Source organism: Ambystoma mexicanum, chromosome 2q (genome assembly GCF_040938575.1).
Source record: "Ambystoma mexicanum isolate Mex_15411 chromosome 2q, UKY_AmexF1_1, whole genome shotgun sequence".
NCBI classification, from domain to species: domain Eukaryota; kingdom Metazoa; phylum Chordata; class Amphibia; order Caudata; family Ambystomatidae; genus Ambystoma; species Ambystoma mexicanum.
In genome coordinates this window covers 1,293,059,590-1,293,347,947 of record NC_090924.1, presented here as the reverse complement: position 1 = coordinate 1,293,347,947, position 288,358 = coordinate 1,293,059,590, and the positions used below count along the sequence as shown (strand labels likewise).

At 46.4% G+C, this 288,358-nt stretch overlaps 1 non-coding gene across 1 annotated transcript; it reads right to left on the bottom strand.

Annotated features, from left to right (window-relative positions):
* Window positions 1-167,341: 167,341 nt before the first annotated feature.
* On the bottom strand, window positions 167,342-167,424 carry TRNAL-CAG (transfer RNA leucine (anticodon CAG)). The gene has a single exon. It is a non-coding gene; the product is annotated as a tRNA-Leu (tRNA).
* Window positions 167,425-288,358: the final 120,934 nt, after the last annotated feature.

The following is a 288,358-nucleotide window of genomic DNA, read 5'->3' as shown; positions in this document are numbered from 1 at the left end:
AGACAAGGCACTGTGCATCGTTGCCAATTTGGACTAGCAGATCCATGTACAACATGTATACTAATTGATGTGACGATGCAATGTCAGGACCAGAGTGGTAGAAATCCAAAAAAGTAGCCCTCCTCTCCCTCTTCACTTGGTGGCTATGTCACATGCCATGTGTGTGATGGCATGTGCCTTTGACATGGCAATCACCGCCCAATGTGTGATGGCAGTGCTAGGCATCAAGGTGAGCAGGCGTTGCTCTCCAATCAGTACATAGTATGCCCTGAGCCTCCCCTACAGACCCAGTGATGGTGAATGCATAGGAGGACTCCCAGTCATGTAGGACATGTGTCGTAGGACTACTGCCTATGTTGTTCATCAGCCCTTGTTGCATGCCATGGTGCTAATGCCTGTTTCCATTTTTCTCTTTCATGTCTTTGCAGGGGACGAAGCACTTGTTGATGCTGGGGATGTGGTGGTGGAGCCGTCCCAGGAGGGCAACCCGGGCCGACCTACCACAAGTGAGGGACGTGGTGTGTTTGTGGGTGAAAACCCACAAGTGCTGCAGGCCGTGCTGTCGAGGGGTGTCTCTGGGGGTTCCTCCCCCGAGCAGTATTCAGGTGTAGACTCGGAGGATGACACCTATGTGCAGTCGCAGGTGAGTGTTCTTGGGAGAGAATCTCCTCTGTCCGACCCACCTGCAGCCAGGCCATTGGCCTCAATGGGGATGTCAGTGTCGGCAGATCAGCCTCCGGTGGTTACGGATGCAGGGCCACACCACCCAATCTCTGATCCTGTTCCTGGGGCTGCAGATCAGAGAGGGAATGCAGTCCTGCAGCCTGAGGCCTTGCCGGCACAGCAAGGCGCAGTCCGCCTTGCCCCAGGCAGGTGTGGTGCCCGTCAACGTGGTGGCCGTATGCCACCTGGCAATACCGTATGGGAGCAATCCATCTACGGTATGGCCACCCAACAGGCAGCATCATCCGAGATGATTGCACAGGCCATGGATAGGGTGGCCACTTCCATTGTCCCCCCAGAAAGGCTGATGGAGCGACTGGAGCAGGCTACAGAGTCCATCTGCCAGGCACACAGGGAGGATATGTTGGCGTCCAACATGGACAGGCGGGCGGCACTGGCGACTCTGGGGGAATCACTTTCCATGGAGTCCCAGCGCCACAGGGAAGCCCTGAGGGAAGAACTCCGTCACCTCAGGTCGACCCTGTTAGAGCTTGAGGCTTCATCCCATAGAAGGACAGAGGAGCAGCTGGAGCGTCTGACACGGACGCTCTCGGCCGAGATGCAGGCAACTCGTGCGGAGGTCAGGTCATCCCGGGAGTTACTGCATGGGGACCTCCGCATGATTATAACCCAGAACCAGAACTACCAGACCCGCCTGCTTGCAGCCATGGAGGAGCAAACTCGTGCTTTGCGTGGGCTGCCTCCCATGGTCACACCATCTTCTGAGGCAGCTCCCCCACCTCCAGAGTCAGCTGCAGGGTCTGGGCAGAGCCATAGCGACTCATCTCCCACAACAGAGTAGCCGTGTGGGCCACGAGCCTATGGGGTGTTTTCCTTTCCCATGATCCACACAGGTGGATTGTGGCGTGCATCCTGTCCTCGGACCTCATAGGTGGCCCCCCCCCCCCCCCGCCGGCCCTTTCATGGCCATTTTTTCTCTTTTTCATTTTTATTTTGCAAGAGTGTTGCCTTGTGTGGGTACCTGGGCATACACTGTATTGTGGCTGGGCACATGCAGGCTTGTCCTGAGTTTGGTTTCGATGCTTGGGTAGCAGACATCCACACCCCTCCTGCTTCCCTTTCCATGGGCTTGCAAAGGGTGTGCCCAAGTGACAGCAAATTACACGGTGACATTGGACTCCCATGAGCTGTTGGCCAGTCCATAGTCAATACTGTGTAGACATTCATAGTGTTCATTGTTGTTGCACCTAACTATGCATGATGGTATGATATGTGCCTCTACTTACATATGTTGCTCATGTTTTGCAGGTATTTCACACAGATCTTCACAAGGGCATACTCTCTGGAGTCACACTACATGTCGGTAGATGTGCACTGACACTTTTGCATGGCGCCATCACTGTACATCTGGACGGTGAGGACATACCAGCTGAATCAGGTAATGAGACTACCATTGATTACATGCAATGTGTCTTGTTTGGATGGGCTTCAGGGTGGGTTGGTGTGTAATTTGATAGAAATTACTCTTACACAGGTGTGTAGTAGTGGCTCCAGGGCGGTTAGCTGCTCAAGTGCGGCTATGTTCCATTTGGGGCACTGCTATTTGTGACACTGGTGTCATGTTGTGATGGCCAGTTTGTTTGCTGTCACATACCATGACATGGTGTCCTCAGTGGCGGGACTGTGAAGGGAGTGGGTGACATGGCAATGTTGTCATGTAGTGAATCGCCTGTGGGAATGCATTTTAGATTGATGGAGTTGTGTCTTTGCGTTGTGATGCATAGCTGGTGTATGTGTAGCTAGGGGTGCACACATATTGACACTTCCATGTTAACAATCTCAGGCTGATGTGTATCTGACAGTTCATTGTCAAGTACTTTTCAGACATTGTCAGGTAGAGTCATCATTGATTGTCAGATGGTATGTGCCAGAGCAGTGTGCACTAGCCAGCACTGTGATTCCTAGGTGAAGAAGTTGGCCACCAGTTGCGTACGGGCTGCCTCCCCCCGTGCCCTTTCCCCTCCCATGCGCAGCGGGCGTGCATGTGGTTGTGGATGTGGGGGCACCACCATGTCCACGGGCAGGCCCCGGCGTGTTGCAACGTTGTGCAGGACACATGCTGCCACTATGATCCTGCACACTATTCGGGGAGCATATAACAGCTGCCCGCCAGAACGGTCAAGGGAGCGAAAGCGTGACTTGAGCACTCCGAATGTGCGCTCCACTATGCCCCGTGTAGCAATGTGGGCTGTGTTGTACCTTACCTTGGGTGGCGTGGTGGGGTTCCGGATTGGGGTCATCATGTGGGGGCTGATAGGGTAGGCACTGGCCCCTGCGGAGGTGGTGATGGGTATCATTAGTGGTGTTGTGTCATGACCCAGTATCTGACATGCATGCATGTGGAGTGGCATTCATGCTCACCAAGCAGCCATGTATCTCCATGCTGGCCAGCCTCTAGGTCCCGGCATAGGGTAGACATTCTGTAGATGAAGCTGTCGTGGGTGGACCCTGGATAGTTGGCATATACTGATGTGATGATTCCCTTGGCATTGCATACAACTTGGACGTTGATGGAATGCCAGTGCTTGCGGTTTCTATAGATGTGCTCTGTTGCCCTGGGTGGACGTAGAGCCACATGTGTGCAGTCAATTGCACCAAGCACTTTGGGGAATTGAGCCACACCATAGAATTCCTGGATGCACGTCCGCCTTTCTGCATGAGTCCTGGGGAGATATATGTGCCTGCGGACTGATGGCCGTGCAGTGATGATGTTCAAGACCTGGTGTAGGCAGCGTGACTGCGTGGCCTGTGACACACCACCCACTATGGCACTTGTCCGCTGAAAGGATCCAGTGGCCAAGAAGTGCAGTACATTCAGGACCTTCTGCAGGGGGCTGAGTGCTTGGGAGCACAGGGTGGGTGATGTGAGGTCATCCTCCCACTCACTGACCAGGTCCAGTATGATGTGTGCTGGAAACCTGTACCTCCCATACACCTGGTCATCAGGCATCCCGAATAGGCTGGTTCTGGGTGTGAATATTCTGGCCCTGACTCTCCTCCTCATCCTCCTTTGGTAGCCCACTGCCACTGCTGCTAGGAACGGTATGTTCATCCTGGCATCTGGCTTGTTTATTGAAAAGTGCGCAAATTAATGCCTTGCGCGTGTAGTAGGCAGCGTGTGAGCCTCGCACCCCTGGAATCGGGTTCCCACTCCAATCGCGTGTGGAAATTCCCACGCTGCAGGCATACAGGTGCGCTGACGTACTTGGCTGTGTAAGTGGCCGCGCGCCCCTGAAATACACGTATATAGGCCAATGGCGTGTAAGCGCACTTTTGGGCAATTACACGCGATGAAATACACGTACATAGGCCAATGGCGTGTACGCGCACTTTTGGCCAATTACACGCGATGAAATACACGTACATAGGCCAATGGCGTGTACGCGCACTTTTGGCCAATTACACGCGATGACACTCTGACGTGCAGGATTTCCACGTGTGCTCGGCTTCACGTGCTGAGTGGGGAACGCCCGTGCGGATCACGTCAGACGCGCTTACGCGATGAGGGACTCTGGTCCAATAGAATCGCGTATGCGTGCTGACGCACTTACGCGCTAAGGGCCTTTCCTCGGATTTCACGCTGACGTGCAGGATTTTCACGTGCCAAATCACTCCGTATCAAGCTGGCCACCCGAAAACACACGGAACACCACGCTCCTGCCCCGAAGGCCGAGTTACTGCCCCCCAAGTGCCCTGAGCAGCCTCCCACGTGCTATCTGCTGCTGCCTGCCTGCCTGCCTGCCTGCTGCCACCGTGCCCTGCCATTTGGTGCCTGCACATCAGCCATCTGCAGGGGTCCAGTTGCTGTGTCCACCCCTGCTGGAACTGAAGACTCCCAACTGGGATTACATCGCTCCACAGCCCAGCCCCAGGACCCAGTTGCCCACCCACACCTGCCTCTGGGGTTGCCATGTCGGGCACTTCTACATCTGGCACCAGTGGCAACCCCAGGCCAGAGGGGCAGAGGGGCACCAGCTTCACTGCCACCGAAGTTGGTGTCCTGGTGGAGCATGTCCTGGGGCAGTATGATGCCCTCTTTGGATCGTCCCGCGCCAGCAAGGAAGGACGGGAGAGGATCTGGGCCGACTGTGTGGTTGCCATCAACGCGGAGGGGGTGGCAACCCGCAACGTCTTGAAGATCAAGAAGCGCTGGGAGGACTTGAGGTCCAGGACCCTTGTGAAGGCCCGGCGCCTCGTGGAGGGGGGCCGGGGCCACATGAGTTCCATCCAGAAGAGGGTCCTGGAACGCGTACGCCCAGCGCTCCACGCCCAGATCCTTGAGAGGGAGACCCGTCTGGAGTTGAGCGGTAAGTGTCCAAGCATCACTGTGTGAGACAGGGCATGTTGCGGTGTGCTGGTTCTATGATACTTGCCTGTATGTGTGCCATGTGCCATGTATGCATGTATGTGTGCTGGGACATCATGGTAATGCATGTGCGACCAGTGATGTGTGACCCACATGGTTGTTGCATGTGTAGAAATGCGGCATGGGGAGCACTATGCAGATTTGGGACATGAGAGCATGCCAGTCTCTGTACCTGGACATGGATGGTGGTGAGGATGGGTGCTGATGCCAGGTACATATATGGTAGCCATGTCTGTGTGCCTGACCTGCATGTCTGTGACTTGTGCATGCCATGGATGCATGACTCATGTGTGTGACAATGCACAGATTCAGTGACGCACCCACCTTACCCTTGTTTTGCCTGTGTTTGGTGTGATTGTGGCCAGATGGATGTGACTGAGGTGTAGTGTGTGCATGTGATATGCATGAGCCATGATGCATGTGAGTTACATTTCATTGAATGTTTCAAGAGTCAATTGGACATGCATGGAAATGTGCATGGCATGCACCATGCCTGTTACTGTGTGTGTTTTGCCTGGACTGACCCATGTGTTGTGGAGGGACATGATGGAAGTGTACTTTGACAGGGGTGCTCATCTGCTATTGCTTCCTGTCTAGGGGACCATTGTACAGTAGCCTGATGCTTGTGTTCTTTGTCTCCCTCTACGCAGCGGCTAGTGAAGAAGAGGGCGGAGACGGCGCTGTGGAGCAAGGCGGCGGGGATGCCCCCACGGCTGCAGCGGAAGGGGTGGGTGAGCCCCCACAGGGGCCTGCTACGGCGGGAGACGGTGAGGAGCCATCCAGGTTGGTGGTTTGCACAGAGGAGGAGGAGGCCGACACTGGTGCACACATGGGCCCTGGTGGGAGCATCCCTGCTGGTGCAAGTGGTGCAGTCCAGGGCCAGGGGCAGGAGGCAGCACAGGTCACCGTGGAGGGGCCTGTGCATGTCGCTGTCCCTGACCCTGTGAGTGCACCACCATGCACCAGCAGGGATGCCCCGTCCCAGGCCCGTCCGCAGGTAGAGGGGATGTCCATGTCAACTGACTCCCCTCCACCTGCGGCCGTGGGAACCCCTGGCCGCGTGGAGCAGGTCCTGATTGGGGTCGCGATGCGCACGGCTGTGATTCGTGATGCCGTGCGTGCTTCCCGGGAGGAGCACGCACGTCATCACGAAGTGCACCGTGCCGACGTGGCCCAATTGGGATCGGCCATGTTCGGGGGGTTCCTGCATGTGTTGGCCAATCTGACGGCCCTCTCCTCCTCTGTGCAGGCTATCCACCAGTCGTTCTCCTTGCCGTCTTCCGGCCCAGATGCCACCATGGCCCCCTGTGGACCTGCCCCGACCAATGCAGCCAGCTCGGTGGGGATCCCATCCCTGCCACAGTTGGGAGTCGGAGGTCCAGCAGGGGTGGACGACACAGCAAGTGGACCCCAGCAGATGGAAGATGTGCCGGCATCATCGGGCAGGGCACGTGCACGACGGCGTCGGTGGTTACCATCAGCCTGGATGCCGTCGTGCTGGCAGAGGCAGTGGCGTCGCAGGCAGCAGCGGGCTCGACGTGGGAGGCATCATGGCTCAGGGCCATCAAGATCGGAGGGGCAGGCATCGGCCGGAGGGCAGGGCAACCCTGGCATGGCGGTGTGTTCCGTGTGGGAGGAGTTTGGCCAGCGGATAGGTGCGGAGCGGCAGCGGGCGGAAGAGGAGCGGCTCGCCATGGCCAGGGCGGAGATCTCCATGCATCAGGCATTGAGGCGGGCTGAGTGCCTCGAGGAGGCTCGCAGGGAATTTGGAGAGCACATGGGGTTGTCCCTGCGAGACCTCGGGGCCAGGACTGAGTCCCGCCTCCAGGACATTGACGTGGAGTTCGAGGATGCCCTGGCCAGCATCACCAAGTGAGCCGCAGGACTAGCCCGCTGCCTTTGTATATAGTTTTTTAGTTAGTTAGTGCTAGGTTTCCTTTATTTAATTTTTTTTTTTTGGACCGCTTGGACAATGGCCACTTCTTTGTACATATTTTTTTAAATAGTTAGTATTAGGTTTAATTTGTGGTGTTGGGCTCATGGACCCTTGAACAATCCTGTAAATATAGTTATTTTTTGTGAGATAAATTTTTTAACTTTCATATTGGTCACACCATGTCGTAATGGTTTATCTTTCATTTCATTCTACATGTGTTTACTTTGGACAAAATCTATTCATTTTTCTATCCTTTGTTTTTTGGTTTCTAATTTTTGTTCCCGGACATGGACCTTTTATTTGCTTTACCAGATAGTTGTCAGAGTTTACTTTATTTTTATTTTTAATACATTTTGATATTATCTTACACTTGTGTCATTTTTTCTTTGGTTTCTTACATGCCATGATATGGGTTTTGACATTGACTTGCACCCATTGTGTATGTGTGTGTGGCGGACATGTGTTCTTTTGCTTACTTGCCTTTGGGGTTGTGTCATGTGATTGCATTCACTATGTGGGTGCATGCAATCCTTGCCTGGGTGTTTGTGCTGGGTATGCTGGTCATTACTGCCATTATTGTGTATCGTCAGGACCAGGGGCCAGGGGGACATGGGTGGGGGCCTGGTGGAGGGTGCCCCAGGTGGATGGGGGGTTGGGGGTGGTGGGAGACATGGGTTGGCCATGGGTGGGGGCCTGCTGGCAGGTTGCCCACAGTGCTGGGGGTGGGGGTGGTGGGAGACATGGGTTGGCCATGGGTGGGGGCCTGCTGGCTGGTTGCCCACAGTGCTGGGGGTGGGGGTGGTGGGAGACATGGGTTGGCCATGGGTGGGGGCCTGCTGGCAGGTTGCCCACAGTGCTGGGGGTGGGGGTGGTGGGAGACATGGGTTGGCCATGGGTGGGGGCCTGCTGGCTGGTTGCCCACAGTGCTGGGGGTGGGGGTGGTGGGAGACATGGGTTGGCCATGGGTGGGGGCCTGCTGGCAGGTTGCCCACAGTGCTGGGGGTGGGGGTGGTGGGAGACATGGGTTGGCCATGGGTGGGGGCCTGCTGGCTGGTTGCCCACAGTGCTGGGGGTGGGGGTGGTGGGAGACATGGGTTGGCCATGGGTGGGGGCCTGCTGGCAGGTTCCCCACAGTGCTGGGGGTGGGGGTGGTGGGAGACATGGGTTGGCCATGGGTGGGGGCCTGCTGGCAGGTTCCCCACAGTGCTGGGGGTGGGGGTGGTGGGAGACATGGGTTGGCCATGGGTGGGGGCCTGCTGGCAGGTTGCCCACAGTGCTGGGGGTGGGGGTGGTGGGAGACATGGGTTGGCCATGGGTGGGGGCCTGCTGGCAGGTTGCCCACAGTGCTGGGGGTGGGGGTGGTGGGAGACATGGGTTGGCCATGGGTGGGGGCCTGCTGGCAGGTTGCCCACAGTGCTGGGGGTGGGGGTGGTGGGAGACATGAGCAGGTGTGCAGGGTAGTTCCCTGTGGTGTGTGCTGCCTGCAGGGGCCGTGGAGGGTGTACAGGTAATGCCTGGGAGCTCACAGCCAAATCGCGTGTGCAACTTCCCGCGCACCCCTCAAATCCACGTTCCCTGCCATATCGCGTGTGGAACTTCCCGCGCGCCCCAGTAATCCACGTACCCGGCCATTTCGCGTGTGGAACTTCCCGCGCGCCCCTGATAACCACGTACCCGGCCATTTCGCGTGTGCAACTTCCCGCGCACCCCTCGAATCCACGTACCCGGCCATTTCGCGTGTGGAACTTCCCGCGCGCCCCTGATAACCACGTACCCGGCCATTTCGCGTGTGCAACTTCCCGCGCACCCCTCGAATCCACGTACCCGGCCATTTCGCGTGTGGGACTTCCCGCGCGCCCCTGAAAACCACGTACCCGGCCATATCGCGTGTGCAACTTCCCGCGCACTCCTGCAATCCACGTACCCGGCCATTTCGCGTGTGCAACTTCCCGCGCACCCCTCGAATCCACGTTCCCTGCCATATCGCGTGTGGGACTTCCCGCGCGCCCCTGAAAGCCACGTACCCGGCCATTTCGCGTGTGCAACTTCCCGCGCACCCCTCGAATCCACGTTCCCTGCCATATCGCGTGTGGAACTTCCCGCGCGCCCCAGTAATCCACGTACCCGGCCATTTCGCGTGTGGAACTTCCCGCGCGCCCCTGATAACCACGTACCCGGCCATTTCGCGTGTGCAACTTCCCGCGCACCCCTCGAATCCACGTACCCGGCCATTTCGCGTGTGGAACTTCCCGCGCGCCCCTGATAACCACGTACCCGGCCATTTCGCGTGTGCAACTTCCCGCGCACCCCTCGAATCCACGTACCCGGCCATTTCGCGTGTGGGACTTCCCGCGCGCCCCTGAAAACCACGTACCCGGCCATATCGCGTGTGCAACTTCCCGCGCACTCCTGCAATCCACGTACCCGGTCATTTCGCGTGTGCAACTTCCCGCGCACCCCTCGAATCCACGTTCCCTGCCATATCGCGTGTGGGACTTCCCGCGCGCCCCTGAAAGCCACGTACCCGGCCATTTCGCGTGTGCAACTTCCCGCGCACCCCTCGAATCCACGTTCCCTGCCATATCGCGTGTGCAACTTCCCGCGCACTCCTGCAATCCACGTACCCGGCCATTTCGCGTGTGCAACTTCCCGCGCACCCCTCGAATCCACGTTCCCTGCCATATCGCGTGTGGAACTTCCCGCGCGCCCCAGAAATCCACGTACCCGGCCATGTCGCGTGTGGAACTTCCCGCGCGCCCCTGAAAACCACGTACCCGGCCATATCGCGTGTGGACCTTCCCGCGCGCCCCTGATAACCACGTACCCGGCCATTTCGCGTGTGCAACTTCCCGCGCACCCCTCGAATCCACGTACCCGGCCATTTCGCGTGTGGAACTTCCCGCGCGCCCCTGAAAACCACGTACCCGGCCATATCGCGTGTGCAACTTCCCGCGCACTCCTGCAATCCACGTACCCGGCCATTTCACGTGTGCAACTTCCCGCGCACCCCTCGAATCCACGTTCCCTGCCATATCGCGTGTGGAACTTCCCGCGCACCCCTGCAATCCACGTACCCGCCCAGCCCATATCGCGTGTGGAACTTACCGCGCACCCCGGTATGCACGCACACGTTTATTTTTTCTCTCTGCGCGTGTCTGTGTTTGTGGGTACCCCTTTGTACGTCATTTGTCCAGGAGGGCAACAGTATTGTACATTGGTCATGTCTGTATATAGGTGCTATTTGTTGGCGCGCCTTTTAGCGCACATTTCTTGCAGGCGCAGACACGCTACCGCCTGCTTTCTTGTGGCGGTCGTGTTTGTGCCTGTTTGTGCCTGTGCGCTGCTTTGAGCGTGCGCTTTTTTGCCCTATTCTATTCCATGAATACGTGTTGTATGCGAGCGTGTGGGCGTTCCGCGCACTTGCCTCCTGAACTTTCCCCGTGCCGCCCACATTCTTCCCCATTCCGAGTGTTGTGCCCCATTTTATTCCCCATTCCGAGTGTCCCGCCCTGTGTTCCGCCTACTTTAGAGCTGTGCGCTGCGCTCGGAGTGATGGCGCAGTGGCCGTGGCGCACGACGTTGGTTGACCTGTGCGCCGGCCTGCGCCGCGCGCTTTTTCGGCGCACGTCCTCTGCTTTTCTTGCGCACGGACTTCCATGAATCGACGTGCGCTGGTTTCCCTGCGCTTTGCGCTGATTTTCGGCGCAGCGCACGTATTGGCCCCTCTGCGCCGGGATTTTCGGCGCACATTTATTCCATGAATCGGCTGTCTTAGTTGAGGAGCCACATTTTTTGTTTATTACGGAAGGGCCATAGTGACGGGTCTATCCTTAGCTCTAGGGGCATAGCATTCCAGTAGTTGGCTGCGATAACAAGGAAGTTGGAGCCTCCTGTTTTTTATCTTTTTAATCTTTGCATAGTCAGTTGCCCAATGTAGGCAGCTCAGGTAGGTCTAGAGGACTGAACTTTAGAAATTTGGTTAGAGAGGTAGAGCGGGGCAGTGTTGGACAGACATTTGTGTGTGAGTGATAGAATTTTGAATTTAATCCAGTTGCTTACTGGTAGCCAATGGATGTTTCTTCTGGATGTAGTTATATGGTCTGATTTGGGGATACTGAATGCCGCATAGATTGCGTTATTTTGAACTAACTGAAGTTTCTTAATGTCTTTTGGCGAAGAGCCTGCAAAGATGGCATCACAGCAGTCAATCCTGGACAGGATCAGAGCTCTGGCAAGAGTGACGCAGTTCTTCACAGTTAAGAAGGGATCGCATGCTGTGATGACTTTGGCAGTGTATGCTGAGGCTGAGGGGATGGCATTGACTTGTTGGATAAGGGTTAGTGATGACTCTAGATATACCCCTAGTGTTTTGACTTCTTTGGCTACCATGATGCTGTTGCCATCGATATCAAAAGATTTGTATGAAGGTGGGAGGTTCTTGAGCCTTTCCGGGCTACCTATGATCAGAATCTCTGTTTTATTGTCGTTAAGACAGAGTTTGTGTTTCGCCATCCAGGCTTGAATCGCTAGGTAGATGGTATTCAGGCATTTGGAATCTGTGTCATGATTCCTCTTGATTGACAATAGTATATGGGTGTCATCTGCATAATTTGTATACGTGACACCCAATTTGTCTAGGCGGTCAAAGAGCGGTTTTGTGAATGCATTGTACAAGGTTGGAGAGACACAGGATCATTGTGGGACTCCACATTTGACTGGGCTAGGAGGTGCAGCAGCCGTGGGGGAGAAGACTCTCATTGAACGGTTAGAAAGAAATGATTTAATCCAGCTTATGGCGTTGTTAGACAAGTGGGCATCACGAGCTAGGTGGCGGCATAGAATGTTGTGATTCGCTAAATCAAATGCTGGCAAGAGGTCCAGTAGGAGAAGGATAGCAAGGTCACCCCTATCTCTGATTTGATCCATTCGGATTTTAAGATCCATTAGGGCCATTTCAGTGCTGTGTTCTGGGTGGAAGCCTGATTGGTGGAGGCCAAGGAGGTTGTGAGTTTCAAGATAGTTCTGTATTTGTACATAGTCTACTCTGTCTGGTATTTTTAATAAGAAGGGAACAGTTGTAATGGGCCGGTAATTGGTCGGCATATTGGGATCTAATGTGGGTTTCTTAAGCAGTGGGCGTACCCATGCTTCCTTCAAATTTTCCGGTACTTTGTTAGCAGCACAGGAGTTATTGATCAGTGCAGTGATAAACGGCGCCAGGTTGTCTGCACATTCTTTGATCAGTGTGGCAGGGCAGATGTCGCATTGGCATCTTGAGGGTTTAAGGACATTTATAATGTTGATAGTTTCTGCTACAGGGATTGCTAAAGGGATTGCTGTGAATTCGAACCTAGGGTGTGCTTTTGGTGGATTGTGTTCCACAGTGGTAGGTTGAGCAGATGAAGCAAGCTTCAATATTTTTAAGTTGATCTTATTTTGGAAGGAAACGATTTTGTCCATAAGTGCCTTTTGTGTACTTTCGCACCAGGCTTAGTCCATAATGCAGTGGACTGGGGTATGTGATGGTGATTCTAGTTCCCGTAGGACAGAGAAGCGCACTTTCGTGCCAGAGTTAGCATTCTTGATACGTGTATTGTATGCGTTACTCTTGGCTTGGAAGGTGGCTTCTTTGTATTCTGTAGCTAGTGTGGTGAAGTGTTGTATGTTGTTGTGAGAGGGTGTTTTTTCCAGTTACTTTCTGGGTTTCTTTTTTTAGTACTCAGGTCTTCAAGTTCTGAGGTGAACCAGTGATTAATATGGGCTATGGGTTTTGTTTTGTGGATGCCCAGAGGTTCTAGTTCATTAATAGCTGCCTCCATAGTCTGGTTGAAAGTCACTACCAAGGATGTGGGTTTGGCGGCGTTGTCCGTGTGTGCGATGATTGGTACGAGCAAAGGAAGCATGTTGGGCGGCGTGATGTTGCAAAGGTTGTGCCTGGGTCACTGGTGCAAGGATGGTAGGAGTGCTTAAGTGTGTGGCTGTGCTGATGGAGAACGGTTTATAGTGATATTTTTGAATGCCATAGTTTCGAATGGCAAAGTTTCAAATTAAAATGCGTTGAAAAATGCATTTTTTTTAATGGGGGGTCCCCCAACCCCTGTTTTTTTACCCCTTAACACCCATTTGGGGTAAGATGGATTTTGCTTTCAACTTCATTTTAAGGACCCCAATTGTCACATTACTGCAGGCATATATATTTGTCCCCCTCGCTGGTTACATCCTTTGTTTAAATGAATGAGGTAAAAGAGAGTGGGGGACAGGTGACTGCGGAGATTAAGTTCTCTTTGAACCGTCCCCTCACTGCTCATTTTACATTATGCTGAAAATCTAAAGCCAAGCGAATAACAATTACGCAAAGGCATGATTGGTAACTGCGGACGAACGCCTCTTCGAGCTCACCCTTAAACATCTAAGAGAAAAACACCGTAAAGGTACGAGCTATAAAAAAAAAAATAAGAAGGGAAAGGGGAGAGGGGAAGAAACGAGAGGCGAGAAGAGAAAAAGAAGGAAAGAAGGATGGCAGACAAATCAACTCCATCAACATCAAGACCAGCTACAAGACAAGCAACCAAGTCTGCAAATGCATTACTACACTGTCCGTACAGACCCACGAAGACATACAAGCGATACGAACGGAAACAGACGAGAGCGATGAACAACCCACAATCAATCAACTAATGATAAAGGAACAGGAGATACACTCTGTTGACAAACCGTTATGCTCACTACACTCGGATGTGACATCAATGAATCTCGACCCAAGATACTATGGCAAAATCTAGAGCAGACGAAATTGAACAACAATCAACCTTTTCTTCTGCTAGAAGTAGTTAAGATCGAAGATCTTCAGAAGGGGGAAACTAAAGAAGACAACTTAAAGGAAGAGTCATCACTAATGCAGCAAACGCCTGTGCATTTACATAATTGAAAGGACACAAGGGAACAGGACACAGTTAAGCCTAATCAGCCAATACAAGACATTGAAGTCTTATGCCAAGACGAAAATAAATTGATCACTACAGCGCAAAAAGCTAAAGCAATACAAGCAAAACTAAAAGGGCAAGTGAAATAGAAAGAAAGCAAAATCCAAAGAAATCCAAATCACGATAATGGGAAACAAACAAAAATGACGACTTTCTTTGGATCTGAAGGAAATTGAAGATTTAATGGTTAATCCAGAGAAAAGGGCACTGGTGTTTGATTTGTCTGATCGACAGGAAACTACAAATGGAAATACCTAGAATTGCCATCAATGAGGACAGATGGCCTGACATCTCCCAAAATAAAAATGCAAATAATGCGATCAAGAAAAAATCAAGGCCTTGAACAACAAACAATAAGGAATCATAAATGCATGTGCAATAGTGACATTGAATGTCCACAACCAACATTACCAACATCAATGCTTGAGCTACAAAATATTCTGACTACAGCAACAACACATGCTCTACTGCATTTTCTCAAGCTATATGAAACACTAGCAGAACGATTTAGAGATCAAGCTACTCTACTAGCAATGATGCAAACGAAATTAAACCCAATTGATACACGAATAAGTCAACTGCTAACAAGATTAGATAAAGAAGTGGAAATTTCAAATCAATGGTAGGCAAGACTGTTTGAAATTGCAAACAATGATCGACAAGAAAAAGCCCAAATAATGGCAGCAATGCTAGAAATTCTAGCAGAGAAACAAAGAAGGAAATATACATCAGAAATAGATGCCAAGATCATTAAAGTCACTGAAAACAGCAATGAAATACACCTAGAAGCACAAGCCAATAACGCTGCAAAGAAACAGATAAAAGAAAATTACGGCATTCAACCTAAAGCAACTAATAAAACGGAAAATTCAGCAAATCCAAGTATAAATAAAGATACAGAAATTGCCCAACAAGCATTTGCAATTTTCAATGGACAGACACAAGACACAAATAACAAAGAACTAAAGATAAAAGGGAGGCAAACAGATGCTCGCACAGCCACCAAAAATAATAATAAAAAGTCCAGAACAAGCTCTCAAGCATTTCTAAGACACTTAACGCTGCCAGAAAAAATGCTTTTGAAATCGCAAATAAAGCAGATGAAAGACACAAAATTGAAAGAACAAAAAAAGGATTTAGCCTCAAATCTATTGTCTGCCAAAAGAGTTGAACAGGACCAAGAATAGATTGCTCCTGATTTGATGATGGACATGTCAATTTACCCTGACCTTCCACAAGAAATTCCTATTCAACTACAACAGCAGATAGGAAAAGACCCACAAATACATCGGGAAAGACATACAGATCAAACCATCGTAGTGCAGTCATCATCAATAATAACTATAGATGAATACAAAGAGACAAGAAGCGAAGGCCCCGCGGATATTACAGTACGAGGTGAAACAATCTCAGATGAAGAAAACACCACTATGTATAATGAATACAGTAATATCTCAGATTATTTACTACTGGAAGACTCATATATAACCAACAAATCTTCCCTCAAAGAGATGAACGGATATGATGGATTTAACCTCTTCCTCAGAAATACAATGTCCAATATTTATAGACCCAAGACGAAACAACTATGACGAAGTGATACTAATTAAACAAATATAAAAAAACAAATCCCCATATTAAATAGAACAAACATCCTGAGACTTTTCAGAGCTATCCCTGATTTAAAATCCATAACCTCTGCCGATATCAAATATGTCGAATTTGCTGAGTACCTGAAAACCGATCAAGTTTACCTCCATTTCACAACAGACACTATTCATAAAAGAGTGATGAGAAATCAACACATTTTGGAAAAATTAGGATTCAGATGTCAAAATAAAACAATAACAAAACAAAAAACTAAAATAATAAAGAAACAAAATGATGATGAACTCCGAGAAGAAACCGGTATGAGGAGAACTCAACAAGAAGATGTATTTTCGGACATAACCTCATGAACATATCCAATTAGATGACAATATGACTATATAGACAGCTCCTTTTCAGAAACAGACAATGATGTCCAATAACAACCAAAAACTGAAGAAGAAACTAAGGAAATATCATTATGTAATTGGAATACAAGAGGATCAACACATATGATTCAAAATGAACACAGCTTTCTTCAGTTTTTTCAGATTATATGTTTGCAAGAGATATGGCTCGTAACTCTTCCCTATGTGAAGGCTATGAAGTCCATATTAATCCGGCTATTAAAAAAGATAAAGGTCGACCAGCAGCAGGTCTTCTAACCTTAATCAAGCGCAATGAGAAATGAACCACCCTTAAATCGTCCACTCCAAACCCATGGATCCAAGTCACCATATTACAGTATGGGGAAAAGGAAAACCCACAGAATCCCAGTACTAAAAACATTGTAGGGATTCTTAATCTGTATTGGAATCCTGCAGAAATTTTAACCCAGACATTCATCAATATAGCCTTAACAAATATCGATGAAATAAGATTAAAATATACAAATACTGACATTATTGTCTGCAGAGATTTGAATATTTATCTCTTCACAGAAGATGGGATTAGTCTTGGAAAGCATAAAAAAACACCAAAGCTCATTTATGGACAAAGGAAATGGAGAAAAAACAATTAACACTCATCAATGAAAAGATAAATAATAACTCAGATCCCAAACCCACATTGAAAGGTAAAAAATCAGCAATTGTGGACTATATATATGTTTCAGACAAATTAGCGACAAAGCTGCTAACATTTACCAACATTGTAACGACAAACAGTGATCATAACAGAACATCAATTTCCTGGACAGAAACATTGATAAAGCCAGACATAATTAATCTCCCCAAATTGGGACTCCACAGTGGAATAGCAAGACTAAGAATAGCAGAAACAAAACAACCTTATTTGGTCGACCATGCTAAAAGTTTGTTAAGACAACAAGATGTAAATTTGGATTATACAGACCTTAAAACCGTTTATCTTTATTTCGAAAGATAACTTGAAGAAAAATGTGACTAATACTCACGCATATAACACACTTATTGCACAGAAGAAGAAACAATTAAAAAAGAATCTGAGATTAATAAAAAAACAACATCAACAACATCAATGACAACAGCACAGAAGTTAAAGTAACACTATACCAACTGGATTAAATCGATCAAAGCATATTTCTGTCAACAAAATGCTAAAAGCATGTTACTTGCACTAAATAACCGGAACTCTAGAAATGTATGGGCACTATTAAACCAGAATCCAAAAGATCCAGAGAAGATGATTCAAAATGTTTCGGAAGATAATTGGATTACCTATTTCTCCACCTTATATGATTCTTCAAGTCCACCAAAAAACAAGTTCACCAAAAAACAAAACAAACCTGATCAAATGGGACTAGAATATCCTGAGATTCTAAATCAGGTCAAAAGGTGGAATCCATCCCGTGCGCCAGTACCATACGCACAAGCAACACCCTCATAAAAATCATCCTGACATATGGGCGGAAATCTGCCAAGAAATATTCAGTGCTATTGACAGAAAAAATAAGATCCCCCAAACATGGAAAACTGCCATCTTAATTCCAATATATAAAACCGGACCAAGAAATCTAGCAGTGAACTATAGACCAATAGCATTCCTAGATCCCTTGGGGAAAGTATGTGTCTCACTGTTATTGGAAAAACTGGTAAACTGGGCAAAAGAAAAAGGAAGGTTAGATCACAGACAAATTGGCTTCACTAAAAATGCAGGGACAAATATCAATCTGCTACTACTAAACCTTTTGAAACATGAAGCAGTTAGAGAAAAAACAACAACACTGGCTCTATTTGTTGATTTAGAACTAGCTTTTGATTCAATCAATAGAACCAAATTATGGAAAAAATGAATGGCCTGGAATTGTCCAAATGATATACTACAGCAAATCATAGCCCTCTATTCCAATACTTCCATCAAAGTACGAACAAGACAAAGAGGACACTTGACAGCCAGAATATTGACACATAATGGCTTGTAGCAAGGCTGTCCACTTGCAGCAACATTGTTTAGTCTATTCATTTCAGATTTACCGGAATATCTAATCACGATCGTAACAAACCCGTCAAGATTAAATCAAACAAAAGTTACGCATATTATTTATGCTGATGACATGGTATGCTTCGTCAAGATGAAAGTAGGTCTACAAAGAACTATTAACCATCTGATGGAATATGCAAAGAAAAACGATCTTAAGATCAATGGCAAAAAAATTAAAATGATGTCATTAACACAGAAATAAATCTGTATGTACCTTGACGATAAACAACTCGAAACAGCTACAATACCTCGGGATGCTAATAAATCAATCAGAAATTGAAAGAGAGTGGGCTGAAAAGATCAAAGAAAAAGCATTATGCTTGGCACAACGAGGTAAAATATGGACCATATGGACCATATTCGTTGCAACCAGTCATAGGATTTTATTCTCAAAACATTACAGCAATTCTAACCTACGGGGCGGAAACCCTAATAAATGCACCACAGGATATTTGGAATCAACTAGAGGCGACCATATGTCATAAAATTCTTGTTCTACCATCTTCATTTTCGACACCCCGTATACAGCATGAATTAGGTTTGCAATCTCTCGAAGCGGTCCGGAACTGAAATTCCCTCATGCTATTCAGGAAAACACAAGTAATGGAGATATTACCGGCAACAAATATCATACGAGACAGAGAACTCACAACAAACTCTGTGGTAATAAATCAATGGAAACAAGAATGTAGAAAGTTATTAGACCACGAGGAGATACAGCTTGAGATGTTGATGAATCGCCCACAGAAGGCCAAACTGGCATTGCAGAGAAATGATTGGATTAAAACACTGACATTAAATGCAACATACAAATTGTCTTTAACAAGTAACATAGATATTAGGCCACTTCATAACCTCCCTGAATACCTGAAAAAAATTCCAGAAATGAAAATCAGAAATGTATTCCTGCGACTACGCTTCAATCTGTTACCTTCAAGACAGAGACTAGCTATGATAAAACAACTACCAGAAGATAGTGCATACTGTCGCGTTTGTAAAGACCAAACCAAAATTGAAACTTTATATCATCTAATTATGGATTGCCCTGTGTTAACTGACACAAACAACTTAATTAGAGACAAATGGATAAACACAGGCATCTCCTTGGACCCAGAACAAAGATGGACAACAATCTTGGCAGGAAATGACCAAAAACCTATCATTGCAATTGTTAAATTCTGGGAAACAATCTCTATGGAGACATCATTTATATAGTATGAATCCTATATAAAAGAACATATCCCAGAATAGGAATTTGAACAAAGGTAGTCATAGATGGCAAAAGAAAAGGAAAAGAAAACCCGAAAAATGTCAGAGAAAAGGAGTTTGGAATTGTTTTTTTCTAATGTATTTTAAGAATGTATAAATGATCTGAGATGATAAGAAATGGAAATAGAATGATGAAAAAGTGTATTCTTAAACTAAATCATTAAAAACAATATATATATATATATGTATATATATCAGCTCTAGCCCTACTCATTCCTATTAATTCTGATCACATATTCATGAATTTATATTTATTTTTCTGTCTTAATGTTACTACACATATACACATCTACAGCAATAACCTTCTACCTTATTAAGAATCCAATGTTTACTTATTTTTTTTGTATTTAAAATGATTTAGTTTGTTACAAACTTTTCATTTTTAGCACATTACAATTCGAAAGGATAAAAGTTCATAGTTGCAAAAAAGATGAAAAAAAGAAAGAGAAAAAAGAGGGAAAAAATGAGGAGGAAAAATATAACAACAATGTAAGTAAAAGAGGTTTCTTTTTGTCATTTTTGAAGTAACTAGGATGATATTCATCATTGTCTTTGCTTCGATTTCAGTTGGATTCCAGCATCTAGTCCTCAGATATGTTGTAAGAACTGCACTATCGTGAAGATTAATTTGTTTTCACGTCCGTTCAATAATAGTGCCCACCGCAGTTCTTTGTCCATCTGTTGAGTTGATATGTTAAAGAATTTGCCAAAAGTCATTCTCTCATGCATCAATTCAGGGCAGATCATTAGCAGATGATGGATTGTTTCTGGTTCTTCTCTATCTTTGCAGAAGCAGCAATGTCCATCAGTTTTTGAGATTTGTCCAATCATTGCAAGCTTATCTCTTGTCGGCAGATTGCTCAAACGAATCGTCATATACACTGTACGGATCTTATCGTCAGGAAATAATTCCATGTATTTTGGAGTTTCGTTTAATGCACGAACATCGAGGTGACTTTGGAAATTTCTTAAATATAAGGTTTTCATTTGGCAGGTTCTAATCCAATCGTTGTTTGCCAGTTCACGCTTTGCATATTGAGGCCTATTCATGAGCGTTTCAAGTGATATGGTTTTGTCTTTTAATTGTTGAAGTAATTGTTCTTTCCATATCCCTAGGCATGTGTTATGGGAAGCAGTTGGGTTATTTTTCAGAATTTCTATGGCTGGTATTTTGTCCTTTGTCAGCAATTTCCTTAGGAGATCAAGTTGCTTCCATATCACTATCAGAGATAGTGATTGGGTCGCGACTTCATAGCGAATTCTGGGCATTGGGTATGAATCTTCCTCCAGAAAATTGCTTCAAATTTCGTCCAATTTTTGGGTAGTGTGTGGATCATTGCATCACTGCCGTATGTAATTACCGGGATTACTTTCTGCCTGTAGAATGTTATGATTGGTTTAAATGAAAATTTGCCATATTTCTGGTGTAAAAGGCATCCTTGCCTGGCTAGTGATCGGGTTTTCATTTCCACAGTGTCAAACCATTGGTTTTCTGTTTTTGACTGGTTTAGCGTGATCCCAAGGTATTTGAAGGTTGAGACTTCTTCTAGAGAGATGTTATCAATAGAGAGTTTCATTATTGGTTGTTTCTTAAATGGGAGTTTTACTAAGGCCATGACTTTGGTCTTTATGGTGTTGATCTTTAGATCATTAGTCTTCATGTAAGTTCCCATAAGGTGTAAACTCTGTTGTAATCCTGATATCGTTTTATCTAGCAGAATGATGTTGTCTGCGTAGAACAATGCTGGAATTGGAACAGAATTCAGTTTTGGTGGATTCAGAGCCGTGTCTTTTAGATGATCTTCGCAGTCTGCTGTATATAGGTTATATAAGGTGGCTGCAAGAGGGCAGCCCTGCTTTAATCCTTTAGTTGTCACTATCAAAGGAGTAGCTGTACCATTCTTTGTGAGTCTTACAGTAATAGCGGTATTAGAATATAATAATTTTATTGGCTCTAGAATCTCTTTTGGACAATTCCACGCCAATAGTTTTTCCCATAATCGTGTTCTTGAGATAGAGTCGAATGCCATATGTAGGTCTAGGAAAGCAGCGTATATCTGGGTTTTCGTTTCTATTACGTCATTCTTGATCAGATTCATTATTAACAGATTTACGTTTGTTCCTACATTTGGAGTAAATCCCGTCTGTCTCACTGCAAATCGGTTTGTGTTCGTGGCCCATTCTTTGAGTTTTTTTAGAAGTAGTGCGGCAACAATCGTGCCTAGTGGATCTAATAATGCAATCGGCCGAAAATGTTGAGGATTATCACTTGGTTCTTGTTTGTTTATAGGGACAATTATCGCTGTTCTCCACGACGGTGGGATTGTGTTTTGTTTGTTTGTTGATGGTTTCTATAAATTGTATCATGAAGAGAATCCACAGGTCCGTATTTTGTTTTAAGATTGCATTTGATATGCAGTCAGGGCCGTGGGGAACATGAGGTGTTCAGTTTTCCAAAGATCTGAATCAGGTCTTCCTTGTCATAATACATTTTCCATGAATTGTTCACGGTCTGTGAAATCGGAGGCAAAGTGGTAGCAGAATCGTTATAGATGTTTGTAAAGTGATCCATCCACTTTTGCATAGTCACATTTGCTACCAGAAGCTGTTGATTACGGTCATTGTTATTCAGAATATTCCACAGATGTCTTGGATTGTGGTTCTTATAGGCCTTCAACATGGTTTCTGCATCATTTTGTAGTAATGTTGCCTGATATGATTTCCTCCAATTTGTATACCTTTGTTTTATTTTTTTCTTCTGTGAAAGGATTGAAATTCCATTTACTGGTTTTAATTTGTGAATATCTTTACACATCTCTTTTTTTTCTGAACAGCTAAAGTGTTATAATGGTGGTTATGTGATTTCATTTGATTCTTCCTTGGCTTTAAGAAAGGAATCAAGAAGGCATCGTAATTCAGTTTGCCAATATCTGGCGATGATGTTAGTTTGATTTGATTTGTGAGATCTCTTAATTGTTCCTCAGTTAGTCGCAAATATGATTATTGCCAGTGACTTCTGTCTGTATATGGAAATCAATCTTTTTTAGTTGTGCAAGTCCAGAGCCATTAATAATTATTTGGTTATGGTCGCTTCTTGTTGATGTATTTATTAATGTCTCTGTGATGGAATCAAATAGGTTTGTTGACAAATATACATAGTCTATTGTCGCTGTTGCCTTGCCACTGTCCCATGTAGGTAAGGTTTTGCCCATCCAGTCTTTGGGGTAATCAGCTTGTTTAAGGTTTTGAGTGGAAGTTTCTTCATACCATTTTTTTGCACGTGTAGACAGTTCAGCATACTCCATCCGTTGGCCGAGTTTATTGTATAGGTGTATATTTAAATCACTGCAAATAATGAACTCCACGTGATGGTGTTCTACAAGTGTTTGATCGATAGTTAAGAAAACATTGTAGGATTCCAGTATAGGTTCATAATGGGTATTAGTCGATCATGGCTGTTAGAATAGATTCTTGTGTTCGGACAATAGTATTTTGTATCAATGAGTTGATGTTATTGCTAGTTACAATTGTCCATTGTAGTAGAATTTGGATTAATGTTAGAAGTCCTGATGCTGGTCTGCCCAGAGGGCCTTTTATTGCAGGATTGTGGAAGGTGATAAAGCCGTCACAGCTAGGTAATTTAGTTAGCCAGGTTTCCTGCAGGCAAACTATAGTTGTTAGTTCAAATTCTGCTGCTGTCTGATTAAATAGGTGGGTGTTACCCCTTGTATTCCAACTACATAAAGACCAATGAGATTCGTTTGTGGTTGGTGGTTACGATACAGATGATAGGTCTTGAGTAATATCACAGTCTTCAGTCTAGTGACGATAAAATGGCTGGTTCTCGTTGCCTTGGTAGAAGGAATCTTTTGATATCATTTCTTGTGGTTCTTGGTGGCTAGGGACCCTATAGTGGGGATAGTATCTTGGGTGTAACGGTCGTTCGCTCTCTAGGTTCTAAGTGGTAAAAGGTTTGTATAGTTATTCCACTTTCTTGGTGCATCAAATGTTGTCTCTATTGATGCTGGATTGCAGCTGAAGCCAAAGGTTGCTAGGGCTTCAGTTTGTGCAAGTATTTTTTCCAATGTCACACGATCCCTTAGCTCAAGTAGGACTCTATCCAGATGATTGTGATCTTGGAAGGTTATTAATTTGATATCTCGAGTTCAGATCGTTTTGAGATCAGGTATTGCCTTTAAGAGTAAAAGCATGTTGGTCCAATTCAGTATCAGTCATTTGTTTTCAATTGTTTGATTTCCTATCTGTAATATATGTTGGATTCGATCTAAGATTGGGTTAATGAAATCTGGATATCTAATCTAGCTCTGATTGCGTAAATCATCCTGTTTTATTATCCTTTGGTTGGATCGGGCTGTCCGGTCGTGATCAGGCATGTACATCCTTTCATGCGGACTCCTCAAATAGGACTTTCGATGTTCTCTGGTTTGTCTAGATGGTGGTAAGACATCTGCGTACTCTTCGTTAGTTGAGGGTTCTGTGGCTGTTGAGATTTCATCTAGCATTGCGACATCTGATATGTCCTTGCATGTCAAGTCCAAGCTCTGAAATGTAATTGCTGTATATATTCATGATAATAAGACTAGATTCGTTATATGTAATATGTTCATTGTCGTCTTCTTCATGGTGGTCTGTATGCGTAGTAAGGTCTAATAAGTCATCTGTGATGATTGAAACGTTCGGATCGGTGCCATTTGACAGTTCGAGTGGTTGTTTTGAAATGTTCCTTTCCACTGGTAAGTCATTGGGTTTCTTTAGTCGGCTCGCAGAGGGTATGGAGTGAGTAATTGAGTGTTTCGTTGGTTGGTTTACTGCGCGTAGGAAGGCCCTTGAACCATTCTGTCTGATGCTTACAGGTTTTTTTGTTGTTATTGGTGGCTTTCCTATCTGCGCATTTGTAGCTTTGGGTCCTGGCGTGAAGATTTGGAAAATTTCTGCTCTTGGAAGACCTTCTTTATTTATATTTAAAGGAACTATGGTAGGTTCCAGAATTGAAAAATGATTGATACCTCCGACTGGAATTTGTACTTCTCTAGATGGTGCAGGTCTGCTAGGTATGTTTGTTTGTGTGACAGGTATCGTTCTGGTGGCGGTCGAATCCACTGGCTGTAGCTGTGGAGGTGGTTGCATCCAAGCCATAACATTAGACGTGAGTCTATTTTTTTCTTCTCTATCACCTCTTGCAATTTCGCATAGTCTCTGTTGCCATCTCAACGAATGATCTGCTTCAGAACCCAATCTTTTTTCGAGTGTTGTTAGAAATTTCTCGATATATACCTGTTTTGTGTGAATTAGGGCTAACAGTGTGGCTTGGTCACAAACATAATCCTTGGAGTCTTCTTGTAATTTAAGAAAAGGTATCATTGATTGCGAGACAACTGCTATCAGCATATTTTGTAAATCGATCATAGTTGTTGGGATTCTTGGCTGGTTTATTTGATCGAAAGTCAGATTCTCAGTATGCGGATCCAGGTTATCAGTTTTCTTGGTATGAACTGATGAACTTGATTTCTGGATTTCTTGGTCAGCTAATGGTGTGTAAAAGGATTCTTGAAAGTCATATGAGAAGTGGTTTGGAGGGCTTCTTTCCTCAATATTTGGTCTTTGATTTCGATAATTTGTTGTTTGGGTAGTTTGTGGTAGGATCGACGTTGTTTCTTGTAGTTTCTTTCCCTTCCCCGTGATGGAAGGGCATTGGTTATTGACTGGGGTGGAGGTAGCTTCCGGGCATCTAAGTGAGATGTTGCCAAAGATTGCTTTCCGTTTCTCCACGCTATTCATTACGCACTCAATTTCTGTAATGTCAAGTGAGAGTCTAGCAGTGTTATCTTTAGATGGTTGGTCAGTGTCTTTGTTTTTGGTTTGTGGTATATTAAGATGAGTGCTAAGCCATTTTAGTTTTGTTAGTCTAGCTTGCTCCTTTTTGACTGTTGTTCAGTGTGGATTTTGAGGTATTGAACATGTGGGAGTGGATATAGATGGGAATTGATTGGATCATTCCTCTGATTGATGGATGGTAACTATAGGAGAAGAATCCTTCTCAATGGCATCTGAAATCTTTTTGACTATGGTGATAGAGTTCCTCTGAGTAATCTCAGTTGGCGGTACTTCCGTATTTGTCTCTGCCTCAAAGTTTCCATGCGGGGGAGGATTGAATTGGGACAGGTTACTGTGTGGATTTCTAGTATCGTTAGGGGTGGATTGCTGAGTGAATGCTGTCTGATGGTTCACTTTTTCATTGCTAGCTTTTAAAACATCTTCCTTCTTACTCACTGGGAGGGTTAAGGACACCTCAGGCTCTTTGTTACTAGTTGTTATAGAGTCATCTTTGTTAGTAGGTGTAATAATCAACGTTTGGTCAGTCTCGTGGGTGCAGTCCTTTGTTGCGTGTATTAAGCACCAGAGTGAATCCACGTTTGTGTCTTGGACACATGGTGGCTCTTGATCCAAATGAGCTGTGTTGGGTTCTGTGTGTTGATGTGGGTCTCTATTATGTTCCTTTGTCTTATGGCTTTGAACTTGAGAGTTTATTTGATGAAGCTCTTGGTCAATTATTCCCTCTGGGATAGGGTGATTCGATTGCATGCGTTTATGTTTCTTTGATATAGTTTGTTCAAAGGTCAGCTGTTTTAGTTCATTCTGGATAGGGGCAGGGGAAGAGCCTAGTTTACAGCGTAATCTAGTCTTGGGGCCAGATATGACTTTAGGAGACTTCGAGGACATGGTGTTGGTTGCCAGCTTTCCAAGGGACGCTAGTATCTATCTATAGAAAGCATCTCAAGGCGCAGGCTGCTAATTTGTGTAGCGAGATCAAAGGGCACTAGCCCCGCAGTTTCTCACACACAATAAAAAGGTCATCTTGAGGTTTGATTCTTGTGTACAAAGGCACAATTAGGTAATGTGGAGAATCTGCTGTAGTTGGGTAAATAAGGCAGAAGCATACGAGAACAAAGGTCAGGTGCCCCGCAGGCTCTCACACGACAGGGTCTTACGAGCTGGAACAAAGGCCGAATGTTCAGGCACACTATGCAAGTGTCACTTCAAAATTTGGCTATTAAGTGGTAGTAATCACCTGGTTTACACAGTCTGCAGTGTCTGGAGTGTTCCTTGGAGAACGTGTGAGATCAAAGAGCAGATGCTCCGCAGTCTCTCACACGATGAGATAGAAGCGTGCAAGCTCAAAGGGTGAGTGCCCCGCAGTAGCTGGAGAGTTACTTGAGGAGCGTGTGAGATCAAAGAGCAAATGCTCCGCAGTCTCTCACACGCTGGATAGATGAAACAAAACATGCGAGATCAAAGGGTGAGTGCCCGGCAGGCTCTCGCACGGCAGGCTATTACAAGTTGAAAGGAAGGCCAAATGTTCAAGTATCAGAAGCGAGAGCGCCGCGTCCCACACACTATACAAATATCACTTTCAGGTTTGGCTATTGGTTGCCAAGCAATGATTAACTAGTTTGCACAATGTGGATAGCGTGTAAGATCAAAGCGCAGGCCCCCCACAGTCTTTCATAGGCTAAAAGATTAGCGTTGTTAGCTCTGGTAGATTTTGGCGTGGGCGGGTCTACCAGTTAGACGGATTTATGGGCTGAGTGTGCATTAAGGAGAAAAGCTTGTCGAATCAAACATGAGTACTTTGCAGTATTCACGGCGCAGCTTCCCACTCGCATTCAGTTCTTATTTATGAATAAAATCAGATTTTTTCAAAGAAGGTCGTTAGGTGTGGGCAGCTGTGCCAGGCATGCTCGGGGGCAGCGTTATCAGTAGATCAGTCTGGGATGCGTTGGGGGCGAAAAGCAGAGTGTATATTTCACAGCCTTAGAACAATCAATTTGTCCCCCCAAAGAGTCCCCCGGACCGAATGGGCACTAATGACCGGCAGTTATCCGATGCGGGGGATGGCACGGCGGGATTTCTCAAGGGGTGCCGTTCCCTGCTTGCTGATCTCTCCACCCAAGGGGCCGCGCAGTGCGCCGGATGTCCACCAGAGCGGGCATGTTCGGTGCAACGTGAGAGGCACAGTAAATAAGGACCAAGAGTCAGTAATATCAAAGAATATGAATGTTCTGTGGGTATTGGATGATTGTCTCTCAATGTATAGAGGCAGCTGTTCATAACGTGGGTAAGTCCAGCAATGGTGTGTTTTAAATGGGCACCATGCACAAATAGATGTCAATCTTCATATGTAATATCAAAAGGAAAGTTTGTATTGTTGCTCACCTCTAATTGCAGAAGTCCTATGAGCTTGCGGTAGGGCAAAGATGAGCGCGGCAGGCCGCTGGAGTCCCGCAGAGCCCGAAGACCCAAAGACTCTGCAAGCGACTCCGCTGCCTGCTCCGCGCCAGGATGTGGCTTTTAAGTGGCTTTTAAGGTGGTGGAAGCTGGGTTTCCAGGCCAGTAGATATAGAAAGAGGACTCGAATTTCGTAGTCAGTCCAGCATACAGTTCACTTCAGTAGGAAATCCAGCAGCAGGTTTGAAGCAGACACAGACCCAAAAACTCTGCGACCGACTTGCTTATACATATACTTGTCATCACAACCTGCACTTTGTACAAGCTTTTGACACCACAAGCTTCTCCTTAATTCACAGACACTTGTCATCTCTCTAAATATTGTTGCTGGTGTCTTATAAAAGTATGTCACTTTACCAAAAAAACAGCATCTTCCCAATTTCCCATGCAGAACTGATCCACAGCTGCTCCAACGCCAAAGCTACCTCATTCTTTTTGCTTGTTTCTTGTCTTTCACAAGGAATGCAAGCGGCTGTGTTTTCCTCCAACTATTAATCACTCCCTCGCTTCGTGTTAGCTCTTATCTTGGGTTTTGAAAAAGCCTTAATCTACTTCAAAGCAAAAGAATGCTGTATCAGTTTGGAACGTAAAGCTTGCGCTGCACTGTATGCATGGTTTTTGTCAACTCTGCAGACATTGTGCTTCAAAATTGATATACTTCTATTGTCTTTTCACTTCTAGGGCACACTATGTTCAAACTGTCTTCATTTGTTCAAAGAAAAAATAGAATCACTGTTGTTGTTTTAGCTCATAACCCAGCCTGCAAGTACTTTTATCTCCTATTTGGCACAAAACACAGAACTGCAGGATTTCCTAGCCACAGAATATTTCACTTCTGTCCTGTCTCTTCCTTTATTTGCATGTTGTATTAGCTGGATTTATATTGTTCTTGGTTTTGTAACTTCTCCATCGTGTTATCTCCATGCATATATTGATTCAAACCTTCGATGTCAGTTCTTTGTTTAAAAGGTGTACCGAAAAATTGTTTTATTTATTTCTTTTAGCTATCTTTTATATTCCATGATGTTAAACACAGAAAAGCTTTGTACAACATATACCTTAAACATAAAACTAACATATATTGGCGACAAACACAATCTACAATCTACACAGTTTAGCACACTTCAGTGCTTTTTTCAACAAAATAGTAATCATAATTTTACCCCACCGTGCACATTAATAAGACAAGTGATCACCTTACCTATTATTATTAATAATAAGAGGTATACTTTTCTCGCCTCTACTTATTTTACCCTATACAGGGTTTAAGACGTCAACTTTCACGGCCCTGACCATGAGATGTCTCCTTTCACTTCCCTTGAAGTGCGATTACTTTTAGGCGTTCCTTTTATCTATTCACTATTTGCCGTTACTTAAAACATTACAATCCCCTTTGTTTACATAGACATGTAATTCATTTTTCGTATCTCTGTCTTCCACATGATAAATACCATAATTTATGGATGCCAGTTTTGCTATGCTGGCAGTCATGAGGACATACTCTTGACAGAAATGAGGTCATACTGCACGTTATCGCTCACCTATCACCTCTTCTGGCGTCACCTCCTGCCTGCCAGCACCCCACCATCAGGAAAAAGGGTCTTGGGCGGATGTCCCTGTAATCTTATGAAAGAATCAGGGCCCCACATTTGCGCTGCCATAATGTAAAGGGGGTCCTGCTTCCTATGTAAAGTACCTGTTCTTGACAGTATTGTATCTTTTCCATGTCTACCTTGTACCCTTTTTCAGCCAATATTGTCAACATCTTTAAGGAGTCCTCTCTGCATTTACTTTCGTTTGTACTGCAAATTATTATGTCATCCACATACTGCAACACTGTGCTTTCCACTTCAATGTTACCCAAATCCATCTGTATTACTCTATTGAAGATTGAGGGTGATTCGCAATACCCCTGTGGCAATCTGGTATGTTTCCACTTTGTATTTCGGTAAGTGAAGCTTGTCAGATCTTGTGAGTCTGGGTGCAATGGTATTGAGAAAAAAGCATTTTTAAGGTCGATCACTGTAAATCGTGATGCTTCTGCTGGAATGCCACACAATATTGTGGCCGGGTTTGCTGCTACGGGATATTCTGCTTCTACTATATTGTTCAAGGGCCTGAGATCCTGTATGAAGCGCCAAGACCCCCCTTCAGCCTTGCGCACTGGGTACACAGCCGTGTTGCATGGTGATTCTGAGGGGACCAATATGCCATTGTTTATAAGGGCCGTTATGGTTTCATATATGCCCTCATCTGCCTCTTTTGACAGTGGGTACTGTTTCACTCTGGGGAGTATTGCACCTTTTTTAAATTTTATCCTTACTCCCCCTATGCTTTTGATGCACCCCACGTCATAAGGGCTAGTAGTCCACAATGATTTGGGTACCTTTGACATATCCTCCTTAAAGAAGGGGACTGGGGTGCATGCGGGTACCTCAAGTGCCATCGCAATTTTCTGTGCTACTTGTTTGTGAGCCACTTTTAGCCATATTTCTACACTCATCATGAACACCATTTCACCTTCCTCTTTTTCTTCTGAGAACAGCTCCTCATCTGACACCTGGGTTAGCCTACATCCTTCTGCTAGTGCTATCACTGCCCTCCATGCTCTTCCTTCTTTGTCTTGGGCATGCACAGCAATATAATCAGCCGTTGCAATAATGCTCTCAATGTCCATTGGAACCACCTTTCCTTCTGGTTCATTAACAGGTGTTTCTGGTCTGAACAGATAGGCAGCTGGCCTCCTCCATATTTTCCCTTCTATCCCTGGCATCCATGCAAATGCCATGTCTGTTCCATACTGGAATAGTTCGCCATCTACTGGCTCCGCCCTAATCGCTGTCTGTCCGCAGTATGCTTGCATAATCTGTCGTGCTGTGAGCATGTTAATCCCTGGAGTAGAGCAAATTATGCCGTCCTCTGTAAAGGAGATCGTCATATTCAACCTGTTCATTATGTCTCTCCCCAGTATATTTACTGGTGAGGCACTATAATATAAAAGTGGAACTGATAGATCATAATCTCCAATAGATAAGGGAATGTTATCAGTAAAGGGAACCAACCCTCTAGCCCCAGAGAATCCTTGGGTGTTCATGTCTTCGACTGACATCTTAAATTTACCTTCCCTTATGCAAGACCGGGTCGCCCCGGTGTCAACAAGGAATGATAATTTTTTGTCACCTATCGTTACCTCTATGCGTGGCTCCTCCGCACTATTAGGTGTTACTGACAGGATGGGACACACCAAGGCCGTCTGTGGGCTGTCCTATTGAGGGTACAATGATTGGCCATTTCCTGTGTAGGGGTTGTGTCCCAAGACCGTCACCCTACCCAATTGTGTTTGTTGTGCTTGGGGTTGTTGTGTCATCGCTACCTGTTGTTGTGGCAGTGAATATGTCTGTGGCTGTTGTTGTGTTATTTGTTGTTGTTGTTCATTTCCCTGTTGCAACGTCTGCTGTTGTTGCATGCCCTGCTGTTCTTGTGAGGGCCTTGGTTGTCCCTGTTCACTCCATGATGGTGTTCCTGGCCTAACTCTACACGTGCGTGACATGTGTCCTAATAATCCACAACTCCAACACACTGGTGGTTCCCTACTCTGCCATGGGAAGCTCCCTGTGTTGTCCTGGTATACTGGTTGCCCTGTGGGGTAGGAATTTCTAAGTCCTCCCATCTGCTGTTGGGTGTTATATCCGTATCCTCTCCCTCTCATAAATCCTCCTCTCCCCCTGTTATAATTATAATACCCAGCTCCTTGCATTGGGTACCCTCCTCCCATGTTGGTTGTGTATGGTTGCAGTGGCGGCGCCTGTTGTGTTATAGTCTGTGAAGGTGGTATTTGGGCGGAATCTTGTGCAGCCACTACTTGTGTGGGGCTTTGGGCCATTGTTGCGGGCGTAGTTATTAGTGCCCCTTCCATTGTGTATTTAGTAAGTTATTTCTGTACTAGTTTAGCCTCTTCCGTTTTCCTGTCCTCTTCCTTTTGTTTCATTTTTCCTTGCCATGTCCTGCAGTGATGCACTATAGTCAGTTGTATTTCTGGCCATGGTTTTGCTTCCATCCCCACTACTTTCTTTAGTTGTTTCTGAACTCCTTCTGGGAGCCCTTGTACTAGTATGTGATAGAATATTGCTGGTGTTTTATCCCATTGCTCTTTAGTTTCCATGCGCCACTTCTCTTGGATCTCCTGGATATAATCAACAGGATCTTCATTCTCACGCATCTTACGGGAGGTAATTGCTCCTATGTCTGATGTGTCTGGGTACTGTACCCTCAGTGCCTGCCATAGTGCATGTCTGCAGTTTGCGAATGGTGCCCCATCATGCGATGTGTTTGTTATTGTTACCCCATGGAATCCTGCTCTCTTCCAAATGTCATCCGCTCTATCCCCTAATATTGATATTAAAAGGCCCTTTACATCTCCTACTGCCAGTTTCTGTCCTGCGGTGTGTTTTTCCATTTCATATATCCACTTACCCGCACCTCCACTTAATGATGGAAGCCTACATTTTATATTTTCTTTATCTGTATGCTTCCAAGGGACATACTGTGGTCTAACCCCTCCTCTCTCCAAAAGTGGCATTAAGTTGTGTCTCGTTTCACCCTTTATGTTCCATAATATCGAGTCCTCACACCCGTCCTCCTCTTCCCTTTCTTCTACATCTTCAATTTCGTCCTTATTACCCCTGCTCTTAACTCTTTCTTCTCCATCCTTTCCCCTCCTTCCATCATTTCCTGTATTTAATGTGGGCATGTGTATTCGTCTGTCCTGCCTGCGACTAGGGAGGTCTCTAAGCCGACATGCATAGGGTGTCAGTTCGTCTGTGAAGGGCGCGAGTTTTATTTTGCGCAACGAGCGTGAGGTGGTTGAGCATGTAGGGTGCGATGGGGGAGGGCGTGATGGGGATGGGGAGGGTGTGGCTTCATGTATCGGTCCTTCCGCTAGTCCTTGCTCTCCCTCCACACTTCTCTCCAGCTCATCCTTTCTCCTACTGATCCATGGCGAGTCTATGTTGGTTCGGGTGAGGTATAGTTTGTCTAAGCTTTCCCTTTCACTTTTTCTTCCTTCCCTCTCCACTCCTTCTTCTTCCTCACTACAAAAGTCAGTCATAAACGGCACCCCCCACTCGGCCTTTTTCCCTTTTATTGTTACTGTTTGTAAGTCTATTAGGTCCAATTCTCCTTTTTCTCCGTTACCAACTGCTCCCCCTTGTGCTGATGTTGTCGCTACTTCTGTGCTTTTATATACATCCCCCCATCTTTCACTCTCCCTACTCCTATCTTCTCTTCCTCCTTCACTTCTCTCCTCCATCTCCCTACTATTTTCCTCCCTTTTCCTTTTTAATTCCTCCATCACTTCATTGCTCATCTGTTCCAATATTCTTTCATCCTCTTTCTTCCTTTCCCATTTCACCCTTTCTCTTTCTACTATACTCTCTATTACCTTCCCTTCTTCATATTTCTTAGTTGTCTCTGATAGTAACCTCCTCTTCCACATTGCCATTTCTTTTTCTTTTTCTTCTTCTTCCCTCTTCTTCTCTCGCAGCACTACTCTTGATACCCTATCTGCTGCTGCTTTTACCCTTTCAGCTTCTCTCCTTTGCTCCTCATTCCGTTCCCTTATTTTTTCCAATTCGTTCTTACCTTCTTTCCTTTTCCTCGCTCTCTCTCTCTCCTCCCTCTCGAGCTGTTTGATCAATTCATTCTGCTCATCCCTTAGCTTTGCTAGTCGTTCCTCCAAAATCTCTTCCTTTTGCCGTAATAGCTCTTCCCCCTCATTTCACTCTCCCTTGCACTATCTTCGTCTGTTTTCTTTACTACCTCCTTCTCTTCTCCAGTTAGTGAACCTCGTAATTTTAATAATATCTGTGCAGCTACCCACTCATCATTTCCTATCTCTACAGTCTGTTCTTCTCCAGTCCTCCCCTCTCCCACTGGCATCTTCCTATGAGCCACATATGGTGGAGGGCTGTATGCCGGATTCGAGTATCCCTCAGCCGCCCTTAACTGTCCTCTTTCCATTTCTTCTAATTCTCTTAAAGGGTACAGCCCCCCTCCCTCTGTTTTCGCTTCCTGTGTTATGGGTATCTCGTTGCTCGGTTCCTTTTTTATGTCATCTAATTTATTATTCTTTTCTCCTCCTTCTCCGTTCCCCGTGTTCTTTCTGCTTTCACTCCTCTTTTTCCCATCCTCTCCTTCCTCCTTAATCTCTTTTTCTTCCGGTTTTTCCCCTATAGTGAACATTCCATTTGGTCCTGGTCGGGACCCCTGGAACATCCTCCATAGGTTAAACACCTCCACATGGTTTGCCAACTTCTTCCCCTTGTATGTATTGTGTAGATGGTTTAGCAGTGAATGTTGGGCATATGGATCGAAGCTACCATTAGGCGGCCACGGTGTTAGCATTTTGTTATCCGTCCCCTGGGTCCATTCTATGCTGTACTTAATTAGTTTCTCCCTATGGGGTGGCAGTGTGGTGCATATGTGTTGTAGTGGGGTAGTGAGGGTGTTCCCCCACCCTCCCGACCCTGTCCCTTATGACATAGTAGCGCTCCACTTGTTACCCTTCCCCTATCTGGTAGCAGTTTATCTCACTAGCAGTTTACAATATACAACCTTATATTGTTTACCTGGCCCCGTAAGTTTGGGGACTTACGACAATCCGCTAATAAAAATTATAAAAAATATGGTGTTTTACATTTGTATATTCCCTTCTGTCTTTCTTTCTTTATACAACACCCTTACGGCCCCCTGCGGCCGAGGCGCACGTAGCCCCCTGCGGCTGCGTACCCCTTATGACGCTCTTATACAGTCGTCCTGTTTTCACGTTCTCCTCCCCCTTTTACACTTGCCGTGGCCGGCGTTCTCCGTGCGCAGCCACGCCCTCCTTTCTCCTTTTCCCGATCAACTCATTTACCGTTTATCTCCGTTTCCACTCCCTTACCATATTTCTCTTCCCCACCACTCTTAAAACGAAGGTGCCTTGTGCTCGCGATATCCTATGAAAGCCCTACTGGTGACGTCACCGATCTCTTCGAGCTACTGGTAAGTTCTTCATATATTCTTTAAGTTCAAAATACACTTGCAATCTACCCCCGTTAACCCTACAGCTGTCTTCCTGTCACTCCTGGAACAAGGTAATCAAATCAATAATATAATCGGACTGCGCACGCTGCGTCGCCTCGCGTGTGATACGCCCCTCAACAGGAGGGCTTAACCAGCCAATTATCTTCCGTATTGGGCAACTAACTAGCTACCGCCTACAGGGAAACGTCATCTACCTATCGAGTTTCTTGCTCGAACAATAGGGATCCTCATCTACTCATTGATCAATAAATGCCAAATCGTAGGAAACCACACACACCCACCCTTACACGTGGTCGCGACCTAGGCCAATCAGTGTCTACGAGCGGCCGCACGTGATGTTTTTCTTGCTCCGCCCCCCTCTCTCGCGTGACGTAGCCGACTGCTCTCGCACTCGTTCCACTACCATTCATTCCATTGCCAACACTAGATTGTCAGACCTTCGCCGCGCACCTGTGCAACACCTCCCTCCTCCCTTATTTAATTCCTCCCCCCTCCCTCACAATTTCGCATTGCTTGTTGTGCGTGTCATGCTCACCAAGTTCTCTTGATGCGGGGCCGCTCGACTGCGTGCACCCCTCCAAGCGGCTCACCACCTCCCCTCGTCTGGACCATGTCTGGACAATCGCCAACCGCGGGCGGGATACTTCTCAACCGGCTCCCGAGGGCCAATATCCGGATTGCGCTGTCCGGTCTTCTCGCAGCTCCGCGATGGTCCTGTAGTCCTCAGAAGGGGGCAACGGCAGAGGGGGCCGCGCCGCCGGGCCTCCTCGCAGCGGGAGTGCCTGGAAAAAGTAAAAAAAAATAAAAAGGCAGATCTTAAACAGATCTCAGCAGTGCCTCCAACTTGTCGGGGGGGGGAAATTCTGCCGGGGTCGGCCGGGCCGTCCGCAGACCTCAGGGCAGGGAGGCCCCAACTCCTCCCGTATATCCCAGATGAGATAGAATATGAGACACACGCAAGAAGCAAGGTGACTCTGCTGTTTATTAGGCAAAACGGCAGGGATGGGTCAAGGAGCGTACGCGTCCGTCCTGACACACACACAATCGTAGGGCTCGCAGGCCCTTTTTACCTTATTATGACGCGCTACTTGCGTCACCTTGGAAAGTTAGCAAAAAACCTATCGCCACTCTTAATTGGTTGCTCGAGTGGTAGGGTTAGTATAGCACACGTATAGAGAACAATGTTAGTGGACAAGGGTTAGTCAGGTGATATATCTGGGTTGTCCCTACAATTAGATACATGAGAATTGTTACATGAAGACCCCTGATGATTGGTTAAAGTTAATGGCGTCAGTGATAGAAGCCCCATGTTCTGATTGGTGCGCCCGCGAGCTTCCCAGCCTGGGACCATCGCTGTTCCCAGCTCTCGGTGTACCTGTCATTTGCAACAATGTATCACTATGGGTACGTGCAGACAATGTGAGGACTTATTCATAGCTGGACGGCCGACTACTCCCACTGTCGCAGATGTCCATTGAGCCTTTTAATTGTATCTGCCTATGTCTTGTAACGAGGGATCCAGACGCTTTCTTCCTCCTGGGCTTGGCATCCTGTCAGGTTCGGCTTGGTCACGTGAGGTGGGACCGTGTTTGAGGCAGAATTCTGCACAATTAATATTGTTTTTCCACTGTGTGCCTGGTTTAATTTGCAGGTGGGACTTTAACGTTGGTGTGCGGCGTGCGAGGTTGCAACATCGTGCCCTTGATGGTTTGCTCTCGGAATGTGGGTTGGCAACATTGCGACCTTGGCTGTTTGCTTCGCTGGGCTCATTCTGCAGGATCAGCAACCTGACTCTTGTTCTTTTAACGTCCATGGAAGCTCTTGCTTGCGGCCTACTTAGGCCTGGTGTATAAGTGGAGCCGTTTGGTGCACAGGCGCTTTAGGTTACAGTGCCATATTGTCTTATGACCAGTTTCGTGTCTTCATTATATTTCTCATAGTGGCAACTGGTTTTGGGAGAAGCGTAAGCAAGCTTTTTTAGCTGAGTTCAAGATGCGTCTTGCGTTTCTGCATTTTGAAAGCCTATATGGAAAATAATAAAGATGCACGTCCGTGAGTATGTCTGTCGCCTACGTCATAGCACTGAATATATTCTTCGTGTAGATTGGTGCGGGAGTGTCCAGTGTGTATATTTGTACAGGTGTGCTGACCGTTGGCTAGGTCGTCATGGCATCTCTAACGACGTGTAGGTTTTAGTCTAGTTGATCCGGGCCGCAGGTGTCGGCATGGCTAGTGCGGGCTGCTGGGCAGGCAGATGGACACATCCGTATGTTCCTGTACCAGGGTATTTGGTCGTCTGGTAGATGGGCAAACTCTTCTCGTGGTGGGTGTCTGGGTCGTGACCCTTTAGGCCAAGCGCGAGAGGTGAAGGACGGGAGCCTGGTCTTCCATTCTCCCACTTCAGTCCCCCCTCTGGTCGACTTGTCGACCACAAACATATCCTTTTCGTTGTCTCCTCTTACTCTCCATATCTTAGTTATTCCTCCTAAATGTCCATAGTGGTTCACATGATCTTCAAATGACCAATACATATATTCACAGGTTCCTCCAGGAGTACAGTATACCCATTTCCCTATGTAGCTCCTGGGGTTTCTTGGGTTCTCGATCTTCACCGATGGTGGGTCCAGATGGTTGGTGATGATCTGGTTGCGCAACTTCTCTCTCTCTTGTATTATTATGCCTGTGTGTTGGCCGTCATCTGCTGGCATCAAGGGGTGCATACCGACCATTTCAAGCAACTCGTCAGTGGTGCGTGCCTTCCGGGCCTTCCAAAATCTTATTATGATCAGCGTAGCTCCAGCCAAAATAGTACAACCAACTATAATTTTCAGTCCATCTGACAGCCAAGATGGCATCCATGACCATAATAGTGAAAAACAGCTCTTATCCTTGTTTACACCGTTACTTTCATCCATCATTTTGTAGTGCATCTGGGCCAATTGTGAAACTGCTTCGGTCAGTGTACCATTGTCAGCATCGTTGGCAGGAATGAACGTGCAGCATGATTGTCCTATCTTTGCGCAGACTCCTCCTTCCATGGCTGTGAGGAGGTCCAATACATATCTGTTCTGGAGTGCTACCATCCTTACAGCTCGCAGCTCCTCTTTTATTGCGTTAAATCCATTTACTGTAGAATTGATGGTCATCATTAGTTCCCATCTAGTTATCTGGAGTCATTTTGCGTTTGCGTAAGCCTGCAGTCCCGGATGTATTATTGAGGAGAAGAACATTGCTGCTCTGCTGAATAGTCTGTGTTCTGGCGGGATTGAAGTGAGTGCCGTTTCCGACCTTCCCCACAGGTAATTTCCTGTCAGAGGTTCTCCTTGTCTTTTCCTTCTATTTAGGACAGTATCATTGCTGTTGGTCCTGTTCCTTTGCTCCTCCTGAAGTGGTGCAGATCTCTTTTTTCTCTTGTCCCCTTCATCCATTTTGGGAAAGTTCGCCACATTCACATGCTTCTTGGGTACCACTAGTGATGGTACATTGACGTGCACCATTGTGCACACACCATTCCACAGGGGAGGCAGTGTATGGTATGCCTTTTCTCCACAGGCCCAATAATGGTCCATTATTACTGCTGTTCCTGCTCCCCCCTCAGGTAACTCCATCACGCTTGCACAGTTGGTGTTGTATCCTACGTCCACCTCTCCTTTATGTTGGTAGCATACCTTAGGCGCAGTCAGCGGCAGTATTGTTATTGGGTCTTCATCCGTCTCCACCCACGTGAGCATGGGTACGTACTTGATCCACGTCGTCCAACATCTGTGGTTGTGTGCCTCGATAGTTGAGATAGTTTCTTTTGTTACCATGTTGCTGCCAATCACTCCTATCTCCCAACTGTTGTCCAGGTACACCTTCCCGGTTATCGTCACCAGTGGCCTCTCCCAACATCCTTGTTTACCAGGAACTTCAGTGGCGTACCAATCACATGGTAGATACTGCAGTGTTACTTTCTTTGTTTCCCCTTTTGCAGGACCAGTTGTTATGTATTTGAATGCTTCAGCATGTAGACTGCTCTTGTGGTAACTCAAATAAGTCTTGAGGAAGTTATTTTCATATGGGTATGAGTCTTGTGTTTTCCACACCATATACACCACTGTCCCTTGGAATCTTCCCTTCGTTTGGAACAATGCCAGGTATATTATGCATCGTGCTGTCTTTTCATCTATTTCTGTGGCAACAAATGTTCGAGAAGCGCTCATGGCGTATGGTATTAATGAGCAAACGTAGCAGCTGTCCTCTGTTGTCTGCTTACCAATGCGGGTCATGTGTTGGTACCATATGTTGTTTGAGACGTGTGCTGAATCTTGTATATTATTATCAATACCTTTATTATCTGAGTATGTGCTGCGTTTAACTCTATTTTGCTTGTGTGCAATTTTACTAGTATCACCTGACGTAACACCTGTTGCAGCTGGGGATGGGGGTGTATTAGGTTTGGGTGCAGCAATAATATTGGAAACATAGCTGTACTGCCATACAGAGGCAGCCAAGAACCCGGTGATCATCAAAATCCCTATTATCTTTATTACATATGCTAATTTCACCGGCATTTTGCTCTTACCTTGCTGCAGTCCTGGCAGCATATTCTTGCGACGTTAAAGTTGCCCGCCTGAAAATTCTCAATATGCTGGTTATTAAATGTTAGTTGTTGTTTTTTCATTAGGCTCTCCCTATCAAATAGTCATTCAGTGCCCAGGCGAAGAGCTGTTCCCACGCTACTCTAAGTGATCTATCTCTTAGGACAGGCAATTATGGGTGGAGGTGGGGCATTGAATATTCTATGGCCAAGAGGAATGCTGTGTAGTAGACACGTACCCTTCTCCTTTTCAGGTACGTTGGCCTTTTTATTTCATATACAAATTGGTGTGACAATTCTTCCGGATAGTTATCGTCTGGGGGTACCATCTACTCCTGGGCAGTGAATTTGTTAGTTATCTATTTTCTTAGCAATACAATAATACGCAGTTCCTGCATGTGCGAGAGAAGAGAAAAGAGAGGATTCACGTGTTCACATGTGTACGTGTGCAAGGCAATGTCCTTCAGTTCGGTTATTACTGTATTGGGGGTAGGGGTCAATGCGCAGGGGGTTTGGGCTCAGCTGACGGAAGTATTTTTACTCTTTGAGCGTGTGACCATGGGGTGGGCAGTATGGGGATCACCCCTTTCTTCTTCAGTTATTGTCTCCGGGGAATCTGGGGAGTGACAGGGTATGGGAACAATTGGGTCATTGGCTGTGGTAGAACTCTCTTCCTCCGTTGGTGATGTTGTTGCTGTTCTCCCAATGGACCTGTCGGTGACGCTGTGGCGGGTCTGGAGTTTGTAGATCTTTACATCGTGTAGGTGGTTCCAGGCACGCTTGTCCTGTAGCTTTACTGCTCTCGTTGATACCTCCTCTACCAGATGGGGGCCAGTGAATCGTGCACTGTTCCACTTCCTATTGAAATTGCGAAGTAGTACGTGGTCAGCTTTAGCTACTTTACACAGTCTTTCCTTTTCCAATTCTTTATCCACGTCTTCTTGTTGATTGCTGTTAGACCCGCCCCGTGTGCGCTCGAGCTGTTGAGACACAAACACTACACTAGTAATCAAAGAAGACACATATTGGTACATTTCATCACCAAGAACACTTGCTGCGCTTTCGTGGTCGGTAAATGCTCTTGATGTTGGCGTTAGGGGAAGGCGCATTTGACGTCCGGTAACCACCTCGTGTGGGGTGAGGTGTTGGTCGGACCCTGGTCTATTCCTTAGCTCAAATAGGGCTAATGGAAGGCAATATAACCAACTCTTCTTTGTTGTTTGCTGTATCTTTGCAATTGCCTCTTTTAATAGGCCATTCAGGCGTTCACATACACCGTTGGCCTGTGGGTGGTATGCACATGCAAATTTATGCTTTATGTTCAGCAAGGATGTGATGTGCTGGAACATTTCGTTTGCGAAATGTGGGCCATTGTCTGACCTTAACACCTCGCACACTCCCCACCTTGGGAAGACCTCCCTCACTAGGAATTTAGCTGCTCTAAATGCATCTGGGTGTGAACAGGGCCCTGCTTCAATCCACCTAGAGAATGGGCATACTACTACAATCATATACCTATTACCTTGACATATGTTGATCATATCAACATAGTCAATATGGAGATGCCGAAAAGGTCCCTCTGGCTGGGGTATAGTACCTCTTATTACTTGTAGGGTATGGCCGGTCGTAAACTGTTGACATGTGAGACAATTGCTGATAAAATTTGACACATGAGAATTTAACTCGGGGCAGAACCAATCTTCTCTAATTCGTGCTGCAATTACTTCCTTGCCTGTGTGGGCTGGATGATGTAGTTGGCTCAGGGCGGTGTTCAAAAGTGCCAATGGTATTACAACCTTTCCAGTGCCACCCTGGCGCCATAGTGCGTCGGTTGGTGACATTGTGCATCCTCTTTTTACCCATATTTCTTTTTCGGCCATTGGTGCGGCCACTTGTAGCTCCATAATCTGCGTGGCTGGGAGATGGGTGTACCCTTCTCTTATCAACATCTCCTTAGCCATTCCCCTCCCTCTCCCTCTCTGTGACTCTGGGGGGTTCCATATCTCACCAAAGTATGCAGCATACTTCGCATGTGCGTCTGCTGCTGCATTCCCCTTTGAGACGTGGTCTTCACCATTGGTGTGTGCGGCGCATTTTACTAGGGCTAACTCTTGGGGGTCATTTATTACTTCAATTAGTTCAGCCAATAAGAGGGCATGTTGCACTGGAGTGCCATCAGCTCTCCTAAACCCTCTTCTTCTCCATTTCGACAGCCCTGAGTGGACAGTGGATGTAACATATGCACTGTCGGAGTATATGGTTACTCGTTTGTCAAAGCTTTCCTTCAACGCCAAGATCAGTGCAACCAGTTCCGCTGCTTGAGCGGAGTAATGCTGTGGTAATTGTACACATTTCATAGCCACACACACCGGTACCTCCATCATTTTTACCACTGCTGCCCCAGTTCTCCTTATCCCATCTCTTTGATCAATAGTTGATGACCCATCAATAAACAAAAGCTCACCTCCCTCTAGTGCGTTTTCTTCAACCTTTCTAGTACATGAGTACATTTCAGTTATTTGCGTACAGTCATGGGCATAATCTCCCTCCTCAATTACTTCTGCTAGGAACCTTGCAGGGTTAACCGTGCTACATCTAACAATTGATAGTTCAGCTCTAGATAGAATGATCTCATAACCTGATGCCCTCTGCGTGGTTAGGGTGGACTTAGGTTTATTCAATATTGCAAATAGTGCATGTTCCACAAACAGTGTAGTTGGGCACCCCATGGTGATTGCTGATGCTTTTTCCACTGCAAAGGCAGCTGCAGCGAGACCTTGTTCGCAAGGGAAGTGACCTAACATCACAGGATCCAAGTGACCGCTGTAAAATGCTACTGGTTTGTAGCCCATGCTTGTTTTTTGAGCCAACACTGCTTTCATTACTGCTGAGTCGCAATGTGAAAATATAAAAAATTGTTGCTCATAGTCCGGGGATGCCAGTACTGGAGCAGTTGATATCGCATCTTTCAATTCACTAAAAGCCTCTTTCATTTCCATAGTCCACCCCAACTTTTTCTCCCCTTTATTAGCTTCCCTTAAAGCCTCAAGCAGGGGTCCTATGTACGAGCTGTAATCAAATACCCATGCTCTACAGTAGTTGCACAGCCCCAGGAATTGCTGCAGTTCCCTCACAGTTTGTGGCATTGGAGTGCTTGAAATGGCCTGTGCTCTTTGTGGTGCAATCTTTCTTCCATGTTGGGATATAAGTTGACCAATGTAAAGTACCTGTTCTTGACAGTATTGTATCTTTTCCATGTCTACCTTGTACCCTTTTTCAGCCAATATTGTCAACATCTTTAAGGAGTCCTCTCTGCATTTACTTTCGTTTGTACTGCAAATTATTATGTCATCCACATACTGCAACACTGTGCTTTCCACTTCAATGTTACCCAAATCCATCTGTATTACTCTATTGAAGATTGAGGGTGATTCGCAATACCCCTGTGGCAATCTGGTATGTTTCCACTTTGTATTTCGGTAAGTGAAGCTTGTCAGATCTTGTGAGTCTGGGTGCAATGGTATTGAGAAAAAAGCATTTTTAAGGTCGATCACTGTAAATCGTGATGCTTCTGCTGGAATGCCACACAATATTGTGGCCGGGTTTGCTGCTACGGGATATTCTGCTTCTACTATATTGTTCAAGGGCCTGAGATCCTGTATGAAGCGCCAATACCCCCCTTTAGCCTTGAGCACTGGGTACACAGCCGTGTTGCATGGTGATTCTGAGGGGACCAATATGCCATTGTTTATAAGGGCCGTTATGGTTTCATATAGCCCTCATCTGCCTCTTTTGACAGTGGGTACTGTTTCACTCTGGGGAGTATTGCACCTTTTTTCAATTTTATCCTTACTCCCCCTATGCTTTTGATGCACCCCACGTCATAAGGGCTAGTAGTCCACAATGATTTGGGTACCTTTGACATATCCTCCTTAAAGAAGGGGACTGGGGTGCATGCGGGTACCTCAAGTGCCATCGCAATTTTCTGTGCTACTTGTTTGTGAGCCACTTTTAGCCATATTTCTACACTCATCATGAACACCATTTCACCTTCCTCTTTTTCTTCTGAGAACAGCTCCTCATATGACACCTGGGTTAGCCTACATCCTTCTGCTAGTGCTATCACTGCCCTCCATGCTCTTCCTTCTTTGTCTTGGGCATGCACAGCAATATAATCAGCCGTTGCAATAATGCTCTCAATGTCCATTGGAACCACCTTTCCTTCTGGTTCATTAACAGGTGTTTCTGGTCTGAACAGATAGGCAGCTGGCCTCCTCCATATTTTCCCTTCTATCCCTGGCATCCATGCAAATGCCATGTCTGTTCCATACTGGAATAGTTCGCCATCTACTGGCTCCGCCCTAATCGCTGTCTGTCCGCAGTATGCTTGCATAATCTGTCGTGCTGTGAGCATGTTAATCCCTGGAGTAGAGCAAATTATGCCGTCCTCTGTAAAGGAGATCGTCATATTCAACCTGTTCATTATGTCTCTCCCCAGTATATTTACTGGTGAGGCACTATAATATAAAAGTGGAACTGATAGATCATAATCTCCAATAGATAAGGGAATGTTATCAGTAAAGGGAACCAACCCTCCAGCCCCAGAGAATCCTTGGGTGTTCATGGCTTCGACTGACATCTTAAATTTACCTTCCCTTATGCAAGACCGGGTCGCCCCGGTGTCAACAAGGAATGATAATTTTTTGTCACCTATCGTTACCTCTATGCGTGGCTCCTCCGCACTATTAGGTGTTACTGACAGGATGGGACACACCAAGACCGTCTGTGGGCTGTCCTATTGAGGGTACAATGATTGGCCATTTCCTGTGTAGGGGTTGTGTCCCAAGACCGTCACCCTACCCAATTGTGTTTGTTGTGCTTGGGGTTGTTGTGTCATCGCTACCTGTTGTTGTGGCAGTGAATATGTCTGTGGCTGTTGTTGTGTTATTTGTTGTTGTTGTTCATTTCCCTGTTGCAACGTCTGCTGTTGTTGCATGCCCTGCTGTTCTTGTGAGGGCCTTGGTTGTCCCTGTTCACTCCATGATGGTGTTCCTGGCCTAACTCTACACGTGCGTGACATGTGTCCTAATAATCCACAACTCCAACACACTGGTGGTTCCCTACTCTGCCATGGGAAGCTCCCTGTGTTGTCCTGGTATACTGGTTGCCCTGTGGGGTAGGAATTTCTAAGTCCTCCCATCTGCTGTTGGGTGTTATATCCGTATCCTCTCCCTCTCATAAATCCTCCTCTCCCCCTGTTATAATTATAATACCCAGCTCCTTGCATTGGGTACCCTCCTCCCATGTTGGTTGTGTATGGTTGCAGTGGCGGCGCCTGTTGTGTTATAGTCTGTGAAGGTGGTATTTGGGCGGAATCTTGTGCAGCCACTACTTGTGTGGGGCTTTGGGCCATTGTTGCGGGCGTAGTTATTAGTGCCCCTTCCATTGTGTATTTAGTAAGTTTTTTCTGTACTAGTTTAGCCTCTTCCGTTTTCCTGTCCTCTTCCTTTTGTTTCATTTTTCCTTGCCATGTCCTGCAGTGATGCACTATAGTCAGTTGTATTTCTGGCCATGGTTTTGCTTCCATCCCCACTACTTTCTTTAGTTGTTTCTGAATTCCTTCTGGGAGCCCTTGTACTAGTATGTGATAGAATATTGCTGGTGTTTTATCCCATTGCTCTTTAGTTTCCATGCGCCACTTCTCTTGGATCTCCTGGATATAATCAACAGGATCTTCATTCTCACGCATCTTACGGGAGGTAATTGCTCCTATGTCTGATGTGTCTGGGTACTGTACCCTCAGTGCCTGCCATAGTGCATGTCTGCAGTTTGCGAATGGTGCCCCATCATGCGATGTGTTTGTTGTTGTTACCCCATGGAATCCTGCTCTCTTCCAAATGTCATCCGCTCTATCCCCTAATATTGATATTAAAAGGCCCTTTACATCTCCTACTGCCAGTTTCTGTCCTGCGGTGTGTTTTTCCATTTCATATATCCACTTACCCGCACCTCCACTTAATGATGGAAGCCTACATTTTATATTTTCTTTATCTGTATGCTTCCAAGGGACATACTGTGGTCTAACCCCTCCTCTCTCCAAAAGTGGCATTAAGTTGTGTCTCGTTTCACCCTTTATGTTCCATAATATCGAGTCCTCACACCCGTCCTCCTCTTCCCTTTCTTCTACATCTTAAATTTCGTCCTTATTACCCCTGCTCTTAACTCTTTCTTCTCCATCCTTTCCCCTCCTTCCATCCTTTCCTGTATTTAATGTGGGCATGTGTATTCGTCTGTCCTGCCTGCGACTAGGGAGGTCTCTAAGCCGACATGCATAGGGTGTCAGTTCGTCTGTGAAGGGCGCGAGTTTTATTTTGCGCAACGAGCGTGAGGTGGTTGAGCATGGAGGGTGCGATGGGGGAGGGCGTGATGGGGATGGGGAGGGTGTGGCTTCATGTATCGGTCCTTCCGCTAGTCCTTGCTCTCCCTCCTCACTTCTCTCCAGCTCATCCTTTCTCCTACTGATCCATGGCGAGTCTATGTTGGTTCGGGTGAGGTATAGTTTGTCTAAGCTTTCCCTTTCACTTTTTCTTCCTTCCCTCTCCACTCCTTCTTCTTCCTCACTACAAAAGTCAGTCATAAACAGCACCCCCCACTCGGCCTTTTTCCCTTTTATTGGTACTGTTTGTAAGTCTATTAGGTCCAATTCTCCTTTTTCTCCGTTACCAACTGCTCCCCCTTGTGCTGATGTTGTCGCTACTTCTGTGCTTCTATATACATCCCCCCATCTTTCACTCTCCCTACTCCTATCTTCTCTTCCTCCTTCACTTCTCTCCTCCATCTCCCTACTATTTTCCTCCCTTTTCCTTTTTAATTCCTCCATCACTTCATTGCTCATCTGTTCCAATATTCTTTCATCCTCTTTCTTCCTTTCCCATTTCACCCTTTCTCTTTCTACTATACTCTCTATTACCTTCCCTTCTTCATATTTCTTAGTTGTCTCTGATAGTAACCTCCTCTTCCACATTGCCATTTCTTTTTCTTTTTCTTCTTCTTCCCTCTTCTTCTCTCGCAGCACTACTCTTGATACCCTATCTGCTGCTGCTTTTACCCTTTCAGCTTCTCTCCTTTGCTCCTCATTCCGTTCCCTTATTTTTTCCAATTCGTTCTTACCTTCTTTCCTTTTCCTCGCTCTCTCTCTCTCCTCCCTCTCGAGCTGTTTGATCAATTCATTCTGCTCATCCCTTAGCTTTGCTAGTCCTTCCTCCAAAATCTCTTCCTTTTGCCGTAATAGCTCTTCCCGCCTCATTTCACTCTCCCTTGCACTATCTTCGTCTGTTTTCTTTACTACCTCCTTCTCTTCTCCAGTTAGTGAACCTCGTAATTTAAATAATATCTGTGCAGCTACCCACTCATCATTTCCTATCTCTACAGTCTGTTCTTCTCCAGTCCTCCCCTCTCCCACTGGCATCTTCCTATGAGCCACATATGGTGGAGGGCTGTATGCCGGATTCGAGTATCCCTCAGCCGCCCTTAACTGTCCTCTTTCTATTTCTCCTAATTCTCTTAAAGGGTACAGCCCCCCTCCCTCTGTTTTCGCTTCCTGTGTTATGGGTATCTCGTTGCTCGGTTCCTTTTTTATGTCATCTAATTTATTATTCTTTTCTCCTCCTTCTCCGTTCCCCGTGTTCTTTCTGCTTTCACTCCCCTTTTTCCCATCCTCTCCTTCCTCCTTAATCTCTTTTTCTTCCGGTTTTTCCCCTATAGTGAACATTCCATTTGGTCCTGGTCGGGACCCCTGGAACATCCTCCATAGGTTAAACACCTCCACATGGTTTGCCAACTTCTTCCCCTTGTATGTATTGTGTAGATGGTTTAGCAGTGAATGTTGGGCATATGGATCGAAGCTACCATTAGGCGGCCACGGTGTTAGCATTTTGTTATCCGTCCCCTGGGTCCATTCTATGCTGTACTTAATTAGTTTCTCCCTATGGGGTGGCAGTGTGGTGCATATGTGTTGTAGTGGGGTAGTGAGGGTGTTCCCCCACCCTCCCGACCCTGTCCCTTATGACATAGTAGCGCTCCACTTGTTACCCTTCCCCTATCTGGTAGCAGTTTATCTCACTAGCAGTTTACAATATACAACCTTATATTGTTTACCTGGCCCCGTAAGTTTGGGGACTTACGACAATCCGCTAATAAAAATTATAAAACATATGGTGTTTTACATTTGTATATTCCCTTCTGTCTTTCTTTCTTTATACAACACCCTTACGGCCCCCTGCGGCCGAGGCGCACGTAGCCCCCTGCGGCTGCGTACCCCTTATGACGCTCTTATACAGTCGTCCTGTTTTCACGTTCTCCTCCCCCTTTTACACTTGCCATGGCCGGCGTTCTCCGTGCGCAGCCACGCCCTCCTTTCTCCTTTCCCCGATCAACTCATTTACCGTTTATCTCCGTTTCCACTCCCTTACCATATTTCTCTTCCCCACCACTCTTAAAACGAAGGTGCCTTGTGCTCGCGATATCCTATGAAAGCCCTACTGGTGACGTCACCGATCTCTTCGAGCTACTGGTAAGTTCTTCAAATATTCTTTAAGTTCAAAATACACTTGCAATCTACCCCCGTTAACCCTACAGCTGTCTTCCTGTCACTCCTGGAACAAGGTAATCAAATCAATAATATAATCGCACTGCGCACGCTGCGTCGCCTCGCGTGTGATACGCCCCTCAACAGGAGGGCTTAACCAGCCAATTATCTTCCGTATTGGGAAACTAACTAGCTACCGCCTACAGGGAAACGTCATCTACCTATCGAGTTTCTTGCTCGAACAATAGGGATCCTCATCTACTCATTGATCAATAAATGCCAAATCGTAGGAAACCACACACACCCACCCTTACACGTGGTCGCGACCTAGGCCAATCAGTGTCTACGAGCGGTCGCACGTGATATTTTCGTGCTCCGCCCCCCTCTCTCGCGTGACGTAGCCGACTGCTCTCGCACTCGTTCCACTACCATTCATTCCATTGCCAACACTAGATTGTCAGACCTTCACCGCGCACCTGTGCAACACCTCCCTCCTCCCTTATTTAATTCCTCCCCCCTCCCTCACAATTTCGCATTGCTTGTTGTGTGTGTCATGCTCACCAAGTTCTCTTGATGCGGGGCCGCTCGACTGCGTGCACCCCTCCAAGCGGCTCACCACCTCCCCTCGTCTGGACCATGTCTGGACACTCGCCAACCGCGGGCGGGATACTTCTCAACCGGCTCCCGAGGGCCAATATCCGGATTGCGCTGTCCGGTCTTCTCGCAGCTCCGCGATGGTCCTGTAGTCCTCAGAAGGGGGCAACGGCAGAGGGGGCCGCGCCGCCGGGCCTCCTCGCAGCGGGAGTGCCTGGAAAAAGTAAAAAAAAATAAAAAGGCGGATCTTAAACAGATCTCAGCAGTGCCTCCAACTTGTCGGGGGGGAAATTCTGGGGCTGTCCGCAGACCTCAGGGCAGGGAGGCCCCAACTCCTCCCGTATATCCCAGATGAGATAGAGTATGAGACACACGCAAGAAGCAAGGTGACTCTGCTGTTTATTAGGCAAAACGGCAGGGATGGGTCAAGGAGCGTACGCGTCCGTCCTGACACACACACAATCGTAGGGCTCGCAGGCCCTTTTTACCTTATTATGACGCGCTACTTGCGTCACCTTGGAAAGTTAGCAAAAAACCTATCGCCACTCTTAATTGGTTGCTCGAGTGGTAGGGTTAGTATAGCACACGTATAGAGAACAATGTTAGTGGACAAGGGTTAGTCAGGTGATATATCTGGGTTGTCCCTACAATTAGATACATGAGAATTGTTACATGAAGACCCCTGATGATTGGTTAAAGTTAATGGCGTCAGTGATAAGAGCCCCATGTTCTGATTGGTGCGCCCGCGAGCTTCCCAGCCTGGGACCATCGCTGTTCCCAGCTCTCGGTGTACCTGTCATTTGCAACAATGTATCACTATGGGTACGTGCAGACAATGTGAGGACTTATTCATAGCTGGACGGCCGACTACTCCCACTGTCGCAGATGTCCATTGAGCCTTTTAATTGTATCTGCCTATGTCTTGTAACGAGGGATCCAGACGCTTTCTTCCTCCTGGGCTTGGCATCCTGTCAGGTTCGGCTTGGTCACGTGAGGTGGGACCGTGTTTGAGGCAGAATTCTGCACAATTAATATTGTTTTTCCACTGTGTGCCTGGTTTAATTTGCAGGTGTGACTTTAACGTTGGTGTGCGGCGTGCAAGGTTGCAACATCGTGCCCTTGATGGTTTGCTCTCGGAATGTGGGTTGGCAACATTGCGACCTTGGCTGTTTGCTTCGCTGGGCTCATTCTGCAGGATCAGCAACCTGACTCTTGTTCTTTTAACGTCCATGGAAGCTCTTGCTTGCGGCCTACTTAGGCCTGGTGTATAAGTGGAGCCGTTTGGTGCACAGGCGCTTTAGGTTACAGTGCCATATTGTCTTATGACCAGTTTCGTGTCTTCATTATATTTCTCATAGTGGCAACTGGTTTTGGGAGAAGCGTAAGCAAGCTTTTTTAGCTGAGTTCAAGATGCGTCTTGCGTTTCTGCATTTTGAAAGCCTATATGGAAAATAATAAAGATACACGTCCGTGAGTATGTCTGTCGCCTACGTCATAGCACTGAATATATTCTTCGTGTAGATTGGTGCGGGAGTGTCCAGTGTGTATATTTGTACAGGTGTGCTGACCGTTGGCTAGGTCGTCATGGCATCTCTAACGACGTGTAGGTTTTAGTCTAGTTGATCCGGGCCGCAGGTGTCGGCATGGCTAGTGCGGGCTGCTGGGCAGGCAGATGGACACATCCGTATGTTCCTGTACCAGGGTATTTGGTCGTCTGGTAGATGGGCAAACTCTTCTCGTGGCGGGTGTCTGGGTCGTGACCCTTTAGGCCAAGCGCGAGAGGTGAAGGACGGGAGCCTGGTCTTCCATTCTGCCACTTCAGTTCATACCAAAGGTACAGTAGATGTCAAACAGCTTGTTGCATTTGACAGAATAGAGAATTTAGATGGCATGGTTGCTACAAATGCAGCAGCTTTAGCCTCACTGATGTTACTCTGAATCCCATACAGGGTAATTGATTGGAGAATAGGTTCTGCCACTATGGTCAAGTTTACTGCAGATCGATTCCTATCCAGTGAAACCACTGAGCTGCCTTCCCACGCCCCTAAGGGCTGACTATCAGTACAGTCGTTGGCCATCCTTACTTTCTCTGCTGGCAATATAGGTAGTAAAGGGATGTTTAATCCAATGGCTATTTCTAATCCGAGGTGTGAAAGAGCCCTCTGTTCCATCACTAATGTTCCCTCAACCAGTTTCTCGTCCACCAACTTTACTCCAATGGAATCTCTGATTCCAGGGCCTGTCATACACATACAAGAGACAATAGGGTCATTACAGCTTTCCCGGTATTCCACCAGTAATTCCGGCAGGATACCACGAAAGCTGCATTACCATCTCTGCTGCCTGATATCCCGGCATTGTCAGGGTATTAGGGGTGGTGAAATAATGGTAAGTTTCCACGGGATGGGAACTAGTGAATTACCGGCACTGGCATTAACAGTGCCTGTGATTCAAGCATTTATCTGCCGGTGGGGCCCTGATCTACCGACAGGTCAGGCCTGCCGGGAGATCCATGGACCACAGCGGCAGACATGTACTTTGCTGGTCTGGATAAAATATGTGTGCCAGAATTACTAGTATTTTTCCGGCATTTTCTCCGGACCAGCAAAGTTATAATGAGCAATATCATTATGTATTATTGAATAGTAGACACTCTTTGATCTTAGCCAATGTATCACCTTATAAATAAGGCTATACCCTATTTCATGCTTCAAGTTCTCTGGCTTTGGGACATATACCAGGAAGAAAGAATTTCTGATATGATTGAGTCTCGATGTCATCACACCACTTGCCCTCTTGCGACTTAATAGCAACTTGCGACTGATTCCTCAGAAAGTTCTTGGTCTCATGTGCATGTATGACTTGAGCTACCTTTTCCACAATGTTAATACTATTACATTGCCGTATATTGATTTCTTGAGTGCTAGGTTTCATTGGTAGCGTGTTAACAATCAAGCTACCAGTGACCCCTTGGAACCATCATTGCCAAATTCATCAACAGTTCTTTTGGCTCTAGTTCAGTCCCTAAAGCTATTAAAGAAGCCTGGGTCACACCCCACAAAACCCTCTCTCCAACCCACCCTCCCTACCAACGACCGCCCTATCACTACTGTACCATTCCTTCTTAAAATGTTTGATCGCACTGCTTACACCCAACTCCAAACCCATTTGGAGGCCCAGAACCTTCTTGACTCGTGCCCATTGGGCTTCAGACCTAGGCACTGTACCAAAGCCACCCTCCTTTACCTCAAGATCCAGCTCGACAGTATAAGTGATGCAGGAGAACTCGCCATCATCCTCCTACTTGACCTGTCTGCGGCATTTGAGCTTGTTGACCTTCAAATTTAACTTATCCAGAGATACCGCCAGATGAGTCATCTTCTTTCGCAGTGAGCGCTCCTCCAGGATTTTCGCTGGATCTGAAGCAGCTAACCCTATCCCATCTCATACAGGGTCCCAAAAGGGTTGTGTCAGTCACCTTCACTCTACAACATGTACACCAAGCCCCTTTTCGATTACCTTAACAGCCTTGAAATTCCCTACACAAACATTTCTGATGACACCCAAGTCTTACTGAAGCTCACTGGAAACCACATCCGTGACTATGCTAATATCAACCGTGGTATATAAAATCCAAGCTTGGATGGCGGACTACCATCTGTTTGAATGATGACAAAACACTGACTCAAACATCTTGACCCAGCCTTCGCTTCCTTCTCCATCCATGACAACATCACCCTTGTCTCCAGCCATGTGAAAACTTTGGGCGTGCACCTAGACTCAGAACTATCCATGCAAAAATATGTTAAGGCCCTTGCCTCATCAGCAGCTTATTCGACTAAGCTCATGAATCTCAGCAGAAAATGCCTGTCTTCGGACAATTTCCTCATCAGCAGCAACCTGGATTATCATAACGCCATCCTCTCTTGAACCTCGACCAAAAACGTAACCAAACTTCAACTGATCCAAAACAATGCCCTTCGAGCAGCATAGGGTATGAAACAAACGGATCACATCTCTCAAGTGAGGCATGAGGCTCACTGGCTGCTTATCAAACCCTGCATTGAGTTCAACATTTTGGCATTTGCACACCGATGCATCCACAATGCTGCACCTACCTACCTTAACCAGCGTATTTTCAAAAGTGTCAAACCACGTGCTTATGCTCCTATACTACCTTGGCTTTAGCAACACCAAGATACATCTGAAAAAGAGCCGGCAGAGCAAATTTCACTGTCATAGCTCCCACTCTCTGGAACTCCCTCCCTCAGTGTATCCAAGAAGAGCCTTTGTACTTAACCTTTAGAAAAAAAGTGAATACTGTATTGTTCAACAGAAATGTATAATGCTTTTCATACCTACCATCTCATGAATGTTTTGCTGCTATTCTAACATGTACTAGTGCTGTGATCCCTTCAGGTCTGAGCGCTATCAATACATTAAATAAATAAATAAATAAATAAAGGTAACACATTTTCAAGTACTAATCGAAATCTTATAATATACATGTCGCAACTTCCAGGAATGCTTTATTAGCCTGCCTTTGCTGCCAAGCCCACACTAGATAATTAGATGATGAGTGCACTGCCAGACCATCAATGGACAAACTGCAAAGTAGCATTGCCCCCACTGTGGTTCTACATGTCTTGCTCTAAATAATGGTTGCAAGAATCTTTTTCTCAGATCCAGATATTGGGGACATATTAAGAAAAAATGAGTAATGCTTTCAGTCAGTTACATCTTGGCAAAAGGGACAGGTCGCTACAACATTGCTCTTCAATTTGTTGCAAATACTTGCAACTGGCAACATGCCCAGCCTTGACTTTAAAGTGTCCTGATATGTTTGTGACTTACACAGTCCAAATAAATCTGATACCCAAATGATTGCTTTAAGCCCCAGTATCTGATCAGCTGGGTGGGCTGTCCTACTTTAGTTAGGACTTCTCTCTCCCTCTTTGCTCCATAAACATTGTTTATGGCCAATGTACTAGTACTATCCATATTCAAAACAAGGGCACCTGGCTATGCCCTGATAAACCCGGGTGGGTATAAACTATTAAGTAATCCAGAACAATCAGGGTGAGAGATCACATGCTCCTACACAAAAACAGAATGCAACTTTTGATTTTAGGTCAACAAAGTCTTTGACCCTAGGTATTTATTAAACATACCAATGTTTTGTAAGTTAAAACCAAAACCAAACAGGACACTGTGTAGCTTTCAAATTTGTTGTACAGATGTGTACCATCCAATCAAATAACAAGGATTAAACAAATACAAGTCATGTTTCTTTCATATTCAATGACACATTTATAACAAAACATGTGTCATCCAGAACGTTGTGCATTTCTGGAGTACAGAAAAACAGTGTGACACTGAACACTGATTATTACAAAAGCAAGTCATCGACACTATAGTGTTTCGGCCAGATAAGGCTACTTGTTGGAGTTTATGTAGGATAGGCCTTCTTCAGGACAGGGGGGATGGTGTGTTATCCGTGTCCAGAGGGTCTCTGTCAGAGAATAATGACAGTGAATGTGTGAATTAGAACATGGTGTGATCACAAGTTTAGTTTAGTACATAATTTAAATGAATCTTATTAGATGCTCAATAAGTGGGAACTAAAGAATACGACAATGTGTGCAATCCCATTGTCGTGGCCCTTACCGTCAGTAATTGTTTGCTGCGGTAAGTGCTCGTAAGTTGCCCTCTCTTGATTGGTTGGAGGCACTGTGCCCTGTGCGCCCCATCAAATGAATGATGATAGCGAGGGGTCCTGTCCGCCTATGGAAGACCAAAGGAACAGAGGTAAACCCAGTTGGGGTGCTGGAAGAAAAACGCTCAGCTGTGTGTCATTTGTCAAGAAGCGCCCTTACTTAATTGAGATGAATCCCCTAATGCCATGTTCTTAATCATGGATCTGCCAGGTAGCTCACGTCCCACGCAGACAAACGGCATCGGGCTGAAATGTGTTCAAACTGAAAATAGACAAAGGACACATATAGTGTGTCACTGTTTCCCTACTGATAATGAAAGAGATTTTGACACAGGTTTTTTTTGTACTATAAACAAAGTCGGTGCTGTGGTATAGTTAGGGCCATGTGAGGGACCCACATCCTCTACAAACAGTGTCTGCCATTTTGAGCAATGGCATAGTTGTGCATTGCAGTGGCATGCATGGTCCTAAATGGAGGTCATATCACATAATGTGTGTCTCTTTATAGATACTCGCATAGATTCAGTGCTACTGTGCGGGTGACAACTCAGTAATTATGGGACAGTGGCTCATCGCGGTGCTTGCCGTGGCACGCATGGTCCTAAATGGAGGCCATACTGCATAATGGGTGTCTCATTCTAGACACCAAAATTAAGTGCTACTGTGCAGATAACAACTCATTAATGACGGGGTAGGGGCTCAACACAGTGCAAGAAAGTTGTAATGACATGTAATCCTGTGCTTGACTTACATTGAAAACCCGGTGCCAGCGGTATACATCTTACGGCTGCAGAGGATCCGAGCGAAATAGCGTGTTCATGACTGGGGAAGACGCCAAGTGAGGGTTGCCTAGGCAATCACTCGAAAACAAAGGTTTGTGACGGTGGAAGCCCCGCCCATATGCGTTGTCACTATCGAGGCACCCAACGAGGGGCTGCCATGTGTCTTCCTCTGAGGGGGGTGTGTGCAAACTCTGTTGCAGTAGTCTAGCCTTGAGAGGACCAGAGCTCTGGAGACGGTGAGCTTCTGGGGGACAGTGAGGAAGGGAGGGATACCTTTGAGGAGGTGCAGCTGAAAGTTAGACATCAGAAATGTGAGGAGAGAAGGAGAGGATGGAGTTGAAGATGACCCCAACGTTCCTAGCCTCACAGGTAGGAGACGGAATAGGACCCAGAGTGGGCCCCCAGTCAGAGAGAGAGAGGAAAGAAGGGAGCTGGTGTTCCTATGAGAGGATCTCAATCTTACTGGCATTAAGGCAGAGATCATTAGCGGCACACCACTCCTGAATTGCCGACAGACAGTCAGGAATGAGAGAAGGGGCAGAGGTGGCCGAGGGGAGCCTGAAAGAGAGCTCAGTGTCATCCGCATAGCACTGAAAGTTGGTGCAGAGAGCAGCTATGCCATGGGCGAGAACAGCCAGGTATTGGTTGAACAGCCAGGGAGAGAGGTTAGACCCCAGGGGAATACCACAGGTAGAGTGAGAGATAGAAGAGGGAAGGATCCCAGTTGGACCATTAGAAAGTCTCTCAGAGTGGCTCGGAGGTCCAGATCCTCACCCAGTAGTATATTGGCATGGCCTTACACAATGACTCACTGCGACACATGTTAGTCTCTAGAAAGACTGGTAGGTTGGGGTGCTATGCGTTAAGCCCAAAATATTCTTCAGATACTTGTTTTCAATTATTGAGAGACTCGAGCACCCAGTGTTCCCCCATAGCTGAGCACAATATTAGGCGGCTTGCCTGGCCTGGGCCTTGTAGGCTTCCAGGGTTTGCCTGAACCCTCTGTTTCCATGCTCACTGGTGCACCTCACCAGGGCACCACTGTATCTAGCCAGCCTTACTCCTGCCTTGGCTACTTGCCCAATCATCCTGCAATTCCCTTTGACCCTGAGTCCTAAATACTCATACTGATCTACCTGCTCTATTGGCTCTTCTTTCAACTCAAGGTTCAAGAGCTTTATTTCCTTCCCCCCCGAGTATTGCTAAATGTCAAAGATTGGGTCTTGAGTACATTCATTGTCAGCCCATTTGAATCACAAAATTTGGTAAATACACTAAGCTGCTTTTCAAGGCCTACTGGTGTAAAGGAGAGAAACGCTGCATCATCAGTGGACATGAGTATTGGAATTGTATCCTTGGTCAACACTGGAGCATCCACTGTTAAATCTATACATTTTTTAATCACTCCGTTTATAAAGACACAAAACAGTATTGGTGCTAGGAAGCACCCCTGGAGTACACCCATCTCTACTCCAAACAACGATGTAGAACTGCCATCTAAATTCCATCTCACCACTGCCTCATTCCTGGTGTATAGTCTTTGGTTGGCCTTTAATGTAGGACTGGGATGTTAAGGCCAAGGAGCTTGTTCCAGAGTCTAATCCTTGGCACAGTATCAAAAGCTGTTTGCAAATCAATGAAAAAAGAATAAATGCACATTTTTGTGAGGGTACATAACACGCAATCGCAGGCTTTGGTTGATTGTGCTAGTTCCCGACGCAACCCTGCCTGGAGATGATTTAGGACCCCCTGCTCCTCGAGCCGATCTTCAAAATGCTATGTGATGGCCTTTGCAAAATTGTTCTCCCAGCATGTATAAAGAAATGGGCCGATATTTACTCGTTAGATGCCAGTAACACTTTTTCTAAACCGGCACTATTTCAGCATGGGTCCAGGAAGGGGGTACCACATATAAGGAATCCACACTTCTGGTTCTGAGGCATAAAAGTCAACAGGGACCTTATCTGGGCCCGGCACTTTGCCCAGTTTTTGACTTCCGAGAGTGATCCTAGCTTCATCTCTTGTCAAGGTCAGCGGCGTGTAATTCCATGCGCTACCCTCCTGATCCTGTTCTATGTTTGGGGCTCCATATGCCCCAGGGTCCCTGGTTTTATGATACAATTCTGCAAAGTACTCTAACCAGGCTCCTTCCGGCATTCAACCCTGTACAGTACTAGAGTCTGCTGTGCAGCCTGTACCCATGATTGCCCAGAATGTTTGGACTCTCTATACTTTATCAATGCCAAGAGAGAAGTCCAAAATTTCTCAACATGGGATGCTTTCTTACTCATTAGAATTGATCAATAACTCTCCCGGGCCTCATGTGATTCTAACACTCAATCAAAGCAAACTTGTTTAGCTTGTATAATCAGCAGACTCTTAGACCAATGAAAATATCCGTCATATCAGGGTGTCCTATCATGTGAGTGATGGTTAACTAATCTGTGCGGTTTGGTAAAAAACCTTGATTGTTAATAAGCCTTACGTGAGTTTCCAAAATTTCGGCAAAGTTAATTTGATTGGCAAAAAAACATTTCACCATTATTGGGAGGATGTTGTTGTAAGCCAACAGTTCCTCCTTTTCCATATGCAATTGAGTCCATTTTACAATGTGCCTAGAATGTCCAGATATATCTAATGCTACATTTGGGATTTCTGCAATCTCAGTGTTCGCTCCAAAGAATATCTTTTATCTAAACCAGAGGTTGATGATCACCCTCTACCCTTGAAATTACAACAAAATCCCTGACTATGTCCCATGATTTCAGGTTTAGTAAGACATAATCAATTAAAAACTACATGTTCAACCTTTAAATGTATTCCAGCGGGGAATTCCCCAGAAACCTACCAATGCATGCCCTTAGATTAGATGTCATAATCAAACTGGCCACTTCTTCAGCATTCTTTTATTGGTGCTTGAGCTATGAAGCCTTCAAGTCACCAATCACCCAGACCGAGACCTCCTCCTCCGTTATCCCTGCCATAATATCCTGTGGTTCAAAATTGAGGTTGAAGTCTCCCATTACTACTATCCTTAAATGGCCTGGGCAATGTAACCTCCATTTATTAATCCTTTCATGTAGTAGAATAAAAAGCCATACTCCTCACCCTATGTCCTGGGTATTATGCAAATTCATTCATCAGTAAAATTCATGTGTATCTCCATAATGTCTCCTGACCCATTGTTAACAACCCTTATACATGAATATAAAGCGACACTAAACTAAATTAGTACTCCTCCACTACGTCGACCATCCTTGCCTTGAGTAGCAGGAATTGCAAATGTAATGTATTCTTGTAAATTAGGGGCTTCTTTTGCCCAAGGTTCTTGCAGACTAATTACCCCATATGTGCAGATCCATTCTTGCCAATCCTCATCACTGAGATATTTATTTACCTCTGTGATGTTCCATAATACAGTACGCACCTAGGACCCCATAAACGGCTTATTCGTAGTTGTTCTTAGTCTATGAGTAGCATCATCTAAATCACTTATGGGCAGATTAACCTCCATCACCACAATAGATTCATCCCCACCTCTTCTCAGAATATGGGGATTACCCTCAGGAGCTCTCATGGGTGGATGCCCCACATCAGTGGTGCTGTTCCCTACATCTTGCTCAATAGAGGGGTTAGGTGATGGAGGCAATGTGGCTCGGATTAGGCTAACTTCATCCTGAATTCTCAAATCCTTATTCAGGGTTGGTACCAAATGCACAGTAGATGTCAAACAACTTCATTTGATAGACTGGAGAATTTAGATGGCTTGGGTGCTACAAATGCAGCAGCATTAGCCCCAGTGATGTTTCTCTGAATCAAATTCAGGGTAATTGATTGACGAATAGGACCAGCCACAGATCTATGTGATCACTGCCCACTGTGCAATTTCAGAAACCAAACTGTCAAATCTAAAATAGAGACACACAGTGATCACATAGATCACATTGTCCCGCTCACCCACAACCTGTCTATCCATACTTACCTTCTGGCTGCTTGCTTACCCTCACTCCGGTTCCATCAACGCACCTGTCTCCCTACAACAAAAGTTTCCTATCCGAAAAGTGGGTAGGGACTTCCGTTGCAGGGTTCTTTTTCAAAAAGGTTTTTAAACTTTCTCTCCCACTATCCTTCCAATGGACACCCCTGCAGCCACAAACCCATTGTACCACACAAGGGGAGCGGGGAACACCCCTGTAACCCCCGCTCCTCTAGTTCAGTGAAATGGGATTCTACATTTTTGTTACTGCTGAATGCAAATGAGAATTCAGCATTTTATTTTCACAGAGAACGAACGATACAGCTGCCACTATGGTCAAGTTATCTGCAGATAGATTCCTATCCAAAGAAACCACTGAGCTGCTTTCCCGCACCTCTAAGGGCTGATTATCAGGACAGTCCTTAGCCATCTCTACTTTCTCTGCCAGCAATATAGGCAGTACAGGGATGCTTAATCTAATGGCTTTTTTCTAATCCCAGAGGCAGGAGAGCTTTCAGTTCCATCACTATTATTCTCTCACCCAGTTTCTCTTCTAGGAACTGTACTCTAGGACCTGTAGGACCTCTAGGACCTGTCATTCGCACACACAAGACTTTATCATTACGTTTTCTTGGTTAGCAGCCCCTCTTTGATCTCATCCAATGTATCCACTTATTAATAAGGCTATTCCCTATTTCATGCTTGAGGCTCTCTGGCTTTGGGACATTTACCAGGAAGAAATAATTTTTGACATCTTGCAGTTTCGATGTCATCACATCATTTCTCCTCTGTGACTGAATAGCAACTTGTGACTGATTTGTCAGAAAGTTCTTGGTCCCATGAGCATGCATGACTTCAGACACTTTATCCACAATGTTATTACTATTACATTGCCATATATTGATTTCTTGAGCAGTAAGGTTCACTGGTAGTGTGTTCATAATCATTCTCCCACCCTGTTTGACTTGCAGGAGTGATAATTTGATTTCCTCCCAGGCATCCTTCATGACATCCACATCCTGACGTAAGGCCTTATTGTCTTTTTCTAGTTGGAACACTTTAGATCGAAGAGCGCGACACAATAAAGATAATTTGGTTGTTCTAATCCACATTCATCATAGCGACCCATGCAAATCACACTATTATTAAAGGCCACTGATTGACCAGTACCCTTAATAGCTAACTCCGATTCAGTCTCTGTTCCAGACAGGGGCTCATACCTATTCTGTGTTATAACCTCAGGAGGGTATGTTATCACTGCCAGAGACTGTAATATAAGGCTAGGCCCCTGACCTTCTTCCTGGTAGTCAGAATATTGATTTTATTTAGCTCTAATGGGATATTATAACTCTTGCGTTCACTCTGACTCTGGGGATTCGGTACTTGATAACCGGGAAGGATCTTCCCCACCTCAGCCAATGCTGGAAGAGAGACTCTAGAACTTCTAAAATTCTCAATTTCCTGTTTCTGCATGTCATCTTTAGAACACTTAGTGGGGACGACTCTACTAACTAGGGTAGGGGGCTCAGCTGGACCACCTCCTGGGGTTATTAATGCTAGATCATCATTCCCTGTTACGACACGTTTGGAAACCTTTTGCCCCGCCCTTCTTAACCTTCTTTCCTCCAGGTTGTTCAGATATCCAGCTGGGCCCCTGTGGCTAAATATCAGACACTAAACTGGCAGTCTCACTTATCATAGCATTTGCCTCGTCTATACGGGTGGGGAACATAACAGCTCTTTTCCCAGCTTTCCAATTGGGAGGTGACTTCACTGCTTCCCTTTTCAACATCTTTCAAATGCACTATGGCCACTCAGGTGTTATATGGAAAATGGAATATAACAAAAACTCAATATTCAGGTACAACCGATCCACAAATCTAAGATTTTAAGAGCCGCAGCAACTGTGGTGGGCAAAGAGCAAGTTAATATCTGCCTACAGATGATTAAGTACAGAGTTCCCAATTGGGCAATGCCAATGGGACCAGCTATACTCGATCTTAGAGTAAATACTGTGCAAACCAGCTCCCAATCTATGCTAATTTACTATTTTACTAGAGCAAGAACAGATAACTTGTAAAGAGGATAAATACCATCTTCCGGGACAACATTTTAAGGGAGTGTCCAACTTGCACCTTCCTCCCGGATACCAGCAAACTCCAATAGTTAATGTCAGTGGTCACTGGTGAAATTAATTCAAGTCAATTCAAATCACTTCAAATCACACCAATAGCATTGACAGTCCTCGCAATCAGACAATACACCAAAGATCCACAGAATCTAGGCTGAAAATAAGGTGCATACCGATCCCAATCTTAATGCAAAAAGAGAATGGCAACTGGCTTCAGGCCAAGGCACACTCGGCTGCTCTGGCAATGCCCTTTTGGAAGGTCTTCCAGCGACTACACTGGCACTCCTGAGATGTTTCCTGCCAGAAGTAAGGACATGTGCAGACTTGAACCCCACCGTTGCAGGAAGGAAAGAACCAGAAGTCAGGCCTTCTCTGTCTATGCCCCATGACTCGGGAACCTCCTCCCCATCAACATCAGACTTGCCCCATTGCTTCTACAGTTCAGGAAAGAGCTCAAGATCTTCCTTTTAAGGAATGGCTCCTTTCGTAACACCTAGATCTAGACACCCTCCATTCCCCACCCTTCCTGAGATGGTTTAGGTCTACTTGATCGAAAATATTTGACCTTTTCCAATTCGACCTAATTTCCTTTGATCTTTTTTTGGTTAAAATTGTGGGGGGAGACCCCTTAGACCCCAACAGACTTCCCCCCACCCGACCCTATTCCCTTTCCCCTCCCTATATATTTATTTAATTTAATTCGACCAAAGAAATTCAGTCACATTGAAAAGGTCAAATGTATGCTAATACCCTAGAGATTGGATGATCTGCGCTCCACGGTAACCATGCTGGGACGACAGGTACTTAGGCAAATAGCCAGGTTTTCAGAGCCTGGCTTTATTTATGCCCCTTTTAATTGCAATCCCTCCTCCACAAAAATGTTATATAGCAATGATATTAAATTCTTCTCACCAGAGTGTGTCGTAATAAACCTCTCAAACACTGTCAACTCTCTGGAGGCAGCCACTTTCACTGTAGAATTCGAGAGCCAGTGTCTAAGCTACAAATAGCAAAGGCTTTCTCCTTCTTTCACAGCCCTATACATTTTTACCCAGCCTTTGGAAACAATCCCCAGATAACCATTCCCTAATCACCCAGAGCTAAGCCGCTTCATAGTATTAAGTAAACTTGGGGAGGCCCAATCCCCCCCTATTACGGGGGCCATTAATGTTTTAAGTGCCACACAAGGCCTCTTATTCTGCCATAGAAACTTCATCATTGCCCTATTGAGAGACTGGAAAAATTAATTGGGAACCGGAACGGGAAGAGCCTGAAAATAATAAAGTACTCTTGGGAGAATTACCATCATGACTGTGGCGATGCGGCCCAACCACGAAATGGTAAGTGGGTTCCATTTTCGGAGATTTGTGGTTACTGACTTCAACAACGATGGATAATTTGTCTCATACAATAAATTAAGTGAATGTGCTATAGTCACCCCTAAATATCTAATTGCTCCCTCAGCCACAAGAAGTAAAAGCCCCTTCAATTGTTCTTCCAAATGTATTCAATGTTGCCCCATTTCTTTTCCCTACTTGCTTTGGCTGCTATCAGTTTGCCCCGTATGACCACCTTAAACGAATCCCGCAAAGTATCCCTCAGAATCTCTGGCGCTTCATTCTCTATAAAAAATGTATCTATCAATTCTCCTCCATGGTAACCGGTTCCTTTACTAGCTCAAAAGGGAACTTCCATCTCCAGGAGCCATTCCCCCCACAGGTATCGCGATTGACACTGAAATAGGTGAGTGGTCAGATAGGGAAATAGACTACAGTTGTACATTTCCCACCCTGCCCATTAAAGTAGCCGAAACCCAAATATAGTCTATTCTCGACATGGACCTGTAGACATGCGAGAAATACGTAGATCCCCTTTCACTACCCCTTAGAAATCTCCATGTTTCTCGAAGAGCTAAAATATCGATTTTCTGTAGCCAGCAGCCCGATGGGCCGAGCTTGCCTGTCTGCTCCTTCGCACTCCTATTTTCTTGGGGGACCCAAGCCATATTAATGTCTGCAGCAAGCACGATTTCCTCCACAGCAAACCTTTCTTCTAGCATCAGGACCTTTCACAAAAAACATCCTGGCAAGAATTAGGCACATAGATTGACACCGTAGTTTAGGGAATATGATCTATGAGAATCGGTACCAGCACATACCGACGCTCAGTGTCTCTAAGTATTTTTTCCTTTTTCTTTTGGGAAACTTTATTTATCATTTTCAAAAACGATTTACAAAATCAGCAATTATTAACATTTTCAAAGGGCCGAATATCAATATTAACGACTTACAAGTTTATCAAGAATTAAATTAACAATTACTAAAGAATTTGAAACATCTATCAAGTATATTAACAGAATATCAACAACATATTGTCATTAACCCACCGGCACAATCATTTCGCTTGCATATCAATTAAGATCCAGAAACCAAAGAAATAAGGAGACAGGAAAGAAGAAAAGAGAGAAAAAGAAGAGAGAAAAGGAAAAAATAACAATAATATTAACACAACACACATCACACAAACAGAATATATACCTAAACATGTATGAACGGGCAAACATCAGTTTTGATCAGCACAACATTCACAGAACTCATTATCATGAACCATATAAATCATTAAAGGGCGACCAGAGGTCTACATAAACTTTCTCCTGATCTCTCCTGTAGTACATATCCTTTTCAAAATCTGACAACAATTGCATATTATTAAGCCAATTCTCAACTTGTGGCCTTTTCCAGGTTTTCCACAATTTAAAAATGTGTTTTTCGCCGCCACAATCAAGGCCTTATCAATCCAACATCTTTATCTTTTAGCAGTCACACATCTTCCTTTGTCAGAGAGGAGAATTACAGACAGTGGTGTTCTTGGAAAACTTAAAGACATTACCGTGTCCAACCTAGCTAATACATCCCCCCAGAAACCAGTAGCACTATAAGCATTTTCTGAACTTGAATATTCAGCGTGTTTTTGAAAGCTGTAAGAACCCCATGTTTCTTGTCAAGCGCGTTGGCTTGAATCATCTGAGAATATGACTTAATCAATTGCCTATCTTACTTTCTAATATATGTTTCTTGCAAAAGCAGCACATCAACACTTTCCTGTTTCAGAGACACCTCCAGGTTCTTCCTTTTAATGGGGGAGGTCATGCCCCAAACATATGTTAAAAACTTGAATGATTTGATTGAAAAACATGCATTTACATACCCACCCCCCTAACAAGTGCTGGGGCAGATACCCAACCACACCTCTGAATATACTCAACCGCCCCGAAACAAGGACATCCCTTAGACCCCCCCCGCCAACCCAACAAAGCCAACGACCCGGCTTAAATCCTAGTTGCTATTGATCCTGAAGATATATCATCCCCAGCGATGACCCTATTCTCACCTCTGGCAAAAAGACCCAAAGGGCCATCTACCTTCTTCACTCGTGATCGCAATTGGTGGACCTCAGCCGTAAGCAGGCCTACCCTATTCCTCACTAGGCCTCTGACCTAATAGAATACTCACAAATAAAACACCATAACCCCCGTCCTCATGCCTCATTTCCCCTGAAGCAGTTAGTATCTCACCTCAACTTCAAAACTAGCCAGATAAACCCAATGCTATGGAAATTATATCCCCTAATGAGTGGTAATTTAGTTCTCTACAAGACTGCTGACTCTTCAAGTGTCACCAGCACCTCTCCTTCTGCACAAAACTTGGCTCCATTCCCAAGCTTTTTTACCCTGCAGGATGACGCTCAGGGGCTCCTCGATCTGCAGCAAAGTCAGACCTTCCTCCACTGTCGTGATACGCCTCTGTTTATTCTTCCACATGAATAGCAAGCCAGATGGGAATGTCCATTTACACCTAATGCTTTCCTGAACTAGAAATCTCATCACTAAACCCATGTTTCTTCTTTTCAACAGCATGGTTTGGGCAAGATCTTGGAAAAGAATGACCTCATTCCATTTATGCTCAAATGACCCGCTGCCAGGTCGCGCATGCAAGATCTGTTCTTTCTGACCATACGCTGTGAGTCCTACTAAATGGTCTCTTGGTTGAGCCCCAGGATCCGATCTTTTCGGCCCAACTCTATGAATATATTCAATTCCAGTTTTGTCTCCCAGCAAATCTGTAAGAAGTACCCTGAAAAAATGTTGAACCATCTGTTTAAGGTCCTCATCCAGCACAGTTTCCGGGACACCTCTGAGACGAATGTTAGATATGCAGGACCTGTTTTCTAAATCCTCATATTGTATCTCTAGATTGTGTGCTACAATCGACAGCTTCTGCAACGCTTCGTCCGTCCACCTAGAGTCGTCCACAACCTCTTGCAACACCCGCTCGGTGGTGTGGATTCGCTCCTCCAGTTTCACAATCTCCACCTTCAATTCCCTTGTTGATTGATCTCTTCTTTAAGCTCTACAAATTGGCTTTGAAAGAAAGACGTTAGCTTCTCTTGCGTATCTTGCAAACACTGAATCAGGTCATCTTTACTGATTGCCATGGTGCAGGTAAGTGAATTTTGAGGTTCTTCCACAGAGTCCTTTATCCGTTGGCTGTTCTATTTTTCACATGGTCCCTTCCTCCAACAACGTGTTATGTCCCTTTCACTTGCCGATTTAGGTTGGGTTTGGGTCAAGTTCCTGTGGGCCTCTTTCGTTCTGGGCCATGATATCAGCAGAGCATAGCACTCGACGCCTCTCTCAAGTAGGTTACCAAATCCGTTGACTGATCAAAGTACCTCACATTAGATGATGATCTTCTGGAACAAGGACACCCCAATTCAATTTCACATATGGCAAGCAGTCCTGAAGGGGCCAACCCTAATCACACCTTTGCACCCGTTCCAGTGTTGCAAATAAGGATCCACCCGGTAATCTTACAGGGCCGAATGTGCACCTCAATTCAAGGATGCAGGGCTCCCTTATCCACCTAGGACAACCATTGCTTCCGTTTCCCGACAGCCACCACATGCTCCATCCATATGCCACGGCCCCGACACACACTCCCTGGGGGCCTCATCATGTCAGCACTCTTCAGCCTCCGGGCACTAACCTCCCGAGGGGGTGTTCTGCACTGCCGATGCAATTTCATGGCCTAGCACCTAAATTAGCTACTGACAGCCATTTGTCTTCCTGCAGAAGGTAATTATTTGCTCCCCCAGACCCGTCCCTGCGACCTGGTCATTGAACTTCTGCCAGGCTCCTTCTTTATCCTAGGAGCCATTCGGCAGCCAGAGGGGGTTTCCCCCTGTGTAAAGGCCTCAAATGGTGAAGCCCCAATGTCCCGTTCGGTGGCGCCCTAACTGCCTCTCCTCACTGACTACGCAAGCCTCCCCGGTGGGCCGGTCTTTAACCAAAGCTGGGTAAAATTTTGGTAGTGAGGCCTCATCCACAAAGCCCAGCCGCTCCCGCCTCCACCGTACACCATCGGAACACGCTGACTCTGACGGCCAGCTCCACTTCACTTCCTCGCTGCAGTCTCCGGAGGGCCCCGATCAAGACCATCAATGTCCTCAGACCATGCTGTCTGTTTCTCTGTGGTGGCATCCTCTCCCTTTTCCGGTGTGAGAACTATAATTCCGGGAAATTATCGCTTCAGGAGCGCACGTATCACATTCACTAGGGTCGAGTCGCCAACTTGGAATAAAAAACCTTCAAATACATTTTTACCTTTGTTTCCCAGCAGTAAAGCTGTAGGAATACATTTCCTGCTAAGGGGCATCCAAAAAGGTTTAGAAGGGAGGCAGCTTCGATGCCCCCCTTCTCACCTCCTTTCCCTTGCATTGCTAAAAGGGGACAAGAGTAACCCAGTTGTGCATTTGGATGTTTTATACAGTATTGGTGATAACCGCTATAGTGTACAGTCTATTTCCAACCTCACAACGACGGGAAAAATGATTTTTATTAAATACAAAGAACAAGGCATGCATATTTCCAAAAATACTATATGCAATTTGTTTTTTTAAAGAAATCTTTATTTTTCAGACACTTAGAAATATCAAAGAGATCAAATATTGAGTGATGGGTAAGGTTTTCAATCTGGCCTCTGGAAGGCAACAAAGATAGCATAACATCAAAGCAAATAATCGAAGATGCAAATTATATACCCTCTGCAAGTGCAATGAACAGTTAATAGCCAAGGCAAATGCCCAAAGAGTCGCAAGAAACCCGCTTCTCCCAATCATAGTCCGAAAAGGATCCTAAACAAAGTCAAATCCATGCAAAATGTTTCAGTAACAAGGGCTTTATCATTTGGCCTGGGAATCTATGGCAAAAGTCATGGAGCAGAAACCACTCACCTATGTATCTATAGCGTAGACCCTGTTTCAAGGCTAATCTCTTTTCCACTGAAGCAATGTCCCACAACTTCTACCACCATATGTTAATCTGTAGACCAACCACCGACCTCCAACCTCTGGCTGAGGAAACTGTGTCAGCGGTCAGAAGGTGAGCGATCAGAGTCGAATTGACCCCATTCAGAGGATAAACTCCTTCAGCAACCTCCCGCAATAGCACTATCAGCAGATACATCTGTAGTTGCGCCCCTGCCATATTCTTAATGAGAGTCAGGACCACTTCCAAAAGATCTGGGTCCTCCCAATGGTCCACCGTTGGTGTGAATAGGCTCCACGGGCCCCACAATTCTGCCAATTAAGGGGTGGGATTGCCTGGTTGATTTTATATAGTTGAACAGGAGTCATTTACCACCTATAGAATATTTTGTAAGCGCATTCCTTATAGGTAACACACTTGGAAGAACTTTTGCCCAGGGGTCCTCTGAAACAGAACGTAAATCTGGTATTGGGAAATGTTTTGGTTTTATTTGACCAAATGTTACTTTTGACCGAATTTGGCCAGTAACATTTGATCGAACAAAACCGTTCAAATATACTAATACGTGCCGAACAGCGGCAGCGGAAGTTGTGGGGGTGTCCCCAGCTCCCTTTGCATGGCACATATTGGCCTTTGGGAGTTGCAGGGGTGTCCCCTGCCTCCTCAATATTGGAGGCGGGGAGCCGAAAAAAAAGAAAAAAGAACCTGCCGCATCGGATCCGACCCGCGTTGGAGGGAACGATTTGACGTTGCAGGGCAGAACTAGACCAGGTGGTGAGATAACAGGTAATTGGGGGTTGGGGGGTAGGGGAGTAAGGAATGAATCACATTGAGCCATACTTGGAAGTGTTCCAGGTGGTGCAGAACCCTCTAGTAGCCGGTATAGCATTGCAATCTTTTTGGCTTAGATATCTTCCCAAAAATTGATTTCCGACGCTGAGGGCTGCCGTGTGCCGGCCCTACCAATCGAGGGGTTACAGGCTCAGTGAAAGGTGCAAATAACGAAACCCTCGTTCTCTGGAACATGAAAACGATCTTTGCAGTCAATAAAGGTGAGAGGGACCTCCTCGGAAAACAACTGTGGAAGGTGCGGAGGGCATCCTCCTCTTCCATACTGCAAAGGTGCTTGATATAGGCCTGTGGTGAATTTGGGGTTGTCCAGGATCGGAGCTAAAGGACCCAGACCACTCCGGATCTCAGGTTGCCTTGGGGCCCTTTCCCAGTAGTACAAAGATGTGAGTGTTGAGGAAAGAAGGGAACTGTGTTGTGATAACACCACCTTAACATCACTTGGTACACCGTCAGGATCAAGTGGCGGTAACAGTAAATCAGTTCTTCGGTATTCTGGCAGATTTACCTCTGGAATACTGACAAACTCATAAGAAGGCCCATTGTGCCTTGGGCTTCCATGGGCACAGTGAACATACTAACTGTGCCTGCTCTGCATTATCTACGCCCATGACCGTCAGTCACTGTTGCCATGTTGGCCATGTCTGTGGCATCTCCTCTGGCATGCCGGGAGTATAGTTCAGGGGGCGACACACTTGCCTTGTTAACATGGTGATACCGGAAACATGTGTTCAATCCCCAGTCAAGCAATTAGAAGATGGAGTTCAACATGAAGTACTAAATAAAACATTTATAATAATGCCGGGCACAGTGGAAATAGTAACATTTCCCATGTGCAAGGAAATCTGCCATGCACAGAAGAGACTGTGGGCATCATTAGGAGTTAACCGGTAAGTGTTAAAATTGGCGGTAACTGAGTTACAGCCAATTTTAACACTACACCAAATTATGAGTTTTGGTTTTGAGTGGATGATTTACCTCCAGCAAAAGCCTGGGGGTAAATCCTCCCACTGAACTACCGTGGCAGTAATTCTGCTGTGGTAATTCTGCAAAAAAGCCATATTGGGTTCAATAGACCCAAAATAAATGGGGACTAGCACTTCCACCACCACTTGTAATCAGGCGGAATTTCAGCCTGACCAAGTGGCGGTAACGGTAATTCCTCAGGGCTATTTCTTTATGGATTTAACTCTGAATATCTGTGTAACTCGTAGGGTGGCCCACTCGTTCCAAGTCGGGCGGTCCGGTAAAAAAGTGCTGGCATTCATGGATACCGGACTGCCCGATTACAGGTTTGCCAGTGGGGCACCTTGGTTTACCTCCAGCTGGAGGTAGGCAGGCGCCCAACCAGCAAACAAAGCCCTCATTACCGGCACCGGCAACGCCGGTAATCATAGCAAATCCCCTTTGGAGTCCCGTGGGACCCCATGAATGGAGATTTACTCCATGCCCCTCCGGGATGCGGAACCCGGTGGCAATGCTGCCGGACCGAGTGCCGGAAACAGTAACAGCCTTTGCTGGTATCGGATATCGGCATGGTTGTAATGACGCCCCATAAGGACAGTGAACCTACCTGTTTATTTCTCAGACAAGTTTGGCATCGATCAATTGTTTTGTGCTAGATTTCTGCAATTATTTAGTGTGGGAAATGAATGGGAATTGTTTTTATTATGACTCCCCCTATAACTGTACCCCCTCTGAATAGAACTTCATAAATCTTTCCCACAGTAATCAGACTGGGCTTGAGAATGCTGTTTTGAAGGTGTGATGCAGTCCCATCCAGGTGACTGTTTTGAGGACTCACCAATCACTATGCCCCACTCCTTCAACAAACCTCATGAAACTTCCCAAATGTATTTAAAATAAGTTGACTATACATTTTGAAAACCTTCATATAAATCTGTCCACAGGGGGCAAAGTTATACGTCTCTATACGTGTTACTTTGAGCCTCAATGTCACTGTAGGTTTGTTCTGGGATGCAAGAGTGTGCACAGCCCACCCTGCACGGGTCCGTCCAGGAGAACGCCTCCAGGTCCATGAACGCCAGAGCCAAATGTTGCTTTGTGTTCATGTGGTGTCGGCTAGACCTGTGGTGGTCCTCAGTGTGAGGGTGTAGTCTGCGATCGGTGAGACCCGTGGCGCAGTGTGGGGGTGTAGTCTGCGATCGGCAAGACTTATGGCAGTCCTCAGCGTGAGGGTGGTCTGCGATTGGTGAGACCTGTAGCAGTCCTCACTGTCAGGGTGTAGTCTGCGATCGGCGAGACCTGTAGCAGTCCTCAGTGTGAGGGTGCGGTCTGCAATCGGGGAGACCTGTAGCGGTCCTCAGTGTGAGGGTGCGGTCTGCAATCGGGGAGACCTGTAGCAGTCCTTAGTGTGAGGGTGTAGTCTGCGATCGGCAAGACCTGTGGCGGTCCTCATTGTGAGGGTGTAGATCAAAGGAGATTTAAGGGGAGAGTCAGTTAGTTGAGGGGGACAGACAAACAGGCTGTGAGTAGTGAGAGAGATAGATGATGGAGTCCTCCCGGCAGTGAGGTAGTATGAGCCTGCTAGTGCAGTGGAAAGGTGGCACATCGGATATTTGCGGTGATAATCGGTTGAGCAATGTCCAGTCCTACATACCTGAGAACATACACATGGAATTGACTTCCAATGGACCCCTCCTCAAGCATGAGCACTTCTGGGAAAAGTGTTGAACTTAAATGTGGATACCAAGCACAAAGACGCCAGTAACGGGGGGCCGCTGCACTTTACAAGCTCAAGTGTATAAACAGGATACATCCCAACTCAATGCGCTCCTTTTATCATTCTTGGCAGGATAAAAGGCAGAGTAGGATCTGCGCAGCTTTCAATGGGTGGCACATCAAATTGCACAGAGAATTCCGATTATCACTCAAACCACGGAGCAATCTTCCTGGTTCACATTAATACTCTATTTGCCCTTTTTTTCTCCTACTTAGAATCATATTCAGTTATATGTCATTCAAGTCTCTGCGTATTATTATTGCATTGTTTTAGTCGATATGCAGCATTTTGACCAAGAAAGGAACCAGTATGGTTCTGAAAGATAGTAAAGAAAAGTATTTGTGCTCCTAATGAAGGTGTTATTCTTGCGACATTATTATTGTGCTGTTACTATGCTTAACACAGTTTGGAATGTGAACAAAGTGACGAAAATCAGCTGAAGAAACACCGATAAACTGCCTGATTACAGAATCATTAAATGCTCATTAAATATGTAAACATGACTCGTTTTTTTTCAGGGCTGGTCTGACTGGACTCCATAACCAACCAATCATTTGCAGCCTGGGCTTTTGCTCCAGACAATCACGTTTCTCCGAAACAGGTCCTTACTTACCATTTTAAGTCTGTCTTTCGAGCATACTGAGAGCCCTCTACCTCCCAACTGCCATGCTGCCCACTGCCCCCTTCGGCACCATTCTTCTCCCGCCTCAAATTCCACCCAAAATCCCAAACAAAGCCCACTTCTTACCTGGTCCTCCATCATGGTGGAGCCGCCCTTGCCCTGCAGCCACAGTTCTAGCTCCTGCCATCTTCTAGGCACCCCTGCCAAAGAAATAGAAACAGGGTTCTGCATGGATCACCAGCCTCCATTTCCAGGGCAGCCATCTTAGCTCTAGTGTTCTTGTGTTTTGAGTGAAACCACAGGTCACAATCTCAACACAACCTGTTATTCCATACAGAAAACTGTCCCTTAGCACCCAGGCATGTAGAGGATGCTAGTAGCGGTGGGTGTTTTTTCTTGACCCGGCAGTGACAAAATTTTGCGACAGAAAAACTCAGCCCATTACAAGCCACTGAGGGGTGGTCTCCACTGGCAGTAAACATGGCGACTGCCTGGTGAAGAACTCAGTGGGGGTCTCAGCTCAGATCCAAAAAGAGTAGCTGAGAACATTTGACTGAGGCACACATCATGCAAATGTGAGTCTCCCATGACTCCCACAGCTGCACAACCCATTTTGGCATCACAGGATTACAGTATCAGTGACCACCACTCAGAATTACACCATGCTTCAGCTATTCTAAAAGTAAGCTGGGTTTATTTGAGGGATTGGAAGGTGCCCGGACACCTAGTGAGCTCTCATTGCTCCTCCGAGAAGTGGAGACACTACACATTGTCCCATAAGATCAGATGATGTAATTTCCAGCCTGCACTTCACTGGAAAACTATGGCGGTCATTTTTAAAAAAGTGGTCATTTCATTCGTGGGCTGCCAATGTTAGCAAATATGTGGTATGGTGTCCCTGGTGGTATCCGGTCATTTTTTCGGAAAAAAAAATTCGAAATACAATTATGTCGAAAACATTTTGCCGAAATCTTTTTTTTAGAATGTATTTTTTTTTTAGTTTATAGTTTTTTTGTTTGTTTCGTAAGTAAAGAAAAGGGTTAAAAAAACAGGGGGTTTGGGTAGGAACCCCCCCATTTTAAAACAAAAATTAAAAAAAAAGACATTCGAAATATTTTTTTAGGCAAAATGTTTTCGACAAAATGTCATTCGAAAAAAAATGTCATTCGAAAAAATCACTATAAACCGTCCCTGGCATCGGAAAAGCGTAATATCAATGGAAATCCATAATGAAGTGGTGAAATAACCTTTGCTCTTTACTTTTACATTAGTTTTGCTAAAAATGTAATGACCACCTGCTAATTGCACTGTGCAGATGGGAGTTACCAGGTGCTAAAGGAGGGGGATTCCACGGGAATACTTTTGTTTCACGCATGCATGAAAATGTCAATGTGGTGTAAAACAAAGTACATTTTGAACACCACTGCGGAAACATTAATTCCGCCTTATGCTCCTGGGCCTTTAAAGGGAATAGAAACATCCTGTAATGGGAAAGTCAGACATAACTCAGGGGCTAGGAATACGAGGCCCCCTGTAGAAATGTGTCATTTGGCCAATTATCCTGCTTTTTGTAACACGGATTTACCTCCAGGTGGTCAGCATTTCATCCATTTTCCCTTTCTGACTGCGCCGAGGAGTGTCTGCCCAGAAAGATGGCATTTGTACGTAGTGATTGCCCAGATGGTACAAGCCAGTTATATCATGTCTGATTTATCGACCTTAGGAGGAAGATGAATGTTTTGGGTCTATTTGATCTGAAACATTTGACCTAATCACATTTGAACCAATTGATTTTTTGAAAAAAGTCAGTCTAAAATGTGGGTGCAGACCCTCGCAACACACCCCACTTTCCCTCAACCTAATCTATACCTTTACCCACCCCATATATATATTTAATTAAATTTAATCAAAAAAAGGTCAAAAAATTCGATCAAATGTTGTAGGTCAAATGTTTATAAGTCAATTATGCTAATTCCATATGACTAGCAGGTTCCATCCAGCTTTCTGCCGCAGGAGCATCTCAGACAGAGATGCTGCGGGTGAAGACATTACACTCAGAGTGGTTCTCGATCATTAGCCTTGTTGAAGTCACACCTTGCACAATATTTGCTGTGAACCTTGCAGTGAACAAGTAGGTGCGTGATGTGCCAGCAAATGATGTTGCTGCACGCAGCATTCTATAATGGCCATGATTTCAGCCCGATGAGCACCTGTCAGAGGAAGCGTGCAAGTCCAGGAAGCATTGTACAGGTGAAGACAAAGAGGACCAGACCAGGAGGAAGGAAGAAGGCCACATCGCAGAAGGCAATTAAAGGAAAGGAAATTACTTTACCAGCAGCAGTTAAAGGCAGTGCTATTAAAAATTAACGGTGATGCAACTAACAGACTGCCATTGAGGCACAGCAGAGTACCCACAAATCAAAAGATGCACACTGCGTGGATCAATGCACAGTAAAAGCTGCCTAATGAATCACAGTAAACAGGCAAAAACACAAAAACAACCCAAAGGACTCGTGAGTTAAAGCAAAAACTCGCCTTTTCATCTTTAGGCAAACGAGGACCACTTCCCATTAACTTGACAAGCCAACAATTCACACACTTCCACTGCAAGTGGCAGAGATGATAGCTAACACAACTGCATAGCTCATGGCTCAATTGAGCACCAGATATGGGTGGGGGGGCTATGTGGCACCACCACCTGGAAACAGAAATAAAGACAGGTGCACCATTCAACGTTTATGCAAAGAATTGCACCACCCCTTGTGCAGTTTGTTAAAGTTTTATTCGAATATTTTGTCGCGTGTGTTATGACCCTGTCGCATGTACCCCAGCCCCTACGCACTTCCTGCACACCCCAACGCTCAACAAGATTGTTGCAGATCTACCAGGCTCGCAGGTATTCTCCAAGATGGACCTTAATGCTGGATACCGCCAGTTGACACTCGACGAAGAATCCAGGTACGTTACCGCCTTCTCAACGCAGCTTGGACTTTCGAGGTACAAACACCTAAACTTTGTCATCTCTTCAGCTGCTGAAGTGTTCCTACACGCAATACAAACAGCACTACAAGGGCTCCATGGAGTGCTGAACGTCAACAATGATATCCTGGTATTCACCACGGACATGACCGAACACCTCATGCGACTAGCGGCAGTACTGGATCGGATGGACAACACAGTCCTCACTGTGCACAAAGACAGGTGCAAATTCATGAAGAAAGAACTCATGTTCTTTGGATATGTATTCAACAGCAGGGGAGTGTCAGTCGACGCCTCAAACTCGCTGACATGAAAGCAGCATCATCTCGCATGACACCCATGGAGATCAGGAGCTACTCAGGCATGGCGATATACTGCAGCCATTCATAAATGATCTGACAACCCTCTTATAACCCCTATGAGAGCTAACGAAGATGAACGTTAAGTGGACATAGGATGCCCGCTGCCAGGAAGCCTTTGAAAACATCAAAGACTCTCTGTTGGCAGAGACCATGATGGCGTATTATGACACCACCCTAAAGACCGAACTATATGTGGACATCAGCCCAGTGGGGTCGGGAGCCATACTAGTACAAAAATCTCCAACAGGGGTTGTACGGCCTATCACCTAGGCCTCCAGGGAACTCACCCCAACTGAACAGAGATACTCTCACATTGAAAAAGAGGCAATTATGGTACTGTGGGGTGGCCAACATTTCCACATTTATCTTTATGGGTGAAAATTCCTAGCATACACTGACTGACCACAAGCCACTAATGTCCATTCTGACATGGTCAGCACCTCACCCTATGGCAAGAATAGAGATTTGGCTCCTACACCTGAAACATTACGAATTTGAACTAGAATACCAAATTGGAGCGGAAACCCCACAGATTTCCTCTTGAGACAGACCCACGGCCAGCTACCACAGCTGAAGTCAAGGATGCCATGGAAACAGAGGAACACATCTGCCAAGTAATACACCAGGCAAAGCCAAAAGTGATCAGCATCACCAACATCACCAAAGCCATCCACCAGGATCAGTGCTGCGAAATCACAAAAAATGCGACACAGTTGGCAATTGGAACCAGTCCCTATGACATAAACAAAACCACACAAAAGCGGCCTGAGAATTCCTGGCCGGCATATTCGCAGTTTGCCACAAACTCACAATAAAGTCAGAGGGCCTTCTCAGGGGGGCAAGAATAATAATCTCAGGCAGCCTACAGGACAGGGTAGTTGCTGTCGCACACGAGGGTCACCAAGGCATAGTCCACACCAAGTCCCGAATAAGAAGTCAAGTATGGTTCCCACACATAGACAGACAGCTCAATGACATTGTGTCCTCCTACTTCCCCTGCCAAGCAGCGGAACCACCATTGAGACTGGAACCAATCTGCTCAGCACCAAGAGGAAAGTCCCAATGGGAAGCTATAATTGTGGATTTCTGCGGGGTTCAAGAAGGCATCTACTTGCTAGTCGTCATCGATGATTATTCGAGGTAACCCAAACTGGAAGTAGTACCCTCAACTTCCACTGAAACTGTATTACTAGCCCTCAAAAATATGTTCATCACACATGGTCTGCCCTATCACTTAAGAGTGACAATGGCCCACCATTGCAAGGCAAAAATGACAAAAAGTATCTGGCGGAGCTCCAAATACACCATCATCTCATCACACCCTGTTGGCCCCAAGCAAATGGGGATGCCAAGAGGTTCATGCAAACCCTAAACAAAGTCCTTAGGATCGCAAAGGCACAAGAGGTTCCATGGAAAATTGAATTATACAGATTCTGAGAAATTACCAGCTTCCCCCACACGCATCCACTGGCGCCCCTCTCTCCAACCTCATGCATCAAACAGTGCTGCAGTTGTCCATACCACATCACAGATCCATCCAGGCTAAGACCATCGACGATAAGCAAGTACTGTCCAAACACGTCAGCACAAATGAACGCATGAGCATCAGAAGGCATGCAAAGAAATCAAAGTTTCGCATAGGGGGCCACAGGATAGTGCTCAGCAACTCCAGCAAGACCAAACTAATGCTTCCTTTCGACAGCGCTGCATGAACAGTCATAGATGAATAAGGCACACTTGCAACAGCCCGGTGAGGCGCAGAAGTTATATCGAGGATGCATCATGGTTCAAGAGGTTGCCAAAACGAGTGTGGACAGACAGCCCAAGAGAAGTGACTAAGGACCAGCCATCCGAATGATGTGAGGATCCAGTGACACACATACAACTAATAAAGGAGGAGGAAACAACATGCCAAGAAGAAAATGAGGGACTGGAGCTGAGAACACCCCAGGAGAAGAGGGAGAAGAACCCCGAGAGGGGACCAGGGTCATGAGAGCAACAACCCGACATCACAGCAAAGCCCCGGCATCGTTGGTGAGACTCAGACTTTGTGTGATTAATACTACGTGTGGATGTTTAATCATACATTCTGTTTTAGTTTGAACCAAAAGAGAGATTTGATGTCTCTTTTGCATGTACCTCCAAAAAGGTAATCTCCCCAAAGTTTTTTTTTTTTTTACGGGGGATCAGTTTCTCGAAACGGGAGAACGGGAATAGACTAGCTATACAAAAATGAGAAACAGATTTCCCCGCTCTATGTCAGTACGGATCAAGGCTTGGTGATAAATTGTACTATCCAAGACATTAGTACACATATATAATTTGGGTAGTAACCACACTTATTTCCTCTCTGATCGACCCTCCCAGGTCCAACTTGGGTCCTTCCTATCATCTGTCTTCCTCTCGACCTATGGTGTTCCCCAGGGGTCTAACCTCTCGCCTTGGCTTTTCAACCAATACCTGGCAACTCTCGCCTGCTATATTGCCATTTTCTGCTCGAACTTCCAGTACTACACAGACGACACTCAACTCATTTTCAGGCTGCCCTCGGCCACCTCCTCCACCTCTCTCATCACTGATTGCCTAACTGCCATACAAGATTGGTGTGCCGCCAACAATCTTTGTCTCAATGCCAGCAAGACAGAGATCCTCCTCATTGGCACACCATCACCTTCCTTTCCCCTCACTCTCTGGCCGGCCTCCCTTGGCCCTCCTCCTCTCCCCACCTGCGAGGCCAAGAACCTTGGTGTCACCTTTGATTCCACACTCTCCTTCTCTGCCCACATCGCTGATGTATCAAAAAAGTCAAACCTCCTACTGCACCTCCTCAGAGGTATTCTTCCTTTCCTCCCATTCCCCCAGAAGCTCACTGTCTCCCAAGATCCGGTTCGCTCTAAGCTGGACTATTGCAACAGCCTCTTTCTTAATCTACCTGCCTCTACTTTCCGCCCTTTACAACTTATCCAGAACAGGACTGCGAGACTTGTCCTTGGCCTCAAGCCCTGGGATCGTATCTCTCCAGCTCTGAAATCTCTCCATTGGCTCCGTGTGGATGCAAGGATTAAATTCAAAACCCTCTGCATTGTCCACAAGGCTTTCTGGGGCCTGGGTCCAACATACCTTCAGCTCTCCCTCTGCAAATACCTCCCATCTCGAGCACTCCGCTCCGCTCCTCTACCTCTAACTCCCTCAGGGTCAGTCGTTTCTCAAAGAAACGAGCTGGGGGTAGATCTCTGTCTTCGGCTAGGGCATCTCTCTCGAACAGCCTCCCTGCCACTCTAAAACTTGAGGAGAACCATCTCAGTTTCCGGAAGCACATCAAAACCTTCCTCTTTGCTTCTGCCTTCTCCTCCCCTCCCCCCTGTTGATTCTACTCTCCCTCGGCACCATGCACCTGGCCACCCTCTGTCCTCTGGGCCCAGGTACCTGCTCATCTTGCCACCCTCATGCACTGCCTCCGGGCCACCCCCTGCACTGGGGTCTGTATCTGTACCCATACAGCCCTCCCCTTTTCTTCCTGCACTTTCAGACCTACACAGCCTGCTGCCATAAACCCAGCACTTGCTGGCTGCACTCCCATTGTTTGTTGCCTTTTTATTTATTATTTTATTATTATTTATATTATTTATCGCTCAGCACTCTCCTTTTGTTCCCGCTTCCATGCACTTCTCCCCCTTCTCCCTCTACCCTGCACTTGCACGTTCTCAATGTCACTGGGCCTAGTAAGATCGTTGTTTTTGTTCTCCCCTGTTCCCTTTCCCTGCCTGGTCGCGTTCTGAAACACTGGTGTATGAGCGCGATAGAAATAAAATATCAATTAATCAATCAATTTACCTAGTACTACCTTACAAAACGCGTGCCACATACCTATATCCTATAGAACCACATATCTATTAAACACTGAGAAATTCATAAATCAATCCATACATTTTTATTCAATATAAGTCACATTTTGAAAATTAAAAAGAGAGAGAAAGATATTTTACATGTATGCAAAAAGGAAAACAATACATAATCTTCTCAACCCATTCCTAAAAAACAGTATCATCTGTAGAGGGGTTAGTTGAATCAATGAAACACAAACTACATCCAATTTGTAGGTGTTGAATGTAAGACTTCAATAGTTCACAAGTCTTTTGTCAGTTGTCGACATGTTTCCAGTAAGGCAAATGCCTTACTGGAATTTTGAACACTATCTCTAGTGTCCATTCAACCGTTAATTTCCACGGCCTTCTTCAGGACAGACAATTTCTTCAGTTGTAGTAATTAAACTTTCATATACCCCATAACAGGTTTGACGATATATCCTGTGCGGACATGAGCATAAAAACGGCTCAATTGTAGCCGAGCGAACTTCTAATTTCCAGGACCCAGATATTGAATATATCACCCAGGGTTCATTGGTGTCCCAAGATGCATTTGGAACTTAAGTCCAGGCTCACATTAATTCGTCTAGACAAAGGTCTTGTTGTGGGTCCTTCCTATGAGATGGCGTAGTCTCTCATAAAGGGTGACCCTCTAGCACGCCGAGCAATTGTGTGTGAAATTGGCCACAAAATCCTGCCTTTCTCTTCCGGGCATTCGTGGAGAACGAAAAACGGCAAGCGAGTCACATAGCGTAGGTGTACTCTGTTTCTCATTTTTGTATAGCTAGTCTGTTATATGTACTCCAGCCCCTAGGCACTTCCTGCACGTCACCGCGCACAAGTGGCGATGAGGAGAATAAAGGTGGCATGACCATGGGGATCCAGGTAAGTACGTGAGCGTCAGTCCACTTCACAGAGAGTCCCTGCAAAACCTGAACATCTGGTCACCCTAGATAACCACCCCAGTGCCCATTGTCCAGGCCTTGGAAACAGTTGGAGAGATGTATTTTTAAATGTTTTTATTGGCATTTTAATGAAAACATTTGCATTACAAGAGAATGATTAGGATCATGCAGTAATGCCAGTTTTAAATAACAACCATCAAACAAACAAACAAAACAAAACAAGCGATTCTCGCTACAGTATTGGCATATGGAACATGAGAACGAGCGGGTGTCTCCTCATCCGAGGTGCCGTTCTTGCCCTTCCTAGGGGCAACTCCTCCAGTTCACTCATGGTGGGGGTGGGCAGTTTGCCACCCGGGCATGGGGGAGTGGTCTTCATGATGTGCAGTTCGTTCATGGAGGCTTGTCATCAGAAAAATGAAACATATCTCATACTAGTGCTTTCCAGGCAACCCATTTGCCATTACCATCCAGCTCTGATCTATTTACTGCCTCCATCCATACCTTAGTCTCAGCCTCCGCCCACCTCTCGAATTCCCTGTGCCAGTGTTGGTACCGTGGCTCCCCAGCCCTCTTCCATGACATGGCAATGGTTCTCTTAGCCAGGATACATGTGAGGTCCATGAATTTATGCACATGCTTATGTTTGCTGATCCTGGGGTAAGTGCCAAGGAGGCACTCTTTTGGTGACCACTCATATCGGGTAACACCGGCAGCTCTACAAGCTTGCTCTATTCACACCCATAGATCCCTCGCCCGCTCGCAGCCCCAAAACATATGTATCAGATCTGCCCCCTCCCTACTGCACCATGGGCAAACTGGGCTGCCGTTCCTGTTGAAGGTGGCTATTCTGTGTGGGGTCATATAAGTGTGGTACAACACATTTAGCTGTATTAGTTTGAACCAGTGGTTCGGCGAAACTGCTTTGGGGTAACTCAGCGCCCTCTCCCAGTCCGGTTCTGTTAATGTCGTGCCCAGGTCTGCCTCCCATTGTTCTTTCAATGCTGCACTCTTGGGTTGGGCGTGTCTATGAGCATGCTGTATAGGCTAGAGATTGGGTGCCAGCCACCTTCAAGATTGTACATTAGGGTAAGAATTGGTTCAGCCTGCGGCTCGTCCGGCCAGCCCTCCCAGCCATCTCTGGCCACCTTTTGAACCCGTTGATACCACAGGAACTGCTCACCAGGGACCCCCCTCCCGCTCCCGTATTGAGCTGAATTCCCTGAAGACCCCTTCATCATACATGTCTCCCCACGTGTATATCCCGTGCCCTTCCCATCTTCGCAGCGCCGCCAGGTCCGAGCTGTCCCGGCATTCACCTGCCACTATTGGTATCTCTGGGGTGTAAGGGTGTGTGATTCCCAGTACCGCTCGCGTTCTTTTCCATATCTTCCTCCCCAGTGTCACCACCATAGGAGTGCGTTCCGCAGCCCCGAGGGTTACCCAGAGTACTTCTTTTAGTGTGACGGGTGCAACCAGCTGTTGTAGCAAGACTGTCTCCGAGGTGGGGTCATTGGAAAGCCATTTGACAACGATGCTGAGTTGGGCCACCAGATAGTACTTTTCTAGGTTCGGCAGCTTCACGCCCCCCCCGGTCATATGGCACGTATAGGGTCTTCAATGAGAGTCTGTGGCGAGCAGCGCCCCACAGGAACCCCCGGAGCAACCCCTCCAGTGTACGGAAGAGGGAGCCCTTGACATAGCAGTGCACATTGTTAAAGAAGTATAGGAACCTCGGGAGGATGATCATCTTGGTAATGGCGACTCTGCCCAGAAGTGATAATAGCAGCTTGGCCCAGAACTTCATGGAGTTCCTCATGCCATGCAACACCCTGGCCATGTTGTTCTTGTGTGTTTGTTCAGGCGTGTGTTTAATGTTGACCCCCAGGTATTTGAACAAGACAGTCTCCCTGTCTCCTTCAGGGTCGTTTCGGCCATAGTGACTCTTTCTGTGAGGTTTCTCATATCTTGTCTCATCAACTGCATGTCCGACTTAATCTCCCCAATCCTGGTGTCGATGAAGGTGCGTAAGGCTGCAATTGCATCAAGCACTTGATTGTCACTGCTCGCAGGCTCTCTGCAGGTTGTGCTTGTGCTTCTGGGGCGGTTTGTGGTTGCCTTTTCTGTTTGGCGACATTGAAGGAGTCCATGATCGTTGTTTCCTTTTTTTGTTTCGTGGACGGCATGGCCCCAGTGGTAGTCAAGAGTGCAGAGGGATATGCCACTCTTTCGAGGGTAGTGCCCTGCCTGGATTCACGTGTTGCATCTAGGGACCAGCTGCTCGCAATTTATAGAGGTTATGGGCCCCAGGGTCTAGGCTCTGGTGCCCACAGGTCCGTGCAGGAGGATCCGCCCCGGTGTAGTGTGGCATGCGGTGTGCCACAGCACGCTGCCCCAGTGCCTCGTTTCGATGTTTGTCCCATCCAATTCCTTCAACAAATAGTGTCCCAGCCCAGGACGGATTATGTCCAGGACTCACCGGGTCCCAGCCCCTCTGCGCGTCATGTGGCTCTCTCGGTGGGCCTCAGGCATGCAGTTGCGCCACGTACCTCTTATCCCTCTGGCGTCCTTCGTGTGTACCAGGCCCCTCCAGCTCGCACCCTCCAGCCCTTGATCAGGGCAGGGGGCCCCCTCCGCTGCTTGAATTGCACGCAGGAGAGTCCAGACGGGCGGGTCTCTGTGTCCCTCGTGTCCTCTGCCGCGCCTTCTCGGTGTGCCAGTGTGCTCAGCGCCGGTGGGCTCACTCGGAGTCAAACTTCCTGCCGCTCCTCCCCCTCACTGCCGAGCCAAGGCCACGTTGGCCATCTTGGAGCCCGGAAGGTCTCAGGTTCGCTGTTGTTTCTCTGCCCGCCCGCATTCCGATTTTAAGATTTGTGTGATCCGGGGGTAGGGGAAACGCCTGCCAAAGCCACCAGTGCGGGCCAAATCGCTCGTTCTTGCCTTTTGTTTAAAGAATGCAGGATCTTTTCAGGATCAGGGCAGGAGCCGCGGGTGAAAGTGCCCTCACGGCATGAGCTCAAGCCACGCCCCCCCAACAGTTGGAGAGATGACAGAAACAGGGAGAAGGAAGGACAGAGGCAGCTATAGAAGAGCCATTCCTGAGGGCTGCTGCATTTGGTAGTCCCTCAGGGAATGTGAAATCCAGCCGTGAAGCTTTGCTGTAACGTATCCCCTCACTGGCGGACTGAACATCTGGTGCCCTTCCTAACGCAGCGAGCTAGGACAGCCAGTTGGAGGGGCACAGTGTCTGCAGTGATCATGGTGGGCTTCCCATTCATGAGGGACTGTTCTCCTCCAGAGGCGTAGCAGCTAGAGAGGGGCCCTAATGCGCAGTGGGTGGGATGCTCTTTCTCTGGCAGTCGAGGTGAGGAGGTATGGTGATTGTGCGTCATGACACTGGGGGGCCAGGATAGGGTTCTCTAGACCTTCCACTCATTCACACAGAGCTTGCACGTGAGGGAGTGAACCGCAGGTCAAGGAGTTATCATTGTATGTCAATTATTTTGAAATTTGATATTGTTTAGCCATAGTTGCAAGGAGTGGTTTGCCAACAACATTTAAAAATGCTGCAACTTAAGCATGAAGCCCCGCACAGAGAGCAGTATGGAGTGTGGAATGTAACATTTTACTATGGCGTACCGTTGCTTCGGCTTTCCCACAAATACGTGGTATTGTGTTCTTTCATCGATGGTTGAAATTTCAATGTGTTTCTTACAGAGTATTTTTTTAATGAAAAAACTAATCAAAATGTTTAGGGGGTAGAAAAATATATATATGGGGTGGGGGTGGTCGGGAATAGGTAAACAATAATAGGGCACAGGGACTTGGAGAGGGAAGCCCCCAAAAATAAAAATACATCAATTTCGATGAGTTTTTTTGTTAAAAAATACTCGAAAAAACAACCATTGAAATTTCACCCATCGATGAAATGACAGAGAACCAAATTCGTACCACTTGTGTTTTTAAAGCGGGCCAGACACCTTACACTAACCGTACATTTACTTCGAAGTTTGGACTATTTAGTGCATGTTGAAATAAACAAATGTCCTGCTAACTGTTGCCTCTGTGATTTTCACGCAATATTGTTAGGCCTTCAATCATGTGGTGACATGGGATGGCAATGGATCTTATTTCATCCTGCTGGATGAAGAGGAAAAGGGGGTTTACTCTGAAATGCTTCTTATCGTGCTTTGGACCGAATGAATGAACCTTTACATATTTTTAGTTTATGTTATATTTTTGGGATTTATAAGATACACCACTGCCATTGTAATGGACTCTAGACACTTACATGGATCTCAAAGGGAAAGGGGAGCAGAGGGGAAAAAATAATAGGGTGGATTCTCAAAACAAAATGCGCCCTGGGCAAGGAGCTGCTCGTGCAAAAGAAAAAGTCACCAAGAAGGTGCATCTCAATCCACAAAGGGCATATGGATGTGCACATCTTCGATGCTTTTGTGCAAATACGGGGGCCTTTGTGTGCCTTGGGTCCCCTGCATGCAGTTTTACACATTCAAGAGGCTGAGGGGGAAAGGTACGAGTAAAAGACAGGTGAATTTGTTTTTTTGTTTTGTTTTATAGAGTTTATTATATTCAGATCCAAATAACCATTATTAATATGATAATAAAGAATCCATAGATAATTAACATTTATATATAATCGGTACTAATACGTACATTTATGACCGGTTAATAAAATAGATTCATATTAAGATTTAAAAATAAGGATCAATATAAGTGTGTTGTAAATTGAGTAGTAAGGGTTAATAGAAAAAAGGAGGGGAACAAATCATGTATACTTTGTTATATATACACCAAAATAATATAAATCTATGTATACAACTAAATACGTTTAACACAAAGATGGGCACATTCAACATTTTTGTAATAAACCTTGAATTAATTAAGTATTTATATCACTTAAATAGTTAACAAAAAGAAGCATTTTGTTCTCATGTTTGATAGCAAGAGGCAGCAAATTAGCCAAACATTTCTCCATTCTATGAACAGCGCAAATGTTGTTCCACCATCCTTTAATAGATTCCTTGGTAAAGGCTTTCCATTTAGATGTTATCAAACGTGTTGCAAGAAGTATGTTACAAGCAATGTCTTAACTCTTCCTGTGTTGAAGGCAAGGCTCCCGGAATGGAGATTGTGAAGATACATAGGAGGAACTTTCAAAATTGATTCCAAAATGTTTTCAATAAAGAGCTGTAAAAAACATATGTTAAAAAGTGCCTGTAGCTGAAAGACAAGACCAACACAAGTCATTGTTAGAGATGTTAGATTTGAATAATTTTGAGGGAGTAATAAAAGCACTATGTGTATAGTAATATAAAGTTTGGATAAATTTGTTGATACCGATACCAACTTAATTTTGGTCCAAATCATAGACCACATTTCATCATCAAATAGTGCCCCACAGTCTTCTTCCCATTGCAATTATGCTGACCATTTAATAAATTGGAAGCTTTAAAAATATGAAGAGAATCTTAGTAATGTATTCTAATGGTTCCATGTCATTTCATCGCTGGATGTTTTTTCACTGGGTTTTTTACTGTGATTTTGTTAATGAAAAAACCCATCAAATCTTTTTTAAATTATTTTTTGGGGGGTTCCCCCCCAAGCCTTCCCTTTAATTGTTTATGTATTCCCAAACACCCACACCCCCATATATATAATTGTGTAACCCCCTCTATAAAATTGGATGGTTTTTTTCGTAAATAAATTTGCGGTAAAACAACCTGCGAAAAAAAATCCCACGATGAAAGGACGTCATACCAATCCAAAACCAATGGCCTTTCCCTGGCCACCTGAGAGGAGGATCCAAGGGGGGTAGGAGTAAGAATACCCTCGGGTTTCTCACAATACAAATAAACACAAATATTAGGTATTAAATGTGGCAACTCTGAAATTAAATTGACGGTATATGCTGATGATATTTTGATGTTTCCAAAACATCTGCATATATCACTCCCTAATTTATTTGATGCGATTGAGTTATTTTCACATTTCTCGGGATATAAATTAAATAAATACAAATCTGAAATGTGTCCACTTAATGCTTTATGTGTTGAACAAGATTTTATCAATTCTGGCCTTAAATCGTGTCCACTTTCTATTAAATATTTAGGCATTTCAATGGCTGCCTCGTTCTCTGAAATAATCAAGATACATTTACAAAATCTGCAATCGAAACTGATTGATTCTGTTGTTCATTGGTCATTGTTGTTTTTATCTTGCTGGGGAATATTAGAAGCCATTAAAATGATGTTAAAATTGGTATATTTGCTTGTTCATTAAATCATTAAATAAAAAACACCTTTGAGCCTGTTTTACAATAAAGGCCTTATGATAATTTCTGAAGTCTGGGAATCCTACACCAGCGCTAGCAAAAGTGTTTTGAAGTGTATTGCTCGCAATTCTCTTCTTTTTCTTGTAACCCAATAAGAAGTCTATAAGTATCTTGTTAATAGACTTAAAAAAGGAGGCTGTTAAAGGAATATAAAGCATTTGTAAGTAATTGTCTGTAATTAGCTTATTAATGTCCGCTCTACTCATAGAATCCAAACAAACATTTATTAAATTTCTATACTTATTAGAAACAAATCTAGGTATATAAAATGTGGTTTTGGATTCCTCTGAAGGGAGGATATGTCCTCCCCTAATGGTATTGGTATAATATTGTTTATTTATAAAGCACCTGTACTCAGGCAAGTGTTTAAAAGTGCTCAAGGAGGGTGGGAACAGGGGAAAAAAACAACAGCCGCTCGGAGCCCTTGACATTCTGAGATGATAATAGTCTGCACAGGCAGAGTAAGTGCGTAAAATACATTTAACCATTTGAGATACAGCAAATAGGCCTGACAGCGATTCTGCAGTTTTACCAGTGCAATTAAGGGGTGACAAGAAGGGAGAACAGACAGACGATCTTCAGGCATGGTTCGTATGGATCGTGCAAGTGCACAGACGGTCAAAGGGAGGGGGCACTCCAAGTGCACCTGCTCGGTGGAGACAGGGGTAAGTGCAGAGAGAGCCACTGTCTTGGGTTAATTATCAAGTGCAGTGAGTGTGGGTTGGGTGTAGGCCCCAGAAGCAAATGCAAATGAGGACTGGCGGGGGTGCCAGGGACGTGTGAGACTCTGAGGTACACCAGGTGGCCAGTTGGCAAGCTGTAAGGAAGAGGAGGGAGAGACGGAAAGAGCAGAGAGCTAGGTTAGCATGGTAGAGGGGGAGTGAAGAAAGAAGAGAAGAGGAAGGGTTTGACGAGTATCTGGAACTTAAGAAGAACAGGCGAAAGGCATAGGGCAGCAGGGAGGTTCTACCAGAGGGAGGCACCTGCTGAGGATAAGGATTTCCCTCTAAGTCTCTACTTGAAGAACCGGCTCACTCATAGAAGGTTGGAGCTAGATCAGCTGAGGGCTTGTGAGGGACAAAATTTAGGTAGGCAGCGTTGAAGTTAGGTAGGTCCCAGGCCCCAGAAAGCCTTGTGAAGAATGCAGAGGGTCTTGAACTTGATCCTTGCAGCCATGGGGAGCCAGTGAAGGGATTTCAGCACCGGAGAGATGCGGTCCCTCGGCTTGAGGCCAAGGATAAGTCTCACGGTTCTGTTCTGGATGAGTTGCAGAGGGCGCAGGGCAGAAGCAGGGAGGTTGTGGAAAAGGCTGTCGCAGTAGTCCAACCTAGAGAGAACCAGGGCTCTGGAGACAGTGAGCCACTGGGGGAAAGTGAGAAAAGGTAGAGTACCTCTGAGGAGGTTTAGCTGATAGTTAGACTTTTTAGAGATGTGAGAGGAGAAGGAGAGAGTGGAGTCAAAAATGACCCCAAGGTTTCTTGCTTCGCAGCTGGGTGTGGGCGCAGGATCACGGGAGGCCAGCCAGAGTGAAAGTGGGAAAGCGGGTGCAGGGGTCCCAATGCGAACAATCTCAGTCTTACTGGTGTTGAGGCAGAGGTCGTTTGTAGCACACCAGTACTGAATAGCAGACAGTCAGATATGAGAAAGGAGGAGGAGGCGGCTGAGGGTAGCCTGAAAGAAAGTTGCATGTCATCCACGTAACACTGGAAGTTAGAGGTGAAAGTGGCAATTACACATGCCAGGGCAGCCATCTTGGGCCTCATTACGAGTATGGAGGTAGCCATGGTGCTATTAGCGCCATGGCTGCCTCCATACTGGGCTCCAATACCGGGTTCCTGCAATGAGGTCATTTCGACATAGGAGGGCCCGGTAATTCCTCCTTGCAGGAACCCATCCCCATCCCCATTTGAGCCCCATAGGGCTCAATGGGAGTGGGGAGGGAGGTAATAACGGGCACATTACAAATGGCCCGTTATTACCTCCCTCTTCCCCTCGCGGTACCCGGAAAGGATGCCTGGTTTTACCAGGCGTCCTTACAGGATCCCGCAAAGGGAACCTCGTAATTGCGCATCCAGTAATGAAGGGTGCCGGTCCCGTACCGGCACCCTTCATTAGGGGAGCGCAAGCCACGTAATGAGGCCCATAGACATTGAAGAACCATGGGGATAGGTTAGATCCCTGGGGAACTCCACAGGTTGGGAGAACTATAGTCGAAGGAAAGGCTCCTAGTTCCACCTGGGATGGGCGGTCAGAGAGAAAGAAGGTTAACCACACCAGAGCCTGACCTGTGATTCCCAGGGTGTCACAAAGACGTGTGATCAGGATGTTGCGGTTAAACATGTCAAAGGCAGAGGAGAGAACAAGGGGAATGAGGACAGAGGGAATGTTAGTGTCAAGAGTTGAGAGCAGGTCTTCACCGGTGTTCAGAGAGCAGTTTCCGTGCCTCTGGATGGTTGAAGGAGATCAGGTTATTTTGAGACTTACTAAGAAGAAACAAGCTGAAATTAGTGAGGCATTGGAATCAAAGTGTCATGTGGTTACACATATGTTGATCCTTTAAGAATTATTGCATCACGACTCACTCATGTTTCTACTTGTGTTGTTTTAGTATATGGTATGTGTTTTATGTATTATGATAATTTTTATGATTGTTTTTATGAAATTTGTGGATTTATGACTAATAAAATTTGTGATAATTATTAAAAAGTTCCATTTGGTGTGGGAAAAGTGAAGGATGACACCCTAATAGAAAATAGGACTTCTTTTTGTATATAGACGAAGGAGATCAGGTAACAGGGCAATGGAGTCAGTGAATGGCAGCAGCAAGTGGTGTTAATGGGCCCCGAAACACCTGTGTATAGATGCGCTATCAATAAAATATCATGTCATATCAAAGAAAGAAAGAAACAAGGAAAGAAAGAAAGGAAAAAAGAGAAAAAGAGAGAGAAATGGTCTTGGTTTCTGGTCTACGTCCATGCTGCAAACTCTGCGGCGCTTCCGTCTGCTATGACTATGTGGTGAAGTGGCTGGAGGCTTGACAGGTGCACCTGGTAATGTTTACCTATCACAGCAAAAAGGCTAACGCCCCCACTGCCTGCAGCGATGCTCTACATGTATTGTGTTCTAGGCATGTCCTGATGCCCTCTATTTGTCACCATATGCACACACTCTTGCACGCTCTGCAAGTCATAGTAGGTGCGTCCCCCATCTATCTCCCCCACCTACTCTTAAATATGGTGTTGTAATGTTGTAATTGTACTTCCAGGCCTCCCTCCCTCCCTGTGGGCGCTCTGAAACAGTATATTCTTATTTTTTAAGCGCCTAACAAGCAAACAATAAATAAATAAATAAATATGCCCATCAAAGATTCAGCAAGTATCGGCACTCTTCTTATGCCAGTACAATAAGAGTGGAATTCATTTTTTACAGGAGGAGGTTTAATTGTTACTGTTTGTAAACCTCTGCAAAAATTAAATAGTTTACTCTTTTTGGGATCCTGAAATTGATTTCTTTAATCAATGTTTGCCAAAAGTTGAAAATTGGTGCTGTGTAAAATCGTGCTTTGTGGGAATGATCAGCCATGTAACTAGGTACACGCAGATGCATAAGAACAAGCATTCATGCAAAGCCTTTTGACTGCCGTTTGCAAAGCGCTAGTCGAAAGTGGCTTCCGGGCCTCTCTGTGGAGATAGCTCCTAAACGCATAACCACTTACACATGGTTGCTTAGCTCCTCATCACGAGATGGGCTTTAGCCCTTAAATGTGGCGGTAACAGTATTACCGGCGCATTTAAGGGCTGGCCCTATCACATGTCTGGCTTATTTACCTCCAGCTCTGAGCGATGACGTAGGCTTCCAGGCTGCTTTTCTAAAAGGGCCGTGCTCACCTGCAGAGACCAGTCCAAAAGCGCGTAACCTACAGAGGTGTGCAGGAGCCATTTTTACAGAATTTAATTGCTTTCTGCTCTTTGCAGTGGGGCGCGGATCCTGGGAGAGTGCAGGTCGTTATTGGGACCCTGTGACGGAGGAGCTGGGGTGAACATGCAGACATGAGTACACCCCTTGCAAGGGAATACAATGAGGGGTAGTGTGCGTGAGGGAGTGTGGTATGCATGAGTGAAGGAGCATGTTAAGGCCACGTGGCAAGAGTTTGTTTATTATTATTATATTTTGGTGATTTAAAAGGATTTTATGGAGCAAAAACAGGATTGTAGCGAGCCTTTCTGAGTGAAGGAAGATGATGGCGCCATTTGTTTTGTGATAAGGAATAAGGAGGCAAAAGGAGTAGGAGTTCCATATAATTAGAGGGCTCGGTGGAAGAAGTAGTTTTTGTTTTAGCTTGTTATTTTAGCTTTTTGTTTTAGGGGCTGATTCATAGAATTTAGGAAGGGAGTGACAAGGGAGCAGTCTGCAGTACCTGCCGGGTGAATTGCTGCAGTGTTTCTTTGCTTGCCATTGTTTGGAGGCGTGTGCTTGGAGGCGTGCGCTTTCGCGACTTGGAACTCTCAATCATTCTCCCCCGCGAAGCGGACCGCGAAGGGAGTGACAAGGGAGCAGTCTGCAGTACCTGCTGGGTGAATTGCTGCAGTGTTTCTTTGCTTGCCATTGTTTGGAGGCGTGCGCTTGGAGGCGTGTGCTTTCGGGACTTGGAACTGTTAATCATTCTCCCCGCGAAGCAGACCGCGAAGGGAGTGACAAGGGAGCAGTCTGCAGCACCTTCCGGGTGAATTGCTGCAGTGTTTCTTTGTTTGCCATTGTTTGGAGGCGTGCGCTTGGAGGCATGTGCTTTCGGGACTTGGAACTCTTAATCATTTTCCCCCGCAAAGCGCACCGCAAAGGGAGTGACAAGGGAGCAGTCTGCAGTCCGCGGGACCGAGGGTCGAGTCGAGCGACTTAGATTCTCAGGTACTATGTTCTCTGATTTGTTTTGCCTGTGGGTTAGCCTCCCCACGTTCTGAATAATCATCTGTCAGACTCTTTTCTTCTCAACCTACCAACATTTCCTGGGTTCAGCCGTGAGACTGCGGGGCTCGCGCTTTGATCACGGCTATACCCCAGAGGCTAAGATATTCACTGAGTAAACTTACAGCTAGCGGTTATAAAGTCGAGACCCCACAGATACCCCCCCCCCTGGATAGTGTGAGGTGGGGTCTCCTCCTTCACAAAAACATAACCCTAAAGGCTACTTCTTGTAAATACAAACTGACTGGGCCTGACTAACTGGGCAAACTATATGCCGTTCTACAGGCAAGGCCAACAATCGACCTATAATCTTCAGAAGCGTAACAACAATATCCCAGATACCGGGAGAAAGAGCACAACGGGCAAAGGAAAACCAAAAAGGAAAGAACTTCCGATTAAAGGGGCCATCACAGACATTTTCCCACCCAATGTACTTCCCGAAGAAAATTCCACAGTGACGGAAGGAGAGGAACCTGTGAATAACCCCACCATGGCACCGCATGAAGTTACCAAATTCACTCCTCGAGCTCTGCCTGTCAATGCAGTGGGCTATGACTCCAGCCCACCCGCGCCAGTCGGGTAATAATTCACAGATCCCTCAACCAAGCGTATTGCCCTTTCAGAGGGAGCATGTTGAAGGACTATCTACATCCCCTAACCTAGCTCCGTTCCAAGAGCCTTCTGGCCTCGGAACCAACAGTGAGTCCAGCAGAGTTTCTACCTTGAACATGCCGGCCCTGGTTGAATTGCAATCTTCAATGGCCTCTCTGCAGTTTGCCCTAAATATTCTTTTGAAATTGTGTGGGGGTATTCTAGAGACTACTCTTAACTATGCTGCAAGAGAAGGAGCCAAAGATATTCCCAGGGCAGAAGAAAACCTGGTCCCCAGGCCTACGATCAGTGACTCTGTACCACCTTTTACTGAGCCTATGCCTACATCCGAACCTGCGGATGAATCAGCAGTATACCTCTCACGCAAACAGAGAAGATTGGCTAGAAGAGCAGCCATGAAAAAGAAGCCATGCGTAATAGCCTCTCCTTTACCTGTGACTGCCCTGATGGGGAAACCAACAAAAAAAGCAAAAAAGAGAGCAACAAGAGCGTTAAAATGCAAAGCAAAGGGATCAGGCACTCTCACAAGCTGGCTAATTCCCGATACTGAGACTGAGTCCATATGTACAGATGAAAACCTGCTAGACCTTGAATCGTCTCAACTTAACAATGACGTGGAAAAGATCTCCTCTACTCCTAATAAAAGCCCAATTAGGGCTCCTCGGGTAACAAGCATCCCCAACCCACCTACCAACAGTGAGGCCCCACAAACTGACTATTCTAATAATCGCATATGTATCATTAAAAACCTATACCAGCAACATGAGCGAAATTGGCTCACAAGATCGGCTCTCATGACTAGGCTCCACTCTGTACCTGAACTTCGTGTTCTCAGTTCTGCAGACTTTGAATATATGGAGCCACTTCACGTAATCAATCCTAATGTCTCTGCGGTTCACTGCAAATTTCTGGCGACAGCTCAATTATTGCGAAGTTTTAAACAAAATCTGGTGAACGTTGACATTGAGATTGACGCTGACCCTGAAGCGGAAGACGATAGCTACCCACGGATGGTAGTTTCTTCACCGGAAAAATCTCCTTTGGTCTCAAACTTACCCAAGACGAACGAAGTACAGATTGCAGACGTCCAAAAAGTTTTGAGCTGGTTGACTGAATCCCTCCCACTAATTATAAACAAACAATGAGCCTATACCATTGCCTCTCGGAACTGTAGAGGTTTTAATCATTTATTATCTTCGGAAGGATCAGCAGATATCTTAAAAGACCACCTGAGCATCTGTTCACAGGAAACCTGGCTGGTCTCCCCAGTGATCCTTAATGGCTATACACTGCACCAGTCTCTAGCCAAGAAGGGCCCAGGGGTAGACCTTTTGGAGGACTGATTGTGGGTGTTAGGCATTCGATTCAATCCTGCCGAATTACCACTAGCCAGCCTGATTACATCTTAGCAGTGGAAATGGCTGTCCCGTATGAAGATATCATTGAAAGAATTTTACTTGTAACCACATACAATCCACCAGGCGCTGCTTGCAGAGAAAAACTACAGGAGGCTGTCCACGAGCTATTAAGTGATTGGACAATGGTACCAGGGAACAACTCAGTTATCTTCACAGGTGACTTTAACTGCCATATAAAGGGTTCAAAGGGCACTATTCTCAATCCTCTACTTCACCCTAAGGGGCTTACGATACATAACATTGAAGATCCTGAAGGCTCAAACTGGTTACATTTCTTTTATGACTGGGACTTCGAACTAATAAATAGAAGAACACGAAGTGACCGTCCTGGAAAACATACCTGGCGTAACGCCGCAGTAACCAGTACCTTAGATTATATATTTGTTAGCCCAAATATAGCTGGCAGAGTTAAAGATATGGAGATCACTCTGAATATTTGGAGCGACCATAGTCTCTTAACTCTGACCTTTGCAGCCGACTGGTTAATTCCGAGCCCTAGCCCCATGGGTAACATGACGACAAATCAAGCTGGCACCCTTATTAGTTGGCACACAAAAAACATCGAACGCGTGGCTCGTTCAACACAAGCCGTCCTACTCTACGACATCAAAGCCTTTACCAAACTTACTGCTAACGATATTGAATCATGGATCGCGGCTTTAGCATCAACACATACGACTACTCATGTTAATATAGTGATTCAAGATGGAAGGAAGATCGTACCTTACGACAGAAGCATTCAAGATGCTAAACAAACTTTAAGAGCTTCTATTCGAAAAGCAAAAATAGCTTCTGTTACACTCGAATCCTTTGCAGCCCAGCGCAGAATCCTAAAGAATAAATACTGTGCCTGGATCAAGACGAGGAGAAGAGCAGAGAAGTTAAGTCACTGGCAACAGATGGTTCAAGTAGTATGCTCTAAAAACATCAGAAATATCTGAGGTGTACTAAATGAAGTGAGGGGTACTACCCGCCATACAATGGTTAACCCTATAATTGCCCAGCAATGGTCTGAATGTTTGTCTGGACGCAATGCTTCACTCATATCGGACCAGTACGGCAACTGTGAATTAGTCCCTCTCGAGAAACCATTTGCTGTGACTAATGAACTACTCCTTGCCAAAATTAAGTCCTGAAAAGTAATCCTGATTTCTGGGCCAACCTAATCAAGATCCAATTTGACAACGTATTGGAGACTGGCAACATCCCGACCTCGTGGCAAACCTCCATACTGATCCCAATATTTAAGAGAGGAAATAGATTGGAACAAGGTAACTATAGACTGCTATCTATGTTGGACTGCACAGGGAAGCTATTTGCATCAATGCTTCTGGATAAATTGGAGCTGTGGGCAGACAGAACTGGTATATTGAATCAATATCAAAGTGGATTCAGGAAAGGATATACCACCACCATGAACCTGACGATTGTTGATCTACTCAGGACCAGCGCTAAGATTAACGGGAAACCCGCTCTATATGCCCGCTTTATAGACTTCTGAGCGGCCTTTGACACAGTCCCTCACAACAAACTTTGGTTAAAATTAAAATTATTAGGCTGCCCTCAAGAATTTCTCTATTACTTGAGAGCCTTACATCGAAACACTACGGCAAAACTTAAGTTGGACTCTCAAGACCATATGACAGCACCAGTTATACAGAATAGTGGAGTTAAACAAGGATGTGTCACTGCTCCCTTCCTATATAATGTATTTAAATATGATCTTCCCACAGCGGTATCTGCAGCACGCAATTGCCCCCCAAGAATTGGATCTGAGCACTGCCCAGTGCTCGCCTATGCTGATGACCTGATCATCATGGACCACACATTTAGCGGCCTCTCTAGATCACCTATCGCGCTTTGGGACTATGTCCTTAAAAATGATCTGGTCATTAACAGTGAGAAAACCCAATTAATGGTCTTCTCGGCAAAAAATTCTACAGACCAAAGTTAGTTGTGCAGGGGACGGAAATAAAATATACCCCCTCATACAAATATCTGGGTGTGGAGGTTGACGTTATAGGAGAACATCTCACCTGTATGCAAACAAGAATTACCAGAGCTGCACAACTAACAGCATTAATACATCGCTTTGCAATTAAAAATTGTGGTTATACTTTGTGGGGTGTGCGCCAGCTCTATGTGCGGATATTGGTACCCTTGGTTACAAATGGTCTGGAGGTACTACTAAACATCAAATTAAGCTGGCTTCAAGTCATAGAGGGCAAATTCTGGAGGCGGATACTGGGACTCCCCCAATGTATCCCCATGGCGATTATGAGACTGGAACTGGGGCTAACTTCCCTTAAAGCTACAGTGCTTAAACGAAGAGCGGAGATGTACTCGAAGATGATCAACCAACCATCAAACTCCCTCTTAAGATCTTTACATCAAGAAGTCACTAGGGAGGCGATATCTTACCATCTGAAAGCTCATAGGGAAAATTTGTATAAGGAGATTGGCTGGATTCCTGCGCTGAGGAGCACTAATGACGCAACAAAACAAGCTCTGTCCAAACGAGTAGATTTATGGGAATGGCTCGATAACTACGATCACTTGAGCAAACTCACAAAGTATCAGTTTGTGCGGTTCAGACTATAAACTTATTTGAAGCCTCAGCTGTACCTCAATTTGAGTCCCTCTAGTAAACTCAGACGCTTCCTTCTTTTGTTGCGTCTTAACTGTTTACCGGTATTAGCCAACAAATGGATTGATAACCATCTGCCATCGCAAGAAAGGCATTGTCGAATGTGTAAACACACTGCTACTAACGAAACTGCTTTACATCTCTTAACAGTCTGTCCTACCTTGTTTAAAACCTATGAACTGTGCTATGGGAAAATGGTGCATAATATGGAGCACATAGAGGAACCATGGTTCTGGTACCACAGCCTAAACTCGACCTCTATAAAAACTCACATAGCTATGTATAGTATATGGCTGAATATCAAAAAACAATTGGGCATTACTATCTAGCCTTTTGTTCTATGTGAAATTTGCCTAATGGGTTTCCTTTTTCTTTAAACTTTACTGGATGGGTGAAAGGAAATCACTGACCTGGAAAAATGAAATGGAATATATACATGCAGTATGCATTGACTAGAGCTATTAATGCTAGCTACTAATTAGTTGCAAATGAGGTCTTTGTTTTCCCAAATTCTGCCTGATCTTACTTAATTTTAATTTATGTTTTTCTTAATTTTTTTTATAAACTCTTCTTGTTTTATTTAATATATGTGTAAAGTTTATATTTAAACTGTCTCACATTATTAAATCAATAAATAAATAAAGAATTTATTGCATGGTACAAAATGACTTTGCACTGCTGAAAAGTGACTTTGCACTGCCGACACAAACCCTGATTCATGGAAATGTGCAACATTTATTTTTACAGTGCAGTCATGTGCATTGACTTTGCACTGCAAAAATACACTTTACAAAGTGCCATAAATCAGGGTTTGTGTCAGCAGTGTAAAGTTACTTTTCAGCAGTGCAAAAAAATCCATGAATCGGCCCCATAGTGTATTATGATTTTTTATGCAAGAGGTGGAGGCCAGAGTTGGGCCAGTGTTGATAATTTTTTTGAGAGTGTGTAGTGTGATAGTGTGTGTGTGTGTGTGTGTGTGTGTGGAGAGGGAGAAGGGGAAGTGTTCACAGTGGGAGGCAGGAATGGTGGACTGGTAGTGATAAACGTGTGCGCAGCACATAGTTGTAAACAGTGAGGGTTCTTAGGCATGTAAATTGTAAAGATGGGAGGGTGACGCTATTGTAGTACATGTACAGTGCATTACCATTGTACAGAGACAAGATAGAGAAGTATCACAAACAATTGGTGGTAGCGACACAAGGGGGGGATGCACCGGTCCGGGCCAGAGCAGGGAACCCAAAATAGAAGGTACACACAATAGAGGGATATTGGATCACATGAGCTCCTTCTTATGTTTATGTTTACGTTTAGGTATTTATAAAGTCATCTGGTACCCAAAGGCTTGCGGGCGCTAACTTACATACATTGAACTGAACAAAACATAAACGTCTAAGAAAGACAGTTGATCATGGGGGCAAAAGAATAATCTAGGTGGGGGGCTTTAGGAAATTCATCCAGATGGGTAGATCTTAGGATATGGTCCTTAATGTGGGCATTAAGGTATTCCATGCCAGGAGGGCCTCTATACCAAAGGCACCATTCCTTGCCTTGTTGGTCCTACACCGAATGGTGATGAGAAGGTTGCTTTTATCTAATTTTAAGGACCTGGAGCTGTGTTCTATTATGATGGCTTCCTTGAGGTAGGCGGGCATTTGGCCCAGCAGGCATTTGTGGGTAATAAGAAGTAACTTAAAGGATACCCTAGCCCGGATCGGGAGCCAAGGAAGACTTCTTCTAGCCTCTGATACATGGTCTCTCCTCTGAAGGCATTTGATAACCCTCACTGCCTCATTTTGTATTACCCGGAGGTATTGGAAGTCAGATAGAGGTATGCCCACCAGTAGGCTACAACAATAGTCCAGTTTGGATCCTATTATGGCCCTGGCTAGTGTCTCTGAATTTTTTTCTGAAATAAAGGGTCGCAGATGGCGGAACAATTTGATGAAATAAGAAGAAGAAGAGATCGCACCTTGAAACACTTGTGTATAGGCGCGTTACAAATGCCATATCATATCATATCATATCAAGCTGTTTACCTGGTCTTTCATATTCAGATTTGTGTCTAAATAAATGGCCAGGGTCTACACCTTACTCATGACTGTTAGGAAAGATTTCGTAATTGTAGGTAATTTTCCTTCCATGTTGCAACCCCTAAACTTTTTGCTGTTGTTTTTCACCTTGTTTTTGACTTTGCCAGAGAAGTGCAGCCTTCTGCCGCACTCCTCTGGGCTTTCGCTCCTTTTCTTACGGGGAAACTGACATGCCCTTAAGACAGTCAGTACCGGGGAACGCTGTTTCCCGTAGTTTCTTTTATCGTGTTGCGGCTTTAGTGCAACATGACACAAGAGGGCACTGTAAGCTAAGTTACAGCTCTCTTGGGTCTCTAGCCTTCTACAGGCCCTAGATACTCTTTTAGGATGGTATTTTGATCGGTGCAAGTCATTCAGGGACTGGAATGGTGGCAGCGATCGTTTTGTTTATTTTGAGCTCCTTTTGGCGTTCTGAGCACGTTTTTCGCACTGAACCCAAAATGGTGGCCTGGCTCCCAAAATGGCCAGACCACGAGGCTCCTTTGTCCTGTCCACTGACCGTCTTGCTCCCTTCACCTTCCCCAGGTCGAGCGACCCGGGGCCTTCCTTATTTGGGCATGTACTTTCCTGCGAAACGTGGTTGCTTTCGCAGGCTTCTACATGTCTTTTGTGTGCCTCCAGGGTGTGGGCTGGGATGTCTGGTCCCAATACACATCCTGGGTGCCAGAGAGTCTAGGGTGGTGTGAATGCCTGGGACCACCGTGGTCCGTGATTGGTCCACGTATGGTATGTGTGTTGATGAGCGGATCTCCCATTGGCTCCCCTCCGTTTTGGCGCGAAGGGAACCGTGGATAAGAGGGGGCTGGAAACACCACTACCATGTCGATCTCCTGAGTTCTCACGAACGAAGGAATACAGGAGCCAAGTATCCTGCCACCAAGAGGCTGGACCGAGGAATCGCTGGTGACCCGCTGAAGGAATCCTCCTTTGCACTGCTGTCGCCCTGTGAAACCCTTTCCTCCTTTGATCGAACCAGAAGGCCTGTACTGGTGCTTCGACCTTTGGAATAGCAGGAACAGCTATTCCCGGCGACTTCATCAACTCCTGCCAAGTAAGCCTTCGGAAGCGTCTCTGGGCCATCCAGTTGACTGACCAGCTTACAAGGGAGTCCTGCTCTGTAACCGCCGCCAGGTTGTGTTGTATTTCGAGTCCTTGTCACTCTCCCACGCTTCGTACACTTGGCGTTCCCAAGTCTGAAGGGAGGAGTGTACATTTGGCTCGGATACACACGGCCGCTCCGTTGTCCTGCTGCGGCAACAAACTGTGCTGGTTTCGTCGATTGGGACGTCTTTTTGCTCTACACGACTACGAGGCGTTCCCTGCTCTTCTGAACCTGCCAGCTGCTGAAACTAACGTGGAGAAGCCTGGGTCTGCTTGCTTCGGGGACCGGTGAGTAGTTTAGCTAGGATCTGGTCGCCCTCCTGCAGTCGCCCATTGCTTTTCCCCGCTGTGTAAAAACAGCACCCTTTTGTCCGTACTCGCGCTCTGCTTCTGCTCGCTGTGGAGGCTGCGCTTGAGTTGCGGAACCTGTTCTCCTTCTGCTGTGCACTAACCCGAACTGCCTGACTTCCTCCGAAGAGCTTCCCCTTTTGCCCGTTGGCACCGGCGTGGCAGGTACTTTGAGCACAAGGCTCCACTCTTCGCAGGGCTCGGACTTCCATATAGTTAGGTGCCTCTGAAGGCGAACTGAGTCTAAAGCGTTATCGCACTGCCTGTTTTCCTTCCCTTGCAGGTGGACTACACATTTCGTGCCTCTAATGCTTGCGACTGTCGTATTTGTATATATATTGTGTTGATATGGTATGTGTTGGTTTAGTATTGTAGTATTGTGATTTTCTCGCTACGGTCATTGTTTTAAAGGCCTTAAAATAAATGTGTATCTATTTTTGATATAACAACTGTTTGGAGTAGTTTGTAAGCACTCTTGCTTTGTGTGCTCATTGCAGGCTTTCAGTCACCCTCACCCCTCTTGAGACCTAGTCTTGACCGCCGCGATCGCTACCTTGATTGGTCTGGCTCGTCCAGAGGTTACCCTGTTCCAAGTAATTAGGTTGGCCTTCTGAACTTCTGCGCCACCAGGACAGAGATCAGAAATCCGTCTTAACAAATTGGTGGCAGCGGTGGGATACGACTGAAGGTATCCAGTGTTGCGCTCGAACTAAGGCATTTCAGGTTATTCCAACCAGTACACGTAGTGAATTGTTGTAGTATAACTTTAAAAAGGCCATAGTCCTATCAAACAGTATGGAAACAAATACCTTGTTAACTTTAAATGCTTCCAAATCAGAAACGCTGAAAAAGATGTGTGCGGAGAGAGGTGTTTCCTCTCAAGGCACAAAATTGGAAATGATCCAGAGAATCGTGGCGTGGCAAGAAGCGCAGCTTGACGCTATAACTTCTGAGGACAGTGCAGAAGGTGGTGGGGCTGCTCTCACTGGTAGAACCGACGGTTCTGCCGCTGCACTGATCCATCGCGACCACGAGGACAGGGAGGATGTGATGTCTAATGTTTCCTCTGCCAGTGCTGATGGGGAGGCTATGCTTGAATTCAAGAAGCAAGAGCTGCGGTTTAGGCAGCAGGAGCTTGAATTCAGCATAGCCAAACTAAAAATCGAACAGGCAGAAAAACAAAAAGACAGGGATCACCAGTTGGAACTGGCCAAGCTTCAGGTTGCAAATGGGTCCAAGGGTCCTGGACATGGGTTTTGGGCTTCCTCTCATCCACGGTTTCCGAAAGATCTGCTCAGTGTGTATGAAGAAAGGAATGACATTATGGACTGGCTGAATGCGTTTGAGTATGCATGCGAGGTTCAAGAAGTTGACAATGCTGATAAGATTGCGTGGTTGCTCAGTAGACTGCCCCATTCTGGCTGTAGTGCCATCATGGAAATGTCGAAGGCTGAGCGAGCTGATTTCGCAATGTTAAAGCAAACTCTCATTTTAAAGTTTGGGAAGACTCCGGCCCAATATTTAAAGCGTTTTCGAGAGTATAAGAAAAAGGAAGGTGGTACTTGGGTATCTTATGTCGCTGAATCTTTGAAAAACTTAACTGGCTGGGTCGAACGTTATAAGGTTTCTACCTTCGAAGGCATGATAAATCTTGTCATGCTGGAACATATTTTTGCTTCTTCTTCCCCAGAGCTTAAGCAGCATTTGGCCGATTCGAAGGAGATAGATCCTAAGAAGCTGGCCATTGCAGCAGACTTATGGGTGTCACATCGAGTGTCCCATAAGGACAAAACTCATCCTGGTAAGCAGGAGGAAGGGAAAAAGTCCAAAGATATGGAGGGTGGGGAATCTGCTAAATCTTCTTCCCATAAGGGCCACAAAAAGAAAAACAAGGGTAAGACACAAGAGAACTCACAGGGCAGTGGAGGTCTGCCTCCGAAACAGAACTCTGGTTACAATAAGCCTCCCTACGTAAACAGACCCACTGGGGCTTGTTTTTCTTGTGGAGCAACTGACCACGTGAACGGGGATCCCCGTTGTAAGGTTAGACCTTTGGGCGTCCACTCCGCTAATCTGGCCTTCTCCTCCTACGAGGAAGAAGAGATTACAGGAGCATCCTTCTCCTCAGACTCATTTCCCAGCGGAATAGAGGCTGAGGTAGTTTTAGTGTCCCTGGGTTCCTGGGAGCCTAAAGTCGCAGAGGCTTATGCTAGGATTCCGGATAATACCAAGCACTACTTTAAAGACAGTGTGCTGATCAATGGAGTGGATACTCGAGCTCTTAGGGATAGTGGGTGCAGTCGCACTGTAGTGGATTCTACCTTGGTAGACTCAGAGGAAGTTGCCAGAGCTACTCTGATGCCCACTAAGTTGGCTGACGGCCCCCTCCGTATGTTTCCAGTAATACCTGTAAATCTTACTTTAAATGGTACAGCAGTCAGGATTCCAGTGAGCATTCAGAGAAACGTCCCGGGAAAGGTCTTGTTGGGTAATGATCTCAGAGCTTTAGGGCTCGTAGGAGACACTGCCGAAAGACCCTACACACGGTCTCAAACACGGGCAGCATTGGCCAAGTCCAATACGCCACCCCAGCCGAAGGGGAAACCCAAGGCGAAAGGAGTCTACAAGTCAAAACGAGGGAAAGAGAATATTCCCCCGAGCTCGCCTACCACTGCGGTGGAGGAAGTTGGTCAATCGCCCGGGCCTGACGAGGAGGTGGCGATGCCTGAAGTATTCGACCCCAACGATCATCCTGCACTAAAAGATTTGTTAGTTGAAGGAGGTCCTGATAGGGACAAATTCAGTAAAGGCCAGCGTGAGTGCCCATCTCTGGAAGGCCTAAGGAGACAGGCCTGCTCCCAGCTTGAGGGTGAACCTCCTGGGAAGCATAGGATTTATTGGGAAGGTGGACTCCTGTATAGTGAGCCCACAGAGTCTACAGAAGGAGACCATAGGAGGTTGGTGGTTCCCCTTGCTGTTAGGCCCTTCCTCCTGCAGTTGGCGCATGAAGTTCCCCTTGCTGGTCACCTTGGTGTGAAGAGGACCAAGCAAAGGTTATCCATGCACTTCTACTGGCCCAAGATGGGGGTGCAAGTAGAAAGTCACTGCAGGAGTTGTGCCGCCTGCCAGTGGTCTGGTAAGGTTGGCGCGACAATCCAAGCTCCGTTGGTACTGCTCCCAGTTGTGGGGGTACCATTTGAAAGGGTAGGGATCGACATCGTTGGTCCCCTTGACCCGCAAACATCCTCGGGCAATAGGTTTATCCTGGTGCTGGTCGACCATGCAACCAGGTATCCTGAGGCCATCGAATTGAAAACTGTAACTGCCAAGTCAGTTGCAAAAGCTTTACTCGGCATATTTACTAGGGTTGGCTTCCCTAAAGAAGTTGTGTCGGATCGTGGCAGCAACTTTATGTCGAAGTATATGCAGGCTATGTGGAAAGAATGTGGGGTCACCTACAAGTTCTCTTCTGCATACCACCCCAGACCAATGTTCTGGTGGAACGTTTCAACAGAACGTTAAAGAGCATGATTGGGGCTCTGGAGGAGCCTCAGAGAAGAAAATGGGATCTTCTGTTACCATGCTTACTGTTTGCCTACCGAGAGGTACCACAGGATGGTGTTGGCTTCAGCCCCTTCGAACCTCTGTTCGGTCATCCCGTACGGGGACCCTTAGCCATCGTCAAAGAGGGATGGGAGATGCCCACTCCCCCTGTTACTACCAATGTAGTTGATTATGTGCTAGGGCTCAGAAAACGGATGGTACTTCTGATGGGCTTGGCTAGTGATAAATTGAAGGCAGGGCAAGCACTGGTGAAACATTGGTACGACCAGAAAGCTTCCCTCATCAACTTTACACTTGGTCAGCAAGTCCTGATCATGAATCCCATAAGGCCTCGAGCTTTACAGGACAAATGGTCAGGCCCTTACCCAGTGGTGGAGCCCCTGGGTGAGGTTAACTATTCAGTGGACCTTGGAAGGCCTGGACAGGCTCCAAAAGTGTTTCACGCGAATAGGCTGAAGGCTTTCGTCCCAAGCGTCGAAATCGCAGCACTGCTATTGGCTTCAGACGTTGAGGAAGAGGAGTCTGAACCTCTCCCCGACCTGTTCCAGAGCGGTCCTTCAGATAGCTCTTTTGAGGGTGTCCGAGTGGCCCCTCACCAAAATGGACAAGGCTCAGTGGTTTACCTTGGAAATGAAGTAGGTGGAGGGAGGAGACAGCCTCTACTCAGTCAGGTACAAGCAGTACAAGACTGGCCTACCCCCACTACGCAAACCCAAGTGAGAGCCTTTTTAGGACTCACGGGGTATTACCGCAATTTTGTGGCAGACTATGGCACCATAGCTGCTCCTCTGACTGCCCTCACAACTCCGAAGAAACCCAAGAAGGTAACTTGGACCGACGAGTGTGAGAAGGCCTTCAATGGCTTAAAAGACTCGTTGTGCCAGGCCCCTGTCCTCAGGGCCCCTGATTATCAAAGACCTTTTATCGTGCAGACGGACGCCTCTGACACTGGGATAGGAGCTGTACTATCACAAGTAGATGAGAAGGGTAAGGAACACCCTATCGGTTTTATTAGTCGCCAGCTTAAGGACAGAGAGCTCAGATGGTCCACGGTAGAGAAAGAATGTTTCTCTGTTGTGTGGGCCCTAAGGAAGCTGAGGCCCTACCTCTATGGGACCCACTTCACTGTGCAGACTGACCATAATCCGTTAAAGTGGCTAATGAACATGAAGGGGGAGAATCCAAAGTTGCTTAGGTGGTCCATAAGTCTACAAGGCTTCGACTTCACTATTGAGCATAGGGCAGGTGTCCAACATAGCAATGCTGATGGGTTGTCCAGAATATTTAACCGACCTGAACAAGAGACTCATCCAGGGGTGGATTAGTTCCCCCTGTCCATAGTCTGGGAGGGGCGAGTGTTAGGAAAGATTTCGTAATTGTAGGTAATTTTCCTTCCATGTGGCAACCCCTAAACTTTTTGCTGTTGTTTTTCACCTTGTTCTTGACTTTGCCAGAGAAGTGCAGCCTTCTGCCGCACTCCTCTGGGCTTTCGCTCCTTTTCTTACGGGGAAACTGACATGCCCTTAAGACAGTCAGTACCGGGGAACGCTGTTTCCCGTAGTTTCTTTTATCGTGTTGCGGCTTTAGTGCAACATGACACAAGAGGGCACTGTAAGCTAAGTTAAAGCTCTCTTGGGTCTCTAGCCTTCTACAGGCCCTAGATACTCTTTTAGGATGGTATTTTGATCGGTGCAAGTCATTCAGGGACTGGAATGGTGGCAGCGATCGTTTTGTTTATTTTGAGCTCCTTTTGGTGTTGTGAGCACGTTTTTCGCACTGAACCCAAAATGGCGGCCTGGCTCCCAAAATGGCCAGACCACGAGGCTCCTTTGTCCTGTCCACTGACCGTCTTGCTCCCTTCACCTTCCCCAGGTCGAGCGACCCGGGGCCTTCCTTATTTGGGCATGTACTTTCCCGCGAAACGTGGTTGCTTTCGCGGGCTTCTACATGTCTTTTGTGTGCCTCCAGGGTGTGGGCTGGGATGTCTGGTCCCAATACACATCCTGGGTGCCAGAGAGTCTAGGGTGGTGTGAATGCCTGGGACCACCGTGGTCCGTGATTGGTCCACGTATGGTATGTGTGTTGATGAGCGGATCTCCCATTGGCTCCCCTCCGTTTTGGCGCGAAGGGAACCGTGGATAAGAGGCGGCTGGAAACACCACTACCATGTCGATCTCCTGAGTTCTCACGAACGAAAGAATAAAGGAGCCAAGTATCCTGCAACCAAGAGGCTGGACCGAGGAATCGCTGGTGACCCGCTGAAGGAATCCTCCTTTGCACTGCTGTCGTCCTGTGAAACCCTTTCCTCCTTTGATCGAACCAGAAGGCCTGTACTGGTGCTTCGACCTTTGGAATAGCAGGAACAGCTATTCCAGGCGACTTCATCAACTCCTGCCAAGTAAGCCTTCGGAAGCGTCTCTGGGCCATCCAGTTGACTGACCAGCTTACAAGGGAGTCCTGCTCTGTAACCGCCGCCAGGTTGTGTTGTATTCCTTGTCACTCTCCCACGCTTCGTACACTTGGCGTTCCCAAGTCTGAAGGGAGGAGTGTACATTTGGCTCGGATACACACGGCCGCTCCGTTGTCCTGCTGCGGCAACAAACTGTGCTGGTTTCGTCGATTGGGACGTCTTTTTGCTCTACACGACTACGAGGCGTTCCCTGCTCTTCTGAACCTGCCAGCTGCTGAAACTAACGTGGAGAAGCCTGGGTCTGCTTGCTTCGGGGACCGGTGAGTAGTTTAGCTAGGATCTGGTCGCCCTCCTGCAGTCGCCCATTGCTTTTCCCCGCTGTGTAAAAACAGCACCCTTTTGTCCGTACTCGCGCTCTGCTTCTGCTCGCTGTGGAGGCTGCGCTTGAGTTGCGGAACCTGTTCTCCTTCTGCTGTGCACTAACCCGAACTGCCTGACTTCCTCCGAAGAGCTTCCCCTTTTGCCCGTTGGCACCGGCGTGGCAGGTACTTTGAGCACAAGGCTCCACTCTTCGCAGGGCTCGGACTTCCATCTAGTTAGGTGCCTCTGAAGGCGAACTGAGTCTAAAGCGTTATCGCACTGCCTGTTTTCCTTCCCTTGCAGGTGGACTACACATTTCGTGCCTCTAATGCTTGCGACTGTCGTATTTGTATATATATTGTGTTGATATGGTATGTGTTGGTTTAGTATTGTAGTATTGTGATTTTCTCGCTATGGTCATTGTTTTAAAGGCCTTAAAATAAATGTGTATCTATTTTTGATATAACAACTGTTTGGAGTAGTTTGTAAGCGCTCTTGCTTTGTGTGCTCATTGCGGGCTTTCAGTCACCCTCACCCCTCTTGAGACCTAGTCTTGACCGCCGCGATCGCTACCTTGATTGGTCTGGCTCGTCCAGAGGTTACCCTGTTCCAAGTAATTAGGTTGGCCTTCTGAACTTCTGCGCCACCAGGAGAGAGTTCAGAAATCCGTCTTAACAATGACCTCAATATTGCAATTGTCTATATTGAAGTTGTTATATATCGGACCCAATTTCTCAAGTTTGGCCTATGACCCAACTAACAAAAGCTTGGTTTTTGAACTGTTGATGGCCAAACCATTTGCCACCATCCAGTTTTGCATCTTTTGATAGACTTTATTGATAAGAATTTCAGCCTCACGGTGCGAACCTGACATGGGTATGACACATTGTGTGTCGTCAGCACAATTTTCAAATATGATCCCTTCCTCTTCGAGCATGTGAAAGAACAGGATCATAAAAATAACACATGCTCCCTGCGGGACTCCATACAGGAGGGTAGTAGGTTTAGCTTCTGCGAGGTTGCTTGCGACTCTTACTTGCCTACCCTTCAAAAAAGAGGAGTTTCATTCGGTCGCCTTCGGGGAAAACTTGGCATTATCCCTTAACCTGGTGGACAGTATAGCATGGTCCACCAGGTCAAAGGCCGCTGAAAGGTCCAGAATCATAAGTAGTGAAATTTGCCACTTGTATACTTTGAAGCAGATGTGATTTTAGGCTAGAAGAACCGTCTCGGTTCTGTGATTAATTCGAAAACCTGATTGATAGTCATGAAGAATTTGATTCTGAAATTTGATTGTAAGCCACTCTGTCGAGGATTTTTAACAAAAATGTGGTATTTGTAATAGGTATCTAATTAGATGGTGTTACTGGACATAGGTTGGACTTCTTCAAAAGTGGTGTAAGTCTTAGCTGTACAAAGGTAAACAACTCCAAAAGAGAAAAGTGATATTGGAACTGTGGAAGATGATAGAGGATGTGGAGGACCCTGAGGGGGGTAATGATCAGAATGCTGAAGGGACGACCCTAGATGCAATGTCTGTGACAACACAGGGGAATAGGGCTGGGCCCCCACACACAGGGATTTACCCACTTACCACTTGCCCAGCCACGGGATAAACAAACCTGACATATGTGTCTACCCCAGCTATTTCTCCTCCCTACATACCAATCCTGAGTGCTATCCTGCCCCAGTGCAGTAAGATACAGAAGGAGCTAGAAGAAGCATTGGAGGCTATGCGGGTAGATGAATGATGGTACACTGCGGACGAGATTGAGGGTGATGAAGTGGATGGGCAAATGCTATAGGTAATGCCACAGGGTTGCCAGTCATTTGGTCGAAAACAATTGGTCGACTGGACAACTGGTCGAATCAATTTGGTCGAAAACCAAATGGTCAAGTTTTTTATTTTTTTATTTTTACCCTTTTTATTTGGGGGGGGGGGTTCCCCCCCCAACCCCCTTTTTTCTTTTTTTTTTTTTCTACACGAAAACCCACAAAACACATATAAATAAAAAAAAAAAATTCGACCATTTGGTTTTCGACCAAATGACGTCGACCAAATTGCAGTCGACCAGTTTGTAGTCGACCAAATGACTGGACACCATGCCACAGGTAGAAAATGTGTGAGGAAAATGGTTGAGGAACCGGTTTGGCCGTGTGGTAGGAGCAAGGAAAAAGGGAAGTGTTGGATGTTAAGAAGGAAAGAACACAGGTACTCAGATGCCGTTGTTGCACAAAGGCCTAAGTCGGACGCATTATGTACCCTGGGCGCAAATGGATATGAATAATCTGATTAAGCTACCGCCCCTTACTTACGGTGTCAGAAAATTGATCTATGCCTTTGAAAAACAGACAGCAAAGCTATTCCCTTTACTGTGGGGGATATTGAAATATTGCTTGTCATAATAGTGGGGTACCAACCTGGAGACGTGTGGGTCAAGGCGGGGTATCGGGGGTAAAGCTAGCCAATGACGCACACAATGGCATGCCCTTTAACAAAATTAGGTCGCAGGTGTGAGACGCAATGTTGCAAACGTACCCCTACACACCAGACCTGCAGTTTATCATGCAATATACCATGGTAGACAATGAGGACCCCATGCAGTACATTATTAAGGTTCAGGAGATGTGACATGCAGAGATTGGGGACAATTGGGGCAGATCAGTTCCTCTTTTTATTTTGTTTTCAAAAGGGGTTTTGCCCAAGGAGGTTCAGAAGGTGTTAGACAGAATAGTGGGCATTGAAGCAAAAGGGTGTGCTGAGATTCAAATAATAATAATACACCATTGTAAGAGGATACAGGAGCGAGAAAAGGAAACAGCTCAGAGGCTGCAGGCTGAGGAAGCAAAACTAGTACAGAAAAAGTTAGCAAGAATAGCAGTTGAAGAGGCAGTGTCATCAAGTGCACGAACAGAGGTAGCGGTGCAGGCCTCGGCTCCTCCAGAGGTGAGAATAGCAGCCTTTTGGCCTGGAGAAGGGCAAAAACAGTGTGGAGGTGGATCATAGTACCCCCACCAGGAGTGGCAGCAAGGAGATCAGCTGTGCGGTAGGGTTGGGTTAAGAGGGAGAAGAGGGGGATTTGAGGGTATGGGCCCTCAAGGAGCAGGTATGGGTCCCTCACAATGTTGGAGTTGTGGGAAAGGGAGATATTTTGCAAGGGAGTGTAGGAGCAGGCAGTGGGTGGGATACAACCTATATATTAACTATTGCCTACCACCACCACAGCGACAACCACAGGTACAACTCCCAAGGCCAACCTCCATACCCTTTGAGACACACCAGGCCTCTACTCAACTACCGACCCAACCCCTGGGTGCACAAATGCAAAAGCCTCAATTGAAAAAACCATTGGTGCACCAACAAAGCTCCATGTACGGGAATAACATGCCATCATCCGATGCACACCTTACCGAGGAGTGAGCGTGGTGGGAAACAACCCTTTCACGTTTCCTGGCACCAACACATATCCCGACTCGGACAGCCCAAAGAGAACTCTTGCATGCCCAGTCCTGCCCATGACAGTCCACCCTGATGAGGAACCATTGGTGGGTGATGATATAGGTAATAAGCAATTCATCTTCATGGTCAGGTGCCACTAAATCATGCATCAGTGAGGGAAGCTTCCCTTTATCAGGTGAATCTCTTGATACGCAGGGCTTCTCTGGGGCTGTCGCCATGGTTGCCTACACAAAAGAGCTTGACATCAAAATAGGAGGGAAAAAGGTGCATGCACCTCTGTTGTACTCTGAAAGTTACCCGATAAATTTGTTGTGGCGAGACCTCTTGAGCAAATTGAAATGCCGAACTCCTTCATGGACCACGGAGTAGTGTGTGCCACCGTGGGCATGTGTGTCATAAGAGCAATGATCATAATACATGCAAGGGGAGGAGAGGAAGTGGTTCGCGACATCCCCGTAGACCCTGATCTGTTTGTGTATGGCATAACAGCGCTTCTCAAGGCAGTGCCCCAAAGTGGCAAGGTTTGTTGGAGAGTGCCGTCTGATTTCATTTTTTGATCTGTGGTGTCCCCAGAATTGGTGGCACGATTAATATTATCCCTAGATTTGCAAGGTCTGGTGGTATCACCGAAATGGATTGTTGTAATTGGAATCAATGCAGAGGAGTATGAGTGGCACACAGTGCTGTGTATTGACCCAACAATGCCTCTTAGAGAAGTAACTGATGCAGAATTTTTTGAAGACAAACCAGAAGATAGAATTTTGCTATTACTTGTGACATTATGGTGCAGTATCGAAAAGTGCAATGTCCTCTGATGGCCCTAGTAGCCCTGCCCCCCTTCACTGAGAAAAACTTAGAAAAGGTCTCTCAAAGGCTGTGGACAACAAATGCTCAAAATGTTGTGCTCTTAAAAAGAGTGTCCCAGTTCAAATAACACTCATGCTAGACACTGTTTTGTCCCCCGTTGAGGCAATATCCCTTGTCAAGAAAGGCAGAGGAAGGGATACGGGACACCATTATTGCCATACTACATCAGGGGATAATTGAACCTTCTACCTTCCCATGCAACGCGGCTATATACTTGATTAAGAAGGCAAAAGGGGAGCTGAAGGAAGATTCAGGATTTTTGCCCTCATAATGACATTGTACAAGCAGAATTTCCAGTGGCCTCAAACCCAGCGACAATACATTGTAACATCCCCAAACAAGCAACCGAATTCACTGTGATGGATCTTAAGAATGTACTTATGTGTGGCAGGGGGGTGACAGTTCGGTGTAGAAAGACTGCTCGAAGCGATCTTTCTAAATCTATTTTTTTTTTCTTTTGGGAAAAAAAGGTATTTTGACCTAATACCCATGCGCCAAGCCCCTTTGCAGGCCGTGAAGGAAGCACAGAAGTGGGACAACAAAATAGACTGGACGGAGGACATGCTCATGAATTTCAATGACCTCAAGGAAGTCATCTCCACTGCACCGGTTTAGCAACCCCAGACTACATGCAAAAGTTCTACCTATTTTCCCACTCCAACGGGCAACTTATGACTGCGGTACTCACACAGCAGAGCACCATGGGCCACAAGCAATTGGCCTATTACAGTGGTATCCTGTATTCAGTGATGTAAGACCAGTTTGCCTGTGAACAAGCTTTTGCTGCTAAAGCATTTGCTATTGAGAAGAGTTCAACTATAGTCATGGCATGCTCTGTAACGCTGTACTTCGAGCATGTAGTTATTGCCATTTTAGAATATGCCAAATCCACACTGGCCAGGCAACAAGTTTCTGCATACGAGATTATTTCGTCATGCCCAAACATCTACATTGTATAATGCAAAACTGTTAACGCAGCCACCTTTCTAACAGAAATGTGTTCTGACGAGGACTTAGCAAACCATGACTGTGTAACTTTTGAGGGAGAAGAAGATGACATTCCAAAAGCACATAACAAACCTCTTTTGTGGGGGGGTGCTCTTCGTTGATGGTTCAGCAACTATTGACCAGGACACAGGCCTATGGCACACTGGGGCAGCAATGGTCTGCCTAGTGGATGGGGAATACAAAACGCTGTGTAGAAGTGTAGATGTCAGGGATGGCAATCTATTAAGAGTGGCACAAGTCACCCAAAAAGGGTTTGGGTGGTTGTGCCTAAATAAAGTGGACAGAGAAGCACACACACAGCTGAAAGGAAAGAGAACGAAGAGTAGGCAAGAGTAGCAAGGAAAGGTACAGAATGAATTCCCTCTTGGGGTGTATGCAGATATAGGAAAAGAGTATTCCACGAACCTTAGGAAATACTCAAGCCTTCTGCACAGTTTGCTATAACAGAGGCCCACGCTGTTTGCTCATGACTTGGAACAGCAGCTATGGGTGTCTGTAATGTAGAAACGAAACAAGGGAAGGGGCAGAGGTTGACTGATGGGAACCAACAGACAAGCTCTCTACAAAAGGGTCTACAAACAGGACAAGAGAAGATACTTACAGACAAATCCAGGAAAAGGAGGTTGATAGCAAACTAGCAGAAGGAAATGAAGGGAAAGTCGTGTAACAGGATAGGATAGCAGAGGACAGTAAGGAAAAAGGTTGAGAGCTCAGAGGAGCAGGAAAGCAATGAGCAAGCCCACAGGAGTAGGGCTGTAAGGTAGAGAGCCCAGAGGGAAAGGGCTTAGGGCAGCAGAGTAAAGCAAGCTGCACGGCAAGGAACCCAGAAGGGCCGGGCAGCAAGGAGTGAGCCCTGAGGGGCAGGGCCGCTGACCGTAGAAGGTAGCAGAGGACTGTAGAGGGCTGCTAGGCTGAGAACCCAGCGGAAAAAGGTAGGTAGTAAGCAGCGGAGCGTGATCAGCTGCAAAGTAGGAAGCCCAGAGGACAAGGGCTGTAGGCAGCCGGAGTGAGGCAGGCTGCAGAGCAGGGAGCCCAGAGGACAAGGGCTGAGACTGGAAAGCAGCAGAGCGTGATCAGCTGCAATGTAGAAAGCCCGGTAGGGCAAGGGCGGAGGCTGGAAGGCAGCAGAGCGTGATCGACTGCAATGTGGAGAGCCCGGCAGGGCAAGGGCGGAGGCTGGAAGGCAACAGAGCGTGATCAGCTGCAATGTAGAAAGCCCGGTAGGGCAAGGGCGGAGGCTGGAAGGCAGCAGAGCGTGATCGGCTGCAATGTGGAGAGCCCGGCAGGGCAAGGGCGGAGGCTGGAAGGCAGCAGAGCGTGATCAGCTGCAATGTAGAACGCCCGGTAGGGCAAGGGCGGAGGCTGGAAGGCAGCAGAGCGTGATCGGCTGCAATGTGGAGAGCCCGGAGGAGCAGGGCTGTGAGGAAGAGAGCCTGGAAGGCTATGGCTGTAGGCAGCGAAGAGTAACAGGCTGCAAGGCAGGAAGCCCAGAGGAGCTGGACTGAGGCAGGGAGCCCAGAAGGCTAGGGCTGTAGGCAGCAGGGTGTAGCAAGCTGCAAGGCAGGGTCCAAGCAGGAGTGATGGTAAACAGCATAGAAAGATCTGTAGAAAGACACGAAAGGTGGAGGAAGGTCTCTCAATGCAAGAGGCTGAGCCACTGCAGGCAGCAGCCTTTTATACTGCCTAGCCTGGCGCAGAGGCAGGCTAATTGGTTGCACCTGGCTAAGCACACCTGCAGACAATCGGCCACCTCCCTCTCTGTTCCTGAGTTGGTGGAAGCAGAGACAATCCCTAGGGCTTCTGGGGGGTGTAGTTCCTTTGATGACCAATAGGAACAGCCAGGAATCGATGCTTATAACCAAGTGCATTGTGGTATGCGTAGTTTGTTGGAAAAAATAATAAAGCACCAAAGTCTCGCAAATGGGAAATAAAGTCCCCAAAGTTAATATAGATTGATCCAAGAGTCTGTTGTAAATAAATGATAAACAAATAGACCATATTGAGCGCAAATGGATGCGCCCATGGCGCAGGCATGACAGTATGCCCCTCTCCAGGCCCCTCTCCAGGCTCCCTGAAGACCGACCTACAAGAAGAATGTCTGTCACACCGTACAAGAGTCTTAATCCAAAAAGGCACATCATGAAGCACCAGAAACGGTTTAAGGTTGCAAGGTGAGAGTCTTGAATGACGGAGACAGTACAAATGTTCTGAACTTTAGATGTAGAAATCAGAAAAGACGAAGTCTTTGGAACACAAACCCCAACTGTGTGTGCATGAAGAGAGGAACTGCGAAAAACTGCTGCAGGCTCCATGATAGATTTTGCTTTGACGGGCAACAGTATGATGCTGGAAGGTGGAGACATAGGTACAGCAGAGTTGGTAGCTTTAGGAAGGTTTTCCAAGACATCCGGAGCAGCCATGACAACGTTTGGGTTAGCCGCAGAGAGTTCAGGAGTCACAGCGGCGGTTTCCCCATGATTAGTAGACAGTTCAGAGGTTACAGCAGCAGTGAGATCTTGAATGGCTGTAGAGAGTATCGAGGCTGTAGCAACTGGGTGTGTGGGTGCCATGAGAGAACCAGCGGGCTGGAACGCACCTGAGACTGGTAGAGTAGAGTCTGGCAGTCATAGTGCTATAGATACACCAGCAGGAACAACTGGAGCAGTAGTCATGACAGGGAAACCCTTCGCTGACTTTGCAACAGTTAGCATGGTGGATGTAGGATCAGGAAGAGAAGGTGCTGCGGGATCAGGTTGTGTAGCAGAGGATTCTGCTGCAGCTAGCACAGCTGCGAAGGAAGTAGAAATCTGGGCATCGGGAGCATCAGAATTAGCAGTAGCTTCAGGAATCACAGTAGCTATAGCAACCTCAAGATTTGCAGCAGGGACTTCAGGAGACTCAAATGTGGCAGGGAGTTTAGGAGCCACAGCATCAGGAAGATCATGAATTGCAGTTGGAAGTACAGGTGCTGTAGCAGCTACAGACAGTTCAGGTGTTGCAACCACTGGTAGATCGGGTACCACAACCACTGGCGATTCAGGGGGTATCGAAGAAACTGGAGATGTTGATTGCTCAGGAGTGTTGTCTGATAGCACACCCACACATTGGCAAGCCCCGCTTGCCAACTCAGCATGCTCGGTGTGAACTGCGCCAGTCTCCTCAGCTGACGTTGTCATTCCAGAAGAGGTTGTAAGTGTGAGTACTGGACAATAGGCAAGGGTGAGGGCGGAACCATCCTTTGACTCAGAGGGATTTCCAATCAGAAGACCACCCTTGTTTTGTGGTGTAATGGCTGTGTGAGTGATTTGACCCACCAGAGGAGTTAATTCTTTTCTGTCAGTACAACAACCTGAGTTTCTGTGGCTGGAAGGTGAAAGAGCTGTGTCAGTCTTTAGGAGGGATACATATGCTATATTTAGGTCTTCCATCTGCTTGGTATAAGTCTGTTTACTTTTCTGCGTGGCAATTCCAGGCCTTATCATGTCGATCTCTAAAGATAAGATGTCAGGTGTTGGACATAGTGTCAGATGGTCTGGTGACTTGTGTCCCTTCATAAGATTCTTATAATGCAAATAAGCAAAGTCATCATAGAGGTCTTCGGTCTTTCTTTTAAGGCGTAGGAGTTGTTCGTGTAGCAGGTAAGTATCATTAGTTTGATCTAAAGCTTCCGAAGCTGGTGTGGCAGAAAATTCGGTTGTAGCAATGGGAAGACTGACCTTAGGGTTATTGTGGTTAGTAGATACTGTGAAAGCATTAAGACAACCGATGGTTAGTATAGGTCTTTTGTACCCAGGACCAGATGCACAAACCTCAGGATAATGACTGCCTTGTCCTGTCAAATAAGGGTTTCCAGCATTCTGGGGAGCTTGCCAAGCTGATCTTGCGCATATCACTCTGGCAACAGCGTATTCTGGTTTAGAGTCTCCCACAATGAGTGCGATATCCTTGGCTGTTGCGGTGTTAAAAGGCTTGTCAGAAGACGCAGGAGTGTTTTTCACTGTTTGGTTTAACAAGATCTGTAAGAATTCATTATCTTGCTGTAGCTCTGCAACAGATAAGGACTGTGGGTCATAGTCGCAAATGTCATAATAATTGTACATGGAAGAAGGGTCAGCTAGCCAGTGAGTATAGTACCGTGCTTGTAAATCTTTGTTTACTAAGGCGAGACTGTCCTTTAGACTAAGGTCCTTGTTTGCTGTCTTTAGGGAAACCATAGGTTTATGCAAAGGTTTCTTAACCCGAAAGGAAAGCATCTTTGGTCTGTGTGTGCCTTTCCGGCCTATGGAACAAGACATTTTTGGCTCTTGCATTCTGTCAGGGATGGCACTCTATTAAGAGTGGCACAGGACACCCAAAAAGGGTTTGGGTGGTTGTGCCTAAATAAAGTGGACAGAGAAGCACACACACAGCTGAAAGGAAAGAGAACGAAGAGTAGGCAAGAGTAGCAAGGAAAGGTACAGAATGAATTCCCTCTTGGGGTGTATGCAGATATAGGAAAAGAGTATTCCACGAACCTTAGGAAATACTCAAGCCTTCTGCACAGTTTGCTATAACAGAGGCCCACGCTGTTTGCTCATGACTTGGAACAGCAGCTATGGGTGTCTGTAATGTAGAAACGAGACAAGGGAAGGGGCCGAGGTTGACTTATGGGAACCAACAGACAAGCTCTGTACAAAAGGGTCTACAAACAGGACAAGAGAAGATACTTACAGACAAATCCAGGAAAAGGAGGTTGATAGCAAACTAGCAGAAGGAAATGAAGGGAAAGTCGTGTAACAGGATAGGATAGCAGAGGACAGTAAGGAACAAGGTTGAGAGCTCAGAGGAGCAGGAAAGCAATGAGCAAGCCCACAGGAGTAGGGCTGTAAGGTAGAGAGCCCAGAGGGAAAGGGCTTAGGGCAGCAGAGTAAAGCAAGCTGCACGGCAAGGAAGCCAGAAGGGCCGGGCAGCAAGGAGTGAGCCCTGAGGGGCAGGGCCGCTGATCGTAGAAGGTAGCAGAGGACTGTAGAGGGCTGCTAGGCCGAGAACCCAGCGGAAAAAGGTAGGTAGTAAGCAGCGGAGCGTGATCAGCTGCAAAGTAGGAAGCCCAGAGGACAAGGGTTGTAGGCAGCCGGAGTGAGGCAGGCTGCAGAGCAGGGAGCCCAGAGGACAAGGGCTGAGACTGGAAAGCAGCAGAGCGTGATCAGCTGCAATGTAGAAAGCCCGGTAGGGCAAGGGCGGAGGCTGGAAGGCAGCAGAGCGTGATCGGCTGCAATGTGGAGAGCCCGGCAGGGCAAGGGCAGAGGCTGGAAGGCAGCAGAGCGTGATCAGCTGCAATGTAGAAAGCCCGGTAGGGCAGGGGCGGAGGCTGGAAGGCAGCAGAGCGTGATCGGCTGCAATGTGGAGAGCCCGGCAGGGCAAGGGCGGAGGCTGGAAGGCAGCAGAGCGTGATCAGCTGCAATGTAGAAAGCCCGGTAGGGCAAGGGCGGAGGCTGGAAGGCAGCAGAGCGTGATCGGCTGCAATGTGGAGAGCCCGGAGGAGCAGGGCTGTGAGGAAGAGAGCCTGGAAGGCTATGGCTGTAGGCAGCGAAGAGTAACAGGCTGCAAGGCAGGAAGCCCAGAGGAGCTGGACTGAGGCAGGGAGCCCAGAAGGCTAGGGCTGTAGGCAGCAGGGTGTAGCAAGCTGCAAGGCAGGGTCCAAGCAGGAGTGATGGTAAACAGCATACAAAGATCCGTAGAAAGACACGAAAGGTGGAGGAAGGTCTCTCAATGCAAGAGGCTGAGCCACTGCAGGCAGCAGCCTTTTATACTGCCTAGCCCAGCACAGAGGCAGGCTAATTGGTTGCACCTGGCTAAGCACACCTGCAGACAATCGGCCACCTCCCTCTCTGTTCCTGAGTTGGTGGAAGCAGAGCCAATCTCTAGGGCTTCTGGGGGGTGTAGTTCCTTTGATGACCAATAGGAACAGCCAGGAATCGATGCTTATAGCCAAGTGCATTGTGGTATGCATAGTTTGCTGGAAAAAATAATAAAGCACCAAAGTCTCACAAATGGGAAATACAGTCCCCAAAGTAAATATAGATTGATCCAAGAGTCTGTTGTAAATAAATGATAAACAAATAGTCCATATTGAGCGCAAATGAATGCGCCCATGGCGCAGGCATGACAGTAGAAGAGATTACCAATGCATTTCTCAGCTCAAGCTGCCAAGGTCATATCGCTTATCGAGGTGCTACAAGCATCCTAGAGGTGCCACATTACCATTTACCCCAATTCAGGGTACATCATCACCACAGTGCATGTGTTACTCTCACCTGGTCTCCTCTGGGACTTTGGGGCATGGTTGGAGCCCTCCCTTGGCCTGGTCCTCGAAATTACCTTCCCCATCAGAGAGTGGTTGGACCTGCGGCTCAGGATATGGGTGTTTCCCCTGCGTGAAGAGGAGATGCAATGAGAATGGAGTGGGGACCCTGTCAGTTCCCCACCCCTTTCGTGCCAGAATACGGTGGGCAAGCACTTTCCCATAGACGCTCACCTGTAGTTTTGTGATGTTGAGCTATCCTTCCTGCCTTTCCTAGCAGGGGCGCGTAGAATGGACCCAGTTACTTCACTGGCCCGTGAGAAGGTTGATCCAGACCAGTTGCGACCAATCCAGATATGAGGGTAAGTCTTTAGTATGATTATAGTTCGATCAGAATGACTGTATTCCGTCTAGCGGTAATTCTTGCAATGTCTTATTCCATTTCCAAAGGTACAGGAAGAGAGTCTGGATTGAAGAGAGTCCGGAAGACCTTAGAGGTTGATGGAGTTTCAACAGTGACGGGTAAGGTCTTTATAAGGGAACTTTAGTCTCTTGTATATATGCAGCCGTGTGAATGCATATGAGTTCTTACCTGTTTGTGCTTTTCCCTTGTAGGTGCAAGCCGACGATGAAGAATGGTGTCCGGGTCCTCGATGAATATTCGCGGTTGCAGGAGGACGTCTCTGGGTCCGACCGTGGTGGAATGTCGGTTAGTAAGAAGACTCAGCTCAGGCCGTAATGGAATGGAGGTAAGAAGAAGAGTCCGGCACAGGCCACAACGAGTTGCAGGTAAGGTGTGCACTCAGCGATGTACCGGCTGGCAACAGGTAAGATGCACGCTCAGAGATGTAGCGGCTGGTGACAGGTAAGATGCGCGCTCACCGATGTAGTGGCTGGCAGCAGGTAAGATGCACGCTCAGCGATGTAGTGGCTGGCCGCAGGTAAGATGCGCGCTCAGCGATGTAGAGGCTGGTAGCAGGTTAGATGCACGCTCAGCGATGTAGAGGTTGGTAGCAGATGGGAAACGCGTCCAGGGATGGAGTGGCTGACAGCAGGTAAGACGTGTCCACAGCGACGGAGGAGCTGGAGAGAAGACGCTTACGGTGATTAGGCAGAAGACTGCAGGTAAAAAGCATTCCCAGGAAATCTCAAAGATGAGGCTGTAATCCAGCGAGGCACAGGTAGGTACAGCGTAGAGCGTTACGCTGCTTGGAAGCAGAATAACGCGAAGCGAGGGCACGTGGATGGGCTGGTCTTATATATAGGCTGGTTCAGGCCCCTCCCATTAGCTCTGCCTACAAACTCCACCTTGCCCTTCTTTGGGCCTGTAGCACGTGCCTTCCAGTTCTGTTCCATGGGCCACGGCCATGCCAGTTGCACACGGCCTAGGTCTAGGTGTGCAATGGGACCCTGGGGATGAGGAAGGACTGGCCCCATGACTAGTGGCCATGACAGCATGCCTGCCTTGCACGGTGGAAAAAGAGGTGATTCGGGGGAGCTGACAGATCTCCCGTGCAACATGATGCATTATTAGATAAACTCATTCATGCATTGTTCCAACCATCTGTGGTGGCAGTCGTAAAATGCAATGCCCATATTAAAAACACAGGCATGGTCTCACTCGGTAACATTGCTGCGTATGCGTCAGTGAAAGCGACTGCATATCTCCGAGTGTCACAGCTCTCAGAGTAAACTGTACCAACACCCAGCACTGAACAGTTACCAGCACCGTCAAGCATCTTACCAATTGCACAGATCATTGAATTACAGGGACGAATGCCACAAGAGGAAAAGGAACCTTGGGTGAAAAGAGGGTATAAATAGTCCCCGACCAATCTGTTATAGTGACAGGAGACATCTGGGAAAGTGGTTATGCCGCATGAGTTACTACTAGTCGCATTTGACCAGTTATATAATCCATTGCATGTTTCCAAACAGCACATTAGCGCCAGATCATGGGTTTGGCAGAACGGTTATTGCCCATTCCCCATTGGGCCCATTCGGGGATACCTCATTCCCCATTGGGCCCAATGGGGAAAATTTGCGCTATTACCGCCGGCGGATTTCCCACTGGTGGTAAACGCGCCGGAAATTGGCAAATTTGCCATGGATTTCCCCCCAGCTCAGTGCTAGGGGGAAATCTGCCAAGGTCATGATCTGGCGGACCCTTAAATGCAGCAGTAAGAGCGCTACCGCCGCATGTTAGGGTTACCGCCAAACTCGTGATAAGGCCCAAAGTGTTGGCCCAAGTGAATAAAGTGTGTGCGCAGTTCTGAAATGAACATTTCGCAAAGCTATTGTGGATTGAAGCAATGGAGAAGCCAGTACAAATTCAATTGCAAGATACTCATGAACTGTGTTTTTACAATGAAGGAACTGTTTTCGTAGGGACCAATATGAAATGCAATAAAACAATGTTAATTCCAGACCTCAAAAAAGTAAATTCTGCAGTAATGGACTACTACTGCATGTGTGCACAGCAGGCATTCTTGCACCTCCCGCCATCATGGAGGGGCTACTACTCTCTGGCCACGTTGCACCCAGCTATTCTCGCAATCCCCAAGGAACACCTTGTAGTGAGATCGAAAACTTTGTCTGTCCCAACCTTAGCTCCAGCAATGGTGGGGCCCACTAGAAACCCGTTGCAGCTTTCCATCTTCCATGTCTTACCAGAAAAAGAAAGGAACAGCGAATTGCGCAGAAAAAGATTGAATAATCTGTCTCAAGACTCCTCCAAATCGCTCAAGGAAATACCCAATGAATATAGACTGTTTAGCAAAGGAGAATTTATTTTCACATCTCTACTTCTGCCTGTCGTACAAACAGCCACAAATGCCAAGTGGCTCCAATTTGTGAGATGGGAGGTCGTACAGCTGACCAATGACACGTAAAAAGGCCTCAATGCAATCAAAGTTGAGATGCGTGCCATACGGTTGATGATTCTTCAGAACAGATATGTGCTCGACCTGCTCACGGTAATGGAGGTAGGGGTTTGCCTGAAGAATGGCGATTCTTGCTGCACGTTCGTGCCTCCAAACGATGCGGAAAACGGCTCCTTGACACAAATAGGAGCACTACACATACTCGGATCGCACATGCAAACTGAAGCTGGCATAAAATTGGATGACTCGTTTGAAAACCTTTTCGGTTGGGCACCATCCTGGATGGGGGCGATCGTGAAAGTACTGGTGCCTGTCATCGTGTTCATGTTGGTTCTTTTCTGCACCTGCCAGCTGGGACTTTGATGCTATGCCAAAGCAGTACCTAGCAGTGCCATGATGATGGTTTCAATATCAAATGCACCTCGCAGTACAAAGCATAGAGCTGTCCAAACGGATGACCCAAACAAACTATGCATGGTGGTGATAGAACAGTGCTTACACCCTCCCGTTATTATCATTACACTCCCACCTGACCCCAAGCATTATACAGAGCAATGGGTTGATTTAGCAGAGGATGGGGTTTGTATCTACATGACTTGTACTCCAGAGGAATATGCGCAGTCTAGCGAGAGTTTGCGTCATGTATGAAGAGCATGGGTTCCAAAGGAGGGTTCACCGCCTTATTTAGAGGCTAAAAGGTTGGAGGAGGAATGCTGGCGATGGACAAATAAAGGTGGGCTCATAGGGGAGTTCATTAATGTAGAATTAATGAAAGAGGGGAATGTTGGGAATGGGAGATGATCTTCCCGCACCCCCAAGCACTTCAGAATAAGGCAAAGGCTGTCACCAGTAATGTAAGGGACATGGGGGGAGGTGGGGTACCCTTAAAGGCTTCTACACAAATACATAGATGCATGTTTTGTCGGTGCAGAGCATATGCAGGAATAGCACCCATCTTAGATATTACCAGCAATATTGGAACAAAAAGCTTAAATGTAGAGCAGCAGCCAGCATCCCAGGACTAGGCAGCGAACATGAGCAAGGAATGGGTTGTATCCCGGGCACTGATGAGAATGCCCAGAGCTACACATATCCAGGAACCCTTCATTATCCTAAAATGTTGCCAACCTTCGCACCCTGAGAAGAATGTGCCCTGCAAGGCCACAGGAGGAGGGCCGAGTGTGTTTGTACGATACAATACCATGAGAAGGAGGGAAAGGGCCTCCGACCCCCACCAGTCCCAACTCTAGGTTATAGCACCCAAATGCCCTGGATTTTGGACCCCTGAATTCGAAGGTACCAGCCAGCCCCAGACCACTGGTCATAAATCTGCTGGACCCTCGATCGATCAAAAAGATCAGAAAGCAGGGCATTCCTGCCTTCACTCCCAGGTCACGTGATTAGTGCTGAGAGGTGCAGGGAGGGATGAAATTATAGGCCAGAATGGGTGTGGAAGACCTTGGAGAGATGCCGGCCTGTTTGGGAGCGAGGAAAATGTGTGAGTTAGTCGGACCTCGACTTTCCCCCAGGGTCCCTGTCTTATTGTACCAGGAGCACTCTTCCATAGATAGAGATGTGTTGTTTAGTTGCAATATGATTGCCACTTGGCCGCGTTTTGACAGATGAAGACTGCAACATCACCCACATGAATGTGGATGGACGGACAGGGCTGGGACCAATGGCTTGGCATCCCCTATGGAGCAGGAAACTTATGTGTAGGGTTGCACCAACCGGCCACACAGGTTTTTACTTTATGTAATGATGTCACTGATGGCACTGCACACCTTCATAATGTGCATCTCCTGCAGATTTTCCCAGGACGTTCTTTGTTCGAGCTTTTTTCCTTTTGTGTGGAAATAGACTTTGTTATCCTTGCAAGAGGTGTATTGGGCCTTTGTCCCTAGCGGGTTGTATTTTTTCTGGTGTGAGCATCTACAGGCTTTCCAACGCAATGCTGAGCATGCTCGATTCCGCGCTTAGAGGCTGGAATACAGCTTAAAGCGCAATTAAAATGTTACATTTACTTTAGCCAGTCCCCTCTTTTTAAAATGACCCTCTTTGTGTTTTTATCACCATTAAATGCTTAACCCTGGGGGTTGTGGATGTGATAACTTGTGTGATCATTGTGTCATTGTCACATGTCACGTGTTGGTGTTTCCAAGGGAAGGCATATGGCACCCTGTGTAGATGTGTTTAAGTATGCAGGTCTCCCAGGGACAGCGCACATTGCCGTCTGTGAGTGATGCATGTTTGAGTGCAGGAAGTTCCAGGAATGGTATTTAGACCTGAGCTTAACTGGCAGATAGATGGTCCAGTGGTTGTCTCTTTTGATGTTTCTTTCTTACCTGCAACTGGGCTGAAGAAGAGAATACCCGTATTTCTATTTGTACTTGCTTGGCTCTGGTCAGCTTCCAGTATACAAGGTATTATATAGCCTGTGTTCATCAGTATCCATCCTTTCCCGATTCACCCTTCGCAAGGACAAATGGCGAGGTGCATCCAGCTAACATGTTTGAGAAGGTCTGCACGTGCTCGGTTGTCATAACCAGAAGCGTGCTCTGAGATGTCAGGACCAGCATTGTACTCAGGTGCTTTGGGACCAGGATGGTACTCAGGGGCTTCAGGACCAGGATTGACCTCAGGGGCTTCGGGGCCAGGATGGTACTCAGCTGCTTCAGGATCAGGATTGTACTCAGGTGCTTCGGGACCAGGATGGTTCTCAGGTGCTTTGGGACCAGACGTGCACTCAGTGCTTCAGGATCAGCATTACAGGTGCTTTGGGGTCCGCAGTGCACTCAGGTGCTTCAGGATCATCATGGCACTCAGGGGCATTGACACCACTAGTGTACGTCTACGTCTACGTCTACGCGGTGATGCAAGGCGTCCTAATAAAAGCCCCACCCCAGCTCCACGGAGGCAGTTCCGGGGCGGTGACAGCAACACTACTTGTGTCCGTGTCCTTACTGCTCCTGCCAGAGCCGCGCAGCCATTTCCTATTTCCCACCAGTGCCGTGGATGGGAATAGGGACACAACACTGGCGACGAGGAAAGCAAACATAACGGCACGCGTGCCGCCGCCGCCCAGCTTTGTTTGAAGACACCACACACGGCAAAACTTTTGGAAACACGGTGGGGGGACACATAACCCCCACCCAAAAAAAAAAATCAATCCTCCAACATCTTCCATGTTCCACGGGCAACGCTGGAGCTGGTCCGCCTCACGGCCACACAGAGCAAGAATTCGCCGGCACCACGCAGTGGATGGTTGAGAGGGCTGAAGGAGCTCAACCACGCCCAACACTTGGAAACACATACTAAGTGGAGGATTCCCAGGAAGGCACACCAAGGTGAGGCACCGATTCCCACACGTGCGTGGTGGATCTTTCGAGCATGGCGACAGGCACATCCACACCCCCAGGCCTGGTACGCCATCCAGAATGGCCACGAACCTGTCATTATCCACACCGCAAACTCGCCCACAAGGGGGCTCATCAGTGGCACTCCATCCGTTTGACCCCTACACTGATCTATCATCAGTTGGCCCCAGATGGTAATTGTGGCTACAAAAGTTTGAAATGGCAATGGAGTGCAAAGACATTACCACCGCGAACAAAATGAGATTGCACCTGTTGCTGAACATTGGGGATGAAGTGTTGCGCATTTTCAATTCACTAACCATCGATGACGGCCTTGATGCCTACCAGCAAACAAAAGACGCCCTAACAGCCCATTTTCTACCACAGCTCAACCCAGATTACGAGACATTCATATTTTGCACAACCATCCAGCTGGAAGAAGAGACATTGGACGCCTATCACACCAGGCTCCGGAAGCTGACCATTTTGTGTGAGTTCACAGACATAGAGAAGGAGATCAGACGACAACTCATAAACGGAATACAATCAGAAAAGTTGAGGAGAATGGTGCTGAGCGAGACAGGCATTTCCCTCAACCCTATCCTTGGACTGGGACGCCAGAGAGAACTAGCACACGCCAGGGCAGCACACATGGGCACGACCCTCCAGAAGCTACAGCCGGCCCTCACATCAGCCACAGTGGCACAGATAACAAATCACCAGCCCACAAGGGAGGAGACCGGTGGAAACTACACGCACCCCAGATGGCAGCCCCGAACCCTGGGACCCACAGAAGGCGGGTGGTGTGGTGGGCCTCGACATAGAAGACACAACTGCCCGGCTCAAGGCACAACCTGCAGCGCATGCGGCAGGAGAGACCACTATACTAAGGTATCATCAGGCATGCAATAGCATACACCGCAAACACCCCAGGACAGGAATGGGGGTAAGAAGAAGAAACAGGCCAACACCCGGCGGATTGAAACCACAAACTCCTCCACAGAGGAAGAAGGTGATGACTCAGCACAGGTCCAACAAGACGCCGCAAATAAAAAGTGGAAGAAAGGAAGAAAAGTTTACCTGGTATCGGCCCTCAACCACGGAAATACCACACCAAAGAGGAAGCTGAGAAGACGAAAATGCCAGGTGGCAGTCCAGGGCCAAAACATACTGATGACCATAGACACTGGGGTGTCGGTGAATGTGATGCCATTAACCACGTTCAAGACACTACTGCCCCCACCGGACATCAAGGAAACAGACACACTACTGTTTGCATATGGGTGCCAGACCCCACTACCCATCGTAGGCTGGTTCCGGACCACCATCAGCCACGGGGAAAAGTCACTGCAATCGATAATCTACGTGGTGAACGCGTGCATTGAATGCCTCCTGAGTGGTGACGCAGAAGAGGACCTGGGGCTCGTGAGTTTCATCTGCGAAGTGAATGATTCAAAAGAAATCGAGAACGTGCTGGAGAAATACCCTAATCTACTCAAGGGCATAGGATGCCTGAAGGGAAAATCGATCAAACTGCACATCGATGAGTCGGTCCAACCAAGAGCAGTGCGACACAGAAGAACGCCATTCCACATCCGCAACCAAGTGGAAAAGGAGCTAAGGGCGCTGGAGAAAGCGGACATCATCGAGGAAGTGACGGGGCCCACACCATGGGTCTCCCCCATGGTTGTCACGATAAAGTCAAAACAGCCCGGGGAGGTCCGCATATGCATAAACATGCGGTTGCCCAACGCAGCAATCAAACGAGAGCGCCACATCACCCCCACCCTGGATGAAATAGTGGCTGACCTCACTGGGTCCAAGGTATTATCAGAAGTCGACCTGAACGCTGGTTATCACCAGCTCAAACTACACAGGAGCTCCCGGTACATAACAATGTTTTCAACCCACATTGGCCTACGCAGGTACAAGCGCCTGAGCTTTGGCATCTCATCGGCCGCCGAGGTTTTCCAACAAACCATACAGGAGGTGATCCGAGGCATACCGGGACTCTTAAACGTCAGCGACGACATCTTGATTCATGCCAGTGACAAAGAGGAACACATGAGAAGGCTCCACATGCTGCTCAGCAGGTTGGAAAGCGCAGGCCTAACTATACACAAAGAAAAATGTGAATTCCTGAGGGATGAAATCTCATGTTTTGGCTACATATTCAATGGTACCGGTATCTCAGCGGACCCCCAAAAAGTGGCGGACATGCAAGCAGCTTCACCCCCCTGCACGCCAACGGAAGTGCGCAGCTTCCTGGGGATGGCCACCTACTGTGGGAGGTTTATACCAAATCTGGCCACGCTCTCGGAACCCCTCTGGGAACTCACAAAAGCCAGCATGAAGTGGGAGTGGGGGCCCACCTGCCAAGAGGCGTTTGAGCACATCACAACGTCCCTATCTGCTGACACCACCATGGCCTATTATGACCCAGCTCTTCCAACGGAACTATACCTAGATGCGAGCCCTGTGGGCCTAGGGGCCATCCTCATACAGGTGACGAATGCGGGAGAACAAATGCCAATCGCCTATGCCTCCAGGGCACTAACACCAACGGCGCAGCGATACTCCAACATCGAAAAAAAGAGACGATTGCTGTGCTATGGGGCTGCCACCACTTCCACCTGTATCTGTATGGCCGGAAATTCAAAACGTACACAGATCACAAACCCCTGATCCCCATCTTCACAGGCACCTCATCTCACCCCCCGGCCCAGATTGCCAAGTGGCTACTGCACCTCCAGCAATATGACTTTGAGATGGCATACCAGCCAGGCAGCAGCAATCCGGCGGACTTCCTCTCAAGACATCCGAGAGCGGCAACACCGAAGGAAATCCACGTAGCAGAAGAGACGGAAGAGCACATCTGCCAGGAAATACACACGATGGTGCCTCGAGCGATCAGCCTAAGGGACATAGTTGAGGCCACGCAAAGGGACCCATGCTGCGACCTGATAAAGGACACAATCATCTCAGGGAAATGGAAGTCGTTCCTACGATACATCCACAACAGAACAGCAGAAGCCAAAGAATTCCTCACAGGGATCTTCGCGATCCGTCAGGACCTATCCATCACGGAAGAGGGACTCATCCTATGAGGAACCCGGATCATCATCCCTATCAGCCTCCATGACAAGATTGTGGCGTTGGCGCATGAGGGCCACCAAGGAATAGTCCGGACCAAAGCCCGCATAAGGCACCGGGTGTGGTTTCCCCAGACTGATGGGAAAGTCGAGCGGCTGGTCAGCACCTGCCTCCCGTGCCGAATAACGGGGCCTCCGCCCAATCCGGAGCCCATCCAATCAGCGGCTTAAGGGCTGCTAGATGGAACGCAATAAGCATAGACTTTTGCAAAATTCAGGAAGGCGTCCACCTACTGGTAGCGATTGACGACCACTCCAGATACCCGGAGGTCGAGATTGTCAACTCCACGGCAGCAGAGGACGTCATACCCGCGATCGAGAAGATGTTCGCGACATATGGACTACCAAGAACAATCAAGAGCGACAATGGGCCGCCATTCACGGGGGAAGAATTCAGAAAATACCTCAAAGAACTCAACATCCGAAATCACCACATAATGCCGCGATGGCCCAGGACAATGGAGATGTGGAACGCTTCATGCGGACCATTAATAAGGTACTACGCCTGTCACGCGTAAACGCCAGCCCCTGGCAGGTGGACCTATACCGCTTCCTGCGGAACTACAGGGTCACACCGCACACCACGACAGGCATACCGCCGGCTGACCTAATGTATGGCACAATTATCAACTCCACAATACCACACCATCCGAGCAGATGCCCAGACACATTCGACCACAAACGCACCGAAACAAGGACAGGGGCCAACGCCCACATGAGCATTAAGAGGCGTGCCAGGCAGTCCAACCATCGTGTCGGTGATCAAGTGGTCATGGTGAGGAATCCATCAAAATCCAAACTGGACACATGCTATGACTCAGCCCCGTGGACAATATGTGGACGCCAGGGTACCATGATAACTGTGAGAAGGGGACAACGACAGTGACAAGAAATGCGTCATGGTTCATAGCAGTGCCCAGGAACTTGTGGACAGATGGCGAATGTCCCCCAGAAGAAGAGGAGAACCTGCTGAGGAACCCACGAGAGAGAGAAAGCAGGCAGGATGGAGTCGAAGAACCGGGGAACGATCCAGAACTGGGTGAGCAGGACGATGAAGGTGAGCAACCCGAAGTGACACAAGGGGCCATGCCCAGGGGAGGACAATATGGGTTAAGAGCCAACACCCGGCCCCCGGACAGACACAGAGACTATGTGTGGTAATAGTACACCCACGAGTGACTAAATGGAAAATGGGCCCGCCCGTTGGAGGTGTCATGTGTATTTGTTTATTGTTCAGTTATATTAAAGGAGGAATGTTATATCCGCCTTGCGTCCCGCTACGCGGTGACGCAAGGCGTCCTAATAAAAGCTCCGCCCCCGCTCTGCGGAGGCAGTTTCGGGGCAGTGACAGCAACACTACGTGTGTCCGTGTCCTTACTGCTCCTGCTGGAGCCGCGCAGCGAGGCCCACCGACACGTTCCTGCTCCTCCCTATTTTCCGGATGGGAATAGGGACACAACAATGACTAGTCTGGGGACCTTAGTGCCAATATGGTGCTTGGGTTGCTGGGTGCAGCTGCATGCACATCGGTGCCAACCATGGTGGTGTGGTGCTTTGGTGTCTGAGATGGGGTTAGCGCTAGTGGCCTCACATGACGCTGTGGCTTGTCGTGCCATAGGTCATTCCTGAAACATATAGGGGCAAGTCACCTTGGCATGAGATGTCTGCTGGCTTTTCAGAATACGGTTTCATGATCAGCAAAACATTAGTACTTTTTATGTTCCTGCCCTTTCTAGTGTGGCTTGCTGTTTCGCAGGCCCACTACCTCTCATTGACTGGCACCTTGCTTGAGGTTGGCCAGTAATTCGGAAGATTGTTGGCCATCATATCGGAGGCCTGCGGCCAGCATATTCCTAATCTCCCGGAGTGGATTCCTCTGATCACGATTAGTTTGGTAGGAGTACTGATGTTCCAGGAGGAACCTGCTTTCTCTCTGGTTACAGTCGTACCTGATAGGGTTGCTTCTGGAAAGAGCCACCTTTTCTTCAGTCTTAGTGGCAAAGGGCAAGATGGAAGTGTCCTGACGCTGGTTCTTCTGTAAAATCTTTGCACCAGAAAGCCTAAAAACACCAGGAAGCTTAAACACACAAATAAACACTTTTTAGCAGACCCCTTAGGATATTGCAGCATTGATTTGCAAATTTTGCAGCAAGAAAAAGGAAATATTATGGCACAAATAAGTAAATGTTGCTCTGTTTATGCTTAATTCAAATAGTTATAGGAAGCTACTAAACTTCGAGAATTCAATTTCTAATGCACTTAATGGACCTCCGGACTGCAAACAATCTCTCACTAAGGGAGTTCCTTCACATAAAGGATGGGCGGAGCTTAAGCCACTGGTGATGTTAGCACTGGATAGCAGACAATGAAAGGGATTTGTCATTCAGACTGATTATAAGTGACAGATGGATAAAATACAGTTTGTGTGTCTTTTTAGCAGGCTTTCGAACATTTTGCGGCACAATACAAAATTACAAATTGTGCAGTTTGTTGCGAGCGCAAACTCGCTATGAAGCTGGATGGTCTGGTTTGATCATAAGTTACTGCAGGAGTTAGTTACCCATACGTGTGACTATGAAGTACAACTGGTATTCAAAAATAAATCAGGCGTACTTAGTGCCATAACAACGTTTGTGTAAATTGCATTGGCGCACCCTGTTGAGGGGCCTGGGGGTGCCGGGGCCCGTGGTTAGAAGAGCCATGTGGGGGAGGTCCACAGCATAGTGTGCAGCGCCAGAGCGTCCTGAAAGGAGACACAGACAGCCAGAATTACTGTGGGCATTAGCTACGCAGAGGGAAGCCGCTCGGCCCTCTTATTAGCTCTGTGACACGTCTCCCACGTGTTCCAGACCATGTGTGCGCTGCCCGAGCCCAGGAGGGGTTTTGGGCATAACATCCCATGCCAAGGGTATACAATGAAACAACACCAACAACAATTAACTTCATGGCGTCAACAACGTATTACTGGGTCAGCTTTAACCATACAGGGCTATGCAGGACACTAGTTTAAACATATCGCTGATCACAGCCGTGGACAAACATTAATTAATAAACTGCCCACTCGGGCAAACTTTATTAGTCCATGTACACTGGCAAAGCTGCACCCGGTGTTACCGGGGGCCGCATCGGTACTTTGGTCCTTGGGAAAGCAGGGTTGGGGTTACCAACAGCAGCAGGATTTACTGAGTCTGGATTGAGCAGTGTGCAAGCAAACAGCTTGGCACACGCGTCACTGGCTTGCTGGGGGAAAGGGCTCAGCCACTTCTTCCATTCACCTGCAGTCCGCAGCATGCTGGGCCGCTTTCTCCTCTCCCCGGTGGACATCTACTTTAACCCATGCGGTGACTGCCGTGCTTCTTCTTTTTACCCTCCCCCAGGTGGGAGTACCTCATTTTCCGGGTGCGTGAGGGGCCACCTCTGCTACAGGGTGTCCGGATGGGGCAAGGGGGTAGATGCACACACCGGCATCGTCTGTTCCTTGAGGCCCCTGCAGCCACAGTCCGTGCTGCAGCACTCTCCTTGATGCGGCAGAGCCCGTGCCGGCAGGCTCCATTGATGTTTGAGGGCGTGGGTGTGGGTAGCAGACTTCGCTGCACCCCGCTTGGCTGCTCGATGCCACAGCATTCTTCTTCACCTTCTGCGCTCCCCGGGTGGGTGCCCTTTTGCCCTCGATGCAGCACACCCATTTCTTTGGTGGATGTCCTCACCACGCAGATAGCGCCCTCCCCCAAACTGATGCAGCAAGTCCTCCTAGCCTGGCATGGGGCTGCGGGAAACCGCCAGCAGAACCAAATTCTCCCTTGGCGGCACTGGAGGCATGCCGTGCCGGAGAGCTGCCACCAGCAGTGGCAGCGGCATCATCATCCCTCCCTGCCACGAGTTGCTTTTACTTGCTGCAGGGCCATGTTGCCGGAGGCCAGTCGCGGGCCTTGCTATCTTTATTGTGCTTCTGTCTCCCCAAGTCAGGAACGCCCGCCGGCATGGTCCGGGCTTTGTTGCTGGAGACCAGGCTACAGCGTGCTTCCCCAAGCGGGAGTAACTTTGTGATTTTTTCTTTTTTTTTTTCATTGCCTGGTGGGGCTGCCAGCAGACCTTTGATGCGCCGAGAAGGCCCGCAGGTCTGGTGCTCGATGGGGGCTTCAGTGAGGCCCCTGATTGTTGTTATGTCCCCTGATTCCGTCCGATGCGTCGGCGGGGAATCAGGAGGGTAGGCCAAGGCTGCAGGGCCATGCTGCAAAGCTCCAACAGGAGCAATGATGACACGGACGCTCGTGTGTTGCTGTTCTGCCCCGGAACTGCACGCTCTGAGCGTGGGCGGGGCTTTTATTGTAAATGCCTTGCATCACCGTGTAGCGGGATGCAAGGCGGATGTAACAATTGTAGCAACCGGTCAGGCCCTTGTTCATGGCCGGGCTGTGGGGAGGCCGCACCCCTCACCGTGGCCACCATTCTGGCCCTTGGTCTTGGTGGGTCTGTGTGGAGGACGCAGCCTTCGTTGTGGCCACCATTCTGGCCCTTGGTACCATGCCTGCCACAGTTTCAGCAACACCATTGGCCAACTTTGCCACGCTGTTCTCGTGTTAGCGACACAATTTGTCCCTCCTTCTTAAGGATCGGCAGGGGGCCGGATCCATCCTTGTCGCCAGATGTTGAGGGGCTTAAGTGTGCTGGGCCCCCATGGTTGAAAGAGCCACGTGGGGAGGCCCACAGCTTGGTGTGCAGCACCAAGACACGCTGAAAGGAGACACAGACAAACAGAATTACTGTGGTGATTAACTGCCAAGCGGGCAGGCATTTTATTAGCTATGTGGCACGTCTCCCACATGTCCCAGAGCACCTGTGCGCCACCCGGGCCCAGGGGGGGCTTTGGGCATAACACCCCCTACACCCAAAATCGGTGCTCTAAAATGGAGAACTTGTTCTAGAGTAACTTACTCCATGCCAGACAGGGGGAAAAAATTAATTTTTCAAAAATATTTTTCCACGCTATAACTCTTCTTACTTAAAACTTTCCCAAACTGTACCCATGCTTTCATTCGCATTAATGCCTCACATCCGACACTTACAACTGAAATGTTCAGGTGTTCAGGCCAGACCAGTGTTCATAAACATTTTTAAGACAACTTTGTGGACTTGTGCCCTTAACCCTTTTTAGTCGCCCTTTAACCCCTCTCCCCCCACCCCACACACACTCGCTGACATGCACTTGGAAAAACCCCACTTCTGCTGGTCTTGAAGTAAGTCGATTGAATATGTGAACATCCTTTTGTGAATCGCTCATAAGACCTTTGGTAAACTTATTAATAAATGAGGTACTACTTTTTCCAAGAGTAAGTTAAACATACTCCTGGCAAAAGCTTAAAAAGTAGAGCCAGACAGTTCCTGATTAAGGAACGTCAAGCTGGAATGCTAAACTTTGGAAATGACAAAGATTAATAAAGCCAGGCGATCTTTAAATAGCAAACACTCCATAATTAGCCTTTGTCAGTTGCATAGTTGAGATGTGTGTTACTTCCACACGTTTACACCTTTCCAGTTTGTGCATCTTGCAATCTTTCCAGGAAAATCCTTGATAGAAAGTGCCCGAGGCTGCCCTGAGTCATGTCGCTCATCACAGTAACGCTTTGCGACGCAAACAGTGTTCATGAAACTCGCAATCAGATGACACGAAAAGGAACTTCCTGGAGCTGTGGATGTTACGTACATCAAATGAACATGAAAACACACGTCTGGTTATTTTTTAATTAAATCTAAATATTGTAATATGCTTCTGATCACTCTCAAGAAATATTAAAGTAGACCCCATCCAATATGTGATAGAAAACCGGTAGATATTATATGCGATGTAATGGGTTTCAGCTAGATCGATACAGGAAGCTGTATTTTATTATCTAATAAGGAAAACGTAGTGTAAATATATATCATTTACAGAACAAAATAATCCTATACATCGAGAAACCTGACGATGGAGCGCCTTGCCGCTGTTCTTATCACGCTTACCTCAATCTCCCCGCTCTACAGACCCTAATACATTAGCTGATCTGCATGCCACTGTCCTGACTAGAGCTATCAACTCCATTGCCAGACTACTTCTACGAAAGTCCAAGTCTTCTGACCGCAGAAACTCTTGGTCCCCCAGGACCTTCTCGAACTCCACTCCCTCAAACGACTCGCTGAAGCTAAATGGAGAAAGTCACGTTCTATGACCAGGAAGTTGGAATTCACTTCCGCTGCCAAATGCTACAAACATGCCATTCTATGGGCCAAGGCTACCTCGTATAAAACCTGAATCGCCATCCTTAGGGAACTTGAAACGCCTATCAACCCTCCAGCCACTATCACCAAAGATGATCTATGGTGCTCAAACATTCAGAAAGTCATGCTGGCCAAATTCAACACCGTCCAAAACAAAATTGATTTAAAACAATCTTTGCTCTTACCCCCGGACAACCAGCCTCTTCCCTCCTTGCCCCCCTCTTGCCAACATGCACGACCTCCCCATATTTTGATTTGTCCCTGTCTCCCTGACACAGAGGTCAAATCCATCCGAAAAGGCCTTTAGCCATCAAGATGCAATGGAGACATATGCCCTGTAGCCTCATTTAAGGACTCCTCTGAGGATATTACGCCTCTCATCACCTCCTTCATTAATGCTTCCTTCTCCTCTGGCAGAGTCCTGTCTAGCCTCAAGGAAGCTTGGGTGATCAACCTCCTCAAAAAACCCACACTAGATCCAACAAACCCCACCAACTATCTCCCCATCACAACAGTTCCATTCCTCCTAAATATGTTAGACAGAGCTGCCTACTTACAAATCCAGCCTTTTCTGGAAGCCAGTTATATCCTGGGGATCCGTCATTCAGGGTTCCGTCCTGGCCATGCTACAGAATCTGCTCTCTTGGACCTAAAGAATCAGTTGGATGGCATCAAAGATCAGGGCAAGACTGCCTTACTACTCCTTCTTGACCTATTGGCGGTTTTGACTTGGTGGATCAGCCAACTACTGCCCCATAGCTATCACCCCCTTCCTTGGGAAACCCTCAAAGAAGATGGTCTTCCCCCAACTGACCCAGCACACTGAACTGGTTGGGTGCCTCCATGGCCATCAATCTGGATTCCGAGCATCCAGAGGCATGGAAACTGTTCTTCTGGACACCCGTGAAGAATTGCTTGCATCTCTTGATTCCAACGCTCCAGCTGTTTTTATTCGACTTGATCTCTCCTCTGCACTCGATGCAGACAACTCCTCTATCCTCATAAAAGGTCTCCATGATACCGTACTTATCTCTGAGTGGCACTGGACTGGCTGACCCCCTTCCTCAGTGACCATCCATCCCAGGTTATTCTGGGCTCTTTCTCTTCCCCACCTCTATCTCCATCTGTGGTGTGCCCCAGGGCTCCAACCTTTCTCCCTGGCTCTTTAACACCTATCTTGCTCCGCTTGCACACCTCATTTCCACCTTCTCCCCAAAATGTCCAGTGCTATGCGGGTGAAACACAACCCTTCTTCAAACTTCCCTCTGATCCCTCCTTACTTTCTCCATCATCCTTGACTGCCTATCTGCCATTGAGTCCTGGTGTACCTCCAAGGATATCTGCCTCAACACCAGCAACACTGAGATCCTTCCTATTGAGACTCCTGCTCCCTCTTTCTGCCCCTCACTCTGGCCATCGTCTATAGGCTCTCCCCATTCTCCTTCATCTGAAGCCAAAAACCTTGGAGTCATCTTGGACCCCTCTCTTTCCTTCATCCCTCACATTGAGGACCTTGCCAAGAAGTCCCACTTTCAACTCCACCTCCTCAAAGGAATTCTTTCGTTCTTCACTTTCCCCCAAAAGCTCAATGTCTCTAGAGCTCTGGTTCTCTCTAATCTAGACTACTGCAATAGCCTTTTCCTTAATCTCCCCTATATTTCTCTACAACCCTTCCAGTTAATCCAGAATAGGGCTGGAAGGGTTATACTTGGCCACACGCCCTGAGACTGCATCTCTCCAGCCCTAAAAAATCTCCACTGGCTCCCGGTTGCTGCAAGGATCAAATTCAAATACCTCTGCATCATCCACAACTTGCCCTCACTAAATACTCTCCCTCCAGATCTTTACGCTCCTCTGGCACCCACTCTCCGTGTGTCAAACACTTCATTAAACAGAGAGCTGGTGGCCTATCTCTTTCCTCAGCAGGATCACTCCTATGGAACAGCCTCACCCTTCTTCTTCACCTTGAGCCAGAACATCTCAAATTCCGGAAAGCTTCTCAAGACCTTCCTTTTCGCCTCCTCGTTCCCTTCCTCCCTCCTCTTCTTAACCCCAACAGTTGCTGAGATTGGGGAAAAGGTCCCATACATGTCCACCTGGGTCCTGCCACCCACACCCAATCGACTACAGCCTTCGTCCGCTCCCAGCACTTGCCTAGGCACCCACTGGCCTATGCCACCTCATGTCTGCGCTTACTTATTTATTGGAAGAGGACCACTCCACCTAGGCACGTACAGCTGCTTACTCCCTAGCACTTCCCACTTGATACACCTAGCACTTACCTCACCACTCCCTCTTCCCTTCTCTCTGTCTGCATTTGAACATTCTGAATGCTCACAAGAGCAAGTAGGTCTGCCTCAACTTTCATTGTTATAATTGATTTTCACTCCCATGTTCCCTCCCTGCTGCTCTGTGGGTGCTTTGAAACACAATTTACTTGATGTATAAACGTCCTTACAAATGCACAATAAATAAAAATAAATAAGATCCTCTGCCACCACTTTGCATTGGCTGCTAACTTATCGCCAGAAGCCACTACATGGATCACCTACTTCCTTGGCGAGAGGTCCATCAAAGTATTCGCAGAGAACGCTAATGCCCTCCCTGCACTCATCTCCTGCGGCATCCTACAAGAGTTGTATATCTCTCAAACTCTACAATATCTTCACAAAACCCCTTTCGTCCTCCTTGATGCCGTCGGCATATCATATACAAACTATGCAGACGACACGCAACTCTTGCTCTCTCTCTCACTGGCAAAAACTTGGATGACTCCACCGCCCCGAATTCTGTCTAGTCGACCATTCAAGAATGGATGGCCACACACACTGCCTCTGCCTGAACAATTAAAAAACAGGTATCCCTCTAGTGGCCTTATCAGCAGTGCTAAAAACGCTTGATCCCCAGTACTCTGTCTTTGTAATCGAGGGAATCCCAATCTCAGTTTTAAAGTCGGTGAAGACACTAGGAGTTTACCTGGATGCCACACTTTCCCTAACATGCCATGTGAATTTCATCGCCTCATCCAAAGCCTACAGAATAACATGTATTAGAGCAGCTAGACCTGTCTTATCCATGGAGAGCTGCCTCACAATTTCACGAGCCACCATTGGCTCAAGTCTGGACTACTGCAATGCTCTCTTTGCAAGCACCTCAGAACTCAACATTAGAAAGATGCAGGTCATCCAGAACAATGCCCTCACTGCAGCATTGAAAATACCCAAGCTCGAGCACATCGTTGCAGCAAGAAGAAAGGCCCATTGGCTCCACATCCGAGAGAGGATTCAGTTCAAGATACTATCAATCACTCACAGATGCCTATCGCAGGAAGCCCCACCCCCCACACTTCACAGAAAATTACTAGAGACACATCCTCCAGACCCACGAGATAGGCCTATGACCATTGCCTCGCTCAGCCCATATTTAAACAGGCGAAAGCTGGAGGAGCAAGCTTTACAACCATCGATGCCAAATAGTGAAACCAACTCCCGCCATCCTTGCGAGCGGAAAGCTCCTACTGGGCCTTCCGGAAAGCGCTAAAAACTGTACTATTTGCATTAACCTGATCACCAGTTCCACCTGAACCGCTGCCCCTCACAGCGTTGTGCAATGTGCTGCTATACCAGACATGTCTTGTATTTTCTCTGTGCAAGTAATTGGTAAAAAAAAAACACCTTGATGCCTGAGGGCTTAGTGCGCTATACAAGTGTAAATATAAATAAATACATGTAAATGATCTATGGATAGCTGTGCATTCGGGACTGGCCATGTCTGAGATGTGCCCAAACACAGCCAGTCTCTCCATACATGGGTGAGGAAACATAATGTCTTGGAACAAGCAAGGCAGTCCTCTGACCGCCCCCACCCCCATGGAGTGGCAGATATTGTACCCTTTTTAACCTGACATCCAAGGGTGTTGCTAGCTCTGGAAAATATCTGGGGCTATGCTAATATCGGAGCTGTTGGGACTCAGAGCTATCTAGATTTTTGGTTGTCGCCCCAGAGCTACTATTTAGGGCTCCAACCAAATGACCCAGGGCTATAGCCCACCCAAATCCTCATAGCGACCCCTCAGATGACATCCAAATTAAAAACCTGCCCGGATTAGTTTATATGGTTCATAGATAATGTTAGAGTGAGTGTTGTGAAAAAGAAAATGAGCACTAAACTTTATATGAATCATGCACCTAGGTAGTGATTACACATTTGGCAGTAGTGAGAAAACATGCATATTTTCCCAAATACTGCATTTCTTTTATGACTACAGCAGACTACGAGTTATTATTAAAAACTCTATAGTTTCACGTGCTTTTGGGTGGAGGTAAATACTTTCGTACAAAAGCGCTAATGGCTGCGATATTTCTGCATGCGCTAATGATGCACATGGCAATGTGGCATTTTCCCATGGTGTTCTGAAGACGGAAGTCTAAGTGTGGCCCACCTGACCCCCACTCGACCTGAGCCTGAAGGCAGAGAAAAGAGAGATGTACATAACTCCGGGGCCCTTCGTCACCATCGTTGATATATCACAGATGTGAGAAACGTTACTCGCTCAGACAGCCATTCAAACTGTACCCGACTGACAATATGGATGAGATAGAGTTGTCATCGATCAAACAGGTCGACTAACTAGAACTTCGAAAGCTGATGACATCACTATTGACATCACGACATAAATGCATTTAGACATGAAGCAAATAGACATCCATGCACAGAGCTACACAAACACTTTCAGTTTATTGCAGATAGACACAAAACAAATGCTTATGACTCATGGTGGTTAGAGGATTGATACACTTACACAAGTACCTATTAAGCTATGTGAAACAGGAGAGCCATAAGAACAAAGATGGAAGCTATAGGTGCACTGAAGTGAATGGGGAAGGCAACACAGACTTCGAATACAAGGAGAAACTCACAGTCTAGTTCCTTTGACGGCAGACAGACAGAGCTTCCAGCACAGACATGGTGCACATCCTAGCTGAGGACGAGCATAGATGGAAAGTGCCAGTTAACCAAGGCGATAAGACACTTGCAACGGATTTAGATTAAAATACTCATAGTAAGCAGGACAGCTCCATTTCATGGTACACAGACACGTGACCTGGAAGACTAGGACAGTGCCTATCCATCTGAGGCAGATGGAGGAAAGCTGTTCCCATCGAACCAGAGATGGAAAGATACAAGTAATGCACAGGTTCAAAGCTGGATGTACGCTCTCAGGGCTCAGGCGATCAGAGATGACAACATGATGGGAACATACAGCACCTTTGTGATCGTTCCCATTGCCTCGAGTAATTCCACTCAGCCTGGGAGCTGTCCCAGGTCCCAAGGATGGGAAGAAACGTTCTGTCCAATCCTTAGCTACATTTCACGTTAAGGCACACTATGTTGTAGTGGCCAATAATTTCCCTGTTAAACTACAACTTTGTATTTGTTACATTTATAGGTGGTCCTAGCGAGAGCCACCAGATATGGCTACCCAATGGTTATACTAACCCCTATGTATTACATATATAGCTTTCCTAAACTGACCAATCCCCAACCCTGATAGGTTTTGGAGAAAGGAACTTGTTTTTGTGATTAAACTGTGTGAAAAACGTTTCGTGGAAGAGCACCTGTTAACTGGTATGCTCTTCTAGTGTGATCCCTGTTACTTTGTTTGATTATGAAGACAGTAAACGTTGCACTATAGTTGAGTCTTCCATTCTTGCGCAGGGATTTTGTTGGGGCCCAAGTACCATCTTGCTGGTAACCGAGGTAGCTGCTAAGAGTGCCCCTGTCTCTCCTTTACTGTCCTATGGGACTCCAAAATGGGAATTGAATGACACAATTACATCACTACAGGTGGTAATAATATCAAACTTGTAATGACCTCCTTAATGATTCAAGCAAGCAGCCCTTTTATCGCAGGTATATTTGTCAAATTATGAGATTGGTGGCCATTCTTATGTTCCCAAAACGTGCTTTGATGTTTTGATTGTTGGATAGCTACCTCTCCCCTTCCCTTCCCTTGTCTCGTGGGGTATTTTAGAATACCACAGTGGGATACTATTTATATGAGTTTTTATAGTTTTTGATAATGTGATTTGGTCAGTAAGACAAGTGTAACATTCTTATTTGACGACAAAATGTACTGAAAGTGATCATTAGAAAGAAGCACTGTAGCATTTAAGAAAACACTACTTTACAATATTAGATACATGAAATGATGTCTTTTTTAATAGCTTCTTTGCCAAGAATACACACCATTTCGTCTAAAAATGTCCTTCCTTTGTAGTGGAAACGGTTGAGCTCAGAATAAAAGCAATTATCTGTTTCTTCTGTGAGCACAAAGGCAATGTTTAATTTTGTGTAAGGGACACTGGCAGCTTGGTAGTGCTGTCTATTTTTTGCAGTATGCACAAACAATAATATTTAACAAAAAATAAAAATAAAAGCAATTTTAGACTGTGCAGCCTGGACCTCTTGTCCCTTAATCCTTGTCCCTTAAAAGGTCTGTCAGAGCTCCAGCGTCCCTCCCCTGATCCGTGCCCTCTCACCCCATTCATGCAGGACTGATGTGATGACAATGGCCCTCATTACGAGTCAGGCGGTGGACCATGGTGCTATTAGCACCATAGTCCATGCCGGTAACTCACCGACTTCGCCATGGTGGATGGCGGAATTACCGCCCCATTCCAAGGTTGGCGGGGCAGTAATTCCCCATTCACCATGGCCCCTTCCCCATTCCCATTTTTGCCCTCATAGGGCATAATGGGAATGGGGAAGGTGCTAATTACGGCACCGTAAATTACGGTGCCGTAATTAGCTCCAAAAATTCCTTTGCGGGTTGGATTTTTAACGCCTGCTAAAAGCAGGCGTTAAACACCAACCCGCAAAGGGACACTTGTAATCAGGCGTTAAGGGTTTAACGGCGCCGACGCTCTTTACGGCGCCGTTAACCCCTTAACGCCTGACTTGTAATGAGGGCCCATGTCTCCAAATAGCAGGCCTGTGCTCACCTCAAGGGATGCCTGCCTCTGTGCCTGCTGCTCTCATTCTACTTGTACCCAGAACTGCACAACACACTGCCCCATATCAATATATGGTTCTTTTATTTTGTTTTTCTCTGGTCACAGTACTGCAATATCCCAACACTTCATCCAATCACTGTACGTGAGGTGAATTCCTGTCGCCCATCTCTGACCCAACGCCGAATTCTGCTTCAAGGTCCATCTCTACTTGTGGCTCATTGTCAGCTAAGAAATATCTGTTTCAGAGGACTATCCCTGCAATGATGTCCACCCCCACTACCTTGCCACCCCCACACCTCATTAGAGTTAGAACTAGGGAACTATGTAAAATGGTGGTAAATTAAATAACTTTCCATTTAAATGAATTCCCATTCCATTGATATTTTAGATAATCACATTAGCAGAAATCATTTTTTTCTACATTTCTAAAGTATTATATAGATTAACATTCATCTATGAGCACTTGGTCTATGGTGTCATGCTCTGTATACCACAGAACTCCTGTTAAAAGTCACCTATAAGCACTCAGTCTACGGCTTCAAGCTTTATAAACCACAGAACTCCTATTAAAAGTCACATATGAGCACTCAATCTATGGCTGCAAGCTTTCTACAGCACAGAACGCCTGTGAAAGGTCACCTATGAGCACTCAGTCTATGGCTTCAAGCTTTATAAACCACAGAACTCCTATTAAAAGTCACATATGAGCACTCAATTTATGGCTGCAAGCTTTCTACAGCATGGAACTCCTGTTAAAAGTCACCTATGAGCACTCAGTCTATGGCGTCAAGCTTTATAAACCACAGAACTCCTATTAAAAGTCACATATGAGCACTCAATCTATGGCTGCAAGCTTTCTACAGCATGGAACTCCTGTTAAAAGTCACCTATGAGCACTCAGTCTACGGCGTCAAGCTTTATAAACCACAGAACTCCTATTAAAAGTCACCTATGAGCACTCAATCTATGGCTGCAAGCGTTCTACAGCAAGGAACTCCTGTTAAAAGTCACCTATAAGCACTCAGTCTACGGCTTCAAGCTTTATAAACCACAGAACTCCTATTAAAAGTCACACATGAGCACTCAATCTATGGCCACAAGCTTTCTACAGTACAGAACACTTGTTAAAAGTCACCTATGAGCACTCAGTCTATGGCTTCAAGCTTAATAAACCACAGAACTACTATTAAAAGTCAACTATGAGCACTTAATCTGTAGTAGTAGTAGTATAACTTTATTCGGAGGACAAGCCACCATCAAAGTGCAGCTTACAATACAAAAGATAAAAAACACAATATTACATTGGTTCTTACATTGATTTCTTTAAATAAGAACATTGTGAATAAAATAAGCATACAATGATAAGACCAGTAACCCCTTGTGAGAACCACAACGTGCAGATATCCCCCCATCTACTGCTTTCCCATTTTTTCACTCGTAGTACACCCCAACAGTCTCTTCTTGAGTGCGGCTCTTAAGAATTTTGAGATCAGTAACACATGTTCAGGGAGGGTGCAGCATTTCAGGGCTTGTACGGCTAAGGGGGTTGGAAAGTGTGCTAGATGAATCCAAACCGGGGCAAGCCAATGCCTCCTTGCCAAAGCGTGGCCTTCACAAAAAAAGAAGAGATGCGCCTCGTCCTCACGCCTTCCTTGGCATAGCGGACATGAGGGTGAGGAAGAAGGCCCACTCTTCTACTTAGAGGACTCATGGGCCAGCAGGAGTATGCCTAATCGGAGCTTGGCAAACCCAGATTTTAATTTTGCTGACATCCGGAGGTCCAGATATACCTCTGACCCCCGGGCGTCCTTGAGCGACATGTAAGCCCTCGCTTTTTTCTCCTTTAGGCAGTTATCAAGCATCTTACGCCAAGCCCATTCTCTAAAGTTATTCTTAAGTGCTGCCTTGTAGGCACAGCCTTGTTGGGTCACTCCCAAAAATCCCTCAATCCAATATTAGAGAGCATAGTTCTTACGTGCTTAAACCAGGGGAGATTCCCACAGCCTGACATCGTGAGAACCTCCTCCAAACCCTCCCTAAATAAAGCCAGAGCTTCGTTATTCCAGATGTGCAGCCAGTAAAACACTAGCTGCATCATGATGGCATATTGGATCTCAATAAGGCCAAATTTGCATGCCACTGGGGTGGATGGCGCATTGCAGGGTAGGCCCAGCAATGCTTTCAAAAATGTGTTTTCTGCTGCCGGATCGTGGGTACAGTCATTTGCTCCCCATAAGTCCAAGCCATATATTATCCCTTAATCTATGGCTGCAAGCTTTACCACAGAACTCACTGGTGACTTTTAATATCTTTATAATGTACAGTTGAAAGTACATTATTCTATAACGTGAAGTCCACATTTGTGAGTATGCTTGTCTATTAGCGGGCCACCAGTGTGAGCCCACACTTCAACGAGTGTTGAGAGATGGTAATGGACAAGCCTGCTCACCAACATAGTGCTCAAGTCTATTAGCAACCCGGGGCTCACTGCAGGGTGCTGAGAAAGGTTTTGCACCCTTTTGTTATGCAGATACGATTTCACTATATACAAAATTCCCCATTATAATAAATGGCAGCTGGAAAAAGAGAAAAGGGACATTGTTACTTTTCTTTCTACTTCTATGATGTGTGAGGGAAGTGGCAGCCATCAGGTAAGTAGTATGGATCAGGGTGGCTGAGAGACTTGTGGGGAGCAAGATGTGGGAGGAAGGCTGGGCTAGGTATTTACTAGGAAAAAGGTGGCAGATGATGGAGGGGTCCTGGCAGGCCACTATGGACTGCGGGTGGGTACCGGATATTTACGCCCAGGTTCCATGCCAATGAGGGACTGGTGCCTCTCCCTGGGTACTAATATATATTAACCCCCGCAGGGGGTGTCATGAGGCCTCCCAGCCAGTCAGGGAGCTCGTAATGTGGGCTTTACCACAAGTATTGTCTGTGTTATGACCCCCACCAAGAAGCAGCGGTCCACCATCGTGCCTCCCGCCAAAAAGCTCCACTCTAACCTGACCCGCCGACCCCCTTGAACTCACCTCAACCTCCCACCCCATGCCTGACCCACCCCCGAAATTACTTGTTGCAGCAGTGACATTTTCTCGTTTCCTGTCTCATACTTCGCCACAGTATCACTGGCCATCATGGAAAGACCCATGGGACTGTGCACAGTTCCCCTCTCCCTTGTCCATGGCAGCCCTTGTGTTTTGTAGTTTCTTTTAAGTTGAGCAATATCAACCACATTGGTTTTCAATTTAAGAAGAATACTGGAATGCTAACAGCTGTAAACTCCTCATTGAGGGTTGTGATGCTGGAACTGCTTTTTGGAGGGACAGGACCTCCTAGTCCTTGTCCTACCACTTCTCTGTGGGTGTTTTCTGCATGTTTTTGGCTACTGGGGTATAGCTTGGACCTCTGGCAGTGCAGCTCTTCATGTTTGCTTTTAGTGAACAACATCCATGGGATAGCCTTCTGGCACCCATGGGTGGAGGTACACCCTTGTATCTCTTTTGCATGTTTTTGGCCACCTGCGTGTTGCCCACAGAACAGGGCATAGGCTGCTGGCCGCTACATGCTGACTTCACAGACGCTCCGAGTGTCCTCCATTTTTGGTAACGCAGGCCCTGCCATAGGAATCAATTGATTCCTGAACAAAGGTAAGATGGCCACTGTAGCATCTTGGTTTATATTGCCTTTACCCCTTGCTTTCCAAAGTCCTGGGAAGCCCTGACCCTGCTCGCTTCTTCCTGTCTGGCTATTGGGTGGAAGAACCATATATGGCTGCCAGACGGGCTGGAGCCTTCCCAGGGACCTTTATGGTGGGGTGGGACCTGTATGAATAGAGTGTGAAGTCAACTCACATTCTGTGTTCTGTGTGTCTGGATTTGGTTGTGTGACACAATGCCTAGGCCAGCCCTGACTGAAACTGGAGTAACTGCAGTATAGTGTGCTAAAAGGCTGGGTGCTTACGCCAATCCACATTCTGTGTTATGGGGGTCTAGCTTGAGTGAATGGCCTGTATGCCTGTGAGCCTGATTGTGCTGTTTGCCTGTATGAATGCACTTGTGTATGATTGACTGTTTGAGCCTTGCTCAGTCTGAGTGAATGAAGAACAAAGTATATAATTAGGGACCCCTCACTCACCAATTTGTTATGAAGTTACAAGTAGAAACTGAAACGGTTCTGATGCAGAGCTGAAACCTGAAGCTTGGATCCTGGGTCCAGTCGGAGGAAGGAGTCTGCAGCTGCATTTATTCAAGTAATCTGAAGGTTGCTGAGCTGACCCAAGGACGGAATCAAGAGAGGATCTGGTTTGGCAACCTCTTCCCGAGCTATGAGGGACCATGGTGCACCTGCTACTCTCCTTCTCAAGTACACTGGAAGCAAGTCCTCTGTGCCTGCCATCCAGAGAAGGGGTCTTCGTGAGTCCAGAAGATGAGTGCTTGAATATCTTGATCAGAAGAAGTCCACTGGTGTCACCCAGCGTCTGGAGGAGTGTTCGTGACTGCTGGAAGCTGGATTGCTGCATACTGCCCAGAAGAGGTGGCACCCTGGCATAGTGTTACTTGATTCCTGAGCAGCGAAAGTTCCATTTGAGTGAAGAATCCTTCAATGAACATCCTTGACACGACATCTGACCACTTTTTCCCACCAGAGAAGATCCACAGTTTCTGTGTGCAGAGGACGGTCTGCAGGTGGGTTTCCTGCCAACAGAATCTGAAGAAGACATCCCGAAGGTCCAGCCTTGGCGAGGGTCTGCAGTCCAGTCCAGCACCAAAGAACCGAAAGTCGGTAAACCGCGAAATCCGTAAACCTGACACTGATTTCTGCCACTACACCCGTCACTGCCGAAAGACATTTAAGGTCCCCCATGGGTCTTATCGTCTTCAGTCATGCCTTTTTGGAGTCCACAGCAAGTTTCACCTTTGTGGGACATCCAAACCCGGAGTAACAACCTACCAATGAAGACCACTGCGAAGACCGATAGTTCTGACTTTATGACACTGTTTGGTTCCTCTGTCGAGTGAAGCCGAGAAACTGTACCACTTCACCTGCTAAGGCACCAAAGGTACTGTGATGAGGAAGAGCATCTTCCAGCCTCAAGAATCATCCAGGAGTACCAGATTCATCTTGGATCCTGTTCTCCTGTGGCATCTCGGGTACTTTTGGGGTGGTGGGACCTGTAGAAGAAATGCAGAGCATTATTGAACGTATTTGGACTGGGCTGTAATAGACAAGACAAGATAAACGCAAATTTTTCCCTTACAGGTTACCTAGGTGGGGGTTCCTTACACAGTATTACTATTGCAGTCTAAATAAAATATACTGCCTATGATCTGGAACTAACTGCCTTTTTTCCTTGATCTATGAAGTTGCACCTTGCTCATGATTGCTATGTTTTTTTAAACTGTCAGCTAAAGTAGAGAGTGGTACTGCATAGAGTAAATATATTGTTGCCATTATTAGAATAGTGTTGCCGGTGTCTAAAGTGCATTATTTATGTGTATATATTTATCTGAACCTTATTTTGTATAAAGAAGCTATGTTATCACCTAACATAGTGTGTGGACATTGCTTTGTGGAGGCTTTGGGGATTCATCCTACTTGGGAACCAGCCTGCATCACTTCCTGTGAGTTTAAGCCTCGGTTTCTCGTTCATTGCTACCATATAGTAAACCTTGGCTGGGGTGCTCTGTGCCTCTACCCCAACCATATAAGAGGGAAGAAGTACAGATACCCCCTGCAGTATTTTCGGAGGCCATTACTGGTTCTGGTAATGGTCCAGGGCCAACAATAAGGCTGCAGCAAAACCCAGGCCCCAGGCAATTACCTAATGTAGTAATGCCTCATCCATCTCAGGGTTTATTGCTTTATTGCTTTTTCACCTTGTCCTGCCTAAAATGGAATTTAGCTGTGCCATCTGCAGCCTATACTTCCTGCCCTCTGTCTCTCCTCCTCCCCGCCCCTTCCCGCCAGACCCAACCCTCTATGATAGCATTATCCTCTTTCTTCTATCCTCCTTGAATTATTGGTGTATTGTCCCCCTTTCTGTTTTCAACCCCCCATGCCTTTCTCCTCTCCCCTCCACCCTACTTGCCCATTTCCTATATCTTTGAAACTGCGTAACTACTTGGAGCATAGTAATGCCCAGTTGTCTACCTTTTCTACACTCCTCTTCCAGAGACGTTATTTGGGGGTCGTCGTGACCCTTGAGGTCTCCCTTGCTACCCCTGTGGTCTCCATTGCTACCCCTAAAAAATGTTTTTTTTTAATTAAAATCTTTTTTTTTTAATTGTATGCTGCTGGGCCGTGGAAAGTGCCTTTCATCCTTCTGAGGTCACTAAATGAGCACCAACACAGGTTGGGTGTTATTGTATGTATATTTGCTCTATATAAAGCGCTTAAGCGTAAGTGCTATATAATAACACATCATTATCATTTGTCCTTGGACATCTGCTTGCATTCACAGTACTTTGGTAATATGGGCCTATACACACGGATATTAATGATACATATGGTGATCCATTCTTGCATGAAATGTATCTCACATTAGTAACCATATTTTTCGTAGTGTACTTAGGAACAATGCTATGTGATGGCACTACCTGTTTTGTCAAGGGGTAAAAGGTTGTGTTCCATCGCTTCCCGTGATGTCACTTTGGGGTAGGGTCAAATGACATCACTTCATGTGATGTCATCAGAGGTCATGCGTTGTGTGATGTCACTCCGCTACCCCTGGCATTTTGGTGAAATGGCATCCCAGTCGTCTTCCGTTCCCCTCTCATCCACTCACCCCCTCCACTGTATTTATGTCACGCCGCTATATAATTGTATGATCCACTTCAATTTGCCATTGTATAGTAGCTTGTCTGTTCTACACTGCTGCTCCACCCACCTTTACCCCATTTGTGTAAGGCACTTTGAAGAACTAAGGATTGTCGTCAGACATGAAAGAATTATCTTCACTGGTATATGTATTATTTGCAGTTATCCCTGCACTTACCCTGCTCTTTGCAGGCTTGTATCTTTCAAAGAGTCAAGGGCTCTGAATGACTGTTGTTTGGCAGCCGGATCAGGTAGTAACGGCCCAGAGCCCAAAGTGCTCAGACCTTACTGATGAGCCCTGGTGCAGTTACAACACAATCTGGCCCACCAGATCTGGTATTATTGCTCTTAGCACCTTGGGTTACCAATCCTGACAGCAATGATTTTTTTGTACGAATGAACGAGATACCCTCTGCATTCATTCATATAAAAAACAGACTCAAGATGGCTGCCACGGAACTGGCAGCCCCACTTCCATAGCATTCAAAAACATGAAGGAGCGGCAGCAGCGTGGGCTGCGCCGTTGCCGCTGTAGCATTCAGGTAAGTGGCAGGAGGATGGTAAATGAAGGGGAATGGAGGGTGCGTGGGAGAGAGATAGTGGAGTGGGGGATGCAGCTGTCAGGTTGCTCGGAGCGGGGGCTTGGATGGTGGGACTCAGCCCGCGATTTCAGCAACCTCATTGGTTGCTCCCCCTGCCACACGTGCTAATAGGAAAAAGACATCACTACTCATCTGGAGCTATTTATTTGACTTGAGTTGTGACGTCACAATAGGTGCCGCCAGCGCTAAAACCCTGACGTTCGTCTGCTCTAACATTCTCTCACAATTCAGTCACTAATTGATAAGGAAATCTTTATGGCAGTAGGTTATTTTAAGGCAGTGAAGATGTTTGATTCTAGTGCTCTTGTATTAATCTGCATAACACTTATTTTTGGAATCAAAGTCGGGGTTTAAAGCCACTTTCATGAAATGTCTTTTAGAGATATGCATGTCTCAAACAATGGTAGGAATGTTATACCTCGCGGTGGTCACGCGCGCTCTTCTGTATTGATATGAGCGAGAGCCGCGTGACCAAGCGGGCAGTTGGAAATGAGTTGAAAGGTGTACTTGACCAATGTTGGTTGGGGCTCCGGGGAGCTCCGTTTAATAAACAAACTCCTAATTAATCGCAGTACCGTGTCTCCTTCAGTGGCAACGAGGCACAGAGCTCGCCACGGAGCCGGCGGGGCAATCCTCTGAGGAGAGGCAGAGTGCCGGGACGTCGGCATCGATAGCGGATCCCAGACGCCGCACAGAGCAGCACACGGAGGTGGGGGCCGCAGGAGGACTGTCTCAGCAGCAGCCGGGTGGTGAGGTGCTGCAGGAAAACGGTCTCCGCGGTGAAGGTCGAGCGTGGTGCTCTTCGTTCCCCCGCCTCGGCGGCTCACTGATAAGAGCCGCCCACAACAGTAATCCAGGTCGGTGTCGCCCACCCACCCCAGCCTCGTTGGACACAGAGGTGAGGAGCGGAGGGGGGGTGGGGCTGGGCTAAGCACAAACATCAAACAACAAGAGGGGGAGGCACATTAGAGATAAACTCTAAACTGGAAACAGGGCCACCTGCAGTATAAGACAGCGCCACCCAGAGGATACAGCTGGTATAGTAAAGAGAAGTGCTGCCCAAAAGACGTTAATTTCAAAGTCAAGGCTTAAAGAACTTTGGAATAGAGATTAGGATACCCAAAGAAATATTGACAGGGGGGAAGGAGGAACCAGTTAGTAACTGGCAAAGGTAGAGTCAACCGTCAAAATTTTGGTAAATACAATATCAGGATAATACAAATAAAATGGCTGCAGCAAGTATGTCACCGCCACCACCGTTCCTGGCAGAACCAGGTGCCCCGCCAATTAGGTGGGACAGGTGGAAGAAGTTGTTTGACACGTATTTGATTGCCATAGGAGGTGACAAATTCGCATCAGCAAGGAAAGAAGCAATTTTGCTACACAATTTAGGAACCGAAGGCAGGAGCGTTTATGATGGGTTGCCAGATCTTCCACAGCAAGGCCAAGGAGATGTGGATCAGTATTCGATGGCAGAAAGGAAGTTGGAAGTTCATTTTGAAGCTAAAAAGAACATAACATTTGAAAGACACAAGTTCTTCCAGAGGGTACAAGATCCACAAGAACCTTTGGAAAACTTTATTGCAGCGTTAAGATCCCTTAGTCACACATGTGAATTTGGACTACTCACAGACTCTCTGATAAGAGACCAATTGGTTAGATGCACGAACAATGTAAAAATACAGGAGAGGCTACTGTCTAAAGATGCATCACTGGAGTTAGCCATAGACACGGCAAGAAGCATGGAACAGACCCATAAATATATGAATACTATGAAAGGAGATAAGTCAGAAGGAGAAGTGGCTGCTGTGAGGGGATTCCGCAAAGGGGTTCCTAACAAGGAAATAATATGTTATAAGTGTGGGAGTAACCGCCACATATCAACGAGCATGTTCTGTCCAGCCAGAAATATATCATGCTTGAAATGCAAGAAAAAGGGTCATTTTGCGAGAGTATGTCGTGAATCGGGAATGATACAGAACATCGAAGCAGGAGGAAGAGTGCATGAACAAGAAGAGGATCATGCAATGGGAGTGAGCCACCAAGCAAAGCATGTGCTAGAAATATTGGAAGTTTCAAATAAAGGAGGGGCACCAACGGATGTGTTCATGGTCAACGGGAGAATAGTAACAATGAAAGTGGACAGTTGTTCACCGTGGACTTTGATGTCAAAAGCAACGTTTTTGGGTTGCATGCAGGGAGATGTAAAGCAGTTGAAAGAACATAACATTGAACCCTATGCTTATGGAAATGTAAAAATCGAGATTTTAGGGATGTTCCAGGCATCCATCAAATACAAAGGAAGAAGCTGTGGGGCTGAGATATATGTTACTCAAGAAGGTTCGTCACTCCTGGGATGGGGTGAACAGTGGAAGTTAGGAATCAGAATCCAAGCGAATGCGGAAAGGCCTATTGATGTAGCAGAGTTGAAGGATAAATGGGAGAAGGAATATCCTAGAGTGTTTCAAGAAGAATTGGGAATGTTAAAGGGATTTGAGCATCAAATCCAGCTGAAAGCAGGAGCCAGTCCTAAAGTGCACAAGGTGAGGCCAGTGCCTCATGATTTAAAGGAAAAGTTAAAAGTAGAAGTAGAATCGCTACTTCAAAAGGGAGTAATTGAGAGGACTGAAAGCTCCGAGTGGTTGTCGCCGGTGGTGGTAGCAGCTAAGGCAAATGGAGACATCAGACTATGTGTAGACCTGCGAGACCTGAACAGAAACATCTTAATAGATAGACATCCCCTGCCGATAATTGGTGACCAATTATCTGTGTTGAACAATGCCAAGATAGTCTCAGTTATTGATCTTTCTCAGGCGTATCATCAAGTCCCATTGAAGGAGGATTGTCAACATTTGATGGCATTTATTACAGTGTTTGGAACATTTAAATATTGCAGGATGCCGTTTGGACTCCCCTCGGAGGTGCCAGTATTCCAAAGGGTGATGGAGACAGTGCTGAGTGGAGTAAAGAACATAATTGTGTTTCAGGACGATGTATTAATATATGCCGGTTCCACAGTAGAACATGATGAGGTGTTAAGACAGGTGTTAAACAGATTGGGTGAGGCAGGGTTAACTGTGAAAAGGAGCAAGTGTAAGATTGCAGTACACAAAGTGGAATATCTGGGACATGAGATAGACGAACAAGGGGTGAGACCTAAGAGGAATTTGGTGGAGTCAGTGAAAGTTGCGCCTGTGCCAGAGAATAAGGAACAAGTGAAATCATTTTTGTGGTTGGCCGCATATTATCATAAGTTTGTGAAAGATTTTGCCAAAGTGTCTATTCCTCTTAGAACGTTGCTCAAGAAGGGGGCGAAATTTGAATGGTCGGCAGAATGTGATGTGGCTTTTGAGAGTGTCAAGAAGGCAGTGTGTGAAGCGCCCTCCATAGGAAGATTCGATCCCAAAGACAGGAGTGTTTTGGTGGTTGATGCGAGTATGCTTGGGCTGGGAGCAACATTGGTGCAGTATGACAAGGACAATACAGAAAGATTGATTGCATTTGCCTCTAGGACGCTAAGAGGAGCGGAGTGCAAATATTCTGTTATAGAAAGGGAAACTTTGGCCATGTTCTGGGCCGTAAATCATTTTAAGTTTTTCTTGTGGGGAAGAAGGTTCGTAGTCAGGTCAGACCACAAACCCATGGTTCAGCTTTTTGAGAGTGGGAGATGGGCATTGGGCTCCCCAAGGATTAGCAGATGGGGTTTGGGACTCCAAACTTATAATTTTGAAGTGAGCTATTTGCCGGGAAAGAGAAACGTGGTAGCGGACTGTTTGTCCAGGCTGCCGGTAAACAGTGATATTGTTGAAGAAAGGGAGACAGAAGAGGAGTCAGTAGTGGCTGAAATCCAGAGTGCAGTTAGTAAAGAAGAGTGGATACAGGAAGAAGATCTAGATGAAGATCTTAAAATTGTGAAGTATTGGACTGTGAAGGGATGGCCCGCGAAAGGAGAGTTAGAGAGTAAATTCAATACCTGGTGGGAGATAAGGGATGAGCTGAATTTGTGTGAAAACAGACTAATGAGGGGTAGATGTGTTATTCCACCACAATCACTCAGATCTGTATTGATAAAACTGGCACATCAGTGACATCCAGGAGAAGCCGCCATGAAAAGGAAGTTGAGGCAGAATTATTGGTGGCCAGGAATAGACAGAAGTGCAGAAAGGTATGTCAAGGATTGCATGGTTTGCCAAACTAGTGACAAATGTAGGGTGGTGAGAGAAGCACCATTAATACCTAATGTAGTGCCAGACCAGCCTTGGAGTAAGTTGGCAGTGGACATTATGGGTCCAATATCAGGTTTGGGTGACGGATTAAAATATGTATTTGTGGTGGTAGACTACCATTCTAAATGGTTTGAATGGGAGGCGGTGAAGGAAGTCACGGCTAAGGAATTGATTTATTTCTGGAGAGAGTTTTTCTGAAAGAAGGAGTGTCTGTGGAGATTGTATCGGACAACGGGGTACAATTTGTGTCAGTAGCAATGAAGACATTTCTTGCAGAATATGGCATAAAACACAGGAGAACAGCATTGTATGACCCCAAAGCTAATGGGCTTGTTGAAAGAATTAACAGGTACATAAAGGGGGGCTTACAAATGGCCATGAAATCAAGACAACCATGGAGAGAAGTATTAAGGATGTTAACATGGAATTATGTCACTACACCACACTCAGTAACTGGTATATCTCCATTTGTGTCTATGAAGAGTAGGGAACCTGGAACAAAGCTATGTCCAGGTTTGTTAGGCATGGCCAAGGTGGTGAATGTGGATCGGAGCCACATAATGAAACTCATTGCTTTGAATCAAGAGAGGAACAAGGAATTGTTTGATAACAGGATGAGAGTGAAGGAACAAGAATGGAAGATTGGGGAGATGGTGTATGTTAAAAATCCCAGACTAGTGAACAAATGTGTAGAAAGTAAGTTCCTGGGACCAAGGGAATTTGTGCAGTAAAAAGTAATTTTGTCATCTTGGAAGGAGGAGAGGTTTGGTCTAAAGGAAGGTTGGCAAAACTAGGGGACGTGAAAGAGAGTAAATTGGGCGAACAGTTAGAAGGAAAAGAAGAAAAAGTGAACAATGAAAAGGAATTGGAGAAAGAGATGAAAGAAATTGTAGTAGCGGTGAAGAATGATGTAGTAGCGGTGAAGAATGATGATGCTGGTGTGATAACCAATGAAGAAGGTCTGCATAGGTCTAGGTCAAAGCCTGTATGGATGAGAGATTATGAAACTTGAAATTTGATCTTCTAATTCTAATTGCATGTGGATCTTAATGTGAAAAAAAAACAATTTAACAGTTCATATTTAAATTTCAGAAAACTTTCTCTTTTATACTGTGTTCATTACATCGTATCAGTTATGTTTTCTTTACTCTGTTCTTATCAGATTTTCTTGTTAAATTTTCTGTAGAGGGGAAAGATGTGTAGAGATATGCATGTCTCAAACAATGGTAGGAATGTTATGCCTCGCGCGCTCTTCTGTATTGATATGAGCGAGAGCCGCGTGACCAAGCGGGCAGTTGGAAATGAGTTGAAAGGTGTACTTGACTAATGTTGGTTGGGGCTCCGGGGAGCTCCGTTTAATAAACGAACTCCTAATTAATCGCAGTACCGTGTCTCCTTCATGTCTTTATTTGTTTGCAACACATTACAAGCTGCATGGTGTTTTGTTTTCTTCGACCATCTACATACGCTCAACAGGTAATTATCATGCATCAGAGTGAGCAAGAGGTAAGGGCCCACACTTTGAGCCCAGCCATAATGGTAAAGCAGACAATATTTAGAACCCCATTACCAAGAGCACTGCCTTCTAGGACATGGAGGTGTTTCCCCAAACAAGGTGTAGTCATTCCCCAATGGAGTGCAATGGGGCTGCAGAACGGTGAATAACAGATACTTGCAATCATGTAGAATTTCCACATTTAAAGGTTGCAGTAACGGTAATCGAGTTGGCTGGTATTGCCACTTTGTAGTATCACATAGCATCTGTGTTCCAGAAAGAGAATGAGGGGGACGGAATGCTGGGCGGGAGAAGAGTGAGCGGTTGGGAAGGATAGAGGATCCGTCTTTCCCCGCTCCATTCTAAACATGTATATATAATCCATTTATCTGGTGTCACCTATCACTTCACATGGCGATGAGGATCCTGTTTCCTGTCCTCCTTATCCACTGGCACACGCAGAAGAGGCAGAGTGTGGAGTTAAAAGGAGAAAGTTACCAGGACTGCCGGCGAGCAACATTGCAAGATCAAAAAGGTACCATACATGAACGTACGCTATTTTCGATAACTAATTGTTTACTACTTTCTTCCGTCAAACGCATAGAACGAGCGCGTCATATAAACCCACAGAGAGGTAGCGCGAGCGTCACACCAATGGCCCTTTAGAGTAAAGCACACAGTAGCCTTATCAGTGTAAGACGCAAATATAGATCGGCTGCATACTCATTCCAATTATATGATATTAAAAAAAAAGCGGAAAGAAGAAAATAAGTTCCCTTCTTGCACTGCTATTGAGCACACAGTAGTTCCAGTCCCAGCCTGATGAGCAAATACAGATCAGCTGCACTCTCATCCTGACATATATTTATAAAAAAAGGGGACAGAGGAGAATAAATTCCTTTTATATTCAATAAAAAAAAAATTATTCTTGCATGGTATTATGTGTTGTGATATGCAAAGATAACACGTTGCAGACGGAAGAGGACACTCCAATTGTGTATATAAAAAAAGGAAAACAAAAAGGAAAGTGTAACCAACACATAAGTAAAAGGAAAGGAGGGCTGCCGTCATTGATCTAAGGGCAGCAGGAGACGCCCCTAGGAACATGTCTATGCATAGTGTTCCGCCACCAGCCATGTTTCTACTAGAAGCGGGCGAGCCACCTCTACCGTGGAAAAGGTGGTTGAAGTCTTTTGAACACTACGCCAGTGTAGTGTGCGGCACGAATTACAGTACTGAGAGAAAAAAGTCACTATTACTCCATTGCTTAGGTCCAGCTGGCCAGGAGAAGTATGAGGACCTGCCAGACTTACCAGTAGCAGAATGTGGGGATATGAATGAATATGAAAAGTACATAATGAAAATAAGCAAATACTATGAAAATACATCGAGCACAATATTGGAGAGATATAAATTTGGCAAGAACATGGAGAAACTGTTGAGCAGTACATAACTGTGCTTAGAAAACTAGCCAAAAACTGCACATTTGGACAACAACTAGAGGAAAGGTTAAGAGATCAGTTCATGTTGGAGTGTAGCAGTGCTAAAGTTCGGGAGAAATTATGTGCTGAAGATGATCCTTCACTAGAAGTGGTTTTGCAGATTGCCAAAGAAGTGGAGCGCATGGAAAACTGTGTAAAGACATTGGAAGAGAGGGTGAAAGACACTTCAATCAAGACAGAATCTGCTGTCAATGTACTGCAGCCAGTACAAAATGAAAATGTAATGTACCTCGACAACCCTAATGGTTTGAATATGAGAAGAAGAGAAGATACCAAATTCCCAGTTCCTTTGAGATACAATGGAGGAGGTATGAGAAACCGTGGATACAACCGAGGAACTTTCATGGGAAATGGGTGAACTCAAAGTAGTCAGAGAGGCAGAGGCAGGACAAGAACCTGTTTCAGATGTGACCTTTCATCACATTGGGCTAGCAGTCCAGATTGTCCTGCGCTACATATAATATGTAGAAATTGTAATGGGAGAGGTAATCTCGCCAAATGTTGCAGGACAGGTAAAAGCAACATGAATTGGATTGGGAATGAAGGAAACGATGTTGGAGAAGAATGTGTCTTTGCAATATGTAGCAATGAGAATGAAATAGAATTGGATAGTACCAAAACCATTATCATGGTGAACCGGAATCCAGTTAGAATGATGACCGACTCAGGAGCAAAGTACACACTATTGCCAGAAACAATTTGGAAGAAAATTGGGCCCAAATGGCTATATGAATCTGACATCAATCCTAGAGCCTATTGGGGTGCAAACATTGACATTATAGGATGGTTCAAGGCCAGGTTAGAGTTCAAAGACAGGAAGGCAGTAGAAAAAGTATATGTCTCGAAGAGAGGTGCATCTCCTCTACTTAGTTTGACACATCAAGCATGGCTCAAGGTAAGACTGGATGCCAGTGCGAAGGAATCAGCATATGCAGTGGAATCAGATGAAATGGATGCAGAGAAATTGAAGATGGAAGTATTCAGAGACGAAATTGGTTGTGTTAAAGGCATGACACACCGTATTCAAACCAAAGAAGGGTGCACACCTGTCGCTCAGAAACTGAGATGTGTTCCATTGGCAATGAGAGAAGAAGTTAAAAAAGAATTAAGAAAGCTAGAAGAGCAGGGAATCATAGAGAAAATTAAAGCTGCAGAATGGGTGTCGCCCCTCGTGATTGTAAGAAAATGTTCTGGAAAAGTGAGAGTGTGTATTGATTTGAGAGAGTTAAATAAATGCATAATCCCAGAGAGACACCCATTACCCAATGTTCAGGAATTGCTTTCAACCATGGGGTCAGCTAAAATATATTCACCGTTGGATCTCACCTCTTCCTACCATCAAGTTTAATTACATAAAGAATCAAGACATTTGACTGCATTCATAACACCAGAAGTGTTATATCAGTACTGAAGAATGCCATTTGGACTAATCTCGCAGCCTCGGTATTTCAAAGAATTATGCATCATATATTTGATGGGATGAAGGTGTCATTTTCTTTCAAGATGACATACTAATCTATGCAGATACAGAAGAAGAACACAACAAAAGGTTAAATAAAAATTTCAGGAAGTTGCATAAGGTTGGAATGACTCTGAGAAGAGAAAAATCAAAGATTAATAGAAAGGAGATTGAATACCTAGGTCATGTCATATCAAAGGATGCCATTGCACCCAGACCTGAATTGATGAATGCCATAAAAGGAATGGCCACCCCAAATAACAGAGAGCAACTAAGGACCTTTTTGGGCATGGCCGAATATTACTTGAAGTATGTAAGAAGATTTTCGGACCACACAGCAATGCTAAGGGAACTTAAAAAAATAAACAGAAAATTTGAATGGAGTGAAGCATGTGAAGAAGAATTCAGATACATAAAAAATGCTTTAGGAGCAGCATCTGCATTGAAGAACTATGTAAGGGGAAGATGCACAATGATCACGACGGATGCTAGTAACGTCGGTCTAGGTGCAGTTTTGACGCAAGTACATGAAAGAAAAGAACATATGATAGCATTTGCGTCCCGGCTATTAAAAGGAGCAGAAATAATTTATACCACCATAGAGAAAGAAGCACTAGCTATCATTTGGGCTGTCAACAAGTTCAGAAGCTTTGTTTGGGGAACTAGTTTTGAAATACACACAGATCACAAGCCATTAGTGGAGGTATTCATGACCAATGGCCTAGATAAAGTATCAGGAAGAATAAGGCAATGGGTTGCCAGGTTACAAGAATTTTATGTGGCAATAAAATATATACCTGGTGTAAGAAATTATGCTGGAGATTGTTTATCAGGGAAGATGAACATTCAGGAAGAAACTGAAGAGGCAGAAGATCAACAAGAAATGATTTGTAGTATCGAGGAATCTGCTACATCCAAACAGGAATGGGTAGAAGAGATGGAAAAAGATAGTAAAGTGAAGTTTATAATGGAAAATCTCAGCAAGAGCACAGTCCCCATGAGTAAAGTACGTGAAATGTACTTTTGAAGGTTATTTTGAAGGAGCTGAAGGTTATTGGAATGTAAGACATGAACTGAGCTCTCAGGATGATTATCTGTTGAGAGGAGACAAATTGATTCAACCGGAAGGAATCAGGGAGAGAATTATAATGTTAGGACACGAAGGACATCAAGGAATGTTAGAACTGTATCCTTTGCAATGCGGGTGATAAAACTTGTGTAAGTGAAAGCTACCCTATGGTAGTGACAGATGTGCCAAATAGACCATGGAAGAAACTAGCTATAGATATTTTAGGACCTGTGTGGAGTCAAGATTATCAAACGTGTTGTGTGGTTATAATTGACATGCTGACAAGATGGGCTGAGGTCAAAATGTGCTCATGTGTTTCCACCAAAGTTATTATTGATTTTCTGGAAGAAGTGTGTGATCGGTAAGGTTACCCAGAGGTGATTCTTACTGATAATGGTTCACAGTTTAAGTCCAAGGAAATGCAGGAATATTTAAAAGGAAAATCCGTAAGACACATTACCAGTGCCATTTACCACCCAGAGACAAATGGCATTGGTGAGAGGCATAACAGAATTTTGAAAGAAGCGATTAGATGGGCGTGGTTGAATGGTGAAGATTGGAAAGAAGTGGTGAAGATGACTGTAGTAGCACATAGGTTTACTCCGCACAGTACAACAGGTGTGTCTCCCTTCAAGTTGAGCAGAGGTAGGAAAGCTAACACAAAGTTATTTCCGGCGTGGATGAGTGATGTGTTGAGCATGGAAGTGTCATTGAGTGATGTGGAAGCAAATATCATCAAGAGAAAGCTTTGTAATAAATCAGGACATGATAACAGGATGTTTAGAAATAGTAAAACCCATCATATTGGTTGCCATGTTAGGCTCAAACTACCAGAAGTACTTAGGTTGGATGGCAGCAAGTGGTCAAAGCCCGTTAATTTGATTGAAGTATTCAAGCATGCAGTGAGAACGGATGATGGCAGAGTATGGAACAATAGCCGGGTGATGTTCATGTCTGGTGATGGCAAGCATGAGAATGATGATAGTGATGTTGAGAGAGGAAAGGATAAATCATTTCAGAGTAAGAGTTCATCCTTATGAAATATATTGCATACACCAAATTCGGAAGCATCGACATCTCGTTCAGAAGCATCGATAACTCGTTTTGGAAGAAGCTACCAGAGACCAGCACTCTTGAGAGACTTTGGGGAGTGAGGATGGAAGATCTTGTGGAATAGGAGGGATGTGTAGTATCACGCAGCATCAGTCTTCCAGAACAAGAATGAGGGGGACGGAATGCTGGGCGGGAGGAGAGTGAGCGGTTGAGAAAGATAGAGGATCCGTCTTTCCCCGCTCCATTCATATCCCCTTAAACATGTATATATAATTATAACTTAATAAATTATATAAATACATTTATCTGGTGGCACCTATCACTTCACACTTCTAATACTGCCAACCGAGTAATGAGGGTTCAAGAAGATCAAGGGAACAGGGTGCATGTATTTATAAGGAGGAAACTACCTCCTAGCGTGTGTAAAACGGATAGTGCAGGTCACTCTCAGTTCTGTGACCCCTCCCCTTCAGACTTGCTCCTTTATTTCATGACATTCAGGGTTTCTGTGATGCGGTCAGTGACTTTCATTGGGTAACCTCCTGCTTAAATAAAGCAGTATTTTCACGGGCAACATCTTGGAATGGTAGGAAATGCCTGACAATGTTATCATGTACTTGTGTTTGTCAGCTCTGTGATGATTCAGTGTGCTATCCTGATGTGTGACAAATCTGAGCTGTGATGCAATATAATAAGGGTTTTCGATAGATATTGTAATTGTTTTTATCAAGTTCTATTAATTTTATGGGTGGCTGTGGTATGGATCTTTTTTGTTTAAGCACCTTGTGCTGTTTCTAGACAGTGGGCCTCATTACAACCCTAGGCGGCCACAGAATGAACGGTGCCGGTAAGGGACCAGCACTGTTCATTCCGGGCCGCCCTATTACGAGGTCTGCAGCGGGTCCCGCTCTGAAATGCCTAGTAATACCAGGCTTCCTTAGTGGGACCCGCTAGAAGACCAGGATGCTAACAACGGGCCCGTCATTAACGGGCCCGTTGTTAGCATCCTCCCCATTCCCATTAAGCCCTATCAGGGTTCAAATGGGAATGGGGATGTACCGGGTCCGGTTCCCGCAAAAGGGATTTACCGGGCCCTCCAAGGTCGGAATGGCCCGGTAAGTCCCCTTTTGCGGGACCCGGACCGGTACCCGGTATGGGGGTAGCCATGCCGCTAAAAGCGGCATGGCTACCTCCTTACTCGTAATGAGGCTTAGTGTATTAAACACACTTTTCTAATGTAGAAGAAAAGTGTGTGGTTGTGTGTGTGTGTAGTACTATCCTTGAAAAATAACAAAACTGCATTGACAATTTTTAAATTCAACCACTTAGCCAACTTGTACCCATTCTATATGAAAATATACCTGTTCACAGGTAGGAAGCAGCCGTGTATAGCTTTCTGGGTATTTAAATGAGGCTTGGATGGTTTTTCAAGCCTTAATGATCGGTGATGGTCAGAGACATTGAAACACAAATAAGGCTGGAGAACAAATAGCGACCTTGGCAGGCTGGCAGACATTATAAAGAAGATTGTCATAATGATGCTGGCTAAAGCGTAGTCGGCATTCCAGGTGTGAGACAGAGGACGGTTGAAGAGGGCTCTGTGGCAGTGTGGCTACAGGGTCTGTTGCGCTAAAAAATACTTACCCTCACTTACCTGTCTTTACTGGATTACTTCACTGGCGACGAGGATAAGTAGCGACAGACCCTGTCCGGCGGCTCACGGGTGCATGAATCGGAGCACCAGCTGCTTGGCCGGCCGCAGCTGACCCAGACCTGCAGCGGCTGGAGGAGAGGACTAACTGCTGCAGCGTGCGTCCAGGCACAAAAATAATTTGGGGCTACACTGGAGCGGCCTAGCAAGGGAGCTTGACGACGATGCTAAGAAGCTAGAGGAAATGACCTAGCTGTGTCTATACGCCGGCAGCCACTCCCGGTTGGTGGGCAATTGCTGCGAACTCCCAACGACGGCAGCAACAGTTAGCAGAACAAGGAAAAGCAGATCAGACACACGAGGAGGAGCGAGCGAAACCAAATAAACGGCCCAGGAGGCTAATTACCAGTATTTGTAGTAATTTTTTTAAAGGGGGACAGTGTACACTCCCAGCAACACAGCATTGCTGGCAAGCATTTCTGCAGACCCTTTTGTGGTTGTTTCAGGTGAATAGAAGCACTGGCATACCGGTGGTAGCAGGGTAGTCTACGTATTTTCTGACATTAAAAGGTGCAGTAAGCTCTGGTGACTGGCAGAGTGAGGGGCACAAACATATTCTACACCATAGTGAAGGAGTACTGGCAAATTGGACTGGCAGAGCACACGGGCAGCACTAGTGAAGGAGTTACTGGCAAATTGAACTGGCAAAGCACACGGCCAGTACACGGTTAGAGCACACAGTGAGCATGCAGAAAAGCAACACCAGGCCCCCTCCAGAGTTTTTGATGTCCCTAGGCAAACCACCTCTTCCTTGGGATTTATGGGTGGATGCTTTCAAGGATTACATGAGAGCGGCAGGTGGTACGAAGTACAGCGGTGACGAGAAAGAGGCAGCGTTGTTGAATTGCATTGGGACCGAAGGGCTCAGAATTTTCAGACATCTTCCAGGAGAGGAGGTGTATGTGCCGGGTGACAAAGAAGGGGAGAGAGTACTGAGTGCATACAAAACAGCTCTTAAAAAAGTTGGAAGGTCGGCTTGGAAAGAGACCCAACGTAGTACTTGAATGGTACCATTTCTTCTCCAGGGCACAAGGAGTTGGGGAAGGGATTGACACCTACGTCACAGCACTGCGGATGCTTATGGCTATGTGTAAATTCACAGGTATCCTGGATGAGTACATTAGGGACCAAATCATGATGAAGACCAGCAACTCTAAAGTCAGGGAAAGACTCTGGATAGAAAGAGACCCACCACTAGACAAGGTGATAGAGATTGCAAGAGCAATAAAGGAGTCACGTGCCAGCGTCCAATTGGTTATGGAGAAAACGGACAGGCATAGTCAAGCGAAGCTGGTTCAAGCGATATTACCATCATTTAAGAAAGGCACCATTGAGGCCAGGAAGAAGATGGAAAAGCCTGAGGGGCAACCCAGCAGACCAAGCAGGGTGAACTATGGTGGCAGGTTGAGGGAAGCATGTAGAAAGTGTGGTTGGTGCAGTCACCCCACTGGAGCCAAGGAATGTCCTGCGTGGGCTGTGGACTGCAGGCGGTGAAAGGCGAGAGGATATTACACCAGTATGTGCAGAGCGAACATGGATGAGGCCAATGCACAAGGAAGACAGAATGTCAGAATGATAGATCCGGATGGGGATCCAGGGTATTCTGGAACTCTTGATAACAGTGGGATGAGAGATGGGGTGATTTTACATGTCGGTGGGGAGGCCAAAAAGGGACCGTGGGACATGTTGCCTGTAAATGGTGTGTATTTGTAAATGTTGGTGTATTCTAGCTCCCTGTATACTATGACTTCACCGAAAGTGTACAGCGAGAAATTTGGGAAAGAGGTGTCTGATCTCAGGCCTCCCAACATTTGTCCAAGTGCGTATGGCCAAGCACCAATAAAGGTTGTGGGTTACGAGTGGGTGCGAATTGAATTTAAGGGGCATAGCACACAAGGTAAACTGACACACAAAGGGGCCAGTGTATTGGGATGGGACGAGCAGGCTGCGCTTCATATTGAGATAGGTCCTGGCAAGAGTGTGCTTGTGTTGAGTGTTGAGAAGTAGTCAGATGAAGTCACATCAGCAATGTTTGCGCGACAAGTATCCTGCAGTATTTGCAGAGCGACTGGGGATGTTGCAGGGATTTTCACACCAAATTGTTCTGAAGAGAGGGGCAGTGCCAAAAGTACACAAGGTCAGAGGGGTTCCTATTTTGGCCAGGGAAGGTTTGTAAGCTGAATTGGAAAAGTTAAAATCGGCGGGGGTTATAAAGGAGATAGAAAGTTCTGAGTGGCTATCTCCGGTGGTTTTGGCTCAGAAACAGGATGGGTGATTGAGGAAGTGTGTAGATTTTAGGGTGCTTAATGCCATTATTTTGCCAGATCGGCACCCCCTTTCCAACATTAATGAGTTGCTTTTGACGATGGGACATGCAGATTGGTTCTCTACTTTTGATTTTTTTTTTGGCGTATCAACAAATCGATTTGCATGTGGATTTGCGTCCTCATTTTTACCTCATTTGTGACACCGTTTAGGGCATATAGATTTTGTCATATGCCGTTCGGTTTGGCCTCAGCATCAGCTGTCTTCCAGCGTCTGATGCAAGAATTGTTTGGGGGTGTACTGGGAGTGAGCTATTTCCAAGATGACATTTTGGTGTGGGGTAGGAGCAAAAGGGAGCATGATGAGAGAGTGCATCAGGTTATGCACATTCTGCAGCGGAGTGGGTTGACAGTGAAGTTAGCCAAGCATCAGGTAGGGGTTCCCACTGCTGATGGCATAAAACTGAAAGAGGAGTTGGTGAAGGCCATGAGGGAGGCTACGTCCCCTGTCAATAAGGAACAACTCAGATCCTTTTTGGGCATCACGGAGTACTACGTTACGTTTATACCATCTTATGCGGAAAAGACGGTGTGCATGCAGGCTCTGTTAAAGAAGAATGCCAGGTTGGAATGGTCCTGGGAATGCCAGGCCGAATTTGGGAAATTGAAGCAGGATGTGGATGGGGCTCCGTCTTTGATGTCATTTGACCCGAAAAATAAGCTGTGGCAGGATGGTATATGTAAACCAATTGCTTTTGCATCTAGAGCCCTTAGTGATGCGGTGAGGAGGTATGCTGTTATAGAGAGAAAGACATTTGCCGCGATGTGGGCCTCAAAGCACTTTAGGACTTTTCTATGGGGCATTCCATATGGTATCAGGATGGTTCACAAGCCTTTGGTGTATATGCTCAACACCAAAGGGATGGCATCAGTGTCTCCAAGGACAGCGAGGTGGATGGTAGATTTGCAAGAGTTTAATTTTAGGGTGGAGTATCTGCTGGGAAAAAGAAATGTAGTGGCAGACTGTTTATCACGGTTGCTGGTGGAGGTACCGGAGGAGGTGGAGGAGTGTGATGTGGGCACTCAGGTGGCGTATGTGCTTCCCGCGGTGGATAAGAGTGAGTGGGAGGTGGAATAATCTAGGGATGCTGAACTTGCTTGGATTAGAGAAGGTCTGCGGGTAGGTTGAGAAGCGGTTAAAAATAGGGCGGAAGGTAAGGGGTACATGCAGGTTCTGAGTGAGCTGGCGGAGGGACTGTGGGGAGTCACCAGGGGAGAGAGGTTAGTGCCTCCCGTGAGTATGAGAGCTAGGTTGGTAGAGCTGGCGCATGAAGGGCATTTGGGCATATCTTTGACTAAAAGGAGGTTGCGAGAGGCGTATTGGTGGCCAGCCATGCATGAGGAGGTGGAGTTTGTAGTGAAGGAATGCGTGGCATGTGCCATGAGCCATAAGAGTAGGTTGGTGCGTCTGCAACCAATGTATCCTGTAGATGTGCCCAACGAGGTGTGGTCTAAGGTGACTTTGGACGTTATGGGCCCCATTGAGTGTTTGAAGGGTGGTTTGAGATTTATGCTGGTGTTGGTGGATTATACTTCGTGGTGGGTGGAGGCTGCCGCTTTTGAGAATGTGACCACTGTCAAGATCATTGGTTTCCTTAAGAGGATATTTGATAGGGAAGGGGTGCCTGTGAGCCTGATTACGGACAATGGGGTGTAATTTTTCTCCCAACAAATGCAAGGTTTTCTAAGGAACTATGGCATTAGGCATCATAGGACTGCTTTGTACAATCCACGTGCGAATGGATTGGTGGAGAAAATTAATGGTTTTGTGAAGGGTGCCTTTCAGCTGGCCATAGCCAATAGTTTGCCGTGGCAGGAGGCGTTATCAGAGGCGTTGATGGCACATAGGAGGACACCTTCGGTGATGACTGGTAAACCTCTGTTTGAACTGATGAGAGGTAGGAAGGCCGGGTCCAGGTTAAGGATAGCTGCTCTGGGCGGGGGTGTGGCAGCGGAGGTGAATATGTCTGAGGTGTTGCAGAGAGTGCAGGCTCAACAAGACCGTGTGAGAGTGCAGAAACGCAGGAAAAGGCCCATTAAAGTGGAAGTTGGTGATCGGGTCTGCGTGAAAAATCCCAGGTTTGTTCCCAAGGGCAGGAGTGCATTTATGTCCCCTCGTGTGGTGGTAAGGGTGGGGACAGGTTATGTAGTGCTTGATGATGGGTCAAGGTGGAGCAAGAGAAGGGTTGTCGTGCTAGGTGGTGCAGCATCGTCTGTTCAGTGGGAAGCCAAGTTGGAAGGTGCATTATGTGATTTCTTTGTGGAACAGCGTATGAGTGGGCCCAGAGGAGGTGGTAACGAGGTGCCCATGGCAAACGGTCATGAGGTTGGAGTGGATGTGGCGGCAAGGGAACATTTTGCCTGTGTATCAGGTGTGAGTGGGGGTCGTCCTTCAAGGGTGTGTGGGCCTCCAGTGAGAATGAGGGTTTATGTATGGTAAGGTCACAGTGGTGCCTTCACAGTTATTCTATTAGTAAAACACAACATATATGTTTATTAGTATGTATGTATTGTTTTCTTTTAGCTTTGTACTTTTCAATCTTTCGTGAATCATCTTGTTATTGAGCTCATGAAATGTTTTATTCGTTTAGTGACAGATACTTCATTGTGTTTCTTTGTGGTGAGTGCCGTGCGGAAGATGTGTCATAATGATGCTGGAATGCCGGCTTGCGCTGGTGTGTAGTTGGCATTCCAGGTGTGAGACAGAGGACGGTTGAAGAGGGCTGTGTGGCGGTGTGGCCACAGGGTCTCTCGCGCTAATTAATACTTACCCTCACTTACCTGGCTTCACTGGATTACTTCAAAGATGTATGCGAATATTCTTTAATTGAAAATATAATTTTTGTATTTTTTGTTTTTTTATTGTGCATTGGTTAAACATCAAAACCTTCCGCAAAAAGAACACCATATAAAACCAACAAAATAGTGCAACATCAGCAAAAGGGTAACATGATCGGAACCATCAGTATCTAAAATAAAATGCATACACACACATACAATCTAAGAAACAGTATCAAGAAGGAGTAAAAATCTGAAACAACAAGCTTTGGCAAAGCCAATAGGAATGGTTTTGTAAATGTTTGTGTTACGTCTTTTCCCTGTGAAGGATTAACAAAAAAAGTGGCCATCACATTTACAAATCCATATGTATTTGCTTTACCAACTCTTGTTTAACATGGCATCGCTCTGTGATTTCTTGTGTTTACTTCAGGCAGGCCCAGCCTTAGGGGAGGGCGGGCTGGGCGACAGCCCGGGGCACCATTAGCCCCCAAAACGCCAGCTCAGGGAAGTATTTCAAGGGCTCCCCCGAGCTGGCGTAGTGGGAGAAGGCGTGGCAGGCGCCTCATTGTTACTAAATGCGCCTGCGGCGGAGCACTTTTAATAACAATAGGGTTCTGATGTATCCTATTCATATTACCTCCTCGCTCAAAAAAAAAAAAAAAGTGGTACTTCCTGGCCCGCCCCCCTCTACGCCCGCCCCCCTGTTGACCAGGGACATGCAGGGGAATGGGGGGCGCCAATTCGTCCAGGGCACTGCTGCCCCTAAGGCCAGCCCTGACTTCAGGGGGGGGGGGTAACTGGCCATCAGGCAGCAATGTAGTATTAAATACAAACCTTTCACAAGCCACAGCTGCGTAGGAGAACTCACGGGGGTGTGGGTCAGCATTTTGGCACGAGGCACCATGTACGCATGGACGTCATTTGGGGGTCGCCAGAGGTCGCAAATGCGACCTCTGAGGTCTCCCTTGCGACCTCTGTAGTCTCCCTTGCTACCTCTAGAGCAAGCTTCTGGGCTGTGGCCAGCACCATGTGGCTCTTTAATTCAGAAGTGGCTGGCTTTCTTGTTCAGGTCCCTTAAAAAAAGAAGAAAAATAAGAACATGAGGGCCACAAGTCTAACACTTTCAGCACTGAACCTAACCTAAATAAGAAAGAATGGGAATGCCAGAAAATGTGTCTTTCTGGAATTCTATACAATATTTGCTAGACTCATTAAAGGTTTATTTCATGCACACTTCCTTCAGGAGGTAAGTCACTGATTTAATCTGTTCTCAAACGCCTCAACTCAGCCTTTCATCCTTCTGAGGTCGGTAAATGGGTACCAACACAGGTTGGGTGATATTGGGTGTATATTTCTTCTATGTAAAGCGCTTAAGCGTAAGTGCTGCATAATAACACATCATTATCATTTGGTCATGGACGTCTGCTTGCAATTACAGTAATTTGGTAATATGGGCCTATAGACACTGATCTTAACGATACATATGGCGATTCATTCAGGTATGAAATGTACATCACATTATAGTGATATCGTAACCATATTTCTCGTAGTGTACAATGCTATGTGATGCCACTTCCTGTTTTGTCAACAGGTGAAAGGTCGTGTTCCATCGCTTCCCACGATTTCACTTCGGGGTGGGGTCAAATGACATCACTTCCTGTGATGTCATCCGGGGTCAAGGGTCGGGTGAAGTCACTTCCGCTACCCCTGGCATTTTGCTGAAATGACATCCCTGCATGTACGGCAGTCCTATCTAACCAGACAGGTCTCCTCTGCACAGTAACAGCCTGGCCACTAGGCACCATGAAGCCAGATAATCCTCCTGCGTTCCCCTTCTGGGCGCAAATTCAATTACTCATGTGTTCATTCGCCTTCCCTTGCACCCTGTCACAGACTCACAGTGCTGTGTGATGACTTTCTGAACTGCCCTGTCGCTTCATCAGCCACCGACATATTGGGGCAAAGGGCGCCTCCAGTGCACGTCCCCACTGCGAACATATTAACAGATTAGTCAGGAGTGGAGCTACTGTGCACGTCAAGGAATTCCGAACGTTAAGGCGCCCCCTTGTGGCGAATAAGAGAATCAGTATTTACAAGGCGTGAACTTAAAAAAAAACAACTAACAAAACTTGTGTTGCCTGAAGCAGAGGTGTTCGTCCTGTAAATGATGTGCTTAATAACTGATACAATTCGAGCATCCGATTGGGATAACTCCGAAATCAGGTGTAACATATTGTGTCCTCGTAATTAGAGTTCATGTTCGTTCACAGAATAGTTTAAATGAATCAAATTACTTTTCTGAAAGATGTAATATTTAAAAATTCCTTTAGGTATGTGCTAATATGCGGAGCCGACAAATTTTTAATGGTACTTAAATATCGTACATCAGAAGGACAAATAAAAGGATGTCAGAAGTGGGATTCGAACCCACGCCTCCAGAGGAGACTGCGACCTGAACGCAGCGCCTTAGACCGCTCGGCCATCCTGACAGTTACAAAAGTTACAAACATAGGGCAGATATTCCAATATATAAAAATACTTGTGCACACTGGTGCTCGGCTTATATCCGGTGTGGCATAAATAAATCACCGTGTTTTTTCTAGTTATTATCTACTCGTTGTACAGAATTGGGCACGTTAGAGGGACCACGTAACGCAACGGGGAGCCCAGCTGCAGGGGGCTCTCCACGGTGATTAATGGTCATACTCGTGGCTCAGGGCTGGGGTGGCTGGAAGTGCACCGACGCGAGAAGGCTTTTTTTTCTTCTTTTCGTGAAATACTTATTAGTTTTGACCGATTCCTGTTGCTGATTGAACAGGACGCATTTCTAAAACTATCGCCAGGATAGTTCCAGTTCCCCTGCTTTGCAGCCACGGGGATAAAGAGAAACTATCAAAGAACAGAGATGACTATGAAAAGAAGAAACGAAGGGGTGGCAGAGACCGAGCGAGCGGCTCACTTCCGCGGCTGAAGCAGGAAACAGGCTGCCACAGGCTGCCACAGGCTGCCCAGGCTCACTGCGGCGGCTCCTTCTGAAATGGCGGACTGCAAGCACAATGCACACGCATTGGCAAGGCCAACAGTTTAGTGTAGGCATGAGAAACGCATGTGCCAGGCACTGCCATAGTGGTATTGTCTGCCCATCAATGGTAGCATCTGCGAAATGGTGCGATCACCTGGGTATATAATAGCAGTGCCTGGCAAATGCCTAATAAATTAACACGAGGCAAAACTGTTGGCTTTGCCCATGCTTTTTTTTAACAGGACTTCAGTGAAGGACACGCGTACTGCTTATAAGTCAAACGGCCGAAGGCGCACTTGGTTAAGACATTTTTATTAAAACAGTTCATTTACCGCACCACTTAAGCCACAACTATCAGAAGACTGCTTTGAAATTACACTGACAGCCACTTCCAGCACACAGCTTGATAAGCCTTGAGAAGGTTTGCCAAAGCTATCTCAAAGAGATCCCAGTGGGAGGTGTGTTGGGTGTAGCGGTGGAGGGGGGAGGGCAGGTTGGTGGGTGTGAATGGCCATAGGATTAGCAGCATGGCCATGGGCAGTCAATGGGTGGGTCAATAACCAAACAACACCTGCAAGCTTTGTGTTCCTCTTCATACCCACTACTCCCCAGCAGTAATCCAGTGCAATAGCTTCAGCTTGTAACTGGTGCTATCGTGACACCAGATAACCAAAACTAACCAAGCTGAAAAGCTACAAAGCAGGAGACTACAGCCAACAGGAGTGAACCCCCGAGTGCACTGTGTACCTGAGGATCATGTGTGGGGGTAATAACGTCAGCCTAGCACTTGGGCCGTTCCCAAGGCAAAATAGGGTAAATACTTGTAAATGCTCATGTTATGTAGAGGTGGCAGAGCCAGACATTCCTGGTTACAGCATACATGGCATCGTGTCCCATTCCATTCGGGAGTCACTGGTCCAGACTTGGTTTTCACTTTGCATTCTGGGACTTGTAGCCCTGGGTTTATATAATTTTGAATTCCTGGACTACAAGTCCCAGAATGCAAAATTGAAACCAGGACTGGACGGGTGTCTGATGATTGGAAGTTATATTGTTGGCATGTATGGTAGAGATGTACCATAGCCGAGCCAGGAGTCTGTCTTGGCCCTACGAGCCAATCAGAAGTTGAGCTTTCAAATGAAGCAGAAGCTGAGCTTTCAAATGAAGCCCCCTAAGTCCCCCTCTCCCCCGCGCTCCCTGCTCCCCATGCCTTAAAACACAAAACTCATAACTGGCATCCTGCTTCTATACTTTTATATCACAAACCCATTCTTGGGATCTTACCCCCACCACTCAACAACACAGAACACGTGTCTGTCATCCCAATGTTGGCATACGTACGGCACAGTGAAAACATTTGGTTATGAATATACGATTTGGTTAAGTGACGAAGCCTGGTACTTGAACCCGGCTTTTCACTATAGACTTGTGACCATATATTCTCCCAGCTCTAGCTGGTCCAAATATTACACATGCCAAATGTCCTATTTCATTTGGGAGGCTGGTCCAGTCTGTGTTTTTTTCTTTTATCACTGAGACTTGTAGTCCTGCAGTTTAATAAGGAAATCCAGGACTGCATGTCTCACAATGCAAAGTAAAGTCTAGGATTGGACCATCATTGCCAGAATGGAATGGGGCATGTTGGCATTTACACAACTTTGTTTTAATGTATAGCTTTTACGATCCAAAATGACACTTTGATTAATAGAAAGATTACTTGAAAATGAACAAATCATATTATAAACCTACATGACAAATATATGCATTCTTATGTTAAGCATAAAAAGAACAGTTGCATCTTTAAATTTCGTCACCTTGAATGAACTCTACAAGTGCCAGAACACAAAGTAATAGTAGCCTCAAAATCGACTATGGGTTTGGCAACTGTACTTTCAAAAACATAGGCACACAACAACATTAAACACAACCGTGTGAGAAGGACTGTTGCATGTAGTCAACGTTTGGCACAGTAATGCAGCTTTCATGATGTGAAGAAAATGTGAGATTCTATGAAACAGGGACCCTGTTTAAGTCTGTATTAAAACAGGTGTTATGGAAAAAACTAGACCGTTCAAAAAAGGAGGGGGTTGTTTTCCCTGTCACTTTCATTGACTTAGAAGCTGCGCTGGATGTGAGAGAGTAGATTTGAGGTACACATAACAATAATAATAATTAGGCATTTATATAGCGCTACGAACCCTCAGGTATCTGAGCAGGGCCGGGATTCGAACCTGCGTTAACAGGCTCTGCACGGATGTCAAAGCGAGCACTCTACTCGCTGTGCATCTATCCACTTTTTTGAATCTAACCATCATTCTTGGCTCTGCTGAGCTTCAATTGGGGGTGACCGGGGGTCGCAGTTGTGACCCCTGCTAACTCCTGTGCGACCCCTGGTTAAGGGTTGGAAACTCAGAGAGAAGGCGAAAGTAAGACGTCTCTCAGAGAGGGTCCTCTTTACATTCATTTCTTTAAGTCACTCTGACTTCAGAAAGAAATAATTTCTGTTATGGTTTTCCGTAACGAGAATCATTTCTTTTTGAAGTCAGGAAGACTTCAAAAAGAACCCCTCCTCACAGGACATGGAAGGCTCCGGCTCCACTGCTCTGCGCATGGCAGGCACCAGAGTGGTTCCTTGCTTGCGTGTGTGGAGCATGGGAGCCGGAGTGGCCTGCCTGCAGAGGAGTTCTTTAGAGCAGTAACAGATTCAGGAATAGGTAAGACATTTCTTTTTTGCAAATGTTTGTGCGTGCGTGCATGCATGCTTGAAAGGGTGCGTGTGTGCGTGTGTATGTATATGTGTATTATGTAATGTGTGCCAGGGTGTGAGAGTGAAGAGTGAATGGGTGCACAGCACATGTAAATGAGCATGTGAATAGTGTGTGAATGAATATGCTTGTGTTCAATGCCTAGATTACTTACTGGTAATCTTCGTTACTCCTAGTACTACCATTCCTCGTCCCAGTACTTGCCTATGAAGCACCTGGCCTCTTATGTAAGCACTGGGACGAGGAAGAGGGACATGAAGGGACATGGAGGTAATGCTGGACCAAGAATTTGCTTTTTCAGGTTGGATGAGGAGAGTAGCAGGGAGAGGGGACTTCTCAGAAGTGCCCAGCAGGAGGGGGTTGCACTATCAAGGCTTGCACCTAGGCTAAAAGTGTGGGCTGAGGGGCTAGCACTTAAAATGTTAGGGGAGGTGCTATCTTCAGAGACGGTGGGGGGAAACATACTTTTGAGGGGGCATCCAACTTCTTTACACATTCTAATGTTACTATTCCAGTGCAGTTTCACTATTACAAGAAGTTAACCCTCTCCTTTACGTTTGAAAGCACACACTTAAGAACTGCTTTGAGAATGAGCTGTCTCCTGTCCCCCTCTACCCTTCCAATCACTCCCCTGACATGCAAGTACTAACCCCCATTGCGATTTCAATTGTTTAAAGGTGTTAATAATGAAACGTTTTACATTAGTAATTGCTGGACCTTTGTTAACTGTGAAGCCGCAGACACCATTTATTGTATTTAACCTTTTCTGTCCTGCTACGGCTCTATAGGTGAGCCAGGTCAAGTCATAGCCCAAAATTATGAAGGGATGGGGGCTAAAGCCTGATAAACCCAATGGCCGTTGCGCCACTGTGGGCATCCCTGTTAAAGCAGGCATGATATGTGTTATTAGTTGCTAAACTCACATTTTGGTACAGCCACTCTAGTCATGTCTTACTGTGGCATGACATTCTTACATGGCATCTATAATAAAGTAAGTATGAGAAGTGTTATTACCTGTCTAAAATGAAATTTGGATGCAACCAGTCTAGCCATGTCTTACTGCGTCATGGCATATTTTTCTGGGCATCTATATTGAAGTAAGCATCATAAGTGTTATTTTGTGTCTAGACTATCATTTTGCTGCAGCTAGACTAGCAATTTCTTATTGTGGCTTAACATTTTGTACTCAGTATCCCTGATAAAGTAATCATGATAAGTGTAATTACCTGGCTAGACTGGCATTTGAGTGCAGCCAGTACTTACTATGTCATTGTATATTTTTCTGGGCATCTATGATAAAGTAGGCATGATAAGTGTTTTTTTATGTGGTTAAATTGGCATTTTGATGCTGCCAGTCTAGCTATGTCTTACTGTGGCATGACATTTTTTACAGTGCACTATCAAGGCTACAGCACACATGATAAGTGTTATTACATGTCTGGACGACATTGTGCAGCCAGTTGTGACATGTTTTATTATGGAGGCATTGTATTTCTAATAGCAAAGTGGTAAAATAGCTCAGCAGGTTGAACGCTCGCTGCTGCAATCTCTTTGTGATCTGCAGGTCACAGTTTCAGATTCCGGCAATGCCAACTCAGCCTTTCATTCTTCTAAGGTTGATAAATGAGTACCTTCTTCAATTGGGATGATAATTGTATGTGCATATATTCTATGTACGGTGCTTTGGCAAAAAGCGCTATCTGAATATCAAATAATTAATCCTCCTGTACACTGAAAGTGACCTGGATTGTCCAATACTGTATTATGGTAGCAACTGGCAATGTAGTGGATCTACTTTTCATTTAATGACAATACCTGACATGCAGCTATAATTAGCATAATATGGAAGTAACTGGCAACACAACGCTGAAGTGGCATATATATGGCAGTGCCTCACCCTATTTTGCTTTTGTTGTATTTATAGTTTTATAAAAAACTTGAATACATTTTTAAGCATATACTTCAAAAATCTTAGTTCATTACAAATGGCAATCATTTACTTTAGACAGAACATTCTAAAACAAACATTACAGACATTAATTCATTCAACATGATACAATATAATGCCACATACTATGTACCCATCAGGTCCTCCCTTTCTAACCCCTAACATTACATTTTCCACCTATCCGACACATTACTCCCTTCCCTGCTTCATTATGGTGGACTAATCGAGAAAAACATTTTCCCCCAACCTTTTGTGTATCACTATTAAAATATTCACTAAAGCAACGGTCATTGAGAAAGAGTATACATAGAAGAGTCTAGCCCACATGACCTGCCTGGTTAAATCCACTAATCTCCTTATGAACTTTCCCAACCACATTTTCCTCAGCCCTAGTGTTGTGCTACAGCCAATCAGCCAATGCTGTAGCATTTCTGCCGCACCCGGCTTTTTACAGGGCCGACAATTTCTTTCTTGCATTGGAATCCTTTAGATGGTAACCCACTTTTGTAGGGTGCCTTGTAAGGTAAGACGAAAGCGCATATAAATCTAATGACATTTTCCGCCCGGTGAATCTCATCACAGAGGACTGTATCGCTTTATATTTCCTCAGGTGTGTGGTTAGCTCTTTGTAACTTATACAATAACATTTTCTGTATATCTTTCCCCATCTTAGACTTTTCATTTTGTTGTACATCTTGACCAGGTTTTTGTCATGATTCGCCCAATTTGCCCTCTTTCCTGCCAATTGAGGGCCTGATTTGGGGTTGATTTCCTATTGGACATTCCTTTCAAACCGTATGAGACAATGCTTTTTGGATTTGTGAGCGCTAAATCCTTATTTTTCAAGTCACTTCCCTTCCCGGTACATTCCAGGTTTTTGGCAGCCAGTATACTGCTTTTATCAAAAGACTATGCTTCGCAGAATGCCTGGCCCACTGCTTCATCTTCACCCTTGCAGGACAAGGTTGGGTGGAGGATAAGCAGCACCTGTGGCTCGCAGGTGCTAGCAAGCAGCACGCCTGAGGCATGTGCTTATTAGCCAGCTTTAAAAACCTTTGCTTCACTCCAGTGCTTGTCATTGATGCAGGTTTCCTGTTTGTGACCGGTCCCTTGTTCCTGTTCTTAGCTTAGTTCCTAGTACCTTGTTTCTTTTTTCTTGTTACCTTACACCTGGATTTCGAATTTAGTGTGCGTTTATTAGTATTTTCAGCTTCCTTGATTCCGTTTCTGTCTTCTTCTGTTTGGCACGCAGCACTTCACAGTGGTTTCCTTTTTCTGTGCACTTTGTGAAGGCCAGTTTGTCTGTCTTCTTTAGATTAGATTAGACATTTATTACGTGCATATCCTTTTGAAACCATGCAGAAAAAGCTGCATCTAGGCACAGATGGTATCTTAACTTGCTCAGTTAGATATTTCACAGAGCTCCTGATTGTATCAAACAAGTAGGGTTTCAACTTTGAAGGGCAAGCAGCAAGTGAAGTGATGTTCCGTAGTTCAACTGAAAGGGAATTACAAAAGCGGGGGCCACTGATTGAAAGACAACAATCCCCACGGGTAACACAATGGGAAAGAGGAACAAACAGCAGATTTTGGCCAGATGATCGTAAGGCTCGAGATGGCTGATATAGCTGCATTTTTGACACCAAATACCTGGGTGCTGTTCCCCGAATACACTTGTGGATAAGGGACAGTGTTCTAAATTCAATTCTTTCCTGACAGGCAGCTAGTGCAATCTCCTTCGATATGTGGAAATGGGGACTCTCTTTGATAAGTTACATACCAATCTGACGGCGGCATTCTGGGCTACCTGGAGACGATGTGATTGAGTCTCTGAGGCTCCAGAAAGAAGAGAGACGCATCAGTCAAGCCTGGAATTCACCATTGTCCCTATAACCCAGGCACAATCTGATTTCAGGATAAATGGCAAAATGGGTTTCAAAAGTCTGAGTTGGTAGAAAACCCTTTTGACTATTTTAGGGACCTGTGCAATATAGTCCAACGATGCCTGTCATTTACAGTCAAGGTGAAGAGAGGGTCCACTGTAGGCCCTGATGTCCCCTATGCGCATGTCAGCCCAAAGGACAACAAACGAGAAAAGCCAGTCGCTGTTTGGCCAACCCCCATTTGGACCAGTGTATTCCACGTATGGGAACAGCTACTCACTTAGACAACCATTCAAACGCTATCCGGTTGATGTCCTCGTGGATACAGGTGCCTTATCACTGTACCAGGTTGATTAATGATAATTTCCAGCCGAGCTGATGTCTTTAGTGACAACATGACATAGCAACATTCGTCACAAAGTAAACTCTCATTCCTGCATGAAATAACGCAGACACACACATGCATACACAAAGAACATACACACACTGTTCTGTAGATAGAGGACAGATACATATACATACTGTCAGAATCATTTCCTTTTCACTAGCCAAACACAGAAATGCAAGAAAGCAAAATTCACAGGGAGCAAGCTTGCCACCGCTTTATAGCATAAGTATTTGAAACTGGAAGGGCTTGAGTACTACTAACCTCTAAAGAAAATAATATAATATATAGGTAATCATAGAATGACTGTAGTGAATTCCCATGAATCCAAAGGCCTCAAAATAGGGAAGAAGAGAAGCAGACTCTACAGCGTGAAGCACAGAGCCAGTGCTTGCAGCCAAGGACAAGAGCGTGTTGAACATTCCTGGCTCCCAGGGCAAGGAGCCACCTGCAAAATAACAGAATAAAATCCTCACTAATTGCAGACCGAAAAGCTCAGCTTTGTGGACCTCACTCACGTGACTCTGCCCAGCTGAACAATGGCCATTTACCTGCAGTGGGAAGAGGAGCTGTTCCCAGCTGAGCAGGCAAGATTGATGCATGTGTTGTCCACCGAACATTGCAACCAGCAGGCACTCTCTCAGGCTAGGTGGCTATAACAGTGGCAACAATGGAGACACGCAGTCTTTCTCATTACCTTGAAAAGGTACAGTGAGTGAACAGAACAGGATCCCAGGCCTGGGGAGACCCACTCCAGCCAATCAAGACGCTCAAATCTCAGGTGGTGTGCGATGATGCAAGGGCCAATGGTTATCCTGCGACCCTGCAACAATGTAATAGATCGTTTTTGGGGAAGTCTGGTGAACCCACCTAACAAGGGAAGACCAATTGAATAACTCATGTGGGGGATCTCTATAGGTGCTATTACCGGAGCTACCCAATGGGTTTGGTTATTAGGTTTTTTGGGGAGGGTTGGAGATTGTGTCATCACTACAGGATAAAAGCTCGTGATACTGGCCCAGGAGCCGTGATTGCCAGAGGTTCTGATGTTTCCTGTATGATCTCTATGCAAATGTGTGGGCACCACAAAAGTCCTGATCCACTTGTTTCAAATACTTATGAGTTTAATCCCACGGATGTGGTTGTACAAAAAAATTAAAAGGAGCTGACTGGGAAAGGTCCAAAGACACCTGCACCCATAATACAAGAATGCAAGAAGCTAGATGACAGTCATCCAGCTAATCAGTCGCTCTCAGACTCTACCCCTCAGGGTTACTGTAGGCCAGTGATCCCCAACGTGTAGCTCGGGAGCAACATGTTGCTCACTGCAATGTAAATTGTTGCTCGCCAGTTGCTCTGGGCCATGGTGTGGAGGTCTAGAAGGAAGTGCGGAAGGGATGAGACCCCAGTAGCAGTATAGCCAGGACAGAGTCCTGAACTGTCCGAGAATGTTAGCAAAGGAGCCTGCTGTGTTTCTAGGCTGCTTATTTTTGTAAATGCAAGATTTGAATTTGTTTCCACCATGCAAATGATTTTTCAGTAAATGTCCTTGCGTATTATAGCAGTGTCATTGTTTAAACCCTGTCATCTTCAGATACTTTGCCCAGCTGACAAATGTATTAATGCGCAAAATAATTGAACCATGTCCCCATGTTTGTGTACTGAAGAAAATGGTCATAGTCTGTTCCTTTACACAGCTAGCAGGAGGATAATGGACAAATAAGTTGCATGCATTCCCAACCTTCCTTTATTAAATAATTGACATGCACTGCTTTTAGTACAAGTGAGGTTTGTGTTTGATGCCACCATGCATTATATTTATCTGAAAAATTACTTTTAGTGTCACCTATATTTATTATTGCATAGTGTCCTAGTGGAAACATTTTCAGCGTTTGATACTCTGCCCCTCTGGCACATGGATAATGGGCAGATAAGGCAAATGCATGCCACATTTTTCATAATTAATTTGTCCTATATTCAAATACAATGAAGTTACTGTTAAGAAATTTAAATTAATAAGCCAATTAAGCCAAATACTAACATCACCCCACCCCTCTATGAAGCAGTCATCAAATACTCAAAGTTTTGAATAATGGTTTAAACTAAGTTTTGTGTAAAATCCATTTGGGAAGAGAAAAGAGGCTCCAAATGCTTCAGAAAAATATTTTTATTTCTAACCACTTTTTCACCAGTGTAACAGGCCTCATGTGCTTTAAAATGCACTATTTGCAATTACATGCCAAAATACATTGTAGGAGTTATCCTCCATAACCTGGTGATCTGTAAAGTCTACCAGTATTACTCTATTAATATTTATTTAATAATTGTTCTCCATTTATAAAATTCACATAGAACAAGCCCAAATTTAAAAAACAGCTTTAACATATTCAAACAAGCTATACATAAAAACCTGATCATTACAATTATATCAAAAACATAGCTTCCATGTATGTCACGCTTACGCCAAATACTAAAACAACAAATTAAAAGAAAATGGGCCTCATTACGAGGTGGGCGGTAAGGGATTACCGGCACCAGTAAGGGCACCAGTGCCAGTAATCCCTTACCGCCCTACTACGAGTTCCCTTTGCGGGTCCTCCCTTAACACCTGGTTTTTCCAGGCATTAAGGACGGGACCCGCAAAGGGACTCTGGAGCTAATAATGGTACCGCAATTTGCGGTACCGTTATTAGCGCCTTCCCCATTCCCATTGAGCCCTATGGGAATGGGGAAGGGTCCTGGTCAATTGTAGAATTACTGGTCCCTCCAACCTTAGAATGGACCGGTAATTGCTCCATTCACCAGGGCGGAGTCGTAGGGTTTTGGACGCAGCCATGGAGCTAATAGCTCCATGGCTACCTCCAACCTCGTAATGAGGCCCAATGTCCCAAATCTTCATCGACCCCCATTTTGCAGACACACTTTGTGCTTCCTCCTGCACACCTTCGTCATTTATTGAGGGTTGGGTGAATTGAAACATACCATTTGCATCAGCCTCCTGCATTCTAGAGATCTTATTTCAAAGATTTCTCCTTACGTCTTATATGTGTCTTCATATAAAGCTAAGAGAGTTTATGTATATTTTGGATATCTACCTCTCTCTGCATCAGACAATCTCTTGCTTTAAGAGCTATTTTGCATTGAATGAATGTAGCAACTTTCTTATATCCCACCCCCCTATCCAAATGGATAATGCCTTACAACCCCCATACCACAAGTATTTTTCTTTACCAGGGGAGGCTGCAATCGCACTTACACTGAAATACACGTTATGATTTGCAGAAAATCCCAGGTGTGCTTTTAAAAAAATAAGTTAAAAATCTTTGCTGGGTTCACACCTTCAAACTGAACACCCCAGTTCATAAGGGGCTACCAGGTGTACGTGGAGGGAGACCTGCTATTTGGCACAGGAATTTATTTTGCAACCCCTGCAGGACATGACAATTCAAACCTCCCCAGATTTCAGTGCCATTAAAAATAATGAAACAGACCTTTCCCTTATACACCCCTATGAACCTGTCCAATCTGAATACCCCAGACTTGAAAAAACATTTTTAACAACTTTTAAACCTAATGATGCCCATTCAGCTGACTTCTTAAAATGATTAACCCAATAAATTTGAGACTACCTCCTCATCTCTACATTCATTTAAAAATTAGCTACAAGGTTTCACCCTTTTGCTGAATAACATATTTTTTTTAAAATCATATTTCCTTTCAAACTCTAGCTCCCACAATATTTGTGTATAACAGAGCTTGTTGGAGACTTGACGGCATAAAGTCCAAAATGGACGTGTCATTGGCATAAAGAAGCATGTTATAAAATGTCTCCTTTAGCAAGGATTGGTTAGCTTTCCTAAGAAATGTACTAGGGTCAAGGTCTGAAAGGAGTACATTGGGGCCAACTGACATCCCTATCTTTTCACCTTTACTGGTGTTGAAAAACAATGGATAATTCCCCAATCTTGTATATCAGACAGGTGCTGAGAGGTCTGTGTATCAAAGATGGATAACATGTAATAAACAATTAGAGACCCATTAAAATGCAAATTACACCACAAGAGATTTCTATCAATCAAATCAAATGCCTTCTCCAAATCTGAAAAAAGCCATGAATAATCTCCCACTCTTAACGTTAGCATATTTCTCCATGATGGTGCTCAGAGTGAAGCAGTGATCCACTATACTAAGTCCTCCCGTGAAACCTGGTTGGCATGGCTTCAAGATATTGTTACTTTGAGCCCACTCCTCCAGTCTAAGCAACAAACATTTGGAAAATATCTTACTTGCGATGTCAAGTAAGGAAATTGGCCTATAACCATGGAGGGCCGGTGGTCCAAGGACTACTTGTTCGAGGAGATGGCATAATGCCCATCTTGACAATTGCATTAAACATAAAATAATTTGGGGTCATTCATAAAATATCCTATTATTTCTCATAACTTCCTTTTTGTGTCTTTAAGTAGTTTTGATATACCATTTTGAAACTATAAACTGGTCAGTTGTTTACACACCACTCATTAATATATTGATTCAATTTAATTTTCTTTTTGAGATTCTACATTGAACCACTGGGCCTCCCTTTCTATAACCTGGATCTCTAGAACTGGGGAACGCCTGTTTGCCAATATCTCTGTTCCAGATAGTTTCAACCCAAAACTCTAACAAACTGACACTTTTGTTTGTGGCCTCTGAATTGTTTGACAGTTTTAACAGAATATCTTAATTTCTTGTGAATTGGTAGTTCTTTTCAATGCCTCCTTGTCAAACTTCAGCAACGACAACCAGCCCATATGGCTGTCGGACATCTTCGTGCTGCCTAAACCAGGACATTGGAAAATGAACTCAAGAGATGAGTGATCACACTCTGTTCAATCAGAAATGCCAAATGTCATAACATTCCTGGATAAAAAACAGTCTACAATACAGTAATCAATGACTGAGAAACAGTATTACTGGTGTTGTATGATTACAGTGCACCATGTGCCACTAATGTTCCCAGAAAATTCCCGTGCAGAGCCCTATGTACACCTGAAAATCAGTGCTCCATTTGTGACCAATTTTACTGTCCAAACATTTGCACAAAATTTCTTTAAAATATCTTGCTGGAGAAGCTGGGTAAGGTTTATTTAGTCCTACTATATTTTTGAACAATTTGACTTGTCCTATCTGTCTAAAAAAGTCCTACTGACCACTCAAATTCAATTTCCTGTACTCAACCAATTACTGTCAAATTAAGTTAAAGTCCTTGCAAATTTACTTTGCTTGAATTGCACGTGGTCTAGGTAAATTAAGTACTGCATTTTAAAATTATCTATTAGCAGTCTTCAAATGTATTACATTTCTAATTTGTGTTGTAATCATTTTCCTGCCAACTGAGTGCCGATAATTTCCATCGAAGAATGGCTGTTGCTCACCATCTCATTTGATATGCACACTTTGCTCAATGCGCATTAAAGGTTGGGGACCCCTGCTGTAGGCGATGAGGGAGCGTGTGATCAGTAGATATGCCAAGAGTAGGAATTGTTAACAGTGATGTTTTCATCCAAAATGAAAGACCATGGCCGTTGTAGTGATCAAAAAACTGTTTATCAACTCTAAGATAATTTCTTAACGAGTCAGAGGTCAGCATTCACTTGAATACATATAGGGCTCAATTGCCAATGCATTTCGGAGTCAAACTACTCCTTCCACGGGGAGAGACCCTATTTAGAATTGCAATTCACAACATGATGTTTAGCAAATTAAATCATTACCACAAGATTGCCTGAAGGAAAAAAAGGAAAACAGAACATGCAATGAAATGTTTAAACAATACTGTGCTGTTTGTATATAAAAAGGCACTGTAAAGAGACAGACTGCTCTGAGAGCTCCCTAATAACCTACAGTAACCCTGAGGGGTACATTCTGTGAGCGCCTGATTAGCTGGATGACTGTCATCTAGCTTCTTGCATTCCTGTATGAGCCCTGTCTGTTTGGAAACATAAAGGACAGTTCTAATTTGCCTCTTTCATTTCCAGGGGAGGGTTGAATGGGCCTTGGGTATTCTGCTAAGCTGTAATTTTGTGGTGCAAACCCACGGTCCTCTGGCATACTATTACAAAGGTTTTTCACCTTGCTGGAAAAAAGGTATCTACATCAGAAATGGTGGGGCAAGGTAATTCTTAGGAAGACTAAGCACTAGTAACTCAGTTTAGTTAGGGTTAAGATGGAGCTTACTTTCAGTCATCCATTTTTTAATCGCATAAGCACAGGCAAGAACATGGTCTATCACTTCTGAGGCGGATTTTAATCTAACATAGATGTGTGTGCCATCCTCGTAGGAGTGATATCTCAAGTTAAACCTCGAGAAAAAGTCCATCAGGAGTCGGAGATAAACATTAAACAATATCACTACTAAAAATGAGGAAAACCATTTCAGCGCACCGTCCGAGACCTGGGCAACCACAGAAAGTCTATTCAGCAGTAGGCCAAAGTCTACCATGTCAAAGGTTGCTTACAAATCGAGCATGGTCCACATGTTCAGATCACCTTTGTCAGCGCCCAATAGAATGTCATCCCATAGTGCCACCAGAGAAGTTTCACTCCCGTGACCGGGTCTGAAACCAGACTGGAAACAGTCCAAAAAATGATGGTCTTCCACGTGGTTTTGCAGCTGTATGGTGATTATCTTCTCCAAAATCTTTGTGATTCATGGCAGACCTGCAATAGGTCGATAATTTCCCAGCACCTGGTGGTCCAAGGAAGGATTTTTCAACGCAGGTGTAAGAACCAATTTCTTTGACTTTATTCCTTTTTCTGCAGTGCAACCTTGATCCTTAGGCTCCCCTCATCTATAGATTTTCCATTTTGTCCCATCTACCTTCCTTAGGTGGGGGGGGGGGGAATTTGAACTTGTAATTTCATTGTCCCTGCTCCTGTTCCTTTACTTTCTCTTGGAGTCTTTCCTGGTTTTCCCCTGCACTTCCCCCTTTGTTCCGTATTGATTGTTAGATATACTGTGCTGTTGTATCCAGTTCCAATGTGAATGCCTATGTTTTCCTCACTATTCTGTAATCACTATTCCTACTTGTACATTGTCAGGAGTCTTATGTTTTAAGTCATCCTCCCTTTGCTGTTATAGCCTTTCTGTGTCCCTCTTTGATCAACAGGGGTCATGGGCTTTGCTAACATTTCAGGTGGTAATTCTCATCCTCGTTATTATTGCCTTTAAGTTACCTTATACAATACCATCAACGGTGATAGCTCACAGATCCTGTCGTTGTTTGTCCTATATATGGGTTTAGCGCTGACAGTACCTGTAACAGCAATTGTTGGTGAGGAGCTTGCCGACTTTCTTTGTAATCATAAGGAGCTTCTAAGCGCTTACCCCACGTCCCTTTTCATATATATGTATTCTCATCACGCTCTACTTGCACTACCCTGGGTTTAGGTGCACATGTGTCTTGGTTCCTGAGTGTATGTTGTTTGACTCAAAGCTACTCACTGTGTGATCCTGTGCACATATCTCTTGCCACCTTCACTGCAGTTGTCCTCTCATGACAGCTTTATATCAATGTAAGTTTGTCTGAGACCTTTCCGCAAGAATCAGGTCACATCACTGCCCAAAATTGCTCAATTGATTGATTGATTGATTTCTATCGCGCTCGTACACAAGTGTTTCAGAGCGCGACAAGGCAAGGGAGGGGAACAGGGGAGAACAAAACAGCGATCTTACTAGGCCCAGTGACATTGAGAACGCGCAAGTGCTTGGGAGAGGGGGGAGGGGAAAAGTGCATGGAAGGGGGAGAGGTGGAATATGCGAAGCAGAGGAGAAACAGATAAATAACAACAAATAAATAATAAAGGCAACAAACAGTGGTAATGCAGCCAGCAATTTGCAAGTGCTAGGTTTAAGGCAGCAGACAGGGTAGGTCCGATAAGTGGTGGAAGAAAAACTAGGACAATGCTTTGTCATAGTTACTGCTTGAAGATATATTCAAGCCTTCAAATAATGAACCCGATGGTCGAACCAATATTGCCTCATCCTATGTTGTACTACTGGGTCTAACCCTGTCATATTGTGACCCCATCCATGGCATATGAAGGCAGCAGCCTTGTTAAAATGTGGTTGGTATCTAAAATATTCTTGTCTGCTTCTGTACGTATTTGGAATTTTACAAATTTTGCATTTGTGAACTTTTCTTTTTTTCCTGCATGCCACTTCCGGATGATGTCACCAGGGTTAAAGAGAAACTGATGCCATCTGGTTCAAAAGTCAAGTGGCACCACTTCTGTGATGTCATGACATCTGTGATGTCACTTCCACTAATTCAGGTGTTTTGGTGAATCAACGCCCCTGCTAAACCTGTGTTCTGGCATGCACACACACAAAGCTTGCCATTGAATTGTGCAGATTACAAGGCATGTGAAAAAGATTTGATGGCCCTGCTCTGCATGATGCCTTGCACCCATAACAATGTTGGCCATAGCATGGAATGTTTGCAGACCCCAGGAGTGAGGGTACAAACGGTAAATCAAGCAGATGTCACCCGCCACCCGAAGCAAGATTTTTGTTTTATTTCTGTGTGAGCAGTCAGTGCTGAAGCCATTAAGCTTATGGCCCTTGGGAAGGTGCTTATGAAATGGATGGGATCACACCAGAATAATTCTGAGTCCAAATAACACAACCAACTCAGAAAGATGGCAAAGTACTGTTTTATTAGCAATTATCTAAAACAGGGAGGTTACACCGAACAACAATGGACGTACATTCAGTCTCTAAATGATCTCCACACAAAATATAAACTGTATACTAAATAATGCATCAGAGTGACGTCATACTAGGTGGCAATAATGAAAAGCCTATCAAGGATCAGAATTGTTTAAGGGAAACATCTAAGTATACATTTAGTAGGAGCTAGGATTGTTATTAGCAATCTGTTATCAAGTAGACAACTTATGCCTACCTCTAAAAACATGTAATTTTAGAAACATTAGATAAACAGTTTCTCACTGGTCTGATACCAGTGGCACGCTTGTGCCATGTGTGGAACATTTGGTTAATTTAGCAGCATGTAAGCCCAGACCCAGGTACAACGAGATAGGACATGAAACTACCTCATGAGTACCAATTTTGGTTGGGTTATATTGTATGTAAATATGTGCTCTGTAAAGCACTTTGGATTAAGGCGCTATATAAATAACACATCATTATCATCAGTTTCATTACCTCACCACCCAATTAGCCCAGCATCTCTCATCATCAATGCCTTCTGCCATAAGATTACCTTTGTGCTTGGCCTTGCAGAGGATCCTTCTCTTTGAGAATGCACGGGAATGAGGGCACTCGCTAGCATGTCTAGAACTCCAAGTTCAACCTCTATTTCCATCCTTGACTCACGTGACAGGAGACCACGATTTGGTCAATTTTCCAGCTTTTAAATGCTCTAAATGAATTAAAGTTTGGCATCCTTTGTGTTCCTTCTTGGACCTTAACATGAGAAGATTCATCCTCTGCATACTCGTTCTTCTTCACAGTAGATAGTTGACGTTGATTTCTAGAATCTTGACTTCAGGCCAGACAGCCTCGCCACGCAGCTCCATGAGCCTATTATTCTTGCTGCGACACAGCCTTTCCATTCTCGCTTCACGGGTTCTGACTCACTTAATACATGATACCAATGTCCAGCTTTTTGTGCAATGGTGGCTTCGCCCGCATTCTATTCACTACTTATAGCTAGCTCCTATGCTGACTTAATCTACCTTGCATTTCAGCGTCTGTACATTTATTGAACAGTTGTTTTCTGCTGCACTTCATGCGCATGTAATCTTCTTTTATATTTGAGAGTTCACTTGATCCTTCACTATTGGCCTCCTAGGATCCTTACATTACTCTTCAGGCAGTGCCTCGAGACGTCTTGCACAACTTCTTGTGACGTCACTAGCTCTTCTTCTTTGCTCCTTTTTCATATTCCTTCAGGGAGTTCCTCTCATAGGTTACCGTCCCTTCGGCGGTACGTTCGATAAGGTTCTCTTAATGGGTACCTTCTTCCAAACACTTGCTGCAGTATTGGCACAACGGCTGGTGTCAAACACTGCACAGTCTCATGCCTCCAATATTGGGGATAAAGGGGGCGGGGTCTCCTTCAGAGGTATACAGATGCATGTTTTGGCCTGGATTTTACTTGAAACTCGAGTCAAGTGTGCGCCAGCCACTTGGCACGAGCCAGCCCGAGTCATCTCAGACTCACCTGCAGAGGCGTAGACAGGGTAGGGCCTGAGCAGCAAGGCCCACCCAAAATCTGTAAATGCCCACTCAGCAGCGCTGTATGGACATTTACAGATGTTAGTCACTGCAGTAGGCCCACATACATTAGCTTCAGGCCCCACTTGTTGGACTATCCTGGCTACTCCTCTGCTCACCTGCCACTATTGTCATGTGGGATTTAATTCAGAAACAATGGTTGTAAGTAATAAAATAAATGGTGTTCTGGGTGCCATAAATTTCATTATTGTTGTGGTCAAAATTATCCTGGAATTCAATGATTCAGCTGCCAAACTGCGTATGGGGAGGTAGTGGAGGGGGCTCTCTCATCTTGGAAGTGGGGTGGGGCGATTTGACTAGACCTGAGGCTTGCCACCACCCACACATTTCTTCATCAAGATACAAGCATGCGACTTACAGTTTCCATACAGTTCTCTGCAGCAGGTAGCCTAACCTACTTAAGGAGAGGTAAAAAAAGGGGTTGATACATATCAAATGTAATTCTGTGGGGGACGGGAGGGCAGATAAGAATCAAATACCACTGAGATGTATGAATCCATGGTTTCTGGGTAGCCTTCAATGGCATCCTTTCTTATGCTGCCTGCACCATTATTGAAGGGACCTAGTCATTTCTTCACCCTGACCCCCAGAGGGAGCGGTCTATTCCGAACTGGTGGGCAGCGCCCCTTCCTTATGGGGAAGCAAGCAATCACAGACATGTTTTTCCCTGTGCTCTAGCAGTTTAGGCCAGACTGATTACATTGCAGGTCTGATTTGCAGGCAATGGTATGGAAGGCTGAGAAGAGCAGTCTTAGTGGCTTTAATTTATCCAAAGCCCTCAATCCATCTCATTGTGTCTATGCTCAGATGTGGCGCCTTGCTGTCTACACCCAGGGAATAAACTGCACATCACCGATGAAGTACAACCAGACCATGACATGCCTGGCGTTGCTGGTGTTCCCGTGCAGACGGAACATGGCTTAGTAGTTCTAACTGGACTGCTCCCATTGGTGGTAGGATTCGGATTGGTTTGTATATGCGGGGAACCCTTTTGTTATGGTGCCGACAGACTAAAATACTAATGTTATGGAAGGTTGCCCAAAGCAATGCCAGTGGTTATTATTAATTTCAGTCTTTACCTTCATCGCATTAAAGACTTAGAGGTAAGAAGAATGTTGTTAAACAAGCGCGCTAGAAAGAGCTAGAGAGGCTAGAAAGAGCATTAAATATTGTGTTTTCCTGTGAATGTCAAAGCGAGCGTGGCCATCTGAATTCTCTAAACACAGTCCATCCACTCAACTCTCTCCACTCAACCCTTCGTAATCCATCCTATGTGAAAGTGTGCCATGATTTACAGGAAGAAGCAGACGTGTCTAATCCAAACAATTAAGATTTATAGGTGTGCAAATCAGACCTAGCTGTTTTCTGCAGCACGCTTGATGGGTGCTGGTCCGAAAAATGCAAACAGAAACAAGGGTACGGAGCAAACAAGGAGCTTTGCCGCCTGGCAGTCATTACAAAGTGGCAGCATTAGCAATGCCCGTGAAGGATACATCTACAATCTCTTTTGTCCTGTAGTGGCTTTCGGAAAAACTGTACCCACCACATTCGCGAAGCTTTACCACCCCGTGGTGCTTTCTCTTCATCCTATTCAATCCCAATGCTCCTCAAAACTGTTCCACCCCATTCCCTTCCTGCTTTCTCACCCTGTCCCAGATTTCCAATATGAGGGCATCTCAACTGTGAGGTCGCCTATCTCTGTGATGTCAGCAAAACCAAATGTGGGGTGCTGATATTTATTTATTTATTTGTGTATTTACAGCAGCGCACCAAGACCTCGGACATATGGGCGCTAGTTACACGGGTAGGAATAGTCCAAGCAGGTGGTCCATGACAAAAGTTAGATAAACAGAGGAGTAGTCTTTAGGTTTTTCCTGAAGAGTTGGTAAGATGTCTCAGAACGCGAGTGAAGGAGAAGGTTGTTCCAGAGACATCAAAGAAACGGGTGGTGACGGCCATTTTGTGCAGGCACTTACTTGGAGGGTGATTATACAGAGCTTCTGTACCTGAAGTTGAATAAAACTGTTAAACAGTGGCCTGCCTGCGCGCTGACGTCTCATTCTTCAGAACAGGTTGCCAGAGCTAGTTTAAGGCGGGCCTGTAAGATTACTCTCTTATTTCCTTATGCGTTTTTGTTCTTGTATAGTTGGCAGGCATGAAGCTGTGAGAAAGAGAATCATAGAAACCCTGAAGAGGGAGGTTAATAGAATGTGTGTATCATTACCCCGTGAGAGGGGATAGTTGCCTGTTATCCAAGAAGCAAAGAGTGGAATATAACAGAGAAAACTAAGACCTGGAGGCCAGAGAAGCCCTTAGGATAAACAAAATACAAGACAGGCCATACCAGGAAAAGGTGAACTATAATTACCCAGAACGCAAAAACCCCACAAGAAAGTACACTCTACACGATTACTCAGAACCCTTTAACACTGAATGAAGGATTCGACAAAGGTGGATGAAAGTCCACACTGAAGTGGAGAGAAAAGCTAACAGACCCATGAGGGAGCTACATGAATGGATACAGAGAATAACGAGAGGCTTATTCCTTTGGACATTCTTACATGACTGACAAGCACTTAAATAGGTCGGGAACACCCCATAGCAAAAGGGAAAGTTAGGCCTTATTCTTATTCTTTAATAAGTTGGTCCAGGGGAGAACAGAGGGGCGGGAGGAGGTGCAATGTGGCAAAGCTACAATGGGGAGCAGGGAAGAAAGTTTTCTGGGTATCCAAGGTGGAAAAGGGCCTGTGAAATGATGTCCTAGAGAGAGTTGGGTGGACGCTATGGGTAAATCTATGCTTCCCTACCAAGCAGCACATCAAACCACCTGGCAAGCACCCACCTCGTGCCCAGGGTGGTAGAAAGTTCCCATCCTACCGCAGATACTCCCCTGGAAAAGACCTGGGGAATAACGGACTGAAAGACCCGGAAATAAAATATTCTACCTCAGAGCTATGTGTCCAAAACAGTTTACATTCTGCAGCCTGAGGAGAAGATTGAAGAACCAGACCATTCTCTCCCCAATGGCCATAAAAAGAGAGGGAAAGGCCCTCCTTGATGGGGGATGGGGGAAATCATTGGGAAAATGCTGTTGCGCGTTTGGTTACTTTTGCACTTTGGAACCTTTAGTGACCCGGGCACCCAGACATTTGATTTGAAGAACCTTTGGAACATCGAGCACCACAATGACTGACCCCCTTTTGGGCAAGAGGGAGAGACCTGGTTCTAGTGATTCCCTGAGCATGGCCCTCACTGACCCTTCACTCACTTTATCCCCTGAGGTTGGAAGCTATCACAACTTCCACCATTGATAAGTTTGGATCTAAGACATTTACTTGCTGCAATGTTAGTCTAAGCCCATTCCCTCAAAGAAATCGTTACCACATTTTACTGCAAACAATGTGAGGGAAGGGAAACCCCTGCAACATTCACACTACCCCATCATTCTAAAAACCTAAACCCAATCCTCGTGTGGCAAGATGTTTACAATCGGAGACACTCGTCCCACTACAAGTGATAAAAACCAGAAAACAAAGTGGGCTTCAAGCAAACCGGCCTGTGAGGAAATGTGGTAACTCTGAATGTTTCCATCTCCACACTTTAACTTACTGTTGGCACCTGAGTCTCAGATCTGGGATCAATGTAACAGGCAGAAGAACTTCTAGCATGGTAGCATGGTGCACCTCTTTCACAGATTGTGAGGTTTCTTTCATGCCTTATCGTATATTCTATTTCTTCTGGGTTATCAAATATTGTGTAATGCCACTGTCCTGATCCTGTCACTGATAAGAGTGTTGAGAAGGGTGGGCATTTGCACTGAATGTTGTGGCATGACACGAACGTGCAAAGTCAGTTTCATTGCATCCTTTTCTCCTGACCATTTGCCATTCCATGAGTACTTTGCTTACTGGTCATCTGTGTGGAGCAGTGGCAAGGGCACGGCTGAAACCCAAACAGACCACAACCATCATTATAACCATGACATAATACAAATAAATAAAATAGCATTTGTGTAGCAGATACCAGATCTGGAGAAAAAAAGACAATATTTCAAAGGTAGCACTGTGACTGATTCAGCATACCGCTTCCAGCTGCAATGCTCTTATTCTGTATATGAGAAAGGTTAATTAAGCAAATGAACTGAACATAGCTGACAGGACAAGACTAGAAGCTGCTAGTGCTAAATATGAGATGTGACTTACTCATTCACACTAACACTTCTTGGTGTGTGCATCATAACATTCTGCAACCTTTTCAGAAGGTTCATAAAAAGTGAATATCCATGGCTCCCCTGAGTCACATTGTTCCACACACATGTATCCTCCAGCAAGAAGCTGCATCTTCTGCAAATAATACATTTTCAGACAATAACAAATCATGTGTTGGTTTAGATTTTGACATAAGCATCTCTTTCCTATGCATAACAAGATCATTAAACGACCTGAAATAAACTAAATACACATAAAGAGGCCAATAGTAATTCGGTATTAATATTAGGGTATTTATTGAGCATGAACCTAGCTTCGGGAAGCAACAGAGTATTTACAATCATAGGGGAAAGAACACAAGGAGGGAAGCAGAGAAAAAGGGATCGGGGAGCTAACAAGAGGATGGTGAAGGTGGGCAATTGGCAGAAAAGGATCTATAAACAACCAGGGAAGGAGACAGTGGGGAGTAGCTCACTAAGTATCAGGCAGGGTGGGGAGTGCAGGGAGTGTGGACTAAGGTGTTAGGAAGGAGCAATTCATTGAAGAGGAAGGTCTTGAGCTCTTTCCTGAACTGTAATATCAGTAGGGGCCATGGTTCCCCGGCAGCCCAGGGTTTTAGGCCATTAGCAACGGTGCCTGTGCTTCTGTGTCCCCATTGCCATGGAACCCTATGGGACTCCATGGAAATGGGGAGTAACCGTTACCAGTGCCCTTGTGATATCTGGCATATCTCTCTCACTCTCTGGAGCTTTTTTCTCTTCTTCCCTTCCAGTTTTCCCCTTCTCCCCAACCCGCTCCCTCTACCTTCCCCTTCCACCTCCCCTTCCCTCCCCTGTGAATGGCAGACCTCTGTGGAGGCCTGTGCCCATCAATGGTTTCCTGGGGTATTGTAACCTGCAGCAGGCCCATTAACACGGGTCCTGTTGCTCTGAACTGTCTGCAGGTGAGTGGTCCCTCTCGCTTTAACCCCTCCATGTTTGTTCTTTTCCATCATTTTCTCTCTCTCTCTCTCTCTCTCTCTCTCTCTCTCTCTCTCTCTCTCTCTTTCTCTCTCTCCCTCTCTCTTTCCCTCTCTCTCTCTCTCTCTCTTCTCTCACTCTATTTCTCTCTCACACACACCCTCTGGACCTTTTTTCTCTTCTTCCCTCCCAGTTTTCCCCTTCTCCCCAAACCGCTCCCTATACCTGCTTCTCACTCCTCCCCCTCCAGCCTCCCCTCCCTTCCTCTGTGATTGGTAATGTACCTTCACTCCTTGTGTACCTTTAGTTGCCTTCTTCACCCCAAGGCTACTTCATGTTTGCTCTGTGTTGCTGCCCCGCTCCTGCCCCCTGGGCCAGCTGATTGGGCCTGCAGATCTATTTAAGACCAACCCAGTAGGGCAGCCTCCTGCCTGGGCAGCCTCGGCTAAGGGTCTTGAGACAAAGGGCAGCTCTGTCACGATCCATGCCCATGACCCCCTCAGGTATAACAGCCCCCTGGCAGCAGTGGGGATAAAGCCCTTCACAATGGCCCCAAGGGCCTTAAAACTCCATCAGAAATTACATGGAGTCAGTCCTGGCACCTTTGGCGCCAGGCTCATTATCAGGAATAAAGCAATACCAGGTTTGGACCTTAGTCAAACATGGAGGCCTATTACACAGCTCAGTTATTTAGAACCAAGCCATATGGTCTAGTGGTTTGGGTGTGGCTGGGCCTGGAACTACTTGGCCTGGAACTACTTTACCTGGGCTATTTAAACCACACCCAAAAAGCAGAACACGCTTCGAGCAATTTTGCACTCCTGCAGCGTAACGCTCACTGTGTCCAGCTCCTGCTCATCTGCTTCTCCGGCGGCCCGATCCTGAAGTCCTAGATCCAGATTCCATTAATAACCTGGAAGAACAAGAACAGCATTAGCAAGCAAGAACATTTCCCTGTGAAGTAACCAGCCTTGAATCCATCCTGCGCTTTGCTTACCTCGCCCATCTCCAGAGTTCGCCGCAACCTGCAAAGGTAAAGAAACAAGGACAGCATTAATAACAATTCTTACCTGGACAAGCAGCGAGTCCTGGCAGCACCTTGCACTTCTCTTACCTCGCCATCTCCGGGTTTCACCGCAACCTGTAAGGGAGAAGAACAAGGTCAGCATTAACAAAGCACTTACCTGGACAAGCAGTGCTTCGATTGCTCATCACTCAGGAACATCACCATAACCTGTACAAAGAAGATAAGAGAAGAGAACACAGGTAAGCAATTAACACCAATAAACAGCGCAGCGCTCCGTGCATCAATAACTCACCCTGGTCTTCGCCATCGGCGCGGCAACTCCAAAATCGCAACCATCCCTGTGAAAACAAAAAGAGACATTGGGGTAATTCCGAGTTCGGAGGTAAGTAACGTTCTTACCGGCACGGCGTAAATAGCGTGTCTGTGCTGTCACCAGTCCGCTAATAGAGGACTATTATGACTTTGCGGGCATGAGCTTTACGCCATGCCGGTAAGGTATTTTGCGCCATGCCGTTAAAGGCACCCAAAATGCCCTTAGTGGCATCAAGCATAGCGCAGATAACACTACCGACATTGTTCAATGCGGCATTAGCGGTGACTGTAAATAGCGGTGACTGTAATTAGCGGTCACCGCTATTTACAATCACCGCTAATAAGCGGAACCGGAAGTAGCGTCATCGCACAGGAACAGGAAGGAGCACGGCGGCCATCTATAAAAACACAATCCATTGCCACCCTCACCACACAGGACCCCTAGGACTCTGCTGGTTTTTGCAAAACATCCACATACAACAACACTATGCCTAAGGCCCTGAAGAAGGGAGCTGCCCGCCTGCAAAAAGAATGTTTCAATGAGGATGAGGTGCAGATGCTGGTGGACACACTGCAGGAGCATGCTGCCATAGCGTTCTCTAGAAACATGAAGGGGGCACGTTCCGGGGGATGCACATATCATGCAGCTTGACACATGCCATGATGATCTTGGCCACCTTTTCATGCCTGTAGAGGAGTGCCCCACCCGACCGGCTGATGCAGCGAAATCGTGCCTTCAACAGGCCAAAGGTCTGCTCGATGTCCACACGGGTATGGGTATGGGTATGGGAACGATTGTGGTCCTCCTCGTGCCCATTCTGTGGGTTCCGGAAAGGGGTGAGGAGCCACGGCTTCAAGGGATAGCCACTATCGCCTGCATGAGAGGCAATTAAAGGTAATTGTCATGCGATTGATGATGGACAGCTGTACTAGTCACACTTGCTGGCAGATCATCGTTGGTCACATGCACATGTCCCTGGTTGTATGCAAGCAATATTTAGGCCCTCAATGTGTCCTGTGCCATGGAATTATGGTTTGGGTTGCATCTTCAAGATGATACACGGTGTGCTCTGCCGTATTGTAGGTCATGCATTTTGTGTACATACTGATGTGTTTGCGTTAATTTAGTGTTTTGTTGTGTAGGATTTTCTGATGGTGAGCGTTGGCAGTAGGCTCTGCAATTTTTGACATTCTGCGCTGATTATTCCCATGGTGACATGCAGCATTCTTGTGGTTGACCCGAGATATTGGGCACAAAAATGTGTGAAGATCTTGCTTGCGTCACCTTCCATCTGCACCTGTTTGTAGTGGTATAGTTTGTGATTGCGCTAAACCACCTCCATGGCATGGATGCCACCTTTTGTTTATAGTATCTCCTGGGGAGTCCGTGGTAGAGATATGTATTCCGTTGGGTGCTTGAGGTGGCCATCCGCCACTTGCTTCAGGATGCAAGTGAATGAAGGTGGGGATATGCCATGCATGTGCCACACTGTGTGCTGGTAGGTGGCTGTTGAAAGGAAGTGGAGGACTGACACTACCTTCAGTAGAGGGGGCATGGCGGTGCATATTTCAATGAGGCTGACAGTCGTGTATCATGTCCACAATGATGTTGATGGTGTCCCAGTCCAGACGTTACAGGGTGTGGTTGTGCTGCGGGGTTGGGTTGGAGGGACTGGCTCTGATGTTTGGGATTGGGGCTGCATGCGTGGTTATGCTGGGTGCACTGGTGGGGCATCCAGGGCCTGTCTCACCCTCCTTCTCCTGCTGCGTCTCCTCTGTGGGGCCTGCTGTTGTTGTTGGTGTTGTTGCTGGTGTTGCAATGCATGCATGTCCTTCTGCTGAAGTGTTAATGCTGCTATTGGATTGATCTTGGAGTGGTAAGGGGTGTGGTGTGTGGGTGTGCTCCTTTTGTAGTGGCCAGACTCCATTGCCTCCACCTGTGCTGATTGTGTGCACCTGTGGCAGTTGGGATCACGGCACATGGCATTTTACGGTAGGTCTGCGATGCCAGTATTTACGGCATGCCGTTAACCACTTTTAACACCTTCATGAACCCGGTATTTGCATGTCCGCTTACCTTGTGATCTCCAGTTTACGGCATGCTGCTATTGCCGGCATGGTGGGTCGCATGCCCGCGCTCAGACCGCTATTAACGGCACCGTACTTTACGATGCCGCTAATAGCGGTCGGGCTGGTCAGAATAGCCCGTAGCGGTAATCGATGCCGGTATTCCTTTACCGGCATCGTTGTTCCCTTTGCACCAATCTCAGAATGACCCCCATTGTTAGGGAACAGCATAGTGGAGCAAGACGCTGAGAAGACAGAGAAAACGGAGGGAAAGAAAGAGACAGAATAAAGACGGAAAAATTATTATAACTCACCTGGAAGACAGCAAGCACAGTCGGAGTCACAGCCGGTCTGGACCCGACATAAGGGCACACGGACCAGTGAAGCAACTAGGTCCACGGAACGCCCGCACCAACCATGCGCCCCTGCACAGAGATGCAGGACGGAGAGTTCAACGCACAAAAACCTAAGGTGAGCAATAACCCCAACGGAGGGGATTTGGACCAGAGGGAGATGGGAGCATACCCATCACAGAACCAGTATCTTAACCCTCCATTCTCCTGTTATAGGTCCTACCCAATATCTGGCATATAACCAAGCAGAGAGGGTTCCAGGATATCGCTTAGACCTCCATCCAGTATCGTGTGGCTCCTCCGTGGATACCAGGTGAGCATAACAGCTTCCAATGAAGCAGCTCAGTCCGCGTTAGCCAGTGTTAGCCTGTGAGGCCTGCAGCATCTACTGACAAGGTAAATGAGGTTCAGGCAGGGGGTATAGCCATCACAGCTCCCCACTAAACTGACTAACATAAACTATTCCCATCTTAATTTCTATTAGCTGGTTATCTGATACGTCCAGCCAACAGTTTGTATAGTAATATTATCTCGCATTTAGCCTGATTGTGTTAGTCAGCCATTACTGTACTCCATTAACTACCCCACCTGTCTCATTACCCAATTGTCCTACTCCCCAAGCACTCAGCCTACTTGATGCTTATCAGCCATAGTCAGCATTTACCTCACTTGTGTATGGTAGCGTTTCTGAAACTAGCCTCAATGTGTAAGGTTACCATACGATGCACCAAACCAATTGGGTTAGCCAGCCACTGTATGCACGTGGGGCAGTTATGGATGGGGTAGAATTGTGAAGATTAGCCTTGTGTGCCATCCAGACAAAATTGTGAAGATTAGCCTGTGTCACATCTAGAGAGATTTGTGAATATTAGCATGTGTCACATCCAGACATAATTGTGGATAGTAGCTTACGTCAGATTTAGGGAGATTTGTGAAGATTAGCCTGTGTCAAATCTAGACAGAATTGGGAATATTAGTATGCGTCACATCAAGACAGAATTGTGAATATTAGCATGCGTCACAATCAGACAGAATTGTGAACATTAGCTTGTGTCACACCTAGAGAGATTTGTGAAGATTAGCGTGCGTCAAATCTAGAGAGATTTGTGAATATTTGCCTGAGTCACATCCAGACAGAATTGTGAAGATTAGCTTGCATCACATCGAGACAGAATTGTGAAGATTAGCCTTGTGTCACAGCTAGATATAATTGTGAATATTAGCATACGTCACATCCCAAAAGAATTGTGAATATTAGCTTGTGTCACATTCAGACAGAATTGTGAATATTAGCATGCGTCACATCTAGAGAGATTTGTGAATATTAGCCTGTGTCACATCTAGAGAGATTTGTGAATATTAGCATGCGTCACATCTAGAGAGATTTGTGAATATTAGCATGCGTCACATCTAGAGAGAATTGTGAATATTAGCATGCGTCACATCTAGAGAGATTTGTGAATATTAGCATGCGTCACATCTAGAGAGATTTGTGAATATTAGCATGCGTCACATCTAGAGAGATTTGTGAATATTAGCATGCGTCACCTCTAGAGAGATTTGTGAATATTAGCATGCGTCACCTCTAGATGCAAGTGTGGATATCAGCATGCATCCCATCTAGATAATGATGCCACTAAGAAACCCTACGAATAAAAAAAACTCACCCCTCTGTGTACACCTCTCATACTCTAAATTACACAAAACCATACCTCTAATGCACAACAAACCACACGCACTTCACCACACTGCAAGAACAAAACAAACTATGCATAGCCTCGCACAACAGCACATGAAGGCTACCAACCGAAAAACACACCTAAGCTCAGCGAAGGGCATAAACCGAACTGTAGCTGCCAACAGCACATCACAACTCTCCTGCTCTTTCCCCTGCTCAGTCCTACTAACTTACCCAACCCTCTTGATTTTCAGATCCACCAGAGCACCAGGGGACCACTCCGGTGGTGGCAGTGCACTGTATAAATATCCTTTCACATTACATATTGCATGCATATTGTTAAGTAGCACAGTAAGTGCTCCTATCAACAGCATGTATATAAACAAATATAAACCCCAGCACACAAACCCAGATCTATGCAACAAGTGCTTAACTCACTGAGCTATCTTCTTCACCATTGCTGGTAGTCAAACCTATCAACATTAATTTAAACTTGAATTATTGCATTTTATTAATATATTCCCTAAAGAAATGTGGAATTTCCACAAAGGTTGTGATGTAGTGAATACACAAACTGGGCTATTAGAGGTTCCATTCATCTTATCTGAACTTGCTTGCAATCCTCATCAGCACACTATTCATTATCACGATGTTTTTAAGTCTTTAAAAAAAGTGTAACAAATTCTTTGCCTGGTAGTCAGGTGGAGGCCCCTCCCACAGTGCAACATCTTGGTGCATGCGGACAAATGGATCACAATTGTCCTGCCTGCTATCACTCTCCTTTTGTTGTCAGCCATCACCTTAGCTAGGCGCTGATTGAGATTTACAAGGTGCTAATCGCTAGGGTGTAGATGCCAGCCCTGCACCAAAGATGAACTGTAACAGGCATGCTGCAAAGCGCACACTCGCAGAGAAGTAAGCATACCAGTGTTTATTTTTTCAAAATGAATGCCAACATTGAGCAGCAAGGACTAAGGTGAGATTGCAACCCATGTCTGTTTATTCTAATTTGTACAGCTCCTTCTAAAACAGTTTGACACATACATAATTGCCAGAACAATGTTCCCAACAAGAGCGTTCACACACCAAAACATATTTATTGTGCATTGAGTCAGCATACTCTCCATTACTGTTACTTTCCTGTTACATCTGGGGACACAGCCTATCTGTCACCTGCTTTTGTTTTCTCTTGTACACACAGATTCCAGGAAAGTCACTCCGGCCAATAACAACTGCGGATCAAATGTGCCATGGCTTAGAGGTGGCCCAGTATCTGACTGAGGCAGCATGTTTCAGGCCTATGCACGGTACAAGGCACTATACAAACAATTAGAAGGCAACAACCTGATTTATCTCTTGTAGCATGCTGTGTGAAAACTATACTCAGTTGCTTTTAGAACTGTTGCCCTCTTGGGCTATACATCCCTGCTTTCTGAAACCATACGGACCCCGTTGATAGAAGCCCTCTGATTATGTGCCTTGCAGAATCAAGAGTTCAGGGGGGCTGCAACGCCAGAAATACTTTCCACTTGAGGACCTGCCAATGCCCTCCTCAGGCTCCCTCAGCTAAACGGTACTCATTTTATCCACCTCTGAAAGGCTGAGTCGGCCCTGATGGGGTTCAGAAATGATGTGCTGCAGGTTACAGAGCTCAGCGGCCCATTTACTTTTCTTTTAATTTTTTGTATATTTGTGTACTCTGAGCAGGTTATAACAAGTCCAACGTAATGTACAAAGTGAAGTGTTACTGCCCGTCTCCTATATCTTGCTGGATAAATATATATTTGAGCTAGATGGCAGCAGGGCCTCCTCAGACATGCGCTACTGCACGCATAGCAATCTGTCCTTGGGTCTGTAGATGCTAAATAAGAGATTTCTAGAAGTGATGGGACGATACTAGCCCAAAGGCAGCACAGCTGCTGGTGGCTACAGTTTCACATCACATTCCACATGATTGCACCTTTAGACACAGGGAGATGCAGAGATTTTTTCAGAATAACACTGTGCTGATCAGGCACAGAGGATAGGGTTTAAATCCAAGTGTCTGCATGCTAAGCTCAGTAATGTGGATACTAGGCCACACATCTCAATTCGTTGTCACTGGAACTAGGCCGAAGACACCAGAAGTGCTATGCAAATAATAATCTACGACACTTCATAACACATTTGAAACCCCCATACTGCAATGCCGCCCTGCTCTGTGAGGTTCAGAGCTGTTTGCCCCTCTGAATGGCACCCCAGTTGTGACGGCCCTGTATGGATGATGAATGTGCGTACCTTCCCCAATTTGATGATCATTCATCCCCTTCGCCACAAGCCTTGAGGTGGAGCTTCTCGAGGAAGAGTTCCTAAGGCTCCTGGCTGGCTGTCCTTCTCTGGCAGGCAGGCTGTAGGCAGCACAGTGAAAGTGCTGAGCGTGGAGGGCAGACAAACAGTAACAGTGATGGTGACCTGCCACACCATGCACTCAGGTTAGAGGCAGAGCAGCTGCATCAGGCAAGCTGCTCCAGTGTTCCACATGCAACAGCGGAGGGGAAGCATATGATCCAAGGCAAGCAGGAATCGGGATAGAAACCTGGGCCTGCTGCCTCTCAAAGCGTGGGCTCACATTCTGAAGCTTGCATAGGTTTTTCCCTCCTTTTTATGATTTAAAAAAATGTAAACCTTTATTTATTCATTTTACAACACAAACACAACCAAACCATGGAGTCCAGAGCAAGCAACGCCCCACCAGGAATTTACGGCATCATACCATGGCAATATGCATAACATGGGAGGCAAACCACTGTTAAAATACTATACAGTTAATCTTGAGCAGTAAGCAAGTATATGCAATGGCACGGTCTGAATAAACGCTGTCTCCAAGTTATAGCAATATGCTACATCCTTTAGCCACAATTGCATGCCGGGTAGTGAACCCTCCACCAGGAAATGGCAACCTGTTGGCAGGCCACCACCAAAAGCAGGCTCAAAAGCCGTCAGATCACCCATGGGAAGCACCTTGTGCAACCCAGAGTGCCACCATGAGATCATGTGCCAGCTGTTGCCCCATGATTCGTGAGATCTTGGATGACACATCCCCCCAGAACCGGGAGACCTGCAGGCACTTCCAGCCCAGGTGGAGAAACCCGGCCGGACTGAAATCGCTCCTAGCACACATGTCCAAAGTGGATGGGAAGTGCCTGCGAAGTTTTTCTGGGGTGATACACCTGATGTAAGAACTTAAAATGCATCAACTTAAATTTGGAATTCAAGGACACCTACTGGTTCTGTCTCACCACATACTGCCAGTTATCATCCGTGATAGCTTTACCTACATCTTTCTCCCAGCACAATTTTGGCATGCTCCCTTCTCACGGGATATCGGCCATGAAGCTGTGGTATAGGCGCGATACCAAATGGCCCTGCCCTTCGATTGTATCAGCTCACGCAGTATCGCCCATGTACGAGGATGCTGGCGAAAGGAGGGGTACGCAGCCTTAATAACATTCCGCACCAGAAAGTACATAAAGATGTCCAGTGAAGTAGACCCTCCCCTGTCCTTTGCCTGCTGCAGAAAGAGAAATGTGCCCTCAATGAAGGAATCACCAATGGTCATACTACCCACTTTGTCGACCCACTCTAAGTATGCCCTCTCCCCCATGATCTCCATACCAACCACATATTGGACGGGAAGAAGCAGGGAGAATAGAGTATCAATGCCCAGCTTGTCCACCACCTTCCGCCACATCGCACAGGCGACCTTCACTATGTGTGTTGTTCCAGTGACCACCCAACAAGCTCCTAGGATCACAGAACTTAGAAGATTAGGTGCAATCAGCGCCCTTTCCACTTGAACATGAGGCCGGACAAAGTGTGTGGAATACCAGGGCACCAGATAGTGTGCCTGCTCCGCCATTAGTAGCGCTCCAAGTCCGGCAGGGCCAGGCACCCTTTCCCATAAGCTGGTTGAAGGTGTTGTTAGGAGCCTTAGGCTGCTTCCTGGCCCAGACTAAGTCAACAATAAGTCTCTGCAGATAGAGAAAGAAGCTAGAGGAAAAGAACAAGGGAATGTTAAGAAAAAGATAGAGAAATGTAAGCAGGATGATAATTTTGACCACAGAAATGCGGCCCAGCAAAGTAGGCGGAAGAGTGTGCCATCTCACCACTAGGTCTTGGAGAGATCCAATAGCTCTCCCATAATTATAACAGAATAAAATGGACTGGTCCAGCGAAACCTCCACTCCCAAGTACCGAATTCCCGCAGGCTCCCACTTCAACCCAGACTCATTGCCAAACACCACTGTCCCATCTGTGAGTGGATATTTGCTCTGATTAAGCTGCAACCCTGAGAATTCCCTGAATTTGACCACTTGGCGCATCAGGGGGGCTAGATTTTGACTGGGATCACTGAGAAATAGTGCCACATCATTGGCGTATAAAGAGATGATCAATCCGTGTGGCCCCAGCTGTAAGCCCCTTTCGATGTGCTTCTCCCTCCGGGTGGCCGCCAAGGGCTCCATTGCAAGGGCAAAGAGGAGCAAGGACAGTGGACAGCCTTGCCTCATCCCCCGCCTCATATTGATGGTCTCTGCCCGGTGGAGTCCCACCACTAACATCACAGTTGGGCCTGCCTACAGAAGAGACACCAGGGAAATGAAACACAGCCCCATGGCCCAGTTTCGGATGGACGGTGGACAAGTAGGGCCATTTCAATAGAGTCAAAGGCTTTTTCAGCATCCAGCAGCACCGTGACCATCTGCGACTCAGGCCAAAGGATGTATTCCTGCCAGGTATAATCCCTGACTGATCTGCCAGCACCAGCCCCTGCATCATAGAGAGGAGTCGGTTGTCCAGTGCCTTCACAACAATGTTATTATCCACCTTAATTAAGAATATCAGCCAGTAGGAGGCCCACTCCTCAGTCGGCTTCCCCTTTTTATGCAATAGAATAATATTAACCTCACGTAGCGAGGGAGGCAAAGACTCATTGTACACCTGCAACAGCATGGAAGCAAGGATAGGTGCATAAGCTTTGTAAAATTCCCTGGAGAGGCCGTCAGAACCAGGGGACTTAGAACTGGGGAGCTCCTTGATAGCTGCCAAAATCTCCTTCAGTGATACCTCACGATTCAGCACCTCCCGGAGTGGGGAGTCCAACCAGTACAATTCAATGGGCCACATTACAAGTTTGCCGGTCTGGAAACAACGGTACAGGTAAGCTTTCAGGTACCGTTGTTTCCGGTCCGGCAAACTGCGAGTTCTGTGAGCGGGTGCCTTTCAGGAAACGAAACCCACTCGCAGACCTTGACAGATGAACCGGCACTGTTGCACACAGTGCCGGTGCATCCGTCCTCCCCATTCCCATTGAGTCAAATGGGACTCGAATGGGAATGGGGATTTTCTTTTTCCGGTGGCCTGCCATAGGGACCGCCAGAGCTATATTGCCCTGGTAAGTCCCTATTGCAGGGTGCCGGAAAAAAAATGACTCAGGCGGCAGCCGTGCTGCTATGTACCGAGACGGCTGCCGCCGGACTCATAATGAGGCTATCATCCAAATAATCCTGATTACTCGTCGCATCCTGGCCGTAGCGGGAGGCATAGAGGCGAATAGAGAACTCCCAGAACGTTGGTACTATATCTTTTCCCACATAGGGAGGGATTCCCCGGGGGAATTAACTCCTATCTGTTGCCAGCAACCGGCAGCAGAGGCCCGTGCTTCTGGCTTTGCCGTATTGCCGTACTGTACAGTCCCGGCCGAGGAATTTGATTTCTCCGGCGGCTTTCATCTCCAACCCATCCAGTTCCTGCCACACTGCGGCCAGGACCTTGGGATCGGCCCCAGATACATATACCCCTCCAACTGTTTCAGGAGCGCCTTGCTAGCTGTCAGTTCCCACCTTATTCAACGGAGAATCCATGCTCTTTGGCCATGCATACACCCCTAATATAACATTTAAAACAGTCCAGGAGCACCACCAGTAAAGCAACAGAGCCCTCATTGTGCGCAAAATAGGCCATAATCTCATTGTGGAGGTCTAGGTGGAAAACTGTATCAGCCAGTGCATCAGGCTTAAAGCGCCCACCTTCTCGTAACCCCCCAACAATCTAGCACTCCAGGATGACCGGCGAGTGATCGGAGAAAGTCTGAGGAAGAATCTGACTATCACCAAGAGAAAATCCCCTGCTTCTGAACACCAGCAAATAGTCCAGTCTAGAGCTCAAACCGTGCACCCAAGAGTGAAAGCCGTAGCCACCAGATCATAAGTAGCACAAATATCCCTAATTTCCATACTCCCCTTGGATGGGGCCCCCTAACAATCCAGGATCTATCACAGGCCGGGTCCAGCACCATATTCAAATCCCCACCCCACACAATAGGTACCATCACCCAGTCGACAAATTGGCACTATCCACATTTGGTCCATAAGTGTTAAGCAGCGACACACACATCCCCTACAGAACCCTGCAGACCAAAAGAACCCTTCCCTCATCACTCCTCGCCACCAAGGTTAACCTAAATTGAACTGCCTTATTGATCAGTGTCGTTATCATCCTCGCATAGGATGAATACGAGCTATGTGGCAGCCCCAGGGAGATGCCCAGCAATACTCTGAGGAAGCAGTGAGATGAGTTTCTTGGATGAATGCCACATCCACCTTATGCCTACACAGGTGTTGGATTATCCCCCGGCCCTGAGAGGGCTGATTCCCCCCCTAATATTCAATGTAGCTATCTTAAGGCTCATTCCCCTTGGTTTAAAAAAAAAACAGATCATGCTCTGCCCCCACAGCCAAGCCTTCCAGAAAGGTGCCAAGGACATACTGCCAGTGTGTCACTGTGTGCATATCGGACTCCAGAAACAAATACACCTCCCCAACCTCCACCAACAGTTCCTACTACCCCAACACAGGCAACCCTAAACCGCCCGAAGAATCCCCCCGTCCAACCCCCTCTGCACTCCACCTCCTTCCCAAAGAATAAACATAGAACTAGTGGTCTGCTAGGGCGCTAATGCCCATCCCAGCACAAGCTGGCTGGAACCTTTACAGGATAAAGAAGGAACCCAGAGCGCCCTGGACAGACAGGAAAAAGAAAGCTTGCCAATCAGCGGACACAGATTCTCAACCCAGGCTAACCCACAACCTTCAAGGGTCAGTATTCAGCATTCAGGGGTCCTTCTGGCCCTCTCACCCATGGTACTTTACCCCATTCCGGGGCTTCTGTGGTTCGGGCGGTGGGCTCTATAAACCCATTCAGAAAGGAACTTGTGGACTCAGGAGACATGAAAAATTGGACCTTGCCACCATACTGGATCACAGCTTCACAGGCAACAGCATAGAGTATTGTATGTTAACGTCCCAAAGTCTCCGCTTAACACCCACAAAGGACCTCCTCCTGGACACCTGCAGGCCGAGAAATCTGGAACACCTGAAATGCTTCTCCATGAAAATGCAGCTCCCCCTTCTGACGTGCCAGGTGCAGGATAGTATCACGATCCCGGTTATTCAGGAGAAGCACAATGATGGGGCGCTGGGGAGCCCCCAGCATGGCCCATGTCGCTGGAATGTGGCGTGCCCATTCGACCATGAACAAGGAAGACAACTTAGCATCTTCAAAGACAGCTGTGCAAAGGGACTCAACAAACTCTTCCATTTTGGTCTGGCCCTGATGCTCAAGGATCACGCCCAGCCTGATGTTATTCCAGCGGGCCCTTCCCTCCAAGTACTCATTCTTGGCAGAGACCACGTTAAGCTGCGTTTCCAGCGTGGACAACCTTGCTGCGAGTGACACAGAGCCATCCTCCAGTCCAGATACCCTGTGCTCCACCTCTTTCTGGCGGTCATCGTGCTTGTCCAATTAGTGCTGCAAAATATCCACCTTCAAAGAGAGCAAATCCAGCTATGAGTCCAGACCACCAATGCTGGCATTGAGGTCCAGTAGAATCCCCCTGATGTCCACCTTCGGCCCCTGGACCACTGCTCCGGGAACAGCCTCAACTGACGGATCCACGTGCTGGGACTGAGCACACTGCGTTCTGCAGGATGAGCCCCACTCAACAGGACCCCCGGGGGACGAAATCCAAGCCATGTGACACACAGGCAAGCAGCAAGAGACAGTCCAAAAAGCCCAGGATGGACGCCCCCCAGCGGGTGAGTGTGGAAGCTCCCACAAGTCCCTTGCATTTCTTTGTTGACCCAAACAGCACCACACCACCTCTGCCACTTGCAGGACCCCATTACAGCTGGAAGAGATCCAGCCCCAGTCCAGGTCGAAACCACCACCAAAGAAGTGCCGGAACACTGGCCTCCCAGTAAGGCAGCAGCCCAGGGGGACGGGACGTTGCATTGAAGAAACCGATAATCGAAACAAGGATTGGCAAGTCCACCAGGTCACCAGGCCCCAGAAATGTCACCCCAAAATGTCTAGGAACAGGTGCTATCATACTGCTGCCGTCCACCATCAATGGAACCCCGCTGTGCAGGGGGGAACACCACAGCATGCCCTAGAAGACCCACAGGGGAGGAAGGCCAGCCTCTAATGACAGCCAGCAAAGAGACTCTGGCCCCTGCCACTCATCCCACTGTCAGGCCACAACCTGCAGCAGCAGACAAGCTCTGAACTGCCGCCGCCTGCCACCCGATGAATGCTGCAGTGGCCACTTGCTGTCAGACCACCGATCTCATCAGTGGGCGGGTACCAGACTGCCGGCTGCCACCTGAAAATAAATGCTGCCGTGCCATTTGCCACTGCCCAGCTAATGGGCACCGGGGCAGCATTTTGGCCAGCCAAGTGCCACCAATCCACTGTTCAGGAGGTGGGACGCCCCAAGCTGCGGCAGTCTCCCCGGCCCCACAGAGGCCGGGGAGCTGCAGCAGCGGCTACCCCTCTGCCTCCGGCCAAACCCGCAAGCTGCCACACTGACGCCACAGGCTGAGGGCACAGGGCCACCTCCGCTCAAGGCCATTCCTCCTTGGCCATTCCTCCCGCTGCTCCAGGGGAACCTGCACATCCAGGGCCGGCAGCCTCGACCCAGGAAACCACCACCTACCAGCAGTTGTAGTCCCAGGGCAGGCCGCCGCACTTGTACCAACGGACCAAGCTGTCACCACGCCGCTCCCTACAGTTTCACACCCCAGGGTGCACCTTCAAGAATGGCCAGGCCGTCTCAGAACCACTATACATCAGGATTCATAAAAGCTGACTCAGGGGAGCTCATGGAGAGTTCGCCATCCTGGTCGGCCTCACTAGCACCAGACAGAGGCTCGCATAGGTGCACTCACTCCGTTTTGCATCCACAGCCACACTGCAGTCAGGGAAGGCAGACAGAACAGTGACAAATGATTGTCTCACTGCAAGAAGGGCTGGAGCCATCATACACCATGAGCAGCTCCATGTCGAACATCATAACTGTTTTTTAATTTGGGCTATTAGGTGGTGCTTTAGAACCACCTATAAGCTAAAACTATTGCATTAGAGTACAGCTAGGGAGGAATAGCATATAAGGAGGGACACACAGCTTCTAGGTGTTGTTTAGTTATTTGCTGACCAATTGGCTGCCCATGGTCATGCTAATCCCTATGGCCATTGCCACCCAGTTGCTGCCCCGCCCCACCCAAACCACCTCCTCATGAGAACTCTCTCATCTCGCTTTAATTAAGCCTTACCATCAAACTTTGTCCACAAATCACCTGCCAGTGTATTCTCAAAGCAGCCTTTGGAGATAAGTACTATGTGTCCCCTTCCCTGAAGGGTTTAATTATAAGGGTACCTGTAATACCACTGGTCCTCCAGGTAAGTAGTATGGAAAATAATGCAACGGACCTTGGTAAATGAGATTAGAGAAACAATCTTACACAACGAGTTGTACGTCGCTAGTATCTAAAAAAGCTGTTTTATTTAAACCAATTCAGCAATACTTAACAGTGTTTGTTCATAGAGCGCATAAACTAATTCACATTTATCATACATCAACTTGTTCATTCCACTTTCCAACATACACATTCAATGCACACACATATACACAACATGGGTTGTTTGAGAACCCTAAAAAGTCAATCACCAGATAAATACCTCACATCTATTTACACTCTAAGTATGTATTTAGATCAAATAGCATTCTGCATATTTAAGAGCATCTACATATGTTTCGATCGTCTAATAATGGCTGGTTATTTAGCCTAGTCTTTGTCGACCTTCTTCAGGATGAGGGTAGGTCTTGGATAATGCCTAACCCTGGAGTGTCATCTGGTGGAAGATGTCTTTTAGCACAAATCACCAATAGCATATTATGGGAGTGGTGGTAAAAACAAGCATTGGCAAAGCCAACCATTTTCTCTTGTGTATAAATATTAGGCATTTGCAGGCACTGCTAATAGACACCAAGGTACTTGAACCATATTGAACCTGCTACCATCAATAGCCAGTTAATACCACTGCAGCAGTGCCTGGCAAGTGCCTTTTCTATGCCTTCACAAAAGTGCAAACTGTTAGCATTGTCAATGCTTGTTTTGATATCTTCCTAGTTCCTGGCTATCGTCCGGCTCTGGCGCAAGCAGTGAGCAGCACATGTCCAATCAGAAAACTGATTGGGTGCCATGTGGTGGGGGCCACGCAGTCTGGGGGGAATAATGAGTCATCTCATTATTTTTGGCTAATAGGTGGCAATGCCACCTATTAGCCAAAATGATTGCACTAGAGGGAGAAATGGCCTCTGAGGGGGGACACAAAGCTTGCAGGTATATATTGGCTATTAGCCCACCCATTGCCTACCCAGCGCTACGCTAATCCCTATGGCCATTCCCTCCCAGTTCAGGGCCCCTCCCCACTCAAAAACACCTCCTCATGGAAACTCTTTCAGCTCCATTTAATCAAGCCTTACCATCAAACTTTTGCTCTCAAAGTGCCTGCCAGTGTTTTTTCAAAGCTGGGTTCTTCGAGTTAATGACTTAATTCGAGTTGTAAACAGGCTACTAGTGTAGTAAAAATGTCAACCAGGTCTGCCTTGAGCCGCTCTATTTATAAGCAATATGCATGTGCTTCACTGAGGTCCTGTGAAAAACAAGCCTTGCCAGGCACTGCTATTAGATGCCCAGGAACTCGTACCATTTTGCAGCTTTTACCATCAATGGTCAGTCAATAATACTATGCAGTGCTTGGCAAGTGTCTTTCCCATTCTTCGCAAAAGCCCAAACTGTTGGCATTGCCAATTCTTGTTTTTTGCGTCAAATGTGTCTGCAGGCATGCACACACAAAGCATATATTCTTTTCATTGTCTAAATTATGATGTAAATGAGAGAAATAAATAAAGAACACAACATGTTTTCTGGCCTTGTAACTGGAAAGTGCTGACCCACGAGCCCCTCTACCCTCTAAACCAGTGCCACTTCCACAGGTTGGGCAACAGGTGGGGCCCCTCCAAGGGTGGGGGACCGGAGCATGTGTCCCATTTCTCTACCCATAAAAACGTCTCCGAAAACACAAGTCCTGTATCAGAACAAGACGCCTGGGGGCCCCCCTAGTTCAGCACTTTCTAGAACATGGTTACAAGTTTTATCTTCAAAGACATGATTTCGCTCCAAAGTTCCACTAAGAGAGTTACTCAGATGCGATATTGGAGACAGCCCAGACTAACCCGAGTTAGCTAAAACGAGAGGGTCTCCTCATTTCCAAAACAAGGACAAATGAAATACCATTCCTGTACGCCCTAAGGTACTCTAGTCAAAGTCATCATGTTACAAGACTCATCAAAACGAATTGGAGATTGATACAACTGGATCCTCAATTACAAACACTTTCCCCAAAACCCCCATTATATTATACAAAAGAGGACGTAACTTCAAAGACCAACTGATTCGGGCAGAAAGACCAAGAAAAAGCAGGCACATTCCTTGCCTTAACAGTAACAACTGCAACAACATCATGGGAGTAAGCCATGTAAGACACCCTCGCACTGGCTCAAAGATTAAACTTAGGGACTTTGCCACCTGCGACTCACACTCAGTTATCTAGGGACTTATCTGTCCATGCAGGGTCGTCTGCGTAGGTCAGACAACAAGGAAAGCAAAAGAACGTTGGAATGAACACAAAAGCAATATAAGAGCCAAAAATGTACGTTCACCAGTAGCAAGACACTTTACAGGGAAACGGCATATGGTGGCAGAACTGAAAGTAATTCTATTGGAAGTAGTTCACAAACCACAGAGAAGAGGAAACTTAGGCAAGAAACGCGATCAAAAGGAATTATTTTGGATTCAGAAACCCAGCCTGACCCCAGATGGGATGAATGAGGACTTGTACTTGGGAGCCTTTCTGTGAAATGTACAACAGACCAGAATGCTTTAATTTTCCAAGAACAGTTCCTGATATGAGTTAATGTTTGAATGGGTGGACTTGAGAAATACGGACGGGAGCACGATACCTATTATACACCAGACTGAGAGTCTAGATAAACGCCTTGAAAATTGTAGGCAGTAATTGCAATCAAAATACAACATAATTAAGAGGCAAATTAAGACTGAGTCAAATCAGAGTGGATGACTGGTCCATAATCACGACGGCATAAATTGGTGTACAGCAGGAACAATATATGCGTATTTAGAACTATGGATACATGAATATATAGAAAATGGAAACTCATTAGTGGTGATAAGCTACTGAAATTTGCATTACATAAAAGGTATATGTTACGTGCACACTAATAAAGTTAGATACTCATATGCATGGAATGTATACTTGTTATGCAGTGTAAAACAACTGTAAAACTGGGTTGCCCGAAGCTGCCTTATGAGACTTTGGCCATAGAAGAGATTACCTGCGGAAAAGGGGCCCAAGGCCAAAGAAGCACTGCATTAGAATGGAAGCATGAGTTCCTCACTAATATCTTAACATCTTACCTGGAGAAGTCGCTACTATTATTCTACATATTAGACCATTTTTCAACATCAAAGGCTGTATCCTCTTAGATAGAGCCAAGTTCTTTTGAATTAAGAACAATTTAATAATTATTATCAGAACTAATGTGATACTACATTAGTTGAATAGCAATCTGATGACAACTCAAAAATAGGGTCTGGAACATACTAACCCGCTTCTGATTCACCTTATGACATGGTATGTGTTACTAACTCCATATCATGGTTGACATAGCGGATCCTTCCTCTACTAAAGGAATCCAGTTTTCTGTATAAAGCTAAATTGGGAAGTATAACCACTGGCTAGACTTGACACTTTGTGTTTAACATAATTTCATGGGCATTTGGGCACACAAGCAAGCTCACTACACTTGCCATGACGTTTTCTGCGCTCAGCGCAAATAGAATTTTTTTTTTTCAAATGCCCGATTTTCAGTCTTTACAGAAAAGGCATGGAGCCATTGGCACGTGGCAGGCAAGACGCTGCTTAATGGTAGAAATCAAGGCATTCTATACCATTGAGGTATTTTATACCATTGAGATATTTTCCTGAACTTGCACATTTACAGGAATCATAGTAAGCGCTGTATATGTGCTTTTTTCTACAGATCCACAGGAAGTACTTGTTTTCTTCAGAGAAGAAATCAATCGTTTTTGAGGAAACCATCAGGGAAAGCGACTACATCGCTGAGAATTACTTGGATAACAGTTCCTTGCCACCCATAAGGGTGGGGCTTGTGCAAAACAATGTTTATGCTTTTGATGATACCTATACTTGAATCAGTGATTCGACAGATATTTAGACTGAACTACCCATCTTGGAGAACATCCTTTTAGGCAGATGCTGTCTCACAAGGAAGTGCTTCACGGATCTGTCACACTGGGTACCCCACATACAAGGTGAGAATAGAAAAGAGCTATGTGGATGCATTGAAGGCTGTATTAGACACAAACATTTGATAACATTTTTGTTTTTAATCATCAGACAGCACTGGATCATGGAACACGATTTAAAGTCCAAGCGTTATTGAATACTGTAAACAGCTTGAACTGTGATAGCCAGACCGACACCAGGTAAATATTAAGGAAGAGATCATGATAGAAATTGATTGATTGATGATGTACATGGTAAGAATGTTTTTGCATAGATGATTTTACTAAATAGGTATACTCTTTTCCAAATGTTGTATAGCCAGACCCTCCAGCTTAGAGCGATTTTGCGATCCCGCAAAATGCTGCGAAAATGGCCGTTTTGCGCAAAATGCCACGGAAACAGCCGTTTTGCGCTAAATGCCGCGAAAACGGCCGTTTTGTGCAAAAACAGATTTTTTTCTTTTTTTTTACTAAAAAATATATCTGCAAAAACTGTTTAAAAAAAAATACTTAGGGTGCCAGGTTCTTAAAACTTTTTTTTACGCAAGAAATGAAATGCGCTAACACATCTCATCACTTGATCCCAAAAAAAGAGCAGCCCAATCCACAAGGGACACCTGAATGGGCACATTTTATGTGCACCCATTCAGATGGCCTTTTTCACCTCTTTGAGCAAATCAGGGGGCGTTTCTGCCAATTTAAAAGCGCATCCAACATTTCCAAGCAAGATGCACTTTTAAATGTGCAGAAATTGTAGGCAACCCAAGCGCACTGGATGTGGGGGTGCCACTGCATGACAGGGTCTTTCCTGACCCTGTCATGCATTTCATTTAAGGTATGAAACGCTGCTGTGTCGCTTGCATTTCTGTTCCTCAAACAGGATAAAAATTTGTTTTTTGCATCGCATTTTACAATGGCTGGCCCCTGAAGGGCCTGTCCCTGTGAAAAGCACTGGGAGCTTGCAGAACACTGTCGGGAGAGCACTTCTATTCAAAGTACTACCCATTTTGACCGACAAAAATCGATTGAATGGTACAATTTGACCTATTTCGGCCAGTACCATTTGATCGATTTTTATAAATATTTGTCCCCCGCTTCCTCCAAAATTGGAGGCAGGGGACCAAAAAAAAAAGAAAGAAAATAACTAAAAAGGGACCCTGCGGAGTCAGATGTGACCCACGTTAGAGAGACGGATCTGACACCGCAGGGTTGCAGGGGAAGCAACAATGACCAAGCAGTTAAGTAGGAGAGGCGGTGCGGTGGTGGTGAAGGTACATTTTGGGTTGTTTGGCTGAAGTGCAAATCAATTCGCAGCGAAATTGACTAAGGTCAATTCCGCCGCAAATAATTACACTTCGGTCAAACAACCCGGAACCCTATTCAAGGCAGCTGGCCAGCACACAATTTGCACTACAGCTCAAGCCTGTGGAAATGTGCCAGTCACCTTTGAGAATAAGGTGACCTGCTCATTTCCAAAAATGGGTTGTCTAAAAATAGCATATCCTCTGCTTTATTTTTGAATGCCCCAATTTGTGAGGATCTGGGTCAAAATCTACATTTAAAAAAATGAAATTGTCACACTATGAGAGGGAAAGGATAGAGAGGGAGAGTGATGGTTGAGATGTGAAGTGATAGGCAACAAAGCAGTGGGTCAAAGGAGAAAGTGGTGCACAAGAGAGCAGAGGAAGCAGTGATGCCGTGGGCCAGAATTCTGAGAGTGAGCGGAGGTACAGACAGTAGAGGGAGCGTGTGGTCAGTGAGCCAGAAAGCAGAGAGGAAGCGGTTGGCCGGAAAGAGGCAGTGAGCTGCAGACTGGGAAAAAGGATGAGGGAAGAGTGCGAAAGAATGGGAGAAAGGATGCAAGATGCAGAAGCAGCACAAAAGAATGAAGGACTGTATATTGCGGGAGGAATTGAGTGTGTAAGGTGTGAGTTGGGAGTATGATTTGGAGTGTGGCAGGGGCTGGCGAATGAAATTGTGACTTGACAGTGTGACATAGCATGTGAGTATTTGTATGACAGAGAGGTTCAGGAATGCAAGTTGTCATGGGGAGTTGGTGAGATGTGTGTTGGTGAGAGGTGTGTGGTTGTTTGGGGGATTGGAGAACATAGAAGGGGGACTATTTTCAGCATTACAACTGATAATGATCAATTTAGTTAATACTATTAAATAGGCATGCACATTAAACCAAACATGTAGCCAAGCCAGAGACATCTGGGACTCTTCCTATTAAATTAATACAAAAGATCCATAATAATGATACCCCGGCTCTCTTGTAGCCTTGCATTCTGCCTCTTTCCTGCAATCCTATACCCTCCAGTTAATAAAAAATGTCCTGCAAGAATCCTGCAATAAATAAAGGTTTGTGGTGCAAAACTTGCCATTTCATGCTGCAAAATTTGCCATTTCATGCCGCAAAATCCTGGAAGGCCTGTATATCAGTGTGCATTTGAGGCACGAAAAACACAAACAATAGCTCCTGAGGAAGGGACATGAATTCCCGAAACGCGTAGAGCATATGATTGATGGATTGCTGAATTACGAACCTTGATCATTGTCCTGTTTAATTTATTATTGTTGTTAGGAAAAAAATATTGTGTACAGTTTATTGTGTATAGTTTATTGTGTACACAAATAATCTTTATATAAACAATCAAGATTGTCAATATAATAACTTTTGAGCGAAATCATTTCTTTAAAGATAAAACTTGTAACCTTAACTGACTTCATAGATAGTCATACATATTGACTGGATCACAATAGAATTAGGTGTGCAGGGTACGGCAGTGTTCCACAAGTCTGCGGACACATGTTTTGTTCTTCTAATTGGTAACACAACCTAGTGTCATGGTTGTTTTGTCCCCCACACCCTATTACCTGTCAGAAGAGAACACTACTAGTCTGGGCTCACCGGAATGACATATGTATGATACCAATCCGGTTTGGCTTTAACAATTATGGAAACAATACCAGTTACATACCCTAGCTCAGGTATGGCTTATATCTAAAGTGACCAACTGCCGCCAGGATAGGAACTTACATAATCATGTGGTTTTGGTGCAGAGGTGCAGGTTCAAATGCAGCCCCTGTGATGACAGCGACATTGCTGATGCCCCAGCTGTCAAGAGGGCACGTGTGACCTATGAACCTGCTCTATGCTACTGTAGAGCCTGGGCTGCAGATCCGGATAGTGACACAGCATGGCACTGGTGTACAGTATGCTTTTGGCATGCAATTTGTTGAAAGGGGGGTTAGGTTAACAGGCCACCCTTTCTGAGACAGAATTACTTTGATCATTTTATTATTAATAAAAATAAAAAGCCAGTGCTTCTACACCCTTACCAGATGGCAATCCGTCACAGTCACCTCAACGTCTGATGAAACACTATTTTGGGATATGGATTAAAAATGATTATTGACAGCTTTTGCTGAGTAAAGACCAGCTGTTGTAACAGAACAAGTGCTGGACAATTGGATATGGATATTTCAAAAGTTTAATTATAAGAAGCAACATATTCTTTCAAAATTAACAAGCCCCTTTGTGTACATGCCTCTCCTGCTGACATTTACAAAATCCATACATTTGAACTAATGTCTTACCACTTTCTATGTACAATGATTATAACATGAAATAGTTGATTTTAAAGTGCAACTTGAGTATTTGTTTTTATTGATAGCATAACTGGGAAAACGAAAATGTAATTTGCCATCTGGTTCTATTGGTACATTTTGAAAGTAAAATATTTGCAAGATTTGTGTAAAAAAGTGTGGTTGAGTTGAATCTATGGTGGTGGTTCCAACAGTCAACATACCAAAGGGACACAACCAGAAATATTATTGCTAAAGTTTGTCCAGGTGCAAGTTTCACCTGGACATTTTTTTTACATCCAAAATTAGACATTTGGTCCTCACTACGAGTTGGGTGGTGAGGACGGTGGTAATTCTGCTGGGTGACAGGAGCACACACAGACCATCTGCAATTACAGCAATTCCATCTGTGGGAATTACCATCGTAAATCAACTTTGGGCGGTAATTCTGGCCAGCATCACCGGAATTACTGTTACCGCCACCGACCTCAGCGTTATTTCCGCTTGCGGTACCCCCGGGCATAAATAGTGTCATCACAGGAATGGGAAGCCTGGTGGAGGCCATCTTTATAAATCCAAACCACCCTGAATCTCCCATTTCCTAGTGCCATCCAAAGCCAACAGTCATGTGCAACAAGTTACAGGAAAAGAGGAAAGGCAAGGTTGTGGATATGAGGCTATGAAAGCCGAAATCCAGCGGGGTTTGGGAGGGAACTGCAGGTCCTGACGGATGATGTGGTTGGCATCAGGGACAAGGTTGTGGGAGTGGGCATTGTCCCAAGGAACAGTGAGGAATGCCACAAAAGATGGAACAACCTCAATGCCAGGGTCTGCAGGCTCATTGACAACCACAGATGTGAGTGTTCTGCCACAAGAGGCAGCACTGTTGAAGCGGGAACAAGCAGACAAGGAGATGGCGGTGAGTCTTTAAGTCCCTCTTCCCACGAGAATGCATTGTTCAAAAGCATGTGTCCACCAGCGTAGATGGGTCTAATGGCCAGGGGAACGGGCAACTACAGGGCAATGTGTCCAAAGGCACTGTGACTACATGCATGTGGAAGGGAAGTTGGGACACTGTTGAAATACACATGCACCGAAAGGCAAATGTGCATGTGAAGTCATAGAACCAAGAGAAGCATCCATGTGCGCTATGAAAGTCCAAGTTGAAAAGTGACCCAGCACCACCACATCAACAAGCCATGTTGGCATGCCGACAGGCAAAGAGCTCATGCATGTGCCAAGTACACCCTCAGTCTACACTACTCCCACCTTGCATGAGCTGTACTCGTTGGCCTGCTAACGACCCTGCCCATCAGACAAAATGTGTGTATGATACTTTTCATTATGTTGCATAAATATCTTGCAGCACACCAACTTTCGTGCCTAGAAACACTTGTGTACAGGCGCATTATAAATGATTTATCATTTCATATCATATCATAACCTTTACCCCTGCACAGGCCAGCCATAGGAAAAGCAGGAGGAAGAGCAGGAGTGAGGCACCAGGGCCGGAGCACAAATGCAGCATGTCAGCCGTGCCAAATGGTAAGGCAGCCAGAGTCCCCACAAGTATGCACAGTGGATCCTCCACATTCAGCTGCCGGTGTGGTACCCTCGGCATCTGTGACTGCCACACCGCAGCCGGCCCTTGTTGTGATTCCTTTGGTCAGTTTCACACATGGCACCAAACCTGCACCCACCCTTTAGCCCCTTAACTCCCCCATGCCACCTGAGCTAAACAGCCTTTTTCAACGCAAGGGAGAGCTGGATACAGGGAGTGATGGCAGTGGTACACCAGATGGAGATCACACTGGCTTCAGATCCCCCTGCTTCAGACCTGGCCTTCGCCATTGTCCACAAGTTGTGTAACATAATTCACTGAATGGCGTCTGGGCGAGGCTGGATGCCATGGAGTGTTGCCATGTCACCATCGGAAATTTGGCAGAGATTCAGGTTCAGCATCTGCTGGCAATACAGAACAGTGTTCAGGGCTCCTCAGGAGAATAGTGAGGTCATTGAACTGCCAGTGCCGGCATTTGTCCATGGCGACAGCTGCTATCACAGCTGTGGGCGGTAGGATGAGGGAGCACACATAGGGCATGCTGCTATTGCTGAATCGATGCATGCAAGCATGCTCCACACTCTGCAACACATCTGTGGCCAGGATTCCGAAACTTTCACCTCCATGGAGGGGTGCCTGCGAGCCCAATGCGCCTCTCTCTTCTCAATGGGCCCATACGCTGCACAAGCAGGCATACATGGGCAAGAGGCCACGTAAATGACTTGTATTTACATTACACTATTTACTGGGCATAAGGGAGGTGGTTGGGAAGAGCTATTGGGGTTTGGGGAGGTGCGTGGGAAGGTTTGTTGGGGATGGATGCTTACCTAGTTGAAAATAAAACAAGTTTACTAGAAGAAATGCAAGAACAACACATTTTGTGTGAAGGTGATATATTTAAAATGTGTGTATATACAAAAGTGGGATGCATGTGAAAAGTAACCTGTCTTGACATTTTTTCATTTAGTTTTTTGTCACACTAGACGTCCGTCCCTCGCTTCCTCATGCTCAATGTGCAAAAGCACTGTATCAGTGGACAGTGCATCATTGTCTGCTGCAGGAGGCATGTCCACATCAGTGGCCAGGGGGAGATTTTACCTGAGGCAGATGCTGTGCACCATAGCACAAGCAACAAACACCTGGCCAACCTTCGCTGGCCTACACATCAAGGCTGTACATTAAGGCCCCTCCGCTACGTTCCAGGCGCCGGTAACGGGCCTTCAGCAGGCCAAACGTCCATTCATTGCAGTGCCTGATCCTGATGTGTGCCTCATTGTAGGCCAGCTCCTGTATCGTACGTGGATTGCGCAGAGGTATCATCAGCCATGAGAGCTCGGGTTAACCAGAGTCACTTGCAAGAGCATAGGACACAGATGTCAGTCACAGTAGATTGAGGATTTGTGGCATGTCACATCTTGTTGATGGACACTCTTGATGCAGTTATGGTGCATTTGAACAGCATGGTTTTCATTCCCAGTAATTCAATAAAGTGTCATATACTACAGGGATACGTGTGCATTGTCACTTAGGGATGTGCACACAGCTCACACACTAGTTGTGCCAGACATTGCCTGTGATAGGATTTCCCATGTGCATGTTGTCTGTGTTGGGCTGTCAGGTAGTGGTCTGCTGGGTGATTGGTTGTTCACGTTCTTGTTCATGTTACTGGTTTCTGCATTCCTGCCGCAATGGATTCACATAAACAGTTTGCAATGTACATGAAATCCTTGTCTGGCAGTGTTGCATTGGCATTGTGCAGTGTTGAACTGGCAAATTGGTTGTGTAGGTATGTGTGCCCTATACATTGTGGTTCCTGTAGTGCTCTGTTTGTGCATGAGTTACTTGTTGGGGCAATATGCATTGCAGTCATACTACTGCATTGTCCTGCTGGGCCTAGCCCTGTGAGTTGGCGGGTGTCATGGCAGGTCCTGCATGTACAATGCCTTCACAGGGCACTACATTGATCAGTAGTTGTAGTTGTAATGTTCCATTCCCACCCACTTCACATGGCATTCAACTGGTGCTGCGAGATTGCATTGTGAGATGGCACATGTAGTCACCCAGCATCCATGTCTGCTGCCATCTGTGGCTCTCCATGTAAGCAGGCAGGGTTCTATTACACAGGAAAGTGGGTGCAGCAGTGTGTTATTGCCAGGGCTGCATTGCACATAACCTCCAAAGATTGGGAGTTCTAACAAAAAGTTCACACTGACTGTTAATACACACACCGTGCCTTGTGAGAGAGATCTTTCCATATACTCCACAAAAGCGCAAGAACCCCTCATCACTGTACGAGGTGAGGGGGAATGAAGATAAACTGATACTCATCCAAACAGGAAAGACAGCTGAAGCAACACAAACAGTTGCATTGCAGTCGAAAGTATTAGACACAGTGTAGAGGAGGTCCCAAATGAAGCCCACACGCCAATCGTCCATTTTGAAGTACTAGGAACGTCACACCGAGATATGTGATGTATGATGAGCAAATAAACCAGCAGAGAGCCGCAGTAAGGCTCCGCCCCGTGCCTATCGGAGGAACAGCACTTAGTCAAGTGCCAATACCAAGAAAACCATGGACAGTAAGGTATCCATTGAGGAAAACCCTATCAACAAGTGAGACGAAATGAAGATTGCCTAAATACAGTCCCAGAAGAAACCAAAAAGGTCTTAATGGAAGACGAATGGTGACGTTGCAAGAACCTGGACTGACTCACAGATAGAAGAAATGACAACCCGAGAATGATGCAAAAAGACATGAAATAGGATATCGTGAACCTAAAGTGAGAGGATGATGTTGAAATACAAAGAACTTAAAACTGTAAGCGAGATGAAGATAGTGACCAATTTACACCTGTAAATATGCTTGGAACCGCAAGAAAGCTAAGAAAACAGTGCAGCTTGCTATGCTTAGTAGAAGAATAGCGTGGCAAGCGCCATTATACATAATCTACCTCAAAATAAAGCACAGTATTATAAGTGTATTACTACTTTGCACAAGAAGCAGAATCAACCGAGGTTACTAAAGGCCAAACGAGAACAGATTCATATTTAGCAAAACGAGAAGAGATGGCGGAATCGAAACTCGGCAGAGGCAACTCGTACCAGGAAAGCCAAGGTCATACGAATAAAAGAAGCGACAGTAGCTACATCTAATTGAAACTGAGAACAGAATATCCTGCCTCTGAAAGGTTGAGATAAGAAGACGTAGGCAGGTGGCGGGCTAAATAAGAATCAAATGCACAAATTGAGAGAAAAGAGACAAATTTACAGTGTGGGAATCATGTAATCAGCCGAGCATGAAGAAGCGAGGGTTCACACCTACGCTTGGCACCAGACCAGAAGGAGATATCAGAACTTTTCCAGAAAAAGAAGATGCAGTCTCAAGGCCAATCACAGTGAACTAATTGACACATGGACACTAAAGTGATGATTGATTGTAACCTTAATTGGAGGAAGGCCGGGTAACTAAGTGGCACCCCGCACCTGTCTGACCATTCTGCGTGCTGCTAAGCAAAGTGGAAAAGTATGCATGGGGTTGGTGCCAAACCAATCACAGTGGACCAAATAATCTAGGGTCCTATAGTTAGTAGAACCAATGAGACGTACTTTTAGTGACGTCTACAGTAGTCATTTTCAAAAAGAAGGGCTTAGATGCCCACCTGACAGAGTTTACCCAATCTCCTTACTCCATTACCATATACAGATATAGTACCTAAAGTAAAGTTACCTTTTCCTAACCAATAGAATTGTATGTTAACTTTTGAGTGTTACATATCAGTGATGATGAGTTTTGAGTATAAATGTTACAACTTGTATGAAGTTCGTTGGAGTTTGAAGCAAGAAGGACGATCGCATCACTGCTGATATCCATAACTCCCCGTTTTCTGTACTTGTCATTAAACTGACTCCCTTTGCCAAACCTTTGAGTTGTCTTTATTGATTGGTGTTGGAGTAATGAATCTGCACCCCCATCCATCTCAAGGGTGCAGCTATCTCGTCTTAAAGTATTTGTAAGCAAGCCCCAGCTCTATGGGCCGACCGGGGGGGGGGTCTTGCAGTACACTTGGTAGCAGAGGATGGTTATCGATTATTGATTAGAATAAGACACCTATTGACCATCGACATAAAGAAACTCTGAGGGCCTCATTACCAGTTTGGCGGTAGCCATGGAGCTATTAGCTCCATGGCTGCCACCAAACCCGGCTCCTTTACCGGGTTCCCTGAATGGGGAATTACTGGGCCATTCCGAGTTCGGAGGGCCCAGTAATTCCTCCCTCAGGGAACCCGGGCCCGGACCTTCCCCATTCCCATTTGAGCACCCATAGCATCCTGACCGGGTCCCACGAGGGGACCTCATAATCGTGTGGAATGGTGTTAACAGGTCTGCATCCATTAGCGGAACCCGTTATCCCATTCCACACGGGTCGTAATGAGGCCCTAGGTCTTCGGCAATATCACAAGTCCTTTGCCATTCAGTTTAGTAGACCGTGAAGCTCCCCGTAGACAGTGATAGTGTAAGAAATAAACCTGCAGGACAAAGTCTGAAGGGACCTGTGGTTCCCCACGTAACCCCTTCCCATTCCTACGGGCAGCTGAATGGGAGAAAAGCCTAAGAAGGTGGTAACGAAGTCGGTGATCCTGAGGGTCCAGAGAGGAACCATGCGAACAGTGAGTGAAAAAGACTGAGTGTTTTGGCAAAAGTGCAAAAGTGCATGCTTTAGAACAAGTCGGAGAAAAACAAAATATAGCTAGAAGTAGAGAAGAATGCATATATCTAAAGGGAAGGGAATAATGACTCAAGAGTAACTGAGAAGTAACTGAGAAGTAACTAAAGGAAAGATACCGGGGAGGACATCCGAGAAGAGAAAGGGTAACAGGGAGGACACCTGAGAGAAAAGAGAGAGGCTTCCAGGGAGGACACCCGAGAAGAGAGAGGATTCACCTTATTCGTACGCTTTAATATAGCGGCTAGAAGAAATGTGTATCCAGAGTCCCAAATAAAAGGGGAACGAATAGGCTACCACAGTGATTAAAGACACTGTGAAAGGGATACGTTTAAAATCCATGTGGGGGTAAAATTTAGAGGCAGAGATACATGTGGCCAGCTGGTGTTTGTCTATTCTGTTAAACGTCTGTCTTACATGTTGTTTGTTGTGACGTCATAAGTTGAACATTTTCTTGAGAAGAACTGATTTAAATTTTACGCGATTGAATAACTGAGATATTATAGTATACGAATTGATGTTTTTTGAGTAAAATAGAAGATATAAAATTTTGGAAGAAAATCTGGATTGGAGCTTGCAGTGATTGGTGCTAGTTCATACTGTGGGAATTGTTTAAAGTCATGTGAAGCTTTGACAAGTGTTATATAAGAAGAAAGGGAACAGATTTAAACATGGAAGACATAACTCCATTGGCACACCTATGCAAACAATTGCTGAAACATGCACCTAAACTGAAAAAATGCAGTACAGAGTGGGTTAAGTGAACCCCCCCACAACATGTTTATGCCATGGCCACAGGGTGGGTCCTTATCTAAAGCTCTTTTGCAACACATGATGACATACTTACATGGCACATACACAGGCAAAAAGTTAGACAAACGCCTAGCTGTTCCAGAGCTTTGGAAAATGTATGAACAGAGAAAGGGAGAGGAACCGCCAATAGATTGGATACTTAATGTATGTTCAGAGGGTGGTGAGACACCTACCGCGCCACCCCTCCCAGCCAAAACAAAGATTGAAGAAAATAAAGATGAGGGGTTATACCCACTGAGAGAACTTAAAGCAGCTACAGGGTATAGCAACCCGGCATATGAGTCACCTACGCAAAGTAGCGACAAAAATCAAAGAAAAGAAAAGGATAAGGATGTCACCTCCACAGTCCCAAGGGACAGGGAGAGACGTGATGATGAAAGAAGGGACCAGACACAGACAAGTGCATCTCTCAACAAGGGAGAGAAGGCAAAAGATGGAAAGGAAATGAAGATAGAACTGATAAGATAGCATTCGCAAAAAACTAATGGATGGGAGGGCAAATTCTATAGAAATTTGATGGCAAAGGCATTGATGATACAAAGCAAAGAGAGAGGCTAGATGATGTACAGAGAAAAGAGAAAGAGAAAGAAGTAAGAGACTAAAGAATAAGAAAGAAAGATAGACAAAGGCGAGAACAGCTATATCACGAAGAGCAAGAAAGACAGCTCGATCGCAAACAGAGAGCAGTCAATGATCAAGATAGACAGCAGCAGCAAAGGTCAGAAGAAGAGCAAAGAATATGAGAGAAGAGAATAATGAGACGAAGGGATGAGGAAATCCAAAGGGCAGATGAACGTAGAAATTAAAAGAAAAAGGAAGAAGACAGGGTCAGAGAAGATGCGAGGAAGCGCAAAGAATTTGATGGCGTAGAACAAAAAAGAAGACAGAGAGCATGCAATCTCGAATATCTGAGAGGAGAGGTTAAAAAACCTGATCTAGTGGTAGATTGGGAAGACATCGAAGAATTCTTTCCTGAATATGATTCAGTACCAAGCACGTCTAGTGCACATATTGAAGATGACTTCGAAACCAGAAGCATCGGAGAAACGATCGCTAGGATATATGACGAAATGGGGATAGAACAAATACCCCAAGGAGAGGGGGAAGACGAGCGCCAAGGGAGCACTCAACTTTACGACACTGAGGATGTTTCCCGAAGTAATGGGAATAGAGAACTATCCCTGGATAGACTAAAAATAAGTAGGAATAAATAGGACACAAGAAGTGGCATGAGTTGGGCACAGACAATGTCCGACTCAGAAAGAGAGGAGCATGAGGAAAAGGAGGAAGAGAGGAGGAGTGATAGACGACTCCCAAGGGAGAAAGGGATGAGATGGTCAGACACTAGCGAGTCCACACCGAGGGCATCGGAGTCAGCCACACAGTCAGACCGACACGAAGGAGTATCTCACGGTCAGATAGGGGTGTCTCTACCGCCCTATGTGAGCAGGCTTAGGACGTTGCCAGGCAGGTGGCGATGCAGGAATTTTACCCCTGAAATAAATAGGAGAACAATGAGAGAAGAGAGAGAGAGCTATTCATCACAATTTCCGTTACTAGAGAAAGGGGGGGGGCGAGACCACAATATAGTCCATGGCCACAAATTGATCGAGAAAATCTGAAAAATAAGCTTTCAATGCTGACATTGTGAGCTGGAAAATGGATACACGAGTTAGAAAAAATGACAGGAGGAAACACGTTAGCTATAGAGGATATAAAGGGTCTCCTAATCGCCATACTTGGTGAGAGAGCAGACGATGTGTGGACACAGGCAGGATACCCCGGAGTGACCACAATCAATACTGCGCATGACGGAGCTCCATTTAACAATTGCATTGCCGCAGTATGGAAGGCACTACGAGTGCTTTACCCAGACACTTCCGATATGGAAGCTATAATGACACGTAAAATGATGGAGTCTGAGGATCCGTTCATTTACATACAGAAATTTCAAGACACGTGGGTACTCAAGACTCATGAATCTTGGACGAAATCTATACCTGTGTTCTACCATATATTGTGCCAAGGGCTGCCAGTACCGAAACAACTCAAGAAATTGGTAGGAATTGAGGCTAAACTTTGGTCAGAAATACAGCTGACCATCCCACACTATTGCAGGCAATAGGAATAGGAAGCTACACAAAAGGGTGAGGAAGCAAAATTGGTGCAGAAGAAATTGTCAAAATACGCTCTTGAGGGAGCCATGATAACTAGCGCAGCTGAATCAAGCATGCAGCAAGTCAATAATCCACAACAGAATAATCAAGGCAGTGCAGGGTTTTACCCCAGGGGAAGAGATTTTAGAGTAAGAGGATGGCAGAGCAATCAGAGAGGACAGCTCACTGGGAACCCTAATGTGTTCTATCCTATCAGTGACACCAGACCCTCACCAGGAACCTAGGGTGGATGTCGTTATAGGGGATAAAGAATATTCCTTCTTAGTTGACACAGGTGCAACACGCTTGTGTATATGTGAAGGCAAGTTTTCCTTGTCTGGCGAGGCCATAAATACTCTGATTTTCACAGGAGCTACAAGTCATGTTCCCTTCACAAATGCACTTGCAGTATCTTTAGGAGAATGTGAAATGAATGTGCCTTTATTATATTCACAACAGACCCCAGTAAACATTTTGGGTCGAGATTTAATGACAAAGTTAAACATGACAATCTCTTTCACGGAGGAGGGCATAGTATGTTCAACTCCAGGGATGCACTATTCAAATGTATGTAAAATGATTAGAGCATACACAGTACACACAGCCATGAGGGATATACCATTAGAGTCAGAAATATTTGCGTACGAAATGCGGGTGCTAATGGCAGGACTGCCAGGTCTTGCAGACAAAATCATGAGAACCCCAGATGAGTTTCTATTTAGACCAAGAATACTGATGCACGAGGAGAAGGTACAAGTATTTCCCTTGATCATACACATAGCTGCAGTACGAGGACGAATGGCCTTGATAGATGGTTATGATGACGAAGGCCGACAAAGGTACGCAGTAATCGCCATTGAAGAAGGATAGCGATTAACTGACGTCACTGATGATGATCTGTTTGAAAAGCAAGCAGATAGGGGAGAGACAATGGTGGTAGTGGGTCTCACCTTTTGGGTGAGAATGATCAAAGGAGAAGTGCCTTAGAGAATGATGAAGGCACGAAACTGTCCTGAATATTTTGATGACGACATGGCCCAGGTGCCTGTCTCAGAATGGACGATAGGCCCCTATGACATAGACCTTTTGAAAGGGGTTGGATAAGTGAAAATCAAACTGAAACCAGGAGTAATTCTGCCAAGAGCACGACAATATCCCATGTCCAGAGAGGCAGATGAAGAGATTTTTAAGACAATTTCGGCTATGATGGAGCAAGGCATCTTAGTGACGGCAGAGTCGTCATCCAGTACTGCAGTTTATCTGATCAAAAGTCCCAAATCCGGCTACAATTCTATGTAATATACCTGTTGAGGCAAAATATTTCACAGCGATTGACTTGAAAAATGCATTCTTCTGAAGCCCATTGCACCGTGACTCACAAGCTCTCACATCATTCACGTTCAGACAGATGCGTCTGAAAAGCAAAAGGCTACCCCAGGGTTACTGTGAGTCTCCTTCTATTTTTAACAAGGTTCTACAGATGGACCTGAGCAATATTGCATCAGAAAGTGTTGTCCTGCAATATGTGGATGACATCTTAATCTGCAGCACGACAGAGTAGCAATGCAGGCATGATTCTGTACAGCTATTGACTATACTGGCTGAGAAAGGATATAAGGTTGACAAGGAAAAGCTACAATATTTTCAACAAGAAGTGCTGTACATAGGCCAGTTGATCTCACATGAGGGAAAAAGAGTGACCCCAGAAAGGGCTGAAGCCATACTGACCACAGCTAAGCCACACACAATAAAACAGATGCAGAGCTTTTTAGGCCTGTGCAACTATGTCAGAGCATTGGTCTTCGACTATAGCTCATACACTAAGCCTTTACTTCAGACACTAAAGAAGGCCCAAGGGATGAAAGAAAAGATTGCATGGTCTGAGACGATGGAGGAAGGATGTGCTGAACCTGAAAAAGCTATTTGCAGAGCACCAGTTTTAGGGATTCCCAATTATGCAGAGGAATTTTACCTGTTTTCACACATCAATGGCAGCGTTAATGCGGCAGCGCTCACACAGAGAACCACATTGGGGTACAAGCCCCAGGCATATTACAGTGGGAATTTGGACCTAGTGATGAAAGGCCATTTCCCGTGCGAACAAAGTTTAGTTGCCGCAGCGTTCGCCATCGAGAAGGCTACAGCCATTGTAATGGGATTCTCAATTACATTGTACGTCGAGCACTCACTATTTGCTATCCTAGAGAAACCTAAGGGTACATTGACATCTCAGGGAGCTTCTGCTTATGAAGTGATCATATCGAATCCATCGATTAAAGATAGTGAACCCAGCTATTTTTATAGCAGGGCCAGTCACTGAAGGAGAACCGATCCATGACTGTGCAAACTGTGAAGAATTCTATGATGAGATCCCCAGAGTGAAAGAAAACACTTTGGCAGAAGGAGAACATTTCTTTATTGACGGTCCTTCAAGAATCGATCAAAATGATGGGCAGAGATATACAGTCGTCGCGATAATGAAACACACTGCAAATGGAGAATTTCAAGTATTCTTTAGTGCACAAATACCATCTCACTATTCAGCAGAGGCTGCAGAACTATTGGTGTTGATACTCGCCATTGAGATTCACGCAGACCAGGAAGTAACGGTGTACAGTGACTCCGCCTATGTGACGTCAACAGTGCACGCAGGCTTAGCGTGCTGGAAAAGGAGGGGCTACCTCCAGGGCTTTAAGTGGGGTAAGAAATCGAGGGGGGGCCCTCATTTGGGGGCGTGGCTTGTGGGAGGGGCGTGGCCTAAAATGTACGCAAATCGTAGGGTATACACACAAATATACATAAATGTTATATATTTGTGTGCGTACCTTACTATGGTGTGCGTACTGTGCAAGCCATCTTTTCTAAACATGGAAATATGTAACATATTGTATATGTGTCATGCCTGCGCCATGGGCACATCCATTTTTGCTCCATTTGGACTTTGCTACTTAATGATTATTGTCAACTAACTACGCATACCATAATGCACCTGGCCGCAAGCATTGTTTCCTGGCCGTTCCTATTGGATTTCTATGGAACTACACCCCCCAGAAGCCTTAGAGTCTGGTCCTGCTTCCACCAGCCCAGGAACAGAAAGGGAGGTGGCTGATTGCCTGCAGGTGTGATTCGCCAGGTGAAACCAATTGGCCTGCCTCTGTGCTGGGCTAGGAAGTATATAAGGCTGCTGTCTGCAGTGGCTCAGCCTCTTGCATTGAGAGTCCTTCCTCCACCTTTCGCGAGTGTCTTCGGATCCTTGTATGCTGTTTACCCTCACTCCTGCTTGGACCCTGCCTTGCAGCTTGTTACACCCTGCTGCCTACATCCCTAGCCTTTTGGGCTCCCTGCCTTGATGCTTGCTCCACCCTGCTGCCTCCAGTCATAGCCTTCCAGGCTCCCTGCCTCTCAGCCCTGCTCCTCTGGGCTCTCCACACTGCAGCTGATCACGCTCTGCTGCCTTCCAGTTTCCGCCCTTGCCCTGCCGGGCTCTCCGCATTGCAGCGGATCACGCTCTGCTGCCTTCCAGTCTCCGCCCTTGCCCTGCCGGGCTCTCCACATTGCAGCGTATCACGCTCTGCTGCTTTACAGCCTTAGCCCTTGTCCTCAGGGCTCCCTGCTCTGCAGCCTGCCTCTCTCCGGCTGCCTTAGCCCTTGTCCTCAGGGCTCCCTGCTCTGCAGCCTGCCTCTCTCCGGCTGCCTTTGCCCTTGTCCTCTGGGCTCCCTGCTTTGCAGCCTATCTCACACCGGCTGCCTTAGCCCTTGTCCTCAGGGCTCCCTGCTCTGCAGCTTGCCTCTCTCCAGCTGCCTTTGCCCTTGTCCTCTGGGCTCCCTGCTCTGCAGCCTGCCTCTCTCCGGCTGCCTTTGCCCTTGTCCTCTGGGCTCCCTGCTCTGCAGCCTTCCTCACTCCGGCTGCCGTAGCCCTTGTCCTCTGGGCTCCCTGCTCTACAGCCTACCTTTCTCCGGCTGCCAACAGCCCTTGTCCTCTGGGCTTCCTACTTGCAGCTTATCACGCTCTGCTGCCTACCCCCTACCTTTTTCCCCGCTGGGTCCTCAGCCTAGCAGCCCTCTACAGCCCTCTGCAACCTTCTACATTCGGCGGCCCTGCCCCTCAGGGTTCATTCCTTACTGCCCGGCCCTTCTGGGATCCTTGCCGTGCAGTCTACTTTACTCTGTTGCCCTTAGCCCTTTTCCTCTGATATTTCTACCTTACCGTCCCACTCTTGTGGGCTTACTCATTGCCTTCCTGCTCCTCTGAGCTCTCCACCTACCTTTCTGTCCTCTGTTATCATATCCTGTTACTCGACTTTCCCTTCCTATCCTTCTGCTAGTTTGCTATCATCTCCTTTCCTGGATTTGTCTGTTGTATCTTCTCTTGTACTGTTTGTAGACCCTTTGTACAGAGCTTGTCTGCTGGTTCCCATCAGTCAACCTCTGCCCCTTCCCTTGTCTCGTTTCTATATCACAGACACCCATAGCTGCTGTTCCAAGTTATGAGCAAACAGCGTGGGACTCTGTTATAGCAAACTGTGCAGATGGCTAGAGTATTTCCAAGGTTCGTGGAATACTCTTTTCCTATTCTGCATACACCCCAAGAGGGTATTCACTCTGTACCTTTTCCCTTGCTACTCTTCCCTACTCTTCGCTCCCTTTCCTTTCCGCTGTGTGTGTTCCTATCTGTCCACTTTATTTCAGCACCCAAACTCTTCTGGGTGTCTTGTGCCACTCTTATTAGAGTCCCATCCCTGACAATATGTAACATATTTCTATGTTTAGAAAAGATGGCTTGCACAGTACACACACCATAGTAAGGTACGCACACAAATATATAACATTTATATATATATTTGTGTGCATACCCTACGGTTTGCCTAGTTTTCAGGCCATCTTTCTTAAACATTTCGAGTTTATAAAAGATGGCTTTGAAAGTACACAATTCAAGACAAAATTGTCCGTCGGCAAAGCTTTATAAAAGATGGCTTGAAATGTGTACTTTCAAAGCCATCTTTTATAAACCTCGAAATATGTCGAGGAATCCCCAGGTTTGCCGAGGGTTAAAGACGCCTCGGCGACCTGGGGAAACAAAGGGACAGTAACCGCCTCTGGTGACCTATCGCGCGAGGGGTCACCAGAGGCAGTTACTATGACTGACAGAAGTAGCAGCCAGTCACAACAGCAGCCAGTGACTTCATGGCAGGCGCATGCATCTCCCGTCGCGGCTGCGGCTGCAACGGGATAATGCATCCTGCCAATGTTGCAGGCGGTGGGACGGGGCCCCACTTTTTGGAGACTGCCGGGGCCCGGCCCCGGCAGGCCCCGGCCCACTTTAAGCACTGGCTACCTCTGAGCAGACGGCACACCAGTCCAGCACGCAGCCTTATTGGACAGGCTGGTCAATGCACTACAGCTCCCAGTGGGCATAGCGGTCGTGAAATGGACAGATTTTATCTCATGCGGAAATCAGGCAGCAGACACGGAAGCCAAATGGATGACATCTAAAAGTGAGACAATCATGGAAGTAGAAGAATGTTGGATGGACAAACTACACCTGAAAACTATAACAATCTAGGGCAAACACAGTTGATGGAACTCCAAGGTGAGGCACCACAGGAAGAGAAGAATCTTTGGAAAAGGCGAGGGTGTCCTTTAAACCCCTCTGACAGTTTGTGGCGACAGGATGGCACTGGTACATGGGTGATGCCTGTAGCCCTGTTAAAATTAGCGCTGGAGCAGCTACATTACCCAGTACATATGACAAAAGAGAATCTTGCAGCAACGCTCGCAGAAGACTGGTTCATACCAAATTGAACTGAGCACATTGCATTTTTTATAGTGAACTGTATAATCTGCCATCAATTCACAGCTGGGCACACATTAAAAGTAATGAGAGGAGTCATCCCCAGGCCAAATGGGCCTTTTCAGCACCTGTACCTCGATTATGTCGACATGATTCAAGCATGTAACGAGTACAGACCGTAATTGTTGTGGTGTGTTCATTCTCCCATTCTCTAGATGGATAGAGGCAGGTCCATGTACACACCCAGACTCTAGCTGTGCGTCCACATTTCTAGTGAGAGAAGAGTTCCCAAGGTGGGGGTGTGTGAAGTCATGAGATCCGATAATGGTCCTCACTTTGTAAATGAGACATTTGAACAGATTAGCTTGCTGCTTGGAATAAAGCACAAGTTCTCGATGGCGTATCATCCGTAAGGTAACGGGAAATGTGAGAAGCTCAATGGCCTATTAAAGGAAAGGATAGCCAAGTTGAAGCTTACTCTAAGAAAGGGATGATTGCACTGCCTTCCTTTGGCACTGTATGCACTCAGGAACCAACCCGGTTCTGACCATCATCTTACACCACATGAGATAGCCACAGGAAGAAGAATTCATACTCCCCTGACACCCCGAGATAGAGCAAGATGTGATGCCCAGTCCACAGGAGAGATCTTAGGGTCTGAAATGCAAAATTACTTGAATTGCATGACATCTTGCCTTACTATAATTTCAGACCAGCTGCAGCGACGACGAAAAGGGCGCAGGGCAGCACGGAACACAGAAGCAGATACTACTACAGACACAGCTCAAGGACTTTGTGTACCATCCGTTTTTCCTGGAGATACCATACTTGTAAGGAACCATATGAGGAAAAGGTGGGACGAGTGTTACGCTCACCTGGTTCCCACAGGGGCGTCGATCGGACCCGGACAGCTGCGATCTCCACCAACGTGATGCGTAGTGAAGCGATGACAGTCTGGACTGGCCCGCCTAATCTTGTCTGCTGGACTCGTAGAGGTATTCTCCTGCAAGTGGCCAAAGGGATTTAGCCACCCGTGGACTTTAGTGATGGCCCCCCAACTGTTCTCATTCTCCCCACTAATCACTTCCGATATCCCCTCTTGGTAACCTCACCTTATGTTTTTAAATGATGAGCTCTCCATCCTGCATGGCATGCAGGGGTGCATAGATACCAGTTACTTAACTGTTTTGAAGGTACTGGAGGAGTTCCGGAGGAATATTGACTCCAGTGTCTATAAAGTTCAAAGAGTTCAATATGTCCGATGTTCACTCTTGTTCCATTCCCTCGTTAGGTTGCAGCTGGGTACAAATGAATATTGCCTTGAGGCAGCTGATGGCGTTCTGGTAAGAGTCTGTATTACCAAACACTGTCTGGTAAAAGTTGCATGAGTTTAACTTGCTGTTTTCTCTCCCTTTATAGGTGCGGCATAGAAAGATGCGGCGAATTAAAGGATAATACCTCCGGTGGTAAAGCAGGTAAGCCTATGGTGGCAAAGAGATTGTCTTTGTCGGTTTTCTCGCCTCACCTTGTTATTCCTTTTGTTTCCCCCCCAGGTGCTGGGTTTTGACGAAGAAATGATGGAGGCAGCGCCGAGTTGAAAGATGCGGTGGACTGGTAAGTATAACGCGGGGCTGCTGCTGGCGAAGCGACGCGTGCTGAAATAATGTCCTTTCCAGGCTCAGAGATGTACTGGGTCTGGAATCAGCTAAGGAATCAAATAATGTCAGTGATCTAACCTCTTCTCCTTTCTTTTCCTTTTTGTCTAGGAGCTCTGGATTCGAGGCGGGCGTGGCAGAAGACTGGATGCTGACTTGCAGACATTGGGAGCGTTACGCTGCTGGATGCAGGATAACACGAAGCATGAGCTGCTGTTCGGGCGTGGTTTAAATAGCCTGCAAAGTAGTCCCAGGTAAGAAGTTCCCCAGAACCACACCCGAGTAAAAAATAGTCCCTGTAGTAAAATAGTCCCATCCAGGCCTCACGTTGGCTTGGACTCATTTGCAGCATGGTCTGCATAAGGTAAGTAAAGTCTATGAGCCTATGGCGCCAGGACTGATTTCTATGATGAGCCTGGCGCCTAAGGCACCAGGACTGAATCCAAACAGCCCCCAGCTGTGGCTGTTGGGGTTTTAATGAGTATCTAGATGCCTGCTCCCGGAGCTGATGGACACGATCCGGATGCCCGGGTGTAGGCATCATGACAGCATTCCCCTCCCCCCCAAGGCCCCTCCTAAAGTTGTTCTTCCCCTTGGCCCTGGCTTGTCTGGGAAGTCCCGATGGAATTTTTTCACCAATCGAGGAGCATGAACGTGGTCACTAGGTTCCCATGACCTTTCTTGTGGTCCGTAACCCTACCAGTCGATTAAATAAAAAAGTCTTGATTTAACCATTTTAGAGTCCAGGGTGTTTTTTACCTTAAATTCAGGTTCTCCATCTATTAGGATGGGGTCAGGTGGTTTGGTTAATCTTGTCCCGGGTTGAACTGGTTTTAGAAGTGAAACATGAAAGACAGTATGAATCTGCATATTAGAGGGTAATTCTAATTTGACGGCCACCGGGTTGATAATGGCCTTAATGGTGTAAGGTCCCAGATATCTAGGATTAAAAGTCTGAGTTCCTTTCAGAGGTATATGTCTTGTAGCCAGCCAAACTTGGTCTCCGATTCGATATGGTGGGGTCTCACTTCTATGTTGATCAGCATTTTTCTTGTATTTCCCTTTTGCTTGTTTCAAATGTTTTGTTGCCTCTTTAAAAGCTTGTGTAATAGTAGAATGCAGATGAGTTACTGCCGGCATTTCTAAATGCTGGGGCGAATCGAGTTCTGAGGTTCGAGGATGATGTCCATATATGGTGTAAAAGGGGCTTTGTCCGGTTCCTGAATGTACAGAGTTATTGTATGCGTATTCAGAAATCCATAAAATGTCCTTCCAATTACTTTCAGTTTGGTGGAGCATACAACGTAGGTATTGTTCAAGAGTCTGGTTGGTTCTCTCAGTCTGACCATTTTTGGGGATGGTGACTGGTTGATAACCTTACGTCGATTTGTGCCAATTGACAACACTTCTGCCAAAATTGCGAAATGAACTGACTACCTCGGTCAGAGATCAATACGGAAGGAAATCCATGTATTCGAACAATATTTTCGAGAAATTCCTTATCCAAGATTGAAGCAGAAGGTTATCCTTTTAAAGGATTTAAGTGGGCCATCTTGGAAAAAAGATCCACAATAACTAGAATGGTGTTGAATCCATTACATGGCGGTAGATCTGTGATAAAGTCTAAAGACAAAGTGTGCCATGGTATGGGTGGAATATCTAAAGGTTGTAAAAGACCAGCTGGTTTCTTCTTTTGACTTTTGTTCTGGGCACAGATGCCACAAGACAGTACAAATGACTTTATATCTTTTCGCCAGGTGGGCCACCAGAATTGTCTTTTAATTTTAGCTTCAGTTTTGCAATACCTGGGTGCCCTTCCATCAGAGCTTCATGGTAATTGGAGATGACTTGTTCTTGTAGTTCCTTGTGTGGTAGAAATAGACGCCCTTGATAGTAAGGTAGGTCTTTGACAACTGAATAATCTGGGCCCTTTTTAACCCAGTCCTGCAGGGCTGCTGAATCGAAATGTTGTTGGATCTTTAAATGAATATCTTCTAAGGTCTGTAGAGTAGTTATCCCAAGAATTCTTTGTTCAGGAATTATAGGCACCGGTTGCGGGTTTGAATATGCTTCTCCCATCCCAATTCGGGATAAAGTGTCTGCCTTACCATTCTTACAACCTGGTCGATAAGTGATCACGAAATCGAATTCGGCAAGGAATAAGGCCCATCGAAGTTGACGCGATGATTTGGCCTTGGCTGTTTTTAAATACTGCAAGTTCCTGTGATCGGTGATTACAGTAATGGTATGCCTGGAACCGAGAAGATAATGCCGCCAAGCCTTGAAGGTGGATTTGATGGCTAACAACTCTTTACCGGTAACCGCATAGTTTAATTCGGGGGCCGAGAATTTTTTGGACCAAAATGCTACTGGATGAAGTTGACCGGTTTCCGGATCCTTCTGGGACAGGACAGCCCCCATGGCTAAAGTGGATGCATCGGTTTCAACTATGTATGGGAGCTCGGGGCGTGGATGCTTTAAGACAGGTGCCAACGTGAATTTCAATTTCAGTTCTTGGAAGGCTTTTCCAGCCTCTTCGGTCCACAAGAAGCGTTTGTTTTTTCGCAAAAGTGCTGTGATGGGGTGTACAACATATGAGAAGTCAGGAATAAATCTGCGGTAGAAATTAGCAAATCCAAGCATACTTTGCACCCCTTTAACTGAAACGGGCGATGGCCACTTGAGAATTGAGTCCACCTTTCGAGAGTCCATTCGGACTCCTTTTGGAGTCAGGATAAATCCAAGGAATTCAACTTCTGTAGCATGAAAAACACATTTTTCCAATTTTGCATATAACTTGTGCTGCTGTAGTTTCTCAAGGACTGCACGAACATGCTTAACATGGTCTGATTCTGAGGAGGAGTACACTAGAATATCGTCTATGTATACGACAACACAGACGTCAATGAGTTCACGAAGGACATCGTTCATAAAATACTGGAAGGCTGCTGGTGCATTGCACAACCCGAAGGGCATCACCTGATATTCGAATAATCCGTACTTGGTGCGAAAAGCGGTCTTCCGTTCGTCGCCCTTCTTTACACGTACCAGATTATATGCCCCTTGGAGATCTAATTTAGTGTAGATGCAAGCATCCTTTACTTGGTCTAGTAGTTCGGGGATCAGAGGCAATGGATATCGGTTCTTCACCGTGATCTGGTTTAATGCGCGGTAGTCTATGCACGTTCTGAGGTCATGTTCCTTTTTGGGCATGAAGAATAAATCTGAAGATGCAGGGGACTTAGATGGACGAATGAAGCCATTAGCAAGGTATTGGTCCAAGTATTGTCGTAGGTGACAGTTTTTGGATTCCGTAAGGGCGTAGATCCTACTGCATGGAGGTTGTGCACCGGGTATGAGGTCGATTTGACAATCGTATGATCTATGAGGTGGTAAGGTGTTTGGCTGTTCTTTTTGGAAAACATCCTGGAATTCTTGATATTCCTGAGGTAACTGCATGACTGGATTAGCGACTGTGGGCAGGCTTTTGTTCAAGGTTTTTCCCAGGTAACAAGTGTGTGCACACTCCGGGAAGGTTACTCTCTTCTCTCGCCAATCAATACAAGGATTATGTGTTTCCAACCAAGGTATCCCCAGTATTATTTGGAACTGCGGGGCTTTGATTAAGTCAAACATAATAGTCTCTCGATGCCCATCTTGACCCAACAGTGTCATCTCTGTGGTGGAATGTGTTACAGGCCCAGAGGCAATTTCAGTTCCATCGACTGTGGTGATAACATCCGAAGTGGTCTTTTTGCAGAGAGGTAGATTCATCCTAGAAGCCAATTCGTGGTCCACATAGTTTCCTACGGCCCCGCTATCAATGTATGCCCTAACTACGTGCATACGTGATGGCTGCCTTAGATCAATAAGGATCATTGGTATGATTAGGTGCGAGGTCTGAGTGTCCTTCTTTAAGCTCGGCAAGCGGACCTCTACACTTGTCGGGAATGGTCGTTTCCCGAATCAGGCTCTGTTTGATTTCTATCAGCAACTCCGACTACTTTCTTGGATGGTTTTATAGGGCAATCCCGTAGAAAATGTCCTGAGGTACCCACAGTACAGACACAACTGCATCTGTCGTCTCCTTTCTCTTTCTTTTTGAGTTAAGAGTTCCTTAACCCCCCCGATCTGCATTGGTTCTGATGCATCTGTTCCTTTGGGAGTAACATTGGGTTTAACCAATACCCGATTCTCGAACTTAGCTCGATCAGCTTTTCTATTCTGAAGTCGGTGGTCTAGCTGGACCACTAAGTCTATATATTCTGCGCAATCCTGAGGTGGGTTCACAACTTGGGCCAAAACATCTTTGTGTTCACCCCGAAGTCCACGTGAAATAATGTAATTCGCTTTACCTCTGGCCATCCGGTTTCCACCACCAACCTATTAAAGGTTGCGATATAAGTTAGCAGGTCCTGGTTTCCTTGTCGTAGGGATAGAAATTCGTTAACTAGGGCCTGTCCCTGTGAATCTCTGGCGAATAGTCTTTCCATGCTCAATTGAAAACCCTGAAAATCCCGAAGAAGAGGGTCATCCTGGTTGACTAATGGAATTGACCAATCTGCTGCGCTGCCACTAAGGTATGACAGTACAAAGGCTACTTTGGCTTGGTCGTTTGGAAAAGCTCCTGGTCTGCATAAAAAGTGCAAGCGGCATTGGTTCATGAACACGGCAAACCTTTTTGGGTCCCCAGCAAAGCGTTCGGGTGGAGCTAAAGGAATGGTCCCTGGTAGAACCACTTGCACAGGGCTGCTCGGTGAAACGAGGGTTGAATTCCCCCCAAGTCCAGGTAGTGGTATTTGCCCGGCTTGGTTTTGCAGCAGTTGTCTGGCAAGATCATCAGTGCACTCCTTTGACACAGTTCTCACCTGAGGGCATTAGTTTCTTGGCGCGTGGAGTGCACTTCTGCCCTAAGTTCTCCCAACAATGGGGCTAGTTGGTCGGTTTCTGAGGTCTCCATTTCGGTCTCCATTAAACCCGGGTGGGGATTTGTAGATAGGCTTTGTGTTCTGTTACGCTCACCTGGTTCCCACAGGGGCGTCGATCGGACCCGGACAGCTGCGGTCTCCACCAACGTGATGCGTAGTGAAGAGATGACAGTCGGGACTGGCCCGTCTAATCTTGTCTGCTGGACTCGTAGAAGTATTCTCCTGCAAGTGGAGAAAGGGATTTAGCCACCCGTGGACTTTAGTGATGGCCCCCCTAACTGTTCTCGTTCTCCCCACTAATCACCCCCGATATCCCCTCTTGGTAACCTCACCTTATGTTTTTAAATGATGAGCTCTCCATACTGCATGGCATGCAGGGGAGCGTAGATACTAGTTACTTCACTGGTTTGAAGGTACTGGAGGAGTTTCGGAGGAATATTGACTCCAGTGTCTATAAAGTTCAAAGAGTTCAATATGTCCGATGTTCACTCTTGTTCCATTCCCTCGTTAGGTTGCAGCTGGGTCCAAAAGAATATTGCCTGGAGGCAGCTGATGGCGTTCAGGTAAGAGTCTGTATTACCAAACACTGTCTGGTAAAAGTTGCATGAGTTTAACTTGCTGTTTTCTCTCCCTTTATAGGTGTGGCATAGAAAGATGCGGCAAATTAAAGCATAATACCTCCGGTGGTAAAGCAGGTAAGCCTATGGTGGCAAAGAGATTGTCTTTGTCGGTTTTCTCGGCTCACCTTGTTATTCCTTTTGTTTTCCCCCCAGGTGCTGGGTTTCGACGAAGTAAATGATGGAGGCAGCGCCGAGTTGAAAGATGCGGTGGACTGGTGAGTATAACGCGGCTGGCGAAGCGACGCGTGCTGAAATAATGTCCTTTCCAGGCTCGGAGCTGTGCTGGGTCCGGAATCAGGTAAGGAATCAAATAATGTCCATGATCTAACCTCTTGTCCTTTCTTTTCCTTTTGTCTAGGAGCTCCGGATTCGAAGCAGGCGTGGCAGAAGACTGGATGCTGACTTGCAGACACGGTGAGCGTTACGCTGCTGGATGCAGAATAACACGAAGCATGAGCTGCTGTTCGGGCATGGTTTAAATAGCCTGCAAAGTATTCCCAGGTAAGAAGTTCCCCAGAACCACACCCGAGTAAAAAATAGTCCCTGTAATAAAATAGTCCCATCCAGGCCTCACGTTGGCTTGGACTCATTTGCAGCATGGTCTGCATAAGGTAAGTAAAGTCTATGAGCCTGGCGCCTATGGCACCAGGACTGATTTCTATGATGAACCTGGCGCCTAAAGCGCCAGGACTGAATCCAAACAGCCCCCAGCCGGGGCTGTTGGGGTTTTAATGAGTATCTGGATGCCTGCTCCCGGGGCTGATGGACTCGATCCGGATGCCCGGGGGTAGGCATCATGACAACGAGCCAAGATTTAACAGTCCCTTTACAGTGGAGGACTGCACTCCTTCTGCAGTGAAACTACAAGGCAGGAGAGCTTGGATTTTCCTGGGCGATATCAAACCCTACATTGGAGAAGGGCCCCTGTCTACATCCCCATGCGAGAAGACTACGAGCGATGGGGAAGAACCACGGCACATGCAGATGAGATCCATGACGAAGAAAAAGGACGCATGACCAGCCAGAAAAAGACAAGGAACTTTTTGCAAATTGTGGCTTAAAATTGGACACTTCCTCTGAGCAAAAACGGGGATAAGGACATAAACGAAGGACACTCTGTGCATCCCAGTTGCAGGGTGAAGAAGAGAATTGCACATATAAGCCACAACATAGTCTGTTGAACTTGAACTTTAAATAGAGGCACAATACAACTGTGATGAGGAAAGGACATGCCAAATTTTGATCAAAGACACATAAATTGGAAGAAAATACAGACTCATTTCACACCAAGACCATATTCGGAACCGCGTATGGTGTCCTGCAGTAGCAGCATCACCAAGGATGTGGTGACATACTTCGATCTAGTGCTAACATCATACCCGTCATTGGTGGGGAGAATCACCAGTGTCACTGACTTTCCTCAAGATCCCGAATACGAAAAGGCAATAAGAGGATTGCTTACTGTAATTGCCGAACAATTACTCCTACTTCCTGAGTACAGCGAGGAGAAGCCAAATGTCCCGAGCAGACAAGGAAGTAAATGAGCTTGTCAATACATTATTCTTTCAAATAATCGAAGACTGTACCAATCTTATCGGAAGAACGACAGACACACTCATGTTTCTCCGAGACCCAGCAAATACAGGACATCTAAGCCAACTCCTAAATAAAATTGTGACCTTAGTTCCACGCAAACGGACAGTGCAGGCATTGTCTACATGGATGTGAAAGCATACAGTCCTGAACGCCAGCAAAACGGGACCAATGTCCCTGTCCCCAGAAGACAGTAGATTGGCACACAATGTTCTCTTTCATTTAGTCACTGATTTTCCAGAGCTAGTGGGGAGACCGATCAATGTTGACGTCCTCACATTCATCAGAGACCCAGCCAATATTGCACAAATGGGCATGGTCTTGCATGGAATAATACTGCAAATGGAACTTTCTAACCATCAGCAGAACTATCTGAAGAGATTCTAAAAGCTTTTCCACCGAGGGACAGATTGGGAGAGCATTACCAGAAATTTACCTTCTTAGTGTCCATTGACAAAGACAACATGTCTTCAGGACTAAAGTAGATCAGGGGCACGGATTGGGAGCTGATATACTTTGAACATGCACAGTAAAGAGACTTGCTGGATTATCACTTAATTTTGACACTTATCATATTTTAGTAAAGGAACTGTATCCTGAGATAATAGACAATTCAATAGTCACAAGAGGGGGGATAATTGTGTTACACCTGAAACTCACCACAAAGAATCCGAAAAGACAATATTGTTTAAAGGAGTATCGTAAGAATTAACATTTTGGCGAATGATCGAGATGGGGATCCAGAGCAGCAACCTTGTCCTCCCGCAGGAGGAAAGACGTCCACGGTTCTCTGGAAATAAATGCTGCTGCCTCACCTACAGGGGCATAATGTATTTGTGTATTATATTCATCATTGTTTTACTGCCATTAACGATCAGAACTGCATTTTTCATTGGTGCACAAAGCATTCCAATTCCAGTGCACCCACCTAATGATGAACGCATGAAGCCTATAAAGCCACCCAGACCTTACATAATCATTACCATCCCTAGAAGATCTGATAGTGGAATGAATGAACTTGAAATGGATGTGATTAGCAATGACACACATATACCTGTGGTAACAAACAAAAAAGAAAGCTGGAGACATGGTCGGCAAAGCTTGAATGTGACAGAATTACAAACAACCACACGCATGCAAACATTGAATGCACACGTAACAGGCCTAGTGTCAATGACTACAGAACCACAATCCAAAACATGGGAGAAGAAAAGACTGCCTTTTTTGAGAAATACCACTACAAGCAAAGTGAAAAGACAAATGAAAGAAGTTGAACCCCTGAAGAGACAAGAGGAGTTGGAGAAGAAACCAACAGCAATAACAGTTATAAACACCACTGAGACGACACTGATTGAGACGAAGACAAACTCAAAGAAAATCTCACGAGCACAGCTGATAGCAGAATCCATCTGGCCGTCATTAGCCAGAGCCAGGAAAAGGCAAGAGGTAATAGAAAGAATTGGCAGACTTTCCTCAACTCAAATGGCACAAATGAGGAGGCCTGCACCATTGACCGGGATACCTGAGGATCCTCCAGCAAGAAAGAGCCATACAGATGCATTCAGGGATGTAGTAATAGCAAACTACATGAAAACCTTAAGAATCAAGAAGAGTATGCACTGAGATGACAATGAACTAAACGATTACCTGGACAGCACAGCACATTTGGTAAACAACATTTGGTAGAAGCACATGAAAAAGGTTAGAAGACGAAATTCAGAAGGGGAATGCTTTGTTTGTGCACTCCTACCATACATAAAGGGGAAGTCTGTAGAAATTGATGTCCAGACAGCACACTGTCTTTTGCATGTAGCCGTGTGCAAGACCAGAGGCCAGTTCATGGGTAGTGATGCCTCACTGAAATGGGCAACTGAAGCAACTGATCCTGATGAAAACGATTATATCCAGGACATAAAGACAAGAAACAATGGAAAAACAAAACACATTGCGATCAGATACTGTAAGTGATTTCAATCCGGCACACACCCGAGTCAAGCTCAGCATGTAGTGCACGATTCAAATAAGTTCAATATTCTGAACGATATACCACTCATATGACACTCTTCTCCTGGAACCCCCCCGGTCACACTGAACCAGGAATCAGGCTAGTTTGCAAAGGTAAATATTTATTTATGTATTTAAAATTAAATCACAATATTGTTTCTTTTAACAGGTAAATGTTGTAATATGCACGGGCTCGTGCATAGGCACACTGGTGGAATGTTGATGCGTGTTCGGCAATCAACATTCCACAGTGGCCGTTGAGCTGAGGGAGCCGTGGCAACAGGCTGCGGGGTCTCACAATAAAGATACGTGGTTCTACATACCTTATTGTCGGTAGCAGTTTATAACATTGGCGACGAGGATTGTGCGAGACCCCGTCCCACGTGTGCGCGGAGCAGCTGTCTGGGCTTCGAGCTCACCTCTGGTGTTGTTGGCGAGAACGAACCGTGGAGTCGGTGCCATAGGCCTTGTCCGCCATTTAGGACAGCGCGGGCCACAGAGGGACCCTCTTGGCGGGTGTGGTTGTCCGATTGGGAGGGGAAGCGGAGGAGCAGTCCGGGTGCCCAGTCGGGGTACCGCACAGGCCAATTTGTTGCCGGCTCGCCGTGAGCAAGGAGGAGCTGTCCGGGTGCCCAGTCGGGGTACCGCGCAGGCCAGTTTGTTGCCGGCTCGCTGTTGGCAGCTGAAGACCCAGGGAGTTTGCGGGTCGGCAGCTTGGATTCCGTTCACCCGGAGGCAGCGACAGGGGCAGGAGGGCTCCATTCTTCGGCTGCTCGGGTCCAGTAGGGGCTGGCAGGAAGAGTGGCCTTTGGGCTGCACGGAGGCCTGCACACGACAGCATCTGCGCAAATAGCAGAGTGCCGGCCGCTGGCCCCGCCCCCCGGCAGCGTCTGTTCTCCGCAGACTGTAGTGTCTCCGGGAAGGAAGGGGGCTGAGGTGGCGCTCGGCAATCAGCTGGCCCTGCCCCCGACAGCGTCCTTATCCAAGGCTGTCTCTGTGGACTGCGGTCGCCACCGGGAAGGAGGAGGGGCTGCGGTGGCGCTGGAGCATAACACAACCCAGTGCAAGTGGAAAGGGCCGCAAGTTAATGCTAAAGGCAGTTGGCGGTAAGGTTGGGGCATACAAACCGTGTGGAGTGCTGCCAACTGGAGGTTGGTGGATTTGCTTGGGCTGTGTTGGCTGCAAAGGAGTTTTTGGTATCAGCAGTTGAGACTCACCCAATGCCAGAACTTGGCTGTACTGCAATTACGTGTGAGTGCACATGCTCAAGGCAGCAGTTGAGACTCACCCAGTGCCAGAACCTGGCTGTACTGCATTTACGTGTGGGTGCACGTGCCCAAGGCAACAGTGGGAGATATCTGACTGCTTTTACATTGGTTGGTGCGTTGTGACCCACCAGTGACAAATACTTTGGGGTACTGTATGTATTTTGGGGGCAGGTGCACAAAGTGACAGTGAGGTAATTGTCTGCCGCTAGGGAACAAAGAGCTTTTAGGATTGCACAAAGGTGGGCAAGTTATTATTGGGGACATAAGGAACAGGCGAGTACATTCAACCATGTTGCATACAGCTGCTATGCCTACACCTGCTTTTCTGCCGAATCCTGGAGAGCCGGTTGCTCCTTGGGAGCAGTGGGTAGATGCTTTTAAGGTATATTTGAGGGCTAAAGGTGGGGCAAAGTTCAATGATGATGAAAAGGAGGCTGCTTTACTGAATTGCATTGGTACTGAGGGGTTGAGGGTTTTTCGTCATTTGCCTGGAGAGAATGTGATGGTTCAAGGGGGAGGTGAAGGGGAAATGGTGGTAAGTGCCTATGAGACTGCTTTAAAAAAATTGCAAATACGTTTTGGTAAAAGAGTTAATGTGGTTTTAGAGCGATATAAGTTTTTCTCTAGGGCACAAGGTTCCATGGAAAGCATAGATTCATATGTCACAGCCTTACGTGCACTCATGGCTACGTGCGGGTTCCCGGGGAATGGAGAGGAACATATAAGGGATCAGATCATGATGAAGACGTCCAATCAAAAAATTAGAGAGAGATTGTGGATTGAGAGCAATCCTTCTCTTGATAAGGTTTTGGAGATTGCCAGAGCAATTGAAGCCTCAAAGGCGAGTGTACAAGTGGTTACTGAAAGGGACGGGAATAGGGAGATGGTACATGCTTTGGTGCCAAGGAGCAAAAAAGCTGGGGATAAAGTAGTGGCACAAGGCAATAGAGCATCTAAGGGTAAGGAGGGATGCAAAAATTGTGGCTGGTCGAGTCGCAATACTGATTCGAAATCCTGTCCTGCTAACAATGTTGAATGCAGGAAATGTAAACGTGTGGGCCATTTTGCACGCATGTGTAAGGGCAGGTGGTTGCTAGTGTAGCTACAGAGGACGCTACCATGGGGCTATAAGGGGCATCGGGCAGTGGCTCTAATCAGAGTGTCATTTTACATGTTGAGGGATGTGGGCGGAAGGGTCCATGGGTGTCGGTATTGGTGGATCAGCATCCTGTGGATATGCTGGTGGATTCGGGGTCACCTTATACTCTGGTGTCTCCGGAAGTCTATCATTAAGTGCTGGGTAAAGAGATGTCTACTCTGCTGCCTCCGGACATCAGACCATATGCTTATGGGCAGAATTCCATTGACCTGCTTGGTTATAATTGGTCGAATTTCTCTTTCAAGGGGAGGCAAACGGCGGGTAAATTGTATGTGGCTTCAAAGGGCACAAGTGTATTGGGTTGGGATGAGCAGGTTGCACTAAAAATACAAATCCATCCAGGTGAAAAGGAACCGGTTCTAAGTGTCATGGAGGGAGGGGAAGAGAATGACATAACGGTTACTCCCACAGTGTTCATGAGTGAGTTTCCTGGGGTATTTTCAGACACTCTTGGCAAGCTTAAGGGTTTTACACATCGCATTGTGTTGAAGAAGGGTGCAATTCCGAGAGTTCATAAAGTGAGGGGAGTGCCAGTTGCAGCCAGGGAGGCATTCAAAGCGGAATTGACTAAGTTGCAGTCAGCAGGAATAATTGAGCCTATTGAGTGCTCAGAGTGGTTGTTTCCTGTGGTTTTAGTTAAGAAGAGTGATGGCAGCATCAGAATGTGTGTAGACCTCCGGGAACTAAATTCCAGCATATGGGTGGATCGGCATCCTTTGCCAAATATTAATGAGTTGTTGTTGACGCTGGGGGAAGCTAAATACTTTTCAACTTTTGATTTGTCAAGGGCGTATCATCAAATTGACCTGCATGTGGATTCTAGACCCCTTACGTCATTTGTGACTCCATTTGGGGCTTTCAGATTTTGTCGCATGCCTTTTGGCCTGGCTTCGGCTTCGGCTGTGTTTCAGAGGTTGATGCAGCAGTTGTTTGGCGGTGTGAAGGGTGTCAGCTATTTTCAAAATGGCATTTTGGTTTGGGGCAGCAGCAAGGAGCAACATGATGTCAGGGTAAGGAAGGTCATGCAGATTCTTAAAGAGAGAGGATTGACGTTAAGTTGACCAAGTGTCAGGTGGGTGTGGAGGAGGTCACATATTTGGGACACACATTGAGTTCACGAGGTGTGAGCCCAAAAAAGGAGTTAGTACAAGTGTTGAGGGATACGCCAGCTCCGGTCAATAAGGATCAGCTAAGGGCTTTTCTGGGTCTTGTGGAGTACTATGTTAAATTTGTTTCAAATTATGCTGAAAAAACGGTGGCCATGAGAGCTCTCATGAGGAAATGCGTAAGGTTTGTATGGTCTGCGGAGTGTGCGGCAGAATTTGAGTTGGTCAAGAAGGAAGTGGAGAATGCTCCTTCATTGAAGTCATTTGACCTAAAAAATAAAACTGCTTTGACTCTGGATGCAAGTGAGGTGGGTCTGGGGGCAGTGCTAGAGCAATGGATAAATGGTGAATGGGTATCAGTGGCTTTTGCTTCTAGGACCTTGAGAGATGTGGAAACAAGGTACTCTGTAATTGAGAGAGAGACTTTGGCAGTTTTATGGGCTTCAAAACACTTCAGGACATTTTTGTGGGGCATACCTTATATTGTCAGAACGGACCATAAACCGTTGGTGCAGGTATTTTCTACTAAGGGAGTCATGGCAGTGTCCCCGAGGATTGCAAAGTGGTCAGTACAGTTGCAGGATTACAATTTTTCCTTGCAGTATTTTCCAGGAAAGTTTAATGTTGTTGCGGACTGTTTGTCCCGCTTGCCAGTGGGACAGGGTGACAGTGAGGCAGGAATAGTACAAGAGGATGATTCGCAGGAATGTCAGGTTGCTTTGGTGACTTCAGCTGTGGAGAAGTCGGTGTGGGATCGGGAGTCTGAGACGGATCTTGAGTTGAGGTGGATTAGGGGAGGTCTGCTTAAGGGGTGGCACACTGTTAAGGACAGGTTGGAAGGGAAAGCTTATGTTCAGGTTATTGATGAATTAGCCAAGGGTCCCTGGGGTGTGTCTAGGGGTTGTAGGTTGATACCTCCTGTAAGCTTGAGGGGAAGAATAGTGGAATTGGCACATGTTGGTCATTTGGGCCGATCTTTAACCAAAAGGAGACTGAGAGAGGAGTACTGGAGGCAGTCTATGGACAAGGATGTTGAGCAAGTGGTGAAAGATTGTATGGCATGTTCTGTCAGCGATAAGAGCAAGGTACTGCATCCACAACCTATACATCCTGTAGAGGTTCCAGAGCAGGTATGGTCGAAATTGGCTTTGGATATCATGGGTCCATTTGACTGTTTAGAGCCTGAGTCCAGATATATGTTGGTATTGGTGGACTATACGTCCAGGTGGATTGAGGTGGCGGCATGTTCTAGTGTTACAACCAATTCCGTTATTGATTTTTTGAGGAAAGTATTTGATCGTGAAGGATTACCTGCAACTTTAGTTACTGATAATGGGGTGCAGTTCACCTCTAGAGCAATGAGAGAATTTTTGGAGCAGCATGCCATTTCTCATTGTAGACAGCTTTATATAATCCTTCTGCAAATGGATTAGTTGAGAGGGCAAATGGTACCATTAAGTCAGCCATACAATTGGCTTTGGCCAATGGTTTGGATTAGCCGGAAGTGTTGACACAATATCTGGCTGCATATCGGAGAACCCCTGCCATGCTTACGGGAAGATCTCCATTTGAACTGATGAGGGGTAGGAAGGCAGGTACAACATTGAGAACTTTGGCTATGGGGGGCGGTGGGCCATGTAATATGGACTTGTGAGCTATTCATCGCAGTGGTTTGGAGCGCCAGCAGAGCACAATGTCTTCACAAAAGGCTAGGAAGGAGTTGAATGTTAAGCCTGGGGATGAAGTCTACATAAAGAATCCTAGGATGGTTCACAAAGGTTACAGCTCTTTCATGCCCTCAAGGAGAGTTATCAAGGTTGGAAAGGGGCATGTGCACTTGGAGGATATCTGTTTGGAGTAAGAGAAGGGTGGTGGTGAATGGCTGCAAAAGTATGGATAGGCCAGGTGTGGAATATAATTTGGAATCGCAGGAAACGGTACTGGATTATGATCCTGTGGATTCACAAAGAATAAGGCTTGAACAGGAAGAGATTGTTCCAATTCCAATTCCTGTTGGTCCAGAGGTAGATGTGGAATGTCAGAATGCTACTGATCAGCAACATGATGAAGGACAACACAGGGGTCGTGTGGGTAGGAGCTGTGGTCCTCCCATAAGATTTAGAGATTACATTTGTTAAAAGTAAAAGTACATTTAATTGCACCCATCTTATTTTGTCTGTATCTAGATGGAAGTTGTATTGATGACAAGTCATGTAATATTTTGTTCATTGTTCCATTGTTCAAATTGGTATTAACATTTTTATCCAAGGGAAGAGGATATGTTGTAATATGCACGGGCTCGTGCATAGGCACACTGGTGGAATGTTGATGCGTGTTCGGCAATCAACATTCCACAGTGGCCGTTGAGCTGAGGGAGCCGTGGCAGCAGGCTGCGGGGTCTCACAATAAAGATACGTGGTTCTACATACCTTATTGTCGGTAGCAGTTTATAAAAGTAAACAACAATCACCAGTAGGTTGACAGAACACTGAATAGTATATTTAATACGCTAGGAATCAAGGAATGAGCATAAAACAAATGCAGCACAGAAAATAATACTTTTGTGTTGGTTTGGACAGATGGCACTATGGTTAGAGGTTCCCCCTGCAACACCCCTCAACCCCCACAATAGGCAATTAAATAGATGTGAGACGAGAGCAGGTATTCAGGAATTCCCTTTGCGTGAATTACAACACACAATGACGTAGGCGACCGGCCGCCCTGCGTTCCTTAGTTGCTTTTACCCAATGGGTTTGCGGGTGGAACTACCCCAGCTGACAGTTAAGCAGTTAACTGTAATCCAGCATTAGAAGAGGTGATCGTTCCCTTACATACATTAACAATTTTAAGTGGCCTAATGCACGTAAGCGTTGTTCGTGTGGTGATTACAGTACAAGTACGTAGACATTTTGGAACATGGACCTATCAACGCGTGCGACGATCATACCTGAGTGTTTGACATCAAAACATCACGGGACGCCACATAGAATTTAGATTGGGCCCATTGCGCCATCCCATTGCGCCGACACGCTTTTCACCACGTGATAAATCACATGATGTAGGCGCTCGAATCACTATAGGAACGTAGTGGCACTTCCCGTATTTAAACGAGCATAGGATGTGCTCGAATGCATGCATCCAGCCACACCTACATTCGCATCAGAAAGACGGTGCCGAACAAGGAGAGGAGAGACCGCGTTAAGGTAAACGGCGGCTTCCAGCCGTAAGATCTTGAACTTAAGGGCATTCAGTTAGCTCGGAGGTAACCCACCTTTTTCTGCCTATTTTCCTCCAGCGATTTGTTGTCATAATACCTCTGTGCACGATAAACCATGCAGTTAGAAGCACGAAGAGAGGAACAACCTTTGGCCTCAGGGATTCCCGGATAAACATCGCATCCCACATGGAGTTTAACCGTGCATAACCAAACGAGAATTTTTTCGTTCTGAGGTAATCGCCTAGCAGTCTTTGAAGAGCAATGGAAGCCCTGTGCTTACTTTCAGACTAGGCCTAACGCGATGTTGCATGTTTTTATTCTATTTTTCAGAATAATCTATCGCTCCCCACATGGGGTTCGGGTGGACTAACAGCCCGCGGTGAGGATTCCAACTCTCTGCATCTTCTTGCCCCCTGAGCAAATTTGGTGTTCTGGCTTTTCTGGACCTCCTGGACCATCCTATGGATGGTAAGCAAATGCATGTGTTAATTAGCACCTTGAAAACACCATCTGATTGTGCTAAGTTCCGCCAAAGAGGGACAGAGACTTGTTCTCAGGAGCTATGAGTTGATATAGGTATAGCGAGGGGAGGTTAAGCTGTTTGTTTTTGGACCCCTGAGACTGCCTTTACACCTGCTTTATGTGTTGATTTAAAGGACACTTTGAAATTAGGCAAATGGAGTTAGCAATTGCACTCGCTACTGGTAAATTGTATACTGGTTTATGTTGGCTAGGACATTAGGGCAACTCTTCTAACCGTCCCTTCTTGTTTTTTCTTTTTCCATTTTGTTTGAATTCATATTCCATTGAAATACTATAAGTGGCACATTGATTTCTCACCATTTTGTATAGTTTTGTGTAGATAGAGCTGAAATATTAGAGACCCAATTAATGTGTTGTTCTTTAGATTTTAACTTAAACAGCGCCTTGAGATGCTATACAGTGTAGACATTGACACGACAGTTCCCTGACGAATTTCCCTTGACTGTGTTTTCAACCCTTCCTTTTTGGTGTGATTGAGGGAATGAAACATGTTGGATGATTGTATGTTGAGAAGGGTGTTTGTGTGAAATGTTGAATGATAGAATGCCATTTTGTTTGAGTTAACCTTGTGTTGCCAAAATCATTGTGTATTTTGCACTTGCACTAAGACACTTTGAGTGCAAAATACCTCAAACTTTGGAGGACAGTTACCCTGTTCTGCCCCCCACACCCTAGACTAACTGGTTGTTGTTTTTTCTATGTTGTTGCACTGATATTCTTCCTTGATTTTTATCATTGTTGATTGTCTTTGCGTATATATTTTTATGATTGACTTTTCTCTTATCAATAAAAAAGTATTTATATTTTTTCTAGAAACTGCCTGCTAATTTAATGAAATTGGGTAGTTCACAACCACGTTGTTGATCCTTTGGTTACCTGTGTGAAAAGCAAACAAGATGCCTGTTTGATCTCATTGTTAAGTACTAAAGGTTGTTGACCTTCATGAGGGTGGTCAATTACGGGAATTTCTTCCCTTTTACCTCCTTTTTCATTTGTGGTGATTCAGGAATAGCACCAAGCAAACAGAATATCAGTCCCACCTTCCCCCTTTAAACACAAGAGAAAAACGGAATTGACTTTTCAGCCGTCAGGTTGGCTTTGAAATTGTCTTTGGAATTGACTGAGCAAAAACACCAAATGTGGTCAAAAATACTTACATTGTTACAAATTCCTATGGGAGACGCCTTGAATAGGTGCAAACAATCACAAGCAATGATCTAGTCAGAAGAAAACATGTGAAATCTAAAAAGTCAGAAACAAATTAAAGCTATTTCACACGTGTAAAATCTCTCAGAATGTAAAATCGCGGCAAACTTTTACTTGCGCAATATTCACGTTAATGGGAAAATCGCACTGTTTTGTCCCAACGTGGCCCAGAATCTGCCACAAACTTTTTTAATATACTCACAATAGTTGTATTGTACCTCTCAGCTCCACCACTAGAGGACTGCCAGTAGGCAATGTGTAGTTTCCTTTTGACCCCAAGTATCTCCCACATCTTTGTCATCACTTCGGTAGTGAAGTGGCTACCTCGGGCTGACTCAATCATTTGGGGTAGTCCAAAACACGAGAAGATGTGATTGATCATCAGGGCAGCTACTGTTTCTGCCTTGCAGTTTGGGGCCGGGAGACATTCCACCCATTTAGTGAACCAGCATGTTACGGTCAACATGTACTTGTTTCCCCTAGAGGAGCGAATCACGGGCCCGATAAAATCGACTTGTAAATCTGACCAAGGCAGTGTCATCCCCCTCTTTTGGAGGGGAGCACGGTGTGTGAGTGAAGTTGGCTGAAATTTTGCACACACAAGGCACCCCTTCAAGTATTGGTCGAGGTCCTGCCCCATGTGTGGCCAGTATGCAACCTCTTGCAAGATTTCTAATGTTGTATGAAAGCTCCAATGACCAGCTGTACCTGCATCATGGGCGTGACTTAGCATCAGGCTTCGGAATGAGGTAGGGACCACCCACTGGTCATGGACAGTTATGGATCTCCTTACCAGCAAACCGTCTTGGATTCAGAACATTTTTGGACATTTCATCAAAACTCTGAGGTCCGCTTTCCCAATGTAATCGGTATCCATCAGGGGAAAGTTCTCAGGGTCCTCAATGTGTTGATAAAACTTACCAATTATTGGATCCCCTTTTTGAGCCGTAATCAAATCAGCCTCTGGGGTCTCCTTACTCCATTGTGCATTTGAGAGTTCATTGTGAGCATTTTTCTGGGACCTAGTGATAGCAGTGACCTGGATTTCCCCCAACAGGGGCTCTCTGTCTCAAGTAGATCCCTTTTGGATGGCTCCGGTTTTGGCCAGCTGATCAGCTAGGTCATTTCCAGTTTTGTTTGGTCCCTCTACTTTAGAATGACCCTTGATCTTTTTCCTGTAGATGGTCATCCCATTCGAGGTGACCAGATCATCAATATTTTGTATTCATTTTCCGTGTTTTAATGGTTTATTAATAGCACATAGCATGCCTCTGGTTTTCCAGTTAACCAGGCGCTCCACTAACCCATTCTGTACATAATCTGAATCAGTAATTATGACCAGTTCGTGGAGATGGTGTTGGACAGCAGTGAGGATGGCTTGATGCACAGCCATCAGCTCTGCCACTTGACTACTTCGGGGACCGATTTTGTACCCAGCGGAGGGTTCTGGGTCATCATTTACCCATGCATTCCCTACGCCGGCTACAAGTTCCTTTTCCCCGTTGTTGCCAACATGGTAGGAGCACCCATCCACATAGACAGTGGGCATTCCCTCACACTTGTCTTCTTCATAGACTTTGTGTGGGGAATTAAGGTATGCCTCCATGTTGTCCTTGATTTTAAGACTTTTGTCCTGCAGACAGTTTTCTCTGGCACAATCATGCAAGTCAACCAGACATTGCACGAGGGAACTCTTCTTGTTTTGGCCATATCTGACCTCCACAGGAAAGCCTTGCAATGACAGAATCCAGGAAGTAATTCAGGAATTACTCACATTTCCGGCCCGGATTCTGTCACTTTGAAGATATTGCAGAGGCTGGTGTGGAGTTTCCACTATGATGTGTTCCTCCTGGATAAACGGGCGGTAATTCTTCAATGCCCACACCGTTGCCAGTAGTGCCTTCTCACAATCATTGAATTTTTCCTCCACAGTGGATGAAGTCTTAATCGCATAGGAGATTACTTTATTGACCTTGTCATGCTTTTGATATAATACTGCAGTCAAGCATACATTTGAGAACCCTGTCTCCAAGAAGAACTCCTTGTTTTTGACAGGGTAAACTAGGCAAGGCGCTTGTGAGAGGCTTATTTTGAGTTGTCTCACTGCCTCGGCTTGTTCTGGACCCCACTCGCACTTGACCCCCCCCTTCAACAGATGGATCAGGGGTCTTATGATCTCTGTGTAATCCTCAATTAACTTTCTGCTGTAATTAGTAAGTCCAAGGAGGCTCCTTGGGTCTTTTTAGGCTCTTTATTTCTCCTACCCGCCCTCCATTCCTTAGGTTGCAGATTTTCGGGTGCCGGAGATTCTGGTTCCGGTTCCTGGGTTTCCTGGGGCTTTTCACAAGTGGGGAAGGAAGCTTCCTCTGAGGCTTATACCCCCCCTTCCCCTTGTGCCTCCTCCCTGGGAACCGGTAGGTTGTCTGGGTTCTCTCCCTGCCATTGCTCTGGGGCACCAGACCCTTGATTTGAGGAGTTCTGAGTCGCCATGCTCATCTGAGGGTTCTGTTGAGCCCTCAGCATGCAACCCAGATCCTGTGCCAAGTTCTGGACCTGGCGCTCCAGTTGAGACACCCGCTATGGCTGGTACAGGGTCCTCTGGTCTATCCTTGGTTGATCACGGGAAGGGTAACTGTCCCTTCTTCCATAATAACCTTGGTTGGGATAGTTTTGGTACCCCTCCACCCTTGGCCTCCACTCTCCCGGATTGGGCTGTCTGGGCTCAGGAAAGTGGGGAAAGAAAGAAGGGTTGTTTTGGGGGTTGGTGTTTGGCGGGTACCAGGGAAAGAAATTCAACCCGGCCTTTGAGGAATTACTGCCATCCTGGGGAAAGTGAGGAGGGAATTTTCCTAGGTTGGCAGCTGCCTGGTTGGATTCTCCCTCCCCTTGAGCTGGGGGAGTCCACACATAGCCCAGGATGGCTCTTGCTGCCCTTGTAATGGGGGCTGATGGAGTCAGGGGAGTTAGGGGTCCCATTTGCGGGGTTACCTCCATGACTCCCTGTTTGGGATTGGCCCAAGGGCCTTAAGGGTCTTTGGTTAGTGGGATTTTGCGCAGGAAGGTTTTTAGGCACCCCCATCTCAAGATCTAAAATGGGGGCAACCTTCACCTCTGCCACCTTAGCAGCAGCAGGGGTGTTGGTTGGTTTTGGGTTTTTATTGGCACTTTTATTTTCTACTGGCTTCTGCACTTTGTAAATGTGAGTTGCGTGTTCAATGACCCAGTCTAGTGATCTTTTCTCATGAAAGTCCCTCACCAGCTGGATCATAATGTGTTTAGGGAGGGCGTGAAAAAAGGTATTGATAAATTCCCTACTGTCTGTGTGCACCCTCCTGGTGGTCTGCGCAAAGGCACATTTCAGCTCTTGGACACATTTTTGTGCGGCCTGGTCTTCCCCACATTGCAGATTGTAGGCCACCTTGCGGGCCTCTTGAGGGTTTCTGTGTATTGAAAAATGCTTTAAGATGGCCGCCCTATAGGTGGACCATCTTGAATGGTTCTGATCCTCCAGCCCTGCAAAGAAGCTGGAGTATTCAGATGAAAATGTCCACTTGACATACTGAATACAGCTTTGGCTGTCCTTCAGGTGGAAAGTCTCTATCATTTGCTCAAACAATTCGAGATGCTCCCAAACTGAATATTTGGCATTTTTGTGGTAGGGCGTTATGACGCTCCTAATAGCCTTGATTTGCTTCAGGGGATCTTTCAATAGGGCTCTCTTAATTTTGTTGGCCTTTTTAGTTTTGGTCACCCTGGTCCACTCATCCTCTGACTCAGAGGCACTGCTACCAGTGGTGGCTGTCTTATCTTCTAGGCTCTCCCTGATTCTGCGGACTTGGGAATGGCTGGCAGAATGTGAGGGCCTAGTCTCTTGAAACCTGTGGCACCCAGAAGAGTCTTCTGACTCTCCCTTGCCCCCAGGTTTGGCTGAGTACCCCACCCCCACTGTCCTAGCTTTGAAGAGGTTTTTAAAATGCTCTTTGTGGACCTAGTCTCATGGATTTCCCCACAAAATTTGACTGGCAGATCTATTGGTAGGTGATATTTTTGAGATTCTCCCCTCACTGGAGTCTCCCTGATCAGAGTGGCTGGCCCTAATATTTGGGAACCTGTACATAGATGCCTGCCCATCCATTTCTAGGTGGCGCTGATCTGTCAGTCCCATATTTCCCATTGTGTTGAAGTCTGCCATCACTGTGGCCCTTGGTTCATATGAGCCAGTGGACATGAGGGTGGCAGAGTCCATGGAATTGAAGGGATTAATGTCCCTGATGCCAGGGGTCCTGAGGTAATACTCAGGGGTTTCTCTTTCCCATCTTACCTCATCTCTTTCAGCCACTGTTCCCTGATACATGCCAAAATCTGACCCTTTTGCTCCTCTATTAAGGCCTTACTGGTCTCTATGATTTGTTCTTGCATGACTATCTGTTTGTGGAGCCTGTCATAATCAGTTTTGATTTCCCCAAACTCTTGAAGGGCCAGCTTACTTTCCTCCAATTTTGTTTTAAATGGCTGACTTCCTGGTTTAAGACGTCCCTCTCCTGATTTAGAGTGCCCCTCTGTTCAGCCAGGTCGTCCCTCTGCTTTTTAAGTGCCCCAGCTTTCTGGCGCTCCTCATCAAACTCTGTTTGGGATTCTAGGTCTTTGATAATCAATTTATTATTTTCCTCTTTTAAGCATTCTAGACGGTTTTGTAGGGTGACTACCTGCTCTGCGCAGGCTCTATTAAAGGTTAATTGCTGCTCTAGCTTTTGTTGACTCTGTTGTAGAGAGTCCAACCTTTCCTGACACTCTTTTGCAGTGTCTGGGCATCTTTCTCTGAATTCTTTTGCAGTAAGAGAGTCAGATCTTCTTGGAGTTTAGTGGCATATTGCCTAGCCTCTGTATCAGATTCTTGGCTACCCTGGAGCCTTTGTTCTGCAGAGTCCAGATTGCTCTTGATTTTCTGCACTGCTTCCCCTTGCCTCTTTGTGAAATCTACATGGTCTGTATACTTTTCCTGTATGACTCCTATGTGGAGGTACAGGTAGGCCGCTATTTTTGGCAATTTTGCATTGCTCTTCTTTTATTTTAGGGGTCATATACAATTCGCTAAGTGCTTGATGTAATGGCCCCTTGTCCTGCCAGGTATCAAGATTGATTTCAGTGATTTGCTGTTTTATTCCCTGCAGCCATACCTGTTCGTCCTGTTCTGGCCATTCACCCCTGAAAAACATGTGCAGTAGGTGTTCCCTAGCAATATTGATTTCCACTGGGGTCGCCATTCCGGAAATATTAATTTCCTTCTGACTCTCACAGGGTTCTTTTACTTTTACAAACAGGCCCAACTCCTTTGAATATTTCTTTTGTGGAGTGCTTGTACAGTGTAGCACAGTATGGTAACCCAACAAGGTGTATGTACCCCGCTGGCTAGCACGCTGTGTTAGACTGTCACGAGTGGTATTTCAAATTCAGGATCCCGCAGACGAGCCCCCAAGCTGTAAGTAATTTCAATCTGGCACACACCTGAGTCAACCCCAGCATGTAGTGCACAACTGAAACCCTTATTTATTTTTATAGGTTCAATATTCTGAAAGATATACCACTCATATCACACCCTTCTCCTGGAACCCCCCCGGTCACACTGAACCAAGAATCAGGCTAGTTTGCAAAGGTAAATATTTATTTATGTATTTAAAATTAAATCACAATGGGCCTCATTACACGGTAGGCGGTAAACCATGGTGCTATTAGCACCATGGTTGCCGCCGGTACCATACCGGTACCACCATGGAGGAAAGGGGAATTACCACCCCATTCCAAGGTTGGCGGGCGGTAATTCCCCCTTTCTCCATGGCCCTTCCCCATTCCCATTTTTGCCCCATAGGGCATAATGGGAATGGGGAAGGAGCTAATCACTGTCCCGCAAATTGCGGTACCGTAATTAGCACCAAGGTCCCTTTGCGGGTCCCAACTTTAACGGCTGGTCTACACCAGCCGTTAAGGTCGGGTCCCGCAAAGGGACCTCGTAGTAAGGCGGTAAGGGTTAACGGTCACCGGTACCCTTACCGGTGACCGTTAACCCTTACTGCCTTCCGTGTAATGAGGCCCAATATGTTTTAATAGGTAAACAACAATACCAATGGGGTGACAGAACACTGAATAGTATCTTTAATACACTAGGAATCAAGGAATGAGCATAAAACAAATACAGCACAGAAAATAATACTTTTGTGTTGGTTTGGACAGATGGCACTATGGTTAGAGGTTCCCCCTGCAACACCCCTCAACCCACCAATAGGCAATTAAATAGATGTGAGGAGCGAGCATGTATTCAGGAATAGCACAAAGCAAACAGAATACCAGTCCCACCTTCCCCCTTCAAACACAAGAGAAAAACGGAATTGACTTTTCAGCTGTCAGGTTGGCTTTGAATATGTCTTTGGAATTGACTGAGCAAAAACACCAAATGTGGTAAAAAATACTTAAATTGTTACAAATTCCTATGGGAGCCGCCTTGAATAGGTGCAAACAACCACAAGCAGTGATCTATTCAGAAGAAAACATTTGAAATCTTAAAGTCCAAGTTGGAAACAAATGAAAGCTATTTCACACGTGTAAAATTTCTCAGAATGTAAAATCGCTGCAAACTTTTCCATGTGCGATATTCGCGATAACGTTATTTTGCAATGCGGTTTTGGATTCTATGGATAGCTACGGATGTTAGGTACAAGTAGGAGTTGACATTTTGTTTCTATCATAAAAACTGAGGGAGTTATAGAGGTTTTAGTAAAGGTTTTTATAAAATAGGCACGAGAATGGGAAACATAAATTTGGGTTTAGAAATGACAGTTAGGTTTTCTTATGCTATATTAAGGACTACAAAAAGCAGAATGCCACACAGGAAGGTCATTCATGGCCGATCATAACAATTCATGTGTGATGCTCTAGTTTCCGTTTGGTTTGGGAATTACTTTTCTTAATCAATCAATAAGAAGTTAGGGTTTAGGAGCACAGATGAGAGAAGAGTCAGCACAAAGATAGTTCTAGCAATACAATGGTTCTGACTTAAGGATGGGATGGGATGAGATTGGGATAAGACAATGCAAAATATACTATGGGTCACAGTTCTTCCTATTAATACTCACAGGATAAGTTAATAAATTCGACTGTCAGTTCTGGTAAGGGATTGGATCTGGTCTAGGAAAGACAGCACATCAGGCATGGGATCGGGTCAGCTAGGCCAGTCACTGGATGTGCACATGATCAGTCCTCCTAGTCTGTGGATATTGCAATCAGCTGGATAGTGAGTTCCTCAGGCAAGCCTAGTGGTGGCAAGCCAGAGAAATTAGGGATACTGGTTCAGAAGGCCTTCTCACACCACAGTGCTCCGCTGGGTTGCAAGAATAAGTTGGAAGATTTAGGCGTTGCAGAAAGTCAATAGTGCTCTACTGCTTGCAAGAGTCTTGGCATCTGGATCTGGTAGGATGTTAAAGCTGGATGTAGAATGCTGGATCAGAGTGCTTTGCCGGAATCAGGTAGCATCCCCCTCCTTGTTTGTTCCTTCCAGGAGCCATTTATGACCACCTTCACACCTCCGTTTCCTGGGCTGAAGGGCCTGCTATTGTTAATTCTCTTTCTGTAGACAAATGTCTGAGTTACCCCACAATTATCATCTGCCCATGAGTTTCAGCTGAGAGGATAGCCCTCCTCTTGGGAGAATCCTGTTTGTCCACTTCCAAAGGGTTGAAGCTCAGCCAAGCTACTTTATTCTTAACTAACATCCAGGAAAAACCAAAGTTGTTGCATCAAACATAAATACATTTCTTTCTTAGCTTTACTCTGTGGGTTAAAAAGCAACTGAGATCTGTATTTTTGTTAAGCCACAATCCTTTTTATGTTTGCTAATCCAGCATATTTTTAGTTTAGATCACTTTAAAGTTTCATCAGTAACTCATCTGACAGCTGTCATTCAGGTAGCCCAGGGTACTGCACCCAGATTCTGACCGGGGCTGTCAGTTTACAGATAATCCATTTTTTCTGAAGAAATGTTTTGCTCTTCATATTAGGACTTTGTATGTTCGCAATGCTTCATAAGATTGCATGAATTTTAGCACCAAGCAAGATTTTGGATGTTGGGAAGTGTTGTGTTACAGGCATTTCAGAGTTTTTAGCATCAAAGCAAATGCCATTTGTAGGCACATTTTGGAGTTTTTATTTACAAAGCGCTGCTTCTCTCTCTGCACTCTGTTTGCTGGTCATGGAGCCCACTGGCACTTTTTCTGCAGGGTGTGTGCTATTCCACCACAAATGCACCTTGGGTGGTTAGTTGTGCATCCCTCTCTTTGTGTGCTGAAGCACACAGTTTTTGTAGGTTTTTGTCGGTTTTTGGCACGCACAAGAATTTTGTCGCCATTGTTGCAGTTTCTTGGGCCATAAGTATTAGAGTGATACAGCATAGCACAGCAATAGTGGGTCAATACATCCCACAATACAAGAAGCCTGGAGTTAAAGGAGCAGAAATCAGAAGAGAAGCAAATCAGAAACTAAATGTCCAAGGAAAAACCCCAGAAGAGGCTTGAAGTTGGAAGAACAGATGCCAAATTCAGATTTGGGGAACAGTACTTTCACCAGACGGATGGGAGAAAGGAGTAGTGACATGCAGAGCATGGATGGTCATAGGTCAATATGAACCTACCATCAACATAGTGCGAAATGGATGCAAACCATTGTGGCCAAAGCTTGCACAACTGCTGACATGGGTCGAAGACAGAGGAGGACCCCTGCAGATAGTGCTGCTAGAAAACCCAAAATTCTGCTTCAGGAATAATGGCACAAGAAAAATGGGAGAGAACCAGAACTGTGGATGAGTTTTTGATGCTCCAGGAATGGTGCACGGAACTGCAGCAATTATGGATCATTATTGGGCATGTGAATCCAGAGCCTACATCAGACTGCCGAAAAACTGGGGAGGTATATGCACAATAGTGAACGTCCACGTTCCAGCATTGGTGAAAAGTGACCTGAACATTGACAGTTTCCCGAAAGCAGATGCTCACCTGAGGAAAAGGAGATCTGTTGAACTGCTAACATGGATGAAGAGAGAGAATTACTACTCTGCCAAATCAGAAGAAGCCTTTCATGCAATCCCATATGAACATAGGCTGTTTAGCCTCACCTCATCAGTGTTCACAACGATTTTCATGCCAAGATTTCAAGTTCAAGAAAATACTAAATGGTTGCAGATAACCAAATGGGAGTTACTGCAGACCATCAACACGACAATAAAAGGAAGCATCGAAACTATGTGGGAAGATGGGTTTACTGTAGCCCAAATGGACAATGTCAACTAATGACATGGAATAAAGACAAACATGTAAGGACCGCAGGAAGCCTACAAGGAGTAATTAAGATATGGACTCCAAAGAGACACTTCTTCAAACCATCATGTATAGATCCAGAAGATGAAGAAGGAATGAACCCAGGCGATGGAGTGAAGATGAATATAGAAGAACCGAGTAAGATGAATCCAAAGACAGAAGTGAAAGTGGTTGATCAATCGCCCAAAGGGGGGAGTGTAGAGGAGGTCCCAAATAGAGCCTGCACTCCAATTGTCTATTTTGAAGTACCAGGAATGTTCACACCGAGATATGTGACGTATGATGAGCAAATAAACCAGCAGAGAGCCACAGTAGGGCTCTGCCTCGTGCCAATCGGAAGAACAGCATCTAGTGAAGTGGCAATACCAAAAAAAACATGGACAGTAAGGTATCCATTGAGGAAACCCTACCAACAAGTGAGACGAAATGAAGATTACCTAAATACAGTCCCAGAAGAAACCAAAAAGGTCTTAATGGAAGACGAATGGTGATGTTACAAGAACCCGGACTGACTCACAGATAGAAGAAATGACGACCCGAGAATGATGCAAAAAGATGAAATGCCATGAAATAGGATATTGTGAACCTAAAGTGAGAGGACGATGTCAAAATACAAAGAAGTTTAAGCTGTAAGCATTATGAAGATAGTGACCAGTTTACACCTGTATGCTTGGAACCACAAGAAAGCTAAGAAAACAGTGCAGCTTGCTATGCTTAGTAGAAGAATAGTGTGACAAGCGCCATTATACATAATCTACCTCAAAATAAAGCACAGTATTATAAGTGTATCACTCTCCGTGATAACCTGGGTATCACTGGTCAGGCTCTGGCGTGGCTGACCACTTTCCTCTCCAATCGACCCTCCCAGGTCCAACTGGGGTCCTTCCTCTCTGACATCTTTTTCTCCACCTGTGGTGTCCACCAGGGATCAAATCTCTCCCCCTGGCTGTTTAACCAGTACCTGGCACTCCTTGCCCACCGCATCGCCGCTCTCTGCCCCAACTTTCAGTGCTATGCGGACGATACCCAGCTCATTTTCAGGATACCCTCGGCCTCCTCCTCTCCTCCCCTCATCTCTGACTGTCTGTCGGCTATCCAGGAATGGTGTGCTGCCAATGACCTCTGCCTTAATGCCAGTAAGACTGAGATTCTACTCATCGGCACACCCACTCCCTCCTTCCCTGCAGCTCTCTGCCCGGCCTCTCTTGGCCCTCTTCCTGCCCCTACCTGCACGGCAAAAAACCTCGGGGTTATCTTCGACTCCACACTCTCCTTCTCTCCTCATATATCTTACGTCTCTAAGAAGTCACACTACCAGCTACACCACCTCAGAGGTATTCTTCCCTTCCTCTCCTTCCACCAGAAGCTCACTGTCTCACAAGCCCTGGTTCTCTCAAAGCTGGACTACTGTAACAGCCTCTATCTTAATCTGCCTGCCTCCACTCTCCGCCCTCTGCAACTCATCCAGAACAGAACTGCGAGACTTGTCCTTGGCCTTAAGCCCAGGGACTGTATCTCTCCAGGACTGAAGTCTCTACACTGGCTCCCAGTGGCTGCGAGGATAAAGTTCAAAACCCTCTGCATTTTCCACAAGGCCTTCTGGGGCCTGGGGCCTAAATACCTTCAACTCTCTCTTCCTAAATATCTTCCTTCCCGAGCCCTTCGCTCATCAGTCTCCAACTCCCTCAGGGTCAGCCGCTTCTCGAAGCAACGAGCTGGGGGTAGATCTCTCTCCGCGGCAGGGGCCTCCCTCTGGAACAGCCTTCCTGCCTCCCTGAAACTTGAGGAGAACCATCTACGGTTCCGGAAGCACCTCAAAACCTTCCTCTTTGCTTCTGCTTTCTCTCTCCCTCTCCCCTGCTAATTCTTCGCTGAACCTGCACCGAATCTGCAACTGGGCCACTCTCGCCGACTTCGGTCCTGGGCCCAGCCACTCTGCACTTGCACTGCCTCGCTGGCAACCCCTGCTCTGCGGGACTGTCTCTGTATCCCTACAGCCCCCGTTCCCAGCACTTGTCTGCACTTACCTTGCACTTGCCACCAGCTGGCCCTATTCATTTTATTATATATACTTACCTTGTACTGCACTTGCTCCTTCCCCTCCCCTTGCGCTTTGTCCCTTCCCCCTTCCCCTGCACTTGCGCGATCTGAATGACAGCTGGCCTAGTAGGATCGTTGTCTGCCTTCCCCCGTTTCCCCCTCCCTGCTTCGTCACGCCTTGAAACACTTGAAACGCTTGTGTATAGGCACGTTACAAATGCCATATCATATATCATCATATCATTCCTACTTGGCACAAGAAGCAGAATCACCCGGGTTACTAAAGGCCAAACGAGAACAGATTAATATTTAGCAAAACGAGAAGAGATGGCTGAATCGAAACTCAGCAGAGGCAACTTGGTCATACGAATAAAAGAAGCGAACAGTAGCTACATCTAATTGAAACTGAGAACAGAATATTCTGCCTCTGAAAGCTCGAGATAAGAAGACGTAGGCAGGTGGCAGGCTAAATAAGAATCAAATACACAAATTGAGAGAAAAGAGACAAATTCACGGTGTGGTAATCACGTGACCAGCCGAGCAAGAAGAAGCGAGGGTTCACACCTCCGCTTGGCACCAGACCAGGAGGAAATATCAGAACCTTTCCAGAACAGAAGATGCAGTCTCGAGGCCAACCGCAGGAACTAATTGACACTTGGGCACTAAAGTGATGATTGATTGTAACCTTAATCTGAGGAAGGCTGGGTAACTAAGGGGCACCCCGCACCTGGCCAACCATTCTGTGTGCTGCTAAGCAAAGTGGAAAAGAATGCATGGGGTTGGTGCCAACCCAATCACAGTGGACCAAATAATCTAGGGTCCTATAGTTAGTAGAACCAATGAGACGTCATACTTTTAGTGACGTCTATAGTAGTCATTTTTGAAGGAAGGGCTTAGATGCCCACCTGAGAGAGTTTACCCAATCTCCTTACTCCGTTACCATATACAGATATAGTATCTGTAGTAAAGTTACATTTTCCTAACCAATAGAATTGCATGTTAACTTTTGAGTGTTACACGTCAGTGATGACGAGTTTTGAGTATAAATGTTACAACTTGTATGAAGTTCGTTGGAGTTTGAAGCGAGAAGGACGATCGCATCACTGCTGATATCCATGAATCCCTGTTTTCTGTACATTGTGGTTCCTGTAGTGCTCTGTTTGTGCATCAGTTACTTGTGGGGGCAATATGCATTGCTGTCATACTACTGTATTGTCCTGCTGGGCCTAGCCCTGTGGGTTGGCGGGTGTCATGTGCGGTGTGCGAGGGCAGGTCCTGCATGTACGATGCCTTCACAGGGCATGCATTGATCAGTAGTTGTAATGTTCCACCCCCCACCACCTCCACATGGCTTTCTACTGGTGCCGCGAGATTGCATTGTGTGATGGCACATGTAGTCACCCAGCATCCATATCTGCTGCCCTCTGTAGCTCTGTGGCTCTGCATGTACGCAGGCAGGGTCTATTACACAGGACCAAAGCATCATGGTGGATCCAGGAAAGTGGGTGAAGCAGTGTGTTATTGCCAGGCCAGCATTGCACATAACCTTCAAAGATTGGGCGTTCTAACAAGAAGTTCCCACTGACTGTTAATATACTCACCGTGCCTTGCGAGAGAGATCTTTCCATATACTCCACCAAAGCTTAAGAACCCCTCACCACTGTATGAGGTGAGAGGGAATGAAGATAAGCTGGTACTCATCCAAACAGGAAAGACAGTTGGAGCAACACAAACAATTAGACACAGCAACACCACCCAGGGATCCTCAGGTAGACCAGCAAGATAGAGAAGTGGAATCTATCGTAAGCCATTCCATGATACACACATTTTCTGCCCCTGATGAATGTCCGGTAGAACCTGACCCGGGAAATGGGTGCTTGCCTGGCATGGTATCTCCTCCTCCTCCTCCTCCTCTCTGTGCTATGCGCCCTGTGCTGCTGTTCCTGCCTCTGCAGCTCAATGTGGAGCAGGAAGTGCTGCATGTTCCAGTTAGCGACTGATAATGACAGCATGGTGTTGGAAAGTGTGTTTGGGTCAGGTGTGGGCCTTATGCTATGCGTGGCATGAGTGGATTAGGTGCACATGTGACTTGATTTCCATCACCTGTATGCATTTACCGTTGCCTTTTAGGTGTGAGTAACTGCCCTGTGGTTTCGGTGAAATTACCACCGATTTTGGCTGTATTTTGGTGGTATTTCGACTTGTAATGTGGCAGAAATACCATTTTGCCGGCCAAATTTGTGCCAGTGGAATTACTGACAGATGTTGGCGCTAACTCCCTTGCCGCAAATTCCACCGTCAAAATTACTGCACCTTTCCATGTACCCGTAATTCAGCGGTGCGGTAAAAGTGGCGGTGCAACAGATTAGTAGGGATTTGACTTCGGTGGCAGTGGCAGGGTTCTTTTAATTAAAAAGCTGAATTTCCCTGTAACTCTCTGCAGGTCTATAACACGTATCTATACTGCTAAACATTGCAGGTTATTGCCCATGACCTGCGGGATATTTAATAAAATAAGCAGATTTCTGGTATATCCTTCCATGTTTTTTCATCCCTTGAATATGAGTATACAAAGAAAAATGTTGTACTGCCCCACAGGGGTCTGCCCCCTCTGCATAATTCATTGCAAAAGTCACAAATGACTATGTCCCAGTATGCACTCTACTTCACTTTTTGCAGAAACCACATTAACACATGTTGCATGTTGCCCTATGGTGAAAATGTTCTACCTCACTCATCATAGATGTCCCCTATATGAGTGTGTATCTCAGAGACACCACGAATGGGATCCAATAATACACTTGCTGCGGAGGACTATTCAACTCAATGGTGCACTTCAATTTACCAACAATAGAGGGAGTTGTACAGACCCACACAATGGGCCTCATTATGAGTTTGGAGACAGCCAATAAGCACCATGGCTGCCTCCAAACCGGGCTCCATTACCGGGTTCCTGCAATGGGGACTTACCGGGTCATTCCGACATAGGAGGACCCGGTAAGTACTCCTTGCAGTAACCATTCCCCATTCCCATTTGAGCCCCCATAGGGCTCAATGGGAATGGGGAGCGAGGTAACAACGGGCACATTACAAGTGTCCCGTTGTTACCTCCCTCTTCCTCTCGCGGGACTCGGAAAAGACGTCTGGTTTTACCAGTCCCGCAAAGGGATCCTCGTAATCCGCCCTGACGGAATGAAGGGGTCAGGTTCCGTACTGGCCCCCTTCATTCCGTCAGCGCCAGGGTTGTAATGAGGCACAATCTGTCCATAAACCCGGACTCCAGCCGTTGAGGACTGAGAGGAGTGAGGGGTTTGGTGCAAGTATTGGATGGATGCAGAGGTGCTGAATTCTTCTAAAATAGCATGAGGAAGCAGACAACTAGTACCGCGAGCCAATGGCCGTCTGCCACTTCCTGCTTTTAACACTGACGTACATATAGAATAATAGATGGGTAGCTATCAACTGCAGGGATTTATTCTCCAAGGGTTTCTGAGTGACATCAGATTGACAATGAGAGTGAAGCCCAAGATGTCTGTGAAGTCGCCTGGATACTTTTTAACTACCCATTTCTAATTGCATTTTGTGTATGGCGTATCTGCCCCCGTTTTTGCAACCCCTGCACTGTCCCTAATGGACCAGTAATACAGAAGGTATATAGTGGAGGTATGATGGACTATATAAATATAGAATATATGGAATCACAAGGAATATCACCAAAATTGTAATGAGGCCCCAGGTTTCCTCTTTGTCTCCTCTCACTTCACAGCACCTTAAAAAGGAAAAAAAAATAACTAACAGAAAAAATGCTGTATCCCCCTGCTGTGACATCATAGCTGATTATATTCTCTGCGATGATATCAAAGCACCATTAGCACCAAAGCGGTAACCCGGAGTGTTGAAAAAAGCATTTTCATTCATTAAACGGGATGCTGCATGCGTCCGGTTCAATGAATACAAATGCTTTGCCAAGATGGCCGCCATAGTAGTAGAAGGTGGTCGTAAAAGGAAGAGGCATGGGAGCTGTGGCAGTTCTTGCAGCGTTAGGGGGGTTAGAAGATGGCAGACTGCAGAGCCAGACATCAGGCGGCTTGGAACGCGGGCTAAATTGAGAGTATTAGCCCATGTTTCCAGCATACCTCTCAACCATTTCTGTTACAAAGGCGGGTGAAATCACCCTATTTTATTTTTGGCGGGTGAGACGCCCATTGGAATTAATGGGCGTGCAGGAGGCTTGACGGGTGAGTCAGCCCTTTACAGGGCGGGTGACACCCGCCAAAAGCGTGTGAGTTGAGAGCTATGTTTCCAGCCTCCTGATTGGCCAGCTCCCACCAGCAGGGTGCTAAATGGAAATAGTTGCTGTTGGTTGCCTATGTAAGCAATACATAATAGAATACTTCATAGTAGGAGAAACGCTGAACCACAAAGGACAATTTCCTAACCTTTCTCTGGCCCCATCACACGGCTGCGTCTTAGTACTTTTGAGCCCGGTTCTGAGGTGTTTGTTTCAGATATAATAATGCTGGCAGCTGAAAGTTAAAACTCTCTTCAGAGAGACCAAAAGATTATCTCATACAAGGATGTTTCACCTAATGTTGAATTTTATTGTTGTGAGGAAGTGAGATGGTATTTGACAGGTGTGTGCAAAGACATCTGCAAGCAAGGATGAACAATTAGTTCACAGGAGGTAATTAGGCAGAGCACCACGCGAGTGACAGCTCAATTATCACTTACATTCAATTAAAGTAGGGTCAGTCTCACTTTGAAACTAGCAAGATATCTTACTGAGACGTCCTCCAGAGGCGCCAAAAATAGTTTTGAGATCGTGCCAGGTACAATAAGGCTGTCATGTTAGACTGCATTTCTTCATGAGCCAAAATAAGTTACTGAAAAATGATTCTGAGATGGATGCCAGCAGAAACGTCCTTTTGGAGAGCTGCACATCTCAAAGTCCCCTTAAAATGAAGTGACCCAGTTTGGGCTCATATTGGGACATAGCTGAAGAAAGAGGCAATGCCCCTCTTATGTTTCACCTGTTCATTGGTGCCGACAGAACCAGAACATTTCCTGGACAGTTTGCTTTACCTCTAGTAGAATGAATTCAGGGGGACCACTCTGCCAGGGACTTAATTCATTCTATGTCGTGAAGTGGTGGAGCGCCTGGGTACACACAGCAGTTGTCAGATCCTACAAGTATGACCGGTCTTGGAAAAGCCCCAGTCTGCCGGCAAATATCCTGATAGTTTTACAAGTCTGTCTGTACACATCCCAAGGGCACTGGCAGTTGCAGCAGGCATTTTAATGCAGAAGATGGAGGACCTTCCTCCTGAAGGACTGAGTGGCGTGTTGTCCGCAGCAGGAAGAGTGTGTGCTCTAAGTGCTTAACAGTGCCTCTGTGGCGGATCGGAATATACAGCAATTGCAGTGGGCAATTAATGTAGAAAATGGAAGACACTGGAGGGCTGAACAGGAAGAGGTTCACCCTGCATGCTTAATAATGCCACTGTGGAGACTAACAAGATGATAATGAAAATATTTCGCCAGATGTGAATAAAATCCCATTCCCAGGTGGGCAACGGTGGAGTGGAGAAAGCACCTGCGATCACAAGTCAGGGAGAAGGATAGAGGAGTTGAGGGTGAGCGATCTAGGTGCAGCAAGGAGCAGAGACGGCCTAGAGGTGGGTTGGAAGCCGTCCACACTGCCGGAAGGGCACGGGGGAGCCACAAGGAGAGGTGGGGGCCCAGAGAACTGAGGGGATGCAGCTGGAATAGGCTCCCTGCCCCGTCCCCCCAGTGCTCCGATTCAGGAGTGAGGGACGGGGCACTGTAGCGGGCGACCAACCCGCTGTAACTCGGAGTGGCCCAGAAAGCAAGGTGCTCACTTGCAGGAGTAGGTATCAGTGCAGCCTCTTACCCCACCACCCCCCCTCACTGGCTCTATAGACAGGCCGGCATGGTAAAGCTGCTGACAATGGGGTTGGACCAGAGAGTGAGAAGAAAGCAAGCGACCGCCAGCAGCAGGAAATCAAAATAACGCACAGAGGGAAAAGACCAGGAATAGATACCGGAGAGGCACCCAAAAGCATCTCCTATCAACTCTACAAACTCAGTCTGAAAGCTCCCCCTGAGACACTCTCGAAGAGCCTAAGCCACAGAAGTTTAAGTTGCCCAAGATATAACAGTGAGCTCCTCGAGGAATGAGGTGGGGGCAGCACTGTCCTGGGTGTCCTTCTTTGGCCCACTCATCAGCAAGGCAACAGGAGTCCTGAAGAGTTGAGGATCCCCATGGTGAGGAAGTGAGAGGAGCCAGGAAGGGGTGGCCGGCAACAGACCCTGGAAAACGTGAGGTCCGCAAGGACCCGGATTGAAGTCCAGAAGAACCAGCGATTAATGGTGGGAGGACCGCCGCAGTTCTGCTGTCAGGCCTTCCTGGAAAGAGGGGATGAGGTCATGGGCTCTCTCTGAGAACAAAAAGAAGAAGAAAGGGGGCGAGCAGACCTGCGAGACCCCAAGGAGGAGACCTGAGGCAACAGAGGGGCAACAAGAGGCAGCAAGAGAGGGTGAGGCGGATAACCTTACACACACTTACATCGCCCACAGCAATGTCCAAAAACAAGGGGAAGGACCAGCACACTGTCCCTAGGCCCGCTAAGAAGACCCAGGAGGGCAATCTACAAAGGCTGTGACAGAGGTAGGGAGAGACAGCCACAGACGCAGAGCAAGATCAGACCATGGAGAGAGTGCAAGGTGCAAATGGAGGGCCAGAGAAAGAACAATGGTCACCCAAGACATACTCTGCTAATACTTTCAGGATTTTAGGGACAAGATCTCAGAGACAATCCAGTCGCAACTAAGCCTGATTCGCGCAGAGCTCTCGCAGTCACTGCAAGAGGTGAAGGGGGACACAGCGAGCCTGGAAGAACAGACGGACACAACAGACGCACTACAAGAAATTTCAGAAGACATCCACAAGATAGATGAGCTCGTGGAACGACTGGCAACGGTCACCCAAAATCTAGAAATTCAAATCAAAGATGTCGAGAATCGCTCACAAAGGGCAAACATCAGAATAAAGGTCCTGGTAGAAACGGTGGCTGATAAGAACTTGCGTGAGGCTGTGCAACAAATGTTTGCGGTCCTGATAGAGATGGAGAAGGGGGCAAAGGTACGTTTGGAGCAAATCCACAGAGTGGGTCCTAGAAGAGGAGAGCCAGGGCCCAGTCCCAGTGATGTGGTAATAGCCCTATATCGATTTGATCAGAAAGAACAGATACTAGCGGCTGCCAGAAAAGCTAGAAAGATCACCTGCAATCGTTTGGAGGTCCAACTATTCCAAGACCTGGCCCAGTCCACCTTGATCAAACGATGAATGATGGGTCCAGTTGTGCAGGCATTAGCCCGGTGAGAGGTGCTCTATCAATGGACCTGCCCATTTGGACTCCTATTCGAGTGGGAGGGGAGACAGCACAGGATAATGACCTGTGAGGAAGGCATGACGATCTTGAAAATAGAAGAAGAGGAACCCACCCAACAAGAGAGGAGACCACTACGGGAAACAGCGAAGCAAAAATGATCGGAATGGTCAAAGGTCCCGTCGAGGAGCTCTAAGAAAAGGTTCTGAGCACCCCGGCCAGGCCTCCTGACAGGGATGGGCCTCCAGAGAATAACTCCAAGCCGACACAGGGAAACCCACCAGACTAAGAAAGCAAAGAGGAAGCAAGAAGATTAGGTATTAACCACCTGGGAAGAGGGAGACATCATCTTGGTTAGTTGATGGGTTGTGGGAGACTCGCACAAAATTGTTTTGAGATTCAAAATGGGCTCAACTCCCAGGATCCGAAGAAGGGGGGGGGCTAGAGGCTGGTTGAGTCAATCCAGAGCTGGGGGGAAGGGGAGTGGGTAGGGACAGGAGGGGGGGTTAAACTAGAGTGGTCACAGGAAGGGAAGGGGGGCATCAAAAGGGGAAACCCAACCATGAGCACAATTTGCAACCAGACCCAATATGGGGAGGGGGATGACACTTCAAATCACTACCCTCAATGTTAGAGGGCTTAACTCCCCAGTCAAAAGGAAAAAGGTAGAGCAGTATTTGGGAGGGGGAAACCAGAGATTATGGTCCTACAAGAAATGCATATTCAAAAACAGGATAAACACAAGTTAAAGCTCAAAGGTTACAATGTTACGAGCATTTATTCCAGTTCAACGCCCTGAGGAAGACAATAGGGGTCAATATAGAAGCCACTGGGAACGATGGAGTAGGCAGATAACTAGCAGTTACCTGCCATTGGAGAAGGAGCACATATACTATTGCAACCCTTTATGCACCTAATACTGGGCAGGAGGGGCTTGTAAGGGGAGCAATGGGTAGACTAGATAAATTTGCTAAGGGCCATCTAATAGAAGTGGGAGACTTCAATCTGGCATGGGACCAACAGGCCAATAGGAGTGCAACAATCTTCTACAGCCAATGGGCCCCTTCTAGTGAACTCCGGTAGCGCATGAACCAGTTGGGGTTGGTGGACAGCTGGAGAGAACTGAAAGGGGAGGATAGGGGATACACATTCTACTCACAAGTCCATGGAATGTTTTCGCATATAGGCTACACCTGGGACTCTAGCCCGATTCTTGGACATGTGTTGGTGTAGAATTGGGGGCAATATTGGTATCCAACCACGCATCTATAACGATGGTAGTCCTGCGAGGGGGGGGGGAAGGAGTCGGGATTGTGGAAATGGAGATTCCTTAGCTAGATGCTGAGAGATACAGTTGTATGTGACGAGCTAAAGGACAAAATAGAAGAACTCTTCAGTTTCATTTCCATGCAAGGGGCCAAAGGGCACGTAGTTTGGCATGCATTTAAGGCCACAATGAGGGGAGAACTGATAGCCACGAAATGCCAGATGGATAAACAACGGGGTCTGTTGCGGGTGGAATTGGAAGAGAAACTTAAACAAATAATGGAGAGGATAGCATATAATGCAGGGAGGAAGCTACAGATGGAATACCTTTCAGTTAGGGGCCAGCTAGACATGATGCAAACTAGGGAGGCAGAAGAGGCTCTTCTACACCGCAAATATACTCTGTGAAGGCAAACAAGGCCAACCAACTCCTGCTGTGCCAAATAAGAAAGAAAGAGGCTTCAAGGATGATACTTAAGATACAGAGGAAATCGGGGGTTGTTAGTATGGCCTTGCCGGATATTTTCGAGGAATTTTCAGAGTACTATACTGTCTTATATTCGTCGGACTCACCGGAGGAGGACCCTCTAGGCATTTCATCATTTGTTCCCTCCCCAAGATCTCGCCACAGGAGAGGGAGGGCTTAGAGAACGATATTTCCCCTGAGGAAATAAGACCAGCTATCGCTGTCCTTCCCTTGGGGAAGTCCCCGGGACCAGATGGCTTCACGCCAATCTTTTATAGGACCTTCTGTGAGAAGCTGCTCCCATGAATGGTAGGCTGTACAACTCTTTTGGTAGGGCCGGTCGGATTACCCCTTCAATAGAGGAAGCCAAGGTTGTACTACTTCCAAAACCAGGCAAGGACCCAGTACTATGCGGATCATACCGCCCGATAGCACTCATCAACTTGGATGCAAAAATCTACACAAAGGTGATGGTATCCCGATTAGAAGTGATCAAACCCAAGCTGATCAAAGCCGACCAGTCTGGTTTTTATAAAACAGAGACAGACCTTCAACAATGTTTGCAGGGTATGCCACCTTCTAGAGAAGGTTGACAAATCAAAGTCCTCTGCATTGATGCTGCCACTCGATGCAGAAAAAGCCTTTGATCGGGTTGAATGGGCATTTCTGTTCCAATCAATGGAGGCCATGGGGTTTGAGTCTAAGTTCCTCCCATTAATCAGAGCCAACTACAAGACACCCTTTCTTCGACTCGCAATCAATGAACACCTATTGCAGCAGATAAAAGTTAGCAGAGGTACCAAACAAGGATGCCCTCTATCCCTGCTTCTGTATGCTATCCATTTGGATCCGCTACTGGCGAAAATCAGGATGAGCAGGGACATAGAGGCATCACTTTCGACGGAGAAGAGCACAAAGTCATGACCTTCGCTGACGACCTGCTCCTCCTGATCACTGATCCGGTTGGGATGCTCCTGGCTATAACAAGGGAATTGGGGCTCTTTGAAGAAGAAGCGAGGTTAAAAATGAATGCACACAAATTAGAACTACTAACTCTATACGACTCCACCCCTAGGGCCCAGAAGCTGTGAGGCCCCGTGCCATATAGGTGGCCCAACACCAGGTACAATACCTGGGGGTTCGCTAGACTACCTACATCAGGCAGACTATATACCGAGACTAGAGAAGGTGAAAATACTATTGGCGGATTGGGGTCCACTATCCATCTCATGGTTGGGGAGGATCAACGTTCTCAAAATGGTGATCCTGGCCGAGATTTAATACTATTTCATGGCCCTTCCGGTGGGAATCCCGCAGGATACCTGAGGAGTCTGCAAAAACTGGTGGGAGCCTTTATTTAGAATCACATGGAACTCGGCCTCAATGAACCTGCTTATGGCCCTGAGAAGCAAGAGGTGGATGGGAGTTCCAAACTTTGGACTTTACTACTTGGTGGCACAGATCAGAGTGGTGCATGAGTGGCTTATGGACAACCGCACACAAATCTGGTGCCAGATGGCTAGAGCCGTAGTAGGAAGGCCATTAGGGGAAGTGCTCTGGCTACCAAAAGATCGACACAAAAATATCTATCTAAGCCGGTTTACGGTATTGGTGGAGTATTTGTGGGATGAACTGCGGTGGCGGGCTAACCTGATTCTCCTTCCCTCCCCACTAATGACCCTATTCAGGAACCATCAGTTTATGCCAGGGCAGGAAAGAGGTCCATTTGTTAAATGGGAAACGGCGGGATGTGAAAAGCTAAGGGATATGTTAGAAAATGAGAAGATCAAATTGAATAAGCAGTGTAAATGCAATTTCAACTTGGGGGAGGGGGAGAGAAGTATATCACAACAGACACAGGGAGCACACACTTGGTGGGAACATTGTACAAAATTGCCTCGGAGGGGCAGGGGTTCCCAAAATGGGGGTATATGACCCGATGGGAAACGGCAGCGGGCCACCAATTGGAGGTGGAACAATGGGTAAAACTTTGGACAAACATTCCCATACTTACAAGGGCCATTCAGGTTCTGGAAATGTGGCTCAAGGTCATGATCCAATGGCATCTCACACCTGAGAAACTATATAGGTTTTATCCACACAAATCAGAACTGTGCTGAGGGGATGCATGGTGGTGGGATCCTGGAAACACATATGATGGGAATGCTAGCTGCTAGAGCTGTTCTGGGAGATGGCCACTGTGGCAATAAATATGATCTTTAGTCTACAAGAGGGAGGACGGTGGGAGAGGCATTATTGGGGACGAGCACAGTATTGGAGAATCTACCATCAAGAGCGTAAAAAAAAGCATATGCAATCTTGATGGTGGCAGCTATGTTGCTAGTAGCGTGCAAGTGAAAGCAAAAGGAAGCTCCAACGGAACATGAATGGGTGAGCAAGATTTTGAACTTTGTGGTTCTAGAATGGGTGGCATATACGATCCAGGGGGGAACACCAAATGTTCCTGAGGGACTGAGACTTAGTTTTGCAATTTTTGCGAAGAGACTCAAGAACTGCCAGGAACCCCAGGAGACTGCAATTATTGGGGTTGGGGTAAAAGGGAAAATTAAGGCTTTGGGGGGGGGCGGGGAGAGGGAGGGCGGGTGGAAAAGGATACAAGACTGGTTACTTTAACGAAGAGGAAGCTCAAGAAGTTGCGTTTTGCTATGTTGGTGTTGTGGACGGGAAGAAGGAAAGGTAGAGAGGAAGGAGGCAGAGGGGGGTTATGGGGGGGAGGAATGTGTCATGATGCATACCCCCGGGCATCCAGACCAGGTCCATCAGCCCCGGGAGCAGGCATCATGTTGCCTTGAGAAAACCCAGCAACCCCTGCTAGGGGCTGTCTGGGTTCAGTCCTGCCGCCTATGGCGCCAGGCTCATAGGTGCACACTTACCTGATGCAGACCATGCTGCAAGAAGATCCAAGCCCATGTGAGGCCTGGAAGGGACTACTTTACCTTAGGGACTATTTTGTTACTCGGGTGTGGTCCGGGAAGAATACCTACCTGGGACTACTTTGGAGGCTATTTAAACCACGCCCGAAGAGCAGCACACGCTTCGCGTTATTCTGCATCCAGCAGAATAACGTTCACTGTGCCAGCAGCAGCATCCAGCCTTCTGCCACCCCCGCCTCGAACCTGCAACACCTAGAAAGAAGGAAAGAAGCAAAGGTTAGAACAAGAGTATTACCTGATTTCTTACCTGATCCCGTATTCATCGCATCTTCAAACCAGAGGAAAGACTTTATTTTAAAAGCGTCGCATCGCCAGCAGCAGCGCCGTGCCATACTCACTGTTCCATGCAGCATCTCTTCGATCTGGCGCTGTCTTCATCTTTACATCGCCGAATCCCGGCACCTAAGGGGGACAAGAAACAACAAGGTGAGCAGAGAGAACAGACAGAGACAATCTCTTTAGCCGCCAAGCCTGCTTACCTGATTTCACCACCGGAGGTATTATTCATCAGCACGCCACATCTTCTTATGCCGCACCCATAAGAAAAGGAGAAAGCAGTAAGTTAAACCCTTGGCATTATTTACCGGACAGTGTTGGGTAACACAGGCCCTCATTACGACCCTTGCGGAAATCGACTGACCGGAGCGCCACAGCGTAAATAGCGTTTCCGCCATTGCACGAAGGAGCAAAGTGCGGCCCATTCCGACCCATCGGGCACGAGCACCACGGCATGGCGGAAGTGCAAAGTCCGCGATGGCGGAAAAGACCCCAAAACGGCCCACACCGCCGCCGTACGGCGCCCCAGGTGCAATACCGCCACCCCTCTTAGCGGTCACCGCAGTGTGCGCCTACCGGAAAGTACGGTGGCCGGAAATATACGGAAACGGAAGTTAAAACACGGGCCCGGAACGGGAAACATCCCGGCGTACACCTATAAATACACTAAAACCACACAACCACTAAAAACACTACCCTGAGACACACCCCACCCCGTCAACCACCCTAGCGAAACCAAGAAAAATGGGAAAAGCAGCGAAGAAAGCGTGCGACCGCAAGCGGCAGGTCCACTTCTCCCGTGAGGAACTCACCGTGCTAACAGAGACCCTCCAGGAGAATGCTGCCGTGGTCTTCTCCACGCAAATGACCAGGACGGCACTTGCAAACAAGAAGGCCATATGGGCTCTGGTGGCACAGCGGGTAAGTGCGGTGGGGACCGCACCCCGCACCCCACAGCAATGCCGCAAGCGATGGGACGACCTGCGGATACGCGTCCGCAGCATACTCTCTGCCAACCGCAACATTGCCACAGCCACCGGGGGAGGTCCTGAATCACCCATCAAGTTGACCCCCTGGGAAGAAATCTGTGCCTCCACCATCGGAATGGAGAGCATTGAGGGAGTCGGAGGGATGGAGAAAGGAGTGCAGACATCTGAAGATTCAGGTAGGTGGGCCAGATAAAACAATCCACACAGTCCATCCATGTGAAGTACCATGCGTCCACATAGTGCAACAGAAACACATGTCCAGGAGAACGTCCACACACATCGGCCTGATAGCGCACGTTAAAAACCACAATAAATACATAAATAATTAAAAACCCCCAAACACGCACTACACGTGCAGCAGGCACACCCTAACTGCAGGCTGCCAAACAACTGCACCCTCACTCCACACACAAATGAAAGCACCTCCAAGGCCCCGACCCAAATCACCCTCAGGTACCACCCCAAAGCATGTGATACTATGCCATTCCAATTCCCACAGACCCATCAATGACCCTCGCTCTCCTTTACTCCACCACAGGGTCCGATCCAAACGACGAGCAACAGGACACCCCTACCAGCACACCTGCAAAGAGGGCCAAGACCAACGGCCAGAGACCCTCCACCTCAGCTGCACGCATCAAGACACGGCAGCAGCACAAATCAGGTGGCAGCACACAGGAGGGAACATCAACAGGCACCCCAGCAGCCAGCATGCCCACAACACCACCACCACAGGTCCCCCCAATGGATGCCACAGAAGGCACTGCCTCTGGTGGCAGCAGCACCATAGGTGACACCCCATTGATGGCAGCATGCTCGGACACAGAAAACGGGGATGCCGAAGTCAGATCCATCCATGACCTGTCCCAATCCCCCTGTCTGTCCCATCCCGTACAACATGAGGATACCACGCAGGGGCACCCACAAGACGACGACTGGCCATCCCCCCCAAGCCCTGTGGGAAGGCAACATGAGGTCAACAGCCCCTCTGCGACACCCCCGCAAATGGCCATGGCCCAGCAGAGGCAACAGTCCCTCGACCAGTTGATCGAACAACAGCAGCAACTGGCCACACTCCTCAAGGACCATGCCGATGAATGTGGGGGCACCAAGGCAGACATAGAAACATCAACTGAGACACTTAGGGCAGAAATGGAGAGAGGCACAGAGACGCTAAGGTCACAAATTGAGAGAAGCACCGAGAGCCTGAGGGGGGAACTGCATGCGACGTCCAAAGACGTATGTGCCGAACTTGCCGCAGTGCGCCGTGTGCTCACTGAGCTCTCGCAAACCCTTAGGGACATGCATGGACGTGAGCAGGCAGACACATCATCCGTTGCAAGTTCCGTCCAGGGCAGCCCCCAACGTAGATCTGGGAGGACCCGGCGCTCCACAGGCAGGGGTGCCCCTGATACCCGCAGAGGGGGCATGCAATAGCGACAGCCCACTGACAATGAGCATCTTTGAACACTGGTGTTCGGGGGGGAGGTAGGAGGGTGGAGGGGGTGTGTTGGGCTCACTTGGGTGGCGGGTCGATAGGGTGTACAACATGATATCACATATGCCATAAACAGTGCACGATCAACCAATGAGATGTGTGGACATTGATCTTTGTGTACTAGGCCATCATAGGCGTACAGTCCATTTCGTGCATGTTCCAGACACACACAGTGCCACGTGTCCCGTGTCCATGTATCAGCCACCAGGCATGAGTGCTAGAAGCATACATCAATGAGATGCTGACGAATGTCACGGGCCTCCGGTGCCTCGCAGACTCCTTGAGGTGCTGCCACATCCCCACCCTCATCATGACCATCATCCGGTGCTTGCAGTTCTGCGTCAGGGGGCATGGGCACATTTCTACGTACGCACATGTTGTGGAGCATGACACATGCCATCACCATCTTTGCAACCTTCTCATGGCGGTACAGGAGTGCCCCGCCAGACCTGCTGAGGCAGCGGAAACGGCCCTTCAGTAGGCCGAATGCCTGCTCAATGACTACACGGGTACGTGAGTGGGCATGGTTGTAGTCCTCCTCATGCTGGTCCCGTGGGTTCCGGACTGGTGTGAGGAGCCATCTCTTCAGTGGATATCCAGCATCACCTGTATGTGGACGAGAAACGTAGGATGTGGGATGCCATTGATACGTACGCACACCCCCCCCCTTCCTGCCAGTACATTGCCAAATCACATACCCCACATCATCATGCATGCAATGAGACTCACCGAGTAGCCAGGATCTGTTCCCTGCGTGTCGCTCCATGTAGCGTGGTATGGTAGAGTTCCTCAAGACCATGGAATCATGGGTTGATCCAGGGAATCGGGCACAACAATGCGTAAAGATCCTGTTGGAGTCACACACCATTTGTACATTCAGGGAATGAAATTGTTTTCGGTTGCGGTACTGGGCCTCCATGGCATGTGGCACGACCAATTCAACATGGGTGCAGTCGATGGCACCAATGCAACCCGGTATGCCGGCAAGTGCATGGAATCCCACTTTTGTGTTGGTTATTTCCTGCTCCGAGCGTGGTAGGGAGATGTAGTCGTCTGCGTGCTGCAGGAGGGCATCGAGCACTTGGAATAGTGTCCGTGAGAACAGTGGCTGAGAAATGCCATGCAACTGTCCGACTGTGTGCTGGTAGGTGCCTGTGGCCAGGAAGTGTAGTACAGACACCACCTTCAGTAGGGGTGGGATTGCGGTTGGGCTATCTATCATGCTGACTAGGTCAGCCTGTGTCATGTCCACAATGGCGGCTATGGTGTCCCGGTCCAGACGGTAGAGGGTGTGGATCAGCTCATCAGTGAGGTTGAACGGATGTGCTCGGAGGCGTGGGATTGCGGGCTGCCTGCGTGGTGGTAGTGGCTGTGCTGCTGGGCCTTGCTGGCCCTGCCTTGGCCTCCTCCTCCTCCTGCGTCTCCTCCGTGCGGCTGGTTGTAGTTGTTGTTCGTCTTCTTCTTGGAGTCGGAGCACTTGCAGTGCTATCAGGTCCCCCAGGGCCAACATCGCGAGTCCTGCCGGTAGCATTTCGCTGTGGTTGTGGGAGGAGACTGGGTGTGCAATTTATGTGTTTCCAGGCTGTATGGCCTCCACCTGTGGTGATTGATTCCACCTGTGCAAACTGCTCTCCCCTTTGGCCGAGCACGTCCCGCGCACTACGCTGCAATTCGGGGAATGGTATCTTGCTATTGCAATCATGTATTTGTACCCGATGGGCGTGTAAGATTGGTTGATATGTTCATTCTGCTGTGGTCCCATTGTTTCCCATACTATCCGTGCAGTCGCGAACGGACTTGTGAAGGGTCAGTGGAACGTAGTACTCGAGTAACGGTGGGCCCTCATGCATCACTGTACCGAGTTGCAACGACGGGCGGGGCGTCCCATTTGTGGGTGAAGGCAGTTGCCATTTTCACACACAGCCGCACTCGATGGAATAATTAGTGATTTCAAACGGCCACAGATGCCTTATCGACGTGATGTTGCAAATGAGGAATTCGAAGGGCGGCGCTTTCGGTTTCCAGCTAGCGGCGAGGAGATGCCCACAGGTCTGACTGCAAATATAACGTTCTATTGTTCTATGTCCTTGAGACAGGGCCCATGGCGAGGGAGCAATGATTGATATGAATAGTTTGGGATGCGCAATAGCTACGTGGGCGATGAGGCCGGCCATTCCCAAATACATGTTACTTCACAACACTGGATTTACGGGCTGGGGCACTGTGGATTTAGCAGGCTGCATTACGCACAGACTCAATGGACGTTTCTAATGTCATGTGAGTAATTATTCAGGCGTTTTGATCCCGGGATGAGGGAATGATGAATGGATGCATGGGCAGGTGATTTGATGCAGAGTTTGCCATGTACAGGGCTTCTTGGGATCTATCCGCCTCCCCTACGCTATGTGATGCAGGGCTGCCATAGTGGGACCATCGTCTATCTGGCCTTGTTGAGCCCTCCCTGTCTCGACGCGCCCTCAGACACTTGTGTCCATGCACGTTAACATTCCCATCTGATGGATTCTGTTTTGGCAGACGCATGCACAGGTACACTCGTTCGTGATGGTGTTTACACCTAGGTATAGATGGTTATGAGTCGCAAGTGGCTTTGGGGTGGTGATGATCCTTTGGAGTGGGCTAGCATGCATATGGCTGTGGATTTCGTGTGCTCATTGAAGTGAGTTGTTCGAATGTAGTTCTGATGGCCATTCTGTTCTTGTTCTTTTCTTTTGGTTGACAGGTATCTCCTCCCCTTTTGCCACTGCCATCTGTATGCCACTCCTGCAGATGGATTTTACTCCCGACACCTGCTGCTTCGTGTTAATCGGTGGAGCAGCATTACGATCTTATGGGACGATCGCCAGTGGCCCACATGCCCTTACGCAGTTCTGGTGGCTCGGAGCAACATTTCGGCCTTTCAGCTGGACTAGTGCCTCCCCATTGGGACGGCTCTGCGGTTGTGTGCGCTTCCTTTTTGCCTTTTCGTACGTGATTGTGGCTCTGTGTACCATGATGGGACAGGGCGTCACACAAGTAGTGGCTGGTCATTTCTTGCGGATGCAGCCCACAATGGTGAAATGTGTTTTGGAGTTCATGGCCTGATGGCTGTATGGGCTTGGTGATTTTGTTGTGCATTAAATTTCTATTCTGATTTGGCCCGTGTAGCGTTTTTCTTTGCAAGTGATGGGGCATGTGCCTATATGTGGGGCGATGTATTGTGAGGAGATCTGCATTGGGTTCCTGCTTCGGGGTTTAGTTGCGTGGTACTGTGCTGGGCGCGTTTGCCTACTGAGCCCGTGAGGTCAGGGATGGGGGCTGCCTATATGACAGTTTGGATGTTGTCATGCTCAGGGGCGGGGGATTGGGTTTTGTGTGACAGATGGCGGTCAGCCAGGTGGACTGGTGGAATGATGTGATTTTCGGAATGTTGCTGGTCACAGGTGCCTGTGTTTGCGTGCGTTTCTTGGTGGGGGACTGTGGTCATGTCCATTGGGATGGCTTCTGTATTCGTGCCATCTGTGACCTGCAGCTCCCATTGGCCCCTCTTGTGTTGCTTTTGTTCGTTGGCATGCATGGGTGCTTTGTACATTTCACTGGTTGCATTGTGACTTCATTGCACCTACAGGGAGTTGTACTTTGTGGGCAGGGAGCGGTGTACAGGCACTCAGTGGGGCCGTTTACGGTTGATTCGCGATGCCGTACTTCTCGCCATGGCGGAATGGTCCATTCCGCCATGCCTGATGGCGTTAGGTACATGTCCGCTAGGGTCGGAATTGGCGTACCGTTGCACCATGGTGGTGTTTGCGGTTTGGCATGGCGCGCGTGCTTAGTGCAGTTAGCGTTGGCGTTCACTACGGTGTCGCTAATGGCTTCGTACTTTGCGGTGACGGGTCATAGTCGCACCGAGCGCTATTCGATGGCGGTATTGCATTTCCGCCATCGTTTTCCCCTTTCCGCCAGGGTCGTAATGAGGGCCACAGACTTTTACCAGAGCACTTTCAGCTGTCAATCTTCTTATTGGGTCAAAGCTGCAAGATAAAAAGAGGAATTGGACAGGAGTGAATTCCAGACATTTTGAACTCTTACGAACTATATACTTACGGCTCTTCGCCAGGACCTTTTGGAGTCAGAATTCGTCTACAACTCTTCCAATATCTTCAGGCCAGTGAAGTAACTGGTTGTCAACGCGCCCTGCCTACTTTGCAGGATGGAGAGCTCATCCTTCAAGAATATAAGGTGAGATTACTGAGAGGGCACTTCATAGGTGATTAGTGGGGAGGACAGTGGGGGTGCCATCACTTGAAACACTTGTGTATAGGCGCGTTACAAATACCATATCATATCATATCATATCACTTGAATCCACAAGTGGCTAAATCCATCTCTCCACTTGTAGGAGAATATTTCTACGAGTCAAGCAGACAAGATTAGGAGGGCAGATCCAGTCAGTCATCGCTGCACTACGCATGATGTGGGTGGAGGCCCTCCCTGTGGGAGCCAGGTGAGCGTAACAGAGTGTTGGTGGAAATTTGGAAATGCCATAAAAAGTATTATAAAAATAAAAATGCCACTGTGGTACATTAACATGCCCAGCAGATGCATCTGGCAGTTGCTGCAGAAGGTGGAGAAGTGCAGGGGTGAGTGGGTGTTGGCAGCAACAGGAGAAAAGATGCTTTATGTGCTTAAAAGTGCCCCCAACGCATGTTAACCTGTACAACATTTGCATCCGGCAGTTACTGCACAAGGGCAGAGGCCTCTGGAGGGGTGAGTGTCACCAACATGAAGAGCTGCTTGCTTAAAACATCCACCATGTGGCGTCAGCATGGATGACACTTGCAGCAGCCAGTTAACACATTTCTTATGGTCCTGGAGGATCCAATGATCCTACCCAAGTTCCACCCTTTGATGTGGCATTGTGCAGCCATTTGAGACTCCAGTCACTTCACTGGTCTTGCAGTTTCTATGGAGTGTTTGGTGTTTTTTAGTCAACCAGCCCTCTGATTCACTCCCCTGGCTCCTGATATGACCCAGTTGGTTTAATCTATATCTCAATCTTGCGCTCAGTTCTGCCCAGGAAAAAAAGTTGTATTTACTCCGACAAGGGGACACAACAACAAGAATGAATGGTGAGTGTGTCACACTCCTGCTTTTCGCACTATGTTCTCCTCTCTACCAGTTCCTGCCACCTGCTGAACTTATGATCTATCGCAGCCCCTGCAAAAGTTACCTTTAAAAGGCAGTCTTCTGGGCTGAAGAAAATAATGCTAAGGTAGCATGACAAGCTTAGGTTAACTATCACTACAGAGCTCTTTATCTGAGCCAGTCCTAAACAGTGTCCTCTTGGACAATTTTATGCTCAGGTCACTACGCTCAGTAGAATCTCATGCCCTTTCTTGAATTATGCTCCTCTATCACTCCTCCATCGCTCTCTCTACTTGTTGTGTCCCCCAGGGATCTAACCTATCCCCCTGGTTTTTCAATATCTACAATTTCTACATGGCCCCCTTGGCCCACCGAATCTTTCCATTTATCTCTAACTTTCAGAGTTACGTGGATGGCAAGCAGCTCTCTTTCAGGCTACCCTCGACATCCTCCTTGCTCATCCCTGACTGTCTTTCCGCAATTCAGTCTTGGTGTGCTGCTAACGATCTCTGCCTGAATGCCAGTAAGACAGAGATTGTCCTCATTGGGACCCCTGCTCCAGCTTTCCCACTTTCACACTGACCAGCCTCTCTTGGCCCTGCGCCCTCACCTACCAATGAGGCAGAACATCTAGGGGTCATCTTCAACTCCACTCTCTCCTTCTCGTCTCACATCTCAGACATCTCCAAAAAGTCCCACTAACAACTGAACCTCCTCAGAGGTATTCTAGCCTTTCTCACTTCCCCCAGAGACTCACCTCCTCGAGAGCCCTGGTCCTCTCTAGGCTGGACTACTGCAACAGGCTCTTTCTCAATCTTCCTACTTCTACTCTCCATCCCCTACAACTCATCCAGAACAGAACTGCAAGACTTATCCTTGGCCTCAAGCCCAGGGACCGCCTCTCTCTGGCCCTGAAATCCACTGGCTCCCCGTGGCTGCAAGGATCAAGTTCAAGATCCTCTGCATAATCCACAAGGCTTTCTGGGGCTGGTGTCTGCACTATCTACAACACTCTCATCCTAAATACTCCCCATCTAGAGTCCTCCGCTCGTCCTCCTCCAACTCCCTGCGGGTGAGCCGCTATCACAGAGATGTGGGGTGGATCTTTATCCCCTGCAGGAGCCTCCCTCTGGAATAGCCTCCCTGCCTCTCTCCGTCTTGGGCCTGAGCACCTTAAGTTCCAGAAACTCCTCAAGACCTTCCTCTTCTCTTCCTCCTTCTCTCTCCCTCTCCCCTGCTAACCTCTGTTCTTTTTCTCTCCACCCTCCTTACCTCAGTTCAGTATTTGCTAACTGGCTGCCTGGTTCACCTCCAGAGCCTTACAGTTCACTGGCTCCCCAGGCACTCTTTGCACTTGCCTCCGGGCTGCTGCAGTTTGTTCAGCATTACTGCACTTTCAGCTTACACTCCACGTGTGGGGCAACCTCTCTGCCTTTAACCCAGAGCCCTGCTGGACTGGACACATTTGTTCCGCCCCTCAGCTTACACTCCACGTGTGGGGCAACCTCTCTGCCTTTAACCCAGAGCCCTGCTGGACTGGACACATTTGTTCCGCCCCTCCCAAACCCCTTTCACCTCCGCCTGTACGCATGCATGACCTGAATGTACTAGGACTAGTTAAGTGTGTCTGTCCTGTAGGCCCCCACATACCCCTTTTTTGTCCCCCATTCCAACAGGGTTGAAACTGTAACATTTCCTGCGCTTGCACTAGGAGACATTTCTTCAGGCACAGTATGCTAGTTTTTTTCTGTTAAAGTATTCGGAAACTTCAAGGCCTAAGAATGTTTACTGTATTTCCTTGATCCCTTCGCACCTTGAAGCGCTTTGAAGCACTCCACCTGTGTATAAGCACTGCATAAATAAACAATTATAATTACAAATTACAACTATAATTCCTAAATTGAATCTGGGAAACTATTTTAATACATGTATTCCTAAATGGACGCAATTTTTTTTATCAGATTTCTGCTGCAACACAGACTTTATTTACTCCCCAACTTGATCCTATTCAGGCTTCAACCATGACTACGATTGTGTCATGTTCTAAAAATAAACATCACATTTTAGATGAATCACCAAATAATTCCACCCCGGGCCTAGTTACACTTGGATTACCACCTCAAGCATTTCCACTATTACTAGTGTACCCGCTATCCCGGTGGGTCCAAAAGAAGACACCTTGATGCTAATATATAGATCTTTGTTAGCTTCAAGACCGATTATTGGACAGCATTTAATCAGTTGCTTGAATAGATATGATATTTTGGCCTTGCTTGAGGATAATGATTGACTTGAAAACCTAGCTCCGCCCCCTATAGATTCGGCTGCTTTTAGAAAACAGAGATTGTTGATTCTGCCCCACGCTTTATCCTTACTCTATTTAGGCTTGCGCATCACACGTTTAAAGGACAATGGGCCTCATTACGACCCAGGCGGTAAGGGGTTTACGGCAGCGTAAACAGCACCGACCCTTACCGCCTGATTTCGAGGTCCCTTAGCGCCATGGAGGATTTAACACCTGCTTTTAGCAGGTGTTAAAATCCATGGCGCTAAGGGACCTTGTTGTTAATTACGCCACCGTAATTTACGGTGGCGTAATTAATGCCTTCCCCACTCCCATTATGCCCTATGGGGCAAAAATGGGAATGGGGAAGGGTAAATGGGGATTGGGGATTTACCGCCCCGCCAACCTCGGAATGGGGCGGTAAGTCCGCCAACCACCATGGCGTAAACATAGTTTACGCCATGGTGGTAAAGGTACGACCCAGGCGGTAACTTACCGCCTGGGTCGTAATGAGGCCCAATCTATTGAATGAAAATGTAGTTACTTTTTTTAATACCTATGAAATTATTGTTCTGCAAGACACATGGGCAAATGAGCCACCTTAAACAAATGCATACGCAACTTTGTTGGAGCCACCAACAACGAATAGCTATGGCCGTAAATAAGGGAGGCATATGGTTCTGGATTTCCAAAACTCTAGACCTTTCATTTACAAAAATAATCACTCCACAAATAGTATACTAATTGCGGATATGACTTTTAGATTAGGAATAATGCGAGAAGATTTTAATTTCTATCAAACGCCCAACTATAAAATATTCCCCGGGTTATAAATCCAATTGCAGTCCACAGGCCTACACAGAGAGGCATGGTGCACAAAAAAGAACATTGTGTGTAGGTCGACATAAGTAGCGTATTGCGCTTCTCTCAGAAGGGCGCACAAGGTGCAGGTAAGTGACGAGAGCCAGGGGAATGCAGTGGGGGAGGGTAGGGAAGTGTAGCAGAGATACCGCAAAGCTTGAATAGGACAAAGGGTGCAAAGGAAGATGTTGATCATGCAGAGGAGCAGCCTTCTGATGGCGGCCTTCTGCAACATCACAATTATGAGAGTACAAATCAGACCTGGATCCTATTAAGTACCTTATGCATGATAATATACTAATTCTTCTCTGAGCCCAGAAGGATGAGAAATGTACATACTTATTAAATGGATTTAAGTTGGGAATAGTCTCATGGAAGGGTTTGTGTATCTAGATGATCTGGAGAGATGATTCACCCATACAGGCCTCAAAATGGGCATTCGCCACTGGCTAGTGATAATTGACTGTTGGCAAATTAAAAATGGCATGCCTTCTCTATACAGTTGAGGTGGTTATGGGCTTGTTATGGCTGCAACTTGAAATGTCTCCTCCTTCCCCCCATATCTCCATGTTGGACCGAACCCTAGTACACAAGTTCTAAAGTTTATGACTGTTATGTTATAGTGAAATATTTCTCAGTGCAAGCATAAAGTACTAGTGATAGCCCTGCATTATCTATCTTTTCACACAAGAGGGGAGATTTGAAAGTCAATTATTTTATGATAAGACAAGTGGACTCAGCAATATTTACATGGAAGTAATTAAGAGAAGTGAAGGTTAGAATTTTCCTTAAGATTTTACTTTTCTCCCTTGTTTGAATTCTTCTAAATCCATTTTCAAGAAATGTATTTGTAATCCTGTGTGATCTAATAGTGGCCATACCTTGAAATGGGAAACTTGGTATTCTGTGCATATTTTTTAACAAGTTAATGGCTAAGAATAAAATAGAATAAAATAGGTACCTGCCTGCATGATGATTCAGATTCCCGGGCCACTGTGGGATCATTTGTTTCACTTAGATCTGTGATTTAGCTGCCTTGTATGAATTCCCTACAGTAGGGGGATGGTGTAACTAAAGAGCGTTGGTATAATGCTGTACGCAACAAAGTAAAATAGGTACCACTAGAAGTTCTAAAAGCATCTACATCAAGTTTCAGTTCTATATCTCATCATAGGAAAGTATATAAATTATTAAGCAAACAGAAAAAGTGGGCCTATTGAGCATTATCCTGGAAGGAACTAGCTAAAGCTGACGTTGAGAAAGATGCAAAATTTGGGAAACTGGTGGCCAAACCGTAGACTGCAAATAAAGCTAATTTGCCATCAAGTAATAATGTGGAAGTAGACACGTGGATGACAAATGTTTCTTCTGCATCGAGTGAAGGTGATGATACTTCTCTTCCAAAGTGTCCAAGTCATTTAGTAAGAAAAAGGGATAGAGTGCCTGTAGAATAGGAGTCCATGGAGGACAATTTGATGTTCACTTTGGAAGAAGTGCAGTAACCACCCAACCATCCAATCACATTCCAAGCATGGATGACATGCAGGCTGATCTTTATAAAGATTGGAACACAAACAGGCAACACGCCGGAGCCCAGTGTGCTTGTCTAAGCCAAAGGTAATAAATGAACCTTAACCTGATTCAACCAAAGAATGAATGCCTGCTGCAGGTGCTTGTGTGTTGATGGTACCTGTGCCCAATGTAACCAAGGTAGAAATACATACAAAAGGTTACACAGCCTCTCTGCGCAAAGGTAATGTGTTTAATGTAGATGAAAAACAATATGTCAGAATGAATATAGACGACACGTGTTTCGACCTGACGGTCTTCTTCCACACTACTATTCACAGAATCAGAGCTTGCATGCAAAGTTACAAGTACATGGTTAACAAGTCATTAATGTGCATTAGTGGCACAATCCAGAAGCTTAAGCGGCAAAATAGTTTTAGTCCACAATAACATTAAATAATAAAATCATGGGTTGTGATGTTTGAGCCAAAAGAAGAATATAAAGATTGGTTCGATTTCTGGGCCCTTTTCTTCTGATTGTCATGAACACTACTACTAGGTATGAATGTACCCTGCCCTCATGAAAATTATCACCCCCATTTTTAAGAAGGTGACATAAATGTACCCATGTCATATAGGTTACTCTTATTGATTGATGTGTTAGCTAAACTATTCAGAAAATTGCGATTTGGCCACCCCAGTGAATGGCTGAGAAATAATGACAACCCAGAATATAGAATGTACAGATTTTGTGATGGCCTAGGTGCCATCAGCCAAATCCTGAATTTACATCTCATTTCATCTAAGTATGTTTCAGGGAAAACAACGCCAATATAGGCTTCGTTCCATGGCTTTGATTGTGTCACTAGAAGGCTTTTATGGCTCAGAGTCTCAGACTAGGGGATCCTAAGATCCCAAGTCCATGTTGTAGCTTTTGAGGACAACATTGCCACTATAAGATATGCAGTGCACACCAGCCGTTGCAACCGATAAATAGAATATGACAAGGACGTGTGCTGTTGGGTCCCACTTGCACGAGACTCTTTCATGCGTCGGCCGTCCCTGTACGCTCACAGCTCCCCCAGTTAAATGAGGCACAAACTCACAGGGGATGGTTCGCCCATATCTTTATTCATCTGCCTCCCAAAACTCTTTAACCCCTTTTTTCTCTGTGCACGCTGCTCCCGTGGCTTTCGGCTCACCTCCCACCCCACTTGATCGTGGTCAAATGATCCTTGCAACACTATAACCGACCCCTATTTTAAGCAAACAGTCAACTTTCGTCCATTTCCTCAATAAGTCTGTGAGGTCTGTTCCTGGCCAGCTGAGGACGACCAGAATAATCCACCCGAATCCTTTTGGGGCTGGAACAACCCATGGGATCCCAGACGTCGCTGCTGGACTCTTCTTTGTCCCCTTCATAGGGATCTTCCGACTCCTCGGCATCCACATCTGTGCATTCTGCACTCGATACCCCCTTTACAGGAAGCTTCTTGAAGTGCAAGGAATTCTGGGTTATCTGCCTGTGTCCATCACCTGCAGACACCAGAGACCCCTTGATTCTGGTGACAGTCAGCAAGACACTGCTGAATGCTGCAGTGTGCTTGTGGCTGCGAGGACGTCGCACTAGTACAGTGTCCCCTTCATGCAAGTCTGCTTCACAAGCTTGTCTTCAGGCATCAGCGTGATGCTTCATCCCTATTTGGCGTGAGCATCTGGATCTCTCATGTCCTGATCCTGTCGGTAGAGTTCTTCAGGCAGAGTGAAATGTGGCAATTGTGTGCGAATATTGCCCCTGAACATGCTTTGGGAGGGAGCCTTGCCTGTGGTGTTCTGGCGAGTGTTTCTGTACTCCCTCAAGAGTTGGAAAAGCACCATTTCCACCGGTTCTCCGGTCAGGTGAGCGATTATGACCGTTCTTTTGATATTGCTCATAAAGCGCTCCACTGTACCATTGGCTTGCGGCCATAGAGGGGTGACTCGTCAGTATTTGAACCCTATGTATTCTGCAAAAGTCTTGACCTTTGAAAGGGGACCCATTGTCAGATATCACTACTCAGGGAACTCCATAGGCTGTGAACATCCTGCTAAGGGCTGGATGGTGTGATAGGCAACCGTGGAAGTTACCAACGGAATGTCTGGATATCTGGAATGCTCGTCCATGGCTATGAGTACGAAGTCGCCATCTTTCATGGGTCCAAATAAATCAATGGTGATTTTGTCCCATGCTTTCTCAGGAGGTTCTGTAATCTTCAGGGGTTATGGTCTGGTATGAAGATTGAGGATGGTGCACATATGACAGTCCTTGAGTTGTACCTCAACCTGGCCTTCTAAATGGGGAAACCAAACCTTCTGTCGCAGGAGCCGCTTGGTGGATGCTATGCCCCTGTGACCCTTGGTGTGGTGGGGCTTGTCGTAGTTGAGGTGATCGGGTGGCACGACAGGCAATCAGCAGCATTTTCCTCCTTCCCAAGTGTGTGTATGATACGGAAGCAATAGTCCTGCAGTCGTAGGCCCCATCTTACTATCGGAGGAGGAATTCTGGCTCAAGGGTTTTCAAATATGAACAGAAGAGCTGGCAGTCAGTTACAGTGGTTAATGGCTTCCCGTATAAGAAGAAATGAAAATGTTTGCAGGTCCACACTACAGCCAAACCTTCCTTCTTGGCCTGCGAGTAATCCTGTTCCATTTATGAGAGACTTCTGCTTGCACATGAAATGATGTGTCTCTTGTTTGGCGATTCTGGGTCTACTTAAGCTAAGATGGCCCCTAGCCCCACCAGGCTGGCATCGACTGTCAGCTCAGTATTTCTGCCCGTGTTAAAGTAGGCCATATTCTCTGTGGATGAGATGTGCTGACAGATGCTTCGAAGGCTTTCTGGCAGTCCTCTGACCACAGAAATGGGACTTGTTTCTTCGTGAGCATCCATAGAGGTTCACTTACTGAAGCAAAATCTTGAATTTACCAGTTGCAGTAACTAGCTAGCCCTAAGAATGATTGTAGATCAGATATGTTGGTGGGTGGACTTGTGTTGGTGAGTACCGCCACCTTTTCTGGATCCTGTGTCATGTCCTGGGCTGAGAACACATGTCCAAAGAATTGTAGAGTTCCTTTTCATAATTCGTATGTGTCCTTATTGAGGGTGAAGTGTGCCACTTCCAGCGCCATGCACACCTGAGCCAGCATGTTGTTGTGTTGGTCTTGATCTATTCCAAACACTAGAATCTCCTTGATGTAATTCAGGCAGTTAGGGATGTGCTTTATAATGTTGTAGATTTCAGCCTGAAAAGTCTCAGTGGCTGAGGACACTTTGAAACTGAGGCTCTTGTACCTGAAAAGTCTCAGGTGTGTGACGAAAGTTGTTATATACCTGAATTCCGCACTCAGCTCTAGCTCTGGTATCTCTTGTTCAGGACCAGCTTGGAGAAACTTGGGCTCCGTTAATTAAATGAATCATATCTGTGATTCTTGGGGCTTGATGTCTTTCCATCACGATCACCTCGTTCGGTCTGCGCGTATTTACGCAGATTCAAATGCTGTTGGAGCCTTTCATTGGGACCGGAACTATGGGTGAAACCCAGGGGGTGGTTCTTGTCACTGGCTCAATAATGCCTTGCGAAAGTAGCTTGTGTAATCTTTCTTCCACCTACCGTAGGATATTCACAGGTATGCTCCAGTAGTGTTGAGCTACAGGGTACACCTCGTGGTCAGTGTGAAATTTGATTAGTTTTTTCTTTAACTTTCCAGGTCCTTTGAAAAGTTCGGGGAATAACTGTGCCATTTTCTCGGTGGTATCTATGTATTTGTGGTCCATGAGGTGATACAGGATGTGAATAAGTCCTTTGCCTAGAGCCGCCTTGAAGCTCATAATAATTCCGCTTTCTGCCGCTACCTTAAGACATGGACTGGTAGTTTCTTAGTTCGCCCCTTGTAGCTGCGCTCGGCCATGAAATACCCTTTGCAGGGCAGAATTATCTTCGGCCCGTCGGGGTATATGTTACTTCTGCAGATTTCTGTCTGGGAGCCTGTGTCAGTTTGCTGTACACTTCTTCACTAATAACATTTACAGTTGCCCCAGTCTCTACTAGGAATTCAGCCTACAGTGCGTTTACTTGGAGCAATTACATTGGGCGGTGTTCTTTAGCGGTCGATTTCCCTATCGCGTACAGATACCCTTTTGTCTTTGGTTCTCAGACTGGTGAGTGTTTGGACCTTCATCGAACATGTGTTACGAACGCGTTGCCCCTCAGCTATCCTCCAACGACAGCGTGAGTGGCATATCTCATCGAATACCATGGTTGCTTTATGTGAAATGTTGTTTGTTGAGTGTATCCACCACAGGCACTGGCAACATTTACTGAACTTATATCCTGGCAATGCCAAAGTTACCTTGCGAAGTGAAATGGTTAGACACTTCAGTGAAATTTGAGTCTATGAAGGGCACTGTGTAAGCATATAATGTTCCTTCACCTATTTCAAATGCTGAAAAATGCTTAAAGTGGCCATTTACACTAGGGCAATATATCTTTAAATACCAAAATAACATTTACAATGTAATCATCTCCCGATTGCTACTATGACTGGGAAGTGGGTTTGCAAGAATGCTATCATTTGCCATTGCCTTTCCAGTCCAAATGAAATTGAGTCTGTACTGAAGTTTTTGCTTTTTGTTCTTGTTATGAAATATTTAGGACAAATATGTTAATCATATTGTCTAGGGGCAAGAAACTCATTAACTTGGTCTTCTAGAACACTGCAA